The sequence below is a fragment of the Vanacampus margaritifer genome, chromosome 8 (genome assembly GCF_051991255.1).
Source record: "Vanacampus margaritifer isolate UIUO_Vmar chromosome 8, RoL_Vmar_1.0, whole genome shotgun sequence".
NCBI lineage: Eukaryota > Metazoa > Chordata > Actinopteri > Syngnathiformes > Syngnathidae > Vanacampus > Vanacampus margaritifer.
In genome coordinates, this window is record NC_135439.1 from 23,996,630 (window position 1) to 24,284,987 (window position 288,358).

At 39.5% G+C, this 288,358-nt stretch overlaps 3 protein-coding genes and 3 long non-coding RNA genes across 8 annotated transcripts; 2 read left to right on the forward strand and 4 right to left on the reverse strand.

Annotated features, from left to right (window-relative positions):
• The first annotated feature begins 2,892 nt into the window (after positions 1–2,892).
• Positions 2,893–227,788, forward strand: fhit (fragile histidine triad diadenosine triphosphatase). 3 transcript variants are annotated; one of them, XM_077573455.1, is made up of 9 exons: positions 2,893–2,917; positions 13,436–13,473; positions 13,588–13,641; positions 15,198–15,261; positions 50,495–50,618; positions 178,972–179,117; positions 184,077–184,106; positions 189,322–189,390; positions 227,475–227,788. In XM_077573455.1, exons 5-9 carry the CDS (start codon positions 50,513–50,515, stop codon positions 227,580–227,582), a joined length of 459 nt encoding a protein of 152 aa, XP_077429581.1. In that variant the 5' UTR covers positions 2,893–2,917; positions 13,436–13,473; positions 13,588–13,641; positions 15,198–15,261; positions 50,495–50,512; the 3' UTR covers positions 227,583–227,788. The 3 variants fall into 3 exon arrangements, with proteins under 3 accessions (XP_077429581.1, XP_077429582.1, XP_077429583.1); XM_077573456.1 differs by lacking the exon at positions 15,198–15,261 and having other exon boundaries at positions 2,900–2,917; XM_077573457.1 differs by lacking the exons at positions 2,893–2,917; positions 13,436–13,473; positions 13,588–13,641; positions 15,198–15,261; positions 50,495–50,618 and adding an exon at positions 162,179–162,313 and having other exon boundaries at positions 178,962–179,117.
• Positions 16,091–25,567, reverse strand: LOC144056613 (uncharacterized). Its single transcript, XM_077573562.1, has 17 exons — positions 25,537–25,567; positions 25,295–25,457; positions 24,937–25,129; positions 24,753–24,845; positions 23,751–23,804; positions 23,541–23,618; positions 22,864–22,917; positions 22,620–22,709; positions 21,931–21,984; positions 21,687–21,776; positions 21,005–21,058; positions 20,771–20,857; positions 20,418–20,526; positions 18,752–20,158; positions 18,062–18,217; positions 17,893–17,946; positions 16,091–17,541 (listed from the first exon to the last, which is right to left on the reverse strand). The coding sequence occupies exons 2-17, from the start codon at positions 25,339–25,341 to the stop codon at positions 17,279–17,281; spliced, it is 2,883 nt and encodes a 960-aa protein (XP_077429688.1). The 5' UTR covers positions 25,342–25,457; positions 25,537–25,567; the 3' UTR covers positions 16,091–17,278.
• Positions 227,789–254,527: 26,739 nt separating the features above from the next.
• On the forward strand, positions 254,528–262,741 carry LOC144056824 (C->U-editing enzyme APOBEC-2-like). Its single transcript, XM_077573911.1, has 3 exons — positions 254,528–254,827; positions 258,711–258,935; positions 261,593–262,741. The coding sequence occupies exons 1-3, from the start codon at positions 254,601–254,603 to the stop codon at positions 261,894–261,896; spliced, it is 756 nt and encodes a 251-aa protein (XP_077430037.1). The 5' UTR covers positions 254,528–254,600; the 3' UTR covers positions 261,897–262,741.
• A 2,811-nt stretch (positions 262,742–265,552) lies between these two features.
• LOC144056847 (uncharacterized) lies at positions 265,553–269,195 on the reverse strand. The gene is made up of 4 exons (XR_013295125.1): positions 268,261–269,195; positions 267,206–267,361; positions 267,039–267,092; positions 265,553–266,694 (listed from the first exon to the last, which is right to left on the reverse strand). It is a non-coding gene; the product is annotated as an uncharacterized LOC144056847 (long non-coding RNA).
• Positions 269,196–270,912: 1,717 nt separating this feature from the next.
• Positions 270,913–271,819, reverse strand: LOC144056225 (uncharacterized). Its single transcript, XR_013295021.1, has 3 exons — positions 271,759–271,819; positions 271,140–271,193; positions 270,913–270,986 (listed from the first exon to the last, which is right to left on the reverse strand). It is a non-coding gene; the product is annotated as an uncharacterized LOC144056225 (long non-coding RNA).
• Positions 271,820–274,002: 2,183 nt separating this feature from the next.
• LOC144057041 (uncharacterized) lies at positions 274,003–274,665 on the reverse strand. Its single transcript, XR_013295155.1, has 3 exons — positions 274,576–274,665; positions 274,334–274,496; positions 274,003–274,189 (listed from the first exon to the last, which is right to left on the reverse strand). It is a non-coding gene; the product is annotated as an uncharacterized LOC144057041 (long non-coding RNA).
• Positions 274,666–288,358: the final 13,693 nt, after the last annotated feature.

Genomic DNA, 288,358 nt, shown 5'->3' on the forward strand with positions numbered 1-288,358 from the left:
TGTCACAGCAAATAAGTTTGATTTAGTTTTCGAGCCGGGCTAAGTCTCGGTCAATGGCAGCCTTTCCGTTTCCAGACCCACTTCTTGTTTTGGCTAGGGTTTTGGTTAATTTTTGATGTCAGGTTTCCTTTTGTCTTTTTGTCATGATCAGTTTTGTCTCGGGCCCTGCTGAGGCCGCCTTCTGTTCCAGTGTTGCGTCTGGGATGCTCTCCTGACTGCCCTTGTCGGTTGAGGAAATGTGAAAATAAAACTGAACAGAAACACAAAAAAATCGAAAAAGGGCCCAAAATTCTCCCCAAAAGTTTTTACGCTTGGATTGATGGTGGATTTTGAAGCGTGTCGAAAAAAAGCAAAATTTGAATTTGGGCTATAGACACAGGTTTTGAGAATAAACGCTGACAAGACCGGATACACGTTGCACGTTTTGACTGAATGTTACGTCAGACGTACGTTTGTAGTCCCAAAGCAATGTCGGATGATAAAGTAAAGTATGTTTGGGGCGGACGATGAAATATTTTTGGAATTAATTAAAAGAAGTGAATATTAATCCAATTTTAGATGGAAAACAGCAAAGAAACGCTACGGTTGATTAAGAATTACAAATGCTAACTCATACGTCGTCGTTGCACGGCGCAGTCGCTTCCTGGTCTTCTTCTTCTTTTAAATTACTGGTAGATCCCATCTCTATGGTGAAAACCTACAGCGGTGGAGTCCCCTCTCAATATTCGCAAAAGAAGAACAGATGGAAACGGGCATAAATCACATGTCCGTTTTACGCATTTTCAGTAAATCTGCTTAAAAAATTTGAAACAATTGGATAGAAAGCTGACTAGTGTGAGACTTGTAATACCAAATTTAACACACCTAATCCCTATTCACACCTGAGACCTTCTACCACTAACGAGTCACATGATACTGGGGAGGTAAAATGAATAACTGTGCTCAATTTTCACTTAGGGGTGTACTGACTTTTGTTGCTTGGAGGTTTAGCTATAAATGTCTGCATTTAGAGTTAATTTGCGGGAATAATACATTTACACAATACATATTATGCACACTGACTACTTTTTGTTGTCTCAAAGTGTCAGTGCTCAGTGTTATCCCATGGAAAGTTATGATTAAAAATCTTTAGAAATGTGAAAGGTGTACTCACTTTTGTGAGATACTGGAAAGCAACCAGCCAGAGTTGAGAGTAGAATAATATTCAAATGATTCTCATACATAAATGTGACAGACGTGATACATGACCAGCTGCAAGGTTTATGAAAATACGAGTTCTAAATTAAAAGCAATAAAAGTGTAAAGTGGCATTTAATCATGATACAACTCTTCATCAAGATGCTTTCGTAATGTAATATTTGACTAAGCATGAAAGCTTGATAAACACTAGAGATGTAATAACACTTTGTCATCCAGAGTGCGGATAAATTCATTCTGTATGTACATACACACACACACACACGTATATATATATATATATATATATATATATATATATATATATATATATATATATATATATATATATACACATGTATATACATACATGTATATATATATATATATATATATATACACATACACACATACATACATACATATATATATACGTGTGTGTGTGTATGTACACACACACACACGCACACACACACGCACACACACACACTGGGAGTGCAAAAGGTATACAGTTAAAAAAAAACAAAAAAGATGCGTACAATACGTACTGGGTATCATACAGAAAAAAAAGAAAAAAGAAACAGATAAAACTACGGTATACGTACTTTTTCAGCCCATGTATATGCCCCTGATAATACTGTTCACTTGGCGTTTGAAAAGGTAAAACTGAAAATTAGTTAAAGTGGCTTTAAAGACCTATTAGATGAAAAAAGTGTGTTTTTTTTCAAATAATTATAAATGGAAAGCTAATGCAGGCTTATAGTGATATAAAAATATGCTTTGCAAAAAAAGCAAAAACAACGCTGCTGCAGCAGCGAAAGAAAGAGAAGCAATTTACACCAATGGATGCAGAAGGTTCAATACATTGCTATTGAATAATCTAAATTCACATTTAACCACCTTTGACAATTCCGAACATCTGCGCTTCTCTGCTGCTTGCACAATGCAAATGCTTCCTTTACATTGTGTAAAAAAGCAACGTATTGTATTACTTTTACCTGTCACTAGGATGCAAACAAGGCAGATTGTTATAGTAGTTAAATGACATTACATCATATTTTGAAATCAATAATATCACAAATCAAATTATAAATACAACGATCCAAAGTCCAATGTTTTTCAATGAGCGGATAGCTTCATTTCACCAAGTAAGACCACTATTTTTGACTTGAGGTAAAGCTCGGAATTGCCAAGAAGAATATAAGTTGAATAACATCTAATTTCCATCTATCTACAATGCGGCATCTGAAATGTGTATTTGAAAGCAGTTGAGTTAAGTATAAAGTCAGGCAAGGCATATCTTGGCCATGGTTGGACTCAACTCAGATTTTATTCATATGAAATGACATTTAACAATATTTTTTTTATTCAACACTTCTATTTAATGCAATTTTAATCACATATTTTTGTTTTTAGACCAACATGTTACAGTCTAAATGTAAAAAAAATAAAATAATGTTGTACATTTGTTTTCAACACAGTCAACGGAACAACATTTTCTGCAGGGCACTGATGTGTTCTGTCCACATCATATTTGTAATCCACTGTTTAATTTAACACTTCGCTTGCAGGAGTGTCGCTCTGGACGTGGACTTTTGTCATTCCATGAACACACCGCACTTACAGTTTATGGAGTATGTAGTTCTTTATATATACAAAGCCAATCGTTTCAAAAGAAACCAGCACAAACAAAACTACACTATCCACGATGCAACGGCATTAGCCATCTTTTCCGGATTTGGTGAGTACAAAACACGTGAGCATAAACCGGTTGAAGGAACGTCGATTTTCATATGCAACTCACAGTGTTATTGTTTTTATGTTTTATTACATATATATTTTTTGCCGTCAGGAAGCAAGCAGGCCTATTATGTTATGCTTCGAGACATTTGCTGGCACGCCTGTCCCTTTAAATGTGACCGTCTACCGGTTCCTCTATGACGTTTTAGGACGTACATGATTTCTGTGACAACAGCTTTCGGCGTGTGGAAATAGCATCTTAATCTCAATCACTGTTGTCGTTGCTTTGCTTTCCTTTGTGGAAGTGTGTGTCGCATAAGTCCCTGTTTTGATACATTTCACTGACTGCAGTCACTGTACCCTTCGAAGATAAATCAATAAATCCTATGATATTTTCACACGCTCTTTTTCATTTTTACTTACTGTGTATATAGCTGGCAAATGAGATTATTTAACAGTTTATGGACATGTTTGTGCCAAAAATGTAAAAACAGATCACCATTTTTTGTATCAGTGATTACAAAATAACACTGATTTGTTAATAGACTGCATACATTATTTCGTATTATGCATTATTAACAATATTCCTTAGACAACTAATTCATTTTATGTGATTAATGTAACAAGTATTTATGCTGGAAGGACATTTAAATTCAGAAGCAAATACCAGCAACACTACAGGTAACTAACTGTACTGGACAGGTGACACATTCTGAATCTGTATCTCTAAATTTTAAATGTCAAATTTATACTCATATTCATTGTATATTTTGGAAAGTGGAAAATAAAGTCTGCTGCAATGTGATATGTTAATGACAAGGTAAAGAGTGTTTTAGATACATGTTTGAAGTTTTGGAAAATTGCGTATAATAGAGGGCTTTTCTGTATATTGCAGACATTCACAAGAAAGAAAGAAAAAAACCCTCTTTTGGTTAGACACCACAAAGAGACATAATGCATAGGCTTGCATTTTATTCATGCAATATTCAAATGGAGGCAACTGTTGATCACGCTTTTGCACATTATGTTAACAAAAATAGAAACTAAGAATCCAGAAATTTCACAAAAATGGAATAGAAATTATTTACATTGCTAAGACCACAAACCAACAGCCCTGAAAACATAACTTCTATGGAGGAGCAAAAAAAGGGTGAAACATAGGTAATATAATATAAAGGGCCAAAACTACCGCCCCCAAAAGACTTAATAAATAAATAAATGACTGAACTGTTGACCATACAACAACCAGAGCGTCCCTAGCAAAGTTGGTCTGATGATGAAGTGCAGTCCCCCATGATGACGTCTTCTTCTTGCGGGAATCAACTTGATGACGTATATTTCTGAGGCAACTGGGTTTGGTTTGGTTAGAGTAATGTGAGTGCGGGCCGGAGGGAGAAAGGGAAGGGGGGGAATTAGGCTTCAGTACGGTACAGAAGAACTGTCCCTAGTGTGAGTGCACTCTTAAAAACGGTATGAAATCTGGACAATATGAGTCACAAGACTCCTTTTAATTATGATATAATAGTTATTTGTAAAGTAAAGTCAAGCTTCTGTTTTTAAGTTTAGGTCGGCACGGTGGCTGACTGGTTAGCACATTCTAAAAGCAGTTGGGTCAAATGTAACCCAATTATTGATAGTCAAAAAAAATAATAATTTATGGACCGATCCATTTTATGGGTCAATTTGACCTGACTTGCCCCAAATTTTTTGACCCAAGTAAAGGATTTGACCATTATTTTTGAGTTGCTTAACACTAAAAGACCCATTTCTTGACTCAAAGTTGGTTCAAATAGACCCGAGTAGAGGATCGGCCCATTTTTTATCCATAGTTGGGTTATTTGTGACCCAATAGTGCTGAGGACGTAAGATCGAGTCCAAACTTCGGCCTTCCTGGGTGGAGTTTGCATGTTCTTCCCGTGCCTGCGTGGGTTTTCTCCGGGTTCTCCAGTTTCCTCACACATTCTGAAAAACATGCAATTGTCTAAATTGTCCCTAGGTGTGATTGTGAGTGTGGATGGTTGTTCATCAATGTGTGCCCTGCAATTGTCTGGCAACCAGTTCAGGGGGTATTTATGTATCCCATCCAGCATTCTCTGCCATTTGTGTAATATTGCACTCACAAAAACCTTTGAATGTAACAGAACATTAGAACAACATCTTTTAATAATCCAGAAGACAAAGTTCTATTTCACGATTTAGCAAATTTTCAACGATTCGATTTTTAAAATGACGATGTATCGAATTATTTTCGTTTTATTGGCCCAGCCCTATATATATATAATACACACACACACACACATATATATATATAAACTGTGGACGTGGCGGGGAATGTATGTGTGTGTGTGTATATATATATATATATATATATATATATATATATATATATATATATTTTTAGAGGCTAATTATTTGTCCTCTTTTGCGTGTTCCAAAAAATTGAAGATAGACTTCTTGTGAGAAAAACTCCTTGCAAGGATGATTTATTACAGAGAATCTCCGGTCACACAACACTGAACATCACGTAAAAGGTGGAATTCCAGGGTGCGCGTGTGCCCCCTCTTTTGCGGAATATAGCTTTTATAGAATCCAAATCAGTAGGAGAACACCTATTTCTCCTCCCATCATGAATAAGTAAAACAGATTGGTTCTCTCACAATATGTTACATAATGGAATTTTTGTACACAGTTCGCAGCTGTGTTGTCTTTTAGACAAAATATACTCTCAGGGTACTTTTCGTACTTTTTGCCCAAAACAATATCTCACAAACAAATTGAACTGGATTTAGAGTGGCCGTGAGTGATGGTGCGAACAGAGAATGTGTGTGTGTGTGTGTGTGTGCTCTCTCAAAGCAGAATCTGTTCTCACGAAGGACACAAAGAAGGAATTTTAGACAAAACAAGGTACCAGCTTAGGTTAAGGTCAAATTATACTGAGTTCAACACTATTTCAACTACTCTACACATCTATAAAACATTTCAACATAGTTAATATATGAAATAAGTAATTAAAAATGTTAATAATTATAACAATATATACTGTATATATATATATATATATATATAGATCTATCCATTTTCTTAACCGCCTGTCCTCACAAGGGTCGCGGGGGGGGGGGGGGGGGGGCGCTGGTGCCTATCCCAGCTGTCTTCGGGCAGTAGGCGGGGTGCACCCTGAACTGGTTCCCAGCCAATCGCAGGGCACACAGAGACAAACAACCACCCACACTCACAATCACACCTATGGACAATTTGGAGTGTTCAATTAAACTGCCATGCATGTCTTTGAAATGTGGGAGGAAAACCTGAGTACCCGGAGAAAACCCACGCAAGCACGGGGAGAACATGCAAACTCCACCCAGGAAGGCCGAAGCCCGGACTCGATCTCACGTCCTCTGCACTGGGAACCACCGTGCCGCATATATATATATATATATATATATATATATATATATATATATATATATATCCATAAGTAAAAAAAAAATAACAAAAAAAATAAATATAATAATAAATGTTGAAATAAATACGCACATGAACATATAAATAGGATTAAATATCAATCAATATATGAAAACGCTTTCGATGGGCGAGTGAGTGGGGTCGGCGAACAAGGAAGTCTTGCCGGTTTGCATGGAGAGACGCTCCTCTAGGCAGTTTGCAACAGCAGAGCCCAACCCATGACACGCTTAGGACCGCCACCTCATTTGAATAACATTTCAACTTGACAGAGCGTCTGCAGCATGTAATAAATAAATGTGAGAGCAGAGCGTTTTTATTGATTGATTGATAGTTAATTCTATTTTTACATTTATTTTTGTAATTATTTCAACATTTTTATATTTATATTTATTTTTTGAATTTTGTTTTTACTTTTATTTATTTACTTAGGGATATTTTTGTTGTTGTTTTTATTTCTATTTATAGCCTAATTATTTTTTTCAATTTAATTTTTGAATTAAATTTTTTTTATATCTGTTTTTAGTTTCACTTTTAGTCATTTATTTATTTATTTTTAATTTTGGCAGTTTTGGTCCTCTATAATATAAAACATCTGATATGTTACTGTTACAAATCTGTTAAAATACTACTTCTTTGTTATATGCGTCTGTCAAGATGATTAGTCGTGTAAAGTGCAAATTGTTCTTGTAAGATCTCTCTCATAAGCTTCCTTCGTGTCCCAGGACATATGTTTTTTCTGTCATGTGGGGGAATTTTAACCTCTGATTCACTCAAAGGAGTTCTTCACAATATCAATCTGGGACCGCTTAAATGTGATCTGCTCAGGAAAGGCGGGACACTGTGCAATGTCTCAAGCTGGTTGGTTAATGCAGCAACTTGTGCAGATCAACCAAATTTTTGTTTTGACCAATCACGGTAGCGGATATAAATGCTGTCTCCGTTGTCATTGTAGGTAAAAAACAAACAAACAAAAAAAACCTAAATACTAACCATCTAAAAATTCCTCTCGCTGTTCTTCATTCAACAAAGACACTGTGAGTAATTCTGCAACAAGAGCAAGAATTAATTGCAGCGTCCATGCTAGGTTTGTTTGTTTCTTGCGGCGCTTCTTGTTTTCTCATATTTTACCCCCAAACACTTTGTGATTGATCAAGGTGGTTGGGATCAGTGAAAATCAGCGGGCTCGATACAAGATTGATTCTCGGGGGTTTGTGAACTCACAGATCAAGGTTAGGGGAATTTTTATGTTCATGAAAACAGCCTCTGTACTCTTTATAATAAATAATAAGACAGCTCAGCAAACAATAAATGGAGGTCAATTCTTATCAGAGGGGGGTGTCTAGTGACTCGTGGAGCAACACAGCAGCCATTAGACACTCAGTCACTACAGGCGGGAATTTTAATGATCATAATAATAAATATTCCACGCATTGTCTAAAAATTGTATACAGTAGATTCACGCTATCATGAAGGATTTGCTTGCATGAAAGGCAAGTCACAAGCTTTACCTAAACACCTGATTTAATTGTGACCTGTCAGAAGAAACAACATCAGTCATCTGCTCAGGATAACGTTGCCTAGCTTGATAATACATCCTTGAAATCCAATTGAGTTAGCAATAAATAAATATATATATATAAATAATAAATTAAAGGTTAACTTTACTGTAACATTCAAAGTATCTTTAAAAAAAAATGTCACTGCCACACTGCCATATGGAGAGACAAACTTAATCTTCACAGAAATAGACTATATATAATCTGTTTTTGCAGCATCTGTAAAATGAATACTATCTCCAATTAGTAGCGATGGGCGAATATACTAGGTATCATATCAGGCGGATAACAGCCTTTTATTTCAAGGTATCGGGTACTCGCCCTCTTGCGGCTGTTTTTGTATTAGGAATTAAAAGGCATGCGTGGTAAACAGAATTTTCTCAGTAAACTATACTTGCGAACCCTCTTATATGCCTATTATAAGGTTTACATTAAACGTTATCAGGAATTGATCAATATGTCACTATTTTACACAACCTAAAGTCACGTTTTGTAATAAATAAATAAATAAAACAACTATACTTGTATAATCAATTAAATGTGCCATTTAAATATGACACATATTCAACTGATAGTAAACACACATACATTTTTTGAATTTCGTTGTTTGTTCTCTCTCTTTCTTTCCTTTTTTCTTTTTGTTTTTTACGTGAAGCACCCTGTGTTGCTTACAAAGCATGAAAGGTGCTATAGAAATAAAGATTTTAATGATTGATTGATTGATTGATTAAATTGACTAAATTAATTGTGCTGCGCAATGCATTCCGGTAGGAATGTTCAATACCACTTTTTTTTTTTGATACCGATACTCAAATCTTCAGTACTCACCGATAACAATACCAAGTGCCGATACCATTAGTTCTTATGATACATAACATTTCCCCCAAAACAATGAAAGATTTATTTTAAAGACCTATATATCCCAATTATAGCAAATGTCCTTAAAATTTTTGAAATTAATAGCAATTAAATGTTTTCAATTTGCTCATAAAAGTCATTTTGCATAGAGCACATAATAAAATGAATTTCAAAAACTAGATAAATAAAATGAAACAAATAATCCAGTGACAAGGGAAAAAAAAGTCCTAATCAAATTATGTGGTTGTACAACTTCGTTTTAAGGAATATAGTAGGGCTGCAACTATTAAGTATTTTAGTATTCGAATACTCGAATGAAAATTCTATTGAGAACTCAATACTCGGCTAAAATATATTTTTGCGTGGATAAAGAGTAATTTAAAGTACATAGGAAAAAACAGTTGATTTCCTTTTTTTTTTATATCAACAGTTTATTTTTTCCCAAAGTGTACACTTACATTATCCCCCATGGTAGTGATTGCGCATTTATGAATTTGGAGCAGTTGACCAGTAATAAGTCAAATTAAATAGGGTATTTTTAAGGCATTTTATTCTTTCGCGTTACAGGTTAAAAAAAAAGAAAAAAAGCTTGTGATGAATTTGTGATGAATCTGCAGACATGAAACACATTAGCTACTAGAGTACTGCCCTACAAGCCCCATCTTAAATTGGGAGCCAGTTGAAACGTAACGTGGCAGCCTTCACAAGTTCACATCACGCTATAATAACATATATATATTCATGTATCGTGTCGTTTGCTCCATCCATGGCGCCTTGGGTGCAATTGCGGCAATTTACCTCACGCCAGCCGCGGCGGCGGCCCCACGGGGTGGACGGTCGGCCTTTCGGCCGAGCCGCCAACGCCCACTTACCGCAAGCACCACTGCCGGTCGCCCTGCAGCTTCGGGCCGGCCAGACTCCGCATTCCGCTTGCACCATCGATTTGTCTTTAATTCCTTCGTTCCTGCTGCTTGAATCAAATACGCAACATCCGCTTCTTCTTCCTCCCCTTGTTTGGTGGCGTAAGTGGTTAAATTAAAAGTAGCCCTTGCGTCGACTATGCTAAAAAGCCTTAAATAAACGATTACTCGAGGCAGGAAAAAGCCCTTGGATTTTTCATACTTGAAGGATCTGTGGCGGTTAATAAATGCAAAATAACCATTTCAGCCTTTAGTTCCTGACTAAAAAACGGCCACAAGCGCAGAGGCCGATACCAGTATCGATATCCATCGTGAGTACCAATACCATGAAATGTGTATGGTATCGGCTCGATACCATACCTGGTATTGGTACTCGCCCATCCCTACATTCCGAGAACCAAGTGCCTTTACCATCATTTTTCTATAGTCTACGGCGATGTTAAAGTTTGTACGGGCAAAGTCTTGCTGTGTTTGTAGACATCACAAAAAACAAACAATCAGAAATGTATTTTCTGTATTGATAGCACATGCTTTATTATTGACAAGAAAGTAAGATTCAGGAAAATCGGTTGAGAAGCAAGTTAAGACTAATTTTCAATGCACATACTGTACTCATACTGTGCATTGCCTTTGATGGGAATGTTGTTGCCACCAATGGAACGAGCTGAGCTTGGCTACTACTTATCACTCTAATTTCAGCGCTTGTGCTTTTGTAACATGATAATGGCTTGTGGATGATCACTGAAGTGGTAGAAAATGGGTCACTAGTGTTCACGTGAATTTTAGCATTTAGCTTTGTTGCGCTCATTATCAGCACATATAAAAGCCTTCATTCGCCGCAAAGAGTGTCACAAAGGCCGGGTTTCATTGTCTGGACCTGTGCCGAGTTTGGCAGGTGTGTAGTATTAAGAGCAATCAGTCTTGCATTTCTTTTTTAAATTACTTTTTACAGTGCATGATGTCAGACATCTTCATGGCTCCTTATTAGGGCTCGGGAAAACAGTCGACCACAAAAATTGCCAAAATGCATGCGTCAAAGCTATTTTAATAATTTTTAAAACATTTGCGGCACCTGGAATTTGCCGGAACCAATATTTTGTGTTTCCGCACGGACACTTGCTGACGGACTCCGACCGACGTTCAGCAAAACACTGGCTTCTTAGGGTTTGTTTGTGGTCTCTTTAGACTGAAAAGGAAGAAAATTAGCAACGCTACATGTTCTTAATGAATTTAAGTCTTTAAGTCAAACACACGTAATATGGCGGCCCTACATGTATCAGCAACAGGAAGGGGGTATCCACTATGTTAATTGATGGAATAATTGATAGGAGACACGATTTTTTAAAAAGTCGTAAGTGACAGCACTACTCCTTATTCTTCTTCTGTCTAAGCGTGGGGTCCACCCAGTGTTCATACCGAGACACCACAGTTGAATTAATTGGTGCCTCAGGAGAGAACAAATGACAAATGTGTGTTGCTGGTTAAACGGTAGTGGTTAAAGCTATTGCTAAATGCTACTTGAAGCTCTGTTGTACTTAATTTAATTATTTGCACTTTACTGTGTAATAATTTATTTAAATTTATTTTATTGTATGTTCTATATAAAATATGTATTTTATGAACAAACGGAAACAGTATAATAGCAAATTTCCAATCTAATATGCAATTTTTGGGGAAAAATGCTGTAGTGCGGTCCTCAAGAGCCCCTATCCAGCCTGTTTTCCATGGCTGTGGCCAAATGTCCACCCTTATCCCCTAACCCCTCATTGACTACATAGCCCCACACTATGGTGTATGATGGTTAAATCGAGTTGATTTTGCTTATTCCACAAACGCGATATTAATCAGAATACTGTGTTCAGACTAATGTGATAGAACATACAGTATTATTGTAAAAAAAAAAGAGAGAAACAAATGACTTTCCCGTCTATCACGTATTGCATATAATGTTACAGCTCACTGCAATTGTTTTGAGTAAAATGTCTTTCTACATCTTTAATCCCTGATTATGCATTAGAGCAGTCAATAGACTCGTTCCCAACCTTTATTGATGATTCTCCAAGTAGTAGAATTTAACAACCCGCACCCAGTGTGTACGTGAAGAAGGGATTGTGCAGCTTCATTTTTTTGGCCATACGTGGCAGTAGCGAGGTTTGAAATTCAATCTCCTACATTGAGCATCTTTAAGAAAAGTAAACCAACCTTTTCTTTCTTTCTTTCTTTCTTTCGTTTTAATATTTCGGTAAATAAAAACTGCATTCACCCCCTCATTTAACACAATGTATTTCATTCATTCATTCATGAATTTTCCGAACCACTTTTTAAACAATACAGTGTTCCCTCGCTATGACGCGGTTGACTTTTTGTGGCCTCACTGTTTAGCAGATTTTTTTGGGGGTATAATTTTGCATGCATGTTTTTTTTTACAGTAATGTACCTATTTTATATAATTTATAAAGGTTTGGTAAAGTTTAAACAAGAGAGAAATGTGAGAAAATGTAAATGCCTCGTTGAGAAAAGTGCATAAACTGTGTGGTGTTTTAGAGCAAAAACATTTATAATAAATGTTACACATAAAACTAATTACTTTGCGGATTTAATTTATTGTGGGTATTTTTTGGAACCTAACCCCAGCAGAGAACGAGGGAACACTGTACAGAATATTTGGTACAACGATACCAGTAATTTGTACCATGTTAGGTTTAACAGATGCAAGATTTTTTTTGAGAACAAGGCAAAATGGCCTTTTTTCCCTTTTTGGAGGACCTCCTCCATATCGCTTTTTGTTATCCACTTACCGACAAGGAGAAAAAAAGTTAATTGGAGGCAATTAACTTCAAAGAGACAGCTTTATGCAAACATTGCAAGCATATAACGCCCAAATTACACTGACGGTGCATTTTCTGTACGGCCGCAGCAAAAAATAGAAAGCATTCGAGTCTGCGTGTTAATTCACACCAGCTGCAGTGTGTTGCGTATGCGGTGCTGCGGAAGGTTTCCGCAAGCGTTCTATTTTTTCTGGACGCCGCGTGCGGAACGCTTGCAGATTTTCAGGAAGCTGAAGAAATTACACGAGCCAGACAAGAAATCGAGCGTCGACATCAATGTAGATCCGGTATATTTAAAAATAAAATAGTTTGCGAACTCATTTTTGGGGGGAGGAAACCTAGCTAACTACATAGTATGACATGAGTCGGACATTTAAGACAAAAAACAAGCTCAAATGAAATTAAACATGACAAAATAACACTATTTAAACACAAAACGTGATTTGATGGTAAAAGAGCCATGGTAGAAGTGACAGAAATAATGTCCAAAAGCATATCGACGTGACAACAAGCAAGTGTGGCTATTCTACACACGGTTGTTATCGTGTGAACTCAACTCTCCAGCGTGAACCCCCGTGATCTTGTGGTCTCGCGAGTGCAAATTTCCGGACACGGACAGCTGACGCAACGCAGTCAGTTTAAATTGCAGTCCGTGCGGTGGCTGTATGGAAAACGCACCGCGGCCGTTCCGCAGTCAGTGTAAATTGGGCGTAAGACTTGCGCTGAAGCTGCTGTTATGATTTTGGCGTAGCTGTGTGAGATTATTATTATTATTATTATTATTATTATTATCTTGGAAATAAATAATTCAATGTTTTCACGTACCCGCTGCACTGTGTTCATACACCACTATGGGTACTAATTTGATCATTTGTGACTTTGTGTGTCATCACAGAAGCTGTCCAAATGAGTTCCAAGCTGTCAAGGCCAAAGGTATAGATAAGATTGTCAGGGCCTGACCTCAAGATGCATATTAATGCTCTGCTTCTCCCCTTTGGTGATTTTCACATAAAAAATCACATGCTTACCTCTTTCTCCTCCCACAAGCGTGTGACGTTCTGACTCCCAACTCACTGTACCGCCAAGACTTCATCCTTTCAGGTATTCAGCCACCACACTACACATTGGAACTGCATCACAAATTAATTAGCTGGGCTTTAAATTTGTTTGGCGTTTCACAAGTTTTAAGAAAACTACTTTATATACAGTATCTCATTTCTCATTTCTCACCTTCAGGGCCATGAGCATATGAGACATTCCTACTCTTACTACACATTCCACAAAATATATGAAACTATAATGAGTTATTGTCGTTCTAAAATTAATTGAGTCACTGAAATGCTTTCCTTCTAAACTCTGGTGACATTTTTAATTATAGCTGTGAAGATGCTGGCTTGTTGAGAAGGGAAGTAATTCAACCTAACTATAAATTGAGAACTTTTGGAGGAGGGAAAGGTAGAAGTAGGCCTTGTGGCTTTAGTTAAAAAAAAAAAATCTCAGAAAAGCATATCCTTGTTTGATATTTCTGTGTTTATGTTAGTGTATCTCCAAAGAGACTCTGTACTGTATTTGAAGTGAAGGAAATAAAACAATATGCCCCTGTCTGTGAAAGGGGAACAGAATGCAAAGGGAATGCTAGGCCTGATGGCAGGCAAGAAGCTCATCAGGGAGGCTATGAGGAGACTGGAGGTTGTAGTTGTACAAGGCCTTCGGAGCTCCATCAGCACTGCTGTCCATTAGCCAGCTCATGTTCTTATTTTCCTGCTTGCTGGATTGCTAGTGTCAAGACAAATACGAGGAGTTTTCTTTCATTCCAGTCCTATTCATAATTGTGTGAACAGAATCACACATAGCCTGGGAAAAGAGGCAATATGCACAAGATTATCAATACTTTACATACAGTATGTAATATAGTATTTAGATTTGGGGTGTCAAAATGAGTGTATTAATTTTGAGTTAATTTAAACTTCCTTTATCACCACAAATTTTTTTTAACATGCGATTAATGATCACCCCTTACTTGGAAACCCTGTACTGGAGGAATTCCATTCGCAACGTAGCAGACACTTCCAGGTCTAAATTTAGCAGTAATACATTTAAAAAATAATGTGTATCTTTGTGGAGACTGGGGTCAGTTGTATTTTACAATTCATAGAATTTGCAGAATTTCAGAATTACTTCATGTTAGATTAGATAGCGCTGAATAAGAAAAGAAGAATGCACTGAGCTATCACCAATGTCTTACAAGCAATTATGCCAACCCTAACCCTAGTGGTAGAAAAATGACCAACACAAATCAATGTCACACTCGTTTTTTACAGTACAGTACATCTTTTTAATTTGAACTAAATTTTATGAATGATTATGAAATTACTGTATCAATAACTGACTTAACAAGATTATGAAAATTTTGAAAAAAAAACATTTTATTATTAATAAGTTTTAAAAAACGTATTTACACATTTTTGGGGTTGAATGAGTTAAATACACCTACCTGCATGGACTTCCAATATTCAACCTATTAATCTTTGTACATTTTTTTTTTTAAATCCCTCCCGTGAAAGTGTACTTTGTACACCATTTATTTCTACTCTCTCCCCTCATTGTTCTTTATGCTATTGTCGGTTTCCTTTGCTCTGTTTTCTCAATACCGCCAGCCTCTGTTCCATCCTGCCGACAGTGAGCAAACCCAAGTCTTTGGAAAGCCAGTGAGATTAAAAGGTAATTTTTTTGACGCATCATTCAGTCCATTGATTGTTCTTATGCTGATCAAGATTAAAAAAAAATCCGCCTTATGTGTCACATTCAGCTGAATAATTAGCAAGAGCGGTTATTGAATAATTATTAACTTACTGAAAAATTATAAATAATTACTGGGAACAACCCTGATTGTAAGAGTCAATGATCTGTCTGCCAAAAGTCCCAATTTATGATTTTTATGAAAGATGAGTGTAAGTAGAGACACTGGAATTTTCACCCAGCTATTACTGCACGCACGCATACACAGACACACACACACACACACACACACACACACACATACCTGTTTATATGGTATAGACTGACAAATTTCAGAAACAGGCCCGGTGGTGATTTAAGTTGACACACCTTTTAAAAGGGTTTAGAATGATGGGAGTAAGGCTAAATCACTTCAAAAAAATTGAGAATAATTTAGCACCCTTCAGAGCTTAGAAAAGAGGTTAACAACCTGAGATATCAGACCTGACAAAATGGTGGTTTGGGACGACACTTGAATTGTGGTTTACAAGGACAAAACAGGATTAAGGTGACTTTAAAGGGACAAGGTAGTCACGCCCCCCACCACCCAAAATTAACATAAATACACCACCTGACACCACTATGCATTAGGTGAACAGAACCAAAAGAGAGCAATTGGATATAGATGGATGATGAATTCACCCCTGTAAGTGTTTCTTCATGACTAATACAAAAAATACGACAGTAATGAGCATCAACATTATTGAGACTTTAAAAAGACAATTACCTCACATTTGCAGCCACACAAATTAAGACGCAACTGCACAAAGAATGTAGGAAAGTGTCTATTTAATGACACAGGCTCCTTTAAACCTCAGAAATTAGCAACCCCACACTTACCAAGCTGTAATATCACAAACGTAAAAACATACAAACGCAATCTAAATTAAAGTAAACACAGATGTTTTATTAACAAGTATGACTGGTCTAGACACTGTACACTGTTTTCTACAAAGTCCTTTCTAATCAAGGTGTTCCGAGCCACTACGCACTACGTGTTGGTGTTCCATTTTTATCCTACTGAAAATCCAGAGCCTTGTAGTTTAATATTCCAATATAGAGTTTATAGTAGTAGTGATAGACAGTGCCGACACCATACTGATTATTTTTAGTCAAAGAGGCCAATAACCACATTTGGAGCTGATATTCATTTGTAGCAAAAGAAAAAAATGGGGTCAAAATTAATATTTTTTTAAATGTTGAAATGCTATTAAGCATGTTTATAACTTTCAAATTTGTTAAAGGCTTTTAGTTTAATTTTAAACATTAAGTTTTAAAACAAATTGGGCTATTTGCTAACAAAAAGTGCTGGGTGCTGCCAGGGTCATTAGCTTGTGTTAAGGTCAATTGAAAATTAGGCAAGTAAATGGGGTATATGCCACGGGGAAAGCGGGACTTGCAACTTCCGTAAGTCACACACCTACGCTGATACCAGTTATTGTAGCGCCATATAGGCCGTGCCCCATACTCGCACTTCCACCCTTATGTTGCAACAGTAACCAGAAACAGCGTGTGTGTGACCTACAGAAGTCGTAAGTCCCACCTCCTTTGTGGCATATACTTCAGATCTCCCTTAAGATTTTTGTTTTAATTTCTAAGAGAAAAAGTGCAGGGAGTTCTTAGTGTCTGAAGCATTAAGTGAAAATATAATTAAATACATAAATAAAAAGTTCCCTGAATTTAGTTTTAAATGAAACTCTCATGCTGGTATCTCACTGAGTGATGAATGCTTGGGTAAATAGCAAATTTGTTTTTTTTTTGTCACGGTTCATAAAAGGTTTCAGAAGATGCTTGCAAAAAGTGAAAAACTGTCTGAACATGTTAAAAAAAAACTTTGCGACAGGAAAAACTGACAAGTGAAAACTGAACATTTCTGCAACCTTTTATGAATCCCGACAAAAACTCCAAATTCTCTATGTTCGCAAGCATTCGTTGCTCAGTGAGATACCAGCAAATAGGTTTACCGTCTCTTCTGGGCCTGCCTTTTGGCTGTGGTTATTCGGTTTCTCACACAGTCTCTAATATTCTGTACAGTCCGTTGTGACAGCACAGGGTCCTCTGCCCGCTTACACTGGCTGCATTCAACTTTGGAGGCAAGTTTTCCTTTTTTTATGTGGCTTCCAAAATGTCGCATCACTGCAGCGACCTCGGCTTTGCTCCACATTTTCTTTGGCTGTCTCCTTGCCTCACTTTCTTGATCAGCATCGTCTTTTCCTGAGAGGACTGTAAGTAAACAAAACAAAAAATACATATATATATATATATATATTTACAGATACTTGAACAATCAGAAGGTAAGTCTAACTAATGTCACAGATTATTTGTCAATTACAGTGGCTGCAACACAAAAACAGGAAGTAGATAGTACTCTTCACAGCCATTATTTATGGCCTAATGCAGGCTATTGTGTGGCTGCAGGATGACAAAAGAAAAGACCATTACCGACTGCATCTAGTCTTAAGCAGTTACGTGACTTTATTTTATGTTTTTTTTTAGCTCATTTCATTGCTCAGGAGGCCTTACATCATTGCATATTTTCATAACATAATCCAAAGATCCTAAAGCTTGTCTTACCGCCAGTTGAAGGGACTGTGTCTCCTACTGTAGACGTCACATGTGACAGCTTATCTGGTAAAAACAAAAACGACGTGTGAAAATTGTCTCATCAACAAATACTGATACCGGGCGGCCTTTGTTGCCCCGTCTGCTGAGAGAAAATTTGTAAAGTAGACAGAGAACCTACCTTGGCCACCAGAGTTCTGTTCCTGCTCAAGGATCATAGAGTCTGAGGCTGGATCCAGGTCTTTGCCATCTTCACAAAGTGGTCCTCCGACCTCTGTGCCGCTGCCCTCTGAGTCACTGCCTTCATTATTTTCATTCTCACTGAATGATAAGTTACCTAGAAAAAGATAGTCATAATAAAAGATCAGTGAGGCATCAGACCCCAAGGCATCAAGTTTTAGAATTGGCCAGAAGTACAGCTGTAACAGATGCAAGATGGAAAGGATGCCACATCTAGTAGTAGGGGTGAGAACGATAATTGTTTTTTTTTCATGCATCAATCGTCGTATTAAAAAGATTCTGCTTCGATTCAGAGTTACCGATACTAAAAATAGATTTTTAAAGTTTACATAAAAATAAAAAGCCACTGTTGTCTTCTGCATATTGCACTGGGAGAAGTTAAACATTTGTTACAGCAAACGCTGCCATTGGCACTTTTTGAAATGTGTGTTGACACACTATTGTAAACCAGGTTGCCTTGCCACTTTAATAAAAGTCAGTATGAAATATAAATCTTTGCTCTTCCTTGAGTTCTGCAATTGTTTTAAAAATACAAATGTACTAATGATGCATCGGAAGTGAATCAAATCTTGAGGTACCCATATTTTCCCACTCCTACTAAACATGATCATCTGACATTCTGAACACTCACCTTCAATTTCAATTTCAGCATAGTTTTTCGGTGTTGCTTCCTCCATCAAGTTACTAACAGCACTGTCAGCAGTCTTCTGAAGGTACTGGTGAAGTACCTGGATATCCTCTGTAAAGGGCAGTGTTGTTGGCTTATTATACTTGGCACTGCTCAATGTGCTCAGAGCTTTGTTGGAAATCAACTCACACCACTTGGAGGTATATAGTTTCCTAAATGTTTCAGTTGCCTTCACCAGTGCTGCATCTTCTGCCATTAGTGCACGACAATGAATGATGTCGCAGATTTTGTTTAGTGTGTGCCCCAATTTCAAAGCCAGGCTTGGTGTATGGTAGGAGAGGCTTTCTTCGTGAAATCCAGCAACTTGCTTCACTGCTTGAACAACTGTTTGAGAGTTTGAGGGCTTTATGGCTTCCTCCAGGCTGTGTACAGAGTAGTTTGCTCGCAGACATACCAGCAGTCGTCCCACTTCTCGGAGCTTTTGTCGAATATGTTTGTACTTTGTGGGATCTTGACCATGTTTATTGTACAGGGACTGGGCCAAATGAACAATAGATAGGTCATTTCGTACAGCAAGGCCAATGTCATCCGTCTTCATTGTGCTAAGAAGCTTCCACATTCCACTCAAGAAGTGTTGACTGAATACGGTATCTTGGGCTGTAGCAAAACACAGAACTCTGGCTCTTCCAGCTTGTTTATCCAGATTGCGATTTTCTGGCCTTAACGAACATCTTCGGACATGTCTCCACAGTTCTTTGCGTGCGTATAAGCCCTGGCAGTGCATACAATGCACAAAGTTTCCAGCCACTGCAGTAGATTTTAGCACCCTTTTCACTTTTAATTGTCCATTTTCACCTTGGAGTATGGCAATGTTATGATGAAAGTTTCCTCTGTTTCGCATTTTTTCAAACAAAGTCTTGCGCTCCTGAGAGTGACCAGGGAGGTAAAATGCATATGAAACTTCTGGGTGAGACATGTGTACTTTCAGGTGGCGAGTCAGTCTGCTTTGTGGCTTACCACAAACAAAACAGTAATTTCTATTGGTCAAATTGAGATGTTCTAGAGATTTTTTATCTTTGTTCTTCACATGCTTATTTGATGAGTCTTTGCTAGAAATTTCTGAATCTGACGTTTCGCCAGCAATGACATCTGTGGGTAAACATTTTGATGTGCCAGCGTCATTTGGAAAATGTGTGTCCAAACTGTTAGAGTTGTTAGTGGGTAAGGCTGGTATTCCTTCCTTCTGTCGTACTTTAGACTGATGAGGCACCAAAGTCATGCTTGAATCTGAATCCTCATCTGAATCAGGGACATATTTGCTTCCAGAGTTCTGCTCCTCATCCGAGTCTAATATTTCATCCTCTGCTTTCTTCCGTCTGTAGCAGGACAGATGCCAGACTCTTGAACATGCTGTGAACAGAGTTAGAAAATGTTGGGTCAAACAAACAGTGCCAGTTACAGTTTCAACATAACTTCTTTAAACAATTTTCTTCTCTGTACCAATCAGTGCTGTATTTTATATTGTGTAAGAAGAGTTGCCAGTAATTAAATTGTTACATCATGTCCACAATGCAGACAACTGTTCGGTGGCCAATGGCATCATTTGTTTGGTTTCTGGCTGTATCGTCTAAATTTGGACTCAAAGCAATGCTATCAATATATGGTTTACCTTTGCATCTGTATCCAGTCCATGTAAAAGAAGATATAGGTCCCAAGCATAGAACACACTTGTCAAAGGGTGACAGTGTTGAGACCTCAAGAAGGTGTTTCCAACAGTCCTGGGGGGGGGGTATTTATTTAAAAAGTGATAGCAAAATATTTAATAAGCATATGGGATTGCTAGCAGAAAAAAAACTTAGATGAACAAATATGTACAAACTCTGACTTCAATTATCAAGCATCCAATGAAGTTTCTCAGAGCACAAAAATATTGCTGATGACTTGACATGCACAGGAAACAATTGTTGACCGTTAACTGTAATTGTACTTTTAATTACACTCATTAAAGAAGAAGTAATTTACCTTTTGAGAACTGGTCTGAGGCTCAAGTGCTGGACTAAGGTCACCCTGGCACAAGGTCAATGTGGAGTCACTTGTCTCCATCATGCACTGAAAAAAAAAATACAGAGAAAATACACACAGGTGTAATCAGACTGTTTAATTACTACAAATTCACTGAAGTTGCAGAAATATGCATGACTTTGACAGTTTTTAATTGCCAGATGGCGTTGAAATTTATTTAACAACCATATATACCTGTTCAATATCTTCAACCTCTAATGGTTGGGCGGACCTCTCTGTGTCGGTATGCTGCAAAAGAGACAGGAAGGAAACATTAAACATAGACATACCTTCATAAAGACAACGCTTTACATCACATTGCTGATTCAGAGTGATGCAGGATCAAGAAACATTGAGTTTATGTTAGGTAATTTCAAAAACAACAGCCTACCAATTATATTGATATACTGTATGTATAGTGATTCAACTCCACAGAAAGGTGACATTGGGTGACTGTAAGACTTAAAGATACAATGAGGTTAAATGTCCCTCTAAACCATGAGATTATGTGAATACACACACACACACAAGTAGGTGAGTGCGACAACTTCTACAGCAAATGCTTTCTCGGCGAAAGTCAGTGTATGCCAGTGTCAGTCTATGCCATACTTGGTCACAACACACACACACACACACATTCAAACCTATGGATGAGGTTGTGACTTAAAACTTGAAAATACTATCACGAAATGTGTCAGTCCAATACACAATAAATCTAGGTGATAACACACACAAACACTCGGTCTATTCAAAATATTATCAAGCCTTCAAAAAGTTTCTCTGTACAACAAAATATTACTGGTAACTTGATAGAGCACTGCAAACAATTACTGTAGTTGGATGCTAAATGACACTCATTAATGATGAAGTAATTTACCTTTTGAGAATTGTTGAGTGGCTCACGACGTACTGGACTCAGGTCACTCTGGCTCAAACTCATTGAAGAGTGCCTTGTCTCCATCATGCACTGAAAGAGAAAAATAAAAAGACAATACACACAGGTGCCATCAGACTGTTTGATTACAAATTTGTTTCAAGTTGCAGAAATATGCATGAGCGGTAAACTTTGTCGGTTTTTAATTGCCAGATGGCATTGATATCCATTTAACAACCACATGTACCTGTTCAATATCTTCAACCTCTGAAGGTTGGGTTGACCTCTCTGCATCAGAATGCTGCAAAAGAGACAGGAAGGAAACATTAAACATAGACATACCTTCATTGAGACAACGCTTTACATTACGTTGCTGATTCAGAGTGATGCAGGATCAAGAAACACAGAGTTTATGTTAGGTCATTTAAACAACAGCCTACCAAGTATATTTATATACTGTATGTACAGGTATAGTGATTCAACTCCACAGAAAGGTGACATTGGGTGACTATAAGACTTAAAGATACAATGAGGTTAAATGTCCCTCTAAACCATGAGATTATGTGAACACACACACACACAAGTAGGTGAGTGCGACAACTTCTACAGCAAATGCTTTCTCGGCGAAAGTCAGTGTATGCCAGTGTCAGTCTATGCCATACTTGGACACAACACACACACACACACACATTCAAACCTATGGATGAGGTTGTGACTTAAAACTTGAAAATACTATCATGAAATGTGTCAGTCCAATACACAATAAATCTAGGTGATAACACACACACACACACACACTCGGTCTATTCAGAATATTATCAAGCCTTCAATAAGTTTCTCTGTACACCAAAATATTACTGGTAACTTGATAGAGCACTGCAAACAATTACTGTAGTTGGATGCTAAATGACACTCATTAGTGATAAAGTAATTTACCTTTTGAGAATTGTTGAGTGGCTCACGACGTACTGGACTCAGGTCACTCTGGCTCAAACTCATTGAGGAGTGCCTTGTCTCCATCATGCACTGAAAGAGAAAAATAAAAAGACAATACACACAGGTGCCATCAGACTGTTTGATTACAAATTTGTTTCAAGTTCCAGAAATATGCATGAGCGGTAAACTTTGACAGTTTTTAATTGCCAGATGGCATTGATATCCATTTAACAACCACATGTACCTGTTCAATATCTTCAACCTCTGAGGGTTGGGCTGACCTCTCTGCGTCAGAATGCTGCAAAAGAGACAGGAAGGAAACATTAAACATAGACATACCTTCATTGAGACAACGCTTTACATTACGTTGCTGATTCAGAGTGATGCAGGATCAAGAAACACAGAGTTTATGTTAGGTCATTTAAACAATAGCCTACCAAGTATATTTATATACTGTATGTATAGTGATTCAACTCCACAGAAAGGTGATATTGGGTGACTGTAAGACTTAAAGATACAATGAGGTTAAATGTCCCTCTAAACCATGAGATTATGTGAACACACACACACACAAGTAGGTGAGTGTGACAACTTCTACAGGAAATGCTTTCTCGGCGAAAGTCAGTGTATGCCAGTGTCAGTCTATGCCATACTTGGACACAACACACACACACACATTCAAACCTATGGATGAGGTTGTGACTTAAAACTTGAAAATACTATCACGAAATGTGTCAGTCCAATACACAATAAATCTGGGTGATAACACACGCACACATACACTCGGTCCATTCAAAATATTATCAAGCCTTCAATAAGTTTCTCTGTACACCAAAATATTACTGGTAACTTGATAGAGCACTGCAAACAATTACTGTAGTTGGATGCTAAATGACACTCATTAGTGATAAAGTAATTTACCTTTTGAGAACTATTGTGCGGTGGACTCGGGTCATTCTGGCTCAAACTCATTGAGGAGTGCCTTGTCTCCATCATGCACTGAAAGAGAAAAATACAGAGACAATACACACAGAAATGATGTTTGATTACAAATTCACTGAAAGTGCAGAAATATGCATACAGTTTTTAACTGCCAGATGGCGTTGAAATCTATTGAACAACTACATGTACCTGTTCAATGTGTTCAACTCTGGAGGTTTGGGCAGACTTCTCTGCGTCAGAATGCTGCAAAAGAGACAGGAAGGAAACATTTAACACAGACATGTATGAGTGGTAAACTTTGTCTATTTTTTAAGAGTTAAAGATGGCGTTAAAATCCATTCACGTTGTGTACTTTTAATAGGGTTGTCAAAAGTATCAATACTTTTCAAACACGTCGTATCCGGATACAATATCTCTTTGTAATGGTATCAATACTATCGATACATGGTAGCGTTCCTGCAGCGTCAGCCGTGCACACTCCACTAGCATCGCTGCCTCGGAAGACAGGCTCCCGCACCCAGGAGAGCCCACACTGCAACCTTGCTTGTTCAGCTATGTTTTACAGCTGCTTAGTATGGCCAGTGTGGTGGCAGGAGGGCTAAACGTGCCAGTTTTGGTGGACAAGAAAAAGCCAGATGCCTTGTTGTTTTGTTATTAGCCGTTAGCTGGCTACCGCGGTTAGACTTATGCTCAGTAAGTGACTGTTGTTTTATTATTAGCCATTAGCCGCGGCCTCATGGTTAGCTTAGTGTGCTCGTGCATTGCTGCTTCAAGTTGTGCCTCATTTTTAGTAAATTCAGGGCTCATTTGCAAGCCAAGAAGGGCACAGGAGCACATTGACATGCTTGTCTTTAAAAAACAAAACAAAAAAAAACTTCCAACCGCAAAGAAAATTAAGACCAGTGATACGACAGGCTCAGACAGTCATTCGTAGAATAAAGTGGCATTTTTTAATATGGCGTATTCTTTCATTTGTTTAAATTATTTATTTGCATGTGAAAAAGTGATTGTCTTATTTATTTTTGTTATTTTAGGATTAGTATATCTTTTGGTATGGTATTGAAAGGTATTAAGCATCAAGTATTTTCCTGGGTATCGATATTGAGTTTGAAATTTTAGTATTGTGACAACCCTAACCTGTACATAGCGTATGGACTGTAAAAGAGCACTAAAATAGTGTACATGATTTACCTCTTGAAAAGATTTCAGAGCATCTGTGGGCGCTGTAGATGTAGTTTCCTCCACGGTGAGCTTGGATGTGGATGTGTTTTGTTGGCCAAATTCCTGAGGTTTAAATTGACAAACATCATGAGTTTAATTCAGTCAATACTGATTTTCAGATCACTAACCACTCATCACATTCTGATATGATTACCTTGCTTCTCCATGGCCAGTCAGAGTCACCATAATTATATGTAATTTCCTCTCCTGGGTCAATGTCCCGTGTCGCAAATAAACACAGATGGGGCTTTCCTTGCACATTTAAATACTTCATTGTGGCATTTGGGTTGATGTGGTCATCATTGACCAGTCTTCCTAGTGACCCATCCTCTGTTGCTGCATCAACACTTCAAATAGAAAACCAATTATTAATATTATATAGTTAGAACTCGGTAGTGTTGATTTTCTTGATTTAAGATCCCATTCGGGTTTTGACTCAAAGCTAATGAGTCTAAACAAATTATGGACTTTTAATATGGACTAATTAAATGGAGCATGGACTTAATACGCACCAGCAAGTTCTTCCGTCAAAGTGAAACTCAAACATGAATGCTTTCATTTTGTCATGGTACAATCTCTGTCTCCTCTCACATTCTTGTTTGCTTAGAAGTGCACCATGATATTCTAGCAGGAAGTTTCCTTTTTCAAAAGAAGCACAAGCAAAGACCCCTCTCCCTAGTAATGACAAAAATAATAATGAAGTCAGGTGGAAGATTCACTTTTTAGTTAACTGTTATTGTTAGATGTATCTTACCTTTGAATTCACTGATGTATTTCACATCAAGTCCATGTCTCTTCCGGTATCGATATAAAGCATTGCTTCTTTTTTTGGATTCAAACACCTTTGCCTTGGCATGTTTTTCTTTTTTAAATCAAGAGCCTCTGTACCCAAAGAAAAAGTAAATATTCAAAAAATTAAATGATTGTTATAAACAATAATATAAACATCTCATATTTTAAAATCAAAATAATCCTCACAAATCAAACTACAACGATCCAAAGTCTAATGCTTTTCAATGAGAGATGACGTCACCTCGGAATTGTCAATACGTGAAAATGCTCAAGCTCGCTCATTAATTAAGTAACAGATGGCTAAAGATAAATACAAACGTTAGAGAAAAGGCAGTGGACATTTTCCTGCTAGCGGTTTTTTGCCGGCGCAGAATTCGTAGGCCTACTTGTAGTTCTTGCGCGACTCACGGCAAGATAGCTGTTAAAGGCGAGACCGGCAACTCTTCTGCTGGCGCTATTTTGCCGGCGCAGAATTAGTACTTGTAGTTCTCTCGCGTTTCACAGCAAAATATAGTACTGAGAGGCGACCGGCAACTCTCCTGCTAGCGCTATTTTGCCGACACAGAATTCAAACTTGTATAGTTCTCGCGCGGTTCACGGCAAACTAACGCTACGTGAACTTTTAAAACACGGCAAAATATCCGCTTCGTAGACAAAATGAATCCATCCATCCTTAGTCCCAACCGCCTGTCCTAATATGAGATAATTATTATGGTGGAGCAACCGTCACGTACGTGTTTAAATTAGATATCTGAATAACCAGCAACAACCGAACGAGGCATCTACGTAAACAAATTAAAAAGTTTTCATTTTCTATCATGAAACCTTTCTAAAACAGCGTAAAAAGTTGCACTGCCTTGATGAAATTACCTCACCGCAACAAAAATAACCGTGTTCTCATTAAATTGGGTTTATTTACAATGAATATATGCTTGTTACTTACTGTGCAGTTCTGCGTTGTGTTTGTCTGCATCCCACGTTGACGCATGACGCTTTCGCGGGAGATCCAGTGTACCTCACGCCCACATTACACGTCATGCCACCGCCCCCTTTGTGTGTACTTTTGTGTGTGTGTGTGAAAGTGCAATAACAAAAAACGGCCAGTAGGATGTCACACACACACACAAAATCTCAGACGAGGGGATTACACTGACAGATCAAAAAATCATATTTATAAGATATTTAGAAATTAATTCATGCATAATTATTGTCCTAGCTGAGTAGTAGGCCCATATTTTTCTCTTTTTACAGAAAAAAACGTTTTTATAGACCCTAAAAAATTAAAAAACAAGTCTTGAATTAGGCCGACACTGCCTGTGTCGCTCTAAACACAAGTGTCAACTTTTCCCAGGTCAAATGTCAGATCATTTGTCGGTCTAAACCACATTAACAAACGCACACACACACACACACACACACACACACACACCACACAATCATAGACAATAACGGATTTACATAGAAAAACTAATAATGTAGTAACAGGAGAAGCGCAAGAAAAAAGAGTAATATGTATATGTATGCATGAAATATTCACATGTGGGGTTGACTCAATGTCATGGTATACAATACTGAACTCAGCTTGTTGATTTGTTAAGTGATGGTCTGTTCTTTCAATAAAAACATTGCCTGTCAGTTAAAAGAGGTTTTGTGCTGAAATTTCATTTCAGTACTTTTCTATTCAAAATGGCTTGTTTCATGAAATTGTTTGATTTTCAAAGTTGCACTTACTGTAAATTCCATGAAGCAACCCAATCATACACAAGATGGTTTATTTCAGATTTACAATACTAAGAGAATAGCTCCATAAGATTCTTTATTTCATCTGAGCTTTGTGTGACTGTAATGGTGGGGATTAATGTAAAGCAAAATATTTTGGAACAATACAATTTAGCTGACTAGAAAAGGCTCCTCTCATATTGTTCAAGTTGGGATCATAAGCAGTGGTGTAGTGGTCCCTAGAGAAGTAGGTATACTCTAAATTTTACTTACTTTTTTTTCCTCGCTTCTAGAAAAACACCCTGTTTTAGAAACGGTGACGTGAGGGAAAAGCCATCATTTGTAATTACGCACAATAATAAAATAATCATGAACGAATTAGGACCAGTTTGTAATGTAAAATTTATTTATTGTGAGGTAAACATGAATAATATGTTATCTACTATAAAATTAAACTACATCATAAACTACATCATAAACTACATCATAAAAGTTAGTTAGTTTTTTGTTCCAGTTTCTGTCTTCTATTTGAAGTTAACTGAATTATTTGTTTTGAAAACCAACCTGTACCATGATCCCAAAGAAATACTTGTTATGTTGATAATTATTGCACAATTATTTATTTACCATTAAGACAATTACTTTGTTACTTTTTGTTTTGACTGATACATAGTGGGACTGTGGCCAAAGTTAAAACCACTTCCCAAATTAAAACCAGACACAAGATGGCAAAGCACTGTTTTGTTTTGTTTTGTTTGTCCAAAATGCTTTGCGCTGGTTGGGGGTCCTAGGCTGACAAAATATTTTGCAGGGGTTACATCACTGAAAAAAGGTTGAAAAGCACTGCCCTACATGATCCTGATCTAGCTAGTTTAGGGCTAAATTGCTAACTTTAGGATAACGCTACATTTCATAACATTAGCCTTGCCAAAACGCACAGTTTAACTATAATGTATTGGTGACAAAAACCTCCTCTGTACAGTGATATTGTCAGTAGTTTAAAAGTTAACAATGATTTATTTGGAAACAACTTTAAAACTTACCTGTGAATGATGTTTTCATTGTAAGTACAGTATGTTCGAATAGCCTGCATGCCGTCACTCACTGGAAAGACATTTATTTATTTCTGTCTCACTCACATTTACGATCATCGCGCAGGAGACGAATCCTAGAGGAATAGATTCCTCTTCATGACCTGCCCTACTCATTCTCTGATAGGCGCATCAGTTCTCATGCCTTTAATTAACCAACAAGACAGTGACTGCAGGCCAGCCAGTTACAGGCAGCGGAGGGTGGGTTATGGCCACTGATCTATATATTACTGGATAGCCGATAGCAGAGCCGATCCAGTAATATACACAGATCAATGGTCATGGCTGAATGGTGCTAAAAAACTGCGCATCCAGGAGGATTCAGAAGTGGGTATACGCCGTATACCCGCGTATACCCTGGACTACACCACTGATCACATACTGTTGCCACCAATGTCAACATAACAGCATCCCAAAATCATGTTCAATCGCTAATTTAATGTGTTACAAAAAACATTTTAAATCACAAATTAATTACACTGTCATTAATTAAAATTGCATTAGAGTAGCCAGTTACTAGTGTTAATGGCTAGCTGCTATCCTTGAGTGCATGGTAGGTTTGTGACAGCTGGCGGCCTACTTTTCAAAGTAGTTTAAAGGTGAAAAGGATTCTTCATACTATTTTATTGCTTTTGGATGAATGGATGGATGTTTTCATGCTATCGGTATCGCTAGGAGCTTAAAGGGACTGGCGACCGGCATGAGATACCCGTTTAGAGCAAGACCAGCGTACAGAGTCTCTCAATAGCTCCCGTATGCAGCCACAGTGACATAGCTAACGGCTGTGTATAATCAAAAATAATAAATTTGCAAACATCTGTTTTTACTTTGGAAAACAATGGATGAACCATAACATAACAACATAACATAGTACACTGTCAACCCCCGCTTTTTTTCATCACTATACGATTACAAAGTACGAAATGACCAGCGATCAATAGTAAATGAATCTGTTAATTAATTAATCGATTGAATAATGGATAGATTAATTGATTCAAAAAAATATTATATTCTATAAATAGTGTTATGACTGATAGAAGTTTGCTCCATATCATTTATTTGGTTGTTACTAACACAGCTATGATTAATTTTTCAAAAATCATTTCCAGTTTATTTGTACATACACCACCATTGTTTTTGTTGTTGTTTTTTACATTGTAACGTATTGTGCGTAGTGACGTAGAATGGCTCTCTGCCGAGCAATGCGAAATGGGTAAAAAGAAAGCGAGGTAAGCCTCGTAGCGTTCCTAAAGAAACAATATGTGATCGGGAGGGCTCTCGAGTGCACAGCGTGGGTGACTCGTCATCGAGACTCATCGTGACTGACAGATGCCAAAGACAGGTGATTGTACAAATAATCATTTCCACCTCCCATACCAGCCACAGTGTGACTGACCTGCCCAGAGATATTTGTGAAAATGTTATTGTGATTTTTATTTTCCACACTTTCTTTTTGCTGTGAAACAACTCCCACATAATACTTCCTTTACACCATTCAAATATCAACTTCAACAAAAATTCACGCCTCCAAGGGTATATATCGTCTGATTCCATATTACTTACAGTATTCGCACAATTTAACGTTGAATATCAACTTTTCCCCATTCGTTTTCAATGGGACTAACATTTAACTTTTTCTAAGTCCCACTTTCCACGCTAACTGGTCATCATGACCAGCTGTCTGATACTGCTCGGTCCCACAGTTGCTGAAGTGCATTGTCCAGTAACCAGGAGGTTACTGTACATTGCAAATATATCCATGGGTGTTATGCTAGTATTATAGTATTATACATGTATACCAACTGACTATCATATCAGGTAATTGATTATAATGTGACTGAAATGATTAGATCCCACCTTAGACGGACTGCAGTTCAAGTTTTTTTTATTCATTTGTCATTTAACTCCAATTAAAAAATTCAAATTTCCACAAAATTTATCTTTAAATTTACTTCATAAGCACCTACATTCATTCACCTTTTCAGCATTCCCACGCAATTTCTGCAGAAATAGAACTTTGTCTAGTCCATTTACAAAATAACCCCCCCCCCACCTCCCTTAATTTCTTTCTTTCCTTTTCCCATTTTTTTCTTTTTCCTTCTGCCATGTCTCTTCTATCTTCGAGTGGATCAGAACAGATAACAGTATTGATGCAAAATTTCATATTATTATAATAAATTCGGTCTATTTCAACTTTTCAATTTTCAACTTTTATTTATTTATTTTTTCTTTAACTCTTTCACTGCCACTGACGTTTAAAGACGTCAAGTAAAAACCTACGCTTCACTGCCAATGACGTCAAAAGACGTCATCCAATGATTTTTTATTTTTTTTTGAAACGGGTGCTGGGAAGGCTTGCGGAGCTCTCCTGAAAGTTTTAAGCAGGTTTTTTGAGCCTAATGACTATTTTTGGCCCCTAGAGGGCAGCGATGACTCTCTTTTGACAAGATCGGGTGGGCGTCAGTAGAGGCGGAGCTAGAGCGTTGAGCAGGAGATCAGAATGGAAAACAAAGGAAAAATGGCGGCCGGTCGCGAGGAGCTAACGCCAGAGCCGTTTTTTTCAAAGACCAAAAGCATCGCTAAAAAAGCACATTGTTGATGACATGATCATCATCGATGATGAAGATGAGGGTGGTGACTCCGTGGTTGGAAAGCATTGACGCGGCAGTAGAAGACGTTAGATGGAGCTAGATGGAGGAGGGAACGGGCAATGGCGAGCGTTTGCAAGCAGCTCTACACTTACAAGACGAAAGGCATCGACCAACGCTAAAATAGTACATTGATAACGACGGTGTTCATCCTCGATGATGATGAAGGTGAATCCGAGCTAGACGGCGAAATTGGAACCGCTGACGCGGCGGCTATGACGGTGTCGTAACGCGGAACGCAACCGAGCACGCACAGGCGGACGTTCGATCGGACGACGGAGAGTGCCCCGAATCCAATGCATATTCATCGGAGGAAGTGTGTACAGTCTGCTACTTGCTTTTTATTCCCCGGAAAAAAAGGCCGTCAAGAAAGTGTAACGTTTGCACGCAAAACGGACAAAGCGAAAGTGAAAGTAAAGTGTTGTGCGAGTCCTGGCGTCTCCTTGCACGCAGGCGAGCGTTACAAAAGGAAAACTGTATTTGAAACATCCACATAATTGTAAGTGGTACCACAGTTGCACACATTTGTAAATAGTTTGCGAAATTGTTTTGTCAAATTGTTACACTGTTGAATGGAAATAAACGTATTTTGCAATCAAAAAACACTTTTTCATTGTTGGTGAAAGCGTTTTACAGAAGTAAAGCACTATTTAGGTGTTTGTGGCATCATTCATGGACAAAAAGAAGTGTACAATTCACTAGAGTGCATGAAATAACATCGTTTCACAAAAAGCTCTTTTTCTCCGTTTTTTGTTTCAAAAGAGAGAATTTCGGTGAAAGTAACCATTTTCTATTGTTGATTACTGAAGAACGGAATAAGGTAGAAACAAACTTTTTTTTTCTGATGAAAGCCGAGAGTCCAATCTTTCATTTGGTAGTATGTGTGTTTCCATAGTCCAAACACAACATTTTCTGTGGACCTTGAAAGATCACTCAAAATGCTTAAATCGGCTGGCAGTGGGGACAACCCGTTTCTGAAAACGTCTGGCAGTGAAAGAGTTAAATTGCTTACATGCAGTGCATTATTTATTGATTCACTGTTGCAGTGATTTCCAAACATGGGACATCTGAAACCATCAGCTCTAAACATGCACTTCATGTTTCTCCCATTACTCCCTGACAGGAAGTGGCCCTGTTGGTCCCTCATCTTAGTTAATGGTGGTTGAGTGGCTCTCAGGCCTCTCATATAATGACCTGTAATGCATAAAAACTCACCCCTGGGTAATTTTCTGCCTCTCTTAATCCTAATGTACATTTCCGAGTCTCTTCCAAATGTGTCATTAAGTCCAAAGTGAAATAACAGAAAAAACATACTTTTGCAATGGTAGAAATTATGAAATTGTATCTAGCCTGCCATCCACAGTGAATCTTCCTTGTTAAGCAGGCTAAAACATAATCAATATGTAAAAACAAATGATTATCTGGGTGGTAAACTGGTTAAACTATAGAGAAAACTCAAAACGTGCTATTTGTTATTGATACCTAATGTAACACTATTATGAATGAGGCAACACAGACAGATTTTAGTTTCATGAACAAATGTCACAGTGGCAAAAAAAAGGTGGTGGACTTGCTGCCATTTTTAAATTACTAGTGCTACTCACATTGGTATGGAAGGTGAAAATGTTTGGTGGTGGTCGAAGGGGCCGTAGGCGCACACTGGCAGTCGTGCTTCCGTCAGCCTGCCCCAGGGCAGCTGTGGCTACTTAAATAGCTTAACGCCACCAGTGTGAATGTGTGAGTGCATGAATAATGTATCCATTCTATGTAAAGCGTCTTTGAATGACTACCAAATGAAAGATTGAACTCTCATCTTTCATCAGAAAAAAAAGTTTGTTTCTACCTTATTCCGTTTTTCAGTAATCAACAATAGAAAATGGTTAGTTTCACCCAAATGCTCTGTTTTGGACCAAAATACGGAGAAATCAAACTTTTTGTGAAACGATTTCATTTCATGCACTTTAGTGAATTTGTCACCTTTTTTTTCCATGAATGATGCCACAAACACCTAAACAGTGCTTTACTTCTGTAAAACACTACCACCAACAATGAAAAAGTGTTTTCTGATAGCAAAATACGTTTATTTACATTCAACAGTGTAACAATTTGACAAAACAATTTGGCAAACTATTTACAAATGTGTGAAACTGTGGTACTATTTACAATTGTGTGGATGTTTCAACTACAGTTTTTCTTTTTGTGTAACACTCCCCTGCGTGCAAGGGGACGCAGCAGGATTTGCACAACAGATTAGTTTCACTGCGATTGCCCCTTCGCGTGCAGACCCTACACTTTCTTGCCGGCCTTTTTTTCCGGGGAGTAGCAGGTATATACTGCAGTGTGTGTTTGGCCATGTTGCCATCAAGTCTACTCTCAGGATCATGATACGGTGACCTGGTGTTACGTCTGGCTTCCTCATGTCCTTCAGTTCCTATACCAGGTGGTAAGAGATGTTCTGATCCATCTTATCCACTCCATTCATGGTGGCATCGTAGTCCAGAACCAGTGTCTTCTCCGTGATCAGACTGTACCCACTCCTCCGATGAATATCTATTGGACTTGGGGTACTCTTCATCGTTCTATTGAACATCCGCCTGTGCAGAAGTGCTTGGTCGTGCACCGCGTTTCCCGGCGTTACCATCGCTAGCCGGTGAGGCTTTACGACGTGAACATAGCCGCCGTGTCAACGCTTCCAACTTCGGGGTCAACCTCAGAGTCACCATCATCATCATCGTCGTCATCAATGTGCTCTTTAGCATTGGTCGATGCTTTTCGTCTTTGAAAAAAATGCTCAAGCGTGAGCTGCTTGCAACCGGTCGCCATTTTCGCTTCCTCAGCCATTCTCCCCTCAACACTCTAGCTCCGCCTCACGTCTTCTACTGACGCCTACCCGATCTTGTCCAAAGAGAGTCATCGCTGCCATCTAGTGCCCAAAAATAGTCATTATACTAACTTGATTTGCTTGATACTTTCAGCACAGCTGGCCAAGGCTTTCCTCCACCTGTTTCCAAAAAAAAAAAAAAACACAGTTAACGTCTTTTAACGTTTTTGGCAGCCCTCATTCGGATTTTACTAAACGTTATTAAACATTTTTGGCAGTCAGAGTTATTACTATTTCAGTTTAAAGATATTTTCTTGGGAGCGTTAATTCATTTGAATATTTCAGACATTTGGTAAAAGGTGATACAAAGATCATCGTTGCAAACCATTTATAGAGCTCCCAGAAAAAAATCCCAAATTTATGAAAGAATTTGGAGAAATGCTGTCAGTAATCTACTGACTGTGACTCTCTGGTCATAACTGGAGACAAACACTCACACAACAATTTGGATAAAAATACCAAATAACTCTAACTATACTTGATACTTTTGGTCTCTCGCAACATGTAAATGGTCCAGTACACAATCAAGGTCACATTCTTGATCTTGTTATCTCTAAAGGTGTTGGTATTTCATCTGTTGAGGTTAAAGAGCTGGCTATTTCAAATCATTTCTATGTGTTCTTTGAAATACAAATAATCCCAGAAATTTAGACAACCACTGTACCTATTAAAATTTTTTTTTTTTTTTAAATGAGAACACAAGCAATATGTTTATGAAATTAATGGCTATGTCACCCACTGTCAATGCACACTGTTGATGGAATTCTGGATGAATTCACCAGGAAAATCTCAAATGTCCTGGATGCTGTTGGCCCTATTAAATCTAACCTAGCCAACACACCTGAGGATCGTTATCAGGCTTCATGCGGAGAGGGCTGATTAGCTGATCGTTTGACACACCTGTATTGGCTGTGGGAGACATGGAAAACAGGCTGGATAGGGGTACTCGAGGACCGCGGTTGAGAACCACTGTCCTAATCGGTGCTCATAAGAGGGAGCACTTAACCACTATCCTGGCCTTTCTTCATTGGCTGCCTGTGCAATTTCGAGTTCACGTTAAGATTATTTTATTTGTCTTCAAATCTCTCAATGGTCTTGCCCCTCCTTACCTCTCTGAGCTTCTCCACCCCTACGCACCTGAGGTACAGAGGACTAAGCGTTTTCAGTTGTCGGTGTCCCGACAAAACATTATACCCGTTGGAGTAGCATACCTCGCACTTCTGTGCATGCGCACATTGCGCAGAAGGAACAGGTTGGGTGTTAGGGTGCACACACACTAGGCCATTTTTTCCGTACCGTACTGAAGCCTGATTTGCCCCCCCACCGAACCATACTCAGGCGCGGATCGATTACGCTCACACTACAGGACTTTGGCAGCAACCGCGGTTGAGAACCACTGTCCTAACCGGTGCTCGTAGGAGGGAGCACTTAACCACTACCTTGGCCTTTCTTCACTGGCTGCCTGTACAATTTCGAGTTCACGTTAAGATTCTTTTATTTGTCTTCAAATCTCTCAATGGTCTTGCCCCACCTTACCTCTCTGAGCTTCTCCTCCCCTACGCACCTGAGGTACAGAGGACTAAGCGTTTTCAGTTGTCGGTATCCCGACAAAACATCATACCCGTTGGAGTAGCATACCTCGCACTTCTGTGCATGCGCACATTGCGCAGAAGGAACAGGTTGGGTGTTAGGGTGCACACACACTAGGGCCATTTTTTCCGTACCGTACTGAAGCCTGATTTGCCCCCCCACCGAACCATACTCAGCCGCGGATCGATTGCGCTCACACTCCAGGACTTTGGCAGCAAGCGTGCTTAGGCACGGTACAATGGCCCTAGTGTGAGTGCGCCCTAAGTATGGGTTTAGGGTGAGGCAACATATAGATATTACATAGAGGCAGGTATGCTGAACTAACAGAACACCCATCCCTCCCTTTGGAACGATCTTCCGCTAAATATTAGGCAATCTCCCTCCCTATCCACTTTTAAACCTGTCTTTAAACACATCTCTATTCTTTGGCTTTTGACTCAGCATGGGACTTGGCATTGTTTCAGTGTTTAATGGTGTTTGCCTTATTTTGTGTTAAGTTCATTCATTCATTTGTAGGCCGGGAGCCAGGTCCAGTCCTCAGAATGTTTTTTGTTATCTTTTTTTGCTTATCATTTCCTGTTATCTCGTACCGTGGGCCATCACAAGTTGATAGGGACCACCCTCAACTCGAGGCCGTTTGGTCACAGGGGCCAAAAAACACCCTTTTTTGGGAAAAGGCTTCTGGCGGAATTGTGTAATTGCAAATGATAAGGTACAGCAACTGCATTAATGGTCAGAAAATTCGAAAATTTTGCAGGGTGTATCCTGACACATGGGGGAACTAGCAGGAAAATAATAATGGACTTCCTGTATTTCAATTCTCAAATATCACACTCAACATACCCTAAAAGGCCCAAAAATGTCTCTCCGCCTGACAAACTACTATCAAAAGTGAACCATTTTAAACATTTAACTCTTTTACTGCCAAGGATGTTAAATGACGTTTAGTAAAACCCTACGGAGGGCCGCCAGGGACGTTAAAAGACGTTCTCCAATTTTTTTTGGGGGTGAAGGAAAGCCTTGGCCAGCTGTTGTGAAAGTTTCAAGCAGATCTAGTTAACCTAATCACTATTTTTGGCCCCTAGATGGCAGCGATGACTCTCTTTTGACAAGATTGGGTAGGCGTCAGTAGAAGACGTGAGGCGGAGCTAGAGGGGACAATGGCTGGGGATGGGAAGCGAAAATGGCGACCGGTTGCAAGCAGCTCATCGACCAATGCTAAAGAGCATAGTGATGACGACGATGACGATGATGATGGTGGCTCCGAGGTTGACGCCGAAGTTGGAAGCATTGACGCCGAAGTTGGAAACGTTGACGCGGCGGCTATGACCACGTCATAAAGCCTCACCGGCTCGCGATGCTACCATCGGAAAACACGGAGCACAACCGAGCACTTCTGCACAGGCGGACGTTCAATCGGACGATGAAGAGTACCCCGAGTCCAATGCATATTCATCAGAGGAGTGGGTACAGTCTGCTACTTGCTATTCCCCGGAAAAAAAGGCCGTCAAGAAAGTGTAACGTCTGCACGCGAAAGGGGCAATCGCAGTGAAACGAATCTGTTGTGCAAATCCTGCTCCGTCTCCTTGCACGCAGGGGAGTGTTACAAAAAAAAACTGTATTTGAAACATCCACATAATTGTAAATAGTACCACAGTTGCACACATTTGCAAATAGTTTGCGAAATTGTTTTGTCAAATTGTTACATTGTTGAATGGAAATAAACGTATTGTGCTATCAATAAACACTTTTTCATTGTTGGTGGTAGTGTTTTACAGAAGTAAAGCACTATTTCGGTGTTTGTGGCATCATTCATGGACAAAAAGAAGTGTACAATTCACTAGAGTGCATGAAATAACATTGTTTCACAAAAAACTTGTTTTCTCCGTTTTTTTTTTCAAAACAGAGCATTTCGGTGAAACTAACCATTTTCTATTGTTGATTACTGAAAAATGAAATAAGGTAGAAACAAACTTTTTTTCTGATGAAAGATGAGAGTTCAATCTTTCATTTGGTAGTATGTGTGTTTCCATAATCCAAACACAACATTTTTTGTGGACCTTGAAAGATCAGTCAAAATGCTTAAATCGGCTGGCACTGGCGGCATCCCTTTTCTGAAAACGTCTGGCAGTCAAAGAGTTAATTGTACATCTCATTGCCTAAAATGTATATTAAAAACTTCTCACATTTATAATCTTCAATTTAAGTCCAAGATTAGTTTATCTCCAGAAAAAAAAGAAAAAAGGAGTTTATCTATCTGGAGTATTAGAGAATCTATGACCAAAGTACTCCACTACATTGGAAAAAAAAAGAAAATTATTTGTGTGACTCACGGCTGGAACAGACACGCACGCCTTGGGGATGCGCAGGATGTTTGCAGTCCTTGCTTGATGCGCGCTTTGGGACGCGCGTTGTGGCTCAAAGGAAGAAGCCGTGTGGTCACCCTCAGCGACCATGTTTCTCGTGATGATCAGGAAAAGTTAATGGGGCCAGACGTGAGGTGGAGAGAGGGTGGAGGAGTTCCAGGAACGGAGGAACTTGAGCAGTTCATAGGATGAAGGAGAGGGGAAGAGAGTTCCAGGAAAAGAGAGTCCTTGAGCAGTTCATGGGGAAGAAAGTTCAGGAAAAGAGGGAGAAGTTCCTTTGTGCACTGGTTTTTAAAACTGTGTCAGAAGGGGGGCCGGGCCGTAGTCACGGGGGGCCGGGCCGTAATCACGCCCCTTCCGTGCGCATGAAGCAGACTTGGTCGATTGAGACCAAGTTTTTGGGAGAGTATTTGATCATTTGGGGATCAGAATTGACAAGCCAGATGCTTCATTTATCATTCTGAACACGTTTCAAACATTACCGCGATCATAAAGTTATTGAATCCGCTAAGCTTAATAATTAGCTAAATTTAGGTGGCTACAGAAATTACACACATCATTCGTTTGAGATAGACATACAGGTTGTGTACAAAGATAAACAACAGGAGTTATTTGATGTCAGTCAAGTACATAGAGTCCGTGTATGTCCCGAAATTATGTAGACTTCAGATTAATTAGGAGCAGCAGGATTCTTGAGGATAACCGATAGTGACCGCTGGAGGGCACTGTTGTACCATACAACTTCCAAGGAGCATTGTTTCCACACGAAAACACATGGCTAATTCCTGTAGATAGGCCAGACCACAAAAGATGGTCTGGGGACTGCTTATCAGACAAGATTTAAGGTCTGTCGGAGCTGTGATATGCGTTTTCTGGGAGTTATAAAACGAAGTCCAGTCCTTGCTAGAGAGAAACTCAAAGAGTCATTTTGAACTGAAAACACAGAGTTAAGACACGCACACACATTCCCCAGGGGGAAATGTTTAAAAAGGCACATAAAATGGAAACATTTATTAGTGACGGGCAATATTCGTTACATGTTTATTGTTGCAACTTGATACCCTGTTCCACCTGGGGGCATAATATTATTCACTTTTTATGTAATTCACTTCAGATAGTATAGTACTACATAAACCATGTTTCAAATATTGTTTAAGATTTTATTTAGATGTAGAAAAATATCTTAATCCCATTTGGAATGATAATTCTGGAATGTTTAGTCTTTTTCTGATTCAGGGTACAGTGGAGTATTTTGGTCATAGCTCCTCTAGTACTTCAGATAGAAAGCTCATCTTGCACTTAAATTGAAGATTATAAATGTGAAAAGTTTTTAATATACAGTACGTTTGAGGCAATGAGATGTACAATAAAGTGTTTGAGATGGTTCACTTTTGATAGTTTGTCAGGCGGAGAGACATTTTTTGGTCTTTTAGGGTATGTTAAGGGTGATATTTGAGAATTGAAATACAGGAATTCCATTTTTATTTTCCTGCTGGTTCACCCATGTGTCAGGATACACCATACACAATTTTAGAGTTTTCTGACCATTAATGCAGACGCATATTTGCAATTTGCAATTATACAATTTTGCCAGAAGTTTTTCTCAAATAAGGTGTTTTTTGGCCCCTGTGACCAAACGGCCCCGAGTTGAGGATAGTCCCTATCAACTTGTGATGGCCCAAGGCATGAGATAACAGGAAATAATAGTAAAAAAAAAAAAAAAAAAAAGGTAACAAAAAACATCCTGAGAAGTGGACATGGCTCCCGGCCTAATATTTATTTACAGGAATTTACACTTTAACAGAAAGCACTGGTAAACACAACCAGGATAAGTAATAAAAAAACGTGAGCACGAAGGCTGGAGGAAAAAGGCACAAACCGAAAAAAAATACTTACAAAAGAAAGGGATAAAGAAGTAACAGAAAACGCTTGCAAAAATATGCAAGGGAATTGATACGAAATGGAAAAAGGCAAATATACAACAATCAATGATAACAAAAAGCGCCATGGATATACTGACGTGAAAACCAAAACAGGAACAATATCAAGCTAAGAGTATGACTATGAGCGTGGCTATGAATGAAGAGGGTGCAGAGAATTCTTGTCACTAGTAGCAGTGAGCAAGGAATAAGCCAACAGTGGATTGCTGCGCCAGGAGTCCTTTTCAGGTCCACTAATTGCTGATTAGGAAATGCGCCAGAGATGCAGCGTTGAAGGGAACGCCCACTCACGCTACTGGGAGGAAAGGGAAATAAAACCGCACTGAGAGCAGGATCATGACAACGATTGAGTATACTTTAACAGGCTGGAAACTTGGTAGGGGTTAAATGGAACAGTCTTAAAATGGTTCAGGTCCTACTTGGAGGAAAGGAGTTACTTTAAAACAATTGGAAATTTTGACTCTGATTGAATGGTCATGGTGAGGGGTCCCTCAAGGGTCAGTCCTAGGACCTCTTTTGTGTTTATGTTACCTTTGGGCCAGATGCTTCAGAACACCAATGTTGGCTATCATGTCTATCTATGCAGATGGCACACAACTGTATTTATCAATGTCCTCAAATGACAGTGCTTCAATTAATGTATTGTGTCACTGTCTAGAGCAAATTAACAACTGGATGAACCAAAATTTCCTTCAGCTAAAACAAAACAAAACAAAACAGAGGTAATTGTTTTCACCAAGAAAGAAAAAGAGGATTACTGTTAGAAAAGACCTGAGTGAGTGTCACTGTCACTGTCTTTAGAAACAAAGATCAAGTTTCAAGTACTGATAGACTCAGAACTAACTTTCAGTAATCAAATCAAATCTATCACTAAAACAACTTTTATTAGCTGACATACCCAGACTGAAGGACTGCATGCTCTAAGCAGACCAAGAGAAGGTTATCCATGCTTTTATCTTAAGTAGACTTGATTATTGTAACGGTCTTCTGACTCTCTTAAAAGAACATCAGACAGTTGCAGGTCATTCAAAACGCTGCTGATTGGGTTCTAACCTAAGGAAAGAGATCTGAAGTTGTTGGTTAGCTTTTTGCGTGAACTATCAAAGCCTGATCGGATGAGAAATGGAGCATCTTCTAAGACAACCGGAGCATTCCTGTTATGATTGTTTTAACGCCCTGAGAATGAAATACCCTGGATGAATGAGAATATTTACAGGGATGGTTAAAAATATTAATAGTATTATGATAGCTGAAGTCTGTCCTCTGGAATGGTTTGCGTTCGACTTTAGAGGTTTCACAATAAGTGGTGCTCTTTTTTCACCCCTCCTAATTCTAGCTCCAAGTGCCAATTCAAGTTGTCTTTCAGTACCTTTTTGAAGTTCCCCATGGCAGCCTAAATGACCAAAGAGCTCTGTGAGGGGGCTGTAATCACCCCTCTGAAGTGGACTCATTCGACTCAGTTGTCATTTTGAGTTTGGCGAATCTGTCCTCGCATGAACTAACTATCCTTATGCAGCCTCTATAAAAAGCAACTGCATTTCACAACAATGTCTAAAACACTGAATTGTTAAGTGATTGTTACTCATATTTGAAGACGTTCATTTATAAAATTTCAGGTAAAACGTCACATTCCTGAGCAGTAAGTGCATAGTACATATATACATTCATGCACCATGAATTCCATTAAAAGTGTAGGGTTTGATCTTCATTTTTCCAAAACTTACATTTTGAGAGAGTGTAAGTATTTGTTAACTTGAGTATGGCTAAAACAAGATTCAAAATATATATTTGCAGGCTTGTTTCCTTGCATGCTCGGCAGTGACGGCTCCACTGCCCCGTCAGCTCCTTTCATGCTCAACCGGTAATACAGTGACAATTTACGTTACTTGCGCTGAATCCGGTCTCGCTACCCCATCAGATCTTTACATGCACAACCGGAAATAGAGAAATAGTGCCCGGTCATAGCCATATATATATGGTCATTAAAAAAAATAATGAATAAATGAAATAAAGAAAAAGAAAAACGCTCCGTTCAACGTCATTGCGACAGCAACCTGTCAGATGGGTCAATAATGTGTCTCAGTCTGAACAGGGCCAAATTGGATTTGGATACTTGCTAAAAACAGTCTAGACAGTCAGCCCTAAAAATCGGATTTGAGGAGAAATCAGATTTGCCTGCAGTCTGAATGCAGCCTAAGTCTGCGCCCAGGACCTGTCCCAATGCATGCCACAACCTGGGAGGAGTCGATCCACAGCAAGCAAGGCGAGCAGAGGAGAGAGAGATAGTGAGAGAGACAGAATCAACTATGGCATGGCACCAAGGGTGGAGGGAAGAAGGGATGGTAGTCCAGAGGAAGACAGAGGGAGGGACTAGTTAGGCAGGTGTTGCTGGTTGAAGTTGATTAGTTTAATTTTCACAAGTGGCCCTTGAGACAGAAAAAAAACTGGAAAACAATTGAACCAATTTCAACCTAAGACCACTTGTATGTACATCTTTTCTGTATTGTGAATATTTATGTAGTTAGTCATTTAGTTAGTATATGGGGATGTGTCTTTTGAACATAAATGTTATTACACTTTGTACACCCTGCAGTCTCTCTATTGTGGCCATTTATTTTTCGTCAATTCAAGGTGATGAGATGCGTTTTTCTAACTCCACGGTCCCCACCCTATTACATGCCAGCCATGAATTTGTTCCATTGCTTTTCAGATTGTGTCAGAAGCTCCCCTGGGCTGTAAGATTGCTAGGTTATCACTGGGAGGAGATTATTTCTGTCTGACATACTGCATGCCACAGTTATCCATGAGGGATGCTTGCTTGCCCATTTTCTTAGTGCCGTGGGAGAAAAGAGCGTGAATAGTCAGGACTGTGCCAAAAGGCAATAGGTGGAGGGAATAGATTGATCACTGTATATGACTGGTCAGAAGATATTTATTATTTATTTATTTTTAAACACATTATTTTACACGATACACTGAGGGGGAATTGTGATATCCATTGTGTCTGGTCTACTAGGCAAGCATTGTCGCTCTGTGTAGTGAGACAAATGCTGATTAGGGAAAGTCGAGGGGGTTTGACTTGTCCGCTGAAATGACAATTGTGGTCTCTATCATAGGTGGCAAATCCAGGTTCAGAAAGTAAAAACCTTGCCACAGTTTGGCTTTAGCCCCTAATGCTAGCTAGCAGGTAAACGAGCACCATGGGAGCTAGCTAGGGAGCTAGCTAACTAGCACCCGAGGCTAAAGCCAAAATGTGGCAGCATTATAACTTTCTGGATGTGGATTTGCCACCTCTGATAGAGATCACAATTGTCATTTCAGTGGACAAGTCAATCTCCCTCGTCTTTCCCTAATCAGCATTTGTCTCATTACACAGAGCGACGATGGTTGCCTAGTAGCCCAGACACAATGAATATCAAAGATATTTGAATTGGCACTTGGAGCTAGAATTCTGGACCTGGACCTCTATCATTCAAAACTGAATATCCTCTGCATTGGCAGTATGTTTTGAATCATTATCCTGCTGAAATGTCCACCCTTGTTTCATTTTCATCATTCTCGTAGATGACAGCAGCTTTTTGTCAAGAATCTCTTGGTGCATTTTCCATTCATCCTTCCTTCATTAATGAGAAGTTTACCAAGTCCCATTTGCTGAAAAGCAGCCCCACACTATCACATTCCCACCACCGAACTTCACTACTGGGATGGTGTTTTTTGAGTGATATGCAGTGCTATATTTCTCCTCCAAACATTGCATTATGGCATCCAAACAGTTAAATTTTGCATTCATCAGACCAGACGATAGATATTCTCCCAGTATTTAACTGGCTTGTCCAAATGTTCAGCAAACTTTAAACAAGCTTTAAAAAAAATTGTTTTTCAAGAATGGGGTCTTGCGTGGTGAGCGTGCATACAGGCCATGGCGGCGGAGTGCAATGCTCCCCTTTTTCCTTGTGACAACAGTACCTGCTAATTAGTTTGCCGTGGTCCTGAGACAGCGCTTTGCTATTACCCATCATGAGATGTGTCTTGACTGACACCTTGGCAATGAGACCTTTTTGTAGGCCATCATTTAGAATTGAATTAAATGATATTTGTTTGCACTGAAAAGGGACTGGATTGTTGTTTGATTATTGATCACTTTTAGGTGTTGTTTTGGCTTTCCATACCTTTATGCACCTCCCTTTCTTCACGTGTTCAATACTTTTTTCCTGTTTCATTTCACATTATAACACACAAATAAATTTTTGATCTTAGTTCTGATTTCTTTGCATGCATGGATGAATTGGGTTGTTCCCAACATCTGGTGAAAATTTCATATCAGTATTACCTTTGGAAATGTATTTACTCATTTTTATTTACTTATTTCATATATATATATATATATATATATATATATATATATATATATATATATATATATATATATATATATATATATATATAAGATACATGAATAAATAAATAAATATTGAAATAATTAATGACACATTTAAGTTTGTATTTAAATATGAATGTTTGCATTTCATTTTGGGACGCTTGGTGTGCCAAACTTGGTATCCAGATGACATGTATTTTGGTTTGGCCATGCTAAAAGTCAGTTTTGCTGTCTTTGAACATTCATTGCCCTCTCTTACAGAGGCAGTTTGGGAATTCATTGGCAGCCTTGGTTCATTTTTAGCAGTTCTCAGATACCATGAACGTGTGACTCTTAAGTTTCTTAGATGAGATTTATGTGACCTTGGAGAGCATTTGCTGTGTTAATGAACATCATCAGTATTCATCTATGGCGGGACTTAACTAGATTGATCTATAGTGGGTTCCCTTGGTTTTTCTGCTAAGATCAGTGTATTTCACAAGGGCCTTCCAAGGCTACTGGATGGCCTGATGGACTTTGAAGTTAGGCTTTATTTTACAGAGAACCCAGCTCTGCTAAATCTTCCCACATGTACATCACAAACCCCCTTATTCTCCTGAGTACCAATGTGCATCCCACCAGGGAGCCCTGGGAGCTGCTGTTAGTTCGAGACTGACAACTGTACTTTTTTTTCTTTTCAACCTTTATTTATTCAAGAAAGGCGAGTTTGGAGAAAGCTCTCTTTTCCGATGACGGCCTGATTACAAACAAATCATTTTTTTTTATTGTAATCTAGCATCTTTGACTTAAAAAAAATAACAGCTTCCATTTGTAACTTTTAAATGTAATTACTGCACTTCAGCAAATAGTTTTTTTTGTCAACAGCAGATAAGAGCAGGTGTCTATTGTTGTTCTTTTGTAATAAATTGTAGTGGGGATGTTTTAGCCAAACAGCAGATGGGGGTGGGTGTCTCTTGGTGTTCTTTAATATTAAACAATATTACTGTTATATTACAATTTATGTCAAAAACAATGTTAGTTTAAAATTTAATAAAATTGACTTATGGAGAAATGCATTGAGCAAATAACTTGTGTAGCTCCTGGAACATAAACCTGGACACATACAACAATGCAGAGCGAACACATTATTTCTGTAATATGAAACATGGGAAAAATGCAAGCCCCACATCATGCATGGTAAGATCAACTTTAATACTGCGCAGGCTACTCTACATAATTTCAATTTAGAGCCTCTGTTAATATGCTTCCATGCCGCCTTTTAACACACACCCAGGCTAAGGGAGGACCAAGCTCATATTAAATCCTATGGATTAAGCAGGAAGAGTCACTTCAATTTATTTGTGAATCAAGGCAGGTGAGTGAATACCTTTTGGCAACTTAGGGTGCCCCTTTATGTACCTCTGAACTATCACACTACAATTTGTGTTTTGTATCCTCACGGTGTGTGCTGAAGTCCATTTGTGATACTAAATGAAATACTTTTTTTCTCTCAGTCTCTAGTTACCTTGTATGTGCTTCATGTCGATCAGTGTGTCTATTCTGTCTGTAAGGCTCTGTCCACTATAATCAAATTTCGTAGGCTAATGCTAGTTTCCCGAATGATGGTGTGCTGACAACATGAATTGTGATTCACTTAGAAAACCAAATTAGAGCTCTAAAACATCCCCAACATGAGAAGGTATGGCTCCCCAGATCAGATTTGCTTGCAAGCGTTCCTGGTGATAATGGGCTTAATGCAGGATAGAAGTACCTTTTTATTGCTTGCTGTTATGCTATCTGTCACGTACTGTATAATCATGAGGATATTACATTTTTCTCTTCAATACTTCACTTTGCTTAGTCAATTTGATCTTGATTAAAGAGGAAGTCAACCCAAAATTTGTCTTTACAATAATATGTTGTATGTGCCGCAACTATAGTCTAAACACGGCACTCAGGTAACGACCAATCACAGTTGAGCTTCAGAAAACAGGTGAACCATGATTGATCAATATCTGAGCCCTGTGATGTCATTTTTAGTCGACAGCAAGTGACAAAATGGCCGCCCCCTGAGGTGGAATAAAATGGGTGTGTTTTTCTGCTTAGCTCACATTCCACAAACACTCGGGAAACCATTTTTAGACTAGTTCTTTTAGACGAAATCTGGGGCCTGCGGGTGGTTGTTGCAGACTCCCATGCTTATCTCCCTCTGCTTTGCATACTAGCTTTTACTAGCTTCTCCCGCTAGCCACTCTTGTTAGCCGCTCCAGCTAGTTCTTATTAGCAGCTCTCGTAAGCTGCTCCAGCAAAAAAAAAAAAAACTTTATGTATTTATTTATTTAACCTTTTTAGAAATAAAGGGGAGAGAGGAAAGGAGGAAAAAAAAACAAAACAAAAAAAGGCTAGAAGGTCACAGATACAATATGCTCCAGCAAATTTTTGTTAGGCACTCTTGCACACCACTCCCGCTAGCTTCTGCTCGCCGGGCTACTCACTCATTCACTCACTCAAAATAATAAGTAGTAGTAATTGGTGGTAGCTGGTGGTGCAACGGATCATCATCATTGCACATACACTCAAAAGCAACATGATCAGTCCACATTCACTACAATAGCTTCAGAGGAAGTTGAAAACTCTTGTGGATCACGAAAGTGGTATGTATGGGAGCATTTTGGTAATTTTGGGTGAAATTAGTCGTCAAATTAATGGGAAAGGATATTTTTTTTCTGCCTCTTCTCCCGACACCGGCATTTCAGGAAGCCACCTACGCTAAGGCTAGATCCTAAATAAAGCGTTCCAAATAATACATTGACACCAATGCAAAATTGCAAATACCATTACTGTGGTAACTTTGAAGTCAGCCTGCGTGGCGGTGTGACTGCTAGCTTGACTACCCTTTTTCGACATTTCGGCTTACATTACCGAAGTTTGTTTTGAAATTACATATTTTCTACCAGTATCATAATGCCATCCCGAAAGCCTATTTAATCGCTAATTTAGGACGCTAAGAAACCGCTAGTTGGTTATGCTGCCATTGTTTGGTACGTAAATCTCCAATGTTAGTGGCTAGCAGCTAGCTGTTAGCATGAGCAACAATGTGCAAAATGCAAAAAAGTGCAGTAACGAGTGAGAGCTGTTACCTGGCTTCCTTTCTTTCCTTCTTTTTCAATATTCTGGACCAACTGGCTACTTTGTAATTCACTCTCCATGTATAAAGGAAGGGAATGTGCCTTATATTGCACTTTGAGGTCTTTTCACTATAAAAAAAAAAAGATAAATAGAATTTTGTCTTCATTTATTTTGTAAAACACTTTGCCCATTAAAAAACGAAAAACATTCAACTCAAAATGTCAAACAGCCGTTTGGATTTTAGGAACACAACCTTAAGCCATTTATACCTTGTTATTTTACACATGGACCATGCATAAAATAACAATGTGTCTGCCTCATATTCCGCTAAAAGTTGTGTTCCTAAATCGGTAATCCTTAACGGTCATATTAGACATTTTGAGTAATAAAAAAAAATTCTAATGGGCAAAAGCGTTTTACAAAATAAGTGCTATTTATTCTTTCTTTTTTTTTTGGGCTGATCCGAAAAACGATCCAATCCAATGGGTCACTCGCCTTCGCTGCTGCAGCAGCCCCTGGCCCCTTTCGCCTCCGCCTCCGCCGCTGCCACAGCCTCGAGTTTCTTCATTTCCGCTACTGCCGCAGCCTTAAGTTTCTTTCGTCGTCCAAAAAAATTATCAAATCCGTAACTCAATCCGTGATTCTGTCACGTTTCGGTTTTGTATGGGTTGGGGTTTTGTTTATTTTGGTCTGTTTGTTGTGTCTTTCTGTGATTGGTGTTTGTCTTGTGTTTCTGAGTGCTTCCCCTGTCTCGTTATGTCTGATTACGTCCACCTTTGTGTCTGTTCCGTACCCAGTGTGTTTGACTAATGTCGAAGTCCTGTGTGGGAGTCTGTGTTTCCCGTCATGTCAAGCTAAGCCTCGTCACAGTTAAGTCATCTTTGTTTCAGTCTAGTTGTCTAGAATGCAAAGTTCTCCACGTCCAGCCAAACTTCCTAAGTTCTGCCAAGTCAACCCTGGTCAAGCCAGTCCAGTTAGGGCTACCAGTCTCCTCTCACTCAGTCCAGTCCTCGTCCTTTCAACCATCCCCACTTGTTCCAGTAAAGTTTCTCCTTTAGTTCCCAATTCCTGTTTCTCTCGCTCAGTCCAGTACTCGTCCTTTCAACCATCCCCACTTGTTCCAATAAAGTTACTCCTTTTGTTCACAATTCCTGTCTCCCTGATGTGTCTCCTCGCCTCTGGGTCCATCGTCTCCTACGCATACCATTTCATGACAGAATGATCCCACCAACCAAAGACCCAGCTGGAGGCATATGGACCGTCCCGGCTCCTCGGCAGCTTAAAGTCCCCTTCCCGCATCCTCGGCAGCTCCAAGTCCCCGTCCTGGATCCTCTGCAACTCCTGGCCACTTCGCCTGTGCCGCTGCAGCCCCTGGCTCCCTCGCCTCTGCCGCCGCTGCAGACCCAAGTTTTTTTTGTCTCTGCCGTTGCTGCAGCTTCAAGTCTCTTCGTCTCTGCCGCTGCAGCAGCCTCAAGTCTCTCCGTCTCCGCTGCTGCAGCAGCCTCAAGTTTCTTCGTCTCGACCGCTGCCGCAGTCTCAAGTTTTTTCGTCTCGGCTGCAGCCCTCGGCCTCTTCGTCTCTGCCGCAGCCCCCGGCCTCTTTGTCTCTCTGCCGTCTCAAAGCCAGGATTCAAACCCAGGCGGTGCGAGCACAGCGACTGCCCTCTGATCCCCCTCAGGCAGCGTGAGCACAGTGGACGCCCTTGGATCCCTCTCAGGCGGCGCGAGCACTGTGGCCTTCCATGAATCCCCTTGCGGCGGCGCGAGCACTGCGGCCGCCCTCAGTCCCAGCGCCAGTGACCACCCCCTGATCCGGCTCTGTTGGCGCTTTGTCAGGCCGTCTTCAGCCTGTTAATGACTTCCGACACTGGCTCTATCTAAGGGCAGTGTTCACGCCTATGTACCCGTTCACGCCCACCCCGTTTTGGCTAGTTTTTGTTTAGGGACGTCTGGGAGCCGTCCCTTGGTGGGGAGGTACTTTCACGTTTCAGTTTTGTATGGGTTAGGGTTTTGTCTATTTTGGTCTGTTTGTTGTGTCTTTCTGTGATTGGTGTTTGTCTTGTGTTTCCCCTGTCTCGTTATGTCTGATTACGTCCACCTGTGTGCCTGTTCCCTTCCCAGTGTGTTTGACCAATCGTTGCCCTCTTCCTATTGTGTTCCCCAGGTGTGTGTCATTAAAGTTGTTGTATTTAGTCTGTTGTGTTTGTCCAGTCGTTGTGGGATCATTGTCTACGTCAGGTGTCGAAGTCCTGTGTCGTTGTCGAAGTCCTGTGTGGGAGTCTGTGTTTCCCGTCGCGTCAAGCTAAGCCTCGTCAAAGTTAAGTCGTCTTTGTTTCAGTCTTGTTGTCTACGTCGCGGTCTATTCGTCCTCTTCATAGTCTAGTAGTCCTCGTCACAGTTAAGTTCTCCACGTTCCGGCTAAGTTCTCCACGTTCCGGCTAAGTTCTCCACGTCCAGCCAAGCTTCCCAAGTTCTGCCAAGTCAGCCCGGGTCAAGCCTGTCCAGTCATGGCTACCAGTCTCCTCTCGCTCAGTCCCGTCATAGAAACCAGCCTCCTCTCGTTCAGTCCCGTCATGGCAATCAGCCTGCTCTTGCTCAGTCCCGGCATGGCGACCGGCCTGCTCTCGCCCAGTCCCGTCACTGCGACCGGGCTGCTCTCGCCCAGTCCCATCACGGCGACCAGCCTCCTCTCACCCAGTCCCGTCACGGCGACCCGTCTACCCCCGTCTCCTCCAGTCCCGTCACGGCGACCCGTCTGCCCCCGTCTCCTCCAGTCACGTCTTCCCCAGTCCTCTCATCCCTCCCCACTTGTTCCAATAAAGTTTCTCCTTTTGTTCACAATTCCTGTCTCCCTGATGTGTCTCCTCGTCTTTGGGTCCACCCTCTCCTACGCGCCCCATTTAATGACAGATTCGATTCAAACCGTGACTTTTGTGATCTGTTGCACCACTAGTAAAGTATGCAAGGTATGGTCTCACTGAGCCACTATAGTGCATCTGCTTCAAAATCATTGCATTCTATTATTCAGCCACTAGATAGCATTACATAACACACACTGTCCCTTTAAAAAAAAAAAGTCAACCTCTACTAAATGTTTTTTTTTTCCACTGATGGCCACCAGCTTTACATGGTGGCGGGCAGCAGTATTAATTTATTCATTATGATATTACTAACCACCCGCTGTCTCTGCATCTGTTCAGGCATTCACTGAGTTTGACATGTCGACCCTGCGTTTTGGACAACACCTTATAAAGGCCTCTGCTGTGTTCCTGCAGACAGAATTGTCCTTTGCTCTCGTCAACAGGAAGCCTGTGGTGCCTGGACGTATCCTTGAACCATAAGGTGAGAGGTAGGCTTGCAACAAAAGATTAAATGTAAAAACAAACTCACAGGTTATGAAGGGTGAAATTCTGATTTCAAGCATTGATCAGCATATAGCTACTGTATATAAGTTGGCACGTACACACACAATTTGCCTCTGCACACTTCCAGCTGAAAACTGTAAAGTAGGCATATTTAGAAATACATATAGATAAACACTTTCAAACCAATTATGTATGAGACACACACACAGTAATATTGGCTATTTTGTTAATACGTGATAAAATTTACTGTCACGCAAAAGTCATAAACGGCACACGCCAACACACAGTGTGTATATATATACTCAACAAAAATATAAACGTAACACTTTGCCGGAAATGAATTAGTCATTTTAGACACACTTATGGAATTTTGGCTTAATTATTTAAAAACTAGAATATTATAAAATGTTCAAAATTCAAATGGTAGGATGTCAAAAACATGAAATAAATGCTGATCATTTTTATTACAACAGTATTTTGAGAATATGACCTTGCCGGTTAATTTTTTTACTGGGTCATTTTTGTCTCCTTGTTCGTCACTATAAGACTCACATAAGGCTGATGTCATCTACTTGTCGGAATTTAAGCTTGTACATGCGCAAAAGCAACTATTTCTGGACCGGACTGGGTTCGGCGCTAAATCTTCATTGTTGTAGTGCTGCAGTAATACTCAAGGCATTGCTCTTTCTCTCAGTTAAGTTCTCAATCACTCCCTCCCACTGTCTCTGTCTCTCTGTTCGTCTCCCTCTCTCTCTGTCTCTTCCTAAATGTTTCTCTCTTACACACACACACACACACACACACACACACACACACACACACACACACATGCGCACACACACATTTTGTCAGGTCAATTTGGTTATTTGACACTTCTGGTTTCATAATTAATTTTGGAGAGCTGTGGGTGAATGATCTGGACACATAGTGACCCCTTTCTAAGAGTAACCTTAATTGGTTAAGATTATTCTAGTTCTAGTGATAAAATAAATCATTGCAAATGCATGAAATGTACCTACATCCCTAAGGGTTGAAGAATGTTCCAATTTTAGGCCCACTGCTTTGCTGGTGATGCTAATCTAAGCCGTAAGCACATTTTAGCATAGAACATACAGTGAAATGTTGGTTCACAAACTAAATATGTTCCGAGACGCCGCATGTAAACTGAAACATAAGAGCAGAAAGAATGTTTCTCATTGAAACGAACGAATAGAGAGAAAGACAAAAGGACGGACGGGAGAGAGACTTGGAGAAAGTTCAGAAAATTACAGATGCAGGGAAGAAAGAGAAAATTTGGAACAAATGGTGATCCCCAAAAATTTAAATGTAACTGACAGTGTTATCTTTGTTTATACTTGCCACAAAGTTCCCATTTGGAGCGTATATTAAAATTGGTTATGGCTCAATGACAAATAAAGCTTCTAAAAAGGTATTTTTAAAAATGTATTTTCATTATTACATATTATTGAATCCAGAACAATATTTTTGAACAAGTCTCATTCATTTAATATTTGTTTTGAGTTATTTTTTTAACAGTATTTTTAACTTCACAACTGAAAAATGTCAGTATTTATGAAAATATACATTATTTTAAGATTAATTCTGAGGCAACTACGTATTTGTTACGGCAGTGTTTCCCAACCTTTTTTGAGCCAAGACACATATTTCACGTAGGAAAAATCTCACGGCACATCACTTAGTAAAATGATACTAATTATATTATTTGTACCTTCTGTCATCTACAGTAGTGGAAGAACATGTGATTGTCTTGCCTCTTACTATATGTGGTTGGAAAGTAATAGATGACAAGACAGATAATCTCTTAATGACAATTCAACATACACAATGTTATTTAACAGAGTAATACGTAATCCTGCTTTCTGATGCTAATGCTGTGATACAAATCCAGAAATTCATTACAGTCTAATAAAAAATAACATGTATAATACATTTTCTTCAGGTACTGTATATGCGTTTCTGTTTTTCAAGAGGTGTTTGCACACATTTACTGTTCTAGCCCCATTAAATGTATGATTAGTATGTCCATCTTTGGTTGGTAGAGGCTGGGTAAGTGGCTGCAATTAGCACATGCAGAATTATGACCCTCATTATTCTGTGATTTTCTGGCACATTAGCAAATGCTCTGGCATGAATTGCAAGAACAAAGACTTTTCTCAAAAGAGCATGTTCAAGTGTCAGTGATAATAATGCAAATGTCATAAGAGCTGTCATTTGAATATTCTACATTGTCCCTTCTAGATTTTTTTTTATATTCCTGAAAACTGAAAATAATGACTGATACATGGCACCTGGTCTTAAGACTCATTTGCTCCCAAAAATGTATACAAAATTTATATTTTAAATATTGTCATGTTTTTTTTTTATGCTAAAGCATACAAAAGGCTTTGATGCAGCCTCTGACCTGAAGAGGTTGCTTAAAGCACTGGTAGTTATTACAAAAAACGGCCAGCAGGTGGAAGCAGAGTATAAGCGATCAACCAGGGCCATATTGCAACAAGCTTTTTTTTGCCAGTGTTTTCAACAGATTTGTGAATAATGATGAAACTTAGCTATATTCTAATGCTAATTGCTGCTAAACGGAAACAGATACAAATATACTTTGTTTCCTGATGAAAGAAGACTCTAATCTTTCTTTTGGTAGGTTCCATGTTTTTATAACAATAGAACACAATATTCTGTGGGCCTTGCAAAAGCAGTCAAAATCCAGTAAAATAACCAGGAGCGAAGGGGGTTGCTTCAGTGAAAATGGCTAGTGAATGAGTTAATACTATCCAAAACATTGCAAGTTTCATTCTAATGTTTTCAAACTGATTATCACGTCTACACGTACTCATACATTTTGGTGACAATCAGTCGCCTTTTTCGGATATAAAGTGTCGTCATGGTTTGTGTCTACTAGGCAAGGAGGGAAGCCAACGATGTGAGTAGAATAAAAAATAATGCGAGTTTTGTTCTAATATTTTGGGGACAATCCTTGCAAAATCAGTCAAAATCCAGTAAAACAGCTGGGAGCAAAGGGGGTTGCTTCAGTAAAAAGGCTGAGAGTGAATGAGCTAAAGGGGAAGTTAAAAAAATAAACATCTTGAAAATAAAATGTTCTATGCAGCCCCACTAGTCTAAATACAGTATTCTGGGTAATATTCTGTTAGTGGAATATGAGATAAGCAGCAAAATCCAGCAGTTTTTGCATCAGTATAAGAAGTCGGCCCTTTTGCCACTTGCTGTCGTGTGAAAATGAGATCACATTTGTTCAGTTCTCAAGTAACAAGCAATCACAGCTCAGCTTCAGAAAACAGGGGAGCTGTGATTGGTTGTTGCCTGAGCCCTCAGCAAATGTGATGTCATCTTCAGTTGACAGCAGGTGGCCACATGGCCGCCCCCTGAGATGGATAAAAACGGCTGGATTTTGCTGCAGAACTCATATTCCACAAATGTAATATAAATCAGAATGTCATGTTTAGACTAGTGAGATCATATATAACATATTATTGTCAAAAAATGTTTAAGGTTGACTTCCCCTTGCAAAACCAACTCCATATGTTCCTGTGCATTAACCATGCTGTGTAATTAGCACCGTACAGTATATGATGGATGGATTATTTCAACAGAGGCACTCATGAATGTTCAACTCATTTGCAGGACAAATATGAGAACTCAGTAATGTGTTGTGATAACATGTAGGAGCAGAGGAGCAGGGGTGACTGTTTATGTTGTCTGACCAGAGTGAACTAAGCACTGCTTAGGGTCCCGTGACAACTAGAGGGCAGAAATAGCGGGCCCAAAAATAAATTTTTGCTTAGGGCCCCAGGGAGGCATGATTCTGACCATAATAGCCTTGTCTAATCGACATGCATTTGTGATTTGTAGGGCTCAATCCTTTGTGCACACCAAGCTGTGCATAGACCACTGGTGCTTGCATGCTACAAACAAATAGTCATCAGCTTATCTGCACTAAATGATTTGCTATTTCTTGACCTTTTTTGTCTCCTTCATCTGTGATGGGTTTACATCCCTGTCTTACCTCGGGGCATTGTTTGTTTGTTAATCTGAATTGAGGCGGATATTTAACAAATCCCTGCAGACATGTCAAAGCCTGATTTCATTGTCACAACACCGGGTCCCGCAATGACGATCAGGTGTCTTTTGAGCGACCATATGCCATCATACAAAGCATTTTACTGCAAAAAGGGCAGTAGAAAATTTAAGAAAAGAAATATAGTAAAATAAGAAAATTATTACTTCAAATAAGCAAAAAGAACAAGCAAATTTTACTTAAATTTAGCTGTAAGATTTTAAAAAATAAGAAAATAATACTAGGCCCCTATCAACCAAAGCGTTCTTGAGAATAGTATTTTTAGACTAAAAACAAGTAATATTGACTTTTTTCAAGCTGTACTATATCGAAATATTTTCTTAAAATACACGTATATTCATTTACAGTTGGCCATCTTAGCCTGAGTGTCAAGCAGGGAGATAACAGGTCCCATTTTGAATTGTCTTTTATATGACCCAGCCAGGGTTTGAACCCACAACCTCCCAGTCTGAGGGTAGATACTCTACCACTAGACCACTAAGCAGGTTTTGCATTCACTGGCAATAGGAAAAATGAGCTTAGTAATTGTAACTAAACAAACCATTAACTGATTAGGAAAAATGCTTACAATAAAGAGCCAACGGTATATAGCACTTTTGTCTGATTGTTTTCAGACTTGTATTTTTTCCCAATTATCTTATTACTAGATTCTGTAAAATCTTAAAACAAGAAAATTCAACTTATGAAACCCCAGTTCAGGGCCTTTGATGTTGGTCAGTCATCTTAAAATGTGTAAAATTATTGTTTTAAGCCTCACAGTGCTTAAAACTGTCCGTTAACACTCAATGCCAAGACTACTTTATCAAAAACGATAATTATAGGGATACTTGACTTATTGAGCCCGTTTTAGCAACAAAAAGTTAATACAGGTAGTTCTCAAGTTACGAACACAATGGGTTCTGAGAGGTTGTTTGTAAGTCGAATTTGTTTGTAAATAGAATCACATCAAATTTTGTTTCAAAATTAAATTTCATCAAATTATTTTTTTAAATCAAATACAATTAAGTAAAAAAACTTTTTTAAATGAAACAAATACAATTAAGTAAAAAAACTTTTTTAAATGAAACAAATACAATTATATATCTTGTATATACTTTCTATAAAGTACATAAATTAAATAAAAAATATCCATTAAATTACATCATCCATCCATCATTATCTGAACCACTTTTCCTCACAGTACATTAAATTTTTACACAGCACAATGCAATAAAAACAAAATAAATTTGCTTACTGTACATAAATGTTGCAGGAGGAGTTATTGAGTTGAGTTCATGTGAGGCTGCTGCAGTGGAAAGCATTGTTTGGTCAAACGTTCTCAGGAAAGTGTGTTTTCCAACTGTCCCTGAACTTAGTACACATGATTGTGATTGGCGCAATTCACGAGTCAAGATGGCGACCGCAGAGTCAGATTCAAGTGATTTCGAAGCTGAAGAGATACTCTACGTTGTGTTACTACGCCAATAAAGAAGACGACTGAGGGCTGCTTTTCATGAATATCCTCCAGGAGGGCCTCTGAAGTTTACTCAGTGTGGCGCCAATATTGGGTGCATGAAGAGTGTGTGTGCCGTGTGCTGTCCAATGCCGGATAGAGAGGTAATTAACTCTTTGACTGCCAGACATTTTCAGAAAAGGGATGCCGTGGGTGCCAGCCGATTTAAGCATTTTGACTGATCTTTCAAATTCCACAGAAAAATTTTGTGTTTGGACTATTGAAACACACATACTACCAAATGAAAGATTGGACTCTCATCATTCATCAGAAAAATAAGTTTGTTTCTACCTTATTCCGTTTTTCAGTAATCAACAATAGAAAATGGTTAGTTTCACCCGAATGCTCTGTTTTGAAACAAAATACGGAGAAATCAAGCTTTTTGTGAAACAATATTATTTCATGCACTCTAGTGAATTTGACACTTTTTTTTCCATGAATGATGCCACAAACACCTCAACAGTGCTTTACTTCTGCAAAACACTACCACCAACAATGAAAAAGTGTTTTTTGATAGCAAAATACGTTTATTTACATTCAACAGTGTAACAATTTGACAAAACAATTTGGCAAACTATTTACAAATGTGTGCAACCGTGGTACTATTTACAATTGTGTGGATGCTTCAAATACAGTTTGTCTTTTTGTAACACTCCCCTGCGTGCAAGGAGACGCAGCAGGATTTGCACAACAGATTAGTTTCACTGCGATGGCTCCTTCGCGTGCAGACGATACACTTTCTTGCCGGCCTTTTTTTCCGGGGAATAGCAAGTATATACTGCAGTGTGTGTTTGGCCATGTTGCCATCAAGTCTACTCTCAGGATCATGATACGATGACGTTACGGTGGTGTTACGTCTGGCTTCCTCATGTCCTTCTGTTCCTATACCGGGTGGTAAGAGATGTTCTGATCCATCGTATCCACTCCATTCATGGTGGCATTATAGTCCAGAACCAGTGTCTTTTCTGTGATCAGACTGTACCCACTCCTCCGATGAATATGCATTGGACTCGGGGCACTCTTCGTCGTCCGATTGAACGTTCGCCTGAGCAGAAGTGCTCGGTTGTGCTCCGCGTTTTCCGGCGTTAGCATCACTAGTCGGTGAGGCTTTATGACGTGATCATAGCCGCCGCATCACCGCTTCCAACTTCGGCGTCAACCTCGGAGTCACCATCATCATCATCGTCGTCATCAATGTGCTCTTTAGCATTGGTCGATGCTTTTCGTCTTTGAAAAAAATGCTCAAGCGTGAGCTGCTTGCAACCAGTCGCCATTATGGCTTCCTCAGCCATTGTCCCCTCAACACTCTAGCTCCGCCTCACGTCTTCTACTGACGCCTACCCAATCTTGTCCAAAGAGAGTGATCGCTGCCATCTAGGGGCCAAAAATAGGCATTTTACTAACTAGATCTGCTTGATACTTTCAGCACAGCTGGCCAAGGCTTTCCTCCACCCGTTTCACCCCCCCCTCCCCCCCAAAAAAAACTTGTTGAATGTCTTTGGCGCTCCTCCATAAGATTTTACTAAACGTTATTTAACGTTTTTGGCAGTCAAAGAGTTAAAAAGAGGAAATGGTGTGGTGCTGCTGAGCGGGGTTGTAGCAGAGAGGGGCACTATAGTACAGTACTGTACCGTAATGTATGATGTGGTGCACACTTAAATATTAACTTGCAAGCAAATTACAGCTTTTATGGACATCAGTCAGCGTTTGTTCGTATCTGCGAATGTTCGTAAGTCGGATGTTCGTAACTTGAGGACTACCTGTATATTTCTCCAGAACGAATTTGGTAACTTCATTATTTTTCATGTACATTTAATACCTTTTAAAAACTATTTTTTCCACTTGCTGTCGACTGAAGATGGCATACATAACCTGTGCTGAGAAAGTAGGCAATGACCAATCATGGTTCAGTTTGCTGACCAAGCCCAGAAAACAGGTGAGCCATGATTGGTCGTTACCTACTTCCTCAGTACAGGTGATGTCATCTTCAGTCGACAGCAGGTGGAAAAATTAGTTCTTGAAGTTATTAATTTTACAAGAAAAATAATGAAGTTATTAAATTCATTCTAGACAAAATATTAACTTTTTACTTCTGAAAATGGCTCAATGAGTCAAGTATGCCTTTAAGTAATAAGCATCTTAAAATAAGCAGAATGATCTTGTCTGTTAATTTTATTTTAAAGGTAGGGTCTTGAGTTTTCACAGAAATGTATACACATAAAAATACTGTGTGGTGGTGATTTTGTCATCAACATTGTGTCCCTTTTGTGGTGTACTCTAAGACAGTTGAAATGTGTCATTGTATTGCAGTATGGCATACTATTGTCAGCGACTAAATGTGAGGACATTGTAAAAATTAAGTAAAATGCACCCACACTTATTGTGTGGACTATTGCAGGGTGGCCTCATTTTCTTCAGTGAAGATTGTGTTTTATAATTAAAATCTCCCATTGGCCTGCTCCAGCTGTGCTGCTGAACTCGTCAACGTTGTCTGTGCTGCTGCGTGATAGCACATTCAGCTAGATAGCTTAAATGGAATGTGCATCCGTCACAAAGCACATTTCATTCCATTCACTCCACAGAAAAATAAGCAGTAGCCTGTTGTCTCTTTGTTTCCAACTTCCATTAATATGCCCTTTCACACAGCAAGAACTGTAACTGGAAACTGGGAACTTTTGCAAGAACCTTCCTGTGGAGGGGATAACTTTAGATGCCCCAAGGAAGGAAAGTTTTCTTTTGGTGTGGGGTCATTAACAACTTTTCTGATTGGATGGCCAACTGAACCAGCTGAATATGCAGCCGAGAACTGTTCTTGTGCGCAATACTCTTTTGATTTGACATTTTTAGATCATGCTATGAGATCGAGGACAAAACAAAAAGCTACTGTAGATGTGGATGGACAGTGGAGTGCAGTCTGTTTCTTGTTTGTTTTTCCCGCGGAGGAGTGCAGAGGAAACTGCTGTCAGAAATTAGAGCATTTATGCTAAAGTGCTACAAGTTTTGGCTAGTTTGTGGTGCCTGCTTTCATTGACACAAAGAAACATGATGAAAAAGGTCATAAAAAGAAAGCCAGGACACAAAAAGAATGTTTTCAACTCTTTCAAGCTAAATGTCTAAGGATATTTCTGAACAACGTGCTCCTTACAGGTCCAAATATCAACAACAGCATTATGGAGATGCTTGTTCGCCTCAGAGAAGAGTCTGTGGGAGTGACAGCTATCATTCAGCCAAGTTTTATCTTGCTTTCTCATGCAAGAGGATCACAGGAAGGCTGTATCCCAGTATGTCAACACTACAAAAAAACGTAATATCATTATTGGTCTGTTAGCTCAGTAAGATAAACGTTCATTTTCCGACCAGATAACCCGGGTTCGATTCCTATGACTATTTTTTTCGCTAATTAACATGGCTGATAGAACATGGCCGATAGAGGTCGCTAAACTACAATACATAACACTTGGTCGTATTTTGGTGCATGGTAAAACGACCAATATGGTCTTTATTGTTGGGGGATTTGTTGGCTGCGAACGTTGCCTAATGTTGGTTGTTGTCTCTGTCATTTCGTGACATTTCTGCAACGTTTTTAGTGACATTTGAGACGTGTCAATTAGCCATGTTGACCCACACAACGGATGAAAATAATTATTTTTCGTTTCCTTATTATTAGAAGATGTAATAATAGGACAATTTTGTCCAGTCCGCCTCTTATCCCTGTGATGTGTTGCATGCACGCAACACGGTCCTGTTCATTTTGGACTTATTTCCTGATCTATTGTGCTATAAAATGCGTATGGCGTCGTCAAGTATTGACATAATTTAGATGGCAATCTGACCAATCTCAGGTTTCATATTCTTCCTGCGAGAAAGGGAAAAAAAAGACTTTTATTGCGGAATTGAATAGTGACTGGGCGAACACAGCCGACCCATATTTGTGTGCGCAACCGGTCCGTTATGGTGGCATTATATCACCAAAATTTATGGATACATGTGCAGAGATGTACTAATGATAGTCTGAAAATATTAGAGAGAAACTCACAATATTTTGGATAATATTCAGGCCAGAAAAGTTGCCGCTCATTCATGTGCATGATAAAAAACTAAAACATTGCGAATTTCTTTTCTAATATTTTCAGACTGTTATTATCTATTGTCATGTCATGTCATCATTTATGATATAAATTTTGGTGACATAATGTTTTGTGTCTATACGAGGTAACGGCCGGGAACCAACGTCATCGTGGATAATAATAATAATAAAAAAAAACATTAATGCTTGATAAAAAAATAAAAATACATCGGTCACATTTTACTGTATAAGAAATAGACTGGCAACCTCTCTCATTAAATGTGCAGCAGTATACAACTTTTATGGCGTTAAATAAATATAAACTGTTTGCAAACATTTTTGCAACCTTTAGTGTTGAGAAAGTTCATTTTCTACTTTAGAGTTCAGCTCACAAATTTTAAAATGAACTAGTTCATAGTTCATAATTGAACATTTTCAAACTAAGTTCATTGTGGAACAATGAACTAGTTCATAGTTCATAATTCAAGCCTTTTGCCCCAACACCCCTTCATTTTCAGTCTTAAGCATTACATGGCCCTTATTTCTTTATGATCTTTATTCTTTTATCTCATACCTGGGAGGTCAGGGATTGTATTTTGTGCCATACCATGTGGAATTGTGTGTTAGTATATTTGGATACTAGGTATTTGTATCCTTGAATTTCGAGGGAAGGAAAATTCCTTAAATCCTTTAAAAATAAACTATAAATATAGCTTTAAAGGGCAAAAAGAAACTAAATTAGTAAGAGAATGAAATAAGAATACTAAAACAAAAGCAATTAAAACATAATGATTGTTCCTGAGCCTGTTGGCCTCTAAGGAGCAATGTAGTGCCGTGCATGGACGGAATACACACAATGAGACAGAAGAAGACAGGTCAATTTTTAGCTCTTTAACATAACTCGTTTTTCACAGATCGAGACGAATGTGTGCCTGTGACTAGTGTTATCCTACATGCGTGTATGTATTTCCACGTTTGTGTGAATATCCGTCATTTGAAGGAATAGAACTCCCGAAGTCAGTGATAATTTCACATTAGCATTTGGCTGGGATCGTCCAATCATTTTAGCATTAACGCTAGCAATGTTTTAAAAACAAATAATGTTTTGTTATTAAATATACAATGTGTGTAATTATTCATGTTATGATTTTAGTTTTACAGTAAACTCCAATTGGGGTTTCATTAAACAGCTTAAAGAATGCTTAGAGATGGCACAATTACATACAGAGCGTTATTGTAAAACGACGTAAGCAACACAAGGCATACGAGTCACATTTTGATGATGTATTCGCCTTGCGATTGTTGTTGGCAGCAACGTTGGCCTTTTCCGTCGAATTAAGGCTCGTTTACGGTGTATTTACCCGGGGTTTCTCCTTGTAGTCTAACTAGAAAAATCTGGCGCCCTTGAACAGAAATAACCGTTCATTGGCCCCAGAATGAGTTCGTTCACGAAGCAAAAATACATGTTCATGTTCAGTGACACGAAGCATTTCCCTCCACCCCCCAAAAAAGACAAAAAATCTAATCGGATCTGCATGTCTGACACATTTCTTTTACAAACTATGTAACTACTGATCAAAACCCTGCAGATTATGGCTCACACACACTTTCATGTACTAAACTTCTCTATCACCTGTGTAACGAATATTGTCACCCTCAATTGTTCTATTTTATTTGCCTTTTTAAACATTTCCCCCTGGGGAATGTTTGTGCGTGTCACTGATCAATTGTGAAAACGGCACTATCAGGGCACTCAAAATGACCCACAATACACTTTGAAAAGTAGTGAACATCTATGGTCTCTCAACCGGTTGCATTGCGAGTATGAACAAAAATGGTGTGAGTGGCAGTGCAAGGGCGAGAATCAATGCGCTATATTAAACATATACTATGGAAATAATTAAATAGTTTTAGTCGAAAATAAGTACAACAATGGAAATAAAATAGTTTTCAAACATTTTCTTTCACAATAAAGTTGAAGATTTATGCTCAGCCCCGGTGAGTCATGACATGTCCGGTGTTCACTAGGGATGGTGGATGATTTCTTTTTTGCCACATTGAATTGTGTACTGCGAGCTCCTTAACTTTCTTCCGTCCTAATTCTCCATGTGTGTCTGACTCGTTGCTCTCGTTCTTGGATGTTTGTCATTGGCTGGCTTCAGGTGATGTACCACGGCAAACATGAAAGTGTAAAAAAAAAAGAGGAAAAAAAGACTTGTACATGCAGTTTCCAGAAGGGAAAACCTAAACTTGACTATAAATATCTAGATATAGCTACCATAACAACTAATCTTTTAGCTCTACAGCACATATGACCAGCTATAGCGAGTGCAGTTTAAGGGGACAACAAAAGGATATCAGAAGGGGCCAACACACACGCACACAAACACGTGCTTCAAATATACTTTGTGGCATGATAAAATCATCCCATCAAGTAAACAAAGTCACACCATTGTTTCTTTATATTTTTAATGTATGAGTGATAAACTACTCAACATCAACTCAGCATTTCTTAACACAAAAATAGCTACTATGATAAAAAAAAAAAAGATTATGAGTGTGAGTATATTTTACTGGAACTGTAAAATGGATATTGGATGTGGTAAGATAAAATGAGCAATACTGCAGGACTCATTGAGTGTCCACTTTCATCAAACATAATTGTAATGATGTGATTTTGGATAAATAAAAAGAGAATGAACAAAATGACTGTTCATCGAGCACATTCCGCACATTTTATTAATCTGCCACTGATATGTCCCAACTCTATGTATCATTTGTAATGGTGTCAAATTAGATGTTGGTTATTATAGTCCTCATCATAAAACCGCTGACAGAGTACATTTGGCATAGACACACACATCCACAGCAGTGACTATATAAGCTTCCAAACACAGTACTGCAGATAATTAGGTTTATTAGCGGTTGCATTTGGCGATAGGTTTGAAGGAGCAGTTCCACATTTAGAGGTTTTTAAATGGCCTTAACTATACCTCAAACCCACCTCATCCATGTATTAATGGAGTGAATCTTATGTTTGTTCTTTGATTACAGATCTAGAAATTATATATATATATATATATATATATATATATATATATATATATATATATATATATATATTAGGAATGCATGATAATATCGGTGGCCAATAATTATCGGCAATTATTGACCAATTTGATGTCAAACAGATAATAAAGAAATCTGCCGATAATTATCGGCAATTATCAACCAATTTGGCATCACACAGATAGAACAGATAATACAGAAGTCCGCCGATAATAATAGACACGCCACGTTGGTCCATCTGTTGTGGTTCTGGCTCAAGTTCTGCCCAACTCCTCAACCCCTCCTCTCTCCTATGGTAATGTTGCATATTTGTGACGTCATAATGCGCACAACGGACCTCGTGTTGACAGAAGATGCATCATGGCAACATGGCAGTCGCCAATGTGGGCTTTCTTTACTGTGTCTTTCCAAAATCTTACCCTCTCAGTTTTATATATATATATATATATATATATATATATATATATATATATATATATATATATATATATATATATATATATATATATATATATATTAGAGATGCACGATGTGCTATTTTCAACCAATACCGATAAACCAATATTTTAGAAAGTGCCGATGTCGATAACCGATGAGTAAGCCGATAATTGTTTGCAAAATTAACTTGAATACAAATATACTTTCGAGTCCTACTATAAGGCTAACATGTACAAATACATTGAAACATTGTGTAAAGCACCATGAAGCTGAATTTTATTGATATTTCTGCTTCTAAGACTAGTAACCCATTGTGAGTTTGCAAAAACACAACAGTCATGTTTAAAAAATGCAACAAAAAAACTGTGAGGGTAACATTTTGGGAAGACACAGTAGAGAAAGCCCACATTGGCGACTGCCATGTTGCCATCTTCTGTCAACACGAGGTCCGTTGTGCGCATTATGACGTCACAAATATGCAACACAACTATAGGAGAGGGGAGGGGAGGGGTTGAGGAGTTGGGCAGAACTTGAGCCACAACCACAACAGATGGACCAACGTGGCATGTCTATTATTATCGGCGGACTTCTGTATTATCTGGTCCATCTGTGTGATGCCAAATTGGTTGATAATTGCCGATAATTATCGGCAGATTTCTTTATTATCTGTTTGACATCAAATTGGTCAATAATTGCAGATAATTATTGGCCACCGATATCATCATGCATTCCTAATATATATATATATATATATATATATATATATATATATATATATATATATATATATATATATATATATATATACAGACGCTCCCCACCTTACGAACGAGTTACGTTCCGGACGATCGTTCGTAAGGTGAATTTGTTCGTAAGTTGCTTCAGTGCTATATTTTGTATTATAATTTATGTTTAAAGGTTTATATAAGTATGTTTAAGGCTTGTACAAGTAACCTGCATTGGTTTGTACTGAAAAAAAATTAATAAAATGGAGAGAATACGTACAGTACTGTACTGTACTACGTATGTTAGAGAGAGAGAGCGAGACACACACACACAGTATGTACATGTACGTAATAAGATAAATAAAATGAAGTTTAACTTACTTTTGGAAGATGTACTCGATGCTTAAGGAGATGATGGAGGAGGAGGAAGAGGAGGATTTTATATCATGAGAGATTCTTCGTCGTCGCTGGAATCGGCTTCAAAAGTTATTTCCTGCTTCATGGGGACCGGCGTTTCTTCCTCCTCCTCCTCGCCACGTTGCTCAGCCTCCAATGAGCTCTCACAGCGCCAATCGTCGGTATTAGCGGCGGAAAGAAGCACTACGCGCAATACAAAATCTAACTTACAGCATTTCTTTCCAAACATTTTTCGACATACTGTACGCGCAGAAATGTTCGTATGTACCGTTGTTCGCAACTCGAATGTTCGTAAGTAGGGGAGCGTCTGTATATATATAGGAATAGCCTTGCTCTGTGGCTTGCTATCAACTAGACAGTGACCGAGCTGTCTCAACAGCATCTTTGTCAAGTGTCACAAGCAGGGAGATTCAGGCTGAGCACAATGACCCAGGGTTATTGAGTCCTTATGATAGTGTCAGTTAATAGAGAGTGTGTAATCTGTCTTCTGTGCTTGAGTCCTCTCACCCATTCGCTCTTAACTCTCTGGCTGCCAACTTTCTTGGGAGCCCTCACTTCCTTGTTTGTTTGTGGTGGCTTAGTCACCGTAAAGCGACCATTATTTTTGTGTTTTGATTCAATATGAGTTTGGCCAAGGTGTTGTTGTCATCTCGATTTAAGATAAAAGGCACACTAGATATCAGTTCATAACACAGTAGGACAACCCAGGTCCACTGAGGTGCACTGACGGCTTGCATAGTTTGAAAACATGATATAACGGGTCAAATTCCCAAAATAGTATAAACTTTGTGGCATATTTTTCACACGAAATTGTGGTCAAACTTAAAAATGTACAGTACAACTTCTCTTGCAGTCAAACATTTCCCGCTGTTGTTTACAATTGTAAAATTAGTAAAAATATAATTTGGCATCCTTATCTTGTGTTCTTGTGTGATCACAATCCTCTATGATTGGGCATGCTGGATTGTATTTACTCATCATGAGTATTATCAAAACATGGTTGTGAGTGTTGTAATCATTTCATTTATTTGTGTTGTATCTACTAGTGGTTTGGGACCACTGCAGTAATGGATACATGCTGATATTGTCCAATCATACAGTGTTCTGTCAATAATTGAGACAAGCACAGTATGCTCATAGACAATGGGACTGCTGGGACAAACTGCTGTTTGGATGGTTAACAGACTCTGTATGACTACTTCTCTACATGGTGTGTGTGTGTGTGTGTGTGTGTGTGTGTGTGTGTGTGTGTGTGTGTGTGTGTGTGTGTGCGTGTGTGTGTGTGTGTGCAAAAGTAGGTGTACAGTTGTAAAAAAAAAAACACGTACAATACTTACAGTAGGCCTATTGTGTATCACAGAAAAATGGAAAGAAAGAGAAAAAAACTACTCACTACTTACTTTTGCACCTCTCAGTGAGAGTACAGGAGGGTTATTTCTGACTTTACACACTGAAGTAAGGGCCATGGTCTTGTACTTAATACAGCTAAAACCAAGGAGATGGTTGTGGATTTTTCAAGGCAGAGATCCCAGCATCTGCCTGTCCAAATTAGTAATAATTAATTAATAATAAGTTGAAGTCTTTTGAAGTCTGTAATGTACGACGGCTTTTTAGGGCCATGTAAATATTTCTTTTTCTGAGGGGGAGGAGAGAAAAAAATTGCGAGAAAATTATCGCAAATACACGTAGCGTAGTTATTGTCCAATGCAGATGATTCTACAAAAGTAGAATGGAGCAGATTATGATGAAACATTTGATCACATTTCATTAATTTGAGCATTTAATTCTTGGTCATTGTCTTCTTTGTTTCTCAAATTAATATTCTATATATAATAAAGAATAAACCTGCATCTGTAATAAATAATTTTCATAACATTCACCACAAAAAGTCTGGAGCTCCTTTGAATAACAGCATGAACAGAACACTAAAGAGAATAATAATCAGACCTGCTTTAGCATTTTTATTTTTATTTCATCAGTCATCTGTGATGATGGGAAATTGAGATGTCCTACTCTGTGAGTGGTCATTGAAGGCACCTTGAGTCTGCTGCCAAACGCGTGTTTGAGTACTTGCTTTTCTTTTGCTTCGCTACACAGCTATTGGTCATTAAAAACACACACTTTTTTACAACCCGGAAGTATAAGCATGTTGTTCATGTCTTTGAATTAAAAGACAGGCCATAGTAAGCGCGCGTAGTAGTGTGACGTCATTGAGTGCGCGCTCCCACGGCAGGGGATAAAAAAATTTTTTTCGGGGTGAAGTATATTTGCAAAACACCTATTATGCAATAGCCGATCTAGGCCCCGCTTTGTGGGGCCTCAACTTGCCTTTACCTCCGCGTACATGAAAGAATGTATTTAATTTCACTCAATATGGGCTCCAGGAGAGGACCGCAAATTTACTCGGGGGACGAACCAGCGATCACGACTACACACTAGGCGCTCTCGGCCTTTGCCTTTAGCTCCGCATACGTCAAAGAAATTTATTTAATTTCACTCAATATGGGCAAAAAAAGAGGAAGACAAAATGTATGCTTTACAAATTTTTATTTTAAATATTACACACTGCAGTGTGGTTTTCGTCGCGGCCTTGGAACAGTGGATCAGCTCTACACCCTTGGCAGGATCCTCGAGGGTGCATGGGAGTTTGCCCAACCAATCCACATGTGCTTTGTGGATTTGGAGAAGGCGTTTGACCGTGTCCCTCTGGGAGTCCTGCGGGGGGTGCTTCGGGAGTACGGGGTACCGAGCCCCCAGATACGGGCTGTTCAGTCCCTGTACGACCGATGTCAGAGTTTGGTCCACATTGCCGGCAGTCAGTCAAATTTGTTTCCTGTGAGGGTTGGACTCCGCCAAGGTTGCCCTTTGTCACCGATTCTGTTCATAACTTTAATGGACAGAATTTCTAGGCGTTGAGGGGGTCCGGTTTGGTGGCCTCAACATTGCCTCTCTGCTTTTTGCAGATTATGTGGTGCTGTTGGCTTCTTGGCCCCCAGATACGGGCTGTTCAGTCCCTGTACGACCGATGTCAGAGTTTGGTCCACATTGCCGGCAGTGAGTCAAAATAGTATCTTGGGGTCTTGTTCACGAGTGGAGGTAAGTTGGAGTGGGACTGAGAGATTTTGGTCATTTGGCCACTATTAGACCGAGAAACAATTTTTTACTTATTTTATCTTATGGTTTAGTTTTTTTAATTTGATGACTTTGTGTATAATGTATGGCTGCACTAACCCTAACCCTAACCAGCTACCAGACACCTCAAGTAATCCATCCATCCATCCATCCATCCATCCATCCATCCATCCATCGAATAGCAAATAATACAGTATGTTGTGCTTCTCTAGATGCAACCGCTTTAGGCAACCACCACTTAAATTTTAGTCAAGAACAAGGTTCAGTACTTGTGTTCAAAATACTGGGTATATATTATACACTGCAAAGCCTACATCAGTGTGTAATTAGAGGTTTTATGGGTGAACTCGGGGTAATAATTTAAATCACCCAAGGGCTCAACACTTTCTTTTAATGTTCCTTCTGGAGTTAGATGACTTCACACCTCTAATTCAGTTGGAACTAGTTTTATGAATTACTTTGCCTTGCATCTTTCAAAAAGGTAGAATCATAATGGCCAGATTCCCAAAAGTACACATTGTATTTTAACTCTTTGACTGCCACTGACGTTTAAAGACGTCAAGTAAAAACCTACGGAGCACTGCCAATGACGTCAAAAGACGTCATCCAATTTTTAAAATTGGATGATGAGGAGGAAGTGGTGCCCGTTTGCAAAGCAGCTCTACACTTACAAGACTAAAGGCATCGACCAACGCTAAAAGAGCACATTGATGACGACGATGATCATCATCGATGATGATGAAGGTGAATCCGAGCTTGACGGCGGCGGCTATGACGGCGTCATAAACGCGGAGCACAATCGAGCACGCACAATCGAGCACGCACAGGCGGGCGTTCGATCGGACGACGGAGAGTGCCCTGAGTCCAATGCATATTCATCGGAGAAGTGTGTACAGTCTGCTACTTGCTATTTATTCCCCGGAAAAAAAGGCTGTCAAGAAAGTAACGTTTGCATGCGAAACGGACAAAGTGAAAGTAAACTGTTGTGCGAGTCCAGCGGCGTCTCCTTGCACGCAGGAGAGCGTTACAAAAAGAAAAACTGTATTTGAAACATCCACATAATTGTAAATAGTACCACATTTGTAAATAGTTTGCGAAATTGTTTTGTCAAATTGTTACACTGTTGAATGGAAATAAACGTATTTTGCAATCAAAAAACACTTTTTCATTGTTGGTGAAAGCGTTTTACAGAAGTAAAGCACTATTTAGGTGTTTGTGGCATCATTCATGGACGAAAAGAAGTGTAGAATTCACTAGAGTGCATGAAATAACATCGTTTCACAAAAAGCCGTTTTTCTCCGCTTATTTTCAAAACAGAGAATTTTGGTGAAAGTAACCATTTTCTATGGTTGATTACTGAAGAACGGAATAAGGTAGAAACAAACTTTTTTTTCTGATGAAAGATGAGAGTCCAATCTTTCATTTGGTAGTATGTGTGTTTCCATAGTCCAAACACAACATTTTCTGTGGACCTTGAAAGATCAGTCAAAATGCTTAAATCGGCTGGCACTGGGAACAACCCGTTTCTGAAAACGTCTGGCAGTGAAAGAGTTAAATTGCCAAGGCAATTTTTGATTGTATGAAGTTTTCCTGTTTTTTTTTTTGTTTGTTTTTTACATATTTTTGCATGTTTGGTGAAATAAGTAAATAAGACAGACTAAAGAAATATTATGCTAACATTCTTAGCCAGCATCCCATTGACACCTGCTGTTTAAAAATCTCATAAACATTTTGTTTTACAATATATATAAAATATAAAAAAATAGTGCCAGATACTCTTTGTGTGCGTGCGTGCGTGCGTGCGTGTGTGTGTGTGCGTGTGTTAGGGTTAGTCTGTGCGTCCATGTGAGGTAAATTGATCACAAGGGACTATAGACTGGTGGTCACGTTGTTGTCTCTGGAGTGTGTCAGGTTGGCTCTTCTCCATTCTGTGCTGCTGGTTTGGGTGATATAGTCATTAACCGCAGGTTTAGCAGCTGGTAGAATGTTGGCATGCAAGCATGTCTTCTGTTTTGCTGACCTGGTGTCATCCATTCTCTCTGGATCCATATAGATGTGGTGGTATAAGGTAACAGTGTCACCATCATTAGAAAGGAGGTCAGACTGTAATGACATCGATGCTGAAAACCCTGCTTCCTCTCGGCAGTGCCATAGCTCATCAGATATCTCATCATCATCATGGGACTCGTAATTCACTCTCTCTTTGGCTTGAGCATGGCATGGACACCTTGGTATAACTGCAGGTCACACCTCCATTTATTCTCTAATTATACTGGAATTAAACAAGCATGTTAACTAAAGGTACCCTGGAAAGCACATATGCAAGAGATTGATTAAAATGAACAATTAAGTCATTTAAGTCGCCTTTTTTTTTAAAATCAAATGTGACTACAACTATTTGTTGGAAACTAATGTATAGTGATGTCTCTGAGAGCCTAACAAACACCAATATGACACATTTTCAACAACCCAAAATAAAACTCAAACTCAAAATCTAATCTCAAATGCATTCGAAAATCATACTCTACACAGTAATCCCAATATTGAAGCTGTGCATGCTTTGCAGTGCGCCATCCCAAAAGTACACTCTAAAAACTGTTGGGTCAAAAATGGACCGATCCTCTATTTGGGTCAATTTGACCAAACTTTTTAGGTTGTTTTACACTAAAAGACCCAATAAAAGACCCATTTCTTGACTCAAAGTTTGGTCAAATTGCCCCAAAAAAGTGGATTTGTCCATTTCTTATCCAGAATTTGGTTACTTTTGACCCAACTGTTTGTTGAGTGTACAAAGTGAATTAACAATAAAAGCTTAGGAGCTTCAAGCCCCCCTTAACTCATTGACTCCCAGCTGTTTGCACTGACGCAACCCCCTTTGGCTGTTTTACTGGATTTTGACAATTTTGTAAGGCCCACAGAATATTGTGTTATATTGCTATAAAAACACGGAACCTACCAAAAGAAAGATTAGAGTGCCTTCTTTAATCAGGAAAAAAAAGTATATTTCTATCTGTTTCCGTTTTGCAGCAATTTAACATTAGAATATAGATAAGTTTCATCATTATTCACAAACCTGTTCAAAACACTGGGAAAAATAACTTGTTGCAACATGGCCCTGGTTGATCTCTTATACTCTGCTGCCACCCGCTGACCGTTGTTTTTTTGGTAATAACTAACTACAGTTGCTTTAACCATTCTCTTCAAGTCAGCGGCTGCATCAAAGCCTTCTATATGCTCTAGCATAAAAAGAAAAACAACATAAAAAACATATAGATATGTTGTTACCATGGCAATATTTAAAATAGAACGTTTTTGGTAGCAAATGAGTTAATATACACTATAATGCATACATTGAATGCATTTAGATCTCTTGTGAAATTTCAGTGTTTTAACATTGCTAGTCATCTCTGTTTTTTTGCTTTTTCTTTTTTAAGTAAATATGCTGGCTGCACTCTTGGCCAAGCCTCCCTAGTAAAACAGATATTCTTTCTCAATGATATTAACCCTCTTAAATTAGGAGTAGCCATAATGTATATTCACCAGCTTCAAGAAGCTGTTTGTCTTTCCAGTCCTAAACTAAAACAGCTTTATTTACAGACATTAATGCAGGTAATCCTAGCGCACGCTCCCGCTTCTATCAAAGCGGGTGATGGCTATGCTTCTGTGGAATTGAACTCCCCCTCCATTTTCCTCATGAACTCTTTACTAACTATCGCAAACTGTGTCATAACGTGGCCTCCGGGCTCCACATTAGATCATTTTCAGTACCCAGTCTGGCTTGTTCTTCCCCCATCCCCCCTCTCTCTCTCCACTGTGCCATGTGTGATTGGCACACATTGGCCTCTATTTCTCTGGTCTGTTTCCTTTGTATTTTTTGAGAGAGTTAGGTTTAGGGTCAGTCTTTCCTATCTCGGGTTAAAAGGGGAAAAAAGAAAATCATTAGTGGGGGAGCGTGTGATACGGGGACTTGCCATTATTGATCAGAGGTAAAAAGGAGAACAACAAGGAACACGACAGCCATAAAAGCTGTGTCAGAAAAATTCCACAACTGGTGTCACAAAAGATAGATTTCAAGCTATAAGTTTTACTCTTCGAGCTTAACGATAAGCGGTTCAGAGGGTGGATGGATGGATAGATGGATGAATGAATGTAATCACCCTTGATTATATAACTGTGACCTCAGGTTCCGTGCATCCTTTGAACTTTTTTCCACATGCTTGTGTGCATATCCACGGTGTCAAGTCATCAAGCAATAACCAAAGTCAAAATCATGTTGACGGCATTCTTCTATGTGAGGGGCATCGTCCACTGTTAGTTCAAAGTACAAATTGGTGGTGTTTGCCATGTTGCTTTGTTTGTGTTTGAGAAGAGATGATAGTTGTGGCAGGACAACTTGTGTATAGACGGGGGGTTTGTCTCAAAATTATTCACACAAATAAATTTTTGATTTTACGTAATTTTCACGTTTTTCAGATCCACAAATAAATCCGCGATTTTCACATTTTTTATTTTATTTTTGTGTGTGCATTTACCATGACTTTTGCATGCGAGTTGTTGAAAGTGCGTTTGCGAATTGGCGCGCATGCGCATTTATTTTTTAGACAAACATCACGCTGTTTCAGCAGAAGAAGAGTATCTTTCGAGTGAAGGCAAAACAAGCTCTTGGGAAACAAAAATCAAGAAAATGTTTGTTGATCTGAAAAACGTAGGTGAAAATCACAAATTTATTTGTGTGAATACATTTTGAGACAAATCTCTCCCCATGCTTGTGGCTGTTTCACCACAGGATGGGAGTTTGCATGAGTCTCCATAGTCAGGTTGTGAAATGTATCTTTTGTGAAACTGACCTGTGTGGCACCCAGTGATGTCAGTGACACATTACTCACTTACACATCACTTACCTTTACGCTTCAAGCCTGAATGTAACTTTATAGAATGCATACACCTCTATATACAAGCATCATTAGTATTTGAGCGAGAGATATATTTATAATATATTTAAATACTTTAATCTTCCTCAGCAGGTGATTTGCATGACTAGTACTGAGGAAACATCTTGAAAGGACGAAAAAGAGAGTGTGGGGACTCCAGGTGACTGCGCTTTGGGCTTGATTGGCAGCTTTGTGTCATTTGACACTGACAGTTATTCAAGCAAGTCAGAATATATAAGATTGGTTTGGTTGGTAATTGTGGCCAAGGGCTTGTTAAATATTGACAAGTATGTGTGACTTTAAAGACAAACAGACACACACACACACAACACGATATGCATATATACACATGCATATACACAAACATTCTTTCATGTTTTTACCAATTTGTATATTTTTTTAAACTTTTTTGAACATGAGTGATTTACACTTTTTCAATTCTATTTCATAATGGTTCCACAAATTAACCTCTTAAACAGAAACACACATTTGCTTTATGTTTGTTCTTATTGATTTTTTTTTTAGTTACTTATTTTATATACTTGCATATATACTTAATTTGCCTCTTAACCAACAGCAGCAACCCTCTCTGATTTCAAATAGCTTCTGAATACTACGGCAAAGTTTATTATATACCAGTTCATACATTATTTGTGCTGTTATAAATCCAATTAGGTCATAGAATTTGAGTGTATTTAATTTAGTGAATTAATTGCTTGGCGCTAGATAATGTGAGCAATTAATAACTCATATAACTCATTTTTGTAGCTTAAAGACAGATTCAGTATTAGTTTTGTATGTATTACCCCATATTTCCACACAATAAGTCATGAGATTTCCAGCATAGTTTTGCATCAATTAAAACGCCAGGAAATTTGATTTTGTTTACTCTTTCAATTTCAATTGCGTCAACGTTGATTTTGACTAGATGTTTAATTTGTCTAGTTCCAACGATTATGACCTTTTCTTTGTCTAGATTCAAGGATAATTTGTTTGTGTCAAAATCAGCTGAAAGAGAGATAGAGAGAGAGAGAGACTATAATTATGTAAGTTCCTTTTGGACAGGGCGGCCGGACTGGACTCGATCTCACGTCCTCTGCACTGGGAGGCGGTTGTGCTAACCAGTCATCCACTGTGTCACCATCTTCTTGTTTTTAGTTAATTAAAAAAAATAATGGAACCTGAAAAGGCCTATTTCTTTTTATTAAAATCATTAGGGATGCACAATAATGCTATTTTCTACAATAAACCAATAATTTAGAAAGTGCCGATGCCGATAACTGATAAGCCAATAATTGTTTACTAAACTTAAATACAAATATACTTTTGAGTCCATACTACAAGACTATATATATATATATATATATATATATATATATATATATATATATATATAAATTTAAACATTGTGTAAAGCATCGTGAAGCTGAATTTTATTGATATCTCTGTTTCAAAGACAACCAGTAACTCATTTGGAGTTTGCCCCAAAAAAAAGCAAAACAGTCATGTTTTAAAAATGCAACAAAAAAACTGCAAAGGTAACACACTGGCCTAACTGTCATGTCATTAGGATGCATCTTATGTGAACACGAGGTCGCATGCATTATGACGTCACAAATATGCAACATAGGGGAGGGGTTGAGGAGTAGGGAACTACTTGAGCCACAGCCACAGCAGACAGACCAACGTGGCATGTCTATTATTATCAAGTGGATTTCTTTATTATCTGCTGTTGTGGAATTTTCAGCAGATAGGCTAGATAAATGAAACGGTGTGGAAAACAATTTGCCTTTTGGGTTTTTATATATTTGAAGTCGAACAGAGCAGTCTACAAGATAGTGGTCTGTGAAAGAGTGTGCAGTAAAAATCAGGGGAAGATTCTTTAGGATGCCTGGGTAGGTTTTGGGAGGAGAAAGGGACGGTCAGCTAGACCGGAAAAGAAAACAGTCTGTTCCGAGCAGGCTTATCAGTCAAGGTCACATGGATATTGCTTCATGTACAAGATGTAAAAAGCCCTTTGTTAAAGAAAATACACGTGTCCACAATACAGTATAAACTTGTTAATGTTATGTTAATGTTAATGCGTGCTAAACAATTATTTTCCATAACACTACTTTATCTGTATGACCTCAAATTGCGCCGTGCATCCCTAAAAATAATTATGATAAGTCAAAAAGTTTGTTGTCTTTATTTTATTTTTAATGAAAATAAAATGTGTTCTTAGTTGTCACACTTAAAAACATTTCCAAGTGCCAAAACCGGTTGTCATTTTAAGCACCGTGGTCAGTGTCGGCTAAATGTAATGATTGAAGTTGTACCGAACTTGTAATCTAACTTAGTTACTTTTTTAAGCAAGTAACAGTAGAGTAACCAAGTTACTTTTTAAAACAAGTAATCAATCAAGGAGCTTAGATATTTTTTCAAGGTTAACTGTGGCAACACTAGTGGCACAAGTACACAGAAGCACACACACATATCGAGTGAGAGAGAAATGCCACACCTCTGTCAGGAAGATAAATGGGAGAGTAATTGACTGAGACAATACAAACAATTTGTGACTGTAAAAGAACATTATGATTGATGCTGCTGTGATTCCTTGACGCAATAGCTTCAAGTTTGCGGAAATGACGGTATTTGCGAAAGGAGTCGAAGGGTTAAATGAGGAAGAAGAGAAGAGTAGTGTGCAAGGATGAGAAAAGCGCTGAGATGAGAGGTGGGATTTGGCCTATAGAGGGCACGCAGCTCTTGCTGCTTTCCTCTCCCTGGCTGGTGTTGATTAACCCTGTTATACATTATGCATCCTGCTCTGCAAGTGAAAATGACTTCCGAATAAGGCGAGGTGTAAAACCATGGGAGCTGTGAGCTCTCTCATTCAGATTTTTGCTATATAAGTAATCAGAATTTTTTTTTTCAGTAACAGCTTTCGATGAATAACAGGTGTCGCAATGAATAACATCGCTCTTGGGTTTCCATATTTTAATATCTTGGGAATTACAATGTGGGAGCATAGGCGGAGTTGATCTTTTTCTTTCCAGCATTGTGCGAACAAAGCAGCAGTGTTAAAATGAATGCATAATAGTATTCCTATGATTTTCTGGATCTATTATATATGTATATAATTCTTTTTCACAGGCACGGCAATGTTAATACACATGGACAAAATAGTTGGTACCCGTCTGTTAATGAAAATAAAACCCACCACGCTCACAGAAATTACATAAATCTGACAAAGGTTTCTGGGTTCTGCTTAGCATGGTAGAGTTTTATCTTGCATTTGCAAATGTGGCAACAAACTGTTAAATGACAATGATTTTCTGGAGTGTTCCCTAATGCAGTGCCGCCTGAGGGATCGAAGGTCACGGGCACGTAATGTTGGTTTTAAGGCTTGCCACTTGCGTGCTGACATTTCTCCAGATTCTCTGAATTTATTGGTAATACTATGAAATAGGGCCCGGCCGATGGTCGATAATCGGCCGATTATTGGCCATCAAACATCTGCCAAAACAATTGGCCAGTTATTTTCCCCTTAAAACGTGATCAAAGAAAGCTGAAGTTTCCGACTCTGTGAAAGTACCCTGAATGCACCAATTTGCTTGCGTGGCATTAGCAACTAACAAGTGTGTAGCGTATGTTGTTCTGGTTATTCTGTTGTCCCTAATTGTCTTTTAAGCTGTTTAATGACATCCCAGTTGGCGTTAACTGTAAAACGAAACATACGACAATATGAATAACATCCACTGTATATTTAAATACAAAACATGCTTTGTTTTTAAAACATCACTAGCCTAGCGCTTAATGCTAAAAGCGAAGGGAGGATTCCATTCAAATCCTAACAGGAAGTTAGCATCGACTTCAGGAGTGTTTTTCCTTCAAATAATGAATATCGACACACAAATGCTGTGGGAACACTTACCCACAAGTAAGATAAAGGCAAAGGCACACATTCTACCCAATATGTGGAAAAACATTTTATTTTAATAGAATTCAATCGCAACTTTCTCCTGTACTCGCTTTAAGTGTGTACATCATGGATGCACAGCACCATACTGCCTCTAAGAGGCCAAAATACACAGGAACAGTCAGTATTTGTTCTTACAGTTTTTTCATTTGCTATTATTTTAGTTTATTCTATTCTTATTTCACTTTCTTATTGTTTTATTTTATCATTGTCCTTTCTAGTTATATTTAAAGTTGAAATTTCAAAGATTATTTCAAAGACGTTCTTTTCTCAAAATTCAAGGATGCAAACATCCAAGCAGGGCCGGACAGTGACTCATTTTCAGCCCTGGAGTTTCATGGCTCAGACCAGCCCACTTTATTTTATAAATTTATAAATAACCAACGTCAATAGCTATGTTGTATATAATCAAAAATTAAAATAACTACATCACAATCAGTTTATCTGAACAAATATGAAAACATAAATAAAGTCATATTCTCTAAACATAAAGCCTAAATAAGGAGATAATAAGGCATGGTACAAGACAAACTTTTTAAGAGCTCAAATAATGAACTGCAATCACACTTTTACTTTCTTGTGCTAGAATGTGCTTGAACTATTAGCAAGGGCAGGGTTTACAAAATTTGGTATAAAATGCAAAAATTAGTTTCAGTCACATTTAAAACTAGTCATTTGTATATATGTTTTCAATGTAATTACTATATATATTTTTTTAATCCCCTAAAGCAGATGAAGCCCTGATATTTATCTCTTCCCTCTAGTGGAGCAGCATTGGGTTTATTCCCCTCAATGTAAAACCTACTGTTCCCAACTAATACAAAATACCACAACATTAAATTACTAGTAGAAAAATTATCAGCCAAACATCCTATTAGACCATTGTTTACACATTTTTTTTGTTTGTTTTTGTAACACAGACATTCTTGCGTCCTCTGTACTTCGGCTTTTATTGGTTTCTATGTGCATTTGTCATTTGTGAATTTGAGATGAAGAATCTCGGGTTATTTTTAAAACTAGCTAGTTCCCCGAATGTGCTAGCTACTAGCGCTAGCTTGTTACAACAAAAACAACAACAATATTGTTGATTTATCACTTATTTTCGTACACTTTAATAACAATTTCAACTTTTGGGCTGCTGGGAAAGGAAAATAAGAGACCTTAAGGAGGGTATTTGGCGAGATCTCAAAATCTAACATCTTGACCACGGATCTATTTTTAGCCAGAGCTAGCCACGGCTAGCGGCTTACATATATCACGATCGCATTTTGGTAAAAGCATGTTTACCATCTTACAATGACACTTACCTTAATCAAAAAGGTCACAACACTCTTTGGTAGACTTTGTCGGTCAGAAATCCTTCTAATGTATCTTTGTAATTCCGGACACTTTGTCATTACCATTTTACATTCCATGGACCGGTGTACACCGACACAAAATGTGGAGCAAATGGCGGCATGTGAATACTATCTAGAAGTTTCATTTTACATCTTTGTTCGCCAAGTTTTGCACCTGTGTACGGCACACGCATGCAACATTGTGAAGCGGTTTGTTAAAATCTGGAATTCATAAACAAAATCAATAAATCTAAGTAACTTGTAGTAAGCGACACGAGCGCTCCTCAGCATTTATGCGTTATCTCGCTGGCTGTCTGCCCCACCAAATTCTTACTGGGTTGATGGGTGGGTGTCGGTGACGTCATGTGAATACTATGTATCCATTTGAGTTTGGGCGCATTTGTCGGGTCAGCTCCACTCCTTTTCTTTAATATTGCCTTTGGTAATTTTATGCTCCGTCTTCATTTCCGCTTATCCGGGGTCGGGTCGCGGGGGCAGCAGCTTTAGCAGGGAAGCCCAGACTTCCCTCTCCCCAGCCACTTCAGCCAGCTCCTCCGACGGGATCCCAAGGCGTTCCCAGGCCAGCCGAAAGACGTAGTCTCTCTAGTGTGTCCTGGGTCGTCCCCGGGGCCTCCCGCCGTTAGGACATGCCCGGAACACCTCCCCATCCAAACCGCTTCACACTCGGCTGCGAACCGCTCCAGTGAGAGCTGGAGATCACGGCTTGAAGAAGCCAACAGCACCACATAATCTGCAAAAAGCAGAGAGGCAATGTTGAGGCCACCAAACCGGACCCCCTCAACGCCTAGAAATTCTGTCCATTAAAGTTATGAACAGAATCGGTGACAAAGAGCAACCTTGGCGGAGTCCAACCCTCACAGGAAACTAATTTGACTTACTGCCGGCAATGCGGACCAAACTCTGACATCGGTTGTACAGGGACCGAATAGCCTGTATCAGGGGGCTCGGTACCCCATACTCCCGAAGCATCCCCCACAGGACTCCCCGAGGGACACGGTCAAACGCCTTCTCCAAGTCCACAAAGCACATGTGGACTAGTTGGGCGAACTCCCACGCACCCTCGAGGACCCTGCTGAGGGTGTAGAGCTGGTCCACTGTTCCACGGCCGGGACGAAAACCACACTGCTCCTCCTGAATCTGAGATTCGACTTCCCGATGGACCCTCCTCTCCAGCACCTCTGAATAGACCTTACCTGGGAGGCTGAGGACGGTGATCCCTCTAAAGTTGGAACACACCCTCCGGTCCCCCTTCTTAAAAAAGGGGACCACCACCCCAGTCTGCCAATTCAGAGGCACTGTCCCTGATGTCCACGCGATGTTGTAGAGACGTGTCAACCACAACAGCCCCACAACATCCAGAGCCTTTAGGAACTCGGGCGGATCTCATCCACCCCCGAGGCGCTGCCACCGAGAAGCTTTCCAACCACCTCAGTGACCTCGACCCCAGAGATAGGGGAGCCCACCTCAGAGTCCCCAGGCCCTGCTTCCTCAAAGGAAGGCGTGTCGGTGGAATTGAGGAGGTCTTTGAAGTATTCTCCCCACCGATTCACAACGTCCCGAGTCAAGGTCAACAGCACCCCATCTCCACTATACACGGTGTTAATGGCGCACTGCTTTCCTCTCCTGAGACGCCGGATGGTGGACCAGAATTTCCTCGAAGCTGTCCGGAAGTCGTTTTCCATGGCCTCACCGAACTCCTTCCATGTCCAAGTTTTTGCCACAGCGATTGCCAAAGCCGCATTCCGCTTGTCCAGCCGGTACCTGTCAGCAGCCTGCGGAGTCCCACAGGCCAAAAAGGCCCAATAGGACTCGATGGACTTGATGACATCCCTTACCGCTGGTGTCCACCAGCGGGTTCGAGGATTGCCACCACGACAGGCACCAACCAACTTACGGCCACAGCTCCGATCGGCCGCCTCAACAATGGAAGCGCGGAACATGGTCCACTCAGACTCAATGTCCCCCGCCTCCCCCGGGACAAGGGAGAAGTTCTACCGGAGGTGGGTGTTGAAACTCTTTCTGACAGGGGATTCTAGCCAGACGTTCCCAGCAGACCCTCACAATACGTTTGGGTCTGCCTGGTCGGACCAGCATCTTACCCCGCCATCGGAGCGAACACACCACCAGGTGGTGATCAGTTGACAGCTCCGCCCCTCTTTTAACCCGAGTGTCCAACACATACGGCCGCAAATCCGATGACACGACTACAAAGTCGATCATCGAACTGCGGCATAGGGAGTTCTGGTGCCAAGTGCACATATGGACACCCTTGTGCGTGAACATGGTGTTTGTTATGGTCAGTCCGTGGCGAGCACAGGATTCCAATAACAAAACACCGCCCGGGTTTTGATCGGGGGGCCGTTCCTCCCAATCACGCCCCTCCAGGTCTCACTGTCATTACCCACGTGAGCGTTGAAGTCCCCCAGCAGAACAAGGGAGTCCCCAGGGGGAGCACGCTCCAGCACACCCTCCAAGGACTCCAGAAAGTGTGGGTACTCTGAGCTGCTGTTCGGTGCATAAGCACAAACAACAGTCAGGACCCGTCCCCCCACCCGAAGGCAGAGGGAGGCTAGCCTCTCATTCACCGGGGTAAACCCCAACGTACAGGCCTAGCCGGGGGGCAATGATTATGCCCACACCTGCTCTGCGCCTTTCACCGTGGGCAACTCCAGAGTGGGAGAGGGTCCAGTCCCTCTCGAGAGGATTGGTACCAGAACCCAAGCCGTGTGTGGAGGCGAGTCCGACTATATCTAGTCGGAACTTCTCAGCCTCGCACACCAGCTCGGGCTCCTTCCCTGTCAGAGAGGTGACATTCCATGTCCCCAAAGCTAGCTTCAGTAGCCGGGGGTCGGACCGCCAAGCCCCCCGCCTTTGGCTGCCACCCAACTCACTGCGCACCCGGCCCCTTTGGCCCCTTCCACCGGTGGTGAGCCCATGGGAAGGAGGACCCATGTTGCTTTTTCGGGCTGTGCCCGGCCGGGCCCCATAGGCATAGGCCCGGCCACCAGACTCTCACCTTCGAGCCCCACCTCCAGGCCTAGCTCCAGAGGGGGGCCCCGGTGAGCAGGCGTCCGGGCAAGGGAAACGAAGATCCAAAGTTTGTGTTCATCACTGGGGTCATTTGAGCCATGCTTTGTCTGGTCCCTCACCTAGGACCTGTTTGCCATGGGTGGCCCTACCAGGGGCATGAAGCCCCGGACAACATAGCTCCTAGGCTCATTGGGACACGCAAACCCCTCCACCACGATAAGGTGATAACTCACGGAGGGGGTAATTTTATGCATTATATATATTTCTAAATAATCTGCAGATTAATTGGTAATCGGTATTTTTTTCTGGCATAAATCAGCATCGGCCTCAAAAAATGCATATCGGTCGGGCCCTACTATGAACTGTAGATGGTGTAATCCCAAAATTCCTTGCAATTGTACGTTGAGAAGCATGTTCTTAAACTAGTTGCTCTCGCAGTTGTTTACAAAGTGGTGAAACTCGCCCCATCCCCGATATGCATTACTTACCAAATAAAATCGCATATCGCAGGGTTTTCACATGACCGCTTTGCCCTGGATGACAACCAGCAGTGTTGTCTTTCTTGATTAAGTAGCATTACCAGATACTGGTCTGTTGAATGGGGATCATTTTTACATTATTGTCATCTGTATGTCAAATGTCAGTCAAGTCAAAGGTATCCTTCTCCATGCTTCTGTGATGCTTTTGAAGGTATGAGCCTAGTGTTAAAGCTGATCTTCCCTACCGAGCACAAAAGCCTACTCAATCTCCTATCTGTGCTCTTAATACAGCAGCTAAACCCACCTCCTCTCTGTGATCTTTTCTACCTCAAACCTACTTAATCTCTAATCCTGCTTGGCATGGAAGTTGGTGTAGATTTACAGGAGAGAGAATCCTAGTTCGATGCAGGACTTAACATCAACCCGAGTGCTTATTTGTGCCACATATTCGCATGAGACAGGCTTGAACTGGAATGCTAGGTGTTTATGTTTTAGATACCACCTTTAAAGCTGCAGGGTGTCGTCATCTGTTCTCACATCTGAAAATTCCCATTGGCCCATTGGACACCTCAGCCCTGAATTATTAATGGCTCCTTCCCTCTACAACAGTGCAGTGCTGAGCAGAACTGCTAATATAAGCACGGTTCTTAGAATAACATGTAACAGCCAACGAGAGTGACATGTCACATTAAATTGGCACTAACGCTGTTGGTGTGAGGCTTCATTAGGTTCATTTCAGGGCGCCACTCACACTAGGGCAATTTCTTCCGTACCGTACTGAAGCCTGATTGGCCCCCTTCATTTCCTGGCTTAGTTGCCTCTGAAATACACGTCATCACGTTGATTCACGCAAGAAGATAACGTAATCAGAGGGGGACTGCACTTCATCATCAGATAAACGTGAGCCCTTTGCTGCTGCCATGTCTTTGCTAGGGATGCTCTGGTTGTTGTATGGTCAACAGTTCCGGTCGCTCGCTATATACGTCGCACGTACGTACGTGACGTCATGGTTACGTTTCGCGCGGCGACTGCTGTGCGCATCTGCAGCCAACCATACCGTTCTCTGGCCCACTTCTCCCAATCGTGCTAAACTGTGGATCCGAACCGTATTCAGGCGCGGATCGATTGCGCTCACACTACCGTACTTCAGCAGCAAGCGTGCTTGGGCACAGTACAATGACCCTAGTGTAAGTGCGCCCTTAATCTCGGCAGTGTCAAGTCTCTGAGGATATTATTTACAAATTTTCATTTATGTGTACTTATTATTGTTTGTATTTAATAACTAAATTAAATCTAGTTAAGGTTTATAAAATCATTATCAAATAACATGATACAATGTGGTCATCAAAGACATTTATTTAAGCGTAAACACTGACACACAATAAGGTGCCCAACAAGCAAAGAATTCTGGAATCAACTTCTCCGTTTTTGTGTGCATTTATGTGTTTGTTTGTTTGTTTGTTTGTTTTTTAACAAATGAGGCCAGATAGATAATTGTGATTTGCTCAAGGGAGATCTCCACATAATCAGTCTGGGACTGCTCCACTGTGATTTGCTCGGGAAAAGCGGGTTGCTCTGTACAATACTTCGAGCTGATTGGACGATGCGGCAATTTATGCACGTTTGTTTTGACCAATCACGGCAACAGATAAAAATGTTGTCTTCGGTCTCGTCTTAGGGGGGGAAGCACAAACAACTTTACCAGATAAAAATCCACAAAGCGCCTACGCTGTTCAACATTCCACAAATGAAGCGGTGAGTAATTCTGCAATAACAGAATTATATTGCAGTGTCTGTTCATCTGTGTTAGTGTAAAAGGGTTTTTTCACATTCATATATGTATTTGTGGGGATCTATTTTGTTTCTAATTTGGGGGGATGGAACTATTGTAAATGAGTGCGATTAGTAGGAGGGGGAGGGATGAAGACCGTGGCCCTTGCGGCCCAGAGTTACAAAACTGAAATTACTTTGCTGGATGTCGCTCGCGGTCCAATGGTTAAGAATCACTGATCGAGACCACCTCGCCAGTCGTGTGTCGTAACCGCAGTAAGCCAAGCAGTTTCTCTTAGAAGCATTTGGCGTTAAAAAAAATTTAAACAGCACAATTTTGCAATATCAGTTTTGTCTGTGGACTCACTGAAACATGTCTGTAGGTAGAATTTTGACCCTGCAAATGTTTGAGGGTTAAATCGACAGTTTTCATTGTCAAGTTTACGTTTCAAAGTTGAAAGGGACATTTTTTCCCCCTAGTATTTTGGAATGATTCCTGTTAGCACCATTAGCCACACTTCAAAACAACGCCGTCCGCAGGATAACACTGATCTGAACTTAATATACAGCATTTACAGTCCTGTAATCATTAGGTCATATTTTCTGAGGCACACGCTATCCAAATTTTGCCTGTTCGCCTGTATGAACTAGAAATATGCAATCCATTTTACCAGGGCTTTGATGGACCACTGATAGTTAATTATTTATTTATTTATCTAATTTTTAATAGTAATTTAATTTCAAGGTCACTTTCAGTCACAACACCTTCAATGCCTCATTTCATTTCCCTTTGTTATTATTGTTAAAAATATTATTCATATAATTTGTTTCATGTGGAAATTGTGAAAAAATTTGTGTTGTTCCGATACCAATACTGGTATTGGCAGAGGCCCCGATACTGCATTAAAACAGTGGGACCGGTATCGTTGAGTACTAACAAGTAACATGCCGATACCATTAATTCTGACGCTAATATAGGATTTTGGATGCAGCATCTTGTGTCTTGCTCATGCACGACATTCACTGATGTGTGACATGTTCACTGCATGCCGAGCTAAGATATCCTATTGGCACTTGAATGCTCTGAACCAATGGCAGGACAGCTTTTTCATGTTGAGAAAATGAACAAACTTAGGTATCAGTATAAAGCTGGGTATTGGAATCGGTATCGGGGGCCAAAAAACGGTATTGGAACAACACTAGAGAAAATATAACTTTTAAGTGATTTGCATGTACAGTATAGTCATGATCCTAAAAAGGAAGGACTAACGGCACCATTTGTCAAAGCCTTCATGAATTTATTGATTATTCTTGTCTCTTTCTTGTAAATCATTCTAAGCTGTTTAATGTTGCAGTCCTCTGAGGATGTGGGCCTCTGGCTGTCTTTATTGGTCACATAAATGTCATCATGTTTGTCCCTTGAGTGTCCTCCCTCAAAACTGGGCAGCTTTTTTCATCCTGCTTGTTGTTGTTTTTGTCGATGTAATAAAATTTGAAGGCATTTATATTTAGAGTGTAAACATAAAAGGCCGTTTTGTATTCCCTTACACCTGCTGTATTTTCTCCTGCAGAATAAAGGCAAATTTTATTATATCTACATACAAGGTTAAAAAGACAAACAAAAGAACCCCTACTAATTTCAACAGCAATAACTATCTACTTATGTAGTTAAATATAAAACCCTGCAGAAGCCACAGTTATTGACTAATGCAGCATCATGGGCCATGTCATTTTACTATAAAAAAAAGAAAAAAGGAAAAGGCTAATTGCTAACTCCGCTTTGCAGTTGATAATTTGCTCTGCTATTTACTAGGGCTGGGTATCGATTCTAATTTCCTCCATAGATTTGATTTCGATTCACAAGAGTTCGATTCGATTTCGATTTTTCCAGATTCGATTGGATTCACTTAAATTCAATCCAATATCGATAAATTATGGAACATCAATTATTTTTAAATGTCAAGGACATGATAAAAACTCTACAAATATTAATAATAAAGAAAATTTTGTGAAGGCAGTAACTGGTCAAATGATTTACACGTGTTATCACTTAAAAGTGTTACACAAACATTGACAGCAAGGATGAGATTAAAATATTTTTACAATTCTAATTCAATAATTGTAAATATAAACTAAGATGATTTTGAATTTTTTTGAAGTGCAATAGGTCAGGTCTTCCATAAATGTAAGAAAATAATTTTAAATTAATGTTAACAGTAAATTTGTAAAATAATAATAATAAATAAATAAAAAAACAGTAAGTTAATAAAATAAAATCATCCTTTAAAATTCTGTTTTTTTAAGAATTTATGGGGGTGGGGGATATATCTAAATAATTGATTCATAGTTTTATGAATTGATATTGGGCTTGAAAAGGAAAATCGATAAAAAAAATGTTTAACCCAGCCCTACTATTTACTATGCTATTAGTAATTTTGAATGCCCACTTAAAAATACACTGACTACTGCTTAAGCTGAGAACTAACCAAAAAAAAAAAAAAGTAAATGAGGAAATGATTAGATTCAGGGAGGGACTTGTTAAGAGTGTGGGCACACGTAGCAGCAGCAGCAGCAGAGCTTTTCCCCCTGACAGCTTTATCAATATTCTCTCTCATCAAAACGCTCGGTCAAAGAACGTCGCTGAAAGGTTACTGCTCCTTGGCTAACTGCCTCATTAAAAAGTTTGGAGGGGTATGGGGGCAACCAATGGAGCCCAGAAGGGGTCTGTAGTTGACAGAGTAGGGAGTCCCCATGGCAGGAGCCTCAGGAGAACAACTCTCATTGGAAACGCTGAACCCAGTCACTGACCCTGTATATTTACACCACTATAAGACATGGACGAGAGGGAATACTGTGCTAACTCACTGTCACCTTTGCCTCTCTACATTGCTGCCTTTTTCTTTATCATCTCTCTTATGATGTATGACATTCGTTGAAGCTGAAAAGTGATATCTAGTAAATGTAGTGACTTCATTACCAAAAATGTGGGATTTTTTAGCTCTTTGGGGTAAAAAGAATTAGTGCTGTCACTTTCGAATATTTTTTAATCGATTAATTGGTTTCATTTTGATTTTGCATTAGAGTGTATTACAAAAGCACTTTTCCCTGATTACTGTTTATTAATCAGTGATGGTTGTTTATTTCGTACTTCGTATTCGTATAGTGATTAAAAGAAATAGGGATTGTACTGTTACTGTTGTTTTCCAAAGTTAAAACAGATGTTTACAAATGTCTTATTTTGATTAAACACAGAAGATGAGATTAATCATCTCCAGTCTTCTTTTATGAAGGACTACAGAAATTTTTGAACAATTGCTGTTGATATGCTGAAATCAGAGGATTTTGACTATTTTAAATAAAAAAATGGCTCCAAACGATTACTCAATTATTTAAATAGTTGTCGATTAATTTGATAATTGATTACTTGTTGATTAATTTATTAATTTTCACAGCCTTAATAAGAATAGAATTGGAGAATTGTTCAGTATGTTGTTAGATTAAAAAAAACTAATCGTTGAAAATTAGCTAACTCGTGAAATCAAAAGTGCATATAGATAAATACACAAATGCTCTTGTCTTCTTCTGTATTATTAAAAGCTGTTGTTCTTAAAGCTGCACTTTGTAACAATTTGCCCATAAATATCTTTACAATGGCTATTACAGGGTTTCCGCGTATGGAGGACCAAAATTAAATAAATGAATACAACATTGAATAATTAAATGAATGTATCATTTATTAATTAAATATGGAATTAAATAAATCAATTTGTTATTATCATTATTAATAAAATTACCTATGATTATTTGTAAATATATATATATATATATATATATATATATATATATATATATATATATATATATATATATATATATGATAGATAATTACTTCTCTATTTAATTAATTATTTCATGGTCACTGTTTTGCGGTGTTTCATGAATTTATTTTATCTGTCAAACTCACCCATCAAAGTTTGGTGGGCAGGTCCTAACTCCTGATCCAAGTCAAGGCAAATCCATTTCAGAATAATGAATTGATGCAGATGAGTAGCTAGTAAACACAATTCGATAGGCTGGATGGCGCTATTCACCTCAATAGGTGCGTTACCATTAGACTCAGATTTACGCTCTCGTGAAGTGCTTTTTGAGACGTGCTGAAATTAAATTATTTCGCAAAAGTGTAATGGAAAAACTTTTTTCGCATTTCCTGCAGTCATGTGACCCCGCCCGGTAAAAAGAAGAAAAGGAAGTGGGAAGTACAGGGCCACTCGCTTTTCCTGAGGGGACAACAAGTCTTATTAAGTACAAAGCAGTCTAGCTATATAGAGCTAAGGCTGCCACGGCTCCATACACGCAAACTATTTATTCTCGTGACATTGAATGAGGAGCCATTAGCGTGACGTGACCGCCTACAAGAATTGCAAGATCTTGCGAGAGTCGAGGCGGGACATTACGAGAACTACGCTTAGAAGCAAATCACTCTTCAATGGAAACTCCTACAAGTCAAAATTGTACTTTAGCAAAATAGTAGAAATATCGCTTTTATTTTCATGTTGGTTTTGCACAACAAGCCTCGTTCACTCTATATCAGCAAAAAAATCCATTACCGTAGCCGCCATGTTTCTAACCACTTCAGGCCGAAGCAGTCAGTATCTGATTAGACAAGATTTGAGTGAATCAGGCTTTAGCCCCGCCCACTAACTTTGACGGGCGAGTTGGACAAATAAAATAAATTCATGAAACGCAGCAACACAGGACCATGAAATAAATAAATACAGAGATAATTATATATATACTGTGTATATATATATATATATATATATATATATATATATATATATATATATATATATATATATACTGCATACCTGTCAACTTGTACGTTTTATACGTATTTTATACGTTTTTTTACCATTTCAAATCATGTACGCCGTACACCGACTTTTGTATGGGGAAAAAAAAATGCGCTGACATGCGCATGCGTAGATATACATAGAGTAAATATCGTGGAAGCAAGCATGGAGGAGCCACCTAGTAAGAAACGAAGAACTCAAGGATCGGGTCGACACCAGAAAGAATGGGAGGTGAATATGCTGGCTGGATTAAAGCATCGTTAAGAGGCACTCAATTCTCATTCTGTGTCCTTTGCAATAAAGACGTGAAAGTTGCTGCGAGTGGATTTTACGATCTGAAGAGCCACTTTAAAACTGCCGGACACGTGGAGAATGTGAAAAAAAACAATTCACATGTCCCATTAACCAAGCACTTCGTCTCTACCGCAAATCCTGCAGCATCCCACAAAACGACAAATGCGGAAATTCTCTTCTGCCATTTTCTTGCTGAGCACAACATTGCTTTCACAGCTGCGGACCACTTCTCGGATTTGGTGAAAGTTATGTTTCCGGATTCACAGACAGCTAAGGTAATTTATTATTATTATTATTATTATCATTCATATCTACAATGAATCAGCATTTATGGCACCGTGTCAAAAATTAAAATTTTATATTTTAATATTATATTTTTGCAGGAGTTTGCATGTCGGAGGACCAAGGCTACGATGATTGTTAAGGAGAGCCTTGCACGTGGCTACACCCAAGACGTCATTCAGTACTGCAGAACTCACCCATTTACCCTCATGATTGATGAAAGCAATGATCGTACTACCAAAAAGCGACTTGTTGTGTTAGCTCACTTCTTTGATGGGGAGAACACAAATACCAGACTCCTCGATTTACCAGAGTTGGCATCAGGCACAGCAGCATCAATCTTTGCCGTTATTGACAACATTTTACAAGAAAATGACATTCCATGGAGTAACGTTGTGGAATTTGCAAGTGACAATTGCAACACCATGGTTGGAAAGAAAAACTCTGTCTTGTCTAGGATAAAAGAAAAAAATGGGGCTGTTGTAACTAAAATGATACAAAAATTTCCATTTGAGAATACAATACTGAGTGACTTGGTGGTGTTGGACCCAAGAAAGAGAGAGATGTTGGATTACACAAGTATTGTTAAGCTTGCAAACAGGTTTACACCAGACTTTGATCAGGAACAATTAAAAGATGAATGGGAAGACTATCAACTAATACCTGATGATCTTCTCCCTCAGAAAAGTCAGGATGGACAACCAATTCGTCCAGAGACATTTTGGCCTCATGTGTTCAAAATGAAAACTGGTTTAGGGCTGGATCGCTTTCCACTGATGAGAAAGATGTATCTAATTTTACTCAGCCTTCCTCACAGTAATGCTGATAGCGAGCGGGTTTTCAGCCATGTGAGGAAAATTCATACAGAGTACAGAAAGACAATGGGAACAGACACTCTTACTTCTTTATTACAGATGAAATTGAACTGTGACAACTGTTGCTCACAAGTGAGACCCTCATTAGAGCAGATAAAGTCTGCTAAATCATGCACATTGGCTTACAATAGGAAGCACTGAAGGCACAGTTTATTGCATTGTAAACTTTTTAAATTGAATAAAAGACTTTGTATGCAAATTACCTTTGTTATTTCTATTACACTGTCTGGTTACAGCGAGTAAACATGCGTCGTACGGTGTTTGTAAGTTTTTTTGGGGGTTTGTAAGGGGAATCATAATCATTTATAAGGGCAGTTATCGGCAGAGGTTGACAGGTATGATACTGTGTATATACAGACGCTCCCCAACTTACGAACGAGTTACGTTCCGAGCGCTCGTTCGTAAGGTGAATTTGTTCGTAAGTTGCTTCAGTGCTATATTTTGTATTATAATTTATGTTTAAAGAGAATACGTACAGTACTGTACTACGTATGTTATAGAGAGAGAGCGAGAGACACACACAGTATGTACATGTACGTAATAAGATAAATAAAATGAAGTTTAACTTACTTTTGGAAGATGTACTCGATGCTTAAGGATTTGATGGAGGAGGAGGAGGAGGAAGAGGAGGATTTTATATCATGAGAGGTTCTTCGTCGTCACTGGAATGGGCTTCAAAAGTTACTTCCTCCTGCGTAACTTCAATGTAGGAAGAAGTTGAGGGTCGCGGAGAAGAAGATGAGGGTTGATGAGTATCTTCCTTGGAGGATTTACTAGAAACTGTCCGAAAGAAGCGATCTAACTACGATTACACAGTTTTCTTCTTTTTTCATCATAAATGATGTGGTAGCACTGTATGGCATCATTCAATTGATTTGCAACCTTTGTGCAACGTTCAATATTTGGGTCTTGCTGCTCGAAGAGTGCGATGGCTTTATCTATGAGCGACAGGCGTTTCTTCTTCTTCCTCCTCCTCGACACGTTGCTGAGCCTCCAATGCTGGGTGAGCTCTCACAGCGCCAAGCGTCGGTATTAGCGGCGGAAAGAAGCACTACAGTACTCGGAAAAAGGTGCGCAATAAAAAATCTAACTTACAGCATCTCTTTCCGAACATTTTTTGACATGCGCACAGACATGTTCGTATGTACCGTTGTTCGTAACTCGATTGTTCGTAAGTAGGGGAGCGTCTGTATATATATATATACATAAATTATAAATGCCACTCTCCTCTGGTGTGCGCAATGACCCCGGGAGCTTCTGCGACCTAGCGGTGCAAACTCACACGGTGAAAAAACAGCGAGAAACGAGGCAGACACTCACCCCCACGTTCGCTGTTAAATTCAAACAGACGCTTACTTGCAGCAGTTTTTTTGCTTGCAGCGGTTTTTTTGCTTGCATCACCACATCATCCGAAAATGGCAAAAATAGCCATTTTTGACCGAAAATTTTCAGTGCCCGAATCTTCGGTGCATCACTAGGAGAATCATGCTTTTTTTTTCTATTGAGAGAACTGGACTCCGTAAACCAGTCAGTACCAGACTGGTTTTTGGGCAAATTGTTACCAAGAGCAGCCCTGGTAGTGAAGGCACACACATCAGAAAGAGTAGCAAAAAATAATAATTTTTAAAAGAGAGAGCAATGATGATGACATGTCAAATCGGTAAAATTATCGAATGAACAATACTGAGCTCTCCAGAAAAAAGAAAAAGAAAAAGTAGCAAAATGTTGAACATGAGCAAGGTGGATGAGGAAGACCGGAGTGAAAGATACAACAAAATGGTCATTTTGTATGTATCAAGTCGATCCTAGAAAGCGAATGATTTTTAACCAACACAGCATTCCTATACACTTCAAAACCAGTAATACCCTGAGAAAAATTCTGGTACACTTCAAATACCGGACACCCCTTAAACAGAAAAACAATAACCCATATAACCCCATATATTGGGGAAACCAAGCACCCACTGAGACTGAAATGACCTAGACGAATGAGAAAATTAACAGGTAAGCAATTGTACCATTTGTTTAAACGTTAAATGTTTTAAAAACCCCACATATAATGGCAATAATTAAACCTTGTGGCTTGTACAATAACAGTAAATAAGAGGTAGCAGATCAGATTGAAGTTAGTACCAAGAGAGATTGATGGGAATATAAAGAGTGAAGGATAGGATGCTAACGGACAGCTTGCTTCCCCTCTCTCTCGCCTTTGCTGGCTGAGTGTCGAACAGATGGAGGATGGCGGTGGATGCTTAATGAGGTTTCAGGCACACAGACCTGCGTTGCCAGAAAAAGATTCACACGGGTAACTATTCCTCAACACTTGGAGAGTCTGTCTGACTGAGATAGACACAGTTGCCAGTTAGCTTCTTCTAGTCTGGGCTACCATTTTTACTGCTTTACAAGATGTTGTTTACAAGGGAATCATAAATTCAACTGGTATTGGCAACTAGAGTTCTTGTCTAACAGTGCAACTTAAGAGCAATAACGTAGTGGTCATGTGTGGAAGAAATAAAGTGACTTGTTTTGTTTTTTAGACGAGTCACCAAGCTTTAGCACAGCATATTGTGGACAACTACTTTTTGACAAATCATAATTTGTATACTGGTTGTGTGTAATTTAACATTAAAGTGGAGTCAACCATAAACATTTATTGACAATAATAAGTTATATGTTACCTCACTAGTCTAAACATGATATTTTGATTAATTTTACATTTGTGGAATATGGGTTACGAAGCAAAATCCAGCTATTTTTATCCATCTCAGGGTGCTGCCATTTTGCCACTTGCTGTCGACTGAAGATGACATCAATGTTGCTCAGAACTCAGACAACGACCAATCACGGCTCACCTGTTTTTGTGCTGTGATTGGTTGTTACCTGAGACCTGAGCAACATTGATGTCATCCTCAGTCAACAGCAAGTGGCAAAATGGCCGCCATCTGATATTGCTAAAAACAGCTAGATTTTGCTGCTAAACTCATAGTCCGGTAATGCAATATTAACCAGAATACCATATTTTGACTAGTGGGATGGCATAGAACATATTATTGTCAAAAAATTAATTAACCAAAATAATGGTATGAAAGTTTACCTTTAAGTAACCAATAACATAACTAATCACTACTTTGGCAGGCAACAAGATCGTATGCCACTTTGCAGTATTAATGTTTTAATGTTAATGTTTTTCCAAAATCATTATCAGTGACTTGACATTCACATGCTACCATGTAAAGTTGAGCATTTAATTTTAGTTATCTCACTCTCCACATAACAGTCTGTATATGTTGCATGCACTATTTAAAAAGAAAGGCATATTCTGTGCTACATATTGTTGTATAACTCTTAACTGTTGCTAATTTTATATATAAAAAAACAAGCAAACATGCATCTGTAGACTCTAGATAGGCCATAAGTGTGAATGTGAAATGTTGTCTGTATGTGTCCTGTGATTGACTGATGCATAGTTTACCTAAAGTTAGTTTGATGGGCTTCAGATACCCACTACCCAATAGAAAATGGATGGATATGATGTTTTTCTATAAATAAATCAATTCTGACAGATACACACTGGTGCAAATCAGTACTAAGTTAGCCATTTCTGAAAATAAATGGTATTGTGACAATCACAACTGTCTCGAGCTAGCATGGCAAGCCACTTTCTTAAATGAAAGAAAATTGGTCTGGTAACTCGGCCATTCAAAGCTATTTCAGCCCGGCTCAAAATGAACCGTGCAATCAAATTTGTTTATTTGCTGTGACGTATCCTACGTGAGCAACGTTACTCTTTGCGCTGAAAGTCTATCATGATAGCATTCAAAATGTCGCGCAATAAAGATGAAAGCTTGTTTCATTCAGCATTTACCGCCGATTAAAAAAAAAAGAAAGAAGCAGAAACAGAAACACATCGGGTCATTAACTCTTTTACTGCCAAAGACGTTAAATGACGTTCTGCAAAAACCTACGGAGGAGCGCCAAAGACGTGGTCTCGTGAGCCTAATGACTATTTTTGGCCCCTAGAGGGCAGCGATGACTCTCTTTTGACAAGATCGGGTGGGCGTCAGTAGAGGCGGAGCTAGAGCGTTGAGCAGGAAATCAGAATGGAAAACAAAGGAAAAATGGCGGCCGGTCGCGAGGAGCTAACGCCAGAGCCGTTTTTTTCAAAGACCAAAAGCATCGCTAAAAGAGCACATTGTTGATGACGATGATCATCATCGATGATGAAGATGATGGTGACTCCGTGGTTGGAAAGCATTGACGCGGCAGTAGAAGACGTTAGATGGAGCTAGATGGAGGAGGGAACGGGCAATGGCGAGCGTTTGCAAGCAGCTCTACACTTACAAGACAAAAGGCATCGACCAACGCTAAGAGTACATTGATGACGATGATGATGAAGGTGAATCCGAGCTTGACGGCGAAATTGGAACTGCTGACGCGGCGGCTATGACGGTGTCGTAACGCGGAGCGCAACCGAGCACGCACAGGCGGACGTTCGATCGGACGACGGAGAGTGCCCCGAGTCCAATGCATATTCATCAGAGGAAGTGTGTACAGTCTGCTACTTGCTTTTTATTCCCCGGAAAAAAAGGCCGTCAAGAAAGTGTAACGTTTGCACGCAAAACGGACCAATGCGAAAGTGAAAGTAAACTGTGTGCGAGTCCTGGCGTCTCCTTGTACGCAGGAGAGCGTTACAAAAAGATAAACTGTATTTGAAACATCCACATAATTGTAAGTAGTACCACAGTTGCACACATTTGTAAATAGTTTGCGAAATTGTTTTGTCAAATTGTTACACTGTTGAATGGAAATAAACGCATTTTGCAATCAAAAAACACTTTTTCATTGTTGGTGAAAGCGTCTTACAGAAGTAAAGCACTATTTAGGTGTTTGTGGCATCATTCATGGACAAAAAGAAGTGTACAATTCACTAGAGTGCATGAAATAACATCGTTTCACAAAAAGCTCTTTTTCTCCGTTTTTTGTTTCAAAACAGAGAATTTCGGTGAAAGTAACCATTTTCTATTTTTGATTACTGAAGAACGGAATAAGGTAGAAACAAACTTTTTTTTTATGATGAAAGATGAGAGTCCAATCTTTCATTTGGTCGGATGTGTGTTTCCATAGTCCAAACACAACATTTTCTGTGGACCTTGAAAGATCACTCAAAATGCTTAAATCGGCTGGCACTGGCGACAACCCGTTTTTGAAAACGTCTGGCAGTCAAAGAGTTAACACCCCAGCAGGTGATGGCCCTAGAAGCATTTCTTTCAAAAGAAGACGTGATTACCTTGCTTTCCATTGGCTTTGGAAAGAGTTTAATCTATCAGTTTGCCCCACCCCTTTCAAAGATGTCATATATCAAAACAGACCCACTTATGACACCACAAATCATCAAGTTTTTACCGCAACAATGACATAAGTCATTCACTACTGTCTCACTTCTAGTAGCCATGTTGAATTTTCACCGTATCCTCCCACCGCTACTGTTTACTCATGGACTGCTTTCACAGTAGTTAGCTAAATATTATTTTGCACTTATGAATTTCATATTGGTTGAGAAAATTGTATTTCCTGAGCTACATAAAGTCAACTCCTTGACGAGGATTGTTATCTAAGAAGTGAATCATGTAAACACTAACTGAAATAGATGAGAACATTAATCAACATTTAATATAGTTTACCTTTTTAACTGTTTCCTCCTGAGGTGGCTTCATTTTAGTTTGAAAACTTCCAAAACTTGTACTAGTGTAAAGAATATTTGCCTTATTACTAGTTAGCTGGTCTAAGATCATAATTACACAGCCATGAACTTGCATTGTAAAATGCTGGCTGCTAAAGTGAAGTTGTAGAAGTTGTATTTTATGCTGTATGTTTTTGATACACAATTCTATAGAATTTCATGTAGTTTAGCCCCATGATATCATATTTTTATTGTTTGACAAAATCCTTGCTTGCGATAAACCTGCAAAAAAAATGCCCCTCAAAACTAGTAATTTGCTCCTCAAACAAAGTCAATATTTACCCAAATTACTCCGCAAAGACAAAAAAAATATATATATTTTTGAGCCAAAGACAAAAGGGCTCATCCTGGACAGATGATCCAAAAAACCTTCTCCTTCCTGGGATCTCTACTGACCACTCCTGGTCCCGAAACACTTGGGCGTCAAGAAAATACAACAGCGGCCTTCACTTTGTCAGAAGCTGTAGTAACCTTCTACCACTCGACCATCAAGTGCATTATGACATACTGCATCACAGTATAGTTCTCCCACTGCACTGAGGCAGGAACAGAAGGGGCTCTGAAGAGTGGTCAAGAGAGTGAAGAGGATCATTGGCTGCCCCCGTTCCCCATGAAGGATATCTGCATATCTCATCAACTCAATAGCGATGAAGCAATCACAGTTAACACTCACCCCACAGTGGCCACACACTACATATTTGACTTGTTGCCCTCTAGCAGGCGCTACCGGTCCTTCAGGACCAGAACGAACAGACCCAGAGACAGCTTCTCCCACAAGACATCACTGCACTGAACTCTCAAATACACTCGCAAATATTGCTGCTATTTGAATATTCAGTGTTCTGCCTCCGCTTCCTTCTGCACACATAACGTGTGCATTACCGCTACTTGCACTACTAATTCAGTATAATTTACGTTGTTCACTCTACATCCCTGAATCCGCTGTGTGCACATATAACATATGCCTTACTGCCATTTCCTCTGTATAATTTAGTACTGTTTACTTTGTACATTGAACATCCCTGACTTGATACTACCACACATATTGCATGTCTGCGTATTCCCTATTGCAATGTATAATTTAGCATTGTTTAGTGAATTTTTTATTGTGGGAATGTTGTTTCTTACCTTTATTATTTCATTTACTTTTTATTCTACATACTTTTTTTGCTGTGTAACAACTCCCACATAATACATCCAATTTACACCAGTCAAATTTCAACTTGCTTAAAAAATTCACGCCTCCCGGGATATTTATCATCTGATTCCACATTACTTAAAATATTTGCACAATTTAACATTAAATATAAACTTTTCCCCATTCATTTTCAATGGGACAGACATTTCTCTCCCTTTCCATGCCCACTTCCATACATACGTACGTACATACATACATCGTCTTTGCCAGTTATCCTATACTGCTTGGTGGCGCAGTTGTTAAAGTGCATCGTCCAATAGCCAGGCGTTTGCAGGTTCGAATCCCACCTCCAACTGTACATTGCAAATATCACCATGGCCATTATGCTAAGTGATATACATGTATACCAACTGATTATCATTTCAGGAAATTGATTATTGTTTAACTGAAATTAGTAAATTCATGTTATCTTTCAGCATCAGATGACACTCTTAAAAATAAATATGCCATTAGCCATGAATTTGAACAAGTCAAGTTCCGTATAGGAATTGCCTGCAACCACGGAGAACCTGGGTACAAATCCCGCTTGGACCATATTTTAGTACATTTGATGGTTTGATTCCAACTGACTATAATAACGGGAAATTAATTATAATTTCTCTGAAATGATTAAATCCCGCGTAAGACAAATTGAAGATCACATTTTCTTTTTTTCATTTATCATTCATCTACAATTGATAATTTGTCATTTGTACCCAATTTGTCTTTCTTTATTCTTTGTTTAACACACGCTATATTAATGAATTTAATTACATTTTCAATGACACGTTTACTCTGGCATCAGCAAGACATCCTTCACTACCATTTCACAACACTTTAGTGACAACATCAAGTCCACTGTGGCTCAGTGGCTAGTGTATCTGAGCTTTGACCGGTAAACAGGAGGTGATGGTTCAAATTCCACTTTAGACAGATTGCAGTTCAAGTTTTCTTTTTGTTCATTTATCATTTAACTACAATAAAAAAAAAATTGAATTTTCACATCATTTATCTTTCAATTTACTTCATAAGCACATTCATTCAAATCTTAGCATTCAGCTAATAATTTCTAAAAATAATTTCTGCAGACTTTGCACTTTGTCTAATATTATTAAATTTTCTATTCTATTTTTCATACTTGAAACACATACAATGGCAGTAAAAGCTTTCTATTCTATTCTATAGAATATATATATATATATTCTGTCTGTCGAAAATGAATTGTGGATAGGGCATCATCTGTTTTGGCATCACTGAATTGAGATGTCCGCGCTCATCACCGCCAACACTCGTTTTTGCAGCATCGGCAGCTTTTTTGCCATCATAATGACTGTCCCAGCATGCAAAAACCCCCTCTATTTGTGACATTCATAATTAGCTGGAGTGTGGCTGCCGCATGCACAGGGAAAATGAGGCATCACCTTTGGCTTAAACATAGTTCACCTTTTGCAAGCATGTCATAGGGTCACCGGGAGAAGTGACTTTTTCCTTCTCCCTTTTGACCTGACCTCTTTGAAATTATCATATGTGATACGAAACAGATGAGCGTGTTGCTTGTGAAAAGAAGATTTTTAACTGAAAACTTGTGAGGTAACAAACAGGCCATATTTGTATTCTTTTTAATTCCAAGACATACGTACATGCATTGAAAGTACAAAGTCACCTCAGCACTATTAAATGTTTATCCAGGCAAATTAACGTCAAATGGCCAAATATGAGAAAAACAAATAATTAGGGATGTTAATACCATTTCTTTTATTTCAGACTCATACCGCTATGAATACTCAACCCTTGAGTAGTCACTAATATGGATACCACTTGTACTTTAGATACCTAAAATTGTTCCCCCAAAATAGTGTAACGCTCAGCAAAATATGTATATTTAAACTAAAATAATCAATAATAAATCATTATGATAGAAGCAGAGGATTAGCTATTAAATTTTAAGTCCAGCGTCGCATTAAGAGACTTGAGTTGAGCCACTGTTGATAAATGCAGTGCGCTGTTTCTACCCCCAGACATCAATAATGCCTATGGCATGGAGTGCAATGCGTTGTTCAATGCATGACTTTAAGGTTAGTTTTGGGAAAACAAAAAACAGATCTGTCTGTTAGATGTGGGCATTCTGTCAATCTGTCAATGACACTTTAATGACGAATGGCTCGTTGACGGTCTCCCATTTTGCTGAGGAATGACAGATTGACGAATACAATGAGGTTGAAATATGAACAGATTGACGATGACGGAAGGGTATCCCTACTTGACAATTGCAGAATGATGGACGCTGAAAATGTATTGACGGGCTCACCCCTGGTCATAAATTCTTTATCATCTTTGAAGACAAATAAATATTAATGCCATACTGATGAACTGAGAGAAATTGCGACATCTCAATGAACTTGTCTGTCTAATGCCGAACTCAGACTACACAAAGGTAGCCCAATAGGCTGTATGAACGCAGCACCTCCACATTCGATGTCGTAAGGCACCCAACATTCCGGTGCGGGGAGACTAAAGCGGAGCTCACTGTTGATGTGATGTAGATCTCTAAGCCTAAATCCTTAACCCACTCAAAAACAACAGGGGCCACTCCTTGGTTTAACAGTGTCTATCACAATTTTAAAACTACTAATTACATCTCCCAGAGTTGTAATTTTGACGGTTTGAGCTCCGGTAATGACGTCATTGCTTAAAATGATTATTAAACGAAAATACAAGCCGTTTGAGTAGCTAGTAAAGCTATTTTGTTTATTTAAAAAAATAATAATAATAATGTAAAATTATGTATTGCAGCACCTCTCATTTTCTTTCTTCAAAAGAGTGTGGTCACAGAACAAATCTCAATGCACCACTGTAATGCTAAATTACTAAATACTATATTGTAATAATCTGTTCTGGGTCACATAGAAGGTGCCGCCTACCCCAGATATCTTAGGGCACACCAAGTGTGACAAAATCAAAATAAATATTTTGAAATACTGAACGCATATACTTATACACACTTGCACAAATAATTCTTAACATTTTGAATTATAAGAGCATCTATAAACAGCAAGTGAACACCTAACACACTTAACATGGAATACCGTAATAAGGCCGTCCATTACTAATGTGAGGACAATGTCATGGCTGTTCTGTGTATATGTACAGTACATATTATTTACTTACCCATCTGGGAATTGAGGGGGAAGGAATAATCTAAGTGTTTTATTAAGGGTCAAATTAAAACAATAGCAGGCTAGACTGTCAGGGATGTTGGTTCTTCAAAGCCCAAGGAGTGCAGTTCAACTTCTTATTCGATCAGTAATTGCTGGAAACTTTCCTGCAATTAATTGATTACTCTTGAGAGAAAGAGGACTTTTTTTTTTTTTTTTTTTAAGGAGAGCTCAGTATTGTTCATTCGATTTGACGTCATCATTGCTCTCCTTTTTAAAAAAAATAAATAAATAATGTTTTTTTTTCTCTCTTTTTTTTTTAAATATATATACATATATATACATATACACACATATATATATATATACACACTTTTTTTGTATGTGGGTGAGTATGTGTATGTGCGTGTGTGCGTGCGTGCGTGCGAGCGTGTGTGTATTCATCAGTTCACCTAAAGCGCATTAAAAAAAATCCCATACTAATAATATAATGTAATAATAAATTGCCAAATGCAGAAACATCAATGTAAGGTATCACGATGTAGTGGCTCTCGCTAACAGACAGAATTAAGTAACCAAAATTAGGTTAAAAAATTATATATACGTAGACCATGTTTCTATAAATTTTGATATTTGGTTTTTATTTGAGGCAGATATTTTTTGCATTAAAATGTGATTTATGAGGAGGTTAGACCATTGGTCGATATTCAGAGTTTGTTTATTTTTCCAGTTAACAAGAATTGTTTTTTTAGCGATAGTAAGGGCTACAAGTGTAGATTGAAATTGTTTATGTGGTAAGTCAGTTGTTGTTAGGTCACCTAGCAAACACAAGTTTGGAGATAAAGGTATCCTACAGTCCAAAATAGCGGAAAGTTTTTCTAAGACTTTAATCCAGAAATACATAACCGGAGTACATAACCATAAAGCATGAACATAAGTGTCTGTAGTGTTTTGTAAACATTGGAGACAAATGTCGGAGTCTGAGAGTCCCATTTTCTTCATCATATATTATATATATATATATATATATATATATATATATATATATATATATATATATATATATATATATATATATAATTTTATATTGGATAAGTTGTAAATTTGTGTGTTTTGTCATTTTAAATGCGTTTTCACAAACTTGAATCCAAAAGTCAGATTCCGGTGCTATAGACAAGTCTGTCTCCCATTTCGAGATGGGTAAAGACATTTTATCAGTATATGAAAGTAGCTTATATATTTTTGAAAGTTTTTTTGTTGTTGTCGGAGAAAGCTTGTTAATATCTTTAGCTAAAACAGGCGGTTGGAGCGTACCCCGAAGTGTTGGAATTGTTTCCTTTATCATATTTTTAACTTGTAGATAATGTAAAAAAATTCCGTTTTTTATATTGTATTTTTGGAGCAAGGATGTATATGATATAAACATATTATCTGAGAAGAGATGGTGCTCATAGGATGGTGAAAGAGGACTTTCTTACCTCGCTTTGTATTTTCTTGAACTCAGCTTTTCCCAAGATGATAATTAAGCACTAACTTTATAATAGAACTCCCCAACAGCTTTTCCCACTGGACTTCAGAGTTGAGCTTTTCTTGTAACTTTGTTGGGATGTCATGGTCCAGATGGAGTTGCACACTGGTGGTGGTTACTGTTGGGACAAGAAAGCCGACGGCTGCTTTCTCCCATGGGAGCTGCTTGCAATCTGCTGGAATGCCTCATTTTCCCCTTCGAGCCCCGAGGCCCTTCTTGTTAAAGTAGGTCCGCCGAGAGCTGTCATCCACTTGGCAGGTGGAGAAGACAGCAGATGATCTAAGTGGAGCTTGGAGCGGCAAGAAGGCTTCATTTGTGAACTTGCCATGTTGCTAAAGCTTGTATGGATGAACTTTGTCATGTTATTAGAGCAGTTCTTGTGGCACCCTAATCCCCTCTTTCGAAGAATGGATGGTGACTTTTCTTTTCTTTTCCTGCCACATTCATACATATTTCTTTCAGTTTGGGAATATAATTTAGCCCAGTATATAATGATTAAGGTACCTTTTTAAGGCTTAAAATGAACAAAAGTATTTTGCAGACTGACAAATTTAAAACAGCACAGCAGCTATTAGTGTTTATTGTTTTTATGTTGGCCATTGTTGTTTTTTTGTGTACGCAATCTAATTAGATTTGATACAAGAGCTGCATACAAAATACTAGTCTCTCATAGATGACGGTCCCAGAATGACAATACCTTTATGTTCAGTACTGTTTGTGTTTAATGTCTGCAATGTCATTTAGCTATACTGTGGAAAAGAAAATATTAACTGCAGCTCTAACTACAAGTCCAGTTCTACACCACTGCACCCTACACTCACAGCAGCAAACACTGTAAAGGTAATAGACAGGGACGTGCAGTGAGCTCTAGGTTTGGGTAGGCAGACAGTTGCAAATTGAGACGCACGCACCAATTACAAATTTGTGTGTTGGCAGGCGAGTGTACAACGTATCTTAGGGTGACTATATTTTCATTTCCAAAAAAAGAGGACACTCAGCCCGACCTCGAGATAGTTGATACTCAGATACAAGATGGCAAACATTCAAACTATTTTATTTTGTTTGTGTTTTGCAGCAATTAGCATTAGAATATAGCTAAGTTTCATCATTATTCACAAACCTTTTTTTGTAATAGCTACCATTGGTTTAAGCAACCTCTTCAGGTCAGAAGCTACATCAAAGCCTTCTGTATGCTCAAGCATAAAAAAACATGTGCAAGACAAAGTATTAAAAAATATTTATACATTTTTGAGTTTGAACAGTGGTGCGCGTACGTAAGAGGTGTGGCGGTGCGCATGAGTACTGTAAATTGAATATTGTGCTCCAGTTCAAGTCTGTCACCGTGCTTTTACATACTAAGAATTGGTCAGGCCAGGCTCAATTTGAAGTCAAGTCAGCCAAAATTATTATTTTTCAGAAGTCATTTAAGCAAATATTGGAGGTTTCGTTATCAGAAGTACTAACAAGTACCAACAATTTTGTCCATGTATGTACTGTATATATATAGCCCTGGCGTCGGGCGGAAACCTCAATAGTCACAATTGGTAAATTCCATAATTTTTAAAAATTTTTTTTAGTTTATTATTATTTATTTATTTATTTTTTAAATTATTGACCAATCTTAAGGGTTGGCTTGCTTTCTTTGAAGATGCAATGTTAATAGATGAACAAATGTGCTGTTTTGGGGGCCTCCTAAAAAGTTACTCTTTTGGCCTAATGGAAGTGAAATGCACTTTACTTGTGGAAAAGTAATAATAAGGTGAGAATACATCAATGCTACAGTAATATTGAATCACTTGTCACTTCTGAGCCTCTTAACTCATGCCAACAATTCCCTTTCCTCCAATGAACAGTTCAAGCTTTGTTTGGTTCATAATATGGCTGTTGTCATTATATAACGACTCTCATTCATTATTGAAATTACTGTTGGCTGTTCACAACAATTGATGAGAATGACTGTGACAGAACAAAGCCATGCTCTTTGGAGTTGAAAAAGCAGAGAATATAAAATGCAACAAAGTCACTGGCCCTCTCGACCAAGTCTTAGTAATCAATACATGTGGTATGTATAATTGACCTTTCGCAAAAGCCCCGCACCCCTCAGTTGACGCTTTCGGGTCCAACATCCTTCTGGACACTTACTTACAATTTAAATAAACATGCCAGAGCATGTCATATTTTCCAGATCGTGGCAAAAGAGTCTGCAGTATGCAATGGACTGTGGACTGTTCATAATATTAAAATAAGCAGAAAAGTGGACTTCACAACTGTCGAGGTAAGAGCATACTAGAGATATGCTTTTTTTAGGGCCGATACCGATTATCGGTAGTCAAGGAGGTCAATAACCCATATGTGAAGCCAATATTCATTTGCAGAAAAAAAGAAAACGTCGGTGTCAAAAAATTTTATAATAAAAACTCCAGCACTTGTCTGCTTGAAGGCCTTTAAGCACATGTTTATTAAACAGCTTTTGTGATTTGCAACATGTTAAAGGGTTTTTAGATCTTAGAAAATAGACAACTTTTGTTTTAAATTCTAACAGAAAGTGGTTGGTGCCACAAGGCTCAGCATGATGTCTTATAAAGTTAAATGAAAATAAATATATTAATAAAATTTACTACAGTAAATAAGTTTCCCCAAAAATAAATATAACTGAAATGGTCAATGTTTATCTCTCACTTATCTTTGTTTTAAAGTTCTAAAACAAAAAGTGTATCCTAAACGGAGCCACTGGCCAGCTGAGAAATGAATGTCTAATCAACACGGCTGTCTTCTCTCCTTTGCTTTCTGTGGGTGTTCCGTCATTCTTGTGCCACATATACCACTGCAGTCTTCACCATAATGTGGTTGAAAGTAGTGAAACAAACAGCCATGAGTGACTTTCACACAGATACACACACATAAACATACAGGACCACACATGCCCTCGTTCACTGCTTGCTTTTATGAATATTTCCTAACCCTTGCCGCACGCTAATTCCCAAATATCCGCTAATTCACGAGCTAATTGTTAGCTTGCGGGCTAACTGTTAACCCACATGCTAATAGCGTTAATTCGTGAGCTAACAATTAGCTCATGGGCTAACCGTTACTACTCCCAAATAGCTATTAATTATTCATAAAATGCTGAATATCGGCCAGGCCGATTATTGGTCTATCTCTAAAGCATACAGGTCTCAAGATATATCCGAGGTAAACAACAACGGATCTCCCTTTCGCTCAGTGTGGAATGTGTAATCCCACAAAATAATTTTCATTTTTAATAAATGTACCTGTAAACTGATAGTTTGTTCTTTGTCTTTAACAAGAACGGCTGCTTACTCTAAGGTAATACAAAATGCTACGTGAAAGACAAAAACAAAACGTTCAAAGTTCCTGCTATGATGCTATTTTCACTCTGTGTAAATTGATGAAACAACATCACAGGGCACCTAGTATAGACCCAGCGGAAACTACCTACTAGGACATCAAGTTACCCAGCTAACATTAGAGCGATGATCAAGCTAAACTTAGCGAGTTATGTATGACTCAAAGATTGGTAAAAATGCACGGGCCGTGTATTTTTACGAGGCGTAGCGCCATAAAGAACTCGGTGAAAGTGGGGATTAACTTGCCGATTTGAGTGATGAATGGCCGATGATAATGATATCCTGATAATATACAACATTAAATAATCGTAAATATAACTGATTTCCAGTTTTGTGGATGATCTTGATGAGCTAAAGTGAATTTGGCAACAGAGTTTAAAGCTGGCATTTAGCTCGTTCGGTAGCTAGTTTAGCAATATAGCTTTAGCCTAGCCCATTATATCTACTTTTTTTTTTTTGCCGACACCCACTCACTCACACACATACATGAACTCACGCCACCTGCACCAGAGGCAGGCGACGGCACCACGTCACCACCCATATCCCCATTATAGCTACTTTACCTTGGAGCAAACGTAGGAATGCTTGTTTATCTTGGAGCCGTAGCTGGGGGTGAGGCCGTCCACACTGTGTAATTCATTGAAGACATCGCTCCACTTGTGGATTCAGATTTACACAATCTATGGGCACATTGCTTCACTATTTTTTTTGTTGGAGGTCCACAACTTGTCGGAACTTTTTTTTGGTATGGTTTTATTGAAGCTGCTGAAAATTTTGTGTATCGATTTTACAATGGATTTCAATGGAGCAGATACAAGCCTGGTGGTACTTGGCCGTTTGGGGGCGTGGTTTCGAAAGATCAATTATTCTTGCATGTATCTGATTTTCTTGCCTGAATTCTAATTCATTTTGATTTCATGATGATTTCCCCCCCTATTAAGTAATCTGGTATTTCTAGTCACACATTCGAAGGTATGGCAAGTCATTTAGGATTACTAATTCTGAGCAACAAAACTAAATATGCATTCTTCTTCTTATTCCCACTGTAACACAACTTGTGAAGGACCAATCTCCTGGACTGTCATGTATTGTAGTTGCTTTTGCAGACATGCAGGTGTAAAGCACACCAAAGTCATGTACCGACGACACAGTGCTGTGCTTTGTCTTAATAAACAGATTGCTTGAGTTGCAGACCATGCGGTCTGATTCCACTGAGATATCTCTGTGGCATTGAGTATTTACGAAGCCTGGTGAAATACAAAGTGCACTTCATTTTCTTCTGACAGGGCTGAACAAATTCCATGAGACCAGACATGCAAACCCCTACTCCACCAAAAATATTCTATTAACAAATTCTTCGGTGTTATTATTTGCTTTATGATGAATGGTTCATGTGTGGTTCACCGTTTATAAGACTAGATTATACTTTTCTTTTTTTTTTTAAACTTAAGTGCCTTGGAGCTACACAAAGACAAAATGTCAAGCAGCGCTGTAGCCAGTGATTCTGGGTATCTGGCACATAGAGCCTCCCCTTTGTTTCCACATCAGAAAGCATCACATTAAACAGCCAGCTGCTTTTCACTTGACATATCCATCAACTCAAACCAAATGCTGAACCCTTGTCTCTCTGTCTGGTTTGAGCCTTCAAGCCCCCTGAGGAAGAAGACCCTTCAGCATTGACATCTAGACAGTGAAATACAGCTATGTTAACCGTTGTGTACGCAAAAGAGTGCTCATGTGCCCCAAAAAAATCAAAATTGACATATTCATATATTCAAATTCTACACTTAATTTCCTTTGAAATGATATATAATACATGGACGTACCTAAAATAATTAACAAAGTTACATCAATTTTAATGTTGGAAAGTAGAAATCCCTAGTTTTGAGAAAAACTGGTTTAAAGTTCTGGTACTTGCATCTTTCAAATGTCCACAGCAACCAGTACCTTAGGAAAACGATATGAACCTGAAATCAGGAACTGTTAAAATATCAGTGGAAAGTCAATTCCAATAGCAGGTGAGGCCATCGTCCAAGATTTGAACCCTTTAAAACTTTAGGAAGAAAACTTTAGGAAGTTTGACCTCACACAGATGAAATCAGCCTCAACTTTGAATAACACATGAAGCTTACAACTCAGCTTCTGAGGCATCAGCCAAAGTTTGGTTATTTTAGTGTTGCTCCTTGTGGTATGTTCTTGCTTAAATAAGGTTATATTTCCACAGTGGAAAATTTGATTTAATAATTTTATGTCATTTAAAAGATTATTTGATGTGGTCTGTAATAAGTGCTTTATTGATAACTTGTCATGGATGTTAAATCTCAAATGCTTTTGGTCACATCAAGAAAAGGAAAATGTGATGGTTTAACAGTTTTTTTTGTGTCCAACCACCCCACCCCAAGTCATGCAAAAAGGACACTAAACTATTGCATTTAAAAGTCAATGTAGCCTGTGTGTATTTTGGGGCGGGGTGTCGGGGTGACTCGCTTGAAGAGGCCTATCGTGATCATTTTTCATTCTCAAGTTTCATTTTTCATAGCTCATTTTTATGTTCATGTCATTCCACTTAAAAGAGCATAAAGTGAAAATGTGTACTGATATTTGCGACGCAGGCAGACGGTTTATTTTTGACGCATCGAAGAAGCAGCGTGTCCGGCATCGTATGAAACAGACATCGACAAGCGATCAAAACGTTACATTAGTATTTACAATACATTATTAAATTAGTCTACATTACACACTGGCGCATGTCATAACTTTTAATTCCCGGCTCGCTGTGAGTGAAGGAGCAGAGTGACAGCCTGTCAATTTGCTCTGCGGGTGCATCGCGGCTCATGTTCCCCCGCTCGAGTTCGCCCCTATAGTCAGTGGACATGATTTAGTGTGCAGGGTTTTTCCTGTGTACAAAATGCAAAGGCGACCACCACCTATTTTGCTCACCACCTCCAGCCTGAGCCACTGATATTGCTCAACACAGCGCTCCAGCTGTGTTGATTGAGCCCGGCAGCAACGTATTTTAACTGCAGTTGCAGTGTTGCGCCATTATGTAGGCGCTCTATCAACAGCAGTTCAGGAAAGACCTGAAGCAACAACCGAAGAAAAAACAGCTTTCTTTTTTTAAACTTTAATGTACCGAAGAAGAAACAGATCATGGAGCATCCATTGCACACGCCCATTTCCTGGTTGTGAGGCAGAGGTGGCGCACTCCAGCCATCGCTAAAGTCATAAAAACACAGTTTATACAATAAACAGAGTAGTGTTTTCCAACAACGCTGAACTATATTTATAATTTCATATTTATTAGGCTACGTTCATACTGCAGGTCTTAATGCTCAATTCCGATTTTTGGGTGATATCCGATTTTTTTGAGTAAGCGTTCACATTACCTATTAATTGCGACCTCAGTTTGTCTGCTGTGTGGACGTAATGCGTCCCCAAAGTGACCTGCATGCGCTGAAGAGGATACAACGTCACTCACAACGCTGTTTGCAGAAGTAAATGGTCCAGCAGCGTGTCAGGGCCACGGACTTTTATAAGTCCGTCGTCAGGGCTCATATTTTTACCAACTCATATCTACAGAGGAGTGATGCAGGAGGAGGTAGAAATAATATTTTGTGAAAATTAGGTGAGCCTTTTCTCACGAAGACCTCTCTTTTTTTTCTCTCCCTAACGATGACGTCACGTCATTTGCCACGCATAATAAATGAGCCGTCTGCGTGGCTAAATTACTAATATCACCACCACAAATGTCATCTTTATACTTCATGTTTCAAGTGGGATTAAATTAAAGTCAAATATAAAGTCACGTTACTCAAAACAACTTTGCCGATTCACGTACGTCTCCCGAGCCGAGCGGACCTCGCGGATGCGTCACGCATAAATCAAGCTTAATGCCCCCGCCCACGTGGGGCGCATATTGGACTGTTGATGACGTTGAGGTAAGATATATGCGACCTGACCATTCAGACTGCCGTCGATTTGCAAAACTTCGGATATGTATCCAATCTAGGACCACATGTGAAAGTGAACCAGGTCGGATATGAAAAAATCGAAATTGAGCCGTTCAGACTCATATAAAAAAGTCAGATAGAGGTCGCATTTGGGCAATGAGTGAACGCCTGCAGTGTGAACGTAGCCCAAGTGGATGAATTTTTAATGAACCACAACAGTCAAACCTGTACAAGTACAAAACAAACAAACAAAACAAAAATACAAACAAACAAAAATAAAAAAAAATAAAGGCTTTATCAGTTTTACTGGTATGAATCAAAGGAAATTTGAAATGTATTCAAAAATATCTATTAATAAATAGAGACCCTAAGTATACACAAGTATAAATACACGCCCCCTTTTTTCCATACAGAAACATTATGCATTTTTGTACAAATTGTACAAGTTTTTCCTGTCATTGCTTACTGGCTTACTTTTTCTACTTCAGTCTACATCCCTTACTCTTGTTCTTCTTTTTAATATCAGTGACAGTTCGCTCCCTCTGCTCTGCTCTCAAAGTAGACTGGTTCAAAAAGCAATGAGTCTTAAGATTAGTCTGGAATTCCTGTCCTCAGTCATCATTTTATGGGACACCAAGGAAAAATGTAAATTTAGGACATGAAAAGTGTTTTCAGTTAATTATTCATCCACAGGAATGCCAATTTAAAAGACTAGAACTCATGTTGTCCATAGTTACTGCAATGAGCGATGCAGTTTTGAGAAATTATAAATATTTGAAAACTGCTTGCTATGTCAAGAACCATTTGGACATAATGTATATATATATATATATATATATATATATATATATATATATATATATATATATATATATATATATATATTGTATAAGTAAGTTTATCACAGATAAGCCGCAAATTAGCTCACATATTCAAACGTATTTTTTTTTTATATTTTTGGTAAAGTAAATATAGTATGTATGGTATATATGTGAAAACAGCAAAGGGGAAAAAATCTGTATCAATTTAGCAAAACTATCAATACAGTGTATGTACTGTATTCTCTGAATAAAACAGTAAGTATGCCCTTGGCTAAGTAAAACATTTGTCCTCCTGTTTTGACATTATCCTCCTCATAATTTTCACTCTCTTTATTCAGTTGTTAGAGGATTTTCTTGTGCCCTTCTCCAAACACCCCACATCTTATACTCTGGGTTTTGACCAAGTTAATAATATTCCTAAATTATTATTTTGAGCCAATTATTTGGATTTACCCCTCTACCAATACAGACATATTCGTATTTGAGCCATGTTGAAATTATTATTTCTATTATTTCAGTTTTGGGGACTGATCAATGTCATGCAGTGTCACACCACCAAACAACCCCCCACAGGCACACACAGACACAATAATGCCAAGCAAACCGTTACAACCAGTAGTCTGGATCTTGCCAGCACGTTCCTGCTGGCGCTTGGCCGTCTCCTCTTGCGTAGTGGCCAGCTGCTTGCTTCCTCTAGTGGAAGCAGAGCCTACAGTGTGGAATAACACCATTTTTATTTGTGTGTATGTGGTGCATGGAAACATTGTAAACATCACCCTCCGCTTGCACCATCGTGTTGGTAACAGAGAAATCAAGTGCCTAATACAGCAAATGAAGTCAGCTAACTTTGCTATGCGTTCAGCAGAACTCTTTGCTTGAAGGCTAATTTAATTCTAGATGACTTTGAAGAAGACACCATATTAACAAGGAAAGTAGAAAACCAGCCTTGGGGAGGCTCATCTTGGATAAACTTTGTTCAAAATGAAACACTGTATACTTTATTTACAGGGGACATATTGTTGAAAATTGACTTCTTAATTGCTGTATACAAATAGTTGTCAGGGCATTGAAATGATCTCAATTGTACTGTTCTGGTTGTCATAGATGATTTTGCTTCTCACTTGGGCAGGCTTCATCAGTTAATGCACTCTAGCCTGAGTGCAAACTAGTGAAACACAGCTATTTATCCACCCATTAATTCTAGAGGCATGCCCATCCATAAATTCTAACACTCTTTTGGGATGCAAAAACAGTCATTAAGGTGTATTGAAGAGCGGCATCTGCCCATCTTGTCAACAACAATCATTTGGGTGAATCACCATCATTAATATTCCATTCAGTAGTCAAGTCAAGTTTATTTATATAGTTTTTAATCACAAAAGAGTCTCAAAGGGCTTCACATGCCCACAGTTGACAAATATTAACGACATCCCCTGATCGAACCACAACAGGGGAAGGAAAAACTAAAAAAAAAAAAACTAAAAAAAAAACCATCAGGGAAAAAATAAGAAAGTAGTAGTAATAGTTGAGCAGACACCTGAGTGTGGCTGTGTTGTTTGTTTGTTTGTTACTTGTTTGAGGCTAGATCCGAGGCCATCAAACGTTTTGAAACAGAGCTACTTTCGGTACTGATTAATGTGAACAGCTACAGTCTGTAGTTTGTACAGTTGGACACTTCTAGTTATATTGTTTGGTTTGTTTCTTGATGTCAGATGGTGCTTACTCGCGTTCAGCCCTCCCGCGCAGTGAGTTTTGTAGAGTGAGCAAGGAAGCACACACCTGAGGCTTTTGGTAATCAGCTCCTAATCCTAAAATCGCACACTTGGAACACATCATTCCTCTAATTTCTTTGTTAGGAGTTGTTAGCCAGATTGATAATTGTGATTCACTCAGGGGAGTTCTTCACATTAGGTAAATACTTATGGTTCAGTGTGTCAGGGCCACGGACTTTAATAAATCCGTCGTTGGGGCTCATATTTTTACCATCTCATATCTACCGAGGAGTGAGGTGGGAGGAGTTCAAAATAATATTTTGTGAAAATGAGGCGAGCCTGTTCGAGCGCCTCAGCTCACGGAAACCTCTCCTTTTTTTTCTCTCTAACGATGACGTCACGTCATTGCCGCACGTAATAAATGAGCCGTCTGCGTGGCTAAATTACCAATATTACCACCACAAATGTCATCTTTAGACTTCATGTTTTAAGTAGGAGGATTAAATTAAAGTCAAATATAAAGTCACAACTGTTACGCGAAACAACTTTGCCGATTCACGTACATCTCCCGAGCCGAGCGGGCCTCCCGGATGCATGACGCTGAACTTTTTCTTTGTTAAAGATAAATCAGTCCTTCAGCAATCCAAGTAAGTTCCAAACAGTGCGGTCGCCACTTCCTCCCCTCGTCCGTGAAGCTTTTTAAACTGTCCGCGTGTGGAGGACTCGACTAGCCAGTTCCCCACCTACCCGACATGTACAACTCAAGTAAACAACGGTGTCTGTCTGTCTGTCTCTGTCTCTCTGTCTCTCTGTCTCTCTCTCTCTCTCTCAGCTGATTTTGAAACAAACAAATTATCCTTCAATCTAGACAAAGAAAAGGTCATAATCGTTGGCACTAGACAAATTAAACACCTAGTCAAAAATCAACGTTGACTCAATTGAAATTGAAAGAGTAAACAAAATCAAATTTCCTGGCGTTTTAATTGATGCAAAACTATGCTGGAAATCTCATGACTTATTGTGTGGAAATATGGGGTAATACATACAAAACTAATACCGAATCTGTCTTTAAGCTATTAAAATGAGTTCTATGACTTATGAATCGCTCACATTATCTAGCGCCAAGCAATCTATTAATTCACTAAATTAAATACACTCAAATTCTATGACCTAATTGAATTTATAACAGCACAAATAATGTATGAACTAGTATATAATAAACTTTGCCGTAGTATTCAGAAGCTATTTGAAATCAGAGAGGGTTGCTGCTGTTGGTTAAGGGGCAGATTAAGTATATATGCAAGTATATATAAGTGAAAAAAAAATCAATAAGAACAGACATAAGGCAAATGTGTGTTTCTGTTTAAGAGGTTAATTCGTGGAATCATTATGAAATAGAATTTAAAAAGTGTGAATCACTTGTGTTCAAAAAAGTTAAAAAAAAATATAGTGTTACAAAATATACAAATTGGTAAAAACATGAATGAATGTTTGTGTATATCCATGTGTATATATGCATATTGTGTTGTGTGTGCGTGTGTCTGTTTGTCTTTAAAGTCACACCATACTTGCCAATATTTAACAAGCCCTTGGCCACAATTACCAACCAAACCAATCTTATATATTCTGACTTGCTTGAATAACTGTCAGTGTCAAATGACACAAAGCTGCCAATCAAGCCCAAAGCGCAGTCACCTGGAGCCCCCACACTCTCCTTTTCGTCATTTCAAGATGTTTACTCTGTACCAGTCATGCAAATCACCTGCTGGGGAAGATTAAAGTATTTAAATATATTTAAATGAAATTGAAATGTATTGAGATGAGTCGTACGGCTGCCTGCTAGCCAAATCACGGTGATTGCTGTGTGCATTCAAAAGATGTATTTCACCATTCTGCTCTCTCTTAGAGGATATGCACTGACATATCTATATCTAACATATTTTAATTATACAGTCACCAGCAGTCATGCCTGTGCTGATATAGCATTTTAGGATCCAATTGACAGGACTTTTTGCCATTATCATGATCCCAATTTATGATATTGAAAGCTATTGAAGCAAACGCTAATCCACAAACATGTTTTCATTTATGTAATTCTTTCCATCACTGTCATGTGATTGAACGCACACATGATGTAAACATTTTTGTTGCATGTGCGCATTGATTGTCATCCGGTGCCGATGTTTTTATACCATGGACCTGCAGTGCCTAATTCCAATTTAGTGCCTGCTGTATATCCAATGTCCCTTTACATGTCTTCTCATGTAATAATTACTCTCCAAGTCTGTCCAAAAATTGGTATGAAGACTCATTGTCCATAGGTGTGAATATGAGTGTGAATAGTTGTTTGTCTATATGTGCTGGCAGGCTCAAGCAGACCCACGACCCTAGTGAGGAAAAATGGTACAGAGAGTGGATGGATGGATTTTAGCTACTTGCACTTGCTGTGTATGCTGACAGCTTGCTATACTTTTGTCACAGTTGCTGTTTTAAGGGAGACTTTTATTATTTTCAAATGTACATTCATTTTAAAAACATACTAATAATTACAATAATATGCCAGAAAAAATAAGTTCTATCACATGATTGAACAACAAAATCAGGTTGAAACAATTGGAAAATCCAAATTGCAAGAGGTTCACAATCTTTTGAGCAGCACTATATATATATATATATATATATATATATATATATATATATACATTCTGACATGTCAAGGAATCTGAAACTCAACGTAACACACTAAACCTAACTTAAAAATAAATTTGACCAAATACAGTAATACAATGATAGAAATGCAAATAGCCTTAGTAGACTTTTACTTTGAAATTGGCCCACATCGTGGCGGTCCCTTTAAGACGTTTCATTATCATAATAGATTGACAGTTGTTGCGACCAACATCAACACAACGCTATCCCGAACTCATGTTCAATCGCTAATCTAGGATGCTAAGAAACGCCGTTATTGTATGATACGGCTGAAGTCTCCAACGTAAGTGACTAGCGGCTAGCTGTTAGCATTACGAGTGTCTGGCTGGTAAACTGTAAATGAGTTTGACAGCTCGTACTTTGCTTACTTTAATTCTTTTTCAATAATCTGGACCAAGGCTATGTTGTAATTTACTCTCCATGTTTAAAGGAAGGGAATGTGCCTTAAATTGCACGTTGGTGTCTTTTCATGATAAAAAAATAAGATAAATTGAACTTTGTCTTCATTTATTTTATAAAACACTTTTGCCCATTAATAAAGAAAAAACATTCAACTCAAAATGTCAAATTTAGCTGTTTAGATTATAGAAACACAACTTCAAGCCATTAATACCTTGGTATTTTACACACGCACCATGTATAAAATAAGAATGTTTCTGCCTCATATTGTACTTAAAGTTGTGTTCCTAAATCCTAAACGGCTATAGTAGACATTTTGAATATATATATTTTTATTTAATGGAAAAAGCATTTTACAAAATAAATGAAGACAAAGTACTATTTATCCCTTTTTTTTTTTTTTTTTTTTTTTTTTTGCTGATCCGAAAAATTATCCAATCCATGACTCAAATCTGTGATCCGATCTGAGACTTTTGGAATTGGAACAGATCAATTTTTCACTTTGTCAGCATCAAAATCTTATTCACAGAACAATTTCCACTGCCAAGTGTTAGAAGAACACACCTCTAATAACTAATTCTCCAGTATTTGATTAGGCATTGTGTATAAAGAATAAAAGTGCAAATATCTCTGGCATCTTATTCCCTCAATTTTTTAAAAAACGATTAAGTATCAAAATAAGAACATACCATGGGCGACACCATTATCCTGGTGATTGTGATGACGTATCCGTCCCCTTCTTTCATTTGAATGGGAATTTGCTGACGTAATGGGCAAGAAAAAGGGCGTCTTCCATCCCAACTACTGCGCCAACTCAGCACGTCAGGTTTCATGTCATTCCGTGGGGGGGTGGCCTCTTCTAATGTGGGCTAAAGCGCGCTTAGCACATGACATGTAGCATGGCCTGGCAGAGTAAAAGTCACCCGGATGTTTACCGTCCAGGTTAGGGACCGTCCACAACTTACATTTCCAGAGTGAAAAATATCATTGGTGACTTGACTGGTAATTTAAGCCCCTGTAACACGCAACTTGCAGACGGTCCCTAACTTCTACTCGCTACGGGCCGGCTGAACAGGTTCTCCTTATCGAGCCACAGTTTCATCTTCACTTTCGGCTGGACACAATTCTTTGGCGAGTCCTACGTGGCTGTACTGCTTTTGAAGAAGTGCTTCTTTGCTATAGGGCGTAATTCCACCTTTGATGTCCGCCATGGGACGCAATAATTCCTCATGAGTAGGGACAGGAATTGATAAGATTTTAATGGTTCTGATTCCATTTTTGATTTTGCTTAACGATTCGATTCTTTGTCGATTTCATCTTCTTTTTTTTTTAAAGGGGAGAATAAATAGATAATTAGCATTCATATGTCTGAATTGTATATGTAAACAAGAGACATGTTGAAAAGTAACATGACCTTCACTTATTTGCTTCCAAATAGGAAAAGTCACCATGATCACATGGCCGATACTGTACTTAATGCAAAAGTATTCATATAAACATAATCAACATAAATATTTTTTTTTTTCAGGGAAGTGTTGAAATTAACCATTTCACAAAATAGCTGGTTAGTTTTTCTTAAACCTTGCGTTGCTTTAACTTTCGAAATTGTATGGACTTCAGCGCGGGCAAAACAAGGCATTCTCCGACTGGGAAATAGTAAAACGCTGTTTTTTGGCTTCAGCAGAAATACTGTTTTCTGAGCTTTACAATAAGGAGGTGATTCTTCAAAATAAAATGATTACATTTGTCTGATTCAACATTTAGGAGATGCATGGAAGACATCTAAGGATATACGGAACCAGTTGCTGGCTGAGATGTGCTCAGCACTTTGTTTCAGCATCGCAAAGGATGAAAGCTCAGATGCCACCGATGTTGCTCAGCTGTGGGTTTGGGTGAGGTTCCCAAAAGAAAAGTCTTTAGGAGAAGAAATGTGTTTGCTAGCAATTCATGGCCAAATAACAGGTGAGGATATCCTGAATGCAATTTTGGCTTTTATTTTTTTATTTTTATTTTTTAAGAGGACCACCTAAAGTTGGTCGAAATTGGCAAGTGTGTGTATTGATGGTGCTCCGAGCATGGAAGGCAAAGGCGTGTCTTGTTGGCCTTATGAATGAAATAAATGACATACCCAAACTAAACACATGCCCGCTTTCCCCGAGCCGCTACCAGTGATTCGCCAAACACTTTCAGCTTTGCACCAGAGTTGGGAGAAGAATTTCCTTTCCCAACCAGTCTGTAGTGGCAACATTTTAGTTTAGACAATTATGGAGGTAAAATGGGTGCAAAAGTGACACATACCCGTAACATGAGGCATGTGCCCGTACATAAAATGCTCATACAGGTAACTGCATATTTGTATCCGTAAACCAGGAGGTGCATATGCAAAATTGAAGATTTATAGTAATTGAAAAAAAAGCAAGCATATCATGGGAATATTTTCTAGGTGCACGGATACAAATGACCAAACAAGAGCTCTTGAATCTGCAGTTGCCACACACTGCTTTAAACCGCACCTCAATCGCATCCAAAATGGGTGCATAAGTTCCACACACTTGTAGAACATGATCTGTATGCGTAGTGTTGCAAAACACTCTTGACAGCAAATCTTTCACTGGGGTTTAAACTTTATCAAATGTTTTTTTATCAATCACACGGACACAAATGATCAGTTATCAGTGCATAAATCTGCTCTTCTCAATCAATGCTTGAAAAAAAGAAAAAATAACCGCATGTGTGCACTTTTAGGGGCAGCAGCTGATTGGACAAAGTGTTTGTCTTTCATTACACTCAGCATTAAGGGTTGGAATTGGGAGGTTAGATCACCACATGATTCCCGAGCGCGGCGCTGCTGCTGCTCACCGCTCCCTCAGGGGATGGGTCAAATGCGGAGAACAAATTTCGCCCCACTTAGATGGATGTGACAATCAGTGGATCTTATCTTATCTTAACTTATTAGCGTAGGAATGAAATTGTGTTGAAATCTGAAGAATAACCAAAAAAACAAAAACAGATTTTTTAATGTACTGACAGCTCAGTACCTTAAATCTTTGGCCTGTCTTTTGTGATTAAGGCAATGCATCTCAAATACCCTCTTGGGATGTACAGTGTGATCCGTGTGACCTCTGGACACATTTATTTCTTTATTTTTTACCGTACTAGAATAAAGTGCAATTGCACATCCAGTAGGTAGGTGGCAGTGGCACTCTCATTGTAAGAGAGTGCGAAAGGAGTATTTGCTTCTATCATCTGCAGAGGTCTACTTACATCTATTTATAGTTGTGGCGGAGAGTGTGGGGGGCGTAAAATATTTTCTTCCACCTTTGGGGGTGGGGTAGCGTAACAAAAAATTATTGAGAAGCACTGGTTTGAGGGGTAAATAAATCGACTTTAATTGACTTTACTGACCCTATAATAACCCCTTGCTTATATTATATTATACTTCAAGTGCAACTCAACCCCAAATCAACTTTTTTTTTTGGGGGGGGGGGGGGCTGACAAACTATAAACGGGTGTTTACTAATCAGGCATGAAAATCTCTCACCTTTCGGCAAAATTCAGCGTTTTAAAACCAAAATAGGTCACTTACGTGATTCGTGAAAATCCGTTGAGAAAATATTTTGAGGGGGGGAGAGTCAGTGTATCAGTGAACTCCGGTTGAGATTGGTACCAAATCACGTTAAATCAGACGTTCACATTTTCTAAAACACGTCTTTATTTGTGACTGTGCAGGAAGTACAGTAGATATGTGTTGTTTATTTTTTTATGGCACACTTGAACACAGCAGTGTATGCTTAACCAGGGAACTGACGTTACCCACTCGCGTTGGTTTTCATTCACGCTACATTTCCGGGTTTGGGTGGACCATGAAAGCAAGCGAGATTTGACCACCGACAAGCCATATGAGAGTGAAGCTTCGCGGTTCATAGCATGCTTTGTTTGAGCGTGGCTTCTTGGTGCTGAGGCTGAGAGGCAGTTGGGATGTCACCACCATCGGCTGCGATATGCGGGGAGCACGAAACATTTTGTAAGGGGTGTGGCTCTACCATCGTTACAATATATTACACCTGTATAGAATTTTAGAACAATACTTACCACATACTTATACCATATTTATAATTTCAAAGGTATCTTGTCAACATGTAGTACTAGAAAGTATTACGTACCGTGTCGGATTGTCGTCCCCTTCCAACTGTCATTTTTTGCGAGATTTTAGTCCAAGTTGGGTTCGAATTCATCGCGCTATGTGCGGCAGATACATTCTTGAAAATTTGTTGAAACAGTTGCACAAGAATCCAAAATAATTACTCATAATACAATTATTATCTTCTGTTCTTGTATTAGAAACGTTGCTTTTCACTTTGTAATATTAATTTGTTTTTGGTATTATTTATACTTTATTCATCTTAGGGTTAGATGATTGTTTTTTTTTCTCATGTGTTTTAAATTCATGATGTTTTACTATTTGTCAGATTTTATTTGATGAAAAATAACTGTTAAAGTGAATGTTCTTTTATAAAATTATTATGTTATTTTTAAATAAATTAACATTTATTAACACAAACAACAGAACAAAAGTACCGAAAATTGGTACTGTTCAGTACCGGTATCAATACCCCGATACTGACAACTGGAACCGAACCGGTTCAAATACGAAAGGTACCCATCCCTACTTGAACGCAGTGCATGCTGTTTTTTCAACATCCATCTATGGTCCAATAAATGTAGCAAAGATGTTCACATTCACAAACAGTTTTTATTGACGCCGTAAAATTTTGAGAATTTAAATTCGCCATCCCTTCATCTACCGCATGTCCCAAACCTGTTTGACGAGTGCCCGACGAATATTAACGGGCAAACTTTTGGTCCAAGTGCTTCTCGCCTTTTTCATCCCTGACCCGTTTTCATGCCTGACTAATGCTGTCTACGTGTCCTGGTCATTGTTTTGACATTTTAGTGCATGTTTGTCAAAAGCTTGAATTTGGGGCAAAAATTGCCTGTGTGGCGCCATCTTCAGATTAGACACTGTCCTCTCATTGGATTTGCAGAGTCTACTGATCACTTCTTAAATATGACAGTCACTCTGACACCGTGGTGCATACAAGGTCCTCCAGGCAAAATCCCCCTTTGAGCGCCATTTTCAAATATTAGTGAGGGGTGGGAGCAAGAGTCTGGTAGAGGGTTAAGTTGCACTTTAACAATTAATAACACTAAAATGCAACTTAACTCATACCTATATGTACTTTTATTATGTGAACAGTTTGGTCTCCGGAAGGAATTACTGTATTCCAAATAAACTGAATCAGCTTGTGGTCGAACTTTACAGAACCACTTTATTTTCAACTGCCTGACTGATGTGTGCAGGCCGACGTCACATAAGATGAATTTGCCATGTAACAATAAATTACAATAATTTCATAGTATTATGTAAATATAGTACATGCATTGAGATTATGAGCTTTTTGGAAATATATGTGACCCGCTCCGGCAAAATGATGGATGTCGGGAGGCACACGAAAATGTACAGTTTGCACGAAAATGTTGATTTTGAGATTTCTCCACAAATAGCCTGCTTGAGGTCTCTAGTTTAATTTCTCAGCAGCACAAAGGGAAAACAATAATGTAATAGAAGTGTATGAAAATAAGCAATTATTAGACAGTATGCATCATGTTTAGCCTAGCTGCTAGCTAGAGCCGCGTCTTGGGCAAATGTTTATTTAGTATCAACCCAGATTTCCACACCTCAAACGTCATTCACAAATGATTTATCTAAATGTTGTGAGGATAAGCAGTTCTGATAATGAATGGATGGATGGATGGACATGTCAACCAAAAAGTCAAAGTTCACCATTAACTCTTTGACTGTCAGACGTTTTCAGAAACGGGATGTCGCCAGTGCCAGCCGATTTAAGCATTTTGACTGATCTTTCAAGGTCCACAGAAAATGTTGTGTTTGGACTATGGAAACACACATACTACCAAATGAAAGATTGAACTCTTATCTTTCTACCTTATTCCGTTCTTCAGTAATCAACAATAGAAAATGGTTAGTTTCACCGAAATGCTCTGTTTTGAAACAAAAAACGGAGAAAAAGAGCTGAATTGTACACTTCTTTTTGTCCATGAATGATGCCACAAACACCTAAACAGTGCTTTACTTCTGTAAAACGCTTTCACCAACAATGAAAAAGTGTTTTTAGTTTGCAAAATACGTTTATTTCCATTCAACAGTGTAACAATTTGACAAAACAATTTCGCAAACTATTTACAAATGTGTGCAACTGTGGTACTATTTACAATTATGTGGATGTTTCAAATACAGTTTTTCTTTTTGTAACGCTCTCCTGCGTGCAAGCAGAGGGAGCAGGATTCTCACAACAGATTACTTTCACTTTGATTGTCCATTTCGCGTGCAGACGTTACACTTTCTTGACAGCCTTTTTTTCCGGGGAATAAATAGCAAGTAGCAGACTGTACCCACTCCTCCGATGAATATGCATTGGACTCGGGGCACTCTTCCGATTGAACGTCCGCCTGAGCGTGCTCGGTTGTGCTCCGCATTTTCCGGTGTCAGCATCGCCAGCCCGTGAACCTTTATGACGTCGTCATAGCCGCCGCGTCAACGCTTCCAACTTCGCCGTCAACCTCGGAGTCACCATCATCATCATCGATGATGATCATCGTCGTCATCAATGTGCTCTTTAGCGTTGAAAATTCCCAACTGTGAGCTGCTTGCAACATTGTCCGCTTCCTCCTCCATCTAGCTCCGCCTCATGTCTTCTGCCGTGTCAATGCTTCTAACCACGGAGTCACCATCATCATCATCGTCGATGATGATCATCGTCGTCATCAATGTGCTCTTTATCGTTGGTCGATGCTTTTCGTCTTTGAAAAAAACGGCTCTAGCGTGAGCTGCTTGCAACCGCCATTATGGCTTCTTCAGCCATTATCCCCGGCCTCAACACTCTAGCCCCGCCTCACGTCTTCTGCTGACGCCCACCCGATAGTCATTAGGCTCACTAGACTAGGTGGACGTCTTTTAACGTCTTTGGCGCGCCTCCGTAGGTTTTTGCAGAACGTCATTTAACGTCTTTGGCAGTAAAAGAGTTAAGAATGTCATAACACGCCATCATATCTTAGAAGCGCGTCGTCGGTCCGCGGTTACCGTGCCTTGTAATCAAGACAAAATTTTAAATTCTGGGATCTCTTTCTTAATGAATCAATTATTTTACTTTGCTACACATGGTTACAGAATGAGTAGATACATAAGACTCAAATGATTAAATATGTGATTTTTATCTGCTTTGAAATATCTAACCCTTACAACAGCTGTAAAATGTACAGTAGATCTATTTTTCTGGGACAAAATCTCTTCGGTGAAAGTCATTTGTGGTGTCTTTATACTTTTAAAAAATGTATTCATCTAGTTATTTTTACATCTATACAGCCCGAAAGAAGTAGAAAAAGTACATATTGCAAAAGCTGATGTTTTAGATCCAGGAGAGTAATTCTGTTGTTTTTCCTTATGTGCCTCATTTTGCCATGGATTATAATTTCTTCTAATATGGTTGATTGATTTCAAATTTACTTTTAATACAAACAGTGTCAGCTTTCTGGATTTGTGTGGCGTGCTACTAAAGCCAATTCATGTTGCCATGTATATAATTTGTAGTAACTTTGATCTTCTGACCTTTCATCGAGTTCCATTTTGTACGGCACTTAAGTTTATGAGCAAATGTCTGTTAAATTGGCCGGAGCTGTAACCTGTTTTAGTAGGGTTATAAAGAAGGTGTAAAGATTTTAGAGGTCTCAATGGATTCATCATTACACAACCACTGAACTGACACCAACTCTGGACAAAATTGATGCATCCTCAAAACTGATAGGAGAAATATATTCTAGTACCCGCATTCTAAAATCGATGTCATTTCACAACATTGTAGTTCATTAGCTGTATGATCTTCTATCAAAAATACAAAAAATATAAACATACAGTATAAAAATATATATCCATCTATCAATTTTCTATAGAACTTGTCCTTGTCAGGGTCACGGACCCCAGCTGACTGCAAAAGAGGTGCGCTACGCCCTGGGCTGGTCAGAACAGCAGTTCTCACTTACAGTCATGTCAAACAATTGTGTATTTACAGTTAAACTGACAGACACTATAAAGTTGTTTGCCAAAACAGATCTATTCAACTTTTAATGAAAATTGTGTTGCAATTTGTGTGATTGGCAGGTATTTATGTTGGTTTTAGTCCGCCTATAACTAATTAAAGTTACATTGTCTTTTTCTGAAGTCGTCCGTTTGTCTAATTGACCACACAATAATCCACAGTGAGTAATGGACCGTCGGCAAATGAAGCAGCTTGATTAACTCACCAATATACATTGTGTCTTCACAAATGGTCTCTTATTTGCACTAATGGTATCTCTAAAGAGCTTATGTGGGCAGTTTGTTGGGAGTGCAGCCTAAAGCACGTGCTGAGGAGGCTGCTGCAAAGAAAAAGCTCTGTGGGAAAGATGCCTGGAATATAGTTAATGACTTGGAAGCAAGCTTGTTTAGTGGCATATGTAGCCTCCGAGCTGAATAATGTCCCAACACGATCACTTCTGGCATTGCTGTAGATTTGTCTGGTGTACACAGAAGGCAAAAGTACCCATTAGTTCCGACTCAATTCAATGATTGTTGATTATTTTGAATTCACTTTAATTTATTGAATGCTTAAGGTAAAATGTTTTTTAAATTTTAAGTTGCTAACAAATGCAAATCAAACACCATGGATGTGGTAATCTTAAGGGGGGGAGCTTTAAACTAGATAACCATCTAAGAGCAAAGATTGGTATTTTTTGTCTGCACTCCAGTCATAAACCAGACTCAATCCTTGTGTTCTGGGACGACAATAATAATACTTATTGAATAAGATTGAGCAAACAAAAACAGCAAAGTAGAATGACTGGTATGTACAACGGAGATTAGGGCCATGTATAAATATATATATATATTTTTTTTAGAGGGCATGGGCAATATTCCGAGAAAAAAACTCACAAATTTGCCACTTTATAAAGTCTCTTCTATAAAAAAAAAAACAACAACATAAATTTGCGAGTTTATAAAGCGTCAGATTTGCGAGAAAAAAGATCAGAAACTTAAACAGTATCATAGCTATAGTCTAATGTAAGGATTTGTTGGTGGTCAATGGGACACTGTTTATGAAATGAAAATGCAGGATGGAGACGGATTCATTCTTATTGATTTAAACTTTACTCGTCATACTCGGCAGCTAGAGCTACAACACTTCCAGATCCCCTATCAGCTGACTAACACTAACCAATCAGAAGCTAGTATACTTTAGGTAAAGGCAAATGAATGACAGAGAGCAGCAGATTCGACACATCAATTTATAGATACTTGTACAAAAAAATACCAAAATGTATGAACGTGTAAATAATAATTGTGGAAACATAATTGTACAAGTAAATATACATTTTAATAAATTAACTTAAATGCTTGAATCCTCACGGTGTAGACCTTCGCAAAGTGAGGTGTCTTTCTCGCTGGCCGTACCCAACGCTTTAAAGGGCAAATGCTTAACATCATATGGTTAATCCTTGCTAAAGCAATTACTATCTCCTTGTTTGAAAACTCGACCGAAAAGTATTGGCGCAAACATCCGAGTAGTAGACTACGTGTATTTCTTGTAAGTTTCTGAGTTTTTTTCTCGCAAATCTACCACTTAAAAAAGTCGCAAATGTACACGTTTTTTCTCGCCTTTATAAAATGGCAAATTTGCGACTTTATAAAGTTGCAAATTTGAACAAAAATTCTCTGAATATTGCTCCCACCCTCTGGTGTAAGGTATTGGCTGCCTAAACCAAAAAAATTCAATAAAAAATATTCAGGATTTGATTCTCACCTCATTTTGCTGGTCTTGGATGTCTTCCTCCAAAAACATGTTTTACGGTATGGTTAACCACAGGCGCTTTAAATGGTGGAAGGTGTGGACTAATACTTGATCATCCAATCACAAATCTAATAGCGGATGTGTTTGTGAATTATATAATATATGGAGAAAGAAATCCGATAATCATTTCATTTTTGTCAAGCATGAAAAACATATTTACAGTGAGGCTGAAACGAGTCCTCAAGTAAATTGAATCACTCATTTAAAAAAAATGCTGGAGGAATTTTTTTCTGCCTCAGGTACTCGCTTATTTACATGTACATTGTCAGAAAGTGGTAGTAGCCAATGGAAGCAACATTTGTTCATGCTATGCATGCCAGCACACGCCGCCAACACTGTGAGAAAGCCAACTTTAAAATTAATCTTATCATACCAAATTATATATGGAAATCAATGCCTTGGAACGCTTTTGTTTTGAAGCATGTCGCAGCGTACACTTAGTACACTTACCCGTGTGTGTTTGAGGTAGGGGTGTAACAGTTTATGTATTCGTCCCAAACAGTGTCGGTTCGGATGTCACGGTTCGGTGCATAACACTCATATGATGAATACGCAAGTTCATTGTAGTATCCGTACTTCAAACCAGGTGGCAGTAATGCGCCTAAATATAATTGCCAACTGATAGCAAAACGAATCACGCAGAAAAAAAATGTTTCCGTCATAGTGTTGTTTTTGATGACAACAAACGGACGACTTGCCTCGCATGTCTGTTAAATAGTTTTGAGTCGGCACTCACAAGCACACTTAAACACACAAACTAAGAAATGGACTCAATGGAGCGGCTTTTGAAAAACGGCTCGTTTCCACATGTCTCAGCGATTCATAGGCACACGCAACTCTTTATCTCATTTTTTAGTGAGGCGCAGCAGTGTTCAGTAGCGATGAGGATGAACGTACTGCTAATGCTAACCGAAGTTGGGCTAACAGCTCTTTTTGTACTACCTTGTTGCTTTTGGATGAATGGATGGATAATTTTGCGCTTAAGAGACTGGTGACCGGTACAAGATACCCGTTTTGAGTGAGACTACCTTACATAGTCTCTCAAGATCACTCGCGCAGCCGCACTGACGAAGCATACAGCTCGTGCATCACATAAGACTTTTTTTTACCGAGTCCGCCTCCCAGTGCTGAGTACATGAGATCAAGTCTGGGCTTTGGCCTTCCTGGGTGGAGTTTGCTTGTTCTCCCGTGCCTGTGTGGGTTTTCTCCGGGTACTGTTTTTCCTCGTTTTCCGCTGGGGTTAGGTTCCAAAAAATACTCTCAAATAATAAAATTGGTGAAGTAGTTTTATGTTTTACATTTATTAAAAATGTTTTAAGGCTCTAAAACCCCTCACCACACAATTTATACACATTTCTCATCGAGGAATTTACTTTTTTTTTTCACATTACTCTGTTACTCAATGTTCAAACCTTCATAAATTTATAAAATAGGTACATTGCTGTAAAAAATATATATATTCAAAATTGCACAAAAAAAAGGGATATAGTGAGGCCGCAAATAGTGAACTGCGCTATAGCGAGGGAACACTGTACTCAGGTTTTCTCCCACATTCCAAACACATGCATGTCAGGTTAAGTAAACACATTTCCATTCATTTCTATCCCAAACGGGCTCATGGAACCAATTGAGTTTGTATCTTGAGGTTCCACCATATACAGTATGCTGTTAATTACTTCCATGAAGACAAGGTTGACATAACATTAAGAGGCACAGCACAGTGGGGACCCTCTGCCCCAGCATGCTGCAGTATAATGAACTGCAGTTAAGTGGCAGGAGCAGCAGGAATTGGAATTAAGATCCTGTACAAGTGAGGGAGGGAGGCAGGAAGGTAGGGATGGGGGTAGGTGGAGGTGTAAGAGTGAGACCGGACAAATTAACCTATTCTACAGAAAGTAAAGGCCAAACCAGCTCTTTAGACACACCCTGCCTGAGGGCTTCATTGAAATAATGAATAATGATATTTGGTATTTTATGTTTAGTACTTACATACTACAGTGACAAAGGTAACACACTCCAGTTTTACAGTTAGATGCAGCAGGCTCTACAAGAATTGTGTTAAATAAAGCTGACAAGTTTGATGTAGGGCAAAAACAACTGATTGTTTTTGTGTGAAGTAGTCTTTGCACTTGGAAACTGTGCCAAACTTGGTTTCAACAGGTCTAAGTGTGCCAAAGAGGGAAAATAGGTAGGAAAAGATGCAATTCATCCAGCAATGGAAGGTCACAGCGATGAAGCAGTTCAGCTCTAGTTATGTGCCAAAGAAGCCTAAGTCTAACATTACTACTTTGAGCTGTATATATTATTGTCATTGTATTTCATGAAGTAATTAAGTAATGAAGTAAGAAAAATGCATTTGATTAAAGGACTTCCTATAGAGTTATGCACTTTAAGGACCTCCGCAATGATGCAAACATTGGCACTTATTTTCATAGTTCTGGACTTGAAATTGATGTCAGCAGTAAAAACTGACCCCACAAAATGACTCAGTACTTGATTGTAAGCTTGTTGTCTGATATTCAGCAGTTTTAAAAACAGCTACTTTTTATTTCCAAAAGGTTCAAACCTGATAACGTCAATGTGGGAACAAAACCAGCAAAGTACAATTGTTTACTTATTTGATTGGTGTCATTTTCTCATGAAATTCAAAGAATTAAAAAAACAAATTAGATGAAGAAAACACAGTTTAAGCTGCTAATGTAGCAGCCTGTGATTGGCTGGCAACCAGTTCAGGGTGTACCCCGCCTACTGCCCGAAGCCAGCTGGAATAGGCTCCCTTCTGAGGAAAAGCGGTTAAGAAAATGGATGGATGGATGGAAAACACAGTTTAAGCTGCTAATGTAGCTGAGGCTAGCAGCAGGGACAATGGCTTCCTCCCACCTGGGGCTTGGGCTACCCGTCATCGCCAGCAATACTACTACTTCTTGTCCTGTATGTCTACATTTTGGTGATGAGTGCAGTTTTCTGACATAATAAGTGATGTAATTTTCATTAATTCATTCATTGGTCATTTATCAACAATTTATCAATTTCTCCAGACAATACTCAACTAAACTTAGCTTGAAACGAGTGGGAGGAAGAAAAACTTATTAAGTCCCAACCCCAATCTCATTAATATCAAACTTTGAAAACAAATTTAGCTACTTTCCTGCAAGCTTGCAGTAACCAACAGCGGTTTCCATGAACACTGAAAAACAGGTGTGTCTACAAACAGAACTAAAACAATGTGTTAATTAACTAACATGACATCAAAAGCTCATACCAGCAATGGTAATACAATACAATACAGTTTGCAATGTGTTGAAACATCGCCTCATCGACCCATCACTAATCTAGGGCAAACATTGTCAACTTGCGGCGCGGGGGCCATTTGCCCCCAGGATGATATTTTTCTGGCCCCTATCCAGGTCTTTTCCCTGGTCATTGCTTTTTTGTATATAAATATTAGAGCTGTCCAATTATTAAATTTTCAAATCAGATTAATCACATCTTAGAATTTTGATTAATTATGATTAATCACTTAAAAAAAAGCCTTTTTGTCAACATTTTTTGCCCGCCAATTATGAAAAGCACCTTTCATGTGTTGATTCTTTCTACATGTAATCTTATGAGGACGTCTTTAACATTTTCAATCCACTGTACACTCTCATCCTCCTCTTTTTCTAATCAGTAAATTACTTGCATAATTTAAAATTGGAAAAAAATGACCACAATATTTTGACATGAACAAATATTCTGAATGTCATACGCAAACATTTATTAAATGCATGTAGTTGTTTATTGCTCAACACAACCAGTTCCACCTTTAACATAACTATCCGCTGAATGTCTTTGTTGAATTTCAAATTTGTTCTAAATTACAGTAAAAAATACAATAATTGGACATATTTCAGCAAATTCCAAACCATCTATCTTTCTTCAGGGGAGGAATAAAGCCACAGATTAATGTCTCAAACAGTAATGTGAACGGATCTCCTCAGAAGCCTTTGAGTGCTGGCCAAAATGACTCATCTTTCACAGTGAAGGAGATTTATAGATTGTCTTTTCAACACTTTTCCTACACATTCTTTCTTTCTCCAATCGCTCATTGAAGGCCAAACACCAGATGGGGGCTAAAACAAAACAACAAGAACCAGTTTGTCATCCTTCACAACTGCCATCTTCACAACAAATGACTGCTAGTCTGTGATCACATGGGAAACTCAGCAGCTAAGGTGACTTTTTTATACTGCACATCAGAAGCGGGGGACAATAACAAAGCCTCGATGGTGCTGTTGTTTTTCTAGGACCAAACAGTATCTGAAATACCTTTAGGATGCCCTTCAGGGACATGTTGAACAATGTCATTTTAAACCAGATTTTACCAACACTGACTGTTTACTCATACACGTTTCTATTTGTAGTACTTAAAATATAAATATATATAAATATATATATATATACCACACTATGTTGTTAGTCTTAGACCTTTAAGCTTTAACCTTACACTTACATTTTTTTTGTTAACAGTGTATTAAGATGGATGCATTTAATTTGCTACTGCTCCTGACTAAGTTTGGAAGATTAATATAAGTCTGAGCTCATTAAAGCCAGATTTGTTTAATGTTGTTGTGTCATTAACACGTCAGTCCAACTTTCCATTTTGCTTTTTCAAATCCCAATACAGTAACCCTTTCTCTATCTTGAGTTTTACATTTCTACAAATCCCCTAAGGCAAGCTTGCCCAATCCTGGTCCTCGAGGGCTGAGTCCTGCAGGTTTTAGATGTTTCCGTACTCCAACAAACCTAATTCCTATAATCAGCTCATCAGCAGGTTCTGCAGAAGTCTGATAACGATCCTGATTTGAGAATCAGGTGCGTTGGAGATCGCAAGCATCTAAAACCTGCAGGACTCCGGCCCTCGAGTAGGCAAGCCTGCCCTTATGCTGCATTCGAGGATGGTCGGAAGTCAGATATTGACCGAGTTGATCTTTCCCAGTTCCGACCTGAAAGCGTTCGAGGCGAAAGTAAACAACCAAAATGGTGGATAGTGATAAATTGTTTTTTATTTTGGTCCTCAAAACTCATTTAGACCTCCAGCAAACTTGCCTTCTCGCAATTTTGCTTCATTTATTGTTTTTATCTTATTGTGGAAAAGCACGGTGGTTTAAGCAATTGCCTTCTACACCGAAAGACCTGGGTTCAAACCCCGGGCAATCTTCAGCTAGTGCAGCATAGTTTTGACCGTTAAACAGGAGGCGGTAGTTTGAATCCCACTTTAGACAGATTGCAGTTCAAGTGTTCTTTTTATTCATTTATCTTTCAATTACAATTAATACTTTGTAATCTTCACATAATGTATCTTTCAATTTACTTTATAATCATTCAGCTTAGCATTCAGCTATTAGCATTCAGCGTTCCCACACAATTTCTGCAGAAATTGCACTTAGTCTAGTTTTATTAGCATTCCATACAGTTCAGTAGTTTACCGTATAATTTAATGGCAGGGAGATAGCGGCATACTGTCACGTACGTTGTGTTACGTGAAGTTATGTCGAATATTTATGAATGAAGAAAGCGATCTAGTTTTATACTCGAGTATTGTGTTTTAGCATTCATGGTATGTGTTTCCAAAGGGGTCACCATTGTAGAGTGACGTCACTTTGTAGTCCGTCCGAAGTCGGGGTACTTTTTTTTCCAATTTTGCAAGTGGGATTTCCGAGTTCAAACCAAGAAGTGTGTACGGGAACGCCCCCTTGAACTCGGAAATCCCACTTGCAAAATCGGAAACAAAAGTACCCCGACTTCGGACGGACTACAAAGTGACGTCACTCTACAATGTTGACCCGTTTGGAAACACATACCGTGAATGCTAAAAGTATATTTTATTTATTGAGTGTATTTTTGGAAATGTCTGACTTCCGACCATCCTCAAATGCAGCATTAGGTGACATTGAAGAAAAAAACAACTTTGCATTCCTTCGCAAAAAAACTTATCTCAAAATGATTGCGAGGGAACGGAAAGGTTTTCTGTGGGAATGCAAGGTTTTCTCTTAGTCACATGCACAGCAAGAGTTCCTTTTTTTGAAAAGCGCGCCCGCCATGTAAAAGCATCATTGAGCTGGCAAACACTTGATTGGTACTCTTGCCCATTGAGAGCAACCGAGGGTGAGCAACTTGCCGTACTGTTAGAACCACAGTCCGAAGTCCTGACTCACTTTGATCAAAGTTCTTCGTCTGCTTCCTGCTAGTTTAACAAAACAGATGTGCAACCGAGAGAATTACATACCATCTTTCGAGTTGTTGTTGATTGTTGATGAAGACCAATTTATGCTACATGCGTCAAATTTCATGTGATCCCTCCCAACTTATGTTTCATGAAATTTGCTCCTTTGCGTATAGCAAAGCAGAACACAGTTCCACATTAAAGCTTCTAGCAAAGATCTGACTGTGCGAGGAGCATTGAAACCTGACAAGGTTTGTTACTTTGACAAGTCAGTGTCTCTGAGGTCCAAGGCTTTCTGACAGTTTTAGCCCTTTGATCCAGAAAAGCAGCTCTTCCTCAGCCTGCCAGTCCCTGTACATTTCACAAGGCAGCCAGATAAACAAAAGCAGGACGATGGCCTGTGAGTTGAGTGATTTGATGTCCTTATCTCAAAGCTCTGTGCCCTTCTTGGAGGCACTTACCCCAAATATTGATTTCTGCCCCTTTCTTTTTTCCCTATCTCTATCCTGACTCTTCAGTATCATTATATCAGATTTAAAGACCTGTTCAACATTGATAGAATGGATTGCTTGAGACAAAGCTGCCAATTCCTATCTACAGCATTTTCTTCTTGAATCCAATGTTAGTATGTTAGAAGAGCCCTTGAGTTTAAATTGAAAAAAAAATCGATGTACTTCAGTGAGTAAATCTGAAACGAAAAATGGAAAACACTTTTATTAGCTCAGACTTGAGATTGTTGTAGACATATTGTGACAAGCTTTTTTATTTTTATTTTATTTACTTCTGTCATCCATTATACTGCTTTTCAATGTAATTTCTAATGGAGATCTTGCTCCCAACAGGGGTTGCTACAGCAACTCATGTTTTTTTCAACTCAACATAATTTGTTTGGCAATAATCCATGGCTTGGTGATACCGTCTAAATAAGGGGACTTTTTAAGTTTTAAAAGGATGCTTGACTCATTGAGCTATTTTCAGCAGTAAGAAGCTAATATTTTGTCCAGAATTAATTTGATAACTTCAAGTACACAGTAAATTTTGTGGAGTAAATTTTACTCTTAAATAGTCTATATTCGGTCCCACTCTAAACAGAGTAAACTTTTCACTTGGAAGATAGTAAAATACAAAAAAACAAACAAAAAAAACAACAATAATACGCTCAAGGGTTGAGGAACAATCACACAACCATCAGCATGAAAGACAGCCACTTGAGCTATGCTAGTCTTATTGTTTGTTAACATATTGCTGATGTGTCTCAAAGAAGACCAAAAATGAAGGTATACGAGGATTTCACCTGACACCTGCAATGATATCTTTATTGACAGACTCAAGTCCATTAAAACAAACTTCTTCTTCTTTTCCTTTTGGCTTTTCCCTTCAGGGTTCGCCACAGCGAATCAGTTGCCTCCATCTAACCCTGTCCTATGCGTCCTCTTCTCTCACACCAACTACCTTCGTGTCCTCTTTAACTACATCCATAAACCTCCTCTTTGGTCTTCCTCTAGACCTCCTGCCTGGCATTTAGAAACTCAGCATCCTTCTGCCAATATACTGACTATCTCTCCTTTGGACATGTCCAAACCATCTCAGTCTGGCCTCTCTGACTTAATCTCCAAAGCCTCTAACATGTGCTGTCCCTCTGATGTACTCATCCCTAATTCTATCCATCCTAGTCACTCCCAAAGAGAACCTCAGCATCTTCATCTCTGCCACCTCCAGCTCTGCCTCCTGTCTTTTACTCAGTGGCACTGTCCCCAAACCAAACAACGTGGCTGGTCTCATCAGTTATATAAACCTTTCCTTTAATTTTAGCTGAAACTCTTCTATCACAGACATTTTTCTCCACTCGTTCCAGCCTGCCTGCACACGCTTCTTTACTTATTTTCCACACTCCATTGCTCTGGACTGTTGACCCTAAATTCTTTAACTCCTCCACCTTCTTGGTCTCTTCTTCCTGTAACCTCACTCTTCCACTTGTTTCCCTCCCATTCACACACAGATACTCCGTCTTGCTACGGCTAACCTTCATTCCCCTTTCTTTACAGGACAAACCTCTACGCCTCTAGCTCCTCCTCCACCTGTTCCCTGCTCTCACTACAGATCACAATGTCATCAGCAAACATCATATCCATGGAGATTCCTGTCTAACCTCATCTGTCATCCTCTCCATTACCATAGCAAACAAGAAGGGGCTCATAACTGATCCCTGCACCACTTGAACATACTTCTCTGCCACTCCATACTTCATCATACAAAACCACAGTTCCTCTCTGGGCACCCTGTTATAAGATTTCTCCAGATTTACAAAGACATAATGCAGCTCCTTCTGACCTTCTCTGTACTTTTCTATCAACATCCTCCAAGCAAATACTGCATCTGTGGTACTCTATTTTGGGGGGGGGGGGGGGACATGAAACCATACTGCTGCTCACAAATTTTCACCTCTGCCCTCAGTCTAGCTTCAACTACTCTTTCCCATAGCTTCATTGTGTGGCTCATCAGCTCAATTCCTCTTTAGTTGCCACAACTCTGCACGTCTCCCTTGTTCTTAAAAATGGGCACCAGCACACTTCTCCACCATTCCTCAGGCATCTTCTCACTATATAAGATCCTGTTGAACAACCCAGTCAGAATTTTTGCTGCTACCTCTCCTAGACACTTCCATACCTCCACAGGTATATCATCAGGACCGAGTGCCTTTCCACTCTTCATCCTTTTCAATGCCCTTCTCACTTCATGCTTACTAATCTTTGCTAATTCCTGGTCCACAACACTAACCTCCTCTACTCTTCGTTCTCTCTCATTTTCCTTAATTCACTAACTCTTCAAAGTACTCCTTCAATCTTCCCCTCACACTACTGGTATCTGTCAACACACTTCTATCCCTATAATATATTTCCCTAACCTGTTGCACGTCCTTCACATCTCTGTCTCTTTGCCTTGCCAACGTGTATAGATAAGTATCTCCCTCCTTACTGTCCAACCTAGCATACAAGTCATCGTAAGCCACTTGTTTGGCCTTTGCCACTTCTACTTTCACCCTACGCTGCATTTCCTTGTACTCCTGTCTACTTCAGTACTCTCAGTGTCCCACTTCTTCTTAGCTAACCTCTTTTTCTGGTTCCACTTCTGCACCTCCTCATTCCAACACCAAGTCTCTTTATCTCCTTTCCTTGCAGTATTTCCAGAACATTGAATTGTACCTAAAATCACTTAAGGGGGGATCATTTATCGACTTTATAATTCCGTTATCAGATCTGTTGATTCTACACATAAATTTATACATATAATTCCTTTGAGGTAACAAACAAGAGACTTGCACTCTCCCACCTAGGATATTTTAACAGGATTCTCATCATCATCATTATATGCAACCTTAATCTTATTCATTTTCCCTTTGCTATAGTTGCGCCATAGATGTGGGGAATATAATGGGGTTATATATATATATATATATATATATATATATATATATATATATATATATATAAAACCCCATTATTTGTTTTTAAATATTTTACTCTCTTCCGAGTATAAAGTTTACTCAGTTTAGACTGGGACAGAATATAGTCTTTTTCAGAGTAAAACTTGATGTCACCTGTGCTGAGGAAATGGGTAACGACCAATCACGGCCAGTGGCGTATCAAGGGCCCCAAGCAAAAAGGGATTGGGGGCCCTGGCAGATGGGGTGTGGGTGGGGGGTTGGCATGAGGCACAATAGACAACCATTTGTCAGATGCAATGTTAAATTTTAAAATAGCACATCTGCATCTTAAAGAATCAACTTATTATTATTTTTTTAATAGTTTATTTGTACGTGATACATTTAAGACAACATTTATATACCATAGGTAGTACATTGTGTTGAAGCCCAAAAGGAGTAGAATACGTTGTACACTCGCCTGCCGACACACAAATTTGTAATTTGTGTAGGTGTCTCAATTTGCAACTGCCTGTCTACCCAAACCTAGAGCTCACTGCGCGTTACTGAGTAACACCAATCATGAACATTTGAAGATGATAAACAAAATGCTGTACAAAACAAAATCTTGTATAAAACAAATACAAATGGAAATAAAATGTCACGGTGTGGTCACGGAGCGGCATGGTGTCTGTCGGCGTGTGGAGTGGAGGACCCAAAATGCAGGGAGGCAGGAGAACCACGGCAGGAGTGCGGGTTAGACTGACGTATTTTATTGTCCAAAATCAAATCAAAATGACAGAACGAACTCCGGGGGTGACCGTGACAAACGGCAATGATCCCACAAGGAACTGATCACCACCCGGGAATTAAATACACCCACACCAATTAGGGTAACCAATCACAGCTGGGGCCAGGCACAAGTGGCTGAGGGCCCGGATTGGTCAGCCTGCGAAAGGGCAGGAATCCACTCAGGACCAATCGGGATCCTCAACCAAAGCCAGATCTTCCCAGACATGACGTAAAAGACCTTAGGCCCTGCAATACAGCTATATGCTGCCATACCACATATTTTTCCGAATATAATGTCACCTAATATTCAGTCTTAATCATTTTTATTCTATCTGGAGAAACCCTGAATCTACTGTTTCGTTAGCACATTTGTTAAAAATACCTATCATGTGTAATGTTTAAAATTGGTATATATTAGCAACACATTTTAGATCATTATCTAGACCATTCCATAAATTAAGACCTCCTCAAGTGGTACAATGGCTCTTCAGGTTTGCACAAACACACTGTACCTTAAAATTAAATGTTCCCATTAGCAAAGATTTACCCTCTCTGTAAGTAAACAACTGTTGTAATTTACTTGGAAGTTGATTGCTATTTGCTATATATATATATATATATATATACAGTATATATATATATATATATATATATATATATATATATATACGTATACATATGTATATATATATATATTTGTATACATACAAATATATATATATACATATGTATACGTGTATATATATATATATATACGTTTATATACTGTATATATGTATATATATATATATACATATATGTGTATATATATTTGTATACGTATACATATATATATATATATATATATATATATATATATATATATGTATTTATATATACTGTAGCACCGCAGCTCGAAGACGTTATCGATGCAATTAAACACTGCAAGTTACGTGAGCTACAAACATATATAACACACATTGAACCATAATTAAAGGTGATATTACTCCCAATTGTACTTATTAACAACAACGTGGGTGAACATGTAAATTTGTTGCCTACACAATCACTTTTAACCACTGTCAAGTTGTTGTATGTTTTGTTTTGCATAAAGAAATAAAACTCATCCATTGAAATGTGCAAGACCATGTACTGTAAAGACTCAGTGGAAAGATTTATTATAAAGCCCTGACACCTATCTTTGATTTGCACAAAGCCCTGCCTTAATGATCCTGTCGAGATAGGAATTTAGAGAGAGAGAAAGAGACAGAGAGAGAGAGAAAAGAATGTTGTACTTGCTATCCCCAATGATTCTGATCACAATACGTCTTAAGCTTTTTTTATGCACAAGTGTACCGGAAGGTCAGGCGCAGCTTCTGACTGAAGGAATAGGCTTGACTGCAATGTTATTGAAACAAAACGGCCAGCAGGTGGCAACAAGTATAAGATCAGCCAGTATCACGCAAGGATCTTAATGCAGAAGAAGAGAAACAAGAAGTATAGATTGGGACTGGGAGTGGCCTCTGTTACTACTGCGGGTTGTAGAGCAGTGGGGAGGAAGCAGAAAATGACCAATCGGCAGGACAAAACAGTTAGCCCTGCAGGATTGCAGTGTTAAAGTCGATGTTGTGCTTGAAATGTTTGTTCTACAAAAAGCTCTTTTTCTAGTTTTTTTTCCTCAGGAATTGGAATTTCGACAAAACTTGGCTATAGTCTGACGCTGATAACTAAAGGAAAATGATTGACACTTCTTTTTCAGATGAAAAATGAGTCTAATCTTTCTTTTTGTATTTTCCATGTGTATATAGCAATAGAACACAATATTCTGTGGGTCTTGCAAAATCAGTCAAAATCCAGTAAAACAGCTGGTATTCAAGGGGGTTGCTCCAATGATAATGGCTGGTATTCAATGAGTTAATTGACAGTTCAACAGCACTAAAGTCAATGCACTCACCATTATCCAACCATTTTTGCTCTGTCCCATAGCGATGGATCATTCGCAAACGAGTACAAAGAAGTGAACAATGAGTGCAGGCTCCCTTCCTCTTAATTTTTTGTTGTTTTAATTTTGTTGCTTATTTATTGTTTGCAGCCTTTTTAACTTTCAATAAAATAAACAAAAATAAATTTCTTTGCTTGATAGTTGTCAGTAGAGTGCAATACTTAGTTCACCAAGTCATTCATCAAAATGTATGCTAAATTTGTCGTAAATATTTATATTAACTCTTTGACTGCCAGATGTTTTCAGAAAAGGGATGCCGTCAGTGCCAGCCAATTTAAGCATTTTGACTGATCTTTCAAGGTCAACAGATACATACACATACTACCAAATGAAAGATTGGACTCTCATCTTTCATCAGAAAAAAAGTTTGTTTCTACCTTATTCCGTTTTTCAGTAATCAACAATAGAAAATGGTTAGTTTCACCCAAATGCTCTGTTTTGAAACAAAATACGGAGAAATCAAGCTTTTTGTGAAACGATATTATTTCATGCATTCTAGTGAATTTGACACCTTTTTTTCCTCATGAATGATGCCAAAAAAACCTAAACAGTGCTTTACTTCTGTAAAACACTACCACCAACAATGAAAAAGTGTTTTTTGATAGCAAAATACGTTTATTTACATTCAACAGTGTAACAATTTGACAAAACTATTTGGCAAACTATTTACAAATGTGTGCAACCGTGGTACTATTTACAATTGTGTGGATGTTTCAAATACAGTTTTTCTTTTTGTAACACTCCCCTGCGTGCAAGTGGACGCAGCAGTATTTGCACAACAGATTAGTTTTACTGTGATGGCCCCTTAGCGTGCAGATGCTACACTTTCTTGCTGGCTTTTTTTCCCGGGGAATAGCAAGTATATACTGCAGTGTGTGTTTGGCCATGTTGCCATCAAGTCTACTCTCAGGATCATGATACGGTGACATTACGGTGGTGTTACGTCTGGCTTACTCATTGTCCTTCAGTTCCTATACCGGGTGGTTGATCCATCTTATCCGCTCCATTCATGGTGGCATCGTAGTCCATAACCAGTGTCTTCTCCGTGATCAGACTGTACCCTCTCCTCCGATGAATATGCATTGGACTCGGGGCACTCTTCGTCGTCCGATTGAACGTCCGCCTGAGCATGCTCGGTTGTGCTCCGCGTTTTCCGGCGTTAGCATCGCTAGCCGGTGAGGCTTTATGACGTGATCATAGCCGCCGCGTCAACGCTTCCAACTTCGGCGTCAACCTCGGAGTCACCATCATCCTCATCGTCGTCATCAATGTGCTCTTTAGCATTGGTCGATGCTTTTCGTCTTTGAAAAAAATGCTCGAGCGTGAGCTGCTTGCAACCGGTCGCCATTATGGCTTCCTCAGCCATTGTCCCCTCAGCACTCTAGCTCCGTCTCACGTCTTCTACTGACTTCTACCCAATCTTGTCCAAAGAGAGTCATCGCTGCCATCTAGGGGCCAAAAATAGGCATTATACTAACTAAATCTGCTTGATACTTTCACCACAGCTGGCCAAGGCTTTCCCCCACCCGTTTCCCCCCCCCAAAAAAAAAACTTGGTGAACGTCTTTTAACGTCTTTGGCGCTCCTCCGTAGGTTTTTACTGAACGTCATTTAACGTTTTTGGCAGTAAAAGAGTTAAGAAAAGCTGAAGTTAAAAGAGCCGTTCGAGAGCCAAAAAGAGCTCTTTTCACTGAGCCGATCTAAATGAACCGGATCACCCAAAAGAGCCAAAAATCCCATCACTACTAGTGTCCCAACAGCTATTGGACGCTGCCTGTGCTGTTTACCTCATGCTGGTCATGCATTGTAACATTGGAAATACTGTATACTGCTGGACAGCTCAGCTTGCATTGTCTGACCGGTAAGTGGTGACCGCAGTGGATAGAGACCTACTATCATTTCCCATGATTCTAAGATGCAAACACAGGAAGTACTTCCAGTTCTGGTCAATGCCTTCAACCAATTAGATGAGGATGCGAATAAAGTTAAAAGTACCACCGATTGTCACACCCTCCTAAGTGGGGCGACATTTATTCTCCGCATTTGACCCATCCCCTGCAAGCAGCAGCAGTGGCCACGCTTGGGAATCATTTGGTGATCTCCCCAATTCCAACCCGTTTAGTGCTGAGTGTCAGGCAGGGCGGCACTGAGCTGGAATGAGAACACAAACATACATTTGGAATAGGGAGGAATTGAACAGTTAAATTCTCAATGGATTAATCATCTAAATCGCTATGACAACTGTCTGATTGACATACACTTGGCGAAAAAGGACACCAGGATAGGACCTGCATAATATCAGGGCAAATCAGTGAGGTTGGCGAAATCTGCCGAGACTCAGGACCCAAGGCTTAAAAACGCAACTGCGGACTGCGAACGCGGTCAAAACGGAAAATCTGGACAATGCAACTGTAACGCCTTCACAAGTGATAATGCAATTGAATCAAACATTAGCAATAGATAGCATGGTTAGCTTCATAAATGTAGCACTTGATTGCTTGGTAAATATTGTTTAATATTCAATACTGAGCTCTCGGAAAAAGAAAAAAAAGAGGTAAATATTGTTGGCGGGGTATGTGTGTGTGTGTGTGTGTGTGTGTGTGTGTGTGTGTGTGTTTGTGTGTGTGTGTGTGTGTGTGTGTGTGTGGTTGGGGGGGCAGGGGGGCGTTTATGAGTGGGTAAGTGTTCATGAGTCATGTATTCATTTACTCTGGGCTTTGATTTTGCAATTAGAGCCAATCAGCCAGCGACGCAGAAGTGGAGCCGACCAAACACCAGCATGAAGGCACTGGTGAGATCCAGCAAATTTGTTGTCAATTAGCCAAGCAATATGTGGAGGAAGATGAGGGCTACCTCACTGCAGGTGAAAGATCAGCCACTAAAACGACTTAGTTTCTCAATGGGAACGGTTTGCAATTATGGATAATGCGTCATAATATAAATATTTGTCACACACCGATGCACGATCAGAGACAGAGACAGAAAAATAGCTCAAGACTGTAGTCATGACAAGAGTGATGAGGTTAGTTGCACTGTATGATGTACGTCTATAATTTTGTTAAGAAGCCTACAGTATAATGAAGTCCATAAATTCACAATGCCTATTTTTATCAATGCAGCACAGGCTACATGTTTTCCCCTTGAAATGTTTTTTAAGTGATTATACTGAGTTGAATATGAAAACCAAACCACTCATTAGCCTGGCTGAGCAACATCCAATATGGCTGCCACATATTAGACATACTATGTCTAAGGAAAGAGCGACTCAGAGCCGGACAGGAAGTGACGTTAGCTTTAACCGAAGCTCAATTTCAATGTTATGTATTGCCTGTGGGTCGTGGAATTCAGTGCCCAGCCCTACGGTGACTCACATTTCTAAATAGATTTGTGAATAATGATGAAACTTAGCTATATTCTAATGCTAATTGCTGCAAATCGGAAACAGATAGAAAAATATTTTTTTCCTGGTGAAAGAAGAGACTCCAATCTTTCTTTTGGTAGGTTCCATGTTTTTATAGCAATGGAACATATTCTGTAGGCCTTGCAAAATCTGTCAAAATCCAGTAAAATAGCCGGGAGTGAAAAGGATTGCTTCAGTGAAAATGGCTGGGAGTGAATGAGCAAATGAGAGTCAAACAGTGATATGTGTGCACAGACCGGAAGTAAGAACTTGTTTGAGACGCCAGCAATAAACAAATCAACTTTACTCACCAATAACTATTTATCGTCCTCATCTAAAAACAGATATGGATAAATTTTAAATAATTTTTATTATACTATTACATTTTTACATTATGAAGTTTTTATCCCTAGCGCCATCTATTGACAAGCAGCCACTGCTTGATTGGAGAATACAGTTTCATATCTTGTACAACCAGCTGATAGCTCCTCCTCAAGGCCTGCAGCTTACTGCACACTTTTGTATTCAATGTGTATTTATCAAAACTACAGGTACTCATGTCAGGTTTATGGGGCAAATATAGAGTAGGGCATGCATAATTTCAAGCATCCCATCTGCTTCTAATATGATTATTTATCTTCACCTTTTGTGTGGTGTTCACACAAGGCTATATTTCAATCAAATAATGTACGTAGCTGAGTCTCTGAATAATCTGTGTTCCGATATAGAATGCTGTGTATTTATAATAGAAACTGTAGCAGTGCATTTTCATGCCCTTCAGTTGTGGTAAAGGCTCTCACCAAATCATAGATCACAACTTGTGTATGGCTGTAGACATTCTTTGAGATAAGATGCTTTGCCTGCTTCCACATGGAATATACCATGGGGGCAAAAACATCAGTGAAGCTCGATTAATAAAGTAGACACAATTTGAATATCTGTTTATTTTGTGAGGATGGGACATGCAAGTTACTGAGAAAAGGCTGTTCGCTGCTGTTACCTCATTGCCATTGTGATGAAAATTTAAACTCTTCTGGGATAAATGTGTCTTGACGAGAGAATTTAAGTAGGTCACGTTGCTGCTGTTATGCCCTTGATATTCTCACAATGTGTCTGTTTTTGTATAATAACTGACAGTCAGTTTTAAAGACCAATCTTCTTAGCCACTCTGATTTAGATGACTTTGGTCATACTTAGAGCGGCACAATGCCTGTCAAATCTCAATAGCGGGTAGTGAAACGAAATTTTTATTCAACCTCTTTTTTTCTTTGTGATGGCAGGAATGATGTGAGTTGAAGCTGAAAGTATTTGAGTGAGATGACACTTTCAAGCTTCAGGCACACTCCCAATGAGTGTGAGTCTTTGTTCTTCTGAAAGGAACATGACAGGGAACAATTATTCTCCTGACATTCTTTCCATCCTGTGTGCCTGAAAGCCCAACCAATGTTCTTTCATTGGCAGAGGTCTGTTGAATACAGACTTAATCTTATTTCATATGAGCTTTGATTTCAGGTGCAAATCCCCTGTATTTGCATTCATAAAGGCAACTCTTCATTGTACATTTTTTAAATAATTTGCCCGCATTTTTTGAAGTATTTATATTGCTGTTGTAATTTTGAAAGTATTAGAGCGGATTTGACTACAAATTAAGTTGTCTGATTCACTTAAAAATCGCTTTATCAACCTTTTACCGACTTGTACTTACGGTTAAAAAAAATATATTACACAAACTGTGGACATGGCGGGGAATGTTAGATTCTAGCCAATCAATAACGAACGTGCTTCGTTAATAGTCATAGTTTCCATCCAATTGTTTTGAATTTTTTTAAGTGAATTTACTGAAAATGTGCAAAACGGACATGCAATTTATGCCCGTTTCCATCTGTTCTTCTTTTGCGAATATTGAGACGGGACTCCGCTGCTGTAGGTGGCGGTATACACCATAGAGATGGAATCCACCAATAATTTAAAAGAAGAACAAGAAAAACAAGAAGCGACTATGCCGTGCGATAACGTCGTATGAGTTTTCTTTTGTAATTCTTGATCAACCGTAGCGTTTCTTTGCTGTTTTCTATCTAAAATAGCATTAATATTTGCTTATTTATTTAACACCTCATCTTTTTTTGGGGGGAGAGCTCAGTATTGATCATTTGACATGTCATCATCATTGTTCTCCCTTTTTTTTTTTTTGGTATGTGTGTGTGTGTGTGAGTGCGTGCGTGCGTGCGTGTGTGCGTGTAAAAAAAAATAAGTATTCCCATACCGTTCACCTAAACCGAACACTTCAAAATCCAGCCAGAGTCGTGGGGCCGCCAGGAGACCCGAAGAGGGACCAAAGAAAAGAAAGAAAAGCGAAGCCCAGCACCGACCAGACACCACCCACCGGGCCACTAACCAGAGTCCTTCACCAACCCCAGAGACATCTAAATTCCAACAAATCAGGGAGACCTCAAGGGCCCGAAGGAGAAACTGAGGAAAGGTAGAACGGACAGAAGAAGCAGAGTGAGATCCACAGACACCCGCCTCCACCGAATCAATGACCTGAGGGAGAAACAAATTGTGTCTGAGTTTCGATAGATGCTGGTGTGGTGGATCTGGCATGCATGAAAATCTCCACCAAAGATGGGAGCCGTCGACCCCCACCAGGACAGAGCAAGCGCAACACCTCAGGGCCCCCCAGGTCGCGGCAGCGCCAAAGGACGACCCCCGGGCCCCGCAGGGGCCACCGGCCGGAGAGCAAACCCAGGAGCAGGAGCGCCCCCCACCCCAACGCAGCCCGCGCCCCCAACCCAACGCAGCAGGACGGGGCACTGCAGGCACCCCACCGGCCCACAACCCCCACTCCCCCCACGAGCCCCCCGCCATCCACCCCAACCCAGCCCCAACCGCCCCCAGGTCCCCAAATCCCCAGACACCCCCCCACCCCAGCACCCCCACCACCACCACCCCCCAACCAAGCCGCCCCCACCACCACCCACCGACAGCCCCCGACCCCCAGGACACACCGCACCCAGGCATCTGCGCCGAAGAGGGGCCGGGCAGCGGAGCGGAGAGGGCACCCGCGCCCACCCCACCACGCGGAGGGACGGAACACCAGGGGCAGAAGGGGAGATGGGGGCACCGGAGGACGGGCGGCATCCCCGAACCCCAGGCCCAACGGGGAGAGGCCCCGGTCGTCACCCCAACGATCTAAGTGAAAAACTAACCCTGTTACTGAGTTCGCCAGCACTGCTCCATGCTGCAGCCCGCCCCAACCGATGCCCCCCCCCCAGTTGTGTGGTGCATTAAAATTGGAGGGGAGCTGCAGGGTGGTGTCTCCACCCTACCCCACTCCCCCCCAAAGTGTGTTATGTGCCCTAAAATGTATTGTGCAAAACTAGTGCCGTGAGTTAAGAGGAGCGACCAGCTGGGCCCCCCCCAACCGGGCGGGGGGGGGGGTTGAGGCGCATCCGCCCACCAATCCCCTACCCACCCCACCGGGACCCCGGCGAGGCTCGCCCCCCGGATACCGGGGTCCGCCCGAAGTGCCCAGAGGTCCACCGGAGCGGGGCGGGCACAACACCGATCCCGCCCACTCTCCCGGCCCCCGGAGCGCCGAGACCCGGGCCACGGATGGAACCCCCGGCCTAGGGGAGGGGGAGGAGGGCGGACAGGGGAGGGGGAGGGGACGGGGGAAGGAGATGACAGGAAGGGCAGGAGGCAGCGGCAGGGCCGCAGAGAGAGGGGGAGAGGAGGAGGAAGGGCGACGAGGGAGAAGGGACAGGGAGGCGGAGGACGGGCGGGGAGAGGCGAAGAGGGAGAGGAAGCATGGGGGAGGAAGGGGGAGGGGAGAGGGAACCACGGGGCACCCCGGCGGCCCACAGGCCCCGACCCGCGTCGCACCGCGCCGGGGCGGCGCCGCCCCGAACACCAGGGAGAGCCCCGCAACACAGCACCCCCACGAGACCCAGGGAACGACCAAGACGCAGCCGCCACCCAGCAGCCAACAGAGGGGCAGACCCGCCCACGCCCAGCCAGGGGGGGACAGCACCTGTAGAGTTAGTCCCCTGGCATGCAGTGAATCCGAACATTAGCCCTTAATGCCCATTGGAGGTGAATCTGCTCGATCCTGTTGGCAGCAACTGGGTTCCTGACGATAAAAATACAACCATTAGTTACAAACTGTCAAATGCAGAGACATCAATGTAAGTTATCACGATGTGGTGGCTCTCGCTAACAGGCAGAATTAAATAACCAAAATTAGGTTAAAATATTCTATATACGTAGACCATATTTCTATGAATTTTGATATTTGTTTTTTATTTGAGGCCGATATTTTTTCCATTAAAATGTGATTTATGAGGAGGTTAGACCATTGGTCGATATTCAGAGTTTGTTTATTTTTCCAGTTAACAGGAATTGTTTTTTTTGCGATAGTAGGGGCTACAAGTGTAGATTGAAATTGTTTGTGTGGTAAGTCAGTTGTTGTTAGGTCACCTAGCAAACACAAGTTTGGAGATAAAGGTATCCTATAGTCCAAGATAGCGGAAAGTTTTTCTAAGACTTTAGTCCAGAAATACATAACCGGAGTGCATAACCATAAACCATGAAAATAAGTGTCTGTAGTGTTTTGTAGACACTGGAGACAAATGTCGGAGTCGGAGAGTCCCATTTTCTTCATCATATATTGAGTAATGTATGTTCTATGGATAATTTTATATTGGATAAGTTGTAAATTTGTGTGTTTTGTCATTTTAAATGCATTTTCACAAACTTGAATCCAAAAGTCAGATTCCGGAGCTATAGACAAGTCTGTCTCCCATTTCGAGATGGGTAAAGATATTTTATCCGTATATGAAAGTAACTTATATATTTTTGAAAGTTTTTTTGTTGTTGTCGGAGAAAGCTTGGTAATATCTTCAGCTAAACCAGGCGGTTGGAGTGTACCCTGAAGTGTTGGAATTTGTTTCTTTATCATATTTTTAACTTGCAGATAATGTAAAAAAATTCTGTTTGTTATTTTGTATTTTTGGAGCAAGGATGTATATGATATAAACATATTATCTGAGAAGAGATGGTGGAGCTGTGTAATTCCTTTCTGCTCCCACACACCTAAATAAAACGATTGGTTGTTAATTCGAAAGTCAGGGTTATGCCATAGGGGAGAAAGCCCACAGGGCTCCACTTGGGCTTTTGTAATTTCTAATGCCTTCCACCAAGCAGTCAGGGTGGCGGAAATCATTGGGTTTTTAAAACAATTATGTCGCTTAATTGATGTTGTAATAAAGAGTAAATCTAGAAGTCTGAGGTTATTACAATCCTTTTGTTCTAGTTCCAGCCAACAGTTAGTATCTCTGTTGGGTTGCGCCCATAGAACGATATATTGTAGCTGGTTAGCTATATAGTAGTACATAAAATTTGGTGCCTCTAGACCACCTTTGGATTTACTTTTCTGAAGAGTAGATAGGTAGTAGGTTTAAACGGAATCATTGAGAAAAAATAGTTTATTTTAGGTAAAACCTTCATTTTAACGGTGGCTATTCGTCCTATTAAAGAAATAGGAAGATTATTCCAGCGTTCCAAGTCACTATGAATGTTATCCAGAAGTGGAGAAAAGTTTAAATGAATTAAATCAGTTAATTTAGGTGAGATTTTTATGCCTAAGTATTTTAAATTACCTATAGAAAATGAGTAGTGTGGGTCCTGGCTTGCAGGGTTCCATGAATTTTCTGTATTAGGTAGAAGTGTTGATTTTGTCCAGTTAATAGAATAATCTGACAACTGTGAGAATTTAGTTATTAAGTTAAATACTTCCCCTAACAAAATCGCCGGGTTTTCTAAATAAAGTAAAATATCATCGGCATATAGATTAATTTTATGTTCTGTTACCCCAGAGTGAATTCCTTGAATCCTTCTTTCCTGGCGTATGGCTATTGCAAGTGGCTCAATAAATATTGCAAATAATAAAGGGGACAGTGGGCATCCCTGTCTTGTGCCTCTCTGTAAAATAAAGCTCTTAGATATAATCCCATTAGTAGTAACTGTAGCTTTGGGAGAATCATATAATACTGACACCCAGTGGATAAATGATTTCCCAAAGCCAAATTTATTTAAAACAGCAAAGAGGAAGGACCAGTTAACTTTGTCGAAAGCTTTTTCTGCATCCAATGATATAATAACTGCCTTTTTATCATGCCGCTGTGACATGCTAATAAGGTTAAAGAGCCTCCTAATATTATTAGTAGAGTGACGATCTTTAATAAAGCCTGTTTGGTCGCTATGAATAATTGTCGAGATTACTGTTTCTAGTCTAGATGTGAAAGCCTTAGTAATAATTTTAATATCAGTGTTAATTAGTGAAATCGGACGGTAACTTGATGGAAGGGTGGGGTCTTTTTCTGGCTTTAATAAAAGTTTAATTGCTGCTTTATTCATGTGTGGACGTATGTAACCATTAGTTTTGATTTCTGTTACTACTCTTAAGAATAGCGGAGCAAGCATTAACCAGTAGTGCTTAAAAAATATAGCCGGATAACCATCTGGGCCAGGTGCCTTGCCATTAGGCATACTATCTAGAGCACTGTACAACTCGTTTATAGTAAGTGGCGCTTCTAACATATCTTTATATTCAGTAGTTAGCTGAGGCATATTTAAGCTACTGAGGAATGCCTCAATATGTTCAGGGTTAGGCTTGTTAGTTTCTGAGTATAGGTTGCGATAATAGTTATAAAAAATTTGATTAATTTCTTCTGGTGATTGTGTACATTCACCAGTTGTCCCTTTGATAGCCGTTATAAGAGATTTTTCCCGATTGCGTTGAAGTTGGTTTGCAAGAAATTTACCTGATTTGTTATTATATTCAAAGTTGTTGTATCTCAATTGTTGTATTATAAACTCAGTTTTTTTAGTTAGCATATCGTCTAACTGTATTTTTGTATTTTGTAAGTCAGTCCATATTTGGTCATTTGGGTTTATTGCGTACTCATCCGTCAGTTGTTTAATTTTATCTTCCAAGTCATTTTCTAATTTTTGATCCTGTTTCTTTTTATAAGATGAATATGATATAATTTTACCTCTAATTACTGCTTTCCCAGCTTCCCAGAGAAGAGATGGCGATAGGCCTGGAGAGTCATTTATTTCCAAAAAGTCTGCCCACTCTTTCCTTATAATTTTATCAAACTCTAAATCGTTTAGCAGTGAGATGTTAAAATGCCATGTTGGTGGTGGTTTAAAGGTATAATCAACTTGTAGGGAAAGTGAGACTGGTGCATGGTCGCTAATAATGATAAGATGTATTTTTGTAACAGTTTTATCAGCAATAGAGTTATTTGTAAGAATATAATCAATTCTTGAAAAAGACCGGTGCACAGCGGAAAAGAAGGTAAATTCCTTCTTATTTGGGTTTTTAAGTCTCCAGCTGTCGACGAGGCCAAAATCATCCATATATTCCCCTATTACTTTAGTAGATTGTAATCGCCTTATACATGTTGTGTTATTAGAACGGTCTATTAATGGATTTAAGACTGTGTTAAAGTCTCCTCCAATAATAATAGTAGAGTTCGCTGCTAAATCAAACAGCTGAGAGAAAAATTCATGGAAAAAGGCCGGATCATCATTATTAGGGGCATATAAATTGCCAAATGTATATATTTTATTAAATATAGTTACCTGAATAATAATGTATCGGCCCTCTGGGTCTGTTATTGTATTATTTAGAGTAAAGAGTAAATTCTTATGTATGAGTATACAGACTCCTCTTTGTCTGCTGTTATAAGGGGCAGAGTATGCTTGGCTAAAATTCTTATCAATAAGTAATTTTTCTTCAGATTTTTGTAGGTGGGTTTCTTGCAGGAGGCAAATATCTGCTTTTAATTTTAAGAGATGGTCTAAAGTTTTTATTCTTTTTGCCTGTGAGCGAGTGCCACAAACATTCCAGGAAACCAGAACTAATTTATGCATACAAACAATATAGGCTCAGTCCTGTGTATATATCTGCATAGGCCATTTGTCAATACTGGCATGTTATAGGATAGAATCAAAGTAGTTAGGTGATTTATATAATTTGTGTAAAATGTGAGGAAATGTGTAAGTAAATATAACAGTGAAAAAACGGGTAGGGATGTGAAAGTGAAGGAAGTTAGTGGGGAATTAAACAACATTAAAATACACCAGTAACTGGTAACCCAAGCGAGATTTTTTTTTTGTTTAAATCTACTTTTAGATATAGTTATGTATTATTATTATATTTATAATATAGCCTAAACATAATGAGTATTCATATTTTAGGTTTTATAAGCAGATATACAGTATATGTATATGTATACATCTAATAATCAAACAAAGTTTAGTTCCATCAATGCCAATTAGAACAGCCAGGGAGTGGAGTTGGGGTTCCGGAATAGTTGGCCATCGATGTATAGTTTATCAACGACCATCATAGTCCGTTTACCCTCCTGCCTATTTTGTTTCATTATAGGAAACAGTACCTTTCGCCGCTCATTAATCTCTCTAGGGAATTGGTCATTCATTCCAAATGAGGTCCCTTTAAGCTCCCGTCCTTTACTTTTAACAAATACTTTTTGTTTAAAATGCTCAAATTTGGTGATAATAGGACGGGGTCTGTTGCCCCTACGGGCTCCAAGCCGATGTACCCGGTGAAAAGAGATGTTATTTACCGTCTCCTGAGGAATTTTTAACGACGTCGTCATAAATTTTTTTTATTTCAACCTCTGGATTGTCAGAGGTATTCTCGGATATACCTAAGAATATTAAATTATCCTGCATGCTACGGGATTGAACATCCAGAATAGTTTCTTTTAGCATTTTATTTTCCTTTTTAACGGTTTCTAACTCGGCTGAAACAGTCACGAGTGTAGAGTGTATCTCGGCATTGTCGCGTTGGAGATCGCTTACTTGTTGGCTGAAGAATTCGATCCTTACTTTTAATCCTTTGACGTCCTCGCAGATTAGGGAGAGGACCTCTAATTTTTTATTTATGGACTCCAGCATACTGACCGAGACCTCCGTAGTGGTTAGGTCGTCCGTGTCCGTCGCTGAGTCATTCTTTCTCTTTTTAGAGGGTTTTTTCGACGGAAGAGTCCTCCATCGCGCAGTTGTAAAAATAACCGTCAATGAAGCGTTTGAGGTCCTCCACGTTGGATGGTGTTCCAAATCTGTCGGATGAAAAGAGAAAAGAGAAAAGCCAAGATATATAATGTCTCGCTGTAGGTCTCGCGATAATCACAGCATCTCGCGCATGCGTCCTCTCTCCGCCCCAACAAGGACGGCCAACCTGATTGTTTCAACCTTGCTGCTGTGATTTTTTTAAGCTTTTTTTTTTTTGTAGGTGAAACAATTTTTGGGAGTTGAATAGGATGCATATTTTTGAATGATATCCACCCATGGAAAAGTTATTATCCAGAAATGTACTTTAATACAAACTAACAAAATTAACTTATGAATCTAGGTTGTGTTTTTAGATGTGGCGACATTCGCTGCCCATCACTTGTTTGATCTTGTCTTGTCTGAGGTGGAATACTCGATGCCATGTGTCGCCAAAATCAGCGCTGGCTTGAAACTTTAAGAGATATCTCACCTCCTTCCACTCGCAGATATGCAAGGTATTTGTGTACTTCTGACACTATGTTACGGATGTTTGTGTCTTCACACAAAAGACACTGAGATATAGGACTGGGCATCGATTCTAATTTCCTGAATCTATTCGATTTCAATTCACAAGAGTTTAATTCGATTTTGATTTTTCCCAATTCGATTTACTTAACTTTGATCCAATCTTGATTAATTATGTAACATAAATTCTTCAGAAAATCCAGCCCTACTGAGATGTATTAGTATCTCACGCATCTCACTCCAGCATTCACGAGGGGTGTCCCCTAAACTGTGTCCTTTAGCCACTTTCTTTTTTTTTGTGGCATCTCAGAAGAAAAAACACTATTGTCATTCAGACAATCAGTGAATTGGTATCTGAATTAAATTGGTGAATTGGTATCTGATTTGTGATTGTGAGCGGTGTAATGTCAAACTTGGGCACGTAAATTACAACCAACAACTTTAATCAAGCGACGCAAATATAAAGCGTCAGATAAATATAGCCAATATATAGATAATCAGATAAACCAACTCTTGTGCTGGTCTAATGGTGGGGGGGGGAAATGAAATTGCAATATCTTGTTGCGTTCTCTGTTGCAATAAATAATCAATACACTGACAGCAGTTATCAGCACATTTTGGATTTACCCTGTCATTCAAATGTGTCAAGGAAGCTGGAAACATACTCAACGTAACACACCACCTACACTACAGCTAACTTCAAAATAAAGCTTTACCAAATAACATATTGATGCTGAAGGAATATTTTGATTACTATATTAAGTGTAATCTTTGCGTGTTCCAAAATAATTGTATTCGAGATCTGATGAAGAAGGTTCCTTGCAAGGATTTATTTAGAAGCTTCTAAAGACACAGTCAGGACACCTACATCTCCATGCAACGTGGGACCCCAAGTGTGTAACAGTCTACAGAACATCCACTCATTTATAACCAAAAGATAAAAGGTTCCTCTTCCCCTCCTAAGTTGATTAAAGGACAGACATGTCGACTCCTAGTGAACAAATGTGTGATGTTATTAGTAAGCAGACATTTACATACAGTTCCCCTTCTTGACTGCGGGAACAAATGCAATTAGGATCTGACCCCAGACTTTTAGTCTCTAATGACAAAAGGCTCTGATAACATCATGCACATTCCTATCTTCAATAGCTTTGAGGGTGAGAGGATAAAATAAAGTTCACAAAATCATTATTCCACTGTATTCTATTAAACACTCATGATTATATCACATCTATATGCTTTATAAGTAAATTCAAAAACAGTAAAATTATAAATTGAAAATATTAAATGTCTTCAGTCCTACCATTGAACTTCTATAAGTTCAAAAACCGGACATTTAATCCCACAATAGTCTAGAGAGAAAGTCCAGCGCGAATCTTGATCGTCGCAAAATGAAGCAATGTTTATGTGTGGAGTTTAGAAATAAGAATAGCAGGTGAGAGAGAGAGAGAAAGATAGATAGAGGGGCTTAGCAGTCAAAATTCAGTTTGATTCATTAAAAAATTCGGTGGAAGGGGCATAATAAATGTGAGGCATAACACTATGTGATGTGGTTAAGTGTCACGACGCAATAGCAGATGTGTCCGTCCCTCGAAGCCATCTCGTGATGAAGGTCTTTGTTGAATGAAAAGTGCGTTCGATAGTTGGTCAATTTTTTTTTAAAAAGAGCCGTTTGTCAGCCTCTTTCTGAACCTGGCACTCCTCAACAGCCAGAGATTCAAAAATTGACACACTCTGGGATCACTATTTGGGAAAAAGTGATCCAATCATGAAATGATGCTCAGGGAAAAGCACTTGAACGAATTTTCTTTGATAATAGTGCCATGGAAAAGCACTGGACATCATCCTCCTCGAACAGACAGGCGCGCATCTGGATCAGCAGCTTAGTCAACCCCCTCGGTAGGGGTCAATTGATGTGATTGATGAGCCTGGGACCTCATGTGGCTCACATGTAGTGGATGTGGCCCCCACCATTATGATCAGCAAACCAATCTGTGTGCAAAATCATTTTCATTTAGTCACTCATAACATACATAGTCTTCATTCTTTACTTTGAAAAGAGCACCTGTTTTTTTTGTTCGCAAATGTTAACTGTTTCTATATCTTATGAAGTTTTGTTTTTTCAAATGGGTTCGTCTGATCCAATATTCCTAGGAAACCCTTATGATGGTAGATAATGATTAATCAAATATTTTACCATGATATTTACTGTTTTTGATTTAGCATAAATGTGCTCTTTGTCGTACATCAAATTTCTGCATTTTTAACGCTGGTTTCTTATTATAGCAGTGTAAATCATTTAAAAACAACATCATCTTAACCCAGAACTATTCATGTCCGGCCGGGCCATAAACAGTCTGAGACGAGATTTATATACATATATATACTTATACCTTAAATAAACACTGCAGTCCTGCAGTTCATTTTTAACAACTTGTCTCATGAAAAAATGTCACCCAGGTGTCTCAATGTTCCTTCCACATCTAAATGGCATATTCCATGGGCTCTAGAAATTATACTTTTCAATTGTTTCTGAGATGGAACATACTTACCGTATTTCTGTTATAAGGGTCGTCTTTTGTCATCTTTGTAAAACTTACTTTCCTCCAAGTCCAATCCTCTCCATTCTCCGCCTGTAAATTCCTCACACCAAACTTCATTCTCACATCAGACTTCCTTTTCAACGATACACAGACAGACCATTCTCACCTCAGACTTCCTTTTCAACAATACACAGACAGACCAGTCATTCCCCCATCTGATAAGATCAACTCTGATCTTTTTTCAGACATGTATTTGAAAACTGTAGCAGCGAACAGATGCCGCTTCAAAGAGGAAGAAAAACAGACACCTTGTGTCCCGTAGATTAGAAAAACAACCAAATTGGAATAATTTGGCCAACACCAGAACTACAAGAAGATCTCCAGCGGAGCTAGCCAGGAGCCATAAAAACAAAAGCCTTTGAGGCAAGAGTTCGTAATGTAAATTTGAATCCTGTTCAGGCAACTTAAAGTGAGAAAAACAACTCAAGCAGATGTAAATTAAGATACTGCAGCGGAGGAGTTTTAAGGTCAGGAAGAGAAGAGAAAAAGATTTAAAATAACCCCATTAATATATTGCAGGTCACAAATCTTCCAAATATCTGCCATCTCAACTAATAAAAGAAACGAGTTATAATCAGAAAAACAAGACAAAATCCCTACTTTAAACCAACCAAAAAGTATTCTTAAAATGCTAATTAACCTCACCTCTTCTACAGAGTAGTGGGGGCTTGTAAAACACAGCAGGGAACTTTGCCTTTGTGCATTCCCCGTGGGATCCAAAGATCAGTGCTGTTGAGCTTAATCAAAATTAAAAATTTATTTCGCCGTAGGTGTTCCAAATCTATGAGTCCAATCAAGAAGCTAAAATTTAAAAGGAAAATGGGCAAAAAATTAGAAGACCAAATTCAACAAGCATCAAACAATGGAAAATATAGTATTAAAGATTAAAATAAATTTTATACTACCCTAATTCACATAAGCTGTTCTCAATTTCCGAAACTGCGTTGCTATAGATCACATCTCCTTTTCCGACACAGTACAGAGTGCAAACTGTACTCAAACAGACCAAAATATGACTCAAGGGGCTAATCTCAGATGACTCGAGAACTTTGAGTCCACAACTGGAGTTCATATTCCTTCCTGTCCTTGTAGATAGCAGTTTATGCAGGGCAAAGTTCAAAGCAGGCCTTAGCTGTCACTGGAGACCCCTGACAGTTTCATCAAGACGGCTGTGATGAGAGTTCGAGATGTCTGCTCAACGAGTTGATGGACATTTTGCTCAGATAATTCATAAGAGTCATTGAACAGTCACAGGGCGAGCGGATTTACAGTGTACCATCCTTTTCGCAGTCCGTGTGATCACTTCCCCCCCGAAAGTGACCATTGTTCAGTTCGCCGTTCACTCTGTGCACCAAGCAGAGCAGGAGGTCCATATTCCCAACAGCCAGGTTATTCCAGCACGTTTGAGACACCCAAGAACAACACCTCTCGTCAAAGATTGAACCTGCCTGAAACATTTATACACTCGGAACAGACAGAGGGAGATGAGATCATAGCAAGAGATCCTATCTGCTTGTTGTAATTAAAATAATAATAATTTTCTCAAAAAAATATGTATTTTGTAGTTTTATTTAAATTTGATCACTACACTATAGCAAGTAGTAGTACTATATTTACGCATATGTCTACCATGGACATCTTCTTCATTACATGTTACCTCAAATTATGCTTAAAATGTGACAGCTCACAGTCACCCTGGCCACTTGGTGAGAAGTCCTCTCCAGACTTCTAGAATGGGACTCAGATAAGGACAAAGGTTAAATCATTTTCACACCTACGAATAAGTTATCAGAGATGCAGGGGAAATATAAAAATCAAAAATGAAAAGTCTATTTCAATTAAAATTTGGTTTTATTACTTATTCAACTATAAAACACACAGATCTGATTTTAAAAATAATATGAAGAGTGGCCTGTAGTTAACACCTAGACCTCTATATCCTTCCGCATTCTTCTCTTACCTAGAAAAGAGAAAAACTCCCATTACAGGACACATTGCCCTCTGACTCCTATTTCACACACAAATCCCACAAGATGACAACAAAGTGTCACTTTGACACAACAGACTACAAGTCTCCCAAATGGAGACAATGGGAGAGGGGAAAGAAAAAAAAAAACTTATCACACCCCCCTCCCCACAGGAGACAAAGAGGAGAGAGAGAGAAGGGGGCGGAAGAAAAACTTATAATACACACTCCCCTGTCCTTTTTATCTAGTTTAATTTAATTTTAACAGACAACAGTACAAATCACCACCTTCTTAAAACAGCAGCTCACGGCCCCCATCCTCACAGACCTTTAGTCCCTAATCAAGCGTGGGGGGAAGGGCTTTAAAAATTGTCACAGACAAAGGAAGAATTATCCCCCTACTTTCAAAATATGCAGATTTCCTGCTTATCATTCTTTTTCACCCTTTTTTGAGGACAAAGGAACTGGAGAGAGAGGAATTTTTCCACCTCCTTTCCATTGAAACCTGCTCTTTTCCTATCTTATCTCGCTCATTTTTGGAGACACAAAATACCTGCCTTTCAACAAACTCAGTCCTCCTTTAACTTCTGCACTTTCTCATCTCCACAAAGGCAGCGAGGAGAAACAAAGACCAAACGACCATTTTGATTTAAAAAAATCCCGCTAGAACATTACACAACACACCTTCCCATTGTCAGAGTCCCACAAACAGTCACAAACTCCCTGCAGGCACACAAACAAGGAAAAAATCACACAATCCGCACATGCTCCAAACATTTCACCAACTGAGCCCAACAAACACTCACAAACAGTCACAAACTCCTCAAATTAATTCAGTGGCGTCTCAGTTGTTGAACCAATTCACGAGGCCATAATTCTTACCGCAACGTTGCTCATTTCTCCTCCAAAAAATAAAATAACCACAGACGAACACAAACCTCTCCGAAGTGCGCGGACTCACTTGTAAAATACACCGTTACTTCGTCTAATAATAACTTCACCACGTACGTATAGCTCAAATGTCGACTTATTCGCGCACAATCCATCGCAACGTTACGGCTGCGACACAGACACGTCGCGCACATTGTAAGACAAACAACGAAAAAAACGCGTGGCCACAACACACCATGGAGCTTAACAAACAAACGCGTACACTCAACAATTCATTTCTAAGCCAAGAGCTCTCGCTTGGTTCAATTTTTCCCTGCGGGTCATCTCTCACAGCCAACACTTCATCCAATTTATGTTCCAATATCTTAACAGATGCGGCTGCCCGCAGCTAACTCATCCTTAGCCTTAAAAACAGATTCGCGCGGTAGCGTCTTACCAAAAACTCATCTCCTGCGCATGGCAACTCGTACGCTGGCAGAGCCGCTAGCTTAGCATCAGCCTCCTTGTTCTCAAAATCACTTAACACCGCCATCCGCTCAACTTTCACAGAGCTACCCAACGCTAACATTCTAGCACAAACCAACATTTGGTCCACGACCTTATATTGTAGGTAATCAGCGTATAGCGCTGTTTTACACAATCAAGTTCCACGAACACACCACATTTTTCAACGGTGAGAACCAACCACTATCACAATTAGTGCGCATTCAAACATTTAAAAGAGTTTCAAACTTACGTTGACGCCGTGGTGGAAATGCGTCCAGCATCATGAACGTTTACAGCCTTCACTGTTCGCTTAGCGACCACTTCTCTATCGACCGGAAGTGTATGCATCCATCCTTATTTACGGTCGAAATCTTTCGTCCATAATATGTAGTAATTAGTCGTTTTTAATATTTATAAAGTCAGTGACGTCTCACTTATGATACTACAATATAACAGATCAAAACTATTCTCATTAATCCCCCCCAAAAAATTATTATTATATATATATATATGTATATATATATATATATATATATATATATATATATATATATTATTATTTTTATTTTTTTCCAGAAAAATACAAACAAGACGAAAATAAAACAGATATTAAATACCTTCTGCGCGACTTTAATAAATATATCCAGGATCTTCACGGGCGGCTTTTCACACAGCTCTCGAACCGTAGAAATATACGGACGGCTAATATCACACCACACACCGTAGCGATATACGGGCGTTTAACACAGCAGTCGCCTCGTGTGATCAACACGGGCCACTTATAGCACAACACACAACAGCACTCACTTAGTGTGATCAACACTAGCGGCTAATATCACACCACAACAAAAACAGCCTATTCCTCCGTGGAACTCAATCTCTTATGCCGTTTCAAACGGCGGAGCGCTCCTACTTGACGTCACTTCCGTACACAACGGGCTTCTTCACAGCTCTCACTCCGATGTGAATGATATCACACGAGCGGCTTGATTCAACACAACACACACACACCGAGGAATTATGTCCCACGGTTTAGTAATTCAACACAGCACACACACCGTGTGAATGATACCACACGGGCGGCTAATCCACTCCGCACACCCCGTAGAATTAAACGGGCGGCTTATTCATACAAAAATAAAAATAAAAAAGACAGCCTATTCCACCGCGGAACAAATCTCCCATGCATGGTTCAATGTCGTAGTAATTTTCAAAATCGAGGACTTTCGCGTCCCTCCGTAACAAATACGACTTTAACCCCCCTAACTTGTTCACAGATCCCAAATACAACTTAGCACAGACGAAATGCAACTGTATTGATCCTAAACAACCAGAATTTCCCTACGTGGATAAAATGTCCACTCACCTTGTTAATATTTTTGCGCTTTAGATATCCGGTGTGCAGGACCAATCACAGCTGTTGCAAAAACGTCTCAATATGTCCACGTCGGGGCATCACCATTTTGAAGGAATATTTTGATTACTATATTAAGTGTAATCTTTGCGTGTTCCAAAATAATTGTATTCGAGATCTGATGAAGAAGGTTCCTTGCAAGGATTTATTTAGAAGCTTCTAAAGACACAGTCAGGACACCCACATCTCCATGCAACGTGCGACCCCAAGTGTGTAACAGTCTACAGAACATCCACTCATTTATAACCAAAAGATAAAAGGTTCCTCTTCCCCTCCTAAGTTGATTAAAGGACAGACATGTCGACTCCTAGTGAACAAATGTGTGATGTTATTAGTAAGCAGACATTTACATACAGTTCCCCTTCTTGACTGGGGGAACAAATGCAATTAGGATCTGACCCCAGACTTTTAGTCTCTAATGACAAAAGGCTCTGATAACATCATGCACATTCCTATCTTCAATAGCTTTGAGGGTGAGAGGATAAAATAAAGTTCACAAAATCATTATTCCACTGCATTCTATAAAACACTCATGATTATATCACATCTATATGCTTTATAAGTAAATTCAAAAACAGTAAAATTATAAATTGAAAATATTAAATGTCTTCAATACCAATGCAATTGCCTTGTCAGCTTGTGTGACGGCGTGATCGCTAGCTTGACTTCCCTTTTCAACGTTATGGCTTACATTATTGAAGTTTGTATTGAAATTACATATTTTGTACCAACATTATCATAATGCCATCCTGAAAGTATATTTAATCGCTAAATTAGGACGCTAAGAAACCACTGGTTAATTACGCTGTCATTGTATGACACAGCACAAGTCTCTGACGTTAGTCGCTAGCAGCTCGTGTTAGCATTAGCAACAATTGCCTGGATGGAAACTAAATGAGTGACAGCTGTTACCTGGCTCTCTTTACTTCTTTTTCAATATCCTGGACCTAGGCTACTTTGTAATTCACTGGCCATGTTTTAAAGGAAGGGAAAGTGCCTTAAATTGCACTTTGTCTTTTTTATTACATATATATGAAAGATAAGAGAACTTTGTCTTTATTTATTTTATTTAACACCTTTAATCATTAAATAAACAAAAAAATCAACTCAAAATGTAAAATATAGCCGTTTACACAGTAAATTCTGTAGTGTAAATTTGACTCTATTAGAGTCAATTTTGACTCTATTTAGATAGAGACCAAATAGACTTAGTTTTAGAGTAAGCTAAGATTTACACTAGGAAGAGAGTAAAATAAAAAAACCTGTGAAAATAAATAAATAAATAAAACTCACTCAAGGGTTAAGGGTCAAACTCACTACCTTCAGCTAGGGAGACTGCCACACTACCAACTGGGCTATGCCCCTCCTACTGTTTGTTTTTCACTGTTGGAGTTAGGAAGATTCCATGCAATCATGGAATCAGCTGCAGCTGACATGAGCGATATACTAGGAGAAAGCAAGAGCTCCGTGGCTCAGGGAGTAGGACGGCTGTCTCCCAAGCTTAAGGTTGTGAGTTTGTTCCTACGTTGAGTCACTTTTATTTTTTATTCATTCCAATTCTTTATTTTACTCTCTTCCAAGTGTAAATATTACTGTAAAACTGAGTCTATTTGGTCCCTATCGAAATAGAGTCAAATTGACTCTACAGAATTTACTGTGTAGATTTTAGGAACACAACGTTAAGCCATTATTACCTTGTTACTTTATATATGGACCCTATATAAAATAAGAATGTACCTGCCTCATATTGCACTTAAAGTTGTGTTCCTCAATCCTAAACAACCATATTAGACATTTTGAGTTGATTTTTTTTTTATGGGCAAAAGAGTTTTACTAAATAAATGAAGACCAAGTACTATTTATTTTGGGTTTTTTTTTGCTGAAAAACCATTAAATCCATGACTCAAATCCGTGATCTGAAACGTGACTTTTGTGATCCATTGCTATCACTGTCAGTACTTAATCTCTCTTGTTCTAATCCCCTAAATAGCAGTAAAGTCGACGGAAGTAGTGGCGAAGAACTGGTGTCTATACTAGTGATGGGCAAACTCGGTCTTCGAGGGCTGGAGTCCTGCGGGTTTTGGATGTTTCCCTTCTCCAACACAGCTGGTATATGATCAGCTCATCAGCAATCTCTGCATAAGGCTGATAACATACTGAATATCATGATATATCGTTGAGAAAATTACTAACAATATATTGAATAGTGTAGATATCGTATATTGTGATATTGTCGTTAAGGTGGGCCACATATCGTCACTGTATCGAATCGTGAGTTACCTGTATCGTCCCACCCCTATGCTGGTCCTCTCTGTCTCTTGTGGGATGGACTAAAAAGCTCAAGGTTTTACTGGACTCTTGATGTATGGAATCAGATTTGTGTAAAAAAGAATCGTGCAAAACATCTTGAAGTGTAAACAAAACTAAAAAGAATCAAGCAAAACTTGTTGAGGTGTAAACTAAACTTTTTGCTTCAAACCAAGTTTTTTGAAGTGCAAACAAAAACAAGACTTTGAGAGAATTTTTTTCTCTCAATGGCACTCATTTACGCTTCCTGGTTTCCCGTTCACGCTCCCTCATTTTTTGTTTATGCCTCTTCGTTTTGTGTTGATGCTCACAGGCGTTTGCTTCGGATTTTTGGCAGAAACCTCACGGGTGGGTGGGCTTCATAGCAAATGCGTCCTCATTGGCTGATGTTTTTTTTTTTTTTGTAACTGCTCAGAATGTTGGGGGGGGGGGGGTCATTTTCAGTGTAGAAAAGGCTTAAATGAGGAATTGGTGCACATGAGAGAACATAGTATTTTGTAGAAAGGAGTGAAACAGTGTGCCTTGGGTTCAGAAGATCAGCCAGTAGCATTTTGCTCGGGGTTCCATCAGACTTTTTGGAGAGATGACAGGTTGCCTTGTCAGCGAGGACAATTATAAGTTGCAGTCTTGTCTTTGGCAGTGACTGCAATATACCAGATGGTGATGTACTGTAGAATCAACTAATTGAATGTTAGGGTAGAAATTCTTGTCACTGTGAGAAAGTACAGTATTACCGTATGTACAAAATGTTGAGAGATATTATGACAATATCATCCCTCAGTAAGTTGCAAATAATAAATGGTGGCAGCTGAGAGTGGTTTCAGTGCACTAAAATTCCACAGCCATTATCAGTGTCAATAGTTTCATATGTTCCTGTTTTTTGAAGAGGTTAGTTGCCCGCCTTTAATTTAGTCAGGTACACTCAGCTGGGACAACCTGTCCTTGACAAGAAGTGGGTGGTGTTATGGAAGAAATGGCTGCTGTCCTCAAAAAGGATTTAGCCTTCAGTTTTTTCAGACTGAATTGTTTGTAGCCAGGTGGCAGAGGTCCACAGGTGGGTTATGTTAACTAATTTGCTCCCAAAAACGTATAAATACGTTCTATTTTAAATAATTTAAGTGTCCCAAAGACTTATTTATATGGGTTTTTTTTATCTTTATAATGCTAGAGCACACAGAAGGCTTTGTTGCAGCTTCTCAACTGCAAAGAACGGTTAAAAAAAAATTGGTAGTCATTACACAAACGGCCAGCAAGTGGCAGCAGAGCAAAAGAAAGGAATCAGGGCTATGTTGAAAATAAAGCTCAATTACTCACAAATCTAAATAGATTTGAGGATAATGCTAATTGCTGCAAAATAGAAACAGATAGAAATATACTTTCTCCTGATGAAAAAAATGACTGATCTTTCTTTTGGTAGGTTCCTTGTTTTTATAGCAATAGAACACAATATTCTGTGGGCCTTGCAAAATCAGTCAAAATCCAGTAAAACAGCCGGGAATGAAGTGAATTGTTTCTGTGAAAATGACAGGGAGTAAATGAGTTAAGGATCACTTCAGCCATCCAATGTACAGTGCCAAAGATAATTAGTAATCATGTGATGCTTGTTTTTTGTGTAAATCTTGCCTAAAAATTTTGACATTTAAGAGGCGGCCTGTGTGTTCGGAGCAAAGCTCTGAAGACATATATGGCATGTGTTCTTCTCCCCCCAGCTGTCATTATGACTACAAATAATTAAAAAGTACACATCTCAACCTCCATCCAGTTAAGTTAAACAGCAGCACAATACAATACAGTAAAGTATAGTGTAGTGTAGTATAGTATACTATATAGTAAAGTATAATGTTATGTTCAGGAGTTGGATCCCAAAAACGCACAAATAATAGTTTTGACATTTATTGGGTGTGACAATCAGTGGATCTTATCTTATTTGTAAAACAAAGCTTCAACTGAAGGTAATGCAATCATCTAGGCTAACAGTGACATTAAAAGAGAACAAAGACTCTTGCATCATCCAAGGCCAAACGCTATACATTGAATGCCCAGTAAGTCATCAACTAAGCGGTTTGCCTGAAACGTACTCAGAACTACACGAGGCAGTGAAAACTAGACCAGAAACAACGAGAAGGTATTTTCAGGGTGGGGGAGTTTGAGGACCCAAATACGGGAAGGCAGAGTGAGGAGGCAAAGGTGGCGTGAAAAAGGAATTTGATTAAACAAAACAAAAGTGAACTCTAAATGGCATACAATACAAGACGTAGGGCAGACAACAAGGCAAAAAAAACAACTGGCAGCATAACGGATGAATAATGAATCGACGCAGACAGAGGGGAGACAGGAGACTAAATACACACACACACTAATGACAAAAAAAGACACACCTGGGGCAAGACACAAGTGGCTGAGGGCACTGATTGGTTGACAGGAGGAAGGGCAGTATTACACTTAACAAGACCAAGGGAGACACACAAGGAAAAACAGAACCCAAACATGACAGGTATCGTGGATCAAGAGACGTGGAGCTAGGTTGCTAACTATCATTCATTGGGCTGTGGAGGCAAGCAGATGAATCGTCCGACAAACAGAATTTGTCTTCTGCTGTTCCCTTCATAGGTTGTGGATGACTCTCATAGGCTGCTGATTACATCAGACAATTGCAACACAAAGGACACAGTCTGAGAGCACAAATATGGCATAGTATGTATTATTATAGTATAGTGTGGTATGGTATGGTACCGTATAGACCCAGTAGTAATTGCTAGAGATGGGCGAGTACCAGGTAACGTATCAGGCCAAGATTAGGCCTTATTTTAAGGTATCAGTACTCGGGACGCCATAACCCATCACGAGTACTTCTTGAGGCCATTTTACGGTCAGAAACTAGAAATTAGAAGAATGTAACATTGGAATTAATATTTCATGCTATTTTATATATAGCTCTTACTTCAAAATTATCTGTCATTGTTTTTAGGGAAATTTTATGTATCAAAAGTACAAGTAGCATCAGAACTTGGTATCGGTAACTGCTCAAGAGTTGAGTACTCGTACTGGTATCGGTCAGAAGGGGGAAAAATGGTGTCAAACATCCCTAACAGTTACAATCAACACCTACACACGTGAACAAAATAGTTGCTTTTCCAAGCCTTTAACCACAATGACTGATTTCCAGTGGTTAATTTTCACAACATACTTATTATAATTTTTTTAAAGTTATTTCTGTAACCATTATGTTTTTTTTCTATCACTAACCGAGGGGTAACAGCAATTTTTTCCCTTGAGTGTATTTCACAGACTCAATCATATTTCCAAATGACTCAAGGTGAGCTAATTCGTCACACAATTATCTTAAACACATCATCACATCATTATCAATCCTAATAAGACATTTAAATAAATAAGTTTCCATGTACATTGCTCTCCAAAAGTAATGGAATCGGCGCATAACAAGATTTTATTTATTTATTTGCTTAGGCGTGTCCTATATTGCTTTTTCAAACAATAAATTGCACTGAATGCCTACATTCAGTTTCATAGTTGGGTTTTGCCTGTGAATACGACAGTACATTCAAGTGTTGCTGTGGAGTATGAAATGTAAAATGGCAATTAATTGTTGGAGAGATGCTATTCGGCTTCCAGACAATTTATCTTATTTTTATTTTTAGTAAACATTGTTAGACTTTATACTGCAAAAAAAAAAGAAGCAAAAATTAACTACACAGACAGAAGTAATATTTTATTCAAGGGTTATATAATACAGTTTAGAGACACTATATGAATTATTCATTGAAATCTTATTGGCTCAACACTCTTTTACGAAAGGATACCAAAAAAATGCACACAAGCAAGCCCCATATACAACTGTCCATGCATTGCTTAATTAAAGTTGCAAAAAACAACATAAAAATAATACCGAGCTCCAGAATGCCCCTAAATTTGTCTTGTGCCATTTTGATCCTAAAATTTTAGACGGTGTAAGTACATTTTTCATCTACTTAGGCCTGTGACCAGTAAGTTTGCTGTTTTTTTTTAAAAACGACTATTTTTGGTGGGGGGGAAAGGTTGCGAACACACTTCAGCTCCATACATCAGACCAATTATCAGTAATAAAGCGAAAAAGAGTAGAATGAATATACTGTATTTACTTGGCAAGTCGACTTACAGTGTGCACCCCAAAAATTTCAGGTTAGAGTCCACCGTGCTCCTAGTGAAAAATAATAACAACAAATAAATAATAATAATTAGTTTGGAACCCAGTATTATGATGACAAACTTCATCAGTCACAACTTTTACACTCCCAGAGAAGAAAAACACTTTCCAGAAGTCTACTGTATATTGAAATAAAATATTACATATAATACTGTCACATTTAAACAGGAAATTAACACATAGTTATAATATTCATGTTTAACACAGTTGTATGAGCCTTTCATACAAAACAAAACAGAAATCAAGATTTAAATAGGCCTACTGTACAAGTAAATAATGTGTACACTGACTCTACAGTACAGCCCCCGTCTCTTATTTAAATTTTATGATGAGATAGCTCTTTAAATCTTTCTTACATTTATTCACACACGTTTAGTCAAACCACCGCACTACCTAAACACTAGGCAAAGATGCAAAGCATGATATGAGCATTTAAGCACATAAATACAACACAAATACGTGAGATTTTCATTCAAACCACCTCATAGAATTGCCGATATGCATCAGTTTATGTTTAAAATATCTCATGGACGATGCAATGTAACTACTACATTAACACACAAAAAAAAAGACAAATCTTACCATCAATTTGCTTAATGAGATGTTAAAGTAGAAAAATCCAAAGATTGCTGCACAGCTAGAAGTGGCATCACGATGTAAACAAATACAGATAGCTTGTTTCAAATAGACCGCGTCCATGTCCTGTTAACTTTGACCCCGACCAAAACGCGTCTGCAGCGCCACCACCAGCCAGTGGCCAAAAATATATTGCGTTGGTATTGAACTAAGCACTACTGTAGCGACTAACCTTGGGTCCTGTAGTCACCGTGGATGGATGTGGGAGATGTTTTGGACACGCTCGACTTAACAAATATTTGTCCACAAAAAATGTCTTCAATGGTACAATCCAAAAAAAACGTGGCTTAAATTATGCTGCTAACTTTCTAACTAAAGTTCTATTTGTGAAATTAATGTATAAGTGTATGTATGAGCAAGTGTTTGAGCGAGTGTTTGCGAGTGGTAAAAATCGCATGACCTTCCACTCCATCAACCTTCACCTGTCCTTAAAAGGATTAGGGAGGGAGGGTGGAGAAGTCCAGGTAGTACCTACACTGCCACCTGTGGTCATCTACTGCAAATAAAAGCAAAAATAACATGTGGCTCCTACAACTACTATTGAAAGTGAATGGGAAAAAGTTAAGGGCTATTCACGACCTCTGCGCGACAGAGTACCTGGGTTCAAATCACATTTTAGTACATTTGATGGTTTGATACCACCTGATATGAGCAAATGGATTATAATTTCACTGGAATGATTAAAATGCATGCATTCAAATTTTAGCATCCAGCTTTTCAGCATTCCCACGCAATTTCTGCAGAAATTGCACTTTGTCTAGTGTTCTATGTTTTCCGTAGCTGCTGTGCACATAATTACACAGGATATCATGAACAAGTGACTTACTTGAAGCCCTTTGCTGTTTTCTTCATGTGAGGTACTGTATGTGTATGCCAATGTCGTTTTCCAGGCCATGTTGGGGTGATTGAGGCCATTGTGGGCCAGCTGTAATCAGGCAGCGAGAAGAGCCAATTGTTGCAGCGGCAGTGATGGATCTTTTTGTTTTGACCATCCACAATTTTAAACTGCCAAGACAAAGGGCATTTTGATTGAATTGAGGGTCTAGTGTGCTGCCTTCATTATGGCCTGTGATATTGTGAGGGTGTCTTTTCCCCACTGCCTCCAATGTACAGGTATTGGCGAGTGTTGGTTCTATTTCATGGAAGTGACTAAAGTGGATATCACAAGTAGACTCAGTGCAGGAGAATACTGCCTTCGCTTTTAAATTTTTAGTAAACAAGAATAAGCAATCATTAACATGATGCAACGTTGCACAAAAATCAAGAATTAGGACAATATGTAATCACAGAGGAAGTGGCTGCTCAGGGCATGTCTTCATGTAGACATCTGTAAAATCTGGACAATTAGCAAACACTGGGCAAATCCTCTTGACTCAAACAAAACCACAAAGCTTGAGAAAAACAATATAAAACAGTTACTTAGAGAGTTCATTTGCAGTGTTGGGAACGTTACTTTAAAAAAGTAAATAGTTATAGTTACTCATTAATTGCTTAAAAAAGTAACTGAGTTAGTAATTGAATTACTTCATAATAAAAGTAACTCGTTACCAGGCAAAGTAAATATTTTCACTACTTAAAAAAGTTAGTTTTATACCAAACAATTTGAATTTTTAATGTTTATAAAATATATTATTATTATTATTATTATATTTTTATTAGTGTGCCAAAAATCGATTCTCATTTTAGTAAGATTCCAGACGTTTTCAGAAACGGGTTGTCCCCACTGCCAGCCGATTTAAGCATTTTGAGTGATCTTTCAAGGTCCACAGAAAATGTTGTGTTTGGACTATGGAAACACACATACTACCAAATGAAAGATTGGACTCTCAGCTTTCATCAGAAAAAAAAGTTTGTTTCTACCTTATTCCGTTCTTCAGTAATCAACAATAGAAAATGGTTACTTTCACCGAAATTCTCTCTTTTGAAACAAAAAACGGAGAAAAAGAGCTTTTTGTGAAACGATGTTATTTCATGCACTCTAGTGAATTGTACACTTCTTTTTGTCCATGAATGATGCCACAAACACCTAAATAGTGCTTTACTTCTGAAAAACGCTTTCACCAACAATGAAAAAGTGTTTTTTGATTGCAAAATACGTTTATTTCCATTCAACAGTGTAACAATTTGACAAAACAATTTCGCAAACTATTTACAAATGTGTGCAACTGTGGTACTACTTACAATTATATGGATGTTTCAAATACAGTTTTTCCTTTTGTAATGCTCTCCTGCGTGAAAGGAGACGCCAGGACTCGCACAACAGTTTACTTTCACTTTCACATTGGTCCGTTTTGCGTGCAAACGTTACACTTTCTTGACGGCCTTTTTTTCCGGGGAATAAAAAAACAAGTAGCAGACTGTACACACTTCCTCCGATGAATATGCATTGGACTCGGGGCACTCTCCGTCGTCCGATTGAACGTCCGCCTGTGCGTGCTCGGTTGTGCTCCGCGTTACGACACCGTCATAGCCGCCGCGTCAGCGGTTCCAATTTCGCCGTCAAGCTCGGATTCACCTTCATCATCATCGAGGATGATCATCGTCGTCATCAATGTACTATTTTAGCGTTGGTCGATGCCTTTCGTCTTGTAAGTGTAGAGCTGCTTGCAAACGCTCGCCATTGCCCGTTCCCTCCTCCATCTAGCTCCATCTAACGTCTTCTACTGCCGCGTCAATGCTTCTCAACCACGGAGTCACCACCCTCATCTTCATCATCGATGATGATCATCGTCGTCAACAATGTGCTCTTTCAGCGATGCTTTTGGTCTTTGAAAAAAACGTCTCGGGCGTGAGCTCCTCGCGACCGGCCGCCATTTTTCCTTTGTATTCCATTCTCATCTCCTGCTCGACGCTCTAGCTCCGCCTCTACTGACGCCCACCCGATCTTGTCAAAAGAGAGTCATCGCTGCCCTCTAGGGGCCAAAAATAGTCATTAGGCACAACAGACAGACTGGAAACTTTCACCAGACATGCGGAAGGGTTTCCTCTACCCGAAAAAAAAAAAAAAAATCATTGGATGACGTCTTTTGACGTCATTGGCAGTGATCCGTAGGTTTTTACTTGACGTCTTTAAACGTCAGTGGCAGTAAAAGAGTTAAATGTCACAAAATCGATTTTATCTCAATTATTTTATACTGTCTTGCCCTTGTTTGTGTGTGCTTTTATTGAGAATGCTGTTCATGTTGTACACAATTTGGCCACTTAGGGGCAGTGTGGTTCCACACATTCTGACACACTTAAGTTGTAGCCACATTACAGAGTGGAAGGAAAAATCAATCAAGTTATGCCAATAAAAGTTTTTTTTTTTTTTGGCAGCGTGGGAAGAGGTGAGTAATGTTAACTTGCTTCTCTAAACATTCCTGAAGCGTTTTGTATGAATAGCCATTCTTTTGAGTGATAAAAGTGCCGCGAGTAGCGCACTAATTAGCATTAGCGAGTCAGACTACAGTAGATCATGACGATTCTTTGTAATCTATAAATTAAAGCAGAAATCATTTGCCAATCAAATCATTTTGAAGAAAAAATCGTTCTGGATTGAAAATCGATTCTCAAAAATGGGAATCGAATCGTGAGACAGTCAAAGATTCCCACCCCTAATTTTTCTACAAGAAATTCAAATTACGTCCAGGCTATATTGGATGTTTTCATTTATTTTTGTGAGTATTTATGTCACACAAATGACTCACTCCCTAATATGACGCATCATACAACAATAATAATAATAATAATAATAATTCATTAAATTTGGAGTGATGATGTATGTTCTACCACTGCCAGTTACTACAGCAATCAGAATAATAATACAAATACAATAAATGCTGGATAGATGGTGATTTGTGGCACATACTGTATGTCATCTATAGGTAATTTGTAGACAATCCTAGCCAGTCCCTCCAGGATTTCCCGGGCATTTTTTATGATTGTTGTGGGCTAAAATAATCAATAATAGATCAAAGAAATTTTATATTAAAATATACAGTGCTTAATGCTATCATGGCCAAAATCATAGCCATAACTACTACTATATTTACTCCTCAGAATCATTAGCTTCCATTTGATCTCTCTGAAAAACATACTTTTGTACTCTTTCAAATATGAGAGTATGGTGATATATCTTCAGTTTCTAATTCTACACATATAAAGACGTGTTTAATGATTGATTTACATCAGATAAACTGCCCAACTCTAGGCTTAACATGCATCATTCGAATACAAATGTCACTACATTGCCTCCATGAATGTGAGCATATTTCTTTCAACACTTTTCACATTTTTGGAATCGTGAAATAAGAGAAATACAATTGTTGATGCCATTAATTACAAAAGGCGAGCGTGTCGCTATGACTTATCTTTATCACTGGTATCTTTATCGCTGTTGTGGTGCTTGTGGAGTCGCAATATGGCTCTTGATGGAACATGATTGTCAACAAATCGCTCCTCATTTCGGCAAATCTCAATTTATTTTTTATTAAATGTCACTCTTGTCAAAGTTGTCAAACCAGTTCCAGGCGAGGACGTGGACTCTTTACTAAAATGCTAAAATATGCTCAGCCTTAAGGTCCAGAAGGAAGAAAGACGACACGTCCGTCATGTCATGACAATATTCTTTTGGCACCTCCAAAATAAAAGTCACTATACAATTCAGCTGTCAAGACAATTTTATTGTGACGAGGTCCGACAACAACACTGCCTCTAACTGTGCTCAAATGACATTTTCAGAGTTAGTCACCGCAGAATGTCTTGTAAGCTTACTTCGAGCCTTGAATCTAATAAATAAATTGTAACGCAACGCATTTCTCATGCAATAACGATAACGGTGTTTCAAATATGGGGAGAATAATTAGTTAGATTAGTCCATTTATGGAAAAAAAACAGAGTTACCCAACGCCGTTTGTTTAAACTCCGTTATTCCCAACACTGTTCATTTGTGAGTTTGTGATAGTGATGGCTCGATACCACTTTTTCATATCCAACACCGACACCAATACTGCAGTCTCGAGGATCGGCTGATTTGATCCTATTCTTTTTGTCACTCTAAAAGTTGTTAATAATATGTGGATACTATCTGCTTGATATTGGCATCTAAAAACATGTTCACAGTAGGAATGCTCCGATCCGTTACGTGGAATAGGTATCGGCCCAGATAATGGGAAAAAATCTGGCATCTGTCAAAATGGTCCCGATCCACACCTCGATCCAAAGAGGCTTATCTCCTGGCAGCGCGCACGTTCACGTCTCCAATGACGAGTTGAAACGGGGAATGGTGAGGTAAATATTTCCCCTTTGCTATGTTGGCTAAACTAATGTCTGTCAAAACTGCACTTGGGGAACATCGGAAGCCATTTGGCAGGAGGGCGGGCCCCGCGTCGCCAGCTAGTGGAAGCCGTTCGGCAGCGAGAAGCCTCCTCCTTGCCACTGGCTCGCTGCCTCGCCGCCATCGGGGACCTTTGCGAGAGAGAGCGGGGGCAGGTCGGTCTCCGCTCTTTCTCTCGCAAAGGTCCATCGCCGCCCGATCGGATCTGACTCGCTGCTGCTGTGAGTAGCGACCCGGCAGGCTCCATGGAAGGAGGCAGGCGAGACAACGAATATCCATCCATTTTCTTAACCGCTTGTCCTCACAAGGGTCACGGGGGGCGCTGGAGCCTATCCCAGCTGGCTTCGGGCAGTAGGCGGGGTACACCCTGAACTGGTTGCCAGCCAATCGCAGGGCACACAGTGACGAACAACCATCCACACTCACAATCACACCTATGGACAATTTGGAGTGTTCAATTAACCTGCCATGCATGTCTTTGGAATGTGTGAGGAAACCGGAGCACCCGGAGAAAACCCACGCAAGCACGGGGAGAACATGCAAACTCCACCCAGGAAGGCCGGACTCGATCTCACGGAGACAATGAATAATGCAATTAATTATGCCCGTTGCAATGGCATTTTGTACATACATGTGGCATTTGGTAATCATCTATTTTTTTAAACTATGAAGAGCAAAAAAAGCATGTAGCCTATGAATATTTGTTTACGTGCAGACATGACAGACAGTTTGTAGACAGAAGCAAGTGATGCAGGAGCCTTGGCCACATCAAACTCATTTTGCAAACAGAAGCGCTCGGAATCAGGCGAGCCTTGGCCACATTATGCACAGTTGAAACATTAACACTGCTTGAATGTGAGAAAATAAAAGTGTACCGTCACTTAAGTAATGATTACATTCATTCAATATACATTCAATAAATGTATTGAAATTATTGAATGAAAATCATACTCCATTAAATGTTAAAAAAATATTTTGAAGACATTAAAGAACATCTAAAAGCATTTGAGTTTTTTTTATTGGAAATATATTGAATATTATTGGGGGGACTAGTGCAAAGACAATTGAGTATGGATCGGATCGGTATCGGCAGATATTGAACCCAAGGTATCGTATCGAATCGGTAATGAAAAAAGTGGATCAGAGCATCCCTAGTTCACGGTTCAGCAACTATTGTGGTCTATTAAGAAAGAAGGAAAACACACTGAAGTCATGTGCAACTGCGGTTTCTTTATTTTAATGACAGACATGACTAGAGCCAGAGATTTATGTAGACTTGGGCATAGTTTGAATTTGGATATGTATTGGGATATATATCATGTATCGATATTAAGCCAAAATATATCAGGACATGACTTTTGGTCCCTTCTCTTGCGTCACCGAATGCACGCATATTTTCTCTGAAAAACGCTCATCAAAACATGGAATAAAAAGTGGAAACGAGACACCACTTTTGCGTCTTCTGTTCAGATCGTCCTCATATGAACATAGCCTAAATAGTAAATTGGTAAGAGGGAACTTGGAATTTACATTACAGTGTAGCGGGTTAGCAAAAAGCTAGTACTCAAGGAACGGGTTTGAGAACCAATGAAGTAAACAATGGTCTCTCTCTCTCTCTCACTCTAATCCCTCAAAATAATCCCCATTTTTAATAAATGTACCTATAATCTGATTACATGGTTTCTTTCTGTACTGTAATTTAAGACAGTTACTTTTCTTTTTTGTATTCTGAATATGCAACGCCGATACATGTATTCCATTACTCCCCAAACCTGTAGTATATATTTTTTATATAATAAACTGTTTCAAATGTATAAACAAACCAATGCTAGACAATTTTATCTGCAAAGAGAAAGCTATATTGAGGACATTGTTCCATGGATGCACTGTAATTACCTGGCCAGTCATCTATTTTCTACACCACTTGTCCTCATTGGGGTCATGGGTGAGGTGAAACATATCCCCGCTTACTTTGGGTGAGAGGCGGGGTACACCCTGGACTGACCACTATTCAATCAGGGACTGTCGGACAGATATAAGTAAAACTTTGTATCCACAGTTCCACTCATTTTGCATGCGCAAGAATTATACTGCATCAAGTCATTTTCTTGTGTGAACAGCCCACTGCCTCAAACACCATCAGAATTAGTGTGAAAATGATCTGTGAGATGAGCTTGACAGGGGTCAGGGAAAGATGTTTATTTCAGGCTAATGTGAATTCATTGATGTAGTTTAAAAATGACACAATGGCATTGGAAATGTTAATGGTTTTCAGGTGTGTGAGGAGTGGGGATATGTTTGGGGAGGTGTAGTAGCGGGACAGATGTCTTGCCTCAAAGAAATGATTGCATTTGCAATGTAAAACCAATCTGCAATGTATTTTTTATTGCATGCACGTGAATAAAAAAACAAGTAATTGTTGTGGCAGAAAATAATAGGATATCAAACATGAGTTTATTATCATTGGCAAACCCCTGAAGACTCAAGGAAGAGATTGTCCCAGACAATGACATTTGGAAAGCTCACTCTGTGAACACTAATTGTAAGGACATGACACAATCTCTTACTGTTAGCCTTTTACAGGGTGAGGCTGATTGGAATCACAAAGCACATTGAGTTACCTTGTTTATGAAATGTGCTATTGCAATAAAACTGCCTTGCATATATGAATTAAGTCTGTAAAACCCCACACTACACTTTATACACTTTTATCAGAGAGGCATGTCACATTTCTGTCTTGTTTAAACAGTCTCAATGTTCGAACCTTCATAGATTCTAAAAAAAATAAAATAAAATACACTACAGGGAATCCTCGACCTACGTCGTTTCAACTTTACGGCACCTGTGCCTCGTCCGAAGCACCTTCTTTTTTGTTAATTTCCCACAGTAATCACGCCATTTTAAAGTTATTTAAAATTGTGTTACCCCCAGCAGGATGTCCATCGAAAGGGTTGGCTCGCCATTAGGCGCGTCACATTTCCGTGTTTAAGTTTGAATTAGCCACGCTCTGCCATCCGTCAGCAATAATGAATGTCCGTGCGGAAAGACAAAATATTGGTCTGTATTCTGCCGTCATTGGGGTGGGGTGGCAGTATCTTGTCTATAAGAACACGAGTCCTGCTCTGGACAAAAATGCAAACCATGGAAACTAGCTGTTGGACAGATAATAATCTGCCTGCTGGCTACTGTTGAGCTTCCCTTAAGCAAGGCTTTGTCCCCAGATCAAGTGGTGCAGCACTATTTGCGTGCATCTCGCTCCGAATCTCTCCTTGCATGACAGCATGTGTGGTAGTATGCAACACAAAGTATTAGGGGTGGGAATCTTTGTCTCACAATTTGATTCGATTCCGATTTTTGGGTCTGTGATTCAATTCAGAATGGATTTTCGATAAAAAAAATTATTTGATTGACAATGAATTCTGCTTCAATTTATACATCAGCAAAGAATCGTCCCTATCTACTCCAGTCTGACTCGCTAATGCTAATTAGTGTGCTACTCGCGACACTTTTAGCACTCAAAAGAACGGCTATTCATGCAAAACGCTTCAGGAATGTATACAGATAAGCATCTAAACATTACTTACCGGCATATGTTCTTTCTACGCTGCAAAATAACCCAACTTTTATTGGCATAACTTGATTGTGACTTTTTTCTTCTACTCTCTGATGTGGCTACAACTTAACTGTGTATCAGAATGCGCGGAACCACACTGCCCCTAAGTGGCCAAATCGTGTACAACAGCCTTCCCAATTAAGGCACAAACTAGGGCAAGACAGTATAGAATATTTTTAATAAAATAGATTTTGGGACATTTAAAATCGATTCTAAATCGTACTAAATGAGAATCGTGATTCATATGAGAATCTATTTTTTGGCAGACCCCTACAAAGTATACATCAGATTGAGTTGAATTCCCCCTTGTGGGATTACACTGTGTAAACAAGAAAAATAAATACATTGGTTCCCAAAATAATTCACTCAAAAGAAAGAGTTGTTTGTACTCAGTGGCCTTTGGATATGTGGTTTTGCCACTGCAGAGTAAAAAGATTTCAAAATGCGCCCCGTACGCGTCTATCTTGACACCATATGCAGGATACTCCTCCAGTGATGACGTAATGGTCGCAGCTCGATGACAACGCATTGTCGCAGATTGATGACGTATGCGCTAATCCTGACGTGACTGCGCGCGAACCGTCTGTCAACAACAATGGCGGATAGCCGTGTCATAGTTGTTTTTCTCCTTAGCTTGCTTATGCTTTTGCAGCAAAATATTTTGCTTCTTTATTCCCACAACAAGCGGTGTTGTCTTCTTCGCTGATTCTTCTTCTATGCTTTCCGTTAACTCCCTGTGGCTGCGCTACAGCACCACTCCAGACTTGGCATATACATTACAGCCGTTAAAGGTCCTCAGCGTCTTCTTTTGGACACATGCAAGTCTTGAAATGCTTCTGTGTGTACGAGATTTGTTTGAGGAACGAAACCGGCTTTGCTTCCTTCTGGACGAGGCCTTATAGGCAAACAGTTGTTGTTTTTTACCGTTGTTGCTGTATGTGGAAAGGCTTATGCTGTGTTTTGGACATTAATGGAAAGGATTGAACTTTATTGGAATTAAATAGTTTTTGACTACATGACCGAACATTTTTGGGTTTTGTTTTTTGGTGCAACAACACGCATCCAAAGAGTTCACACCGGTTCACCCCTCAACAAATATAGCGTCTTATTGGAAATACTCTATATTTAAGTCTATATGGTTGCCAAACAAATTGTATTCCATTGATCACTATCTTCTTCAACAGGGCTGAAAAAGGTCTGCTTCAGAATTAGCCAGACGGAGGAACCCATTTGCAATTAATTCCTGTCCAATCAGTACTGGTTTTCTGATCTAATCAGTATCTTGACATAGCACACTTGTGAGGTGGTATGGATTAACTCGGCAAAGGAGAAGTGCTCACTATAACCAATGTAGACTGGTTTGTGAACAATATTTGAGAGAAATGTAGATATTGGGTATGTGGAAGAAGTTTAGTGTCAGGTTCAGATGTAGACATTTATCAAATAAAGAGAGAAGAAGCATCTGGTTCCAAATTTATTGCTCATGAGGAAGAGAAAACTGCAGCCTTAGTTTGATCGGTACAGAGTCTCTCTTGGTTCATCACTCAAATAGTCCCCTTATATGTACTAATCGGGGCATCTGATTACATGACAGAAAGAGAAAAACAACTCCTATCTCACTTCACACTCTCTAATGCGGCATGCAAGTCCAGGGGCCCTGGCGTTGACGTGCGTCTCGTCTTCTTATCAGTTGTCCTCACTCGGCAGCTGAGTCGTCCACTTGCAACTTCACCAAATACAATAACACTCCTTTGCAATACATAGCAATCATAAACAGAAATTACTACACTATTACGTTGACTTGTGTTTCCCAAGAGGCAATTTACTTCAACACGGCAAATGTATAATAATCCTCCAAAATAATTCCTACATTTCCCTCCTGTTTATTCTACATTTGCCTCCAAAAATTTTGTCATCAAAAGAACTTTGATTTAAAGGTTTTATTTAGTTGAATCATTTACTGGATGACAAACTTAAACATTCCATAATGTCCCCTTTCTCTGTTTTAAGTTTTAAGGTGTGTAAAATATGACGGCAGGAGAAATTATCTCATCATTGGTTTGGTCATTAGTGTCCCCTCCATCACCACAATTTGCAGAAACAAGCAAAGGGTACATCTCTTGTAATTTACAATCTGTGGGAGTGACGACGGTTGAGATAAGTCGGACGAGTAATGCGCGAATGCAGGGAATACAACAACATCCACACAGCACAAGAATTGAGGTGAACAGAGTCATAGAAATCATGACAGAAAATACCAAACTTTTATATTTACCAAACGTTTTTTCCCCCACCACTCGTCCCATGCTGAGGTGGACACACCTGAGTGTTCTTTCATCTTTCGATTCAGGGTGCGCAGGCCTTCAATGGCTCTCGTGAGGGACCCATCCGGAGATGTGTTGTTTGGTATAAATGTACAACACTGGTCCCCAAACATAGCGCAAACGCCACCTCACTCTGCCAGTAGCATGTCGACCGCAATGCGGTTCTGGAACGCCATGAGTGATGTTGCAGCCAATTGTTCTCTGACAGCTATAAATCCTTCTTCAGTATAATTCCCCAATTTTTGTACATTGTAATGGATGCAGTTGATTCGGTCTACATTTTTATTGGGTGTTACCCATATGAAAATAGATTCCCACCCCGCTGCAATTTGATTCGCCAACTTATACTCATCCGGAACGCCGCGAGGAACTCCAATTCCATCCAAATAGGTTGGTCCACCGTCCCACCAGGAAGCACGTCGCTTTCTTGAGAGATGGTGGAGGGGATCATGAGCTGAAATTGCTCTCTGAATATCCCCCAGTGTGGATGGAAAAATAAGCACCGGTAACTGCAGAGACACCAATGCACAACCACCAGTTGCATCTATCAAAGAATCAAACAATTTGGTGAATGAATAGCCTTCACGGTCACAAAGACCACACAACATAGTACCGCAAATCTTATCCACGCAATAGCCATGTCGACCGAGAACCCCTAATTAGGTTAGGCGTCTTGGAAAACTTCACTGACCGCAGTTATTTTCAGATTCTATATATCTGCTCCCACCTTTGAATCAGACTTTCGCTCACCCTCCCTGTTGGGTTTGTCGGTTGAGATGACCTTTTTACAATGCGTAAGATGTATCCAAGTGCTCCTTGCTTCAATCTCTATGGCCGTCGGCGTGGTCAGCAGCACTTGATGATGGCCTTCCCACTTTGGAGAATTCCAGTGCTTCTTTTTGAGGCTTCGGATCAGTACCCAGTCTCCTGGAGCTACTAGTTCTTCCTGTTGGAGAGAAGCACAATCGCCTTCTGGTAATTTCAATTCATCTCTTTTCTCTAATGTTTTTCGCATGTAATCGGCCAAACTGGCTTCGTTGCCACTGTTAATGATAATAAATAATAATAATAATAAAAAATTTTGAGAATAAAATAAAGCCATATGTTGTATACATTCTGTGTATCCGTCCTACCATTCCCCCTGTTGACACATGGGTCACACCATGTGTCAATATAGCGGCCCACTTATAAAGATTTTTATTTAATTTAATGTCACATTTTCTTCGATGGCTTTTTGTTTGTCATCCTGTTGGGAAGCTGATTTTTCTAGTCGTGTATTTTTTCTATTGTGGGGACAGTGCCTCAAAAAATGCCCTGTCTCCCCACAACACCAACAGGTGACTTCTTTTGGGCCTGTGGCGTAGCCGCGCCCCTTGCCGGCGGGTCCTATCTTAAATTGAGGTCTACCCCTTCCTCGGCCCCTGTTCCTATTGTGGGGACAGTGCCTCGAAAAATGCCCTGTCTCCCCACAACACCAACAGGCGACTTCTTTTCTTTGAAACATGACTGTGTTTTCCCCCATCTCTTTTTCTTTTTCCCATCTTTTATTTTTGGACTCTTTCTCGATTTTATCATTACCTTTATCTTCCCTCCTTTTTTGTGCCATTACCATCCAAAATTCTGTATCCTCGTATCCGTCTTTGCTCATTTTCTTATTATTTTTTCGTGTGTTTTTTATTTTATCTTGCAAGTTAAATATTTTTTGTGTATTAAGCTGGCCAGCAAATTCATATTTCGTTATCCACAAATTTAAATGTTTTGTTTTAGAAGGACATTGGTTTTCTACAAACTTGCAGTCCTTACATGTTAACTGTTGTTTCGGGTCTTTCTTGTTGGCTTTTTTGCTATTTGTTTTCTCCATGTTGGAGTCAGCGATTCTCTTAAGGAGATTAAACTGACTTTAAATCCCCGAACAAACAATAATGAGGTAGCGAACCTCCAGTCACACCAAGGTAGCGAACCTCCACTCACACCCTCTCTACGGAGTGTAAACGCGCGTAGGACACCGTTGCCCTCTTTTATAGACTCTCTCTGTCTCTCTTTTATAGACTCTCTGTCTCTTTACGCAACATTGACTAGTATTCTTACGGTTTTGATTCACCACACTTTTATAGACTCCCTCTGTCTATTTCTCAGTCCCCTCTTCCCAGTTTCATAGACTCCCTCTGTCTATTTTTCAGTCCCCTCTTCCCAGTTTCATAGACTCCCTCTGTCTATTTTTCAGTCCCCTCTTCCCAGTTTCATAGACTCCCTCTGTCTATTTTTCAGTCCCCTCTTCCCAGTTTCATAGACTCCCTCTGTCTATTTTTCAGTCCCCTCTTCCCAGTTTCCCCTCTTTCTTTTCCTCAGTTTTATAGACTCACTCTGTCTACTTCCCTGTTTTATAGACTCTCTCGCTGTCTTTTCTGTTTTATAGACTCACTCTGTCTTTTTTAGTTTTAAGTACGTACAGGACACCGTCGCCCTCTTCTCCACGGAGTTTAAACGCGCGTAGGACACCGTCGCCCTTAACTTTAAACAGACACTCATTTACCAAAAATCCGCCAATGAAAATATAAGTGTCCTACCAGTGTTGCCTTCTCTCTTCCTGGATTGCTTCAACTTTCAGTCCCCAGAAACAGGGCCGAGGTCCAGTCCCCTAAAATGGGACAGCTGCCGTGGCCACGGTCTTTCTTGGTCGTCGGCTCTGCCTCTGGGCACCTCCGGTATGTTGCAATCCGGCTACGAAGGACCAATTTAAATGTCAGGTTCAGATGTAGACATTTATCAAATAAAGAGAGAAGAAGCATCTGGTTCCAAATTTATTGCTCATGAGGAAGAGAAAACTGCAGCCTTAGTTTGATCGGTACAGAGTCTCTCTTGGTTCATCACTCAAATAGTCCCCTTATATGTACTAATCGGGGCATCTGATTACATGACAGAAAGAGAAAAACAACTCCTATCTCACTTCACACTCTCTAATGCGGCATGCAAGTCCAGGGGCCCTGGCGTTGACGTGCGTCTCGTCTTCTTATCAGTTGTCCTCACTCGGCAGCTGAGTCGTCCACTTGCAACTTCACCAAATACAATAACACTCCTTTGCAATACATAGCAATCATAAACAGAAATTACTACACTATTACGTTGACTTGTGTTTCCCAAGAGGCAATTTACTTCAACACGGCAAATGTATAATAATCCTCCAAAATAATTCCTACATTTAGATCTTTGAGTTCATCTCTTAAAAAAATGGGGGAGCAAAAACAAAAATGTTGCATTTATATTTTTGTTGAGAATAAATACAAAATATTAGCAGCTGGTGACTTTCTCTGTAATTCCAAACATCCTTAACAGAACCTTTCAGATGTATTGGTCTGTCCACTGAGACAAGTGGAGCGTTTTCGGGATCTTCGACCAGACGAGGTGAAAGATTTATTCAGCACCACCCAGAGAGTTGCCAACCTGGTTGAGAAGCACTTCAATGCCACATCTCTCACCATTGCCATCCAGGTAAACATCAGAATTAAATGTTTTCCTGTAAGAAGATAGATTAAACATGTCGTAAAATTCTGTATACCAAACATTCTTCATGGATTACATTTTCCTACTTAATAATAATAACTATAGCCACTGACCAAGATTTATTGTAGTCCAGGATATGAGCTAAAGTATATGTAGGCTACTATGGACTTTTCTTTTTGACAAACCGGAGTAATCGATATTCAAAAACTTTCATAGTCATCTCTCCAAGTCAATAAATTCACTGTCGAGCTATTCTTTCTTGTAACAAGATTTTACACCTTGCTCCACTCTTGTGTGATACATTAAACATAATATGATAGAAACTAAATTCAGAGCCATCTCTTGACACATACAACAACCTACACACAGACAGGCTCTCACCTCAGATTAAAAGGCCTTTTTTTTGCATAACGTGTGATATATATGCTAATTTATTATTTTGCGTGCACTGGGGCCCTCTCAGACTAAATTGTCTCACAGGTTGGCAAGATGGGGGACAAAAAACACAGTAAAGAGCAACCTTTACCTTGACGTCACTTTCTTTGACTGGGAAATTGATCACTAAGATTAATTGTAAGATTAAATACTCAACAGATAATTTTTTTCAGATACCACATTAAAGTACTATTGCCTGCAGGAGCTCTCAATTGTTCTCATCAGTGTGCCATCCCTGTGAAAAATAGTATCATACAAATCATCTACTGTTAATGATAAAAAAAATAATAAATGTAAAAAATGGGGGGGGGGGGGGCTCACTAGACTGAATTTTTCTATGATCAGAAGAGGGTCAAAAATAATTATTAGGCATCGGATGTATTTGTTCACTCACATTTATTGTCTGATGATTATTACAAACAAATTTGTAGCAAATAACACAAATCAAATCATTGTTAATTGCACCAACAGGATAGAATGTTGGATTGGTAGTAGAAGAACATGCTTTACAATCATAAATTATTAACTCATTCACTCGCAGCCATTTTCACTGAAGCAACCCCCTTCCCGCCCAGCTGTTTTACTGGATTTTGACTGATTTTGCAGGCCCACAGAATATTGTGTTCTATTGCTATAATAACGTGGAACCTACCTAAAGAAAGATGAGCCTCTTCTTTCATCAGGAAAAAAGTATATTTATATCCGTTTCAATTTTGCAGCAATTAGCATTAGAATATAGCTATGTTTCATCATTATTCACAAATTGTCATGTTTATTTCTAGTCATGTTTAGTTCCTGTCACGTTTAGCTTCTGTTTTCCTTGTGTGTTCCCCTTGTCTTATCATTTCCTGTTTTAGTTTGAAAATTGACTCCTCTCGTTTCTGGTCACTTGCCCTTCCTCGTGTGGTGTGTGTGTCAACCCTGACTCCTGATTGTTTCCACCTGTGTCCCCATTACCCTCATGTTTCATCCAATCAGTGCCCTCAGCCAGGTGTGTCTTGTTATGTCATTAGTGTTAGTGTATTTAGTCAGGTGTCTCCCCTGTCTGTCGGTTCATTGTTGCTGTTGCCATTGTCATAAGTCTTTCGCCTCGTCACGCTGACCTTTTTGCCTTGTCAGGAACCTTGTCATGCTGTTTGTTTTACCTAAGTTGTTTTGCCATGTATAGATTCATGTTTTGTTAGTTCCATTTATTTTGTACTTTGAGGATAGCCTTTTGATCAGAAATTAAAACCTTCTTTGGACTACACCTCGGCCTCCTCGCTCTGCCTTCCCGCATCTGGGTCCTAAAGCCCCCACCTTACTGACAGAATGAACTGACCAGGATCAGACCCAGCGGGAAGCTCCCGTAGGCGACCGGCTCGCCGTCGGTCGACACGGAAGCACCGTCAGCCTGCCATCCAATCCCATTCCATCCAAGTAAGCTCCTTTTCTCGGTATTTGTCCTCTCTTCCCCTTTCACGCGATCAGCAAAACACACTCTGCCCTACGACACCATTTTGTCGCCCCAATGTTTTTTAGACTGACTTCTCCGATGATGAAAAGGAAGGTCCCTTTTCCATTAATGCACTTCCGGATTACAGTTCAGATTCTGACTCCGAATTGGATTTTTTCACCAGTTTAGTTCCCCACATGTTTTCTTCACAGTTTTTGTTTATGGATTATTTTGACACCGGGTCATGTCACCCCTCCTCACCTGGGTCTCCGCCGTGTTCACCACTCCGGTCCCCATCGTGTGCACCTCATAGCCCCCCGTTACCGCCACATCAAGACATAGTTCCCCCTTCACCTGGTTCCGTACCCACTCCCGTTAGTTTTCGTCACGTTCCTTCACTGTCGGTATCCTCGGGTTCAAGTCTCCCTATTGCTCCTCACTCCCCATGGTGGCAGGCTGATGAGGCTCCGGCCCCGCACCTTCAAGTCTCCGAACCTCGTCCGCCGAGGGCCCAAGTCCCCAAACCACGCCCGCCGGAGCCCCAGGTCTCCGAGCCACGTCTGCCCGCCGGAGCCCCAGGTCTCCGAGCCACGTCTGCCCGCCGGAGCCCCAGGTCTCCGAGCCACGTCTGCCCGCCGGAGCCCCAGGTCTCCGAGCCACGTCTGCCCGCCGGAGCCCCAGGTCTCCGAGCCACGTCTGCCCGCCGGAGCCCCAGGTCTCCGAGCCACGTCTGCCCGCCGGAGCCCCAGGTCTCCGAGCCACGTCTGCCCGCCGGAGCCCCAGGTCTCCGAGCCACGTCTGCCCGCCGGAGCCCCAGGTCTCCGAGCCACGTCTGCCCGCCGGAGCCCCAGGTCTCCGAGCCACGTCTGCCCGCCGGAGCCCCAGGTCTCCGAGCCACGTCTGCCCGCCGGAGCCCCAGGTCTCCGAGCCACGTCTGCCCGCCGGAGCCCCAGGTCTCCGAGCCACGTCTGCCCGCCGGAGCCACGTCTGCCCGCCGGAGCCTCAGGTCTCCGAGCCGGCTCCTGGTCCCCCTGCCGCCTCGTCGGCAGCCTCAAGTCCTCGCGCCTCGTCGGCCGCCCCCACGGCAGCCTCAGGACCCTGGGCGTCCTCGCCACTGCAGCCGCGGGCCTCCTGGCTTCGGCCACTCTCGTGCGGGGTCTCTTCGCTTCTTCCATGGCGGCGTCAGGCCCATGGGGGTGGACAGGAGGAGTACATTCCACGGCCTTCCTGTTCCGGTGTGGCGTCCGGGGCGCCCTCCAGACCGGCGTCGCCGGGCTCCCCTCATCTGGCGTCCTGGACGTCCCCCGGACTGGTCCTGATGGATGTGCCAGGTTCCCGTTTCCGCGCCCCTCCGCCCGCCCTGTTTTTGTACTTTTTAAAAGGGACGTCTGGAAGCCGTCCCTCGACGGAGGGGTTCTGTCATGTTTATTTCTAGTCATGTTTAGTTCCTGTCACGTTTAGCTTCTGTTTTCCTTTTGTGTTCCCCTTGTCTTGTCATTTCCTGTTTTTGTTTGAAAATTGACTCCTCTCGTTTCTGGTCACTTGCCCTTCCTCGTGTGGTGTGTGTGTCAACCCTGACTCCTGATTGTTTCCACCTGTGTCCCCATTACCCTCATGTGTCATCCAATCAGTGCCCTCAGCCAGGTGTGTCTTGTTATGTCATTAGTGTTAGTGTATTTAGTCAGGTGTCTCCCCCTGTCTGTCGGTTCATTGTTGCTGTTGTCATAAGTCTTTCGCCTCGTCACGCTGACCTTTTTTCCTTGTCAGGAACCTTGTCATGCTGTTTGTTTTACCTAAGTTGTTTTGCCATGTATAGATTCATGTTTTGTTAGTTCCATTTATTTTGTACTTTGAGGATAGCCTTTTGATCAGAAATTAAAACCTTCTTTGGACTCCTCCTCGCTCTGCCTTCCCGCATCTGGGTCCTAAAGCCCCCACCTTACTGACACAAATCTGTTAAACACTGGCAAAAAGAGCAGATTTTTAATACTCCGATGCCACCTGCTGGCCGGTTTTGTAATAATTACCATTGCTTTAAGTAACCTCTTCATGTCAGAAGCTGTTGCATAGAAACGTGTAAGTACGTATTTTGGAGTGTGACAAATTTAAAAAAATATTTACACGTTTTTGGGTTTGAATAAGTTAATAGGGACATATGAAAAAAGTGACTTTGTTTGTATGCAAAATACTCTGAGATGCCTGCAGAATTATAAAATGTGAAATTAAACAACAAAGTAAATCTTAATTTTCTGAAAATGTGTCTGTGGCGGAACAGTTCTTCACTGTTACAACATAACCACACCCACAACAGGTGCCTCAACTAAGGACATCTAGACTAGTCTTGTGATTCTAAAGCTTTCAAATACTCACCACTTAGCACAATGCTGACATGCAATAAAAATGACTGAAATTCTTATTGTCATTTTGCAACAAGAAAAAACGTGAACACACAACACAGGAACTGAGGCAGTTGATAAATGTGTTTCAGTGCTACTCAAGAACACAAATGTTGAATTTAAACTTTCTGAAAATGACCAAAAATGTGTACAGGCATTTGTGGGGGTTGGTTCATTGGCTGTACACGGCACCTGACAGAAATGTATTTGTAGTGTGTGTGAACGTATAAGAAGCCATCCTCCAACAAATGTCCTCGGACACATCACAATCCTGGTTCTGAAATACTTCAAAGCTTCTCCAAAAATAAACTTAAAGCAGTTTAATCCTCAGCTCCTCTGAGACTGGCATTTGATGCAACGTTTGAGATCCTGTGCATAGTCGCCGTCATTCATTTTTCCTGAGTTGAGTGAGAAAGTAGCAACCACAAAGTGAGCATGTCACGATCCTGCATCATAACAATGTGAATTTAACTCCAAGCATTTTAAAAGCATTTTGCCTTTTTTAGCTGTTCCAATCTACGAACTGCACAGCTGTCTCTCTTCAAATAGGTCACAGATTCATTTTGATATGTAATGGATAAAAACAGTTTAAAAGAAAAATGGATTTTGATGGAAGGACACCTAAGATCGTACTTAAGAATTTATTAATCTTTTCTAATTACTTATTTTCGTTCCCACTAGGACGGCCCTGAAGCTGGACAAACTGTGAAGGTGAGAACTCAATAATTCACAACTTCTGAATATGTCATGAGGATTCTGCAACAGTTATACACCATTAAATAACCATTGTATTTCATTTCTAGTTCCAGACTCCTGGCATTGATGAATTTTTTAGTCATATTCTAAAAGGGTTAAATCATTTTTGGCATGAGGCCATATTAAAAAAGAAAAGGAGCTGACTGGGAATCCGCTGGGATCCACTTTGATTATATTAATGGAATCATAATAAGAACCAATCACTGCTACTCAAAAGTTCCCCTCAGATGTTTATATTAAATGTTACTTTGATGCTGTTTGTGGTACATAATGTATAATTATATTACCATCCACCACTTAAACAGTCTCGTTTTTTTTGGTTCACTCTATTCACATGTCTGTGCTAATTTGGTTTAAAATAATAGTTGTCTGTTATGTGACCTATGATTGCCTGGTGACCTTGAAAAGGATAAACAGAACATGAATGGATAGTAATCTTATTTAATTTCAAAACGGTATTCATCAAGTAATAAAATAATTTATTTGACTGGATGTACACTTATATGTTGATATTTAAAAGAGAAGTTTGCAGGCAGAGCTTGGCGGGAGTTTGCAGGCAAATTTACAGGGTAATCCAAAACGACCTTCAACGTCAGATTTAAAAGTAGAAAGAACTTGCTTCAAGCTGTTGTTGCCACGTTGTTGTTTGGTTGGGGGAGTCTTCCTGTATTTTTTTTAACCTAACCCCAGTGTAAAACGAGGGAACACTGTACAGTATACCTCTAGTTATTTTTTTTTTACAGGTCTTCCACATTTCACTGTGTTGTTTGGAGTTAATGTATAGATGCAGAGAACTCAGCTTGGTTTCTATGCAGTCCATGGTAGGTGGGCATTGGGGCCTTCTGCGGCTTGGAGTAAGCATAAAGTAGCACAGGCAGAAGCCCAGCTTCTTCCCGGCACTCTTTGTATATAGATGTACTAAATCAAGCTAAATGTTGCTCTTTACTTGTATTCGTTCCTGCCAGTATAGTTATGAGTGCATGCCTCAAATATACATTTAAATAAATAGTTAATAAATTAAATGAAACTCTGACGCCCTGTATTGACGATTCGCCACAACTAAATAAATGTTATGAGGCTAAGTTAGCTTTCTGCTCTGCAACAATGAACTAGATAGCAGATGGATGGATGTTCATTGAGTTTTAATCACAATGAATGGTTCCTTGTTTTTTGCAACTATTAAAACATTGATGGAAGCAATTAAAACTGTTAGCATGATAAGTAAAAATACATAGTACATACATAAATGCTAATAATTGTACTTTCATTTAAGTGTAATTAAGTTAGGTATTTGTGCTATCTGCCGAATTGGTATGTTTTGGCTGGAATATTGAATAACGAAGCCTATTCTGTGGGCTTTTTTTAAGCGTCGGTGAGAGAAAATTATCACTTCTAAGTGTTTTCATAAAAGAAAAAAGAAGATGTCTGGTGAGCCAAGTGTTGAGTGAGCTAAGGACTCCATTAGACTATAAACGTTACCACCCCCCCCCCTTTTTTTTTTCTTTCTTTGTCTTTATGCCATATTTATAAAAAGAAGGGGGCGGGGGGTTGTGCCATTTAAATTGTGTTGTAAATTCAGTTTTGTGTAAACCACATATTCCCCACTTCATTCATGCACATGGTTGTTTTGCTTTTAACCGTGAATAGCCTGCCTGGCTTCCACACGTTCTTTTCACGAAGCTTTCACATTGTTTTGTCACTGAAAGCAGGGTTGTTTAAGGCAATACCTGCCTACAAAACCTTTTGTTTATTAGTTTAATTGATTTAGGAAGGATTTCACAACATTGCAGAGGCTTAGAGTTGCTGTTGATTCCTGACTTTGCCAAGATAACATGCTTTGCCAAGCTAACATCCTATGCTAACATCTAAGTGCTAGCGCGGTGTACACCACGTTGCAACCGCACATCGACCTAAACGTGCACTTGTCTGTAACCGTTTTTAAGCAATCTTGGTTAAACGGCAAGATTTACATCAGGCCACTATTTCCTCCGCAAAATAACGCTAGCAAGAGAGGACCTTAGAAACAAAACACATCAACAAAGTGCTTCAATAGGGAATGAATACATAACTACAAAGTGTTTTGAGGCTATTGTGTATTACCTTGGTCTGTTAGCGAGTCTGTTGGCGAGGAATCCTCGCACACCCCCATCAACTCCTCGCACATTGCTTCCAGCATAGCTATTGCTGAATATTTTGTCCCGCCAGTGGTACACCCCGAGAATGTCTTCCAGTCTTTCATACCACTTATTCATTTTCCGGTCATTTTCACTGCGACTGTTGTGGTCCTTAAGTTTTTTTGTAGTCTTGCTTAAGCTTCTTCAGTTTTTCCCTGACTTTTTTTGTGTGTAAATTATATTTAGCTTGGCTAGCTTTGCTGTTATTAATTGGTATACCTTATAATTTTTTGTGGCAGTTTTAAAGTGGCGTTGGGTCTCTTCATCCCTGTAAATGCTCAGGAGAGCCTGCACTTCCTCATCCGTTCACCTATCGTATTTTTTAATCCTTACATTCTTGCAATGTTTTAACAAAGACGTGGAAAGAAAACAGTACACACGATTTGTCAAGTATTGTACAAAAATGGCAAAAAAGCATCTACCCAAAACAACACGCCTCCTTGTTCAACCAACCAAACATTTATCAGGTTTACATCCAATTGTTTAGAATTTATTAAGCGAATTTACTGAAAATGGTTATCACGGGGGTAAAGTTTAGTGGAGGACCCAAACGCAGGGAAGCAGGGCAAGGAGACAGAGGTGATGGACAAAAAAAGGAATTTAATTATTCAAAACAAACGCGAACTCCAAATGGCAGTAAAACAAACCGTGGGGAGGGCAACAAGGCAAATAACTGGCAGCATGACAGGAGGAAAACGACAATGAACCGACAGACAGAGGGGAGACAGGAGACTAAATACACACACACGCTAATGACACAACAAGACACACCTGGGGCAAGACACAAGTGGCTGAGGGCACTGATTGGTTGACACGAGGAAAGGCAGGATTACACCTAACAAGACCAAGGGAGACACACAAGGAAAAACAGAACCCAAACATGACATGTGTCTTATGCCCGTTTCCATCTGTTCTTCTTTTGCAATTATTGAGAGGGGACTCCGCCGCTTGTAGGTGACGTTCTACACCATAGAGATATCTACCAGTAATTTAAAAGAAGACCAGGAAGCGCCGTGTGATGATGTCTTATGAGTTCTTTTGTAATTCTTAATAAACCGTAGTCTTTTTTTTGTTGCTGTTTTCCATCTAAAATAGCATTAATATTCGCTTCTTATTATTTCCAAAAACATTTGTTTCGTCGTCCCTCCAAACATACCTTACTTTATCGTCCGACATTGCTTTGGGACTACAAACGTACGTGTGATGTAATATCCAGTCAAAACGTGTGACGTCTTACCAGCGGTTATTTGCAAAACCTGTTTCCATAGCCAAAATTTGCTTCAAAATCCACCCACTCTAATTGTAAAAACATTTTTGCGAATTTTGGTCCCTTTTTCAAATTTCTAGCGTTTCCATTCAGTTTTATTGTCGCATTTCTTGAAAATTCAAATAAAAATGGGTGGATGGAAACCCCTGTGCTGTTCAGGACAAATACCAAAATACCTTCCTCAGTCTTAGGAGGTTAGGTAGTTCTGGCCCGGGCCCCCAGACCCAGAACCAGTTTTCTGTGTGAATGCAAACTTTTGACAAACTCCCAGGGTACATAGGGAAGTCCAGAATTTGGTTCCTGCAGTGTGAAAAGCCCTATTAAGGCAGTTCTAAAATAAATCCTTTTTTTCTGCTTTAGAAGTTTATTTTAAGGTAAGCCAATGCAAATTATATCATTACATAGAAAATTCACTTGAAAAAAAAAGATGCTGCCACATGATGTCTTATTTATAACATTTTCAAACATTGTTTCAGCCCGCCTCGCAAATTCATCATCGTGTAGCAATGACAAACAATGCTTGCCAATTAGAAAGAAGCCTAACAATTGTATACAGTCGCATTATGTTTGGTGTTAGGGGATGTAAAGCACACACTGCAGATGATGTTTGAAATATGCTATGTGAGTATCCAGAACCACAGCCAGATGTGCCACAGGTGCTGTTACACAGTAATAAAGCTTAAAAAAAAGAAAGAAAGAAACCTCCTATAAAAAATTAAAGGCTGTTTAGAAGTGTATATTTTCTTCATGATAAATTTAATGTATTTTATGTTCATTATTGATTGTTTATTCAAATCAACCTAATTTGATATTATTATTATTATTAGTAGTAGTAGTATTTATTCAGACAACTATTGGCCGTCAGCAATGCCAACACAGATATTAAATTATCAATGCAATAAAAGTACAATGGAAGTTACAAACTTAATGGGTTCTGTGAGCCTGTTAATAACCTGAAACATTCATAAATCAAGGTAATGTTTCCGGCTGAAATGAATGGAAATGCAATAAATCTGTTTCAGCCCCAAAACTAAGTTATGCTTACCTTTTTTGTTTGTTTTTAGCCCACGTGTTTGGTCAACAATAAATATGTCATACGGAATAAGTGAAAACACACTATTGTAAAGAAATAAGATATTTGAAAATAACCCATAATATTGTTCATTATTGGGGAAGGGGCCAGCTAATGAATATGTTTTCATGTGGATTTTTTTTCCCATCCCATTGTGTGTGGGAAACGGATAGATCTTTTTCACCCTGGAGGTAGAAAGATATAATTTTAGGGAAAATATTAATGTGGGCTCAAATTAAGTATTTAGTAAATTAAAGCGGTGTCTTGAGGACATTAACCACACCATCCATGCGGAGAAACAAATCACAGTTAATCATACAGGCTGCCAGATTTGTGACAGCAAGGGAATAGTCACCGGAAACAGTTGGATAGGTGCGGTGTGGTGAAAGAAAGTAAATTACATTCTTAAAAGTGGAAGATTAAGGAAGGAGTCTCTGTGGTGTGCACACAGCATGCATGGTGGAATTTACGGTTACTCTCCTGTGATTTGTGGCAAAGCAGGAGCACTGTTTTGCTTGTCTAACATTCAGTGAATTAATGACGGGTCTCCACGGAAACAATCTGTCATATCAGTCTATCAAACGATTCCCAAAAAATGTCTGATTCCCTCTATACTAAACACAACACCTAAACATTCTCTTGTTTATTTGCTTTCAGCATGTCCATGTCCACGTGCTTCCCAGAAAGGCTGGTGACTTTGAACGCAATGATAGTGTCTACGATGAGGTATGACCGTTTCTGTTTTGTGCTTTTAGATTTGTATGTTTGAATTTAGTATTTTATGAAAAGCTACATCTCACTTGCATTGGTGTTAATTTCGTAAATGAAAACCAAACAAAAATAATTTCGTCAACACACATTTTTCACCTGACTAAAACTAGAATAGATGAGACTAAAACCCTCATTAATGAACAATAACTGGGACTAAAACAGTATGCATTTTTGTTGACTAATGAAGATGAGATAAAAATGTACTTCACTTGATCAAAACTGGACTAAAATCTATGGACATTTTAGTTCATGAACAAAGACGAGACAACAGTTATTTGATTTTGTAAAATCTTGTCTCTGCTGCTAATCTGTCATGTGACACCCAGTGAACCCCCCCCCCCCCCTTCTAATCTGCAGCTAGCGTGTGCATCATGCACAAGCACGTGGGACAGACAGGAGGTGGATTCATTGCGAAAAGTAAAAAAAAAAAAAAGTAAATAATAGTTATAACGTAATTGTGTGTCAAGTTAAAAAAGATGAGAGAAAAATATATGTGAAATGGTTTTAAATCTGAAATGTTCAGCAAAATCTGCTGACAAAAAATATACAGGGGTTAAATGATTGTCCTGACTAAAACTAGACTAAAACGTTGACAGTTTGTTGACTAAAACTAGACAAAGTTGTTTTCTTGGACTAAAATAAAGAATAAAATGCTAGCGTTATAGTCGACTAAATATGGACTAAATAAAAACGGGATGAGGTTGACTAACTGTGATAAAAACTAAAAAGCGTGACTGAAACTGGACTAAAACTGAGACTGAATTTAACAATAATAAAAAAGAATGCATTCGATTTTATAGCGCTTTTTTGGACACTCAAAGACGCTTCACAGTGGGTGCATTATTCGTGCTCGCAGTGGGTGCATTATTCGTGCACTCACTCATTCACACTCTGGTAGCAGTAAACTACTTAAGTAGCCACAGCTGCCCTTGGGCAGGCTGACGGAAGCATGGCTGCCACACATGACTCAGGGGAGAGCGGGGATCAAACAGCCAGACATTTGTCTTACTTCAAATGTCGATAAGACTGTTGCGGTGTATTTTACAAACAAGCAATTTTTTTTAAATTGCCCAGATATTTTGGATTAATGGAAATAAAATTTAAAATGTTGATGATTTCACTTATTTAGGTATGACATTAAATTCAAAATCACATTAAACGACTGTGACTCCCAAAAATGTAGCCTTTCAAATTATAGGCACATCAGAGGGCCTCTAACTACAGTACTGAGGCCTCAACCACTAGGGGTGTGCTAAAAAAATTGATATGGCAATACATCGTTGCGGGCCTCATTACAATACCCGTATTGATACGCAGGCATCAGAATCGATATTGCTTGTTAACTTTAAAAGCACTGTTCAACGTTTTGATGTTTAAACATTTGAGCTCCTTCTCAATCTACACCTCTGGACTTCTGTGTGGTGGTGATTTTGTCAGGGGAAACCTGTTGAATGGTATCTCATTAGTTAATTTCATTTAGGTGCTATCCTGCGGGGGAGAAGCGCACTTGACTTAAGATGAAATATAAAAACATTATTCAAACGATTATAAGAAAAAAACGGAGCGCAACACACAATACATGCTGAAATGTGAGCGCATGACTACGCCGCCGGTAATGTTGCAAATGCACAGCAAACCTCTTTTCTGAAGGGTCAGTGTTACAGGCTGGAGACAGAAGGCATTGCAGATTACGCATTTCATCCAAAGGAGAACATAAAGACCATATTTCCATGCACAAATGAGGTGTCAACAGTCCCACATACTCAGTGCCGCCACCTAATACACAGACAGGAAAAACAGAGGATTCCAGATGTGAGGTCTGGACAAACCCTGCAAGCGGGTCTAACAATTGTGGCCAAGCTAAGAGATCTGTCAATTGAGAACAATCCTCACGAGCATGAAGTGGCGTAGAAGACCAATTTGTCTTAAGTGGTATGGAAAAGTTCGCCTTAGAAAGAGGAACCTTACTCCCTGGGTGGGTGACCAAACCCATCAAACAAATAGTCCGTACTGCAGACATATTGTAGGGCCATAGGGTCACGTGAGAAGAGGACCGTGGCAAATGAGAGTAAACATAGCAGTTAGTCATATTATTTATTATATTATTATATTATTATAGCGAAGGGAAGTGGCTTGGCACGCCACGCCTTCTTTGAGACCGCTGGACACCGAGAAATCCTCGTCTATAATATAGGGTGGTGGCTTGGCACGCCACACCTTCTTTGAGAGCACTGGACACCGACTGGTGGAGACTCTTTTAGCGGATGTTGGGCTAAGCTGATGTCGGCATGAATGACACCAGTTTGCAGTGGCTGGCGTGGACCCAGGTGACCCTCTTGGCAACCTTGACCACTGTCTGTGTTGTGAGGAGGACCTGATAGGGACTTTGCCACCGTCTGGACTGCCAATTCTTCCTACGGAAGTCCTTCACCAACACGTAGTCACCGGGTTGGAAGGTGTGCATCGGGCCCAATGCCGGAGATGGGAGTGCAGCTGCCACTTGGCGTCTGACATTAGACAAAGCAAAGGACAGATTTGTATAATATGACACCATGGCATCCTCACACAATGTTGTAGACGGCGGAGGTTTGTTCGGCGGTTCCAGACCAACATGAGGCGGGGCAGCGAAGAGCACTTCAAATGGGCTGAGCTTGGAGCGCGTCCACTTTCGCATGTACATCAACACAATAGGCAGGGCCTTCGTCCAGAAGAGGCCTGTTTCCTCACAGCACTTTGCTATTTTATTTTTAAGTGTGCCATTTTCTCTCTCCACAGCGCCCCCGCTGACCGGGTGGTATGAACAATGTTTTGTGATGTTAATACCAAGATAATCTCCCATCTGTTTAATGGCCTCGTTTGCAAAATAAGTGCCACTGTCACTAGAAATTTTTGTGGGGATTACCCATCTGGAAATAATTTCTTTCAACAAGGCTTTTGCCACTGCGTTAGCAGTTTGTGCCGATGTGGGAAAGGCCTCAACCCATTTAAACCACATGTCAACCATTACCAAACAGTGTTTTTTTTTCCCTCTGATGGTGTTAGCTCAATGAAGTCCATCATGAGATGTTCAAATAGACGTGTAGGTGGTGGATGCGCAGCCAACTGTGGAAGTTTAACCCCTCGCCCCACATTTTGTGTAGCACAAATCAGACAGGCTTCGCAGTGTTTTTGTGCGACTGGAGTAAAACCCTTTGTAAACCAGTGTGTATTAACAGCAGACAACATCCCCCCCTTTAGACACATGGTCCAAACCATGTGTTAATTTAGCAAAGTAAGGGGAAAAGGTTTGCTTTGGAAGGCAAGGATTGCCATTCGGGCCTACCCAAGTTTTAGTAGCAACCTCAGAGACCGGCTTCCCATCAGACTTCATGAAATCTCTATACTTCCACAGAGACTCGAAATCATGTACCACACCAAATGCATACCTGGAGTCTGTGTAAATAGTGACAGACTTGTCTTTAACCAAAAGACAAGCCTCAGTGAGTGCGATGAGCTCCGCTGCCTGCGCTGAGAGGTGACATGAAAGAGGGCCAGACCGCTCCACAGCATAATCAGAGACAACAGAAAAACCAACACGGTTAGTGCCAAAAGCATCACGAGAAGCAGAGCTATCAACATACAAAATAAAGTCAGGGTTAGCAAGTGGTGCGTCTTTCAAATCAGGTCTGGGAGTACAAAAAAAATCAAGTTCAGCCATGCAGTCGTGTTGTTCACCGTCGTCAAAAAAGAGGCAGGATTTAAATTGGTACACCGTTTTACTTCAACATGTGTGGTACCTAAAATACCTGGAGGCAGACAAATGGGAAGTTTTCTGCTCCATGAGAGTAAGTGAAACAGCATGTTGTACCAAAAGTGTAAGAGGTGAGTAGCCTACAATGTCCCGGGACGCAGTTAATGCTTTTTCAGCAGCAGCAACAGCTCCCAAACATTTTGGAAGACCCGCAGCCACCGGTACCTATTTTGCTAAAAAGTATGCGACCGCAGGCAAAGCTTGTCACCATATTCTTGCAGTAGGACAGAGGTTATGCAGCCCCTGAGCTCATTAACGGCCTGAGTAAACGGTTTAGAGGGTTTAGGAAGACCCAGTATAGGAAGTAACTACAACGCTGTTATCATATCCATGAATGCCCACTCAGCCCCCGGTATCCACGTAAGATTTCATTAGGAATAAGAATAATATACAAGTAGAGTATAGTAGCATCGACATCATAAAAATTATGCCAAAATTGTGTAGGGGTTTGACACCATAGGAAATCCAGTATAAACGGCAACATTAAAAACGCGTAGACTTTTAATCAATCGCCGTTCGCCAGGGGCGGGCACGTCATAAATTTTCCTTACTGGAAACATGGGTGTCCTCATCGGAGAATCAGGACACGGAACGATGACCCCTGCTTCCAGCAAAGAAAGATAAATAAAATATAATTTTTTTTAAATGTGATGCCTTCAATGGCTTCAGTTTGGCATATTCGGCCAAAAATCTGATAAAGGTTTAATCTAAATAGGTACAGCCCCTTTAATTAATCCAAATAATCCAACACAATATTTATAAGAGGCCAAGATTGTAGCAGGTACTTCAGCCAAAAGAGGAGGAAGTTAGGACAAATCTGTATAGCACGTGTGAGTGCAAAAAAAAAAAAAAAATTAAAATTAAAAAAACAAAAACAAAGGGGTGGTGATGTTTAAGCCGTCAGCATCCTCTAATAGATAGAGAGACCTGAGAGCAGGTGTGTACATGGTGTTTAACACTTTGAAAACATCATGATTGGGTGAATGCATAATCAAAGGGGTGTGTGTATGTGTGTGGGTATGTGTGTGTGTGTGTGTGTGTGTGTGTGTGTGTGTGTGTGTTTAAGTGTGAAATAAGTGGCCTGCCGCCAGGAACTTAATGAAAGTTGTGTGAGTGAGATAGTGATAGCACTGTAGCCTATATGGAATTCCAACAGAAGGTACACAACATAAGATAATCATCAACAGCAGAGAGAGAGAAAGGAAACTCAACTCAAACTAAAAAACAAAACAAAATCACAATTGGGGCCCCGGGCCACATAGGAAGAATTTCTGTACAGTGAAGGTCATGACAAAATCAGTCTGTGGCAACACCACAGTTCGCACTTGTTCCACCAATTTAGATGCAGTAGATTAAGGAGTAAGCCAATAATAAATATACAAAGAACTCGTTGCAGAATTTTAAAAGGAAACTAGAGAGCATTTAGGCCTGGTAACCTTGAGGCCATTTGGTGTTGAGATTAGATCGAGGCCTACTGCAAGCATCAAGTCTCTCCCCAACAAATTAACTAGACTAATCATAGACAGTAAAAAACTTTATTTTTAAGAGGTACGAATTAGATTGTCAACGTCCCCAGAGTCAATTACCCTTAGTGATTTCGTGAACCTGTCCATCACTGTAATCCTCGTAGCACCAACTGAATACACAAATCGGCCGGAGATTTAACATTTAGGCAGGTTGGACTCTTATACAACAGAATGTGTGGCTCGAGTCCACAAGGAATGTATTATCTTTTCCCGAAATATTCAAAATAATCAATGGCATTTATTGAAGGCCTTGGGGATTGCTATTGGAGAGGTATCTGTGGGTGGCATACTTTGTTGTTCCAGTCTTTGAATTATCTCTGTGATGTGTGTGTGTCACTTCCCTTTCCAAATGCTGGAGGCTGAGGTTCCGTCTCCGTCGACCGCACCTCCCATTCTCCCTCGCGCCCCCAGTCACACTGGAACTGCTGCAAAGTCTGCCGGCTCCGCTGGGGTCAACCACGCCCTTGGGACCCCCGTCCACCCCATCTATAACGCTGCTTGTCCCGGTACCTCTTAGGGCATTTCTTGGCCCAGTGGTGCTGCAGATGTAAGGGCCTTTGTCTTGTGCAGACTGTCCTGGTCTCTGACATTTCCTCCGGCCTGTTTTGGATTGGCTAGGTTGAGCCTTGCTAGACGATAGTTGAGAGCAGGTGTGGAGACTAACGGGGGTTAAGGACACCAGTGGTGTAGGAGAGGAAGTCAATGACAAATCTCTAATTAACCACAATGTTGGATGAAGGCCAAGAATGATGCCTGTTTCCCCTTGAGGTTCACATATCAGCGACTTCTGTGGTTTCAAGACGGGTGGTGGCGGCGGGGCCGTCATCGACTATGTTGGGACTTGAGGCGGAGGAAAAGGAGGTGCGCAGTTGAGGAGAGGGTCCCACATGCCTGTAAAAGAAGGGCCAAGAGAGTGACCAGCATTGTGTTCTGTGTCCATACTGTTTTAATCCTTTTCATTTACAACTTTCTTTTTTCCTTCCACAGTCAACTCAGACATTTAACCTTAACCTTAACCTTTAACCTCTCTTTCTCCTCCCCCTTCCTCCCCCTTGCCGTCTCTCCCTCCTCGCCTCTCCCCGCCCGTCCTCCACCTCCCGGTCCCTTCTCCCTCGTAACCCTTTCTCCTCCTCTCCCCTCTTTCTGCTGCCTTGCCGCCCCCCCTTGCCCTTCTTGTTGTCTCCACCCCCGTCCCGTCTCCCTCCCCTGTCCCCTGGGCTGGGGTCTCCATCCCTGGCCAGGGTCTCCGGGGGCCGGGTGGGCGGGCTGGGGTGTTGTGCCTGCCCCGCTCCAGTGAGCCTCCTGGCACCTCGGGCCCCAATATCCGGGGGTGGGGTGGGGTTGGGATGTTAGTGTGGTGGGCGGGTGCACCTCCTGCCCCCGCCCGGTTGGGAGAGGCCCCGCTGGTCGCTTAACTCACTGCACTAGTTTTGCACAATACACTTTGTTAATAGACACATAGGGCACATAACACACACTTTGGGGGGAGTGGGGTAGGGTGCCATCAGTTGGGACAGACCGCAGTATTAAGCAGTGCTGCGGTCCCCCATCTGTATCCCCGCCGCGCCACCACGCCCCCCCTATTATTTTTTTAATGCACCACATACACTCACCGACATAAAGCAGGGGTTGTGGGCCGGTGGGGTGCCTGGATGAGCCTGCCGTGCTCCGTTTTGCTACGTTGGGGCACGGGGAGTGTTGGGGTGGGGGGCGCTCCAGGGTTTGCTCTCGGCCGGTGGCCCCTGCGGGGCCCGGGGGTTGTGCCTTGACGCTGCCGCGGCCTAGGGGGGCCATGAGGGGTTGTGCTTGCTCTGTCGTGGCCGGGGTTGACGGCTCCCCTCTTTGGTGGAGGTTGTCATGCATGCCAGATCCACCACACCAGCATCTACCGAAATTCAAACACTATCTGGTTCTGCCTCTGGTCGTTAAATCGGTGGAGGCTGATGTCTGTGGATCTCACTCTGCTTCATCTATCCTTCCTTCCTTCCTTTCCTTTGGTCTCTTGAGGTCTCCCTAATTTGTTGGAATTTAGACGTTTCTGGGGTGGGTGAAAGATTCTGGTTGATAACCGGGGGGTAGTAGGTGATGTCTGGTCGGTGCTGGATTTTACTTTTCCTTCTTTTCTTTGATCCTTCCTCGGGTCTCCTGACAACTTCACAACTCTAGCTGGATTCTGAAGTATTCGGTTTAGGTGAACGATATGGGATTTTTAATAGGTTTTAGGTGAATTAATGAGCAGACACTGACACGCCTGCACATATACACACACACACACACCCGCACATGCACATACTCACGCACATTCAAAAAAAGAAAAAGAGAAAAATAAAAGAGAGAGAGAGCAATGATGATGACATGTCGAATCGGTAAGATTACCGAATGAACAATATTGAGCTCTCTCAAAAGGAAAAAAATAAAACTTTTTTTAAAATAGAATTGTGCTTCGTTTTCCATTGTCAACTTTCCTTTTTTTTCTCTTCCTTTTGCATATGGTATTCCATTTCTTTCAGGTCCGACATTATTTTTTCTTGCTTCCAATTTAATATCTTTTTTGTACATTTTTTCTTTCAATCCTGACACTTGTTTCAAACTTAAATACCCCCCTATAGAAACCCAAATTCAGACATTTAACCTAGCAATACACTTTAGACCATATTTCCTCACCATGTCGTCAACCGGCCCCTCGGGAGGTAGAACCTCCCTACTCTGTTGCTTCCCCATCATTAGAAGTTTCCTAGTTTCCTTCTAATATAGGAACAGCAATCACAATTGTTTCTCGCTCAAGAGATTGAATGAGTGCCAAAATCTCAAGAGATCAAAAATTAAATAAGACACAGACATCTCCGTGAGTCACTTTGTTTACAGGCACTAAGAAAAAAGCCCTGTTGATCAACCACACACACTGCAAAAATGGTTCACTTTTACGGTGCAAAGTTGTTAATAAGCAAGGCCACTCTTGTCTTGCCGAAAATCCTAAGACCAACTCTACACTCAGGTTTCCCGGAAAAACCCTACCCTGGCCAAGACGTTGACAACAGGACTTGGTGATCACAAATTATATATATATATATATATATATATATATATATATATATATATATATATATATTCTCATTTTCCCAATTTAATTAGAACAAAAATCAATTTAAAATTTCTGATATTTTGAATTAAAACAAAATTAGAGAATACACATCTCACCGAATCCTGGTGAAAATTTTGAGTTTGTTGGATAGACGTGAAGTTGACCGGATCCACCCAAGTAGTCGGTCCTCTCGTCTCTAGAACTTTTGCTGAGGTAGAGGGGAGTCTGAATTAGACCCCGGAGGCCACCCACGCCCCCCCCCCCCTATTTTTTTTTTTAATGCACCACATACACTCACCGACATGCATTCTTTATGCTGCCTAGTTAAGAATTTGGAGGAAGCAAGGAGATAGGAAGGGAGGCATCTTATCAGTTCAAGGTGACTTTGGTATTGCTTTCTGTCCAAGGAATGAAAAGCCCTTTGTTAACGAAAATACAGGTATCCACAATACAGTAGGCTATAAACGTATGTTAATATATACTGAATAGTTATTTTCCATAACAACAGCATATCTATGCGCGGTCTGATAGGAATCTCACAACGAATATTTAATTCACTGCGCAATAATGCGGCACCTTCATCAATAGGGTCATTGTCAAAAGGACATGCCATGTTCGTCACAAAAGTGGACTTTACATTATAGACTATAGGCGTATGCACGCAAAAACTCGCCGCAGCGGACTTTATGAAAGGTTAATTGTGAAAAACCTGCAACCGACCAGGTTTGGTTCATGGAACATGTTACTACGATAACTGACCGAGAGGTTAAATTACCTCTTTTTATGAAACAGGCTAGAGCTACCGCTTTTTCTCTGGTTTCAGTTACCTCCCTTTCTGAAACTGAAAACGCAGTTTCCCACACTTCAGGGTTTCTTGACCCAGAGTTCTCACTAAACCAACACTAAAAATGCAAGTAAATTAATGTAAAATATTGGGATATGTATCACCTTGAAGATCATGTATTGGGATACATGTGTATGGCAATACGTATCGTATCGTGACCCCTGTATTGTGATACGTATCGTATTGTGAGGTTAGCAATACCCAGTCCTACTTGAACTCTATAGTAATGTCACCTTTTCAGTACTGTATGACAATGTGGTCGCAGGCATCCAAAACAACTTTGAAACCTGTTGAATCATTATATAAACGTGCAATCAAAATTCATTATAAAAAATCCTGACAGTATAGTCTCAATCTTGCTAAAAACAACTTTCTAAACATTGGCAATTTGATCAACTATGCAAACCTGTGCTTGCTCTTTAAAGTCATTTATGGGACTGCTCCTTCTCTGTGTGGGTTTGTTGCGCTGACTTCAGGAAAAATGGCTCAAGCCACACACTTCGCCTCCAGAGGACAGTGCGGAATCAAATGTAGGACCGCACTCACCAAATCATCATTTCCAATAGTTTGCCAACAGATGTTCTAAACTGTACATGATTTTTGCAGATCTGACAAAGAAATGGCAGTTATGTTAAAAAAAAAATGTACACATTAGAGACAAATGGTGAATGAGTGAGATGGATGAAAGACATTGATATATTTGAAAGTTCATGCTTTGCCCTATGATAGGAAGAATGAAGGAAGAAGTGGGAAAGTGAAATGTGAGAGCGAGTGGCAGTGGGTTTGCAAGTGTGCAGCGTGTAACGTAATTCAGTGGCCTTGTGGTGGAGTGTCCGCCCTGAGATTGGGACGTTGTGGGTTCAATCCCCGGCCGGGTCATACCGTTTGCCTCCCTGCTTGACACTCAGCTTTAAGGGTTGGAATTGTTGGGTTAGATCACCAAATGATTCCCAAACGCAGCCCCTGCTGCTGCTCACCGCTTCCTCAGGGGATGGGCCAAATTCGGAGAACGAATTTCGCCCCACTTAGTTGGGTGTGACATCAGTGGTACTTTAACTGTTTTAGATTCAATTAGTCTGATGTGACGCGTATGGAATCTTGTTTTCATGATAATTCCTCAACTGGTTACTAATCTCATATGCTATCATTTTTTACAAACCTACTGTATTCTTCCCCTTTTATTAACAACATCCTATACAAGGACTACAGGTGGGTGGACATTTGTATTTATGCTATAAACTGGCACCAAGCATCTTTTCTGGCAATCTGTTATCCCAATTATTCAAAAAAAATGGGAACATACTCTGAACTCGTCTTGCACGTTGCCCTTTAAATATTATCAGAGCGGAACTTAGTGGATCCTATTCATATTTCTCCTTGCAAATTACACTACGCTTCAAGCGCTACCGATGCATAATGCAAATGCAATTCAGTACTCATGAAGTAATACACCTGTTCCTAATAACTTTAATTAAACATCCAAGTTTGAACAACTATGATACATGCTATACAGCCCCGAGGAACAAGACTTTCCAAACCAGTCAACCACAACATTTCAATAACAAAATAATGAACATGCCTTTTAGGGTGTTTAAATTTCAGTTTGACATTTGGAATTTGTAACAAGAGTCTGTAGCAAATGAATATCAATGACTTGCAAGTTTCATATGAATATTCTAATAACCACAGCTTATGAAAATAATAATAATTTTACTATCGTGTCTGAGGGGAGATATTAAATGTGCCATTCCATAGAAGTCCCAGTAGCAAATGGGTTTGTTTTTAATTTGCATGTGATCATAAGAGTTATTGAGAGAACAGTGGACTCTTTACCATTTATGTTGTTTTTTTTATGTCATGCCTGCTAAATAAGTGTATTTTTCTTTAGTATGAATAATTTATCTGGTTTTGAGTACTCATACCAAGCATTCCCCATGTTTATTTGCTTATGAAGACTACTAAAGAGACAAAGAGAGAGTGGGTATTTTTCTCTCTCCACTACTAAATAGAAATTGGGGCATTGGGATTTTTACTATAACTAAATATATCAGTGTACAGGGGCGTCACTGGGTTTCATGGAAAAGGAGGGGAGGGGGGGGGGCAAGAACAGGGCTGGGCAAACTCGGTCCTCGAGGGTTAGAGTCCTGCAGGTTTGGGATGTTTCCCTTCTCCAACACAGCTGATATATGATCAGCTCATCAGCAAGCTATGCATAAGCCTGATAACGATCCTGTTGATTGGAATCAGCTTGTGTTGGAAGAGGCAAACCTCCAAAACCTGCAGTACTTCGGGCCTCAAAGACCGAGTTTGCCCGCCCCTGCCCTAGGAGATGCACAGATATACAGATGTAAGAGGAATACAATACTGTGTAAAAGTTAAAGTCATCATTAGACTTGAAGTTTTATTTCCGTCAGTATTTCAATATGGTACACAAACACATGAAGCATTTTTATCAAATTAACCAAAAATATATATATGTACACATTGTACAACAGTGTACGAAAAACTGTATCCAAAAAAAAAAGGTAACTGTATTGTCATGAACGAGTCTATCATTTTCAATTAAGATACATTGAATTAATTATTAACTTATCAACAGGGAGGCAAATTACATGAATTTGGCTCAAAGCACAGTAACTGTTTGCTTGTTTTGTCTATCATTTTCAATTAAGATACATTGAATTAATTAATAACTTATCAACAGGGAGGCAAAAGACATGAATTTGGATCAAAGCACAGTAACTGTTTGCTCCCGAATATTTTTGAAGTCACATGTTACATTTTGGTGCATATGTGACTAGTAGGAAAATATTACTTAATGACTTCTAAATTAAATATGAAAGTAAAATTAAAGTGTGAATATTTTTATTTCAGGTTAAAAACTATGCTTTTCACCATGCCTATGATTGAGAGCTTTCGAAGTTTTTAACCCAAAATAATTTTTCTTACACTGTAAGTTTTATTGACTAATTTTAGTCATCTCTAAAATGTAAACGTTTGTTTCCGTACTTTGTAGGTGTCTTTAGTTATTTTGTGTTGTTGTTTTTTTTTTTGCTTTAAAATATTGTACTTGTAATTATGTAAAGCTGAATTTCCTTGTTTATGACACGTGCTATAGCTGCCTGCCTTAATTTTTTTTTTTTTAAATATCTCCATATCTCATATCTTTCTGTTCATTACTCTCAACTTAAATTTAATGATGGACCTTGAGTTGAGTTTTATATGATTTTTAGACTCTTTCCGTCTACACTCACATCTCCAGCAGGTATCGCTCTACACTTGCTCTCTCTACTCATCGTGCTGTTTCCTACAAATCAACATGGGTGAAGGATTAGTATTGTCAATTATATTATTATCATCATCCACTGATCACAAGCATAAGTGAATGATCTTTTAACTTCTACTTTACTGTGAATTCAAGCATAAAGTTCTCTCTGAAAACCCGCTTCATCTGTTTATCAGCCAGGAACTTCACATGCATTGTAGAGTAATTATTAGACAATATAGCATGGAACTTTCTGTTGTTAGCTGGGCCGTTGCCACAGCTAACTACCGTAGTTGTTACTACCAGCAGAGAGTGATGAAGACTTACTTTCTTCTTCAGAAACATTCCTTATATCCATCAGACTCCCTTTATAGGCCGTGATAGACAATGGACGCTAATACAGGCAGGTTAGGAGGAAGGAAACAAGCAGGAAAACATGGAATGGATTATCGGTAATAAGGAAGTTCAAGTAGAATGGATTAGAATTGGATAGCAAAACATGACAAGGGCTCCCGCTATCTAAAGTACTATTGAAATGAAGGAAATCAATTGATTTCTAATCATATAAGTAATTAATTACAGTCCATCCGTCACGTTATTTTCCTCAATGCTTCTTATAGTTGGCATATTTGGAACACTTGGCTGACAGAAGCACGTTCAACTGCAAGCATGGTACCAGTCGACGACGCAGTGAAAACATGGACACGACATGGAGGGAAAGGAAAGGCAGTGGGGTAGGAGGGCGAGTGGGAAGGGATAAGGAGGCAGGGGAAGACGGGCAGAGGGAGGCGAGTAGGGAGAGAGGGCAAGGAGGAGGAAGGGGAGAGGAAAGAGTAACCCCGGGGCACCCAGGAGCCCCACCAGACCCGAACCGCAATTGCTGACCGAGGAGCGACGGACCGTGCCGATAGATTGGGTACTACTGCAAGCCTCTGGCCAATAGTTTACAGACTGGATTCGGATTTCCAACCCTCTGTCTGCGTATGTGACGTTGTGTACACCTTGTGTATGTGAAGAAGGCCGTGTGCAGTTTCATTTTTCATCAACAGATGAAAGTAGAAAGCTACTCAACGCAATCACGCAATTAAGCTGCCGGCAAGTGCTACAACAGGGAAATAAATAAATAAATGACGATATTCCAAGTATTTCACATTTACCTTTGTTGAACCGAGGAGCGCTATAGCAAAATCCAACACGTACCCTCTTCAACGTACTTAGTTAGTCCCTGTTGGAACCTCAGTCCACAAACCTCTTTTGTGTGTGAACACAAACCACCGGCTCGGGGTACATATGGAACTTCCGGAATTGGTTCCTGTGGTCTGAAAGCCACTCTTGAGAAAGATAATGAACTCCCAGTTCCTCTTGTTGCCTCGTGATGACCTTTTCTTCCATTGCAATAGTCCATATATTTTTCCTAGAATTGGGTTACCTTTTAAAACTGCTTTAAATGCATAAAAAGGCCGAAAAGTAGAATTATGTCCTGTTAATGAAACCTATTTACCATTCTGGCATTTTGGAACAATTGTTATTTATTTCTAACACCATCACTCAATCTGTAAACCAGTCTAGATAATGACTGATATCTAAAAAATAATGTCACAGACATCAGATATGAAGCTTTGTGCTTGCCTGTAATGTACTCCTCAATTTCAACACTTAGCAATCACAAAAGAGGAGCTGATATACTGTAGCCCTTTCCACGCTGCATTTAGCTGTGTTCAGCGTATTTTCTTCAAACAGATTCATTGTGTTTCTGGTAATGGGCAGGCACCACGAAATGGAGCTTTGCTCGGTGGCATGGCATTAGGACTTCTACCTCAAATAGATAAAATTGTATATTCGTGAGCGGTGTCGCCATGACATTAGACAAGCCCCTCCAATGGTAGAGGAGCTGGCGGAGTGATTTGGTGCTATTTTGGGTGACTTGTTTACAGGTAACGGCATGGGGACAATGGAGGAAACCTTAATGCATGCAATCTCAGTGTCTCTAACTTTGGGACACACAAGATAAAATATAGTGACACTGTTAAAAATCATCCTAAACTATCCAAGTTCCAGCTGAGCCATTACCGAAAAGCTTTTGCCAGCTTTTGCAATAATGAATGATACATTTGTTGAGGTGCAGTCTACTTCTTGTCTAAACCACACCTTATATTGTCATGACCATGAGGTATTAAAAGGCGCAGTCTCAGTTATGGGTTGTATTTCTGTGGTTAACACACACATAAAGGCGCACCATACTATTGGGCACATGCATGCTAAAAATAAATGGTATCATGCATGCTAAAATCAAACAGTAGCATGCATGTTAAAATTAGTGTCCAGTGGTTGGAGTTCCTTTGTTAATCCTCCGGGAATGATGGCAAGCCCCAACTTTGTTTTCTTGCTTCCTCCTTTTCCGAACCATTGATTGTGCCTCGTAAGGATGTCTCGCTGTCTTCGCTGATGCCATTTTCAGGGTTCCTTAGCCAAACCGATGTTTTTTTGCACTGTGCAAATACCGGCAGTATTATTTGTTCCTGCTCGGTCTCGGCTAAAGTTAGAGTGATCTCCGCAGATTGCGCCGGCCGCCACACATCGCCAAAAGGGTGGGTTCCAAAAGGAATAGACGAAAGGGAGGAGACAGGAGGTCGTCACACTGCAGTCTGGCATTTTATTTTTTCTCTCTTTTATTCACTTTCTCATTTTGTCTCCGCATTTGAGTACATACACAATCAACTGTCTATCCGCCTTCTTCCTCTTCTTCTTCCCCAGTGCGCCACCTACGCATGTGCATTCCACATGCACACGTCATACACAGCCCTCACAGTAGCTTGCCTCAGTGGCTCGAGGAAGCAGCCAACCAGGAACGAGCGTGAAACCAGCCCACCAATCAGAAACGTGCGTTGGCAAAATTTGGAAGAAAATGTTGGGTCTCCGGGATTCGGTGCACTTAAAAGGCGCACCTCATTATTAAGCGCAACGTTGATATCTTTAAACATTTTTCAAGGCTGTTAAGTGTGCTTTATGGTCGTGAAAATAGGGTAATTATTCTTCAGTGTGATATGAAATAAGTATTAGGGGTGAGATGGATATTCGTACAAAATGAGGATCCGGTATGGATAATTGATTTTTCCTGGATATGAATATAACACGGGTAGACTTCCTTAACTCTTTGACTGCCAGATGTTTTCAGAATAGGGATGCCACCAGTGCCAGCCGATTTAAGCATTTTGACTGATCTTTCAAGGTCCACAGAAAATGTTGTGTTTGGACTATGGAAACACACATACTACCAAATGAAAGATTCAACTCTCATCTTTCATCAAAGTTTGTTTCTACCTTATTCCGTTTTTCAGTAATCAACAATAGAAAATGGTTAGTTTCACCGAAATGCTCTGTTTTGAAACAAAAAACGGAGAAAACAAGCTTTTTGTGAAACGATGTTATTTCATGCACTCTAGTGAATTGTACACTTCTTTTTGTCCATGAATGATGCCACAAACACCTAAATAGTGCTTTACTTCTGTAAAACACTACCACCAACAATGAAAAAGTGTTTTTAGATTGCAAAATACGTTTATTTCCATTCAACAGTGTAACAATTTGACAAAACAATTTCGCAAACTATTTACAAATGTGTGCAACTGTGGTACTATTTACAATTATGTGGATGTTTCAAATACAGTTTTTCTTTTTGTAACGCTCCCCTGCGTGCAAGGAGACGGAGAAGGATTTGCACAACAGATTCGTTTCACTGCGATTGCCCCTTTCGCGTGCAGACGTTACACTTTCTTGACGGCCTTTTTTTCCGGGGAATAGCAAGGAGCAGACTGTACCCACTCCTCCGATGAATATGCATTGGACTCGGGGCACTCTTCGTCGTCCGATTGAACGTCCGCCTGAGCGTGCTCGGTTGTGCTCCGCGTTTTACGGTGTTAGCATTGCTCGCCGGTGAGGCTTTATGCCGCGTCCTCGCTTCCAACTTCGGCGTCAACCTCGGAGCCACCATCATCATCATCGTCGTCATCACTGTGCTCTTTAGCATTGGTCGATGAGCTGCTTGCAACCTCACGTCTTCTACTGCCGCGTCAACGCTTCCAACCTCGGAGTCACCATCATCATCATCGATGATGATCATCGTCGTCGTCAATGTGCTCTTAAGCACTGGTCGATGCTTTTCGTCTTTGAAAAAAATGCTCAATCGTGAGCTGCTTGCAACCGGTCGCCATTTTCGCTTCCCATCCACAGCCATTCTCCCCTCTAGCTCCGCCTCACGTCTTCTACTGACGCCTACCCAATCTTGTCAAAAGAGTCATCGCTGCCATCTAGGGGCCAAAAATAGTCATTAGGCTAACTAGATCTGCTTGAAACTTTCACCACAGCTTTCCTCCACCAGTTTCCCCCCAAAAAAAAATAAAAAATTGGAGAACGTCTTTTAACGTCCCTGGCGGCCCTCCATAGGTTTTTACTAAACGTCATTTAACGTTTTTGGCAGTAAAAGAGTTAATATCCGTGCTGAAGGAAAGCCTGCCCCTCCCTCCTCTCCGCGGCTCGTGGCACACAGGCAGAGAGAGAGGATCTGTCCACGCAGCGTCGCCTTCTGGCAAATGGACAGGAATTATCTCTTAATTAGTCCTTAATTTTCTACAGTGCGCTCGTATTTAGTTTTGTATGTTTGTCAAAGTTACATGGTGAACTTGTTTTGGAATGCTGTGAAGCCGCAGCGCTCTTGTCAAGGCAGAGCTTGGTTCATGTTACGTAGGCTCTTACTGGTGGTAAAAGCACTTACATGCACAGCTGAACACACTAGGAATCAATTTATATTAGATTTTTTGCCCTCGCTGCAGTCCATAAAAATATAAATATTGCAAATTAAGCTTTACACACACAGCTTAACACCCTTTATTAATGTTACGCAGTAAAAATTAAAACATTGAAAACAAAACAATGAAAATGAAAATCTGTGTTGCTATGACAACTCATGTTCATTCACATAATAGTTCATTATTTCCTACTGTATGTGTTGTATTTAGCAGTCTTTTCCCGAATTTGTTTTAAAAAAAAAGTTCTGTAAATAGTGTCTTTAACTATTGAGATCAAAACAATGAATATTCATTTTCGGACTGTTCTGTAAATATTTATTCATACACTTAAAAAGATTTCAGTTCTGAGTCATAAAAAAACAAAACATGTTCTAAATAGTTCCCTTACTATTGTGATTAAAAAAAGTCAATCTAAATTATCTTCTAAATATTTATTCATACACATACATTTTCTGAGTTTATAAAAACTTTTTGGAAAAATAGTTATTTTGTGATCAAAAGCACTGATTTGAATCTTTATTATTTTTGTCAATAATTTAAAACAAAAAAATATATAAACTTTTGATCAATCCATATTAATTTATGCTAAATTTAGTTTTGTTTTTTCAATTTCATACCAAAAAAACTGTAATATATTGATGTAAGCCCCACCCATTTTTGTTAAGGCACTCCCGTCTCTAGTTAAGACATGCCCACTGTCGGTTTATACCACACCCATTCCGAATACAGATACAGCTCATTTAGATGGTCGAACAGATACAGATAGTGCTGTACTCGCTGATCCATAGTAAGTATGAAGATAATTTAGAGCTCTCATCCGAATTTGATAATCTTAAAATGTTTATCTGGATAAGATTGATTAATTGCATTTTCATTTTAACAACTGGGATAACATGATCCTACATAGTTAAATATATATATAACAAAAAACGTCACGCTCGTCCTCACGGACATAATAGTGCTGTGTTAGAGTGTATGACACAAATGGTATAGAAACAAAAAAAATACAAGAAGATGCAGGTTTCGAACACAGCCCCAACTCCGGTTCAGACTCTAAGAAAGAGTTTATTTTAGCGCATGTACTTTCACATGTGCACCATGTACGACCGTAATACAGAGGCTGCAGTTACGCTTTAGGCCAGAGGTAGCAGTGGTGACTACAAAAAGTGAGTAATTCCACAATGCACCTTTAAACTGTCTGCCACTCTCTCGGTGTTTCCAAATCTCCTCTACTGACCTTCAAGCTCTCACAGAAGCAGTAGAAGTTGACATCTGCTCCCACCCGTACTATTTCATTTAATAAATGCCTGTCCTCCTCCCTTGACACCAATCACACAACAATAATCAACTCTTCCCAAGCTACTGTTCAAGCATCCCAGAAACTTGCTGCAGTCAATCAATTCATAAATATATATATTTTTTTTAAGTACCTCGCCACTGACATCCCAACAAACTTCTGCCCACAAGTGGTGGTGACAATTACCTAATTGAAACAGTCTCTACTTTATTCTAATTGCATTACTGAAACAGCTCTCCCCAAAGTCAAGGGAGATTATGCAAAAGACAATATTTTATTTAGGAAAGAAAGAATTGTTAAAAATTGTTGTGTGTTAAGAAACACAAATTAGGTTAATGTGATCCACAAATAACATCTGAAATAATCGAATGATTTCAAAACTGTAATACCAAGCCACCTTAAATCCCTCTCTCATGTAGTGCTGCTATATTTCTCATTTCCCTGCAGTCTAGTTCCTCATGAGAGTGTTGACATTTCCATCCCTCAATTTGTAGCATTGTGAACTTAAAAAGCATCCAGGTATGTCATTGTCCAGTGGGGACTGTCACACTTGAGCAGAAGCATGGATGAGGACATGATACAAGCCCGCAGTTCGGCTGTTTTTAATTTCTTCAGGGAATCTGGAGGAGCCTTGCTCAATCAGGGGGATATTTTAAACACGTTTTTCCCCCCAATTTTATAACATGTCTATGTGGTGCAAATGACTTTGGTCTTGTACAAAAGGGAGCTGGGAAAAAGGCTTTGGGAAATTCTTCCATCTCTGGTCCCAAAAGGACAATGAAAAAACTCCTCTCCATATTTCGGAAATAGCAATACTCCCGTGGTGTAATTAGGAAAATTCAATGGAAAGAGTCTTGATGCACACTTACACATAGAGATATAGTAAATGCAAGAAAAAGGCATGCAACGAAGGGGACGTGAAGGTGAAATTGCATGAGTCCCATTTTGTCATGTTTTATAAGGGAAGTTGCATTTACTTTATAAAATGTCATTCTTTTGTTTATCCATTATTAAAGAGGTGCTCACAACTCACAATGTTAGAATGAATAATGAAGTTTACAATGTATCAACGTGTCTAATTGCTTTCCACTGATAATAAACCCAGACTTGAGCTGAATGGTATTGAGTGTGTTCAGAGAGATAGCAGGTGAACCCAGGTGTGAGGTGTGTGATTGATGCCAATGGAAGCCAGTCTCTCAAGTATAATGGTGTGAGATATGTTGTCAAATACTGCTGTTAGGTCAAGTAGAATGAGAATAGAGAGTAGGCCAGAGTCAGAAGCTATTAGAAGGTTGCTGGGGAATTTGAGAAAAGCCGTTTCAGTCCTATGGAAAGGACGGAAACCAGCTTGAAACTGCTCATAGATGTTTTTTGAGATGAGGTGGATTAGATTTTTCTAGAATTTTGGAGATGAAAGGAAGGTTGGAAATGGGCCAAAGGTCACTGAAGTTGGTTGGATCAAGGTCTGTTTTAGTATTTTTACTTGAAAGAATATTGCTTCTTTAACTTGGATACAATCACCAAGTTTTGATTTCACGGCATCTAAATGTTATATTTAATGGACTTTTAATAATGGGTTTCGTAATTTAAATTGCATTGACCTCAACATTATGTCCCCAGAGTAGTGGCAATCTGAATCTTACTTTGCAGAATGTCCCCATTATCAATATGCTGTCATGTCAGTTAACCTAGAATATTTAATAAACAACAGACCAGGAAGGAAGACAACAGACTTAAATTATCTTTGCTCACGAGGAGAACGAAACAAAGATGTGCCCAGATTACAATCTCCTACCCGTTCTGAAGCACATTCCCCCAAATATCTTCTTTTAATTGGGTAGGCTCTGGTTACATAGCCTATTGCTGCTCTAAAGGGTTTGGGAACTCACCTACAGTAGCAGCGACGTGACAATTATCCCGGATATGACTAGTTGCGTAGACAATAATGCAAACGTTTTTCTTCAGCACGGAAAGTTTCAGTCAAAGTTCACAGTTAAACTGCAAAATGTTCCAGCCGCTATCTTGTCAGGTTTCAGTTCCTGTTGCAAATGCAGCTTCTTCTCTCCACAGACGACCCCAACCTACATAGTTTAAATATAGGTCCCACTCTTGAATAAATGCTTTGCAATTACTAAAAGACTAAATATGGGATAACTTATGTACATTTATTCTAACAATATAGAAAAAGGTCCAACTGGCACACTAATCTGATAGATTCAGCAAAATAAAATGTGTTCAAAAGCATTTTCTTACTGATAAACTAAGGCACACAATTCACATGTCAATAATTTACCCCCCAAAGTAAGATAGAGTTAAGATTTTGAAAGGAGGCATTGACTGTATTCACGGATAAACTGTAATTTGGACATTTTTTTCCAACTGATTTTTCATTTGAACAGAGCTCAGATTTGGTTTTAATAAACTGCACTTTAGAGATAGTGATTTCACTTGAATTTAATTTTATATACCAACATATGTAACTGTATTATCAGAAAGATCAGTATTTTAATGATGAATAGTTAAAAAAATTAAAAAATAAAACAAAGTCCTCTCCAGGTATGTCCTTATAGCCTTTCAGGTGCCTTCAAGCAGAACAGTGTGTCATAATTTCTAGGTTAGACCTCTGTTCATGATTAGGAAACATGAGGACTGCATTAGTGCATGAAAGACCTCCCTCCACTCTTTTAGGTGTAGGACTTACCACTAGAACCATCCTGTTTTGTTTGTTTGTTTGGTTTTTAATCCTGGCATGAGGATGCTAACCCCTTAGAGCAGAGGTCATCAAACCTTTCTGAAACTGAGAGCTACTTCTTGTAAACTGATTAATCTGAATGGCTACCAGTTTGATAGGCACTTCTGAAATGAGAAACATGTTCAATTTACCTTTAATAATGGTGTTGTTAGCAGTGCTGCCGCTTTCCCTTTGGGTGCCCTAAGCTTAAAAGTGTGATGGTGCCCCCGAATTTTTACTTAATTTTTTCGCGGGTTGGGGGGCATTTCTCATGCAACGATAATAATTTGCATGGTTTAAATACCCAACCCTGACTTTTGTTGCGCCACGGACTGGTTCAAACAAGTTTTTGCAGACCAGCAATCATTCGCAATTCACACGGGTTGTCATGATCAAAACATTGATTGTTGCTTTTGTCTGGTAGCTGTACGGCTACTTAGTAGAGGCTAAACTGCTAATGGTACGTCGGCAGGCTGTGCATGCTTTCCACATGTTGCTCCACCAGCTTGTTCTAATGATTCAACAGGATTGTTGTGTTAACTGTTTTTGAGTACTTACCTTGCACATCGTTTTCATTTACTTCACGAGATACCACCAGAAAAACAACGGGGAAGAACAATCTTGTTGAAACTGTTTCATCTTGGGAAGATGACGCCTAGTCATATGGCTTGTTTAGCTGTGCATTTAGTCATTGTTTACTTCTTGTTTATTTTACTTTCTGTTCACGTCTTCAACTTGCAAACCGGAGAAGAGAAGGAAAACCTTCTCTGATTGGCTGATGTCACTCGCTGATGCTCCCAGCTGCCAGCTCCATGTCATTGTGATAATCATAATTCTTAATCATGTAGCACAAAGCCCTATTTATATTGCCCATTGAAATGTAATCCATATTGTGTGGGATATTTTGAGGCTGATGTGTATGCTTCAAAAAAATATTTATGAGAAATTTAGGTTGCCATGTTGCTGTTCTGATTTTGGAGAGTTTATGACAGAAATTTTTGATCTGGGAAATAAATTATAAAATGATTGCAAGACCCCCTGCAATGTGCTCACGTAGTATTTATTTCTGTTTGATACATTGAATGATTTTTTTATATGTATATTTGAAATATCCAACTGTGTGAGTGGTCATTGAACGCACCAAGAGTTTACTGCCAAACGTGAAAGACATGTTTGGTTTCATTTTAGTGATCTTGGACATACTGCAGTTCATTTTTTGTTGACCACCTCATGTACCCAAACAACTAGAGGTGCAATGGACCACAAAAGTCACAGATCGGATTATTACAAAAAAAAAAATGAAAACAGATAAATAGAATTTTGTCTTAATTTATAAATGCTTTTGCCCATTAAGTATATATTTAAAAAAAAAAAAAAAAAAGGATATATAAACTCAAAACGTCTAACATGGCCATTAGGATTTAGGAACACAATTTTAAGTGCAATATAAGGCAACATACATAATTATTTTAAACATTGTCCGTGTATAAAATAACAAGGTGAAGGTATCCTGCCTTACGTTATATTGCACTTGTAATGCACTTGGAAGTTGTGTTACTAAAATCTAAATGGCCATATTGGACATTTTGAATATTTGTTTTGTTTTTTAAAGCTAGTGTTGTATAAAATAATGATAAATGAAGGCAAAGTTCAATTTATTTATTTATTTTTAATAATGAAAAATACATCTAAGTGCAATTTAAGGCACATTCCCTTCGTTTAAACAGGGTCTGACTCAAGTCCTAGTCACAAGACTCGAGTCCACACCTCTGGTAGAATGTAAGCACTTTTTTTTCCCAAAACCTTGTTTATGCAACTGGCAATCACAATGCATGGGTTCTTCATGTCTATGAATGAAAACAAACGTATGTCGCATCCAATATATTGCGCGACGACTGATATACTCCACCCTGGCACGGGTCTTCACGGATGCAACATGTCAAGTACATGCGCGTGCGCTGTGCCCATAGGCAAATGGGGCCCCACACGGATGATGGTCTCCTACGCACTATGCGTAGTCTACGTGCAGGGCGCGACGGCCCTGGTTGTTAGGGCCTGACATATTTAATTGGCTTATATTAGCTCTTTTAAAATAGTCAAAAATCAGCATAAAAAAACGGGCCAATTGTTTGTATTTATTCATTTTTGTACACATGACAACTGAAGATAAATCTAATTATGGCAACACTTTTTTTGCCAGTTTTCAGCTCTGTTGTAATGTTAACAAATACTAAAGGACGAAGTATTGTAAAACAGTCAAATGTTCTGCCTGTACTTCATATTTGTATTGTTGTAAGCATTGTTGCTTTACTTTGTTAATTAATCAGGTGATTAATCAGTTATCGGAATTGTACTCTTTTTTTTTTATCGGAATCATCAGCAAGCAAAAAAAAATAATCCATATCAGTCGGGCTGTAGTTATTATTATATGCTGTAATTACCACTTAACTGTATTCATTTATGTGAAGACACTGATCATGTTATAATTATTTCTCATGATTATAAAACAACTATACTGTGCAACATTTTATCGCTAAATATCTGCCACTGCTACCTCAGGATGTTTTTTGTTACCTTTTTTTGATTAGGATTTCCTGTTATCTCATACCTTGGGCCATCACAAGTTTTTGCAAATGTCAAGATACAGCAACAGCATAAATGGTCAGAAAACTATCCTTACACTTGGGGGAACTAGCAGGAAAATAATCATGGGCTTCCCGTTTTTCAATTCTCAAATATCACCCCAACATACCCTAAAAGATCAAAAAATGTCTCTCCGCCATCAAAAGTGATCCATTTCAAATGTATATTAAAAACATCCCACATTTGTAACCTTCAATTTAAGTCCAAGATGAGCTTTCTATCTGAAATATTAGAAGACCAAAATACTCCACTGTACCCTAAATCTGGGATAAATGGGATTAAGCTATTTGTCTGCATCTAAATAAAATATTAAACAATATTTGAAACATGGGTTATGTAGTACTATACTTGTTCGGATATTTTCCCCTCCGAAAGGGAGCAGGACACATGGGGCGTGACAACTCAGGCAGCTTTTTTTTGGTAATTTACTGCAATTTCAAGCAGCAGGTTATCAACCTTCAAAAAGGTACAAACAAACACAAAATACTCAAATTACTACATGCACAAATTACTGCAGCATAATACATAAACTGCTAGAAAAAACAAACAAACATTTCTTACCGGCTCCCCATGTGGCCTGTATCTTAGACAGAACATTTACACATGGGTTCCACCCCTTTATATGTCCCTGGCCTGTCCAAAATTAAATGAGTCCCTACAGAAACATGTGCTAGAAGGACATACACTCTAACAGAAAAAAAGTATAACTTTATTCTCCTTCACAATCAATTATTTTGAATAAATTAAGAACAACTCAAATAGAAGAAAAATAAAATAACTGTGCATTCACTATTAGGTGAAGCATTAATAGTTCAACAATGCTATCTAAAGTGAATTAGATAAAAAGTGAATAATGTTATGCCCCCAGGTGGACCAGGGTATCAATGTGCAACATTAAACATGATCACACAAAATCTGGTAACCAAATAGGAGATTTAGAAAAGAACAAGATCCTGACAAGGAATAAAAATGGCGTGAACTTCTCTTAACAATAGATTAAGATTCTGTGTAGCCAAATGGCAAAATTGATATGATTGATTGAATATGATAAAATATAACTGGATTTTAATCATCCTCTTCTTCCTCTTCCTGATCATCATCCATATTTGTATGGATTTCATCAGCTGCTAAGTCATCCTCATCTGTTTCCTCTTCTGCCAAGACATCGACAAGGGCTTTGGGCAATGGCGTCAAAGTCCAGTCGTCGAGGGCCTGAGTCCTGCATGTTTTAGGTTTCCCACATTCAACACAGCTGATTCATACTTAAGCTCATCAGCAAGCTCTGCAGGAACTTGATAATGATCCTGATAATTGAATCAGGTGTGGTGAAGTAGAGAAATCTCAAAAACATGCAGGACTCAGGCCCTCAAGGACCAGACTCTGACAACTGTGGCTTTGGGGATGACGTCACCCTCAAACCATAGTAATTCTAATATTAAAGTTAAACACAAAGTAGCAGTGAAACAAAGTGTATATCTTATTTCAAATTTGTTTTACAAAAAAAGAAAAGAAAAGTAGGGTGTGCAAAAGTAATCGTCCCCTCTGAATTAAGCTCAGCTAGGTTAGATGGAGAGTGTTTGTGAAATGCAATCTTGAGATCTCTCCACAGATTTTCTATTGGATTTAGTTCAGGACTTCTTTTTTTGTAAAACTATTTGAAATAAGATATACACTTTGTTTCACTTCACGATTGTGTGCTACTTTTTTTTTTTTAACTTTAACATAAAATTCATTTATCATAGTTAAATTTTATGGTTAAACCTGCACTCTACTGTTTCTCCATTTGGCTACACAGAATGCTAATCTATTGTTAAGAAATGTTCACATCTGTTAGATTAGGCCTCTTAATGAGTAGATTGGCGACTTGAGCTTGGCCGTTGTGTCTCTGTGTCCTGTCCTGGGCTTGGCACCTTTCTATCTGCACTCTGGTGCACTTATCCAATTTAAACCAGTTAAGACCATCATGTCACACATTTTCATATGGCCTAGGCTGAGCCGTCCCGCGTGTGGGCGGGCAGTCAAGACAGTATAAGAGTAGAGACCATTTAGAATAGAGATTCCGTATTCAGCAGATAAGGCTCCACAGCTGTGCACTCGATCTTTATGGCATCCAGTAAATAGTTCAGCTGAGGATATGCAGTCGCCTGATTGTTATTATTAGTATAGCGAGCATTCAAGATAAAAGAACCAGAACTTTACAAGTCATTTTTATTCCTTGTCAGGATCTTGTTCTTTTTTATATCTCCTATTTGGTTCCCGAATTTTGTGTGATCATGTTTAATAATGTAAATATTATTCACTTTTTATGTAATTCACTTTAGATAGTATAGTACTACATAACCCATGTTTCAAATATTGTTTAAAATTTTATTTAGATGCAGAAAATTAGCTGAATCCCATGGTAATTCTGGAATTTTCCCTTTTTTTCCAATTTAGGGTACAGTGGAGTATTTTGGTCATAGCTCCTCTAATACTTCAGATAGAAAGCTTATCTTGGATTTAAATTGGAGGTTGCAAATGTGGGATGTTTTTAATATACACTTGAGGCAGGGAGATGTATAATAAAACGTGATAAATGTAATAAAATAATGAAAATGGAACACTTTTTATGGTAATCTTTCAGCCGGAGATAACAATTTTTTTTATGTTTTAGTGTACGTTGAGGATGATATTTGAGAATTGAAATACAGGAAGCCCATGATTATTTTCCTGCTAGTTCCCCCATGTTTCAGAATACACCATGCAAAATTTCTGAGTTTTCGAACCATTTCTGTAGTTGCTGTACCTTGACATTTGCAATTACACAATTTCGCCAGAAGCTTTTCCCAAAAGGGGTGTTTTATGGCCCCTGTGACCAAACGGCCCTGAGTTGGGGGTGGTCCCTATCAACTTGTGATGGCCCAAGGTATGAGATAACAGGAAATCATAGTAAAAACAAAAAAAAAGGTAACTAAAACATCCTGAGGAGTGGCCTAAAATGATCACTACTCCAACATTCGTGGGAAATCACAATTGCCCCATGACTGACAAACAATTTTTAGAGCAGGCCCAAGGGCTACTCATGCTTTTTTTTGGGCTACCTGGTGCCAACTTTAGTGACCCTTGTCTTCGAGTTTAGAAAAGTTGTATTGTTTTGTTGTTGTTTTTTTTAATTTTGTACTTATTTGATTGTAAATTCCAATTCCAATTCCAAAAAAGGTGGATGGGAAAAAACAAGCTGAAATATTTATCATTTTATTGTTTAAGTTGTCCTTTATTAGAACAAACCATTTAGAATAATTCTAAATGAGTACACCACCACAAATAAACCCCTTTTTGGCGACAACAGTGAAACTAGGATTTAACGTAGTCTATCATTGATCTACGCTAACACAATACACATACTGTATCAGTCATAACACATCATATCACATACAGTCATAATTACAGTAAATAATTTTAGGCCATGAATTTAAAACTATCAACAATGTATGCTCACCGTTCGGAACATAATATGTCAGGACCATAATAAACCAAGGACTACCTGCAATGTGCTTTTACATTCATGCCAAGAGCATAATATATTGCATGCTCAACTATAGCTGTTTAGATAGCTGTTTTCACCACCTTAAAGATTTATCCTGCATATGCAAAATGTTATCTGCTGTTGCGTATTCACTAAATTGCACAGCAACTTGTGGTAATCCTGTGATTAATATAGAAGTAGACATTGATCATTCAATTACTTGTAGTCTAGTTGGAAGGACGGGCATGCTTGGTTGGAGGGAGGCCTTGACCCAATGTCGTCTCATTCGGGACTCCTGCAAATAGGGATTTTCTGCCAAAACCCTCAACCATGTTTGTTACAAGTATAATGATTGTTGGCCACAGTTCCTTGGAGGCTTTTTATCTGCTTCGGTTGTAGATGGTCCAGAGGTCAAGTCGACCTCTGGGTCACAATGTGGGGTCACTGCTTAATGAAAGTGTATCCTGTTTGACGTATGATTGTGCTATGTCCAGCACCCAGGCAGCACAGGAGAAAATGGGGTTGCCAGAGGTTAATCAACTGTAATTTCTTTCTCTTTCTCTTGCCTGATATTGCTTTTCCAACTGTGAATGATTGGTGCTCAGAGAGCTCCATTGCTCTGTACAGTGTATATAAAATCCAGTGATTCCAATCCCAAACAAATTTTTTGTACTACTTTGTATCGGTACTTCCACAATTTTCAGGGCTTTTTTTTTTGTTGTTGTTATCATTGTAGACTGAAAGTTTTCAGCACAACTACAAAAAAGTAAAATTTTAAATGTTTTAGAGGCTTCCTTGTGATAAAAGTATATTAATTAGATTGCAAGCACAATTGCAACATACAGTGCTGCTCAGAAGTTTGTGAACCCTGCAGGCATGGTCAGATTGTTTGTATAAAATATGAAAATAACCTTATTAAATGTTTAGTCATATCCCAATCTCCAATGCTGACATTGAAAATAATGGACTTGAACAAAAAGAATGATAATATTGTCATTCAGTATTGAGCAAAAGTTGTTCATTTAAAAGAAACTCAGATTTCATGGGTGCAAAAGTATGTGAACCTCTCACTTAATCGTACATTGCACCTCCTTTTGCAATGATAACTTCATCCAACCACTTTCTTTAGTGACTTATCAGTCTTTCACTTCTACTTTGGGGGATTTTTGCCACTCTTCCTTGCAAAATGCAGCCAATTGAGAGCGATTGGATGGGCGTCTAGCATAAACTGCCCGCTTCAGGTCCCGCCACAGTATTTTGAAAGAATTTAAGTCAGAGTTTTAACTGGGCACATCCAGAACATGAATCTTGTTGTTCGTCAGACATTCCTTGGTTGTATTGCTGGAATGCTCCCCTACTTACGAACATTCGTGTTACGAACAACGGTACATATAAACATGTCTGCGCGCATGCGCACATGTCAAAAAATGTTTGGAAAGAGATGCTGTAAATTAGATTTTTTATTGCGCACCTTTTTCCGAGTACTGTAGTGCTTCTTTCCGCCGCTAATACCGACGCTTGGCGCTGTGAGAGCTCACCCAGCATTGGAGGCTCAGCAACGTGTCGAGGAGGGGGAAGAAGAAGAAACGCCTGTCGCTCATAGATAAAGCCATCACACTCTTCGAGCAGCAAGACCCAAATATTGAACGTTGCACAAAGGTTGCAAATCAATTGAATGATGCCATACAGTGCTACCGCATCATTTATGATGAAAAAAGAAGAAAACTGTGCAATCGTAGTTAGATCGCTTCTTTCGGCCAGTTTCTAGTAAATCCTCCAAGGAAGATACTCATCAATCCTCATCTTCTTCTCCGCGACCCTCAACTTCTTCCTACATTGAAGTTACGGAGGAGGAAGTAACTTTTGAAGCCCATTCCAGCGACGACGAAGAACCTCTCATGATATAAAATCCTCCTCTTCCTCCTCCTTCTCCTCCATCAAATCCTTAAGCATCGAGTACATCTTCCAAAAGTAAGTTAAACTTCATTTTATTTATCTTATTACGTACAGTACATACTGTGCGTGTCTCTCTCTCTCTCTCTCTAACATACGTAGTACAGTACTTTACGTATTCTCTTTAAACATAAATTATAATACAAAATATAGCACTGAAGCAACTTACGAACAAATTCACCTTACGAACGATCGCTTGGAACGTAACTCGTTCGTAAGTTGGGGAGCGTCTGTAACTTCACAAAGGACGGCTTCAGGTTATGATCCAAGATTTCACAATATTCCTCTGAATTCATGATTCCCTGGACTATGTGGAGTTGTCCAGGTCCTAAGGATGAAAAGCCAGCCCAGAACCTAAAATTCTCACCAACCTGCTTCACTGTAGGGAGAAGGTTATTTTGCAGGTATGCAAAATGACTTTTAGTTGTGACCAAACAGTTCAATTTCGGACTCATCTGTCCACAGAAAGCTTCAGGTCTGTCCAGGTACTCACGGGCAAAGTTGAGATGGGCAGCTTTGATCTTTTTTTGTGAGCAGAGGCTTCTACCTAGCAAGCCTTCCATGAAAGCCTTGTCGATTGACTTTTCTTCTGATTGTTGAAGCATGCACGTGTGTCCCAGGTACAGCAAAAGAGGTCTGCAAATCCCTTGTGTGATGTTCGAATTGGCTTTTTACCTGAATTATAATTTTTCTTGTGGTTCTTGATGATATTTTAGAAGGTCATCAACTTCTAGGCAGGATTGTAGTAATTTTTAGTGTTCTGTAGTTGCAGAAAATCTGCTTCACAGTGGAATGATGAAGCTCAATTTTTTTTTTTAGATGACTTTATAGCTTTCCACAGAAAGATGTGCTGTCACTACCTACTTCCTGATGTCGCCATAGATTTCTCTTCCTCTCAGTATAACTGACCTGTATGTGACGTGGTTCTGTCTCTGTTTCAGTCAGTGATGCACAATTTCTTTGCTAAACCTCTCATTTCATTGGTGAGTTTCATCGTGAGTACTGTATTTTCGCGACTATAAGGCGTATTTTAAAGTCTTAAATTTTCTCAAAAATTGTCCTTGCGCCTAATAGTGAAGTGCGCCTTGTGTGTGGACCAAGGTCCAAAATCTGACTGACTGTATGAGAGGACTTCCCGCACACATTGCTTATATACAGACATGAGAGTACGGAAGAGTCAACTTTGTGGCGAGTTCTCCAGCCCCTCCTAGTGTGGTGCGTGTGTTAAACATAGAAATAGCGCCAGTAACTGTGACTGCGCCTTATAATACGGTGCACCTTAAGGTCGTGAAAATACTATAATTTATTTTACAAACTACTTGACCAAAAACAAATATTACATCATATTGGAAGGCAAGTTATAACATTAATAAAAGAATAGAGAACAGGCTGAATAGGTGTAAGATATGCTAACACCAGGCCCGGACTGGGCCATCTGGAAAGGAGGGACAACTCCCGGTGGGCTGTCCTATATTTTGGGCCGCGAATCGGCAGGCAGGAGACCACACGTTGTTTCAAAATCGCGCTGTTAGTAGCCTACACATAATCAGCCTGTAAATAAAGAGTATCCACGTCATCATATGTTGACTCTCTCATTGTCAATCAACTGTAACTTCCATCACCCTTACTGACTGCCTGCCTTTGTTACTAAGGGTGTCGCCGGGTTACAATATTTTATTATCAATAGCAGCAAAACTTTAATCCACAGATAGAAACAATAAACAATATAACTATATTAAACCATGCCTGTACAAAATAACACATAAGAGGCAAATCACAATCACAAGTGTTACTAGTAACAGCAACAAAGCTCGATGGGAAAGCCTACTACGGTTAGCGTTGCTCTCTTCAAGTTAGCGTCAGTCAGCTCAGTAGTGTGAACCAGAAGTGGTGAGAACACATTTCAAAATAAGAGTACTAACAGGAAGTATAGTGTTAGCTGCGTTAATATTGCTAGTTTAACTTAATTTGGTAAGTGTGCCTTGTGAAGTGTAAAATGTCTTATCCCATTTAATGTACATTTGCTTATTGGTTTCTTTTTGTCCTTTTTTTGCCCATTTTATGTTCACATACTTGTTCAAATAAACAAAGACCGTGCTCTTGTAAGATTATTCATTTACATTTATTTCAATTACATTTTTCATCAAATGCAATATGAATAACTCTAAGTTAAAGACGCCGAAGACATCTACCTGTTAATCACGCTGGTGGCTGGGATGCTTCTGCTGCATCGAATGCTCAGAAAAAAGCAGGATGGGCAAAAAAACGCGGTGGAAATGGCCACTTTGGCTCTGAGCACCATCACTGGAGTGCAAGCCGGTCTGTCCATGTCACAGGTAAAGAATGACCTAGCTGCATCCAACATCGCCACAAACAGAATGGGAATGAACTTGACTACAAAGCTGAACAACCTGGAGATGATTGCTAGTCGGAACGCAACGATGAACAGAAATCGAGTCGAGGAAGAAACCGACTGAAGGGTGAGGCTGGATGCGGGCTGCCATTTATCCTTAGCCATCCAATGCTACTGGACCAAACTGATCAACAAGAGAACAAATCAACGTTTTGATCAATAAAAAATATTGGGAAGATGAACTTTTGCATCAATCAACAACTTTATCATCCACACAACTATATATGTGACGAATTGCCACTTTGATTATCTGCATCCTATTGCATTCTGGGAATGGGAATTAACAAAACTCGGCTTCATCCCGTCAGACGTTTTTTTGGGGGGTATAATTGTATGTAAAAAGTGAATGTTGCAAATTGTCTCTATGATTGTCCGAAAGGAAGAAGGAACAAATAAAAACAAACAAAAATAAAACTTAATCGTTGGAGGGAATGTTCATCTATTTTACATTGATACATAAACTATAAAATTGTGTATGTTCATTCAAATGTGAACTTAAGTGGGCCGAAACTCCAGGGCTGAAAATGAGTCCCAGTCCGGCCCTGGCTAACACAATGAAGGTTCACTACTTGCAGCTTGTAGTCTGTAGTATATGGTTTTCTTTTGGGAGCATTTGTGTTAAGTTGCTCTCAGTTGTCTTTGTAAGCTAACATCTACTATTTAAATATTTCATTGTTAAGGCGCAGGAGGTATCTAGGTAAGTCTAGAGTGCCCTCTTGTGGCTGTTTGTGAAATGATATACCCCGGTATATTTTTGTTCATGTATAAGACGCAGGAACAGCCCACCTATGGAAAAAAAAGTGTGACTTATATTCCTGAAAATACAGTAATCATTGAACAAACGTCGTTTTGGGGGTCTCCTGAAAAGGGTCCATTTTGGTGGGACAAGGTTTTGGCCCGACACCAGTAATATGAAACCACGTGCAAAAATAAACCAAAAAGTGGCAGTGGCACAGTGACGCCCCACAGTTCCCCGCTGTCTCACACTCAAGCTGTGCCTGCTACATATGCCATCATGTCATGACACTGCAACTTGTGTTGTCAACATCCACAGATCCACTATGTTATTCTTCATATTAATAAGACCTAGATCTAATCACTGCACATTTCATGATCTGTGTTTGTTTAGTTTCGTATTTGGTTTTGATTCATGTTGTGTCTTGTTTGTGTGGTTCATGTCTTTTTCATTCTAGTTTTTTGTCCACCAGTTTGACAGCCCCTGTCCCCTGTGTCTACCAATTAGATCCCTTAACCAATTGTGTCGTGCCCAGGTGTTTCACGTTAGCTGCTTTTCCACCAACAAGCCCAGGATCCTTGAGTTCTGGGAAAAGGGAGTTCTTGGTTGTAAAAGTTCCACAAGGAAATTGTAATAATGTGTTTGTTGAGCCAAAAGGATGTAAAAACAACACACCCTCAAATTTGACCAACCAATCAGCCTTGGTCAGTGCAGCCCGGCCCCTCAAAGTTCCAGCCTGGCTCAGCAAGACCCTGCTGGTGCCCCCTGGGGAATTTAATTACCCCAGAAATTGATGTTGGTGGAAGAATGCGCAAACTGAATTTTACCAAGGTAAATTTAAAAGTTCTTCAAAAGTTCAGGCGGTGGAAAAGCCCCTATTGTCTTGTTACTTTACTTGTATTTAGTTCCTGGTTTCTGTTCAATCCTTGTTGGATCATTCGTTTGATTTTGCTCACAGTCCCGGTCACAGTTGTCCTGTCTCTGTTCTCTCGTGAGTTCAGTCTGTTTGTTACTTTGTATGTGCCCTTTTGTCTTTCGTTAATTTTGCAGTTTTTGAGTCTTAGTCTCTTGTTTGCCTTTTGCTTTTTATTTCGGAAATAAATTACATTTTGTTCAGCATGCTGAAAACCAGTTTCGCCTCCCCACTTCTTGAATTGGGTGCTCAACCCCCCGAACCTGACAGCACGTTCAAATTAGTGAAGTCAGGTTGTTGTTTTTTGTTGTTGTTGTTTAGCAGCACATCTTCAGAGTATTGAACGCACTTCCTAACTTCTAGTGCCTATCTGTTGAATGAATATTGAAAGTGAGAGCACTTTGAGAGATGCCTTACAAGATGCCTTATCTATAGATTAAAGCACACACACTTTGAACGAGTGATCCAGAGCTTGCTAGTTGTTAAATACTCCTGTTTATCCTGTAGGCATTGCACAAGCTCCTCACCAACAACTAAACCCTCCTGTGTTCCAACTATCATCCTTGGAAAATATAGAGGGATATAGAGGCATCTTTCTACTCGAGAAGTCTTTGACAACTTCATAGATTTTACTTTAAGAGCTCGTATAGAACCAGGAAAGCGCTCTCATTGATAAATTGAAGCATATTAGTAGCTATAGTTATAGCATACATCCTGCCATTGCTGTTATCATGTGTCTTTAGCTAGTAAGTGAAGAGTGATGTAGCACATTTGTTTTTGTTGACATGTTTATATCCAAGAGGAGACCAAAAACGATTTTTTAATCTCTTACGAAGATTCCAACTGACACGAGCACTATACCAAGACACAGCAGTAGCTGCGTGGCTCAGGAAGTAGATTGGCTGTCTCCCAACCTGAAGTTTCTTTCTCAACCCTTAAGTGACTTTTTTTTTTCAACTCTCTTCCAAGTGTAAATTTTACTCTATTTAAAGTGGGACCAAATAGTTTAATAATAGCAGTTTAGAGTAACATTTACTCAAAAAAAATTACTGTGTATGTCCATACTGGCGGCTTTGAAAGCAAATGTTCAGTTATAACTGATGGACGAGGTGTAAGACATACCAAACATAAACGTTTTCTTTCTTCTTAACAATTATACAGAATGTCGCATTATAGCATTGGTGAGATTGTTTTTTGTCCAATCAAATTATGCCATGTCAATCTAACTTGCCCAAGGCCTTCAGAATTGATCAAGCTGGCAAGCGTACGTAAAACAATTTCAATGGGACTGTTTGACCAACCAGATTGGGTTGTTAGAACCAACTTTGATGAGCAAAACAAGTCTGTGGTGATGAGTATTTTGTTGCCATCACGCGTTTTTTAAGATAGATATACAGTACAGCATCTTAACTAAAGATTAAAGAGCTCTGTTTTAATAAACATACATAATGTTTAATCAACATTAAATCAAAGTACTTTATATTAAAGTAAATGTTTGATTTCTATCAACATCAGCTTTTAGCTTTGATTTGTAACGATGTCCCTGTCAAATGAACTCTGAAAATGAAATGAATTGTATGTTGCATGTGAGTACTGTGGCCTTGTTGTGGGGCGGATTGTAAGGTGGTCTCTATCATATTAATGGGACACACAATTTTCATTCTGAATTTATGCACTGTGACTTTTTTTTTGTGACATATTACGTGGGAGGTGTACAATTCCTTTATTAAAATCCAATCCTTGAGATTGAAAAGGATCGCTGAAAGGTGGGAATGGTTTAACAAATAAAGTGTGAAAAGGGGCTGCTGAGGGAAATACCTTCTGTTGTAAGCTGGAGGAGGAGAAAAGAAAAAATGAGTCCAAAAAAACTTTTGAAAATGAGTTTTCGCCCCCTGAAACACTAATCTCCGTCAAGACAGCCACAACCCACAACTGTAAAATTAATTTACTTGATGATGATTCATATCATGGATTTAGACAATCCATGTATAGATGTGTAGATGGTCCAGGGTGCACCTTTTCTGATTTAAGCACACAAGAGAATTTATGACTATACAAATGATGCAAAATAATTGCACGACACTTTAAATATAGGTGTTGGTTACTCCTTTCTGTCTGCACCCTAGCAGTAATGATTAGCTATAGCACCAACGTGGTAGTCCCCAAGGACCACGTAACCCATAGGCCTGTTCTAAACTAAAAATAGTTTACCAGTGATAGGTCATTGTGATGTCCTTGGAATGTTTTAAAAGTGATCATTGGCACTTGAAATAAAGTGTTGTTTATTGATATTTATCTGTTACTTAAATATTGTGAGAAATCATTAACATGATCGGTGTTGTCACATAATAAATATCAGGGATTATTAACTCATTCACTTCCAGCTATTTTCACTGAAGCAATCCCCTTCTCTCCCGGCTGTTTTATTGGATTTTGACAGATTTTGCAAGGCCCACAGAATATTGTGTTCTATTGCTATAAAAACATGGCCCTACTAAAAGAAAGATTAGAGTCTCTTCTTTCATCAGAAAAAAGTATATTTGCATCTGTTTCCATTTTGCAGCAATTAGCATTAGAATATAGCAAAATTTTATCATTATTCACAACCTGTTGAAAACACTGGTAAAAAGAGCTTGTTGCAACATGGCCCTGGCTGATCTCTTATACTCTGCTGCCACCTGCTGGCCGTTTTTTTTGTTGTTGTAATAACTACTATTGCTTTAAGCGACCTATTCATGTCAGAAGCTGTATCAAAGTCTTCTGCATGCTCTAGCATAGAAAAACAACAACACAAAACGTACAAAAATAGGATTTTGGGAGTGCAGGACAAAGTATTAAAAAAACATATTTATACGTTTTTGGTTTTGAATGAGTTAACAACATAATTACAATAATATTAACGGTCATATGAGCACATTTGTCACTTGTCACCTTCAAAAAGGTTATTGATTTCTGATCTACAGAGTTTGAGTCTGTCAAATTTGGCCACTCAAAACCCCTGATAAACTATTTTTTTAATCTTGCCGTACAATTAAGGATTTCCTAATCAGCTTGGTTGTATTTCATTTATTTTGAAGACAAAGTATTTGTGTTGACTTCTGATTTTTAAGCAAGCCGCTTAGCGCTAATTTCGTCAATGAAAAATCTTCTGCATATTTGAACATGAAACGAAAACTAAAATAGAAGCCATTCATTAAGATGATGATGATAACTAAATTGACTAACAATTGTGTGAATGACTAAAACGAAAACTACACAGTAATAAAATTTACAAAATTCGATCAGATGATGGTCTGAAACGCAAGTGTGAGAAAAGAACCATTCAGAAAGTGTTCACTGCACTTTATTTAATGCTCAAACATGTTTCCATTCATTGTGCAGCTGCAAGATTAATCTCAGGCAATTATACCCTTTTTTTTTATTTAGGTGAAGACTAAGTTTTAAGATATATTATTGTCAGTTCAACATGTTTCATAAATTGGGTTTCCATCCACCCATTTTATTCAGATTTTCAAGAAATGTGAAAATAAAACTGAATGGAAACACTAGAAATTTGAAAAAGGGCCCAAAATTCGCAAAAAAGTTTTTACGCTTGGAGGGAGTGGATTTTGAAAAAAGGAAAATGCGAATTTTGGCTATGGAAACAGGTTTTGCAAATAACCGCTGGCAAGACCGGATACACGTCGCACGTTTTGACCGGTACGTTTGCAGTCCCAAAGCAAAAGGACGATAAAGTAAAGTATGTTTGGGGGGGACGACGAAACCTTTTTGAAATTAATTAAAGAAGCAAATATTAATGTGTAATTTTTGATAGAAAACAGCAAAGAAACGCTACAGTTTATCAAGAATTACAAAAGAAAACTCATACTACATTGCACGGTGCAGTCGCTTCCTGTTCTTCTTCTTCTGTTAAATTACTGTTGGCTCACATCTCTACGGTGTATAGCGGAGTCCCCTCTCAATATTCACAAAAGAAGAACAGATAGAAACGGGCATAAGTTTTGCGCATTTTCAGTAAATTTGCTTAAATCTTTTTAAACAATTTGATAGAAACCTGACGATTGAAACAAAGTTTAATAAAGACACCGTTGTGTTTAAATGTCTCTGGCGTGTTTAACTGCAGTTACAAATAGGTGTGTTTTCTGTATAAAAGTTGAAATGCTAAAGGAAAACATTGACTAAAGTGTCAATCTAGTCGACTAAAACTGTCCTTTATTTTTGTAAAAATGTGATTAAAACTAAAATACAATCAGATGACTAAATTATGACTAAAGCTTGAATTAATTTGAGTCAAAAGACTATAAAGCTAAATTAAAAATTCTTGTCAAAATTAACACTGTATCACAAAGATGGGACTAAACGATTGTAAATACTGTATAAAATTGCATCCATCGATTTTTCTTACGACCACTAAACTTTAGCTTCCATCTATTGGTCTGCCTTGTGCAAGGAACATTTTTCATGCCATGTGATATTTACTTTGAGGAAAGTAAAACAAATTCCATTTGAATGTTGCACTGTCATTTGCATTTGCAGCTCCAAAAACATGATGGCCAAGATGAGGACGTGCCTTCAAAGTGGAGATCAGAGGAGGAGATGGCAGCAGAAGCCTTCATCTTGAGAAGTCAAATTGGGAACTGTTAGATAATAAGAGACATTTTTCTTCATGTTTTATTTGACTCTATCACTGATTATATACATCGATCCTCTGTAGGACATCATGCGATCCACGGTCAGAAGGGACTGGAAAAAACTTAAGTTGAACATTACATGCAGTCATATCTGAAGGAGTTTTGTTTCATTACAAGGCTTGTGCGTGTTTCTTGAACCAAATAAAATGATGGAATGAATTAATTTGTTTGTCCCTTGTTCCAGAGTTTGTTTGTTTTTCTTCTGTGTATAACACCTGGTCAATTTTATTTAGACGACATTTAAGTTTTTGAGTTCTAAAAAAAAAATACTCTTAGTTCATAGTGAACCATAGTGACTTAATTTAACAAATAATTATTATTAAATATGTGTGTATGTAAACAATGGCGGACAGTAAGGGCAAGCAAGGCCGAAACACTTTCAGAAGCACTGACCTACATTTATCGTGGGGACAATTGTGCTTATGCTCACCGTAGAAAATGTTATCATTATAGTCACAGTCCACTTTTAAAAGTGTGCATGTGTATCCCACTATGGAAGCCCATTCAAAACAAACAAAAAAAGGAGCCCCCCACACTGTCAGAGGCCTGTTTCCGCCAGTGGAATTAGTTTTTTCACTCAGAAGCCTATTTATGCTAGTGGATTTTTTTTTTTATGTTTAAGACCTTACTTGCGCAAACCAAGCAAAGTCTGAAACAGTTTACATGAAGATCATGTCTCACTCAACAGGAATTGAAATTTTATTGAATAATTGTACTTGACTGCATGTATTATAATGATTGGATTTGTAGTTTTATAAACCGATCATTTCGCGGTTTGTGAATCCACGTCTAAAATATTCTTCAATGATGAAGTCCATTATGGGCTGCAAAGCTTCGTCTGTCTCGCCCCCCTCACACTTTGGCTCTCCGTGTAAAACTTCTTTTTTTTTCACTCGATGGCGTAAATAGGCATCTGACAGTGAGGGGAAAAAAGGGTAAGAAGAAAAAAAAAACTTTTCCCCCCTCTATTGGCGAAAACGGGCCTCTGACAAGCGAAGAAAAAATATATGTATTTATTTTTACGGGCGGGAATGGGTTTCCATATTCTGCACCCATGCAAACAAATCAGCCACTCTACTAAGGGATATTTTAAGGGTGAATCCTGGCAAAAAGTGAAACAAAAGGAAAAACTGTCAACTTTTCAAAGACCAAAATTGAGATGCTTATCATCAGAGAGGTGGAGAAGAGCAAGAGATTATTGTTTGGTGGCCATGACAGGGCAACAAAAAGAAACAAAATGTAGGGAGTACGAGGTAATTGTCGGACTTGTAAGTCGATGCCAAAAAAAAGAATTATGGCTCATTGACAGAAAGTTGCTTCTACTGGTATGAAGAGAAGCAGTTTACATTGAGGGACACACGAATATAATTTGTCATCGAGAATGTAAGCGTTGCTGGCCGAATGTTGATGATATGGAGGGAGACATGGCTGAAAGTCACACAGATGAATCGGATGCACTGTTGAATATTAAGCTGCACATACAATACAATACAACATGTGAAAAAGCAATGATTAAATTAAAGAAGTGGTCTAATGTGTACTTCATTTCCAATCCAACTCCTACTCAGCGAGCGTTGGGAGCTGTACAAGGTTCAATTAAAAAAAATATTGACATGTGCACATATTTTGTTGTTGTTTAAATCTGTTCAATCTGTTGAGGAAGTGTGCAGTCTTATGACCCCTCAATGTTCAGTAGATCATCTGCCTGACTCTTTGACTGTGTTATACTGCCACCTGGTGGTCAAGGCGGAAGAAGAAGCAGCATTTAATTGATGCAGTGTGACAAAAACTAATTCATTATCATTGTATTTAATTGTGTCAATACTTTTGTACTTGACATTCTGCTATTTTCCTCATTTCCTCATACACATTACATCATTTTTGTTGTTGGATTTTTTTTTAATGGCATTTCATTTATTTCATTGAGAAAAGATGATTTGAGATATGAATGTTTTGGGTTACGTCCATGGTCACATCACTAAACAAACTAAACTAATATTTCAAGGGCCAATTGTAGTTGGAATATGTACTTTATGTGACAACAACAATCTATTAGGGATTGCATTGACCTCAAAGTTAATCAAATGTGGACCTCTTTGACCTTTTATTTGATGTCCCCTGAACTATAAAGTGAAGTGTATAGCTGTCCTTTATGGTGTGTCTGGCTTTCGGTATAATACATTCCAATTTTATGGTGTGTTGATTGATGCTCTGTGTTATTTCCTGCTCAGTTTGAAAAGATGAATGAATGAATGATTTTTATTTATTTATTTATTGGCTCCATACATAACACCAAAAAGAAAACACAAACATCCTTTCGAACAAATCAATTATACGAAAAAGGAATAGGCCGAAGCATCAGGCCTATCTGATACAGCCCCACGAATCACATTACAATTACAAGACAACAAAATACTACATTCACATTGCAATTCCTAAATGTTTTAATTGTCATCAATGGCACTATAAGCATGAATTATTTTACATTTTAATATTTTCTTAAACCCCAACAGAGAAGTACACACAACGCAACATCATCAAGTCCTTTCCACAATTTTACACCCAAAACTGAAACACATCTGTTTTTCATGTTGGTCCTCACTTAACATTTCAATCATAAGCAAATCCCTTGCTTAAATTATTGTTTCCTTCTCTTAATTTAATGTAATTCTGAAATGAATACAATTGGCTATTGGCTATTGTTTACTGCATGGAAATATATTTTCAGTGTTTTCAAATACACAATATCCATACATTTTAAAATACCAGAGCCTATATTCATTTAGTTGTTTGATGAACCTTATTCATTATTCTATCGCTAATTCTAATCATTTTTTTTTTCTATTGGGTCTGTATTTGTTTTATATAAATTTCCCCAAACTTCAGTACAATATGACAGACACATATTTGAGGTAACAAAAAAGAAGTGTACAATATGAAGACTTTTCTCATTTATGAAATATTTTACTTTATAAAGAAGAGCCACTGATTTAGCTAATTAACGTTTAGTGTATTTTATATGTCGCTTCCAACACAGTTTATGATCAGCAATCACTCATACATAGCATATGCCCAATTCACACTGCACAAAGGGCAACTTTGGTGGAGTCCAACCCTCACAGGAAACAAATTCGACTTACTGCCGCTAATTTGTACAGGGACCGAATAGCCCGTATCAGGGGGCTCGGTACCGCGTACTCCCGAAGCACTCCCCACAGGACTCCCCGAGGGACACGGTCAAACGCCTTCTCCAAGTCCACAAAGCACATGTGGACTGGTTGGGCGAACTCCTATGCACCCTCGAGGACCCTGCCGAGGGTGTAGAGCTGTTCCACGGCTGAGACGAAAACCACACTGCTCCTCCTGAATCCGAGATTCGACTTCCCGACGGACCCTCCTCTCCAGCACCCCTGAATAGACCTTAACTGGGTGGCTGAGGAGTGTGATCCCTCTATAGTTGGAACACACCCTCCGGTCCCCCTTCTTAAAAAGGGGGACCACCACCCTGGCCCCGGTGTCCATGTGATGTTGTAGAGGCGTGTCAACCACGAAAGCCCCAAAACATCCAGAGCCCTTAGGAACTCCAGGCAGATCTCATCCACCCCCGGGGCCCTGCCACTAAGGAGCTTTCCAACCACCTCAGTGACTTCGACCCCAGAGATAGTATGGGAGCCCACCTCAGAGTCCCCAGACCCTGCTTCCCCGAAGGAAGGCGTGTCGGTGGAATTGAGGAGGTCTTCGAAGTATTCTCCCCACCGATTCACGACGTCGCGAGTCGAGGTCAACATCACCCCATCTCCACTATACACAGTGTTAATGGCGCACTGCTTTCCTCTCCTGAGACGCCGGATGGTGGACCAGAATTTTTTCGAAGCCGTCCGAAAGTCGTTTTCCATGGCCTCACCGCATTCCGCTTGGCCAGCCGGTACCTGTCAGCAGCCTCCGGAGTCCCACAGGCCAAAAAGGCCCAATAAGACTCCTTCTTCAGCTTGACGGCATCCCTTACCAGCGAGCAATACAGCTAGGTTGGGTGTGTGCGCACGGGGTGCATATTGGGGCTTATTTTTCACCCACGCGTTTAATCGTGCAGCTTTTCTTTTTTTTTTCTTCTTCTTTTTTTTTCCAGGAGAGCTCAGTATTGTTCATTCGATTTGACATCATCATTGCTCTCCTTTTTTTTTTTTAAACAAACAAACAAATCAATTAAAAAACATTTAATAAATGTTTTTTTTTTAAATATATATATATATATATATATATATATATATATATATATATATATATTTATATATATATATTTTTTTTTTTGTATGTGGGTGAGTATGTGCGTGTGTGTGTGTGTGTGCGTGCGTGCGTGCGAGCGTGTGTGTATTCATCAGTTCACCTAAAGCCCATTAAAAAAAAATCCCATACTAATAATATAATATAATAATAAATTGCCAAATGCAGAAACATCAATGTAAGTTATCACGATGTAGTGGCTCTCGCTAACAGACAGAATTAAGTAACTAGGAATTAGGTTAAAAAATTCTATATACGTAGACCATGTTTCTATAAATTTTGATATTTGGTTTTTATTTGAGGCAGATATTTTTTCCATTAAAATGTGATTTATGAGGAGGTTAGAACATTGGTCGATATTCAGAGTTTGTTTATTTTTCCAGTTAACAAGAATTGTTTTTTTAGCGATAGTAAGGGCTACAAGTGTAGATTGAAATTGTTTATGTGGTAAGTCAGTTGTTGTTAGGTCACCTAGCAAACACAAGTTTGGAGATAAAGGTATCCTACAGTCCAAAATAGCGGAAAGTTTTTCTAAGACTTTAGTCCAGAAATACATAAGTACCATAAAGCATGAACATAAGTGTCTGTAGTGTTTTGTAAGCATTGGAGACAAATGTCGGAGTCTGAGAGTCCCATTTTCTTCATCATATATTGAGTGATGTATGTTCTGTGAATAATTTTATATTGGATAAGTTGTAAATTTGTGTGTTTTGTCATTTTAAATGCGTTTTCACAAACTTGAATCCAAAAGTCAGGTTCCGGTGCTATAGACAAGTCTGTCTCCCACTTCGAGATGGGTAAAGACATTTTATCAGTATATGAAAGTAACTTATATATTTTTGAAAGTTTTTTTGTTGTTGTCGGAGAAAGCTTGTTAATATCTTTAGCTAAAACAGGCGGTTGGAGCGTACCCCGAAGTGTTGGAATTTTTTTTTTGTCATATTTTTAACTTGTAGATAATGTAAAAAAATTCCGTTTTTTATATTGTATTTTTGGAGCAAGGATGTATATGATATAAACATATTGTCTGAGAAGAGATGGTGGAGATGTGTAATTCCTTCCTGCTCCCACACAGCTAAATGAAACGGTTGGTTGTTAAGTTGAAAGTCGGGGTTATGCCATAGGGGAGAAAGTCCACAGGGCTCCACTTGGGCTTTTGTCAATTCTAGTGCCTTCCACCAGGCAGTCACGGTGGCGGAAATCATTGGGCTTTTAAAACAATTATGACGCTTAATCGATGTTGTAATAAAGAGTAAATCTCGAAGTCTGAGGTTATTACAATCCTTCTGTTCTAGTTCCAACCAACAGTTAGTGTCTCTGTTGGGTTGTGCCCATAGAACGATATATTGTAGCTGGTTAGCTATATAGTAGTACATAAAATTTGGTGTCTCTAGACCACCTTTGGATTTGCTTTTCTGAAGAGTAGATAGACTAATCTTTGCTTTTTTTTTTATTCCAGTAAAATTTTGTTACGGCTGAGTCCAACAACTGGAACCATTTAGCCGTAGGTTTAAATGGAATCATTGAGAAAAAATAGTTTATTTTAGGTAAAACTTTCATTTTAATGGTGGCTATTCGTCCTATTAGAGAAATAGGAAGATTATTCCAGCGCTCCAAGTCACTATAAATGTTATCCAGAAGTGGAGAAAAGTTTAAATGAATTAAATCAGTTAATTTAGGTGAGATTTTTATGCCTAAGTATTTTAAATTACCTATAGGAAATGAGTAGTGTGGGTCCTGGCTTGCAGGGTTCCATGAATTTTCTGTAATAGGTAGAAGTGTTGATTTTGTCCAGTTAATAGAATAATCTGATAACTGTGAGAATTTAGTTATTAAATTAAATACTTCCCCTAGCGAAGTAGCCGGCTTTTCTAAATAAAGTAAGATGTCATCGGCATATAGATTAATTTTATGTTCTGTTACCCCAGAGTGAATTCCTTGAATCCTTCTTTCCTGGCGTATGGCTAATGCAAGTGGCTCAATAAATATTGCAAATAATAAAGGGGATAGTGGGCATCCCTGTCTTGTGCCTCTCTGTAAAGTAAAGCTCTGAGATATAATCCCATTAGTAGTAACTGTAGCTTTTGGAGAATCATATAATACTGATACCCAGTGGATAAATGATTTCCCAAAGCCAAATTTATTTAAAACAGCAAAGAGGAAGGACCAGTTAACTTTGTCGAAAGCTTTTTCTGCATCCAATGATATAATAACTGCCTTTTTATCATGCCGCTGTGACATGCTAATAAGGTTAAAGAGTCTCCTAATATTATTAGTAGAGTGCCGATCTTTAATAAAGCCTGTTTGGTCGCTATGAATAAAAGATTGTGTCAACATTGACCTGTCTTCAGTAAACTGTTTATTTAAACAAACAAACAAACAAAACAAACTTTCCAAAGGGCACTTTTTTTGAGAGAGGGCAGAGGGGCAAGGGTGTCAGCACCACTTGGGGTCTACCTGTTCATGCCAGTGAATGAAATTGTATTGTTTGTTTCCCCTTTATTCCAATCATTTTGTTGTGACATAGTCTCATTGTCTCATACAGCACAAACAACTGAGCATAAATTAGCTGAATGGCCACCTAATTAGCTAGTTTAACGCTATACGCTTAATCAATAATGATAACGTGATGACCAGCACAGGGTACAACTAATGACGGTGAAAAGAAGCTCTTTGTGGTCCGTGCATTGAAAAGCATTGGACTTAAGATCATTGTGTTTTGATTTGTGGGGGTTATTTTGACTTCAAAATGTGATGAACTGTCGTTTGTGTCTTGTTTGTATTATGCTCGTAGTCACAGGCAAAAGCAATCCAATACGTCGTCGGTGGTCAAAACATTTGCATTGAGTTGCATTGTGGAAATATCAGAAATGCCGGCTGTTTGAAATTGTAAATTGCCTTCTTGTAATGGCAACAGTCAGTCTTATTTACTAATTGTAGCATAATGCCTGAGAGAGAGTCATGTTAACTAGTGTTTAGCACCTTTTAAAGCTCCCATTTTAATATTGATTTGCTCCTTAAGTTTAATTTGATGTTTGATAGTTGATATTTGATGGTTAGACCCAGGGCCTATGAGTAAATAAAGGCGGCCCTGTCCACTTGTTAAAAAATAGTGACCGCCCCCTCCACAACAACAACTTCTAGATAAATACGCAGTCCTTCTGCATTCAAACATGGTGGATGAAGCGCAAGAGGAAAAATGCAGAAGGTATCTTACAGCAGAACCTCGGCGTTTGAACGTCTCAGAACTTGTACAAATCGGACTTCAACCAAAAAATCTGAGTAAAAAATGCCTCGGAGTTTGAACTCATTCTTGGAGTTCGAAAAACCCAAGCAAAGCAAGCTAAGCCGAACGTACCTTGAAAACAGGTAGCCGTGCGAAGCCGAATGCTCATGTCATGGTAGTTGAGACGATGTGTTGCTCATTTCCGGTCATAGCGTGAATACTCCCAGAGGTGCTTCATACCCGCGAGTGCATTTAAATTTTTCCACAACAATTTTCTTCGCCATGGGCTCAAAGAAAGACAACAGTGCCAGTGGCAGCAAAGAAAAACGTACAGTGCTACGAACCTCAGTGGAATTAGGAAGGAGATTATCGCACCGTTGTAACTACCGTGACTACTTCCGTAAATACTGGTACGAGGACCACCCTTAGCTGTTCAACAACGTGCCTTATGTTAAACAACACACGCAAGGACCCCTTAGTAGTCTAACAATATGCCCAATGTAAAATACCCAAACTCAGCACTGATCTAAAGCAAGCATTAACATAGCATTTTTCATCCACTGATGCCATCGCACCACAACAAAAAAGGTAAGGTATTTTTCATTGTTTAAATACTGTACAGGGTGTAAATGTAAAAAAACATAAATAGAAATTAAAATAAGAGATTTCTGTTTTTGGAACTTGGGAATGGATTCATTGCATTTACATTATTTCCTATGGGGAAAAATGTTTCGGAGGTTGAACAATTCGGACTTTGAACACTTCGCAGGAACAAATTATGTTCAAACTACGAAGTACCACTGTATATGTTTTTTTCTGCGTATTTCATCCTTTACAGTAAGTAGGAGGTTGAATGCTCAATAACAGTGATTGTCTTTTGTCTTTGGTGTGTGCGTTTTTATCATGATCGTTCTTGGGTTGTGTTATTAGGTCATATTTTTAGGTTTATATCTTATTGTGTCATAATCTTGAAATACATTTTGTGTCTCTTATCTAGAATAATCGCGGTGCTGCATTCCACACAGCGAATAACAGTGAAGACTGGAACATAGTGGGCGCTCACGCTTACCATGGATGATCACACATTTTCATGCCATTTTTGTGCCCTAAAGCCCCAGTTTGCATATCTTGACGTTGCAGTGGGACAATGATATTGAAAAACAACACAGTCAAGGTCTACTACCAGTCCCTCCAACAAAGAAGGTGCTCATGTTCTTGTGGTCAACCAAAAGAGCGTCTGTGAAATATCTGACAAGTTTGACTTGTCACAGTCCACAGCGCACAGAATCATCTTACAAGCGCTTAACATTATGTCCACAGTAGTATCATATTTCATTCACTGGCCAAATACTTCTGCATCTGCTGCCGCTTTTCACTGTCTCTGCGGCCTCAGTGGTGTCAATGGTGCAATTGATGGATGCAGTGGCGTCTCTGGCATGAAAAGTTGAGTGGGGCACAACAGTGGGCACTTTACATCCATAAGCAGCAAAGCCTACACAATAAATTCTAATTCAATTCAAGCTAACAATACGGTGGAAAAGCGCTATATAAATGAAGTAGCCTACTATTTATTCATTGCTTTACAAATTAAGCCTATGAATTAAACCTTCCAATGGTTCAAATAATGCTACTCACCAGTGTTGTTCATTTAGCTCAGTTTAGCTTAATTTTATTTTCAATTGGCCAGATTTTTTTTGTTGCTTCAAATTCAGCACATGGAAATGATTTGCTGAATTTACTTAAAAAGTGTGCTGTCCACAAGCTGTGCTGCTAAAAGGTGGTCACTCTTGCTAAATCTTTTGCCACCACGGTATCACAAGCTTCCTTCATAAAACTCCTTCTGCAGTGTTTATTCCCCTCTGTTTCTTCAGCGCTGTCTTTTTCTCTTGAGTGATGACATCATCAACAATTAAATCTACTTCATTCATATTGTTGGCTTGCTATTACGTATAGTTTTTTTTCTTCTTCACTCACTCACACAAACATGCACACATACAAACATGGTTGTCCCAGGCGGGGGAAGTGAACCCACGCCAACCTGCATTGTAGGAAAGTGACGGTTTCACTTGTTGGAATTTATTGCTATATTAATATAAATTTAAGTTAATAATCTGACTCCAATTTGTGACCTTACCAAACTATCACCCATCCAACAATAGCATGCTCGTTCTGCAATAGAAAGGTATCAGGAAGCCGGCATTTTCACACACGAGTGGATTTATTCCTAACACTCAAATCTAATACATCACAGCTGGGGTCCCGGGTCCCTTCCCATACAATTCTATACGTCTCTGTCTCAAGCAGCCAACGTAGTCTCTTCCGAGTTGCCCCAGTGAATAGTTATACTACACAATATTTAAATGACACAGAAACAAAGGCATCCTGGCATTATTCTATTGGCTATGTGTTTTCTGCAGTTTAACTTTAGCTTGCTTTCCATTGGCCGATCTTCATCCGCAGCGTCACTGGGTGGCTTCTCCTGTTTTGTACTTTTCCGCCCCGGTGTCAAACAAATGTGGTTTACAACATACTTTGATCTTATCACGGTTCTGCATCTCCCCCTGCAATTAGCATCCTTTGTTGGCAACATTCCATTCCTAACACGCCCACGTCCATCACACACATCCTGTATTTCACCCCCACGCACACAAACTCTTATATTCCTTTAATCACACACATCCTGTATTTCACCCCCACGCACACAAACTCTTATATTCCTTTATTCCCTCTCATGACCTCAGACGACTGAGGTCATCACTCGAATACCTTGTTTTTTATTGTTAAACATGAGCTATAAATCAATAAACAACTAAAAATTTGTAAAAAAATTTCATTCTAGTAGAAAATCAGTATAAACTTTCATTCTAGTAGAAAATCAGTATAAAATTTCATTCTCTCTCATGGCCTCAGATCCCTGAGGCTACCTTCACATACTCACATCCCGGACTCCCGGAGGGCCACAGCTGTCTCCGCTTCCTGGGGGTCCTTCTGAGGGATCATCATATACTGACCACCCGGCGGTAGTGGCCCCAACGTGCGTTCAATTGTCTGAACAGTCAATGATCTGATACATGGAATACAACAACAGCCGCATAACACCATAATAGCGGAAAACATCGCGAGAGACATCAATACTGATGCAATCAAGCTTTTATATTTGCCAAAGACGTTTAACCAGTCAGAGTACCAACTGGTGTCCACGCCTGAATGCTCTTTCATTTTATTACTTAACGTGCGCAGACCCTCCAATGCCTTAGTAAGGCGACCATCAGGAGATGTATTGTTGGGGATCAGAGTACAACACTGCTCCCCAAAAATACCACACACTCCTCCTCTTTCAGCTAACACCATATCTAAACTCATTCTATTTTGGAATGCCATAAGAGACGTGGCTGCTAATTGCTCGTGCACTGCCTGGAGTGCCGACGTGGTAAAGTTCGCCAATCGTTGGACATTATAGTGGACATAATTAATCCGGTCTACATTTTTGTTTACTGTAATAAACAGAAAAATACTCTCCCATCCTGCCGCCACTTGATCCACCAATTTGTATTCATCAGGGACCCCCCTCGGAACTCCAATTGCATCTATGTATGTGGGGTCTCCTGCATTCAACCATTCTTGCATGTCCCTTTTCTTCCTCCCAAGGAAGGGGATTCTTCCCCACTATCTAACTCCTTCCCAATTTATCCTAGCCATGTCTAATGCTGTCACACTAATTGGCATGATCAGCGTTACTAGGGCGCACTTACCTGAGGCATTGGGGGGAAGCCTATCGTACAACACTCTCTCTCCACACCACAGCCAAACATCAGCACGAGCGAGAGGTATTCCTGCTGGCAAAGACACATTTTCATTACACCATGACTCCTGGATATTTCCAATCCAAGGGCCACTCCCATGTAACTTTAGGCAGGTAAAATTTTGTTGTGCAACATGGATGTCAAAAATGGGCTTTTGCTTTTCCATATTTGTCAGTGGAAAGGCCGAATCCAATTGGCTGCACTTTCCTTGGAGAGTTTTGTTATACAGGAAACCAAAGAGACAGGTTTTGGATACAACAGTTGCTGCCATGATTTTCAAAACTGGTCTTGCACCTGTGTGACTCATAAACCAGTCATCCACTGTCGTCATTGTTTTGGCCGTGGTACCCGTTCGACGGGTATAATTCTTTACTACCGGTGCTTCCCCTTTTATCATAGTCCCATTCAAGCCATTGTTGAGTCCAGTTGAAAATTGTCACCCAAGTGTTCACCTGTGTCGGTTGTTTACACTTCAGATTTAACAGTAGTTGTTGTGTCTGTATCAGCGTCTTACCACCATCTTGCTCTGCTTCATACCATACCGTTCCATTACAGGAATGATACACCATCACTCGTTCTCCTTTCGTTCCATCACTTCTATCATCCCGCACCATATGTTCAAACGCTAACATAGTCCACACAAAGCACAAGCCTGCAAACAAAATAGTCAATAAAGTTAAACATTTGCATCGTCGTCGTTTTTGTTCAGACACTTCCGAGTCCGATTTTGATCCAATTCTCGCCATCGTCACATTCCCTCTCTTGACCTGCCCGTCCGGGCAGTCAATCTTTAAGCTCACCATTGGCAGGCACAAAGTCTGGGGCCGGGCGCAACTGTGAGTAATGGTACCCCTTTTGTCCTTTAGTTTCAATTCTCATAATCGCTTGCACCTCATTTGGGAGGCCGTTCAGCATCGCCGTCCTGAACATCATCTCAGCTTCAGGGTAGCTGCCTGGGTGTTTACCTGTGGTCTCAATCCACAGCTCCAATGCCTGAGCATAATGTTGCTCTTTATCGTACATCAAATTTGTGTATTTTTAACGCTGGTTTCTTATTATAGCAGTGTAAATCATTTAAAAACAACATCATCTTAACTCAGAACTATTCATGTCCGGCCGGGCCATGAACAGTCTGAGAAGAGATTTATACTTATACCTTAAATAAACACCGCAGTTCATTTTTAACAACTTGTCTCATGAAAAAATGTCACCTAGGTGTGTCAATGTTCCTTCCACACCTAAATGGCATATTCCATGGGCTCTAGAAATTAGACTTTTCAATCGTTTCTGAAATGGAACATACTTACCGTATTTCTGCTATAAGGGTCGTCTTTTGTCATCTTTGTAGAACTTATTTTTCCAACTCCCATCCTCTTCATTCGCTGCCTGTTCATTCCTCACACCAAACTTCATTCTCACATCAGACTTCCTTTTCAACCATACACAGACAGACCAGTCATTCTCACATCAGACTTCCTTTTCAACCATACACAGACAGACCAGTCATTCCCCCATCTGATAAAGATCAATTTTGATCATTTCAGACCTGAATGTGAAAACTGCAGCCGCTTCCAAATTGCTGCTTAAAAAAAAACAGACACCTTGTGTCCTGTAGATTAGAAAAACAACCAAATTGTGACAATTTGGCCAACACCAGAACTATAAAAAGATCTCCAGCTGAGCTAGCCAGGAGCCATAAAAACAAAAGCCTTTGAGGCAAGAGTTTGTAATGTAAATTTGAATCCTGTAGATTAGAAAAACAACCAACTTAAGCAGATGTAAATTAAGATACTGCAGCGGAGGACTTTTAGGGTCAGGAAGAGATGAGAAAAAGATTTAAAATAACCCCATTAATCTATTGCAGGTCACGAATCTTCCAAATATCTGCCATCTCAACTAATAAAAGAAATGAGTTATAATCAGAAAAACAAAACAAAATCCCTACTTTACACCAACCAAAAAGTATTCTTAAAATGCTATCTAACCTCACCTCTTCTACAGAGTAGTGGGGGCTTTGTAAAAACACAGCAGGGAACTTTGCCTTTGTGCATTTCCCGTGGAATCCAAAGATCAGTGCTGTTGAGCTTCATTAAAAATTAAAAATTTAACCAGCAAATTCGCCGTAAGTGTTCCATATCTGAGTCCACTCTGAGAAGCCAAAGTTATAAAAGAGAAATGGGGAAAAAATAGAAGGCCAAATTCAACAAGCATCGAACAACGGAAAATATAGTATTTAAGGATTAGAATGAATTTTGTACTACCCTAATTCACATAAGCTGTTCTCAATTTCCGAAACTGCGTTGCTATAGATCACATCTCCTTTCTGACATAGTACAGAGTGCAAATGTCTACAAACAGAATACAACATACGACCTCAGGCACCAAACTCAGATGATTCCAGAACTTTGAGTCCACAAATGGAGTTCATATTCCTTCCTGTCCTTGTCGATAGCAGTTTATGCAGGGCAAAGTTCAAAGCGGGCACTGGGCTTTGTGTACTGGAGTTCTCAGGAAAAGTTCGTCATGGCAGAATCGATGATTATCCTGTCTGCTCAAAAAGTTGCTGGACATTATGCTCAAACAATGCATAAGAGTCATTGAACAGTCACAGGACGAGCGGATTTACAGTGTACCATCCTTTTCGCAGTCCGTGTGGTCACTTCCCCCCCGAAAGTGACCATTGTTCAGTTCGCCGTCCACTCTGAACATCAAGCATAGCAGGAGAATACTGTTCATTCCATTTCCAGCACTTTTTGGTTGAGTCACCCAAGTGAAACACCTTTCAGTCAAAGATTGAACCTGCCTGAAACATTTATACACTCGGAACAGACAGAGGGAGATGAGATCATAGCAAGAGAACACTGCTTGTTGTCATTCAATTTCCAAGACAAAATAAAATAAAAAATTCCCCCAAAATATTTTGTTTGTCAAACCCCTAATTTATTCATTTTGTGGTTTTATTTGAATTTGATCACTACACTATAGCAAGTAGTAGTACTATATTTACGCATATGTCTACCATAGACATCTTCATTACGTGTTACCTCAAATTTAAGAAACATGTGACAGCTGTCAGTCACCCTGGCCACTTGGATGGAAGTCCTTTCCAGACTTCTAGAATGGGACTCAGATAAAGACAAAGGTTAAATCATTTTCACACCTACGAATAAGTTATCAGAGATGCAGGGGAAATATAAAAATCCAAAATGAAAAAACTATTTCAATTAAAATTTGGTTTTATTACTTATTCAACTATATTAAAAGTTGGTTTTATTACTCATTCAACTATAAAAAACACAGATCTGATTTTAAAAATAATATGATAGTGGCCTGTAGTTAACACCTAGACCTCTATATCCTTCCGCATAACAGGATCAATTTGATTTTACCAGATTAGCATTAGAAGACCCCTGCTATTCACACACACAACAGACTACAAGTCTCCCAAATGGAGACAATGGAAGAGAGGACTAAACTTATCACACCCCTACTTCAAAATATGCAGATTTCCTGCTTACCATTCTTTTTCACCCTTTTTTGAGGACAAAGGATTTTGGAGGGAAAAAATTACTTTCCACCCATCTTTTCTTTCTTTCCTACACTTAAAAATCACTGTCTCAAACAAACTTACACTTCCATTCACTTAACTTCTGCACTTTTCTCATCTCCACAAAGGCAGTGAGGAGAAACAGACCAAACGGCCATTTTGATTTCTAAAATCTCGCTAGAACATCACACAACACACCTTTCCCATTGTCAGAGTCACACAAACAGTCACAAACTCCCTGCAGGCACACAAACAAGGAAAAAATCACACAATCCACACATGCTCCAAACACTTCACCAACTGGGCTCAACAAACACTCACACAAACTCCTCAACTTAATTCAGTGGCGTCTCAGTTGTTGAACCACAGACGAACACAAACCTCTCTGAAGTGCGCACTCATTTGTAAAATACACCGTTTATTCGTCTAATAATAACTTCACCACGTACTTATAGCTCAAATGTCGACTTATTCGCGCACAATCCATCGCAACGTTACGGCTGCGACACAGACACGTCGCGCACAATTTAAAACAAACAACGAAAAAACGCGTGGCCACAACACACCATGGAGCTTAACAAACAAACAAACGCGTACACTCAACAATTCATTTCTAAGCCAAGAGCTCTCGCTTGGTTCAAATTTTCCCCGCGGGTCATCTTTCACAGTCAACACTTCATCCAATTTATGTTCCAATTTCTTAACAGATGCGGCTGCCCGCAGCTAACTCATCCTTAGCCTTAAAAACAGATTCGCACAGTAGCATCTTACCAAAAACTCATCTCCTGCGCAAAACTCGTACGCTGGCAGAGCCGCTAGCTTAGCATCAGTTTCCTCATTCTCAAAATCACAATCATCTGCGCAACTTTCACAGAGCTATCCAACGCTAACATTCTAGCACAAACCAACATTTGGCTCACGACCCCACACCGTCTAACTTTTCTTCCATTCGAAGAAACTTATAGAAGTGTTTTTCACGGAGGTAATCAGCGTCTGGCGCTGTTTACACAATCAAATTCCACAAACACACCACATTTTACAACGGTGAGAACCAACCACTATCACAATTCGTGCGCATTCATACATTTAAAAGAGTTTCATACTTACGTTGACGCCGTGGTGGAAATGCGTCCAGCATCATGAACTCACTGTTCGCTTAGCGACCAATTCTGACTCTCGACCGGAAGTCTATGCAAACCTCCTTAGTTACGGTCAATTTTTTCGTCCATAATATGTAGTAATTAGTCGTTTTTAATATTTATAAAGTCAGTGACGTCTCACTTATGATACTACGATATAACAGATCAAAACTATTCTCATTAATCCCCCCCAAAAAATATTTTTCTTTTTTTTTTTTCAGACAAACACAAACAAGACGAAAACGAAACAGATATTAAATACCTTTTGCGCGACTTCAACAAATATATCCTGGATCTTCACGGCGGCTTATAACACACAGCCCTCGAACGTAAAAAATTCACGGACGGCTAATATCACACCACGCACCGTCAATAAACGGGCGTTTAACACAGCAGACGTCTTGTGTGATCAACACAGACCGCTGATAGCACAACACACAACAGCACTCACTTAAGTGTGATCAACACTTAGCGGCTAATAACACACCTACAATCAACCCAAAAGCCAATCCCCCGTGGTACTCAACCTCTTTCTTTTCCTCTTTCTTTTCCTCTCTTATCGCTGCCAGCGCAGTCGCAATAGTCGCCAATTGGTGAATGCCCCGTCTATCATTCTCTACATCTTCAACTTCTTTTCCAAGTTTATGACGCTTTCGCCATCCGACTCGGCTCTGTTCCTCCTCCATATCTTGAATATTTGCCAACATTCTGCTCTCCTTTTCCTGTAACTGCCGCGCTAACTTCGACATATCCCACGTTCCAGGTTCTCCGCGAAACAATTCATCCTTCTTTAATTTCCGAAACAACTTCTGACACCGTTCTCTTTCCTTCTTAATTCTCTTACTTTCTATTCCACTAATCAACTGTGATTCCAGTTTAGCGTAATGACCATTAATCTCCGACCAGACTTCAGGGGACCCGAGACCCTCATCACACTTTCTCTTCTCTGCCATCCTTAAATCCACTCGCGCGTGTCCTAATCACTTCTCTTGCAGTTCAATTTTAGTTTTTACATTCACACCGCTTCCACACTGATACGTAAATCCCAGATTTTAAACCGTATCGATACGTAAATCCCAGATTTTACACCGTATCTAACCACGAATAGTTGCGACCTATTCTAAACAAATGTGGTTTACAACATACTTTGATCTTATCACGGTTCTGCATCTCCCCCTGCAATTAGCATCCTTTGTTGGCAACATTCCATTCCTAACACGCCCACGTCCATCACACACATCCTGTATTTCACCCCCACGCACACAAACTCTTATATTCCTTTAATCACACACATCCTGTATTTCACCCCCACGCACACAAACTCTTATATTCCTTTACACTCTACCACCTGGAACCCACGCGTAGTCTTTTTGCTCCTAATGAAAACCAATCTAGCTTTCAGGTTTATACTGCCATTTGCCAAAACTGAGTGTGTGTTGATTGGGTCTGGACGTCACGTGACATCAGTCCTGTATTTTTAATTGGATGATAAGCCCAGTTAATGTGGCCCGATGGCTGTCTATTGAGAGCAGCTTTGGACATGCGCAATATGATTTGAGTGGCTCATCCATTTAAACAGACACTCATGGGCCGGCCTATCAGTCCTGTTTAGAAAGTTAGACCATTGAACATGGCTTTGTATTATACATGTTTATAACAAAAGTACCTTACAAACATAATTGGTATTTATTTGAATAATCTTGATAAAATAAAATTTTACAAATTATTAGCTATAAAGAAGACCATGATATATGCATAGTGCTTAACATCGCCATCTGGTGGAGCCTGGCCCCAAATGCAGAGAAGTCACTGGATGGATGCCAAATCAGGGTGAAAAGGCCGCCAATAAGAGGAGGCGACTACATGAACCGCAAATCATTTTATTCTGTGCTCCTTCAGGCAATTGTAGATGACAGCGGGCGATTTATAGACATTTTTGAGGGACCACCAGGGAAGGTCCATGATGCCAGGATGTTGAGGGCATCAGACTTCTATAAAACATGGCAGGAAAAGATGGGTAACAGCAGCTTGCTTGGAGACAGTGCCTACATTGGACAGGCATTCCCTTTTGTCATCACTCTCAAGCGTGACAATGGGGCACTAACTGAAGATGAGGCATTGCAGAACTACAGGATCAGCCGTGGCAGAGTGGTTGTGGAGCAAGCCTTCGGAAGGATGAAGTGCAAGTGGAGGTGTCTACGTGATCTGCAGAACACCCGCATGATCCAGTTGTGATGGCCATATTGGCGATGTCGGGGTGGACCCAAATGCAGGGAAACAGGAATCAAGTGCAATGCGTGGAACTTCAATTAACCACAGGGAAAAAGGTGAGCAGATAACCATGACTTGATGGGACGTGACTGGACGGGTCGTCATGCCTTGGTGGGACGTGACTGGACTGGTCTACACTACACACATCGACACATTTATTGCTAAAATAACACTTTTGTACATCAGTCACTTTCAGAAAGGTAAAATGCGTCAACATCGTTGAAGTTGGTCTTTAAACTTGACTGGGAATAGTCCTTATGTCATGCCTTCTTAAAATTTAAGTGTTCTCTAACATTAATGTCTAAATGTCATTGCGAACTTTGCACATAATAAATATGACAGACTTCCCACATTTGATCTCCAAAGTGTTGTTTTTTCCACTTGAACAAACAAGGAAAAAAACACAATTACACATCCACATTTGTTGAAACTGTTTTCTAGCTAACAACACAGAAATGGACTTGCTGTATAAATTTGGTGTTTCTGTGTACAGACCAATTGGTACAAGTAGCAGAAGAGGCTTTACATAACCTTAAAAACAGTTTGTTACATGTTATGTGGATAGCTTATTTTTGCCTAGAGACTGAAGATGAACATCAGCTTTGACTAATATGTATGTTCAAACATTGTCCCATTATAAGTTATATGTCAAAGTTAAATTTCAGGAATCTGCTGCATTTTCAGCCAACAGCAGCTATCACAGAGACTGCTACATGCACTTTGCCAACATCCAAACATAAAATGAGCTCAACAAAGGAAAAAAAAGCACTTATTTCAGATAGACTCCTTGCATACGCACATTTAGTTTACCAACTATCAGGCTGCAGTCCACAGAAGCAGCCTTGAATGTAAGCCTGTTCCTGCCCCTGAGAAGATGGATGGATAGAATTGTATAAAAAAGAAAAGCCTTTATTGTCATTGTAACATTAAGATAAGAGATTGTGTTGCTCCCTCATGCAAAAATTAAAACAATTATCAACACACAGTATGGAATAAATAATAGTATATACAGATTAAAAGGGTATATTAAAAAAATTACATATTGTGATAATAAAGTACCCTGTAGTGTAAAGTGCATAATAGAAAATTTTCATTTAAATGATCAGGATGAGTATGAATTGAACAGCTCTTTGATAAAAAAAAAAAAAGGGTCCTGTACAGATCTGTAGTCGCCCGATAGCAATAGTGCTAACATTAGCTAGTAGGCCGCCAGAATGCAAGTAAAAAAGTGGAAGCACTCGAGGGGCTCTTGTCAAATAAAAAAAAGAAGGCGCTGCAAGAGAATGAAAGGCTCACCTGTAGTGCAGTACTTGTCAGTGCTCTCTTTTTTGACATAGTTAACCAAGCAACTCACTCCTTCTTGGTGTGCACAATGAAGCTGCCGGTTCTCACAAACGCCAGCGAGCAGCAAGGCGGACACTCCCGTGTTTGGTGTTTAATTCAAGCAGACACTTGCTTGCAGCGTTTTTTTGTTTTATTTTTTGTTTTTCTTATGTCACCACAACATCCTCTTTTGGCCATATTCTTTCAGCTTAAATTTTATTTTGGCCGAATGCCGAAAATGTATATTTTTGCGATTTTCGGGACGAAAATTTTCAGTGGCCGAATATTCGGTGCATCACTAGCCAGGATCCACACTACTCTTTTCTTATAGGTAATTTAAAGTACTTAGGCATAAAAATCTCATCTAAATTAACTGATTTAATTCATTTAAACTTCACTCCACTTCCGGATAGCATAGTTTTATCAAAAATAAATTATTTTTTCTCAATGATTCCATTCAAACCTACGTCTAACTGGTTCCAGTCGCTAGACTCGGCAGTTACAAAATTCTACTGGAATAAAGAAAAAGCAAAGATTAGTCTATCTACTCTTCAGAAAAGCAAATCCAAAGGAGGTCTAGAGGCACCAAATCTTATGCACTGCTATATAGCTAACCAGCTACAATATCTCATTCTATGGGCACAACCCAACAGAGATACCAACTGTTGGCTGGAACTAGAACAGAAGGATTGCAACAACCTCAGGCTTTCAGATTTATTCTTTATTACAACATCGATTAAGCGACACAATTGTTTTAAAAACCCATTGATTTCCTCCACCCTGACTGCCTGGTGGAAGGCACTAGAAATCCCAATTGGAGCCCTGCGGGCTTTCTCCCATATGGCATAACCCCGACTTTCAACTTCATTTTATTTAGGTCTGTGGGAACAAAAAGGAATTACACATCTCCACCATCTTTTCTCAGATAGTATGTTTATATCATATACAAACTTGCTTCAAAAATACAAAACGGAAATATTTTTTATATTATCTGCAAGTTAAAAATATGGTAAAGAAACAAATTCCAACATTTATAGCTGTTATGTATTTCTGGACTAAAGTCTTAGAAAAACTTTCCACTATCTTGGACTGTAGGATACCTTTAGCTCCACGCTTGTGTTTGCTAGGTGACCTAACAACAACTGACTTACGACGTAAACAATCTCAATCTACATGCCCAAAAAACTATTCTTGTTAACTGGAAAAATAAACAAACTCTGAATATCGACCATTGGTCTAAACTCCTCTTAATTGGAAAAAATCTCTGCTTCGAATAAAAATAATCTATAAAATAGAATAAATATCTGGTAACTTGATTCTGCCTGTTAACGAGTCACCACATCGCTATAATTTATATTGCTGCTTCTGTATTTGCCATTTGAGTAATGGTTGTGTTTTCATAGTCATGAACCCAGTTGCTGCCAGCAGGATCGAGTAGACTACATCCAATGACATCTTACAGTCACTAATTCCTCAAGACTCACTTCCAATGGGCAATAAGGGTTATTATTAGGAATCGCTGCATGCTTGTTTGTTAACTTTATAGGTGCTGTCCCCCCTGGCCGGGCGTGAGCGGCTCTGCCCCTCTGTTGGCTGCTGGGTGGCGGCTGCGTCTCAGCCGTTTCCTGGGTCTATTGGGGGGTGATGTGCTGGGATGCTCTCACTGGTTTCTGGGGCGGCGCGGTCCATCACTCCGCGTCCGGCTCCCGGGGCAGGCCTTGGTATCAGGGGGGCAAGCCCTATCGCCCTGCCGTGCTGTCTCCATCTGTCCACCGGGGTACCGTTGGGGATTTGGGGGAGGGGACGAGGTGCTGGGGGCGGGTGTGCCTCCTGTCCCCGCCGGGTTGGGAGAGGCCCCGCTGGTCGCTCCTCTTAACTCACTCCACTAGTTTTGCACAATACACTTTGTAAATAGACACATAACACACTCCTTGGGGGATGGAGTAAGGTGGAGACATTGTCTTCGCTCTGCAACCCCCCTCCAATTTTAATGCACTCCAACAACTAGGAGGGGCGGCTGAGTTGGGGTGGGGAGCCATCGGTTGGGGCAGACCGTAGTATTAAGCAGTGCTGCGGTCCCCCATCTGTATCTCCGCCGCGCCACCACGCCCCCTATTTATTTCTTTTTTTTTTTAAACACATACACTCACCAACACATTTCTGGGAAGCAGCTGGATCGGATCGGGGGGATATCATTTCCCTCTGCTCCATCTCACCTGCTCCCAATTTTAATGCATCACACACACAAACTATATATATATATATAGGTGGGCGGGGTCACATCCACGGTGTAGGGGTAGAGTTCGCCAGTCGGCGAGCTGGTGAATTCAGTAACAGGGTTAGTTTTCAATAGGCATGCTGGTGTGACGACCGGGACCTTTTCCCGCCGGGCCTGGGATCCGGCGGGGGTGCTGCCCGTCTCCCGTTGCTCCCCAGTGTTCCGCCCCACCATGCAGCTGGAAGTGGGGTGGGCACGGGTGCCCTCGCTATTCCACTGTACGGCCCCTCTCTGGCACCGATTCCTAGGTACGGGGGGATCCCTTGGATTTGGAGGTCGGGGTTTGGGGGGGCTGGGGTCAGGGGGTGGGGATGGCGGTATGGGTGGCTGGATGGGGGGGGGGGTGCGAGGGGGGGGGGGGTATTCTGAGGATTTGGGGGCTGTGGGTCGGTGGGGTGCCTGGTGGGCCTACAGTGCCCCGTTCTGCTGTATTGGGCTTGGGGCGCGGGCCGTGTTGGGGTGGGGGGGTGCTCCGGGCTCCTGGGTTTGCTCTCCGGCCGGTGACCCCTGCGGGTCCTAGGCGGTTTGTGCTTGCCCTGTCCTGGCCGGGGTCGATGGCTCCCTTCTTTGGTGGAGGTTTTCATGCATGCCACATCCACCTCACCTTACCTTCGTTTATCCGTAGCACGCTGACAGTATTGCTCCGGTATGCATGAACCATGGCGTCGAATTGGCCGTCCCATTCACTCGGCATTCATTTTCACTCCGGCTGCCGCTGTAGTGATCCATGAGTATTTTATAGTCTTGGTGTAGCTTTGCAGCTTATACAGACTTTTTGGGGGTCGTCTGAGTATTTTAGTTGTTTTCCTCACCAAGCTTGGCAGTGCTGACAGTCTTCTGCTCAGATTTAATTATAACTGTTTTGATTTAGTTATAACTGTTTAGATTAAGTCATAACTGCTTTAATTTCCTCAGTAGAGCTGGGTGAGTGTTTAAATGATGTTTGGGGGAGCTTCCTCTATTCCCACATTGATGAGCCATTTGTCTGGGGTGAAGCAAATCTGTTAATAGGATTCCTTTGTGAAGTTGTGTTGTGAAGTTGTGCCGGGTTGTCTGGGACCTACTGTATTTCCACATCAATCGGCCATCTGTCCATGTGTATTGAGTACTGTCTGTCTTGGGACTTAAGGGCAGCAAAGGAGGAAGAGCAAGGAGAGGGTTTTTTTTTTTGGGGGTGGGGGGGGGGGGGGGTCTGGGATGCTGAAAGTATAAAGAACAACTACAAGTGGGAGGGGGACACACACACAAGGGGAACCACAGCGATTTCTTGTCTGTGTCCAGAAATTTCTGCAAAATAAATCCTTCGAAGGACCTGTTCACCGATCTCCAGTCTGTATTCAGAAAATCAACATTACGAACATGCGGAAAACTTAAGGATTGTTTTCTAACAGCAGTAATAACGTGGTAGCTTAAGTGACGACGATTCAAAGTCATACTGCATATCTTCGTCTCCCAAATGCTTAGAAGAGCCTGTACCTCTGTTCACCTATCCATTCGCTTTTCCTCCATTTTAAAATATTGCGACTAATGAGGACATCATAACTAGTTAATATTGTAAATATTGTACGCTTGCAGTAAAACAACAACAACAACAGTATGCTCGCAGTTAGGCTAATGGCGGCTGTGCAACACACACCTAAATTCAAACCAATCATCGTTTGTCTGCACAGCATGCTCGTTGCCGCCCCCCCCCCCTCCCGACCCAGAACCAGTTTTGTGTGTGAACGCAAACTTTGGACAAACTCCCAGGGTACATAGGGAAGTTCCATCATTGGTTCCTGCGGCGTGAAAGCCCCTATTGGTTCCTTTGTTTCCTGTGATTCACCTGGTGACATGTGAGTGGCATGTTGCTCCAAAGCTGGATGAGAGGAAGGTACCAGGTTGGAGGCAGGCCCATCTACCCTCAGTTGAGAAGGCACCACCTGAGGATTTCTACCTGTTAAAACAAACAGGGCTTCCTCAGGCCACGAGTCATCTTCCAACTGTGGCGCATCCGTAGGGGACACGGAGGCAAGGGCCTGAACTGGGCAGTCAGCTCCAACCACTGCCTTAACAGGGTCCGGTGAACATGTTTCACCTTTGTTTGGTCTGCTCTTGGGGCAATGGCGTAAACAGAACCACACAGACTTGGTGCTCTCACCACTTTACAGACCACAGAGTCCCATAGGTCTCTGATTTTATAGCACCCTCATGGACCGCAGTCTCTCGTGGTGACCAACTGGCCCTATGCCAATGGAACATCCCTGACCTGTTGATCATGGGCCTCTTTACGGCGGCCTGCTGCAACCTGCATCCGATCTCGAGCACTATGGAACGTGATCAGCAGATGAGTCTGGTGCTCCAGGACCCAATCATCCACCCTGCCACCAATAAGCTCCTGCACTCGGCCCATCAAAATTTTAGGTTCCTGACCAAACATCAGAAAATATGGGGACTCACCGGTGGACTGATGGGGAGTGGTGTTATAAGAGTACAGAACCTGTGGCAGGCATGCGGTCCAGTCTCTCTTCTGCGACGCTGGCAAGGTATGCAGCAGGGTCCTGCTAAATCTCTCACACTGGCCTTTCTTGTGGGGTGGTAAGAGGTAGTACGAGATTTAACAATAATGAACCTGAGCTGAGACACAGGTAGACCTGGCGGTAAAGGGCTCTACTTCTCTTAACCACTGACGCAGGAGAGCCAAGGCAGATTTTGACAACTGCTGGCGCTCCTCCCGTATTGGCAGCTGCTTCCGCTCCCACAATGGCCACAGCTCAGCCTTAAATGGGTCAGCCCTTTGAAGGACTAAAATGTCCACCTGGGGATGATGTATCAAAGCTGCAAGTAGCTTGAGTAGCCTGTGGCCTCATCCCTTTAAAAGCTTATTGTAAAGGTTTTGGGAGTGTCGTGCCTGGAAGTATCACTTCCCAAAAACTCTAGCTTCATAGAGCTATAGTTGTTACTTTGAAAGTGGTCGCTGTGGCCTCTGTCGCATAGGTTGGCTCCCTCACTGGCGCCCTCTCAACCAGTTCGATCAGGTAGTTGTCACTCAGGGCCAGCAGCGCCGCAATCGTATCTTCAACGTCATCCAGATCTTGGCCTAAAAATTCGGGCATGGCAACGGGTTCCAACTCTTTTATTGTGATTTGTTCTGGAGTCGCTGTGATTCTGCTCATTGATGAAGCCAAGCCGGCCGGTGAAAAGGGAATGGCAGTGCGGCACCCGCAGCCGTCCAACAACGGCGACAGAGGGTCATGGCGAGCTTGGCACAGCAGCACAAGTTCCACATGTCACACAGCACAGCAAAAGGCAAAGCAAAACAGCCGTGGTCTAACGACACAGCACGCCTATCCCTGTCATAAGATTAGCTATAAGCATCGTGCTTCCACAACTATGATGAAAGCCACCTACCGGCAGCACCCGCAGGAGAAGACAACATACCACGCAGGTGATCTTACTGCACACCACGAGGCAGGGCAAGGAGGAGAGCTCTGGTAAACCAGACATGCATGATCTACAAAAAACAACTAATGTATAGCACAAACGACAAGTCAATTAAATAAAACTGCTTTCACTTGCCTACTTGAGGCAGGCACAATGACAAACGCCGAGGATGGCGAGACCTGGAAGTGGGCAGGTCTCCAAGCCAAAGAATCAAATGACGCAAGATGCTAACCTATCCGCTTTTATAGTGAATACTCAGTATGACTAACCAATAGTGGATCATATGACTCCATGCAGGTGAAATCAATCACCTTACCACACTTTTATAACATGCTATCTGGTGATTAGGAAACTGAGAACACCTGCACTGTCTATAATAATTTTTCAAATAAAAAAAATAATTAACATTTAAAAAAAAATAATAATCTGTTGAGTGTCAAGTGAAGAATATGACAGGGTTTTTTTTTTGGTGTTAATTTATTAAATTATATTAATAGGATGTATACATAGTATTTTCCTGACACAATATATTTATTGACAAAAAAAATGATTTTGTTGCAACATAGTCCAAAACTGTAGTAAATTTAAACAAAGGTGCACAAACACATTGTTTTTAATCTATGCACCACAAAATGCTGTGTGCGCAGCCGCCACTCCTCACTCTGAGAAAACTTGCCTCTTTCCGTGTCTTTTGCCTGTGCGGGTGGGGCAAGATGATTGGGCACTTTGCTTGCACACTGTTGTGCACTTATCCTCTCTTCAACTTTATTTAATTTTCCAAATGTTGCCCACTGGGCATCCATTGCAGTCTGGTGACACTGGGGGTCACTTCTCAAGGTTTCTTGTTTTCCCCATGTGGGGTATTTCTTGTTATTTTTTGTTAACGGTGGGCCTGTAAAGCCCTTTGAGACTCTTTTGTGATTAAGGGCTATATACAAATAAGTGTGACTTGAGAAACTGTTTCAGGAAGTCTGGGCCACTTGCTTAGTCTTGAAAATAATGCTGTGTCCATTGCTTTCTCTACAAAACACTACATGTATTCAACATAGAGTCAAACAGGCACATGCTCTCCTAACAGACACGGCTGCTTCTCTCATCTCAAGTCTTTTAATAGACATGTTTGCTCCGTAAGATGCAGCTGCTTGAGCGTCTCTGCTCGTGTTCGAACCCTAGAGACCTTTAAAGGGCAATGGTGATATTTTTAGACTAAAGATATAGATATACAGTAATTTAGAATTTGCATGTTTGAATGATTTTGTGTGCCAAAAGTCAACACTATCCAAAAATCCACTTTTAATTAACTATTTAGAATTAAACTGAAATAGATTTGACTGGATTTGAAAGTTATACAGCTTTACCTTTTCATTACATTTACATTAAAGTAAGATGTATAATTCCATTTGAATACTATAAATGGATGTTTACCCAAGTAATATTACAAACTAACTACAAAGTACAAACAAAAGCGTCAGTTTGCACCTCCCATGTCAGACCCCTGACCGACACCCCACACCCCTCCTTTCTCCCAATACCTATGTCTTTAGTTAGTCTATTGCACTGCAGACTTCCTTTTATCTCCCTTGCTCAGTCCAGCATTCCACGGCTTGCTTCACGTCTGTCTTCCTCTGTCATTTTATCTTTTATTGCATAAATTCTTGAGGCCACAATAAATTTGACACCATGGCTGACAGAAGTCGTATGCTGCGGAGAAAGGACAAACAAGAAAAAGAAGCTGATGAAAAGACCACAGATGGAAAGGAAGTGAAGAATGAAGGAGAAAATCCTCAAGATAATGGAGGGGGACCATCAGCTGTGCCACTGTCTGCCAATGATGCAACAGATAACGGTGAAAATGGAGATCTTCAGGTTGAGCCGATGGAACTACCTCCATTTGAAATCATTGCAGGGTAAGAGAGAAATGGCGAAATTAACATTTACTAATCCAGTACTCCATTCACATCTAGTTAGCAACTCTTTGTGACGCAGATGTAAGTGGCATCAAAAAGTGCAATCCTAATTTCAAATTGATGGTTAAGCGTCAAAATATCATATTGTAGGTGAAGGGCTTTCGCTGCTGTTTTGAAAGTAAATTACTATGAGGGAAGGCAGGAAGCTCACAATGTAGCTTGGTGATGGATAATAATAATCATCATCAATTATAATCACTGATGGTGGAGTGGAACAGTCAACTGACATCAGTGCAGGCAGTGTTGGTTCAATTCCCACTCAATGTGTCAATGTGACAGTGAATGATTGTCGATTCGCTGGCGACCAGTTCAGAGTGTAGTTGAAATAGGCTCCAGTGACCCTGTGTGGATGAATGAAATAATAGTCATTAGTACAGCAACATCAGGCAACAACTAATATCATCAACTAAAATATAAATAAATCAGACTCTGTTTTTTGTCACTATATACAAAACCACACCCAGTAAAAATGCCTTGTAAATCTAATCTGAGTCATTGAGATGATGTAAAATTAGCTTGCCTACATTGCCATGCTGCCCCCGACATAAAAGAAAGTTTCAACCTTAGACACACCTGAAAGTATGGGAATTGCGTTCTCTAGCAAAAAACTTTGCGTTCCCTCGCAAAGATTGCGAGAACGTAAAAGTTTGGGTATTTTTGTGAGAGGACAATTATTTTTTTTAACGAGTTCATGTACTTCTGGGTCAACTTCAGAGTGACGAGGATGAGCGTCTACAGCCGTGGGAAAGGTTAATTGAACTTTATTTCAAAAGGTACTGCCGTACAGCCGTAGATATCTATTATATGCTATGGTGCCGCCGCCTCTCACCCGCACATTTGAGGCTACGGTATCCAAACTGACCCAGAAGTACATAAATGGGTAAAAATAAATAAAATAATTAAAAGGCATCCACTCGCAAAAAAAAATTGCGTTATCTCGCATGTATTGCGAGGAAACGCAAACATTTTTGCAAGGGATCGCAATCTTTGCAAGAGAACGCAATCTTTGAAAGGGAACGTAAAGTTTTTTGCGAGGGGACGCAAATGTTGTGAGGGAATGCAATCTTTGTAAGGGAATGCTTTTTTTTTTGCGAGGAAATGCAAATTCCCCCCCAACCATTTCACCTTAGGGCCTCCATATCAAACTAACTTGAAGGCTGTTAAATGATAGTAGGTCGTGATCATATGAAAAGAAGGCTGTACCTACTCACGCAATAATCGTGCATAGGCGTAGCCTTTTATTTGTACACACAGCACAGGAAAATTTGTTGGTAGTACCGCTCCATTACTGAAATATATTAAGAGTGAAGAAATGCATATTGATGAGCCAAGAATCTCTGTTAACAAGTTAAAAAATGTAGGATTCAAAGTAAACTACACTGTCCTGGCATAGAGGAGCCTCGACTATGTTCTTTGGCTGCTTTGCCACATTCTGCACAGGGTGTCTTGAATCTGAAGGGTAGTATGAAATTTCAAGACTTTAAAAAAATTCTTGAGCGAAATGTGCTGCGCAGCGTCATAAATATTGTCTTCACTACAGTAAATAATGCCTAAAAATACACTGCTAAAAATACCCAAGAGTATTTAAAAAATAAGCATCAGACTAGAGTAATCTGCAGATCTGTAAAACATGGAATCTAGAGAATGCACCCCTCAAACCTGACAGCTGAAGCAGCTTCGTTTTCATTGAACCTTTATTTACCCAGGAAGATTCCCATTGAGTTACAATAACTCTTCTCACAGGGAGTCCTGGCCAAGACAAGCATCAGATAGTCTCCAGACTCCACATGGCTATAAGCTACTTCATTTCACATAGTATCACAAAAACATCATACAGGCACGAGATATATAACAGGCAAATTATTTAAAAATAATATCTAGTTAAAAACTGTTGTATTGTTCAGTCATTACTGATTTAAAAACATTTTTCAAAACACTAAATGATGGTAGTGATTCTAGATTTAATATGGTTTGGAGTTCATGCCAAAAAATTGGAGCATATGTGGTTAAAGCTGTTTTACCAAGTTCTGTTTTTGACAATGGAAAAATTATTCACTTTTTTTTTATGACCTTGTCCAGTAAGTACTATTTTGGTAAGACAGCAGATTTTAAATGCAAGAAGTTATCTTACCCATAAGTGCTTAAGAAATTAAAAAAAAACAGTGCATGAGTTTTCCTTCCAATGTAGAGGAAGGACCATTGTACAGTTTTATACAGAATGCAGTGATGGGTTCTAGCTGGTGCATCTATAATGAAGCATAGGGCTGAGTGGTAGATGACATTTAATTGTTATTTATTACAAAAATGAAGAGGTGTGCATATAAATGACATCACCATAATCCAGAGGTGGGCATCGAGGGCCGGAGTCCTGCATGTTTTGCATGTTGCCCTTCTCCAACACAGCTGATATATGATCAGCTCATCAGCAAGCTCTGAATAAGCCAGATAACGATCCTGATGATTGGAACCAGCTTGTGTTGGAAGTGAGAAACCTCCAAAACCTGCAGGCCCTCGAGGACCGAGATTGCCCACCTTTGCCATAATCCAATACTGATAAAACAGTGCACTGCACTAACCGTTTCCTTGCTGAGAAAGGAAAGCACTATCATTAAAAAAAAATCTGTAACGTAGGTAGGTCTGAGTTGTTGTTTTTTAAAGGCTCTCAATATGGACTCCAAAAGACAGCTTGTTGTCCAGCCAAATACATAAGTATTTGAAGGACGACACCCTCTCTTTTGAAGTGCCATCCAGAGTTGACAAAGTGACGTCCATTGGGGAAGTCATCGTCATGATGAATGGGCACCAGTCGATGGGTGAATTAAGTCTCCTGAGAGTTACATAAATCGCTGGATGGCTCTGGTCTTTAAGTTATGGGTATCAATCATGTTTTGTCCAAAGCCAGTTTAATTACTTTTCAATAGTTGTTGGACCACAAATATAATGCCGTGCCTATTTCCATTCATTTATTTTTGTTGTCAGTGTTGCTTTTGTCCATTTCAAGCTACTTCATTGACAGGGTTTTCATTATGTGTCCCAATTACCAATTACCCAAATGAAATGTATTCGGGCACAACATGGTTTGCTGTTATAAATTTAGCTTTGTCTGTTACTAGGACGGCGTATTAGGGCTACGTATAAATATATATATATTTTTTTTAGAGGGTGGGGGCAATCTCAAATTTGCCACTTTATAAAGTGGCAAATTTTAGAGTTTTTTTCTCTGAATATTGAAAAAAAATCTCAGAAATTTATGAGAAATAATCGTAGCATTCTACTCATATGTTTGTACCAATACTTTTTGGTCGGGTTTTTAAATGAGATGTGCATGTTATCGTTCTGTAAATCAATGGTGCCCAACTCATGAACCCACCACAAAAAATAAATCCAAAGGCTTGTGTTTTAATGCCAGCTGTCACACAACATATTTGAAGCAGATCCAATCCATGTAGATAGATGTAGATGTCAGAGTCAGATGACACCAACATTCTTTTTCAGTAAATATCACGACTAAAATGGTTGTAATAGCCTAGCAGCATACTTTTCTGGACAGTCTTTCGAAATACATTTATAGCTTTCTGCAAATGTCGCACATGTGAGACCACTCTAGTACCATTAAAAACAGGACCTTAATTGAATTTCCAGTCCTTAAATTATTTGAAACACAGGCCTATCGTATGTTTTTTTTGGGGGGGAAGACACTTTCTTTCTTTCTTTTATCATAAGAGTAGATGAACGTTATTAACCAACACTAGGCCAATATTATCTTCACATTTTGTTCTTTTATAAAAATATATTGCAACCTCAAAATTGCTCTCTTTCACAGTGATCGGATCGATCCTTTTGCATTCAAGTTCCAGTTCAAGAATGTGGAATACTCCTCAGGCCGCAACAAGACCTTTTTGTGTTACCTGGTGGATAAAGGGAAGACAGCTGATGGACTTCTGAGAGGCTGTCTGGAGGATGAACACAGCGGACTTCATGCTGAGGAGGCCTTCTTCACCCAGTGCCTCTCTGACTATGACCCTTCACTCAAATACACAATTACCTGGTGAATTTACTTTAACTATTTCCATGAATAAATTCACATTTGATAGCGTACAAAGATTTCATTCTCAGGTATTGCATACGAGGTGAATCAACCAAAACAAAATAAGAATAATCACAGTACATTCACATGTTGCCGAATTGTAGAAATGTCGGAAGGAGACATTTGTTAAAGTTCAAAGGCCTCTTCAGTGGTACAGTGGTTGTCTTGCAACCCATAAAATAATGTGTTAAATTGAATGGGACTTCACAACAAACCAGATGAGAGACAACTATAGACCCTTCTCGCTGACGTCCCTGCTTAACTACTGCCCAGCCTCCTGGAGGACAACCCTCCCTAAGGACTATGTGGAGAGAGCTTTATTTTCGGCAAGCGTTTTTCGTTTAAAGATGTAAAATATGTCAAGTGTCACAAAAAAAATTTCCTAGTAGTACACTACATTACTGTGACTCATTGGAACCAGCCATTCGGAACCGCTATCTACAAAAACTAGAGTTGGTTGGAGCAAAAAATTCCTACAAAGTAGAAGAAGTGGAAGCCAAGGTATGTTGCTTTTGGTTGATCACTGCTTTAATAGTGTAAATTGTCATTCATTAAATCATTTGTTTCTGGATGAACTCATCTTGCTGTATATCGAAGTCTTCAAGCTATCTTAGCTTGCTAGCTGATAACAGACCGCACATTTAAAACTTAGAAATTACTTTAATACTTATGCAAAAAATTATTTTTATGAATGATTGTTTCACTTAAGATAATATGGCACATTTGTCCCGTACCTGATATAAAATGATCTGAGCATATCCTTGTACTTTTTGTGGGTGCTAAGCAGTCACATTGTAGGTTCGCTAGCCACCGTGCTCATCTTCTACCACCCAACTCCTCAGCCGGTAGCCGAAAAAAATGATCTCATATATCTCTTTGAGCGATTAGAGCATCCGTAAGTCACGCACAAGTTTGCCATAGCATTGGTCGCTGATTTATCAACTGCTTAACCTATTTTCTAGGTCACACTGATTGTTTTCTAATTTACTCACATTCACGCCCTGTCCTCCAGCAAGGTGTGGCACCCAAACGTGACAGCACACGAGAAGGGTCTATTTATTAACCACACTCTTTTTTTTTTTTGGGAGAGAGAGAGCTCAATATTGTTCATTTGGTAATCTTACTGATTTGACATGTCATCATCATTGCTCTCTCTGTTTTGTTTTTTTGTTTCTTTTTTTTTCTATGAGCGTGATGCATGTGCGGGTGTGTGTGTACATATGCGCATGCGTGTGAGTGTGTGCTCATTAATTCACCTAAAACCTATTAAAAATCCCATACCGTTCACCTAAACCGCATACTTCAGTATCCAGCTAGAGTCGTGAGGTTGTCAGGAGACCCGAGGAAGGATCAAAGAAAAGTGAAATCCAGCACCGACAAGACATCACCTACTACCCCCCGGTTTACCAACCAGAATCTTTCACCAACCCCAGAAACATCTAAATTCCAACAAATTAGGGAAACCTCAAAAGACCAAAGGCAATACTGAGGAAAGGAAGAAAGGACAGATGAAGCAGAGTGAGATCCACAGACATCAGCCTTCACCGATTCAACGACCAGAGGAAGAAGCAGATTGTGTTTGAATTTCGGTTGATGCTGGTGTGGTGGATGTGGCATGCATGAAAACCTCCACCAAAGAGAAGAGCCGTCGACCCGGCCAGGACAGAGCAAGCACAACCCCCAGGGCCCCCTAGGCCACGGCAGCGCCAAGGCACAATCCCCGGCCATCGGCCGGAGAGAAAACCCAGGAGCCAGGAGCGCCCCCCACCCCAACACGGCCCGCGCCCCAAGCCCAACACAGCAGAACGGGGCACGGCAGGCCTGCCAGGCACCCCACCGTCCCACAGCCCCTCACACACACACCAGCCACCCACCACAACACACATTAATATAAACACACTGTCTTGATGACATTGATGTGTGGCATTGATTTGTCAATGTGTACTCCCTTCCAGCTTGCAGGGTTTCTTTTTCCTCCAAATCAAAAGGATATTAGTCAGAAATAGCTCTACACGGGGAGTCAGTAGCTCATCGATAGTTACTTGGATTTTTTAAAATCAGAAGTGGAAGGTTCCCGCTGTTGACAAAATGTAGGAAAAAGCTTTGAGGGAAATTCTGGTATATTTTCTGGCTATTCTTGAGGTTGCCTTTAGCAAGGAATCACCCCAAACCACCCAGATCAAGAGATGCAGTACTGTATGCATGCTCCTTTCATTCAGACATCTCCCCTTTGGTCTGTGTTGTGTGCACAAGAAAATTATTAGTTTCAATTTTCAATAATAAGTTCAATGTTCCCTTGAATGATGACAATCGGTGTCATGAAAAAAAAAAACATTGCAAACTGAACTTATAAATAGCCCTGATGTACAATGTTATGTAATCCCAATTCAACATTGATTGAAAATATGACTTGGTTTTATGAAGAAACATCATAAAACAAAATAACTTGAGTTGCATAAAGTGTTTGCAGAGATAGAAAAAAAAAAGTGTAACAGTATTGTCTCTGACAGGTGTCTAACTTGTGTATAATAAATTTGCATCCCCATGAACTAAAAAAACATATTTTACATTGACACTGAAAGAACAAATGTAATTCAGTTGTATCCCGTTTCTTTCAGGTATATGTCATCCAGTCCGTGCTCTGCTTGTGCAGCAAAGATAGCTGATGTCTTGAACAGCAAGAAAAACCTCAAACTGAGCATTTTTGCTGCTCGGTTGTTTGAATTTGAAGAGGCAGAGATCCAGGCTGGGCTGAAGGCTCTGCTTAAAGCTGAATGTAAGATGAGGATGATGAAGCCTCTGGACTTTTCTTATACCTGGGATACATTTGTGGAAAATGAGGATCAACCGCTTAACCTGTGGGAAGACTGCAAAGACAACTATGAGTATTATCATGAGAAGCTGTCTGACATTCTGCAGTGAACACAGTAAATGTAGGTTAAAAGAAGGATGGGTGTATTTTTTTTGACACAGGTTCCTAATTGGCAATGCACAGCAATATGGTTAAATAATAAATAAAAATGCCCTTGGTATTATCATAATTTTTTCTATAATCAATTGTCTTCTACCCCTGAACACTCTCACCCCAAAACCATTTTCGCCACAAAATGGCCATTTCCAATAAGCTGAGAATGAAACAAGCTCAAGTGCCATCAAGTTGTAATGATGACAAAAACAGCTAACAATAGCAGTGGAGAATACTTGCCTGTTGTCTGATGCTAAATGGCTACTTGAGCTCGCAGTACTGACATTCACAACTGGTTGGTATTCAGGGCTTTCAAGCAAAGCTGTCTTTTAATGTTGATCAATTTCAAAACAATGCATTTTCAGTACTTTCCCTCAACTACAAAAATGTTGAAAAGTGCCAGCGGGTGTTGTTGACGTATGTAAGGAATTTGAGCCTTGTGTGTCATTTTTTTCCACAAGCCTCTAATGGAAATTGACATCCCGTAGATTAGAATTAAATACATTTACACACAAAAGCACAGTATTAGAAACACAGCGGCTCTCCACTGTTTCAAAATAAAAGATTAAAAAAGAAGTTGGAGACATAAGCTTACTGCAATAAAACATTCATGCAAGAAGACAATCTTTGTTGAATGCCACATTGTTCATGAAAAATATATTGGTGAATGAGTGCCAGTCTTATAATGGCACAATGAGTGTGTGTGCATGCGCGCACACAACTGCAATTTTGGTGTGCTATGTCCTTCATCAGTGCCTTACAAGATTATTGTAAATAAAAAGATATTTGTAAAACATGGAAATTAGTTGTTTGATCGTGTGTAATAAGACGCCCTTCAGTCCCAGTTATTATTAGTAATATTAGCACAGGGACCGGGTGGCAATTGCGACACTTCCTGAATGGACTGTTTATTCCAGGCCAATTCCAGTGGGGTAAGTAGTGCCAATTTTTTACTTAAAGTGTCTTTTATGCAAGGGGATTACAGGAAACCCTCTATCTAAAATATGTTAATATAGTTAAGGATGTCGTGTCCCTGGGAGCAATCATTTTGGATCTTCAATAAATGTTCAAGAAATATAGCTTTAGAAAAGAAATTGATAAGCCTGAACCATTTTTATTCGAATCCTTATATTTTTTTATGGACATTGTGCAGATTTTTATATCCTTTCCAACTGACGTATGGTCTTCCCCTCTCTCACTGCTCTTTCAAACTCCTCAAGAATAGTTGAAACCCTGTCTGTCTTCCTTTTGTATCTGGTGGCATGATTAATTTTGGTCAAAAATTAAAAATGGCACATACTTTTAGTGATCAAATTTAAGAATACAGTTAACAACAACAATAAAAATACAATAAAGTAATATAAAGTAAATAATCAATCATTATTGGCACAACTTAACCCAGGTCTTTTGGCACAAATTACCCCAAGCCCACCAATTTGGGGGGAAAAAGGGAATTCCCCAGAAGTTTACAGCCAGCATCATGCTAACCATATAGATATGATATAGCTTAATAAAGCATTAAAACATGTGTGAACTGTTTTCAAAGTTGCACGAACATTTTTACCAGATAAAAATGCATGAAGCGCATCTCGCTGTTTAAATTTAACAAGGAAACGGTAAGTAATTTTGCAAGAGCAGAATTAATTGCAGCATCCATTCGCTTGTTAGGTATGTTTGTTTTGCCCGCGCCATCGGCGCCTCTGGTTCTGTCCTACCCTAAACAACGCCTAATTAGTCCAACCTAAAAAAGGTTGGTTGAAAAACATCAGCGGCAGCGGTACAAGATGTATTTCTCGTAGTATTTGTGAACAAATACTGCAAAACTTCAGCTTGCTGGCAAACTCTCAAGGCAAGTAATTAATCCTGATCCTGACACAGTGGTCATCGTGTATATATTTTTTACGACGTTTTTCTTTGCTTATCGGATTGTTTAAAAAATAAAAAATGAAATCAGATAAATCGAACTTTGCCTTAATGTATTTTATAAAATGCTTTTACCCATTAAATTAAAAAAAATATATATATATAAACTCAAAATGTCTAATATGCCTGTTTTAGGAACACAACTTTAAGTGCAATATAAGGCAAGATACATAATTATTTTATACATGGTCCATGTATAAAATAACAAGGTATCCTGCTTTAAGTTATATTGCACTTGAAGTTGTGTTACTAAAATCCAAATGGCCATATTGGACATTTTGAATGTTTTTTGTTTTGTTTTTTTTAAAGCTAGTGTTTTATAAAATAACTATAAATAAAGGCAAAGTTCTATTTATTTATTTTTAACAATGAAAAATACATCTAGGTGAAATTTAAGGCACATTCCCTTCGTTTAAACAGGGAGAGCGGATTACAAAGTAACATAGGTCCACAATATTGAAAAACAATAAGAAAAGCAAGCGAGCCAAGCAACAGCTGTCAAACTACTGCCCGGCACCCGGTGCTAACACTAACAGTTAGCTACTAGCCACGAACACCAGAGACTTGTACCGTATCGTGAAATGACGGCGTATTTAACTTGTGGTTTCTTCACATTCTGAATTAGCTATTTATTATACTTTCGGGGTGGCATTATGATAATTGTGGTAGAAAATATGTAATGTCAATAAAAACATCATTAATACAAGCCAAAATGTCAAAGGGGAGTAGTTAGGCTGGCGTTCACACCACCATGCAGGCAGACTTCAAAGTAAAATCCACCCAGGCTGTTGCATTGGTGTCAATGCATTATTTGGTCAGCTTTATTTTGAAGTTTGACTTTTGTGTTTCCCTGACATGTCTGAATGACGGCGCTAGGACACACACACACAAATTTCAGAAACAGGCTTCCATCCGGTGGTGGTTTAGGTTGACACACCTTTTAAAAGGGTTTAGAATGATGGGAGTAAGGCTAAATCACTTCGAAAAAAAATAGAAAATTTTAGCACCCTTCAGAGCTTAGAAAAGAGGTTAACAACCTGAGATACCAGACCTGACAAAATGGTGGTTTTGGACGACACTTGAATTGTGGTTTACAAGGACAAAACAGGATTAAGGTGACTTTAAAGAGACAAGGTAGTCACGCCCCCCACCACCCAAAATTAACATAAATACACCACCTGACAGCACTATGCATTAGGTGAACAGAACCAAAAGGTAGCATTTGGATATAGATGGATGATGAATTCACCCCTGTAAGTTTTTCTTCATGACTAATACAATAATACGACAGTAATGAGCATCAAGATTATTGAGACTTTAAAAAGGCAATTACCTCACATTTGCAGCCACACAAATTAAGACGCAACTGCACAAAGAATGTAGGAAAGTGTCTATTTAATGACACAGGCTCCTTTAAACCTCAGAAATTAGCAACCCCACACTTACCAAGCTGTAATATCACAAAAGTAAAAACATACAAACGCAATCTAAATTAAAGTAAACACAGATGTTTTATTAACAAGTATGACTGGTCTAGACACTGTACACTGTTTTCTACAAAGTCCTTTCTAATCAAAGTGTTCCGAGCCACTACGTGTTGGTGTGCCATCTTTATCCTACTGAAAATCCAGAGCCTTGTAGTTTAATATTCCAATATAGAGTTTATAGTAGTAGTGAGACTGTGCCGACACGACATTGATTATTTGTAGTCAAAGAGGCCAATAACCACATTTGGAAGTGATATTCATTAGTAGCAAAAGAAAAAAATGGCGTCAAAATTATTATTTTTTTTTAAATGTTGAAATGCTATTAAGCATGTTTCTAACTTTCAAATTTGTTAAAGGCTTTTAGTTTAATTTTAAACATTAAATTTTAAAACAAATCTGTGTATTTGCTAACAAAAAGTGCTGGGTGCTTCCAGGATCATTAGCTTGTGTTAAGGTCAATTGAAAATTAGGCAAGTAAATGGGGTATATGCCACGGGGGAAGCGGGACTTCAGACTTCCGTAAGTCACACGCCTACGCTGATACCAGTTATTGTAGCGCCATATAGGCCGTGCCCCATACTTGCACTTCCACCCTTATGTTGCAACAGTAACCAGAAACAGCGTATGTGTGTGACCTACAGAAGTTGGAAGTCCCACCTCCTTTGTGGTATATACTTCATATCTCCCTAAAGATTTTAGTTTTCATTTCTAAGATAAAAAAAAGTGCAGGGAGTTCTTAGTGTCTTTAGCATTAAATGAAAATATAATTAAATACATAAATAAAAAGTTCCCTGAATTTAGTTTTAAATGAAATTCTTATGATGGTATCTCACTGGGTGATGAATGCTTGGGTAAATAGCAAATTTGTTTTTTTTGTCACGGTTCATAAAAGGTTTTCAGAAGATGCTTGCAGAAAGTGAAAAACTGTCTGAACATGTTCAAAAAAAACAAAAACTTTGCGACAGGAAAAACTGACAAGTGAAAACTGAACACTTCTGCAGTCTTTTATGAATCCTGACAAAACTCCCAAATTCTCTATGTTCGCAAGCATTCGTTGCTTAGTGAGATAGCAGCAAATGGGTTTACCGTCTCTTCTGGGCCTGCCTTTTGGCTGTGGTTATTCTGTTTCTCACAAAGTCTCTAATATTCTGTACAGTCCGTTGTGACAGCACAGGGTCTTCTGCCCGCTTACACTGGCTGCATTCAACTTTGGAGGCAAGTTTTCCTTTTTTTATGTGGCTTCCAAAATGTCGCATCACTGCAGCGACCTCGGCTTTGGTCCACATTTTCTTTGGCTGTCTCCATGACTCACTTTCTTGATCAGCATCGTCTTTTCCTGAGAGGACTGTAAGTAAACAAAACAAAAAATACATATATATACATACATATACTTGAACAATCAGAAGGTAAGTCTAACTAATGTCACAGATTATTTGTCAATTACAGTGGTTGCAACACAAAAACAGGAAGTAGATAGTACTCTCCACAGCCATTATTTATGGACTTATGCAGGCTATTGTGTGGCTGCAGGATGGCAAAAGAAAAGACCATTACCGACTGCATCTAGTCTTAAGCAGTTACGTGACTTTATTTTATGTTGTTTTTTTGTAGCTCATTTCATTGCTCAGGAGGCCTTACATCATTGCATATTTTCATAACATATTCCAAAGACCCTAAAGCTTGTCTTACCGCCAGTTGAAGGGACTGTGTCTCCTACTGTAGACGTCACATGTGACAGTTCATCTGGTAAAAACAAAAACGATGTGAAAAATTGTCTCATCAGCAGATACTGTCCCGGGCGGCCTTTGTTGCCCCATCTGCTGAGAGAAAAATTGTAAAGTAGACAGAGAACCTACCTTGGCCAACAGAGTTCTGTTCCTGCTCAAGGATCGTAGAGTCTGAGGCTGGATCCAGGTCTTTGCCATCTTCACAAAGTGGTCCGCCGACCTCTGTGGCGCTGCCCTCTGAGTCACTGCCATCATTATTTTCATTCTCACTGAATGATAAGTTATCTAGAAAAAGATAGTCATAAGAAAAGATCAGTGAGACATCAGACCCCAAGGCCTCAAGTTTTAGAATTGTTCTGCCAATTTAATAATGTAAACACAATCTCTTAAACTCCTCCACCAAATACTGAGGAATTTTGTATCAACACTGATGATAATCTAAAATTACTCCAAACTATCCTGGAGGGATTTAGGGAGGCATACAGAACATTTAAAAAAAAAGTTTTCTAGTCATAAATTTCAAAGGCAAACATTTCCTCACATTTCAGCATAGGTGACCTTGTTGACTGATTAAACACCAACATTATGTTGTACTGTGTACAAGTTTAAAGCAGATAATGTGATGCTATTTAGATAAATACGTTGCATTTGCTACAGAAAAACTGGTCAGAAGTACAGCTGTAAGATGTAACAGATGCAAGATGGAAAGGATGCCACTCCTAGTAGTAGGGGTGAGAACGATAATTGTTTTTTTTAATGCATCAATCGTCGTATTAAAAAAATTCTGCTTCGATTCAGAGTTACCGGTATTAAAAATAGATTTTTTAAAGTTTACATAAATTTAATAAAAAAAAACAAACACTGTTGTCTTCTGCATATTGCACTGGGAGAAGTTAAACATTTGTTACAGCAAACACTGCCATTGGCACTTTTTGAAATGTGTGTTGACACACTATTGTAAACCAGGTTGCCTTGCCACTTTAATAAAAGTCAGTGTGAAATATAAATCTTTGCTTTTCCTTGAGTTCTGCAATTGTTTTAAAAATGTACCAGTGGTTTACATTAGCTATGAAATGTAAGCAAATACAGTACTAATGATGCATCGGAAGCGAATCGAATCTTGAGGTACCCATATTTTCCCACCCCTGATAAACAGGACATCATCTGACATTCTGAACACTCACCTTCAATTTCAATTTCATCCAGAGATTTACCCTGCAGACCAGAAAGCTCTCCTTTTTCTATGGATAAGAGCAGTTTTGAGATCTTGGCCAACTGCGTGGTTGGGACCGGCAACCTATAGAAATCCCTATGGACTCTGATATCATGCCCCAGGAAATCTGCAACCTGGTCAAGTTCATTTGTTTTCAAATTCAGTATCTGTGTGAGTGTGGCGACATGTTTTCTAAGTTGTGTAGATCTGAGGTGCTCTGGCTGTTTAGCTCCACACAGGCTTGCATAAATACGCAAGCAATCACATCCTCTAGTATGTTAAAAGTTTTGGGTCTTCCAAATAGAAAAATATTCTCATCTGGGACACCACACTCCTTCCTTTTATTGGTTAGAAGTGACAGCGCTTCTACCGTAGATGGTGCAAGAAGAACCACCACCTTTCGCTCTCTTTTCCCAACAAGTTCTACTCTAGTGAAATAGTTGCACAACCTTTGCTCAAGCTGAGAAAGACCCAAGGCAACATCTTTGTGCTGTCTCTCTCATTAAAACCTTTGCTGAGCATTTTTGAAACTTCTCCAGCACGTCTCCGATTAAAAAAAATTATTTGTGCTAAAGTAAGTTTCGCAAGCTCAGCATAGTTTTTCGGTGTTGCTTCCTCCATCAAGTTACTAACAGCACTGTCAGCAGTCTTCTGAAGGTACTGGTGAAGTACCTGGACATCCTCCGTAAAGGGCAGTGTTGTTGGCTTATTATACTTGGCACTGCTCAGTGTGCTCAGAGCTTTGTGGGAAATCAACTCACACCACTTGGAGGTATATAGTTTCCTAAATGTTTCAGTTGCCTTCACCAGTGCTGCATCTTCTGCCATTAGTGCACGACAATGAATGATGTCGCAGATTTTGTTTAATGTGTGCCCCAATTTCAAAGCCAGGCTTGGTGTATGGTAGGAGAGGCTTTCTTCGTCAAATTCAGCAACTTGCTTCACTGCTTGAACAACTGTTTGAAAGTTTGAGGGCTTTATGGCTTCCTCCAGGCTGTGTACAGAGAAGTTTGCTCGCAGACATACCAGCAGTCGTCCCACTTCTCGGAGCTTTTGTCGAATATGTTCGTACTTTGTGGGATCTTGACCATGTTTATTGTACAGGGACTGGGCCAAATGAACAATAGATAGGTCATTTCGTACAGCAAGGCCAATCTCATCCGTCTTCATTGTGCTAAGAACCTTCCACATTCCACTCGAGAAGTGTTGACTGAATACGGTATCTTGGGCTGTAGCTAAACACAGAACTCTGGCTCTTCCAGCTTGTTAATCCAGATTGCAATTTTCTGGCCTTAAGGGACATCTTCTGACATGTCTCCACAGATCTTTGCGTACGTATAAGCCCTGGCAGTGCATACAATGCACAAAGTTTCCAGCCACTGCAGTAGATTTTGGCCTCCTTTTCACTTTTAATTGTCCATTTTCACCTTGGAGTATGGCAGTGTTATGTTGAAAGTTTCCTCTGTTTTGCATTTTTTCAAACAAAGTCTTGCGCTCCTGAGAGTGATCAGGGAGGTAAAATGCATATGCAACTTTTGGGTGAGACATGTGTACTTTCAGGTGGCGAGTCAGTCTGCTTTGTGGCTTACCACAAACAAAACAGTAATTTATATTAGTCAAATTGAGATGTTCTAGAGATTTTTTATCTTTGTTCTTCACATGCTTATTTGATGAGTCTTTGCTAGAAATTTCTGAATCTGACGTTTCGCCAGCAATGACATCTGTGGGCAAACATTTTGATGTGCCAGCTTCATTTGGAAAATGTGTGTCCAAACTGTTAGAGTTGTTAGTGGGTAAGGCTGGTATTCGTTCCCTCTGTCGCACTTTAGACTGATTAGGCACCAAAGTCATGCTTGAATCTGAATCATCATCTGAATCAGGGAGATATTCACTTCCAGAGTTCTGCTCCTCATCCGAATCTAATATTTCATCGTCTCCTTGCTTCCGTCTGTAGCAGGACAGATGCCAGACTCTTGAACATGCTGTGAACAGAGTTAGAAAATGTTGGGTCAAACAAACAGTGCCAGTTACAGTTACAACATAACTTCTTTAAACAATTTTCTTCTCTGTACCAATCAGTGCTGTATTTTATATTGTGTAAGAAGAGTTGCCAGTAATTAAATTGTTACATCATGTCCACAATGCAGACAACTGTTCGGTGGCCATTTGCATCATTTGTTTGGTTTCTGGCTGTATCGTCTAAATTTGGACTCAAAGCAATGCTATCAATATATGGTTTACCTTTGCATCTGTATCCAGGCCATGTAAAAGAAGATATAGGTCCCCAGCATAGAACACACTTGTCAAAGGCTGACAGTGTTGAGACCTCAAGATGGTGTTTCCAACAGTCCTGGGGAGGGTAGGGGGTCATTTATTTAGAAAGTGTTGGCAAAATATTTATTAAGCATGTGGGATTGCTAGCAACAACAACAACAAAAAAAACTTAGATGAACAAATATGTACAAACTCTGACTTCAATTATCAAGCATCCAATGAAGTTTCTCAGAGCACAAAAATATTGCTGATGACTTGACATGCACAGGAAACAATTGTGGAACGTTAACTGTAATTGGACTTTAAATGACACTCATTAGAGATGAAGTAATTTACCTTTTGAGAACTGGTCTGTGGCTCAAGTTCTGGACTCAGGTCACCCTGGCACAAGGTCAATGTGGAGTCACTTGTCTCCATCATGTACTGAAAAAAAATACAGAGACAATACACACAGGTGTGATCAGACAGTTTGATTACTACAAATTCACTGAAGTTGCAGAAATATGCATGAGCGCCAAACTTTGACAGTTTTTAATTGCCAGATGGCGTTGAAATTAATTTAACAACCACGTATACCTGTTCAATATCTTCAACCTCTAAGGGTTGGGCTGACCTCTTTGTGTCGGAATGCTGCAAAAGAGACAGGAAGGAAACATTAAATATAGACAGACCTTCATAAAGACAACGCTTTACATCACATTGCTGATTCAGAGTGATGCAGGATCAAGAAGCATTGAGTTTATGTTAGGTCATTTCAAAAGCAACAGCCTACCAGGTGACAGTGGGTGACTGTGAGACTTAAAGATACAATGAGGTTAAATGTCCCTCTAAACCATATGAATATGTGAACACACACACACACACACACACAAGTAGGTGAGTGTGACTCAACTTCTACAGCAAATGCTTTCTCGGCAAAAGTCAGTGTATGCCATACTTGGACACAACACACATTCAAACGTATGGATGAGGTTGTGACTTAAAACTTGAAAATACTATCACGAAATGTGTCAGTCCAATACACAATAAATTCAGGTGATAACACACACACACACACTCGGTCTATTCAAAATATTATCAAGCCTTCAATAACTTTCTCTGTACACCAAAATATTACTGGTAACTTGATAGAGCACTGCAAACAATTTCTGTAGTTGGATGCTAAATGACACTCATTAGTGATAAAGTAATTTACCTTTTGAGAATTGTTGAGTGGCTCACGACGTGCTGATTCAGGTCACTCTGGCTCAAACTCATTGAGGAGTGCCTTGTCTCCATCATGGACTTAAAGAGAAAAATACAGAGACAATACACACAGGTCCCATCAAACTGTTTGACTACAAATTAGTTTCAAGTTGCAGAAATATGCATGAGCAGTAAACTTTGACAGTTTTTAATTGTCAGATGGCATTGATATCCATTTAACAACCACATGTACCTGTTCAATATTTTCAACCTTTGAGGGTTGGGTTGACCTCTCTGCGTCAGAATGCTGCAAAAGAGACAGGAAGGAAACATTAAACAGACATACCTTTGAGACAACGCTTTACATTACGTTGCTGATTCAGAGTGATGCAGGATGAAGAAACACAGAGTTTATGTTAGGTCATTTAAACAACATCCTACCAAGTATATTGATATACTGTATGTATAGTGATTCAACTCCACAGAAAGGTGACATTGGTTGACTGTGAGACTTAAAGATACAATGAAGTTAAATGTACCTCTAAACCATGAGATTATGTGAACACACACACACACACACACAAGTAGGTGAGTGTGACTCAACTTCTACAGCAAATGCTTTCTCGGCAAAAGTCAGCGTATGCCAGTGTCAGTCTATGCCATACTTGGACACAACACACATTCAAACCTATGGATGAGGTTGTGACTTAAAACTTGAAAATACTATCACGAAATGTGTCAGTCCAATACACAATAAATTCAGGTGATAACACACACACTCTGTCTATTCAAAATATTATCAAGCCTTCAATAAGTTTTTCTGTACACTAAAATATTACTGGTGACTTGATTGAGCACTGCAAACAATTATTGTAGTTGGATGCTAAATGACACCCATTAGTGATAAAGTAATTTACCTTTTGAGAACTATTCTGGCTCAAACTCATTGAGGAGTGCCTTGTCTCCATCATGGACTGAAAGAGAAAAATACAGAGACAATACGCACAGAAATTATGTTTGATTACAAATTCACCGAAAGTGCAGAAATATGCATACAGTTTTTAACTGCCAGATGGCGTTGAAATCTATTAAACAACTACATGTACCTGTTCAACTCCGGAGGGTTGGGCAGACTTCTCTGTGTCAGAATGCTGCAAAAGAGACAGGAAGGAAACAAACAGACATGGATGAGTGGTAAACTGTCTGTTTTTGAAGAGTTAAAGGTGGCGCTAAAATCCATTTAACAATCCCGTTGTGTACTTTTAATAGGGTTGTCAAAAGTATCGATACTTTTCAAACACATCATATCCGGATACAATATCACTTTATCAATACTGCAGCGTCAGCCGTGCACACTCCACTAGCATCGCTGCCTCGGCAGACAGGCTCACGCACCCAGGAGAGCCCACACTGCAACCTTGCTTGTTCAGCTATGTTTTACAGCTGCTTAGTATGGCCAGTGTGGTGGCAGGAGGGCTAAACGTGCCAGTTTTGGTGGACAAGAAAAAGCCAGATGCCTTGTTGTTTTGTTATCAGCCGTTAGCTGGCTACCGCGGTGAGACTTATGCTCAGTAAGTGACTGTTTTATTATTATCCATTAGCCATGGCCTCACGGTTAGCTTAGTGTGCTTGTGCATTGCTGCTTCAAGTTGTGTCTCATTTTTAGTAAATTCAGGGCTCATATGCAAGCCATGAAGTGCACAGGAGCACATTGACATGCTTGTCTTAAAAAATTTTTAAAAAAAAACGTGCAACCGCAAAGAAAATTCAGATCAGTGATACGACAGGTTCAGACAGTCATTCATAGAATAAAGTGGCATTTTTTAATATGGCATATTCTTTCATTTGTTTAAATTATTTATTTGCATGTGAAAAAGTGATTGTCCTATTTATTTTTGTTATTTTAGGATTAGTATATCTTTTGGTATGGTATTGAATGGTATTAAGTATCAAGTATTTTCCTGGGTATCGATATTGAGTTTGAAATTTTAGTATTGTGACAACCCTAACCTGTAAATAGCATATGGACTGTAAAAGAGCACTAAGAGAGTGTCCATGATTTACCTCTTGAAAAGATTTCAGAGCATCTGTGGGCGCTGTAGATGTAGTTTTCTCTATGGTGAGCTTGGATGTGGACGTGTTTTGTTGGCCAGATTCCTGAGGTTTAAATTGACAAACATCATGAGTTTAATTCAGTCAATACTGATTTTCAGATCACTAACCACTCATCACATTCTGATATGATTACCTTGCTTCTCCATGGCCAGTCAGAGTCGCCATAATTATATGTAATCTCCTCTCCTGGGTCAATGTCCCGTGTCGCAAATAAACACAGATGGGGCTTTCCTTGCACATTTAAATACTTCATTGTGGAATTTGGGTTGATGTGGTCATCATTGACCAGTCTTCCTAGTGACCCATCCTCTGTTGCTGCATCAACACTTCAAATAGAAAACCAATTATTAATATTATATAGTTAGAACTTGGTAGTGTTGATTCGGGTTTTGACTCAAAGCTAATGAATCTAAACAAATTATGGATTTTTAATATGGACTAATTAAATGGAGCATGGACTTAATACGCACCACCAAGTTCTTCCGTCAAAGCGAAACTCAAACATGAATGCTTTCATTTTGTCATGGTACAATCTCTGTCTCCTCTCACATTCTTGTTTGCTTAGAAGTGCACCACAATATTCTAGCAGGAAGTCTCCTTTTTCAAAAGAAGCACAAGCAAAGACCCCTCTCCCTAGTAATGACAAAAATAATAATGAAGTCAGGTGGAAGATTGACTTTTTAGTTAACTGTTATTGTGAGATGTATCTTACCTTTGAATTCACTGATGTATTTCACATCAAGTCCATGTTTGTCTCTTCCGGTATCGATATAAAGCATTGCTTCTTTTTTTGGGATTCAAACACCTTCGCCTTGGCATGTTTTTCTTTTTTAAATCAAGAGCCTCTGTACCCAAAGAAAAAGTAAAGATTCTAAAAATTAAATGATTGAAATGAATGAAAATAATTCTCACAAATCAAACTACAACGATCCAAAGTCTAATGCTTTTCAATGAGAGGAGATGACGTCACTTTGGAATTGTCACTACGTGAAAATGCTCAAGCTCGCTCATTAAGTAATGATAGATATTATAACATTTTTAATACCTAATTTCATATATCAACTATTGTTACACATTATGAACATTTTAATTCTTCACATGAACCTTGTCGAAATGTTTTGTGTCCTGAGCACAGAGCAGATGATGTCGACCTCGTATGGTCTGGCCTTAAACTGGGACATACTATTTAGTCTAAAATAAGTTCCTTCTCACATTTCGGTCTTGAAAACAAAATTTGCTTTGAAATAACACACACACACACACTCTTTACTTTCTTCATCAGTCACGGCCACCGTAACTTTGGTTCAACTTGTTTGTGAGATTTTGCTATGGGGAAAAATCCTTCAACTATATAACACATTCTGTCTCAAAAACATCCACCTGACCTTGTTTATGCCATCTGCTCACGGAAAAGTACCAGAGAGTATGTTTAGTCTACAAATGAAAAGGAGGTCTTTTTAACTATAAGAAGCTATTGTAAGCGTAGAAGAGCACATTCGACGCTCTGAATCCCACGATGTTTAAGTGATGATAGAGTCGTTTATCTGTCCCGAGATTCTCTGTTTTTTATTAAATCATTTTTGCAAAGGTGTATTTTTCTTACATTAAATCTATCTTCATTTTTGGAACACGCAAAGAGGACAAAATTCTTTTATTCCTCTTCAAAATGGTGAACCCGACGTAAAACAACGGTTTGTGGCGGTGCGTTCACAGACGAATGGAACTCTCGGTCACATTAATCAAGGTAAGTGGACACTTTATCCACGTTTTAGGAGTTCTGTCTGTCTGAGAACGCTGCGGCTGATAAATTCGTCTTGCAAAATTATAATGAGGATGGAATTTGTGCAAGAAAAATAGTGATAAATTTTGAAATCGCGTAGTTGGACGCTAAGTCCCAGATTTCGGATTTTACCACGGTGTTTGAAGTACACGTACGTGGTGACATAAGCATTGTATACGGAAATGCCGTCACGTTGGGAAATGCGTTAATATGAAATGAAGATGAAATAAGGTCGCGCTGAGGTGACAACAGGCATAAATTAAATGTCGATAGATTCTGGGAAGGAATTAGAGAAATATTTTAGATCGAAGAAGCGGCTGGATCGCCCGCTGGCAGTAAATCGAAAATAAAAGTTCCTTGAATAAAATGTAAAATAGGCATAAAACTAAATGTCGGTAAATTCTTGGATGGAATTAGAAGATTACGATTGACACAACGGCTAGATCGCTGAAGACATTTAATATTTTCAATTTGATGTTTTACTGTTTTTGAATTTACTTATAGGCATAACAATGTGATATAATCATGAGTGTTTAAAAGAATACAGTGGGATGGTGATTTTGTGAACTTTATTTGATCTTCGTACCCTCAATGCTGTTGGAGGGGCAATGTGCATGATGTTGTCAGAGTCTCTTGTCACTTAGGGACTGAAGGTCTGGGGTCAGATTTTGATTACTTCTGTTCCCCCAATCAAGAAGGGGAACTGTATAAAGATGTCTGTTTACCGTCAACCTTACACCTTTGTTCATTCTAGGAGATGACATGTCTGACCTTTGTTCAATCAAGAGCCGGGAGGAGGAACCTTTTATCTTTTGAGTATAAATGAGTCGATGTTTTGTAAATTGACACACACTTGGGGGGATCCACGTTGCATTCTGATGTGGTGTCCTGACTGTGTCTTTAGAGGCCTCTAAATAAATTCTTGCAAGAAAACTTCTTCATCAGATCCTGAATACAATTATTTTGGACACGCAAAGATTACACTTAATATAGTAATCAAAATATTTCTTCATCGCCCGCTGTGAAGATATCGATAATAGATCCTTGAATAATGGATTATTTTGCTCAGCGCAGATGAGGATTCTGCACAATTGAATTAAACAATTGTGAACAGACAGGCTGAAATGGACGTACAAATTTTAATAGACAAAGATGATACGCTATTAAAATGCCGATAGACTGCCTCTTTTGATTAAAAGCAGTATAGCGTAACGCTACGATGGTGCGTTACGATGGTTTTGCACAATTGAATCGAAGAATTGTGGCATCAGGCTGCAAGCGGTATTAATTATGGAAAACACATGGCAGTCTCTTTATAATAAGGCCTGCCTCAAAGTTGGTGACAACCCTTCGCTCCTTGCAGCCGATAGACTGCTTCTTGATTGACTTAAAGCAGTATGTTATTTGTTGTGTGTCACGTTCGTTTGTTCGTCTTGAAAGGAAAAAATCTGACGTCACGGTGAAATCTTAAAGTGACCGCGACGAGAACAGTTGACTAATTCTGTTATAAGTGAGACGTCACTTCATTTCTAAATATTAATACGACTTAACTACAATATAATATAATATAATAAGCTAATAACATACGGGAGTGATTAAATAAGAAGAGAAATGTACGCTTTATTAGAGCGCGTAATATAATTGTTTGACCCGAATAAGCTTCCGCTAAACCATGGGATGACGCTTTGAAAAAGTTGAGAGCGCATGCGCCGTTATAAGACGGAGAATTATTTATGAAATAAAGACGAAAAATAAAAACAATTGCACGACTGGGTGTACGATTGCGGTGGAATAAATCTTATGGCGCCGTTATAAGCTACGGTAAGTTAATTTTATTAATGGGGGACGTTGAGGTTCGCGCCGCCGGGCGTTCGATGTAAAATACGAGATAAAAGAACGCGTTTACGAGTGGAATAAAAACGACGCATAATCGTGTATTTTTTGGATAAGATAATGATGAATAATGCTAGAATACTAGCTTTAGGTATTTTGGTGAAGTTGTAACCATTTATATAACTTTACGGTGCGCTTTTGTTCTGAATGACTAAATGATTTTGCTAGCCGTAATTAAAACTTCTGGGTTAAATTATCATCTGTTAAATAATGATATAAATGTAATTAATATTGAACAACGGGACTTGATTATATTGTGGAAAAGGTTAGTTTATTCTAACAAGATATGGCATTTGTTCGATGGTTTTAATGACGGCAATTTAACTTTGAATGTGCGTACACAGCGACCGCCCGTTGTTATGAGTGTATGTAATTTTTATATAGAGGAATATCCCGGACGTAGCCTTAAGAAAAGTGTATTAAATAATGATTAATACTGAAATGTTGCTTTGCGAATAAAATAACTGTATGATACAAATTTACGTAATAAAACAAATGAAACCGTTTAATAAGCGCTAAACGGGATAAATTAATTAGACGGTAAAATTACTAATAAGATTTTCACGCTAAAACGACGAGCTTCAGGGTCTGCGTCAAATAATTAAGCGACATTACATGAACTATTAGCGTAACTAATTTTATGAGCCCTCATTTAAATCTCCTAGCTGACCGCTAGGTGTCACCCTTTAACTCTGACTGCCAGACGTTTTCAAAAACGGGTTGTCGCCAGTGCCAGCCGATTTAAGCATTTTGAGTGATCTTTCAAGGTCCACAGAAAATGTTGTGTTTGGACTATGGAAACACACATACTACCAAATGAAAGATTGGACTCTCAGCTTTCATCAGAAAAAAAAGTTTGTTTCTACCTTATTCCGTTCTTCAGTAATCAACAATAGAAAATGGTTACTTTCACCGAAATTCTCTCTTTTGAAACAAAAAACGGAGAAAAAGAGCTTTTTGAGAAACGATGTTATTTCATGCACTCTAGTGAATTGTACACTTCTTTTTGTCCATGAATGATGCCACAAACACCTAAATAGGGCTTTACTTCTGTAAAACGCTTTCACCAACAATGAAAAAGTGTTTTTGATTGCAAAATACGTTTATTTCCATTCAACAGTGTAACAATTTGACAAAACAATTTCGCAAACTATTTACAAATGTGTGCAACTGTGGTACTACTTACAATTATGTGGATGTTTCAAATACAGTTTTTCCTTTTGTAACGCTCTCCTGCGTGCAAGGAGACGCCAGGACTCGCACAACAGTTTACTTTCACATTGGTCCGTTTTGCGTGCAAACGTTACACTTTCTTGACGGCCTTTTTTTCCGGGGAATAAAAAGCAAGTAGCAGACTGTACACACTTCCTCCGATGAATATGCATTGGACTCGGGGCACTCTCCGTCGTCTGATCGAACGTCTGCCTGTGCGTGCTCGGTTGCGCTCCGCGTTACGACACCGTCATAGCCGCCGCGTCAGCGGTTCCAATTTTGCCGTCAAGCTCGGATTCACCTTCATCATCATCGTCGTCATCAATGTACTCTTAGCGTTGGTCGATGCCTTTTGTCTTGTAAGTGTAGAGCTGCTTGCAAACGCTCGCCATTGCCTGTTCCCTCCTCCATCTAGCTCCATCTAACGTCTTCTACTGCCGCGTCAATGCTTTCCAACCACGGAGTCACCATCATCTTCATCATCGATGATGATCATCGTCATCAACAATGTGCTTTTTTAGCGATGCTTTTGGTCTTTGAAAAAAACGGCTCTGGCGTTAGCTCCTCGCGACCGGCCGCCATTTTTCCTTTGTTCTCCATTCTGATCTCCTGCTCAACGCTCTAGCTCCGCCTCTACTGACGCCCACCCGATCTTGTCAAAAGAGTCATCGCTGCCCTCTAGGGGCCAAAAATAGTCATTAGGCTCACGAGACCTGCTGAAAACTTTCAGGAGAGCTCCGCAAGCCTTCCCAGCACCCGTTTCAAAAAAAATAAATGGGAGGACGTCTTTTAACGTCTTTGGCAGTAAAAGAGTTAATAAATTGATGACGTGAGGTCAATTTGAAAATTTTAGTTGCTGTGACTCATTTTGACCATCAGATGTCCCCCTTTTTCAAATTAAAGATGCCAAAGGCCAATCAACCTTTGTAATGAGATAAAATAAAATGTTTTTATAAAAGGAAGATGTTAATTGTGTGATTGTTAATCTGCTTTTAAAGTTTAATGAGAAAATATATATTTAACTTTTTTGGATTATTTTTAGATTAAATAGTTTAGTCTCTACTCTCCTATTTTAATAATAATAATAATAACTAAAAACGAATAACTTGGATGGCAACTAATGTGGAATAATTCTTTATATAGATGATTGTTTACTTCCCTTATGATTTTGTTTGTGTGCGAGAACATTGTTTAATAAATTTTAAATATCTTTTCAGAATCAGGAGACACACCCATTAAAGACGGGATTCCCACCAAAGTGCCATATTCCGGTCCTGGGGCTGAAGTAATGTGTTAATTATAATTTAAAAGTAGTTTTATTTTTTTCCCCATGTTTATAAATAGAAAAATAATTTTAATCTCTCCTGAATATATTTAACCTTTGAATTCGACATTTGAAGTCTCATTTCAGAATTGGACTGGGGAGGCTATCTGGAAGAATCACATTTGACATAATTTGAGGTGCTATGTAATTAAAAAATCATTCCTGCCTTGATGTTTGACCAAAGGCTGACTTTACGGGCTGCGGCCTCCATTGAGAAAACATTAATTGAAAACTACACACTTATTAATTGACTATATCTGTCCTATCTCATCCTAATTATTATTTATGAAGGTATGCAAAACATATTTAATTAAATATTGTAAACCATAACAAATATTGACATATAATTAGCAATTATTTAAAATTGTAAACTTTCATTGTTTTAATTACTTTCATTTTATTTTTTATTATTATTATTATTTTATTTTTTTTAATTTGAAATTTAATTTGAATTTTTTTTTAAATAAATATTTTTTATTTTTTTTTAATGTTTACTGAAATGTCATCACCGAATAATATTGGGGCAGATTTTAATGAGTTTCACAGAGTGACGTTCATTGGTCGGGATTGCTGTTTCAAGTGTGGACGTTCTGGACACTGGGCCAGTGCTTGCAGACAGCACTCACGGGCAAAAGCACATGAGAAAAAAGACGAGCACCTTGTTGTTCCGCCCTCCACGGGTATTACATCACCTAATGTGAGAGATCGCGTTGTGTTCCAGCCACGTCCTTTTGCGGGTCGAAATGAATGCTACAGATGTGGTCAAACTGGCCACTGGACAAAACAATGCAGACAGCAGCCACATAATACCTGGAGCAAAGGCTGCGGACAGCAGAATGATCATGACCTCCATCAACAACATGTTCGCGGCTTCTATCAACATGAACAATATGGACGGGGCTACTACCACCAGCCGAGGGGGCGTGATTTAAGTAAGCGGGCATCATCACAACAATACTTGCCCTTTTTCCCTAAACAGCACTATCTGGCGCCACCTGCTGGTCAACAACAGCACTACCCACCGCCACCTGATGGAGAGCAGAGGTTCCTGGCGCCACCTGGTGGAAAGTTTCCACAATGACTGCACCCTGAACCCACATGCAAAAGCCTTAAATGAAAAACTGCCCAATGCACACAATGCTCCGCACAAACTTCCTTAATGCATTTGTGTCCCGAGCTGTTCTGTGAAAAGGCTGCTGATGACTCCGCCCCCACCAGCAATGTTTGCTTGAGATAGTAATCTTAGACCATATGATGTGATACTGACTGTTTACACAAGGCTCTATATTTTTGATATAGGGTGATGACATCTACAGTGAAACATTACGTAAATAGAACGAACTGATTGACAACACTATATACACAGATTTATTGTATTTTAAAACTTTTGATGCCTATTCTAATTTGATCTGATTTGTTTATCTCTGTCTATTTTTAAAACAGTCAGCTTTTTGGACAAACATCAACAAGGGGGACTAGCAAGCTTAATGGTAACATTAAAACTAAGGGCAACTTTATGTATTAATAATATTTGATGGATTGGCTGAAAACTGAAATTCATTGGCTTAAGCTACAATATTTTTATAGTACAAAAGATAATACAGGTAAATTTCGTCTGGTTTCAGAAATTGAAAACAGCTAATATGAATAAAGATAAGATTTATTTCAATCTTAATTATATTTTACGCTTATTGAATTTAGTCTTAATATTTTCCAAATTTTCTTTTGAAATTTAAATAGTTGCTTGGGACGCATGGTCGAATTTACTGGTTAAATGTAAAATTTTCCCCTCTTTTTAAACAGAAACGCAAGCAAAATTTATTTACTGCAAAACTTTCAGATGGGGGAATTATTGGTCGGTCTGGGTATATCGTTGCGAAGGACACAAACAGTCCATGTTGAATTAAATAAATATAAAATTAAAAGTTAATCTTAATGTGATAATTATAGATAGTCCGTGAGAATTAATTTTACAGGAGGACAATTGGGGATTTCCTTGACCATGGAGAAGGAGTAAGTTTTGGCAGAGACGGCGAAAATAAAGGTGAATATGTTCCATTTCTGTTTTGCCCTGGGGTTAGATGTTATTTTTTGATTTTATTTGTTGACGAAAGTTGCATTTATTTAATGGCCGGAAGCACATCCATGCTATATCTTTAACAATAAATATTATAATAAAACATTCCAATAATTATTACATTCTGTAAACAAAATTGGCCTTGTCAGATTTGAACTGACTAAAGATTTTCATTTTTTGCATTTAAGAATGTGCTCAGGTCATTAAAAGTCAGCCAAAGGCTGGATCCTAATTGAATGTCACAACAAACAGAATTTTTTCCCACAGGAGAGGCCTACAGAACTTTACTAACATTTACTAACTCCTAACTATTAACACTACCAAAATGCTCTTTCAAAAAGAAGGGATGTGAATAAATGTTTATTAGTGACTAAATGAAAATATTTTGCACCCAGATGAGGTGATGAAAAGGTCAATCTAGACCAGTCCACGGGGCACCTGGTTCCACATCTTGCCTATCAGACCAGCAGGGGGTCCGCTTTCTGCTCAACCCCCACCTTCAGGAGCCAGCCACCAGCGGGGGCCAACTGAGAAACCAGTCAACTGCTCCAGTGACCAGACGTGCCAGCTGAGAGGCCATTCAACTGCTTCCAGTTCCCACCAGACGACCTGAGGATTACCCAATGGAGATAGGAGGAATGTGTCCCTTTTCCGGGGCGTTCCACAAAGAATGAGTCACACCTTGGGCTCGGTGATCATCTCGGCAAGTTGATGTGGGTTCTAAAAAAGCTGAAGGATCCATCCATCTATTCCCTTGACCGCTTGTCCTCACAAGGATTGTGAGGGTACTGGAGCCTATCCCAACTGGCTTCGGGCAGGATGCAAGATGCAACCTGAACAGGTTGCCAGCCAATCGCAGAGCTGAAGGACTCTGTTTGGAAAAAACAACAAACGCAAGCAACAAAAACTTCTCTAGCCCAAACGACAACAAGTCTTCAATCGCGTCTCCAATTGCACGTACATAATGACACTTTCTCATACTGACTGTCATGCCAATTTGCTATTTCTGGGATCCCCACCACAATTTTTAACATAATCACAACACATTGTCTTCATATATGATATGCTTATTTTACTGAAAGAAAAATCTTTTAATGAATCACATTGTTTTGACATATGACTGACCTCCTCTCCTGCTTAAAACAATGTTTTTTATTTTTTTCCTTTTATTCTACTGTTGCACCTGCCATTGCAATGATGCAATGCAAAGATTGTCCTGGCTCCCCAGAGAATCGCTCAAGGGAGACTAGAGCTTGATCCCCAACTCGGCATACTACACGGGCGGAATCGGCATGGCTGCTTGAGTCTCTGGCACGGCAGGAGTTCCCCTACCTGTGCTGTGAGCTGGTCCATTTGTGCTGCCATGGCTGTCTGAAATCCCTCTTGCTGGGAGAGACGAGCTTCCTGAGCTCGCAGCGCTCCGGCCATTTGCTCCATCTCCGCTGGGTCCATACTGGCCAAAGTGTACTGACAAGGCGTGGCAGATTTAGGACTCAGGTGCAGAGATAGGAGTTTGCCGCCAAGTCAGATATTCATTAAACATAAAACTCCTTGTTTAGAGGGAAAAACAAAGGCTATAAAGTGTTAAACTAAAGGCGCTCCAAAATGGAGGATGTTTAAACTACAAACAAAACAAAATCACTCCTAAACTAAAACTATACTGTGGCTATACAAAGTTACAAACATAAGTTCACACAGAAGACAGTACAACAAGGCTGAGTAATACGAGTGTGACTGGCTAGAGTGACTGACGAAAACACTTTGGCACAAGACAGGGGAGACGCAGGCCATTTAACACATGAGGGTAATGGGAAACAGGTGGACACAATCAGGAATCAGGCTTGACACTGACACAACATGAGGAAAGGCAAGTGACCTGAAACGAAAGGAGGAAGGAGGAATTTTCAAAATAAAACAGGAAATGACAAGACAGTAAAAGCCCAGACAAGACAACTTCACCGCGGTGTGACAGGCAGAAGGTCTAGACAGAGAAAGACCAAAAATTTGGTTTATGGATGTAGTCAAAGAGGACATGAAGTTAGTTGGTGTAAGAGCAGAAGATTAGAGTTAGATGGAGGCAACTGATTCGCTGTGGCAACCCCTGAAGGGAAAAGCCGAAAGGAAAAGAAGAAGAAGAAGATTATTATAATATTGACAAAAAAGAGGTTCGCAAGAGAGCCAGTAACGAGAGACAGGAACAAGAGCAGGACAAACAAAAAGAGTCCTGTGGCATGGCTGAAGACCACTTTTAAAGTGAAAAATATGTAAATTCACACATCCAACCACCATCTTATATTCAAGCAATACCCACTATCCAAGTGGTTGCTTTTGGATTTGTGTAAAAGGCTTTATAAATTCACCTGCCCTTCATAATAAATTGTTTCAATAGATCATGAACTAAACTCACAAAATAATATGCTGTAATGTTATATGTTTATTACTTATTTTTTGACGAACACCAGTATCAACAGTTCAGTGAACTTTCTGATTATTAATACTACATGTAGTACAGATATCCATGGAGTGGTCCTTCTCCCAGCAGTGGTATGACACTGGCATATGACACGCATTGTGCAAATGCATTGACCTACTTACAAGTGTTATCATCAGTATCACTTTCTCTTTGAGAACTGGATTGATCAGTTGGTTCAGCCAAGAGCTCATCTTCATAACTATAGTTGGGTTTCCATTCACCCATTTTGAGTCGCAGTTTCAAGAAATTTGAAAATAAAACTGAATGGAAACTCTAGAAATTCGGGGGGAAGCCCAAGATTTTTTTTTTTTCGCTTAAAGGCGGTGGATTCTGAAGTGTATTGAAAAAATGAAAATTAGCTAATTTTGGCTATGGAAAACAGGTTTTGCCAATAACTGCTGGCAAGACCGGATACACGTCACACGTTTTGACCGGTACATATGTAGTCCTAAAGCAATGTGGGATGATTAAGTAAGGTATGTTTGGGGGGACGACGAAACAGAAATATTTTTGGAATTATTTAAAGAAGCAAATATTAATGCTATTTTAGATAGAAAACAGTAAAGAAGCACTATGGTTTATCAAGAATTACAAAAGCAAACTCATACAATGTATGTCATCACACGGCGCAGTCGCTTCCTGGTCTTCTTCTTCTTCTTCTTCTTTTAAATTACTGGTGTATCAAATCTCTATAGTGTATGCCGCCACATACAGCGGCGGAGTCCCCTCTAAATAGTCGCAAAAAAGAATAGATGGAAACAGCCAAAAGTCGCATGTTTGTTTTGAGCATTTTCAGTAAATTTGGCTAAGAAATTCGAAACAATTGGATTGAAACCTGACTACTGGTGTCCAATACTTGACTGCTCATTGTCTTCTGAAGCTGGTTTTGCTGAAGTTATAAAAATGCAAGAGTTTTAGTGAATCTCTCTGCACACAAAAAAATGCCAGTTAAGAATCGCATTCCCTGTTTTAACAGAAGTGCAAATACTGTACATCCTATCCCCACAAGACAAGCAATTTTTACCTTTTATATGTACAAATCCATGTCATGTGACTGTGAAGCAAATTTTAACTCACCAGTACAATCTCCATGACAAAGGAATTTCTTCAGATTCTATGTCAGGGTTGCCGTGTTACCAGTAAGGGGCTCTTGTAAGTTGTACCCCAGAACTATCTTTTGGTGGTTTATATTTGCCTTCAGTGCGGTAGTTTTGTTTCCTATTATTCTACACGAGTCAGCAGACGATCAACATCACCAACAGTCTGCATGGACCTCCATGCTGACGGACATCCCTTGTGATAGAGGTTGAATGTTCATCAAACTTTTTGTCCGACAACTTCATGACACTAGCACGACCACTCATAAGTCCAACCATTTTTGTCAGAAGTTCGGTATAATGGGCTTCAGCGTCCTCCTCAAAAATGTCAGAGTTCTTGGAATAACCTGCATGCTGCATCAAGTAGGGTCCATGTGTCTTCAGTTGACACCAGTGAATACCCAGCACTCATGGGCTTGCCAGAGTCCAGGGTTACTTGCTGTCCTAAGTACTTCCAGTGGTCCTTGCTGGTTCCATCAGTATGCAAATCAAAACCCTGACACTCAATTGAGCTTTCCACATGCTTTTTCCCGAACGCAAGTCCTTGGTCTGAAAACTGGAGAGACGACCATTCTCAAGGCAGGTCTTTGCGTAGAATGTCCTGATGAAATATCAGATCCACACCTATCAACTGGCACCTCAACTTCATCAATCAACTCAATAACTGTCTTGAAAATTTTTTTTTTTTTTAAAGTTTAAAAGCAAAGTTAAAAAAAAAAACTTAAATCAGACATGAGCTGTTAAAATTGTATATACTGTATTACTGTAATTTTTTGTTGTTGTATCAGTATGAGTGTAATGAAAATTGTATATGTGCGTATGAGGATGTGATTCATAAATGTATTATGGTATATGCCTATGAATTTCATGTACATATGTTGCCGGCAAATGTACGCATGTCAAAGTGCACTTGTATACATGACCAGGTTTATAATAAATTAACCTATTATTGAATCAATAATGAAATAAGTCAAAACATAGAACGTAATAAGGGGTAGGACTAGATAAGTTTTCAACTTCTTCCTATTCCATTTTGAGCATGTAAACTGTGACTAATGATGTTTGTATACATTTTTTTTCTTCTTTTAAATCTTTATCTTCTTTTTCTGCTACTTTTTTATATGTTTATATGTTCAATAAACAAATCAAAAAATAAATAAATCATTTTGACACCTTCCCTGGTGACAATCGTCCATTCCTTTTCACTGTCCAAGGCACTGTCCGTGTGCAGCCTTCCGATAACCAAGAGCCATTTGTTTTTAGTTTTTACCTTGGTTTTGTTTTGCAGACTTAAATCCCTCAGCCTTTGCCTTTGCCACAAGAGTCTGTAAAGCCCTGATTTTGTGTTTTAGTTCCAAAATGTCAAATTCACAACCTTGAACCAAATGCTGCCGAGCTGCAAAAGGTCACAAAAAAACATAACAAATATTTGCAAGTCATTGGTTAATCAAAATCAAATATATGAAAGCTGTCAAAATGTTGATCCTTGTTTGCATCTTGTTTTCTCAAATGAGCGTGAATTGGGACCAGTGTCAGAGGTTGGCAATATGCAAATACTCACTGAAAAATTAAAACTACTCTTGGCCCTGACTGATGTAAAATGGGTTGTCATTAATGGTAACAAATATTTAACCCAAAAGTCTTTAATATTTTCAAAAGTGCTTGACAGCAACATTCCACAGTTTGGACAGATCAGGAACGTATTTATTGTGTATTCTACATGTATTTGTTTTGAGTATCAGCTATGTCAGACTGTATGCTTTGACAAAAACTGTATGGCTTATCAGGTTGAAGTGCCTCTCAATGAACAGGACACTCAGTTCATGGAGGCAGATAAATTAGTGGATTACATGCCTTACTACATCCTCAATAAAGGCAGTCAAACATATTTACTGGTTAAATATTGCCTGACTGATAATATGGAACTGCACTGTAGATGAAAAGTTTATTTCCATATAACAAGTGATGGTCTAACTGTGGGTGACTGTGGTACACTTCATAGGGATATATGTACAGTAGACATGCTTATGTAATTGGAATGTATTAAGAAGGGATGGCTGTAAGAACAGTTATTAATGATGCCACAACAGAAAAAAAGCGCTATATTGCAATTTTGTCTGATTGTTTTCATACTTGTATTTTTTCCATTTATCTTATTACACATTAAGCAAAATCTTAAAATAAGATAATTCAACTTATGAAACCCCAGTTCAGGTCCTTTGATTGTTGGTTAGTCATCTTAAAATGTGGATCATGGTTGTTTAAGACTAACAGTACTTAAAACCGGCTGCTAACACTTAATGCCAAGACTGCTTGATCAAATAAGATAATTAAGTAATACGTATCTTAAAACAAGCAGAATTATCTTGTCTGAAAATTTTATTTTAGGAAAAAAAACTTGTCTGAGCAAAATAAGCAAATTTAGGTTAAATTTAAGAAATTATATCTTATTTAAGGTGTCAGTTTTTGCAGTGCTCTACTTCACTCAGTTCTGCCTCCTTTTTCTGTAATCGTTTATAATAGGCACTTTGTTGAATTGTGCTTATTTCTTTCTGTAATGTCTCTAATGTCTGTAATGTACTACCTTACATTCACTGTCTTTTAATTATTTAGTCAGATGGCCAACCTTTTAATTGGAC

Bases quoted from the DNA above. Each gene is read 5' to 3' on its own strand.
- LOC144056613 (XM_077573562.1), bottom strand. From the start codon at position 25,341: ATGAAAGCATTCATGTTTGAGTTTCACTTTGACGGAAGAACTTGCTG. The intron at 25,130-25,294 runs GTGCGTATTAAG...TTCTATTTGAAG, and splicing joins TTTGACGGAAGAACTTGCTG to TGTTGATGCAGCAACAGAGG. The intron at 21,985-22,619 runs GTAAATTACTTT...TCTCTTTTGCAG, and splicing joins CACTCAACAATTCTCAAAAG to CATTCTGATGCAGAGAGGTC.
- fhit (XM_077573455.1), top strand. From the start codon at position 50,513: ATGTCGACCCTGCGTTTTGGACAACACCTTATAAAGGCCTCTGCTGTG. The intron at 179,118-184,076 runs GTAAACATCAGA...CGTTCCCACTAG, and splicing joins CTCTCACCATTGCCATCCAG to GACGGCCCTGAAGCTGGACA. The intron at 189,391-227,474 runs GTATGACCGTTT...TTGCATTTGCAG, and splicing joins ATGATAGTGTCTACGATGAG to CTCCAAAAACATGATGGCCA.
- LOC144056824 (XM_077573911.1), top strand. From the start codon at position 254,601: ATGGCTGACAGAAGTCGTATGCTGCGGAGAAAGGACAAACAAGAAAAA. The intron at 254,828-258,710 runs GTAAGAGAGAAA...TCTCTTTCACAG, and splicing joins CCATTTGAAATCATTGCAGG to TGATCGGATCGATCCTTTTG. The intron at 258,936-261,592 runs GTGAATTTACTT...CGTTTCTTTCAG, and splicing joins CTCAAATACACAATTACCTG to GTATATGTCATCCAGTCCGT.